Genomic DNA, 257,766 nt, shown 5'->3' on the forward strand with positions numbered 1-257,766 from the left:
GCAGCACACCAGGCCTCCCTGTGCATCACCAACTCCCAGAGTTCACTCAGACTCACATCCATCGAGTCAGTGATGCCATCCAGCCATCTCATCCTCTGTCGTCCCCTTCTCCTCCTGCCCCCAATCCCTCCCAGCATCAGTCTTCTCCAATGAATCAAATCTTCGCATGAGGTGGCCAAAGTACTGGAGTTTCAGCTTTAGCATCATTCCTTCCAATGAACACCCAGGACTGGTCTCCTTTAGAATGGACTGGTTGGATCTCCTTGCAGTCCAAGGGACTCTAGAGTCTTCTACAACACCACAGTTCAAAGGCATCAATTCTTCAACACTCAGCTTTCTCACAGTCCAACTCTCACATCCATACATGACTACTGGAAAAACCATAGCCTTGACAAGTATTAAATCTAAATAAAGTAAATGCTGTGATATTAACTCTTTCATACAATTCTTGGTCTTTGGGTTACTTGGAAACAAAGACTAAAACAAACAAGCAAAAAAAAGAAAGAAAGACTTTCTTTGAGTAAGAGTCTTTCTAATGTAAAAATGCCTACAACTCATTATTTACGTTGACCTCTAGTAGTTGTTACTTTCTTGTGAACACTTGGTCCTGATGACCTTTACTCTCACATAAAAGAGACTGAATCCCATGCAAGTTGTTAATGACCCTCAGATTTACGATTCAGGAAACTGGAGGTTGATTGGGTTTTGATGGGTTTATCAGGCAGTTCTCAGCTGTTTTTTCTCCTCCCCTCCCTCATCCACTCTTCAATCTAGGAATGAATACTAAGGAATTTAGAAACATTGTTTGCAATTGGATCCAAAGGCAACTACTGTGCTGAATACACTTTTCGAATTCACTCCCACAAATAATGAGGAGGTACTGACTGGCCAAGACTCTCAAAATCCACACTGTCTCCTTACCCAGCTGTTGTGAAATAGATCATTAAGTGCCATTTTAAACCCAAAGAGCTCATGTTGGCTCCAACTTCAGCTTTTACCAAATGCTAAACACTCACTACTTTCAAGAGAATGGAGTTTTGGGGAGGGTGGAAGGAAAAGTATGAAAAGCAATGAAAACACCACAAGTCGAAACTCATGTATCCTCATGACAACATGGAAGCTAATCCGTTGATTTGTTTTGACGGTACACGCCTTTAGGGCGGCGCTCCTACTCCTATATCCTTAGCTCTCTGTACCGGGCCTGGCTCTCAGGAGGAAGCAAGCGATCAGCAAACTTGCACTTGGTGCATGAACCACCCAGGCCCAGCCGAGGACCTCGGAGCTCAGACATCAGGCACCCTTCCAGCGGTCTGGAGCCAGTCTGAGTCACGTGACGTGCTCCAGCCAATGGGCCCGCCGCCGGTGGAGCGTCGCGGATAAAGGCGCCTGTCACTGCCCGCTAGCGGCCGCCATTGGGGTGAGAGCTGGCGGCGACGGACTGTGGAGAACTGCTTCCCTGGACCGCTTCATCTTGTGCAAGCTGAAAGGAGCGATCCGAGAAGTCCTTTCCACAAGGGGTAAGGGAACCCCAGCGGGAAGCACTACTCTGGAATCCAGGCCCTCGCTGTCACCCTGGGTAGGGAGTAACCGTTGTGTTTTTTTTTTTCCCCCCCTCTCCTCCCCTCCCCCATCAACATTGTGCGACAGTAAAGGCAGTTAGAGAGGCCATCCCTGTGTGTGGCTGCAGCCCAGGTGAGCTGCCAGTTCCTTTCTTTTGGTCTTCCCAGCGGCAAGCTCCTTGCCCCATTGGACCTCTAAAAAAAAAATTTTTTTTTTTTTTTGGCTTTTCTCTTAAACGCTTGGTTCTTTTTTTTTTTTTTTTTTTTCCTTTCCCTAAGGAAGGAGTGGGAAAAGGGAGGTTGAGCGAGGGGTTAGGGGTCTAGTTGTGCAACCTCCTCCCATTTTGAAAAACAGTCATGTTCTTTGTAGTTCTCGTACGTCTTGGATTGGTGGAGCGCTGCTGGTACTGTAGTTTCGTGAATGCAGGAGAGAGCAAAGAGCTTTAGATGTAGCTGACGTTTTAGTTGTGTTTATTCTGGGTGTCATCATTTGGGACAGGAGATTTCCCGTCCTTGATTAATTAATTCATTCACGTTAAGTTATCAAGTAAACCCTTGGAACATATTAAAGCCTCTGTTGGGTGTTGTGGAATCTGGAGATGGGCCTGGCTTCAAGGCGCTGCGTTGTGTTAAGAATTAAAATGAGGTATGTACAGGGTGCTTTGGGACCTGTGGGAAGCGCCCGTATGGTTGGAAGGCAGCAGGGGAGGCTTCTGGGTAGGGGATTACTGATCTGGGTCTTGAGACCAATAGAAGTTAGTCTAAAGAGTAAGGGGAGCTCTGATGAGGAGAAATTTTCCAGAGGCTTGGACATTGTGTGAGTACAAAGTAGGGTGGGACAGTGGAGAAGGGCAGATTTTTGAATGTGGCTGGCACCATGTTGGGAGAGTAGCAAGAGATGAGTCTAGTGAGGTAGGCAAGGGGCTGTAAGAGGATTTGTCTTGTATCATGAAAGGCTGTGGGTTGAACAGTATGATCTTAAGTGGCTGAACAAAAAAATCAAAACATCCCCATTGCATTAATTCAGGTGGGAGATTATAAGTGATTGAAGGAAGGAAGTGGTTTAGAGATAGAAAATAGGAACACTTAAATATATTCTGAATATGTAAATTTATATTCAAATAAATTGTTTAGAGGTATTTGATACCATGAAGAGTCTGAGAACTGCAAAAAGGGAGTAAACAAGACCTCGGGGATATTAATGGGTTAAAGAAGATGAGATTATAATTCCTTTGAAATTCTAATCTGACCCACCTATTTGTTCTCTTAGCACCCTCTTCTTATCTCCATCGCAGCGATAATTATATGTATCCTGTTGTAATTGCCTGTTTGTAGATCTTTGTGAAGAGATTATTGTATCCCCATTTCCTAGCTCAATCCACCATTGTAGGCACTTTGTAGATATTTAATAAGTGAACAAACAGAATCTGGGGAAAGTGGTATCCTGGAAACCAGCAAAGAGTTTAAAGAGAATCACAATAGACTGGTGACAGATATAGCTGAGAGGTCAAGTAAGGTATAAGATTCAAAACAGTATCCATTGGATTAAACAAGTAAATATGGTAAGTATTAACTTTAGTGTAAGGGCAGTTTTGGGCATCGCTTGTCAGCTAGTAAAGAATCCGCCTGCAATGCGGGAGACCTGGGTTCGATCCCTGGGTTGGGAAGATCCCCTGGAGAAGGAAAAGGCAACCCACTCCAGTATTCTGGCCTGGAGAATTCCAGGGACTGTAGAGTCCATGGGGTTGCAAAGAGTAGGACACGACTGAGTGACTTTCACTTCACAAGGGCAGTTTTAGAGGAATGGCAGGAAAAAGTCATGTTTGAGGTAGGGAGTAAAAATATCATTTTTCAAGGTGCTCTGATGTGAGATACAGAAGAGAAGATAGAGACCCCAAGGACAGAATAGGATCAAGAGTGGAATTTTTAAAAATTGAGAAAGTTTGTCTGGATGGTAAGCTAGTATAGAAATACTTAAGATGCAGGCAAAAGAGAGCAAGTGTTATTCTAGAGTATCTGGGGAAAGAGTTCAGACAAGAAAATTGAGGGACAAGCAGATGAGAGGATTGAATTGTTGTGAAGAATATACATCATCTACAAATCACCGTTTGACCTTATTAAATAAAGCCTGAAGAAACCATTTTCTCCCTTGAACTGGAGATGTCTAGTTTGAAAGTCAGTATTTGAGCTCATCACAAGGGCAGATTACTTTTGACCTGAGTCCTAAAGGCATCAAGGTTCAAAATCCAAACTCTGCACCGCACCCGCCCCCCCCCCCCCCCCCCCCGACCCATTACCATCATTTTTATTCAGGATATACAGGAGATAAGAGTGTTTGAAAAAAAACTAAGGATTAAGCAGCCTTTCACAAACCTAATAAAGACAGAAAGCCCAAATACAAAAAAATAATGCTTTGAGGGATATAACACCAGAGGTGTATAAGCAAAAATAAAATAGGGAAGGAAAGATAGCTTAAATTTAAGGTATACAGTGTAATGATTTGCTTTACATACATCATGAACTGATTATCACAATACATTTAGTAAACATCCATAACCTCATATAGGTACAAAATTCAATGGAAAAATTTTATTTTCATGATGAGAACTCTTAACAGAATCCAAGTTCTTTATGCTGTACTGCTTCCTTGCATATGTGAGATCTATGAACTCAACCAGAAGTGTCACCATACAACAAAATAACTTATTCTCTGACATTTATCAAAATAGAAAATATTTTTAAACAATCTTTATTCAAAGCATCAAAAAATTTCAACTCTATTTTAAATTGAGAAGTAAGTGTGAAAAAAGTTTCTAAAAGGATACACAAGTTGCTAAGAGTTTAAGGAGGGGCATCTGGTTACCTGGAGGACAAAAATGGGAAACTGTTGTGTACTGTTCAAACCATGTGGATGTTAAAATTCAAATAAACTTCATTTTTATGAAATCCATGAATGGTATATTGTCTTAAGAATTTCTCCAGAATTCCCAAGGTTATTTTATAATGGGCAAAATGGATCTGATTTTCAGGCAACTTGACCATGGAACCATAGAAAGATTGACAAGGTGGTACTACATTATTTTGTGATTATCAGAATAAATCAGAATTCATAATCATTTATGATACATTGTCTTTTGAGCAGTTGTGATTGGTGGTTGTTAACACTCAATTCTTAAGTGATATGAGATTTCATCTGCCCATGCTATCTATATATCTTTGTAGAAATATATCCATGAGTAAAAAATGTTTTAAAAAGAGAAATAAAATGACAACTCATCATAAACATTAGAAACAACAGTGAATTTTCACATAGGCAGAATAGGTTACAGTTTATGCATAGTTGCCAGCAGACTTGTAACTCCATAGTTCACTGTGTTGAAGTATAAGTGATTTTAGAGAAGAGTGGTTACCTTAAACTAACCAATCTATTTAAGTGACAAATTACTTCTGACACCTTACTGATTGTGACCTACCATTATGTCAATTACGGTAAATCTTTTGGAGGCTCTGTTGCTAGACCATTACGCTGGAATTTTCTGTTTACTTATAGTTATTAAGAGTAAAAGCTGGAAAGAATAAACATCTTCAGAGAATGTAAAATAAAATTGACAGCTATCTGACAGAAATTTGCCAGTTATTTTTTAAAGCCACATCAGATCAGATCAGATCAGATCAGTCGCTCAGTCGTGTCCGACTCTTTGCGACCCCATGAATCACAGCACGCCAGGCCTCCCTGTCCATCACCAACTCCCGGAGTTCACTCAGACTCACGTCCATCAAGTCATTGATGCCATCCAGCCATCTCATCCTCTGTCGTCCCCTTCTCCTCCTGCCCCCAATCCGTCCCAGCATCAGAGTCTTTTCCAGTGAGTCAGCTCTTCACATGAGGTGGCCAAAGTACTGGAGTTTCAACTTCAGCATCAGTCCTTCCATTGAACACCCAGGACTGAACTCCTTTAGGATGGACTGGTTGAATCTCCTTGCAGTCCAGGGGACTCTCAAGAGTCTTCTCCAACACCACAGTTCAAAAGCATCAATTCTTCGGCACTCAGCTTTCTTCACAGTCCAACTCACATCCATATATGACCACTGGAAAAACCATAGCCTTGACTAGATGGACCTTTGTTGGCAAAGTAATATCTCTGCTTTTCAATATACTATCTAGGTTGGTCATAACTTTCCTTCCAAGGAGTAAGCGTCTTTTAATTTCATGGCTGCAGTCACCATCTGTAGTGATTTTGGAGCCCAGAAAAATAAAGTCTGACACTGTTTCCACTGTTTCCCCATCTATTTCCCATGAAGTGATGGGACCAGATGCCATAATCTTTGTTTTCTGAATGTTGAGCTTTAAGCCAACTTTTTCACTCCCCACTTTCACTTTCATCAAGAGGCTTTTGAGTTCCTCTTCACTTTCTGCCATAAGGGTGGTGTCATCTGCATATCTGAGGTTATTGATATTTCTCCCGGCAATCTTGATTCCAGCTTGTGTTTCTTCCAGTCCAGCGTTTCTCATGATGTACTCTGCATAGAAGTTAAATAAGCAGGGTGACAATATACAGCCTTGACGTACTCCTTTTCCTATTTGGAACCAGTCTGTTGTTCCATGTCCAGTTCTAACTGTTGCTTCCTGACCTGCATACAGATTTCTCAAGAGGCAGATCAGGTGGTCTGGTATTCCCATCTCTTTCAGAATTTTCCACAGTTTATTGTGATCCACACAGTCAAAGGCTTTGGCATAGTCAGTAAAGCAGAAATAGATGTTTTTCTGGAACTCTCTTGCTTTTTCCATGATCCAGCGGATGTTGGCAATTTGATCTCTGGTTCCTCTGCCTTTTCTAAAACCAGCTTGAACATCAGGAAGTTCACGGTTCACATATTGCTGAAGCCTGGCTTGGAGAATTTTGAGCATTACTTTACTAGCGTGTGAGATGAGTGCAATTGTGCAGTAGTTTGAGCATTCTTTGGCATTGCCTTTCTTTGGGATTGGAATGAAAACTGACCTTTTCCAGTCCTGTGGGCACTGCTGAGTTTTCCAAATTTGCTGGCATATTGAGTGCAGCACTTTCATAGCATCATGTTTCAGGATTTGGAATAGCTCCACTGGAATTCTATCACCTCCACTAGCTTTGTTCGTAGTGATGCTTTCTAAGGCTCACTTGACTTCACATTCCAGGATGTCTGGCTCTAGGTCAGTGATCACATCATCGTGATTATCTGGGTCGTGAAGATCTTTTGAGCTCCTTTTAAAAAGTTTTTAAATAAGGAACAAGATAGGGATTGGCTTCCCCAGTGGCTCAGCTGGTAAAGAACTTGCCTGCCAGTGCAAGAGATGCAAGTTCTATCCCTGGGTCAGGAAGATCCCCTGGAGAAGAAAATGGCATCCCACTGCAGTATTCTTGCCTGGGAAATCCCATGGACAGAAGAGCCTGGTGGGCTACAGTCCATGGGGTCGCAAAGAGTATAAGCACACACACAGGGGACCCTGGTGGTCCACTGGTTAGGACTGTCACTGCTGAGGGCTGAGGTTCATCCCTGGTAGAGGCTGAACTAAGACCTCACAAGCCTTGTGAGGAAAAAAACAGAGAACTAACATAACTTTGAACACTAAGACTGGGATAATTATAAAGCAGTTTTATTAAGGGGATAATTCCTAGTCCTCTATTGCTGGATAGTTTCACCTCACACTAGAAACCAGGACCTCCAGCCAAGTAATGCAGAGCACTTCTGAGATAATTATCAGATTACCAAATATTAGCTATTGTTTTGCCCAGTGATGATTATCAGAGCTTTTGTCCATGGTCAGTCCATCTGCAGCATTAAGTAACAATGTACTTTATTATTAAAGATTGCTGATATAGAAAAATGGATAAAATAGTACAAAGGAACCCTGTATAACACCAACAATGTCAACGTTTTTTCTGTTTGCTTGTCTATATAGGTTTTTCTCCCAAATCTTTAAACATTTCACAAATGTTACTATTCACACAGAAGTTTTTATTTATTTTTTAACTGAAGGATAATTGCTTTACAGAATTTTGTTCATTTCTGCCAAACATCAGCATGAATCAGCCATAGGTATACATATGTCCCCTCCCTCTTGAACCTCTCTCCCATCTCCCTCTCCATCCCAGCCCTCTAGTGTTGTTACAGAGCTGCTGTTTGAGTCCCTGAGCCATACAGCAAATTCCCATTCACTATCTATTTTACATAAGGTACTCTCTCCGTACATCTCACCCTCTCCTCTCCCCTGCTCCCAACCCACGTCCATAAGTCTGTTCTCTCTCTGTCTCCACTGCTGCCCTGCAAATTTCAGCAGTATCATCTTTCTAGATTCCATATATATGCATTAGTATATGGTATTTTTCTTTCTCTTTCTGACTTACTTCACTCTGTATAATAGACTGTAGGTTTATCTACCTCATTAGAACTGACTCAAATGCATTTCTTTTTATGGCTGAGTAATATTCCATTGTATATATGTACCACAGCTTCTTTATCCATTCATCTGTCAATGGACATCTAGGTTGCTTCCATGTTCTAGCTGTTGTAAATAGTGCTGCAGTGAACATTGGAGTACATGTGTCTTTTTCAATTTTGGTTTCCTCAGGGTGTGTGCCTAGTAGTGGGATTGCTGGGTCATATGGTGGTTTTATTTCTAGCTTTTTAAGGAACCTCCATACTGTCTTCCATAGCAGTTATATCAGTTTACATTCCCACCAACAGTGCAAGAGGTTTCCCTTTTCTCTACACCCTCTCCAGCATTTATTATTTATTGTTGTAGACTTTTTGGTGATGGCCATTCTGACTGGTATGAGGTGACATCTCATTGTAGTTTTGATTTGCAGTTCTCTAATAACGAGCAGTGTTGAGCATCTTTTCATGTGTTTGTTAGCCATCTATATGTCGTCTTTGGAGAAATGTCTGTTTAGGTCTTTTTCCCACTTTTTGACTGGGTTATTTGTTTTTCTTGTATTGTATGAGTTGCTTGTATATTTTGGAAATTAATCCTTTGTGAGTTGTTGCACTTGTTATTATTTTCTCCCATTATGAAGATTGTCTTTTTACCTCCTTTATAGTTTCCTTTGCTGTGTAAAAGCTTTTAATTTTAGGTCCCACTTGTTTATTTTTGTTTTTATTTCCATTACTATAGGAAGTGGGTCGCAGAGGATCTTGCTTTGATTTATGCCATCAAGTGTTCTGCTTATGTTTTCCTCTAAGAGTTTTATAGTTTCTGGTCTTACATTTAGGTCTTTAAATCATTTTGAGTTTATCTTTGTGTATGGTGTTAGGAAGTACTCTAATTTGAGTCTTTTACATGTAGCTGTCCAGTTTTTCCAGCACCACTTATTGAAGAGGCTGTCTTTGCCCCATTGTATATTCTTGCCTCCTTTGTCAAAGATAAGGTTCCCATAGGTGTGTGGCTTTATTTCTGGGCTTTCTATCTTGTTCTTGTGGTCTATATTTCTGTTTTTGTGCCAGTACCATACTGTCTTGATGGCTGTAGCTTTGTAGTATAGTCTGAAGTCAGGAAGGTTGATTCCTTCAGCTCCATTCTTTGTTTCCAGCTCCATTCTTCTTTCTCAGAATTGCTTTGGTTATTCAGGGTCTTTTGTGTTTTCATATGAATTGTGAAATTTTTTGTTCTAGTTCTGTGAAAAATGCCATTGGTAATTTGATAGGGATCAAGTTGAATCTGTAGATTGCATTTGGTAGTACAGTCATTTTTACATTATTTATTCTTCCAACCCAGGAACATGGAATATCCCCATCTGTTATTGTTGTCTCTAATTTCCTTCATCAGTGTCTTATAATTTTCTGTCTACAGTTCTTTTGTATCCTTAAGTAGGTTTATTCCTAGGTATTTTATACTTTTTGTTGCAGTGGTCACACTAAAATTTTTGAGCATGTATTTAAGGTAAACTTTTTTCCCTTACATAATTGTCCTACTGTTCTCACACCTATTGAACCAATTCCCTCATTGTCCCCAGAAATGTCTTTTTTTTTTTTTTAACTACACCCTACAGCACACAGGATCTTAATTTCCCAACCAGGGTTGAACCTGTGCACCCTGCAGTGGAAGTGTGGAGTCTTAACTGCTGGACCTCCAGGGAAGTCCTCAAAAATGTCTTTAATAGTTGCTTCAAACCAAAATTTGACATAGGGTAGTAAGTTGAGTTCAGTAATTATGTCTTAATTCAGAGCAGTTCCTAATTTTCTTTAAGTCTTGAGTTTTTACAAAAAGCTAGGCCATTTGTCTTATAAAATCTTCCATATTATAAATTTGTCTCATGATTTTTGTTTTATTCTAGCAGGTGTCAAAAAACTTCTCTGCTGTGATGGCAGTGTTCTATAGCTGCACTGTCGCATACAGTAGGCACTAGGAATATGTGGCTATTAAGCACTTATAATGCAATTGAATTTTTAAAAAACTAATTAATTTTTTGGCTGCACTGGGTCCTTATTGCTGTACATAGTCTCAGTAATTGTGGTACATGGGCTTAGTTGCCCCAAGGCATGTGGGATCTTCCCAACCAGGGATTGAACCCATGTCTCCTGCATTGTCAGGCAGATTGTCAACCACTGGACCACCAGGGAAGTCCCGAGGCTAAATTTTTAATCTTGGTAATTTTGGTTAATTTAAATTTAAAGTTACGTATGGCTAGAGGCTATCATACTGGACAGCACAGCTGTAGCCATTGAATTTTCTGTTAAAAAAATGTTAAATCTACAAGCTTGTTACACATTTTTGGCAAAAATTCTTTATAGATGCTATGTAGACTGTATTTTGTCTTGTCTGGACGTATATATCTGTGTATGTGTATGTGTGTGTGTCTTTATCCCAATACATAGTATTTAAGTCTTTACTAGTTCGTACTGTTTTCCTAAATAATACAAAAGCCTCAGTTTTAGATTTGACTAATTTGGTACAGATGTCTGATTAAAATACAATTAAGAAGATGTGGACGAGTGTTGAAATAAAATGGTCATATGAGGAAGTGGTATGAGTAGTTATGGGTGTATTGGATGCAAAAGGGAACAATTTTAAGTGTTGCTAGCCATTATAGATACTACAGAGGAGTCTGGGGAGATAACTGAGGAAGGCCAGTGAGGGATTTGGACTATTTCAAAATATTTTAGTGATCTTGGGAGAGCAGTTTCAAAAGAGAGCTGGAGAAATCAGATGGATATATTTGACCTTCACAAAATTTTTTGCACCCAAGGGTTTTTTTGTTTGTTTGTTTGTTTGTTTTAGAGCAGCTTTAGGTTCACAGCAAAATTGAAATATACAGAGATTTCCCATGTATTTCCTGCCCCAACACATGCATAGTCTCTTGTTAGGAGCATCCTGAAACAAAATGGTATATTTGTTACAGTAGATGAACCATTTTGTTCATCTCTGTACTTTTCAATTTTGTTGACACAACATTATAATTTAAAATCTGATGTTTGCATTAGGGTTCACTCTTTGTGTTATTCTTCCTAAGGATTTGGGCAAATGTATAATGGCATGTATCCATCATTATGGTATCATACAGAGTATTTTCATTACCGTAAAAATTCTCTGCTCCATTTTTTTCATCCTTTTCTCTCCCTGCCTCCTGGCAACCACTGAGGTTTTTACTGTCTCCATAGTTTTACCTTTTCCAGAATGTCATATGTTGTTGTTGTATTTAATATTCCTTTATGTCTTTTTGTGGTTATATAAATCGTTTCTTTTTAGCACTAAGTAATATTCCATTGTCTGACTGTTGCTTCACAGTTTATCCATTCTCCTGCTGAGGAACGTCTTTATTGCTCCCAAGTTTTGGTAATTATGTATAAAGCTACTGCATGCAGATTTTTGTATGGAAAGGTGTTTTTAAGGAAAATAATTTTAAGATGCTGATTAGAACGTGTTTGTGGGCAGAGATATCAGCAGAAGTTAATAACAGATAAACACATAGAAAATGAAACCTTAAGACAAAGCAGGAAGCAGAACCATGTGTTGCATAATCTTTATTTAAGTAGAGGAAAGCCTTCATAAACATAATAAAAAAGAAACATACAATAATGGAGATAAAGGAATAATGAAACAATAGGTTTCTGGGAAAAGGGAAAGAAGATCCTTATGGAAGAGAGGTGAGGTACTTATGAAATAAGAGGAAATGGACTAGGGAATAAAAGAAACCAAGAGATTAATGTTTAAATAAAGTTTCTTATAAACTGAGATCATTTGCAAATGGAGATAGTGAGTCTGAGGTTTTTTTTTTTGACTGTCATGTCCCAGTTGTAGCATGTGGGGTCTTAGTTCCCTGACCAGGGCTCAAACCCATGCCCCCTGCATTGGGAGCCCAGAATCTTAGCCACTGGACCACCAGGGAAGCCCTGAGGCTGAGATTTTGAGGAGTGGAACAAATTTGAGAATGGTGTTTTATAATTGATATACATTCATTCATTATTATTATTATTATTTTGAAGACAGATTCCTGAGCAGCAGGAACTTAGATGTAAAACATTCTTGATTTCTCTCCCCACTTTTCCCTATATAAACAAGTCACATCTGCTCTATCTCTAATATAAAGTTGAACCTAAACACTTTAATTCAGCATATGTGGGCTCTGTCTTATGCATTGAATCAATGCAAACAAGGTCCATAAGCTGAAACAGCATTTACATTTTGGGGATTAGGGGGAGGGTTGGATTGGAAGACTGACAGTGACAAGTGGGTAAACATAATAGTAGTGAAGAGGGTATTAGCTGATAAATTAGAGCTGGGGAGGAGCTAGTTAAGTATGCCTATTTAAAATGAGAATGTGAAGGAAAAGTCACTCTAAGGAGCTGACAATTTTGAATAGATCTAGAAGAAGAGCATTTCAAGCAGAGTGTAAAGGCCCAAAGACTGGAACTGGCTTGATGCAAAGAAGTGAAAAAAGAAATTGAGCTGGGAGAGTAGGAAAGGAGGTGGAGGGAACAATGAACCAGACCTTGGAAGGTTTCAGCTCAGTCTGGCGGTGATGGTGTTAGTCTGTTAAAGGATGATCACGGCTTACGGTCATAGTAGTGGAAGAAGTGAGAATTTGAGATTTATTTTGGAGGAGGAATCATCAGAGAAATAAAATCACAGTGAGATCCCATCTTACACCCACCAGAATAGCTAAAATGCAAGCTGTCCATAATAGCAAATACAAAGATATGGAATAACTGGAAATTTTAGACTATTGTTGTGTATATAAATTGGTACGTTTTGGAAAACTGGTGGTATCTACTAAGGTTGAACATATACATAACCTTTGTCCCAACAATTTTACTTCTGGGTTTATACCCAACATAAGGCATGTACATATACACTAAAGCATTTCATGGCATTATTTGTCATAGTTAAATATTGGAAAACCTAAAAGTCCCAATAGGAATGGATAAATTTTGATATGATTTTACAACAGAATACAACAGGCAAAAACATAGATAAATCTCAAAAACAATATTGGTAAAAAAGCCAGACACAATGTAATACATAGTAAACAATACTATATTTATGTAAAATTCAAAAAACAGTCACAATTTAATGTATGGGGATAGAAGTCATCTTAGTGGTTATCTGTGGAGAAGGAGGATGTAGTGATTTGGGTATTCAAAAGGTAGGCTACCTTTAAATAATTGCAAAGCCAGGATAAGAGCCAGTTTCAGTTGCAACACTGAAATAGCACCTTCTTTCTTTTCAATGACTTTATTGAGTTCTAGTGCATATTTGTATAAGATGAGAAAAGTGAAATGATGAGATAAAATTGTAAGACTGATAATAATCTCCAAGTTAATTCATTTTAGTGTAGTGGTTCTTTTGCTTAGTGGCTCAGTCATGTCCGACTCTTTGGGACCCCATGGACTATAGCGTGCCATGCTCTTCTGTCCATGGGGATTCTCCAGGAAAGAATACTGAAGTGGGTTGCTGTGCCCTCCTCCAGGGAAGCTTCCCAACCCAGGGATCAAACCCAGGTCTCCCTCATTGCAGGCAGATTCTTTACTGTCTGAGCCACCAGGGAACCCCAAGAATACTGGAGTGAGTAGCCTATCCCTTCTCCAGGGGATCTTCCTGACTCAGGAATCGAACTGGGGTCTCCTGCATTGCAGATGGATTCTTTACCAGTGGAGCTACCAGGGAAGCCCCAGTAATGTTCTTAATCTTAACTATATATCAGAATGTCCAGGGAACTTAAAAAAGAAGTAAAACTGATTCTCAAGCCATATCTCCAGGCGTTGGGACCTAGAACTGGGTTTATTTAGATACACATTCTGTAGACAGTGATTCTCTGAAAAGGCAAGACGGCCTTGGGAGAAATACACTCCACAGACAGTGGGTGGGCCATCTCAGAAGGCCATTGGTATTTTTTTAAATGATCCACAGTGCCTCACACCCATTACAATAGCTACTGCTGCTGCTGAGTCACCTCAGTCGTGTCCGACTCTGTGCGACCCCATAGACGGCAGCCCACCAGGCTCCCCTGTCCCTGGGATTCTCCAGGCAAGAACACTGGAGTGGGTTTTACAATGGCTACTATTAATCAAAAGAACAGAAAATAGCACATGTGAGGATGTGGAGAAATTGGAACCCTTAAATGGTAGGAATGTAAAACAGTGCTGCTGCTGTAGAAAACAGTATGGGATTCCTCGAAAAATTAAAAATTTCCATACGATCTAGCAATTCCACATCTGCACTTGTGGGGATATATCCATACAAATTGAAAGCAGTGTCTTGAAGAGGTATTTATTTGTTGTTTAGTCACTAAGTCGTGTCCGACTCTTTTTGCAACCCCATGGACTGTAACTCACCGGGCTTCTCTGTCCATGGGATTTCCCAGGCAAGAATACTGGAGTGGGTTGCCATTTCCTTCTCCAGGGGATCTTCCTGACCCAAGGACTGAACCTGCATCTCCTGCATTGGCAGGTGGATTCTTTACCAGTGAGCCACTTGGGAAACCCATATGTTTTTCTTATAGCAGCACTATTCACAATAACCAGAAGGTGGAAATTACTCAAGTGTCTGTCAATGAATGAATGGAGAAACAGAATGTGTATACATACAATGGAATATTATTATTAAGATGAAGGAAATTCTTACACATGCTACAATATGGATGAACCTCAGACCTTATGCTAAGATAGATAGTGAAGTGAAAGTCACTCACTCGTGTCCGACTTTTTGCAACCCCGTGGACTATACAGTCCATGAAATTCTCCAGGCCAGAATGCTGGAGTGGGTACCCTTTCCCTTCTCCAGGGAATCTTCCCAACCCAGGGATCGAACCCAGGTCTCTTGCATTACAGCGGGTTCTTTACCAGCTGAGCCACCATAAGCAAGTCACAAAAAGACAAATACTATGTGATTGTACTTATATGAGATTACTGGATTAGTCACATTAATAGAAACAGAAAATTAAAACAGTGGTTGCCAGTGGCTGGACAGAGGGGAGATTTAGGAATTGTTTAATGCGTATAGTATGGAGTTTCAGTTTTGTGAGATAAACAAGTTCTGAGATAAGTTGCTCAAAAATATGAAAATACTTAATGCTTTTGAACAGTACACTTAAAAAGAGTTAAGATAGTAAATTTTACGCTGTATGTATTTTGCCACAATTCTACAGCAAGAGTTGAAAACTAACACTGCTTTAATGCAATATTTGTGTATGTGTGTGTGCATATACTGGCTAAATGTTAACACTGATCTCTAAAAATGGACAATTTATTTAATAATCATACTTTTCATTTTGCTGATACACTTGGTAGTACCTTTGCTCTTTTATCCTTAAAGTAGTAATGTCGTCTAGGGATGTTAGATACCATCTCTCTGAAATATTCATGAAGCTCTAAATTATTCTATGTTAGTTGTAATATGCGCTGAACAGTAGCATTTTAACATTAGTCATTTTTCTTCCTAATAATTCACTTTTAAAATAAATCACTTTATTTAAATTAGCCAGAAAAATTCCTTTGCCTTTCTCCCTTCACTAATTAATAGTTGTAGAATAAACTGTATACTCACATTACCTTTAACATTCCCTATTACTTCTTTTTTTTTAAACCAGGAATTTATAGACTTTTCCTGCTAAGACCTCAATTTGTGTTTAAGAAAGGCAGAAAGAAATTACTGTAAAACATTGGAGTAACTTAAATCACCCAAAACGAAGGCATACATAATGAAACCACTTTTAGTACTTACATAGAAAAAGGTTCGTGTTTGTTTTTCAAATTGAATAATTTGCTTTTTTTTTTTCTTTTGCTGTCCTAATCATGATATGCTTTAAAATACGAAATCTACTTTTGAAGGAAACTTTTCTGTTCCTATAGAAACCATTTTAAAGGTGCTTTGAAAATAACTCAGTTTTTGTTGTTGTTGTTGTTTTGGTTTCTTTTTTTTTTTTAATAGGATATGTACCTGTAGACAACACTAGAATATAAGGATTTGAAGCAGTTGAGAATGTCTCTGCCAAGTCGACAAACAGCTATTGTTAACCCTCCACCACCAGAGTATATAAATACTAAGAAAAATGGGCGATTGACGAATCAGCTGCAGTATCTACAGAAGGTTGTCCTGAAGGCTTTGTGGAAGCATAGTTTCTCCTGGCCTTTTCAGCAGCCTGTGGATGCTGTCAAACTAAAATTGCCTGTGAGTGTGTCTTATAATTATATTTGTTTAAAACAACTAAAGCCCCGTAAATGTCCACTGACAGACTAATATTAATGAAGTATGTTTAATAAGTTATTCAGCACCACTAAAGAATATCCCAATGAATATTTTTTCCTTAGCCAAAAAACTCATTTTTCTGAGGACTGAAATTCTCATTTTAGTAATTTCTGGTAAATTATAAGTATATGCTTTCTTGTTTATAGCATATGTTCCTGATTTTTGATGTAAGGTTGTCTTAAATGTCCCCTTCTCCAAGAAGTCCCTCTTGACAAATCCTGGCAGACTCAGGTGCTTCACGCACAGAATTCAACTTTAGGTCTTAGAAATTTTTGTGCATGCTAAGTCACTTTACTTGTGTCCAACTCTTTAAGACCCCATGGACCGTAGCCTGCCAGGTTCCCCTGTCTATGGGATTTTCCAGGCAAGAACACTGGATGAGTTACCATGCCCTCCTCCAGGGGATCTTTTCCAACCCAGGGTTCAAACCCACATCTCCTTCATTGGCAGGCAGATTCTTTACCACTAGCACCACCATTTAGCCACCTGATAATGGAATGCTTAAGAATTTGTAATATAACTAGTAAACTGCGGAGCTGAGATTGTACTCATAAATCCTAGTTTCTTTTTCTTCATGCCCTCTACTTGTTATTTTCCAGGATGGTTCTACTCTTTTATTATTTTGTTATGCTTTCTATTTTGTTATTGGCTTTTGTTTTTCTTCTCTCTGAAGAAAAATGTCATGGTAATCAACTTTGTTTCTCATCACAAAAGGTTTTATTTCCATATTATGGCTTTTAAAGGTAATTAATTTCTGTCTCTAGTTACAGGTGTATAGTTTCTTAAAATTCTTTATGTACCAATTGTTGTGAATTCATTCTTACAACTAACGTTTAGAATTTCTTCTTACACCATAGGATTATTATACCATTATAAAAAACCCAATGGATTTAAATACAATCAAGAAGCGCTTGGAACATAAATATTATGTGAAAGCTTCGGAATGTATAGAAGATTTCAATACAATGTTCTCAAATTGTTATTTATACAACAAGGTCTGTAAGCCTTATGCCATACATGCTAATTCTTTGCTCTTACATAGAGGCGATGTATATAAATAAGTGTGTTGACTTCAAATTTCAAGTCTTGATTTGGGGTACATTATATATTTGTAAAAATACTGTTTTTTACTTGATTTCCTAATTTTCACATAGCAGTATTTGTTCATTTTGCTATGTTTTTGTTTGAGTAGCTATAATGGCTTATTATGTTTTTAAAAAATAAAATACCAGTGATCCTGGTTTCTGTGAGTAAACTGTTATTTCAAAATGTTCTCATCTACATTTCTGCCATTTTAGTTATAAGATGAATGATAAATCTTATTATACATTAAACTTAGTTAAATTTTTATGGTATGGATTGCTAGCTATAACCTAAGAAGCCAAATGAATGATGTACTTCATACAACTTAACTTAAACTTCAGACATGTTCTGTTTTATCCCAGCAGTAGTATTTGTATTTATGTTAATGTGTTAGGCTGTATGATAATATACGTGGACGTTGTGAGCTTAGTCTTCACTTTTATTTTCATCCATAAAATTGGATTTGTGTATTCAGTTTTCCTCCATATGGGATTCCTGTTTCCCTAAGTACAGCGTCTTTTTTAAGTGGTCCTATCATATCTAGAAATTTTTTAATTTATATCTCATTTATTCAGAATCACTAGTGACACTGAAATGTAATAGAAATGTTGGTTTGGTTTCCAAGGTAATCATCAGTGCCACCTTATATGTAAGAGATTTAAGACTATAGTCAATAATGAATTTTTTAAAAAATCATAACTAATAGTGTTCTGACAATACCATTGGTAAATTCATTTTAATTTAATAATTCTAAAGAGTCCTTAATTTTTTAAAAGAAAGTTCAGTCATTTTCCTGAACTGTTAATAGCTAACTTAGAAATGTGTCTCCACTTTAGGCTTTTGCTTTGTAATTTACTTTTTTCTCAGTAGTGAAGTAAAGCAAGTTGAAGACTTCTAAGCAGATAGTTAAGATTTAAAAACTTAGCTCTACAGTGTCACTTTATTACTTACTTAATTGAAAATTGAATTACATCAAGTCAAACCATGAGGTACTTTCCACACCCATGAATATGTTTTGTTTGTAACCTATTTGTAAGGTGGAAATTCTGATTTCTAATACTTTAGTGTATAAGTAAGATTGGTTGGATTATAACCCTTTAGTGCTCAGAAAGGTATCCCCAGTCCTTTTTAGAAGTTAAAGGGGTAGGATGATAGAATTTTAAGTGTGAGCTGCTATACTGTTTTCTAAACTTAATTTAGAAGCAATAAATACTGTTTAGTAAATACTGTCTAAGAGTACTATGGCACTGCCTTCACTAAGGTAGCCTAAATTATAGAAATTTGATACAGTGGCCATACTGTGTAAACTCGTTGCATTTTGTGTATTTTCTAGCCTGGAGATGATATTGTTCTTATGGCTCAAGCTCTAGAAAAGCTGTTCAGGCAGAAATTATCTCAGATGCCACAAGAAGAACAAGTTGTGGGTGGTAAGGAAAGAATAAAGAAAGGTAAGCAAGAAAAAATTTATGTTCTGATTCTTTCTCTGTCATACATATTTGAATGCTTGTGTATGGGTGTATAAGTATGATGACTGGAACTAAATAATAAATCCCTGGGAATTCCCTGGTGGTCCAGTGGTTAGAATTTGGTGCTCTCACTGCCAGAGAAATGTGTTTGATCCCTGGTCGGGGAACTAAGATCTTGCAAGCCATGCAGTGTTGCCAAAAGTAAATAAATCCCTGAAAGGAGATAGACATCTAGAAGTCCTTCTACATCCTGTTATATTGGTATAAAATGTCCCTTTAAACAATCTGAACCTTGAGCACAAAGATGGCTGTCAGAATGATTGTCATACAAGATTAGGATTACATAGATTATGGCCTTGCAGCAGGTTTCCTATAGAATAGTGCCATTCACGTTGTTGTTGTTTAGTTGCTAGGCTTCTTTGTCCATGGGATTTCCCAAGCAAGAACAGTAGAGTGGGTTGCCTTTTCCTTCTCCAGGGGATCTTCCTGACCCAAAGATTGAACCCACATCTGCTGCATTGGCAGGTAGATTCTTTACTGCTGAGCCACCTGGGAAGCCCTATGCCATTCACATAGTGGGCACCAAATAAAGCATAGTTGCAATTGCTATTTGAGTGGATCATGTATCTGTGTTGTATTAATTAAGAGGGCCAAAATTGCCGATAATTTCTGTACCAAAAGATCCCCTAGCTAAGAATGAAAAGTTGCTGTTGGGTTTGAAGATTCTCATTTTCTAATTCTTAACTCAAAACTCTAGGAGGGAGGGGAACTTCCCTGGTGGTCCAGTGGTTAAGACTTTGCTTTCCAGTGCAGCAGGGGCAGGTTTGATCCCTAATTGGGGAGCTAGGATCCCACATGTCTTGTGGCCAAAATAACATAAAAGAGAAGCAATATTGTAACAAATTCAATAAAGATTTAAAAGTGATTCACATAAAAAATTTTTTTTAACTTTAATGGGAAATGTTTTACAGCTAATATCATATTTAAATAAGAAATTAGAAAATTAATTTTAAGTGTTCAGAAGGGTTATTGAAGAGGTAAACGAAGACTGTCACAGTTCAAATGTTGGTTTATCTTTGGGTCACTGAAGCTATAAACCTTGGTTAAGTTCTATAATCATTCCATGTTTCTTCATCTATGATATCTGGAAATTATTTAGCTTTCATTTGTATAAATATTTGTAAGGTATATGTTAAGTGACTGGGACATAGGAAACTTGTTCCACTTTAGGGGACGGTTGAGGTTGTTTTATTGATAGTATGATATACTTTTTTCCTAGTTGTTAATAGATTTTTAGGGTGGATCATGACTTATAGCTTACTTTCATCCATCCTGTGAGGTAGATACTTACTGATTAATAACTTTTTATTTTGTTCTTATTTTTGAAGATTGATCTTAAGTCTTACAGAATAAGCCTAAGCATTATAAAACTTCTTAAAATAATAAGGCAGTGCATTAGAAAAACTGTCAGGTGAAATTACACATAGCGTGTGCTGTGGTTCGAGTGAGAAATTGACTTGCACTGGAAAAGCTGAAGAAGGCGTTAGAGGTGATAGAACTCAAGTTTGGGAAGGTGTAGATTTTCAAGTGACTTTTAGTAGAAGCTTTCTATTGCTTGCTGCTAAGTCACTTCAGTCATGTCCGACTCTGTGTGACCCCACAGACGGCAGCCCACCAGGCTCCCCTCCCTGGGATTCTCCAGGCAAGAACACTGGAGTGGGTTGCCATTTCCTTCTCCAATTCTATTGCTTAAGTCATGTTATTTTTTTTATGCACATTGGTAGGTACATAATCTAAATAATGTGATTACATGTTGATACTTTATGGCAAAGAAAAAACTTTGCCATAATTGAATTGGTGTTGATTTATTGATTGAACAGATATTTAGGTACTTCTTATGTACCAAAACACTATTCTGTATTAGAGTTTAGATTTTAGTAGTGAAAGAGATACATACATGATAGGTTCAAAGAACATTCCAGACAGAGGGGTCAACTAGGGCAAACGCCTATAACAGGATCTTTTTCTCTTTTGTTACTTTGGGCCATTGCCTTCATTTATGATCTGAATCTTGCTTCCCTCCTTACTTTCTTAAGGATTTTATTGCTTTGGTTATCCCGTTTCATGCATCATTAATCTTTCATTCTCTATCAGGTTAGTTTTATTATGCTATAAATATGCTCTAGTATTTCATCTTTAAAACTCACCTTTTCCCTGTATCCTTCCTGTTTTTTTGCTTTCTTCTTACATACTCATGAACTCACTTCAGTATAGGTTCTAGCCATACTATATCACTAAAAAGGTTCTTATCAGTAGTCTTTATGTTGCTAAATTTAAGTAATATTTTTCTATTCTCATTTGTCAGTATTTGCTTTAGAAGGCCACTGTCTCCTGAAATGCCTTTGTTTCTTGGTACATATTAGTTCTGTGGGTTTACTTTCCATTCTGTAGTCCTTTTGGCCTTATCAGTCTCTAAATATTGAGGTATTTTTCAGGGCTTGGTATTAGGTATACTTTTCCTAAATTCCATCTGTGTTCTATTAACTCCTAGATGTATAGGATTTGGAGAGTTAGGGATTCTTATATGTTGTATGTCAAATATGATAATAGCATGGAAAAAAGTGAACTAGCGACTGGTGGAATAGAGAAAGGGGGTTGTTTTATACAGGTTGGCTGGAGAAGGGGAGGTGATATTTGAGAATTTGAGTAAAGCCTGAAGGGAATCGTTGAAGTGAACCATAAGGCTGTCTCCTGACCGGTGGGACAAATAGTCTGCTTATGCTTACCAAACTTGAGGACAGCAGCCAGTAGTCTGGAGTGAAATAAGTGAAGGGGGTAGGATGATAGGAAAAAGAGGTTGGAAGGAGAGCAGACGTATGGGGAAAAGGGTAGCGAGGTCTTATGGGGTCCTGAGAAGCCCTTGTGAGGACTTTAGCTTTTACTTGGAGGAAAAGTTAGAAACCACTGGGCATTGAGCAGAAGTGTCTCAATCTTATTTGAATTTGATTGTTATTTTTGAGAATAGAATACAGGATGTAAAAAGCAGAAGGAAAGAAGGCCTCTTAGGATGCTAGTGCAGTAATGCAGGGTTATTACCACCTGTGATAGTTGAATTCTGGATAAGAAGATAGAGCAAAATAGTTTGCTGATGGATTGGAAATGGGGTTTGAGAGAGAGTGGAATCACAGATGACTCCGTTTCTGACCTGAGCAATTAGAATAGAGTTAACCCTGATGGAAGGATGGGCGTTTGAAATATAGTCATGCCTCGAAATCATGAGGGACAGGTTCCAGACCCGTCCATGGATACCAAAATCTTTGGATGCTTGATGCTTGCGTAGTACATGGTCCTTCATATCCATGGGTTGCATCTGGGCATTGTATCCAAGGAGGTTGAATCCACATGTGCAGAACCTATGGATCCTGGGTACTGATTGTAATAGACTTCAGGGTGGTGTGATCCAAATGTCTCCAGTCTTAGCACTCTCTGGGAACATACAGGACAAAAAAACATGTACAGATATTCCTCTGATGAGAGAATCATGTTCACATCTGTTCTGTGTCAGCCAGTGATGGACTAACATGCAGAGCATTCTGAAGACCTCACACAGTACCATGTAGTTGTCTCCAGTGTATCTGAAATTTTTGCTCAGGTTTACAGCTACGTGAAGCTAAAATCACAAAAGTTGAACTAAATGTATTAAAGTAGGATGCTAAGAGAAAAATTGCTTTATGTCTTACTCAGATACTGACTCTTGTTCACATTTTACTAGGTACTCAACAGAATATGACAGTTTCTATTAAAGGAAAACAGTCCCCCAAAGCACTGGGAAAACTGCTTACACAGCAAGTAATTCCTTCTGTATTTCCTGAAACATCTGTTTCTCCTTCAAACCTGGCACAAGGTGCTCCACTCAACACTGTCTCACAAACAGTCACCCAGGTAAGTTTACTTTCACTTTAAAATGTTTCAGTGAAGTTTTTTTTGTGATATCTATACCTTTTTTTGAAGTTTATAGGAAAATTGGTCTTAAGCATAGCTCATTGGTCTCTCATAGCTCATTTGGTAAAGAATCTGCCTGCAGTGCAGGGAGACCTGGGTTCAATCCCTGGGTTGGGAAGATCCCCTGGAGAAGGAAATGGCAACCCACTCTAGTATTCTTGCCTGGAGAATCTCATGGACAGAGGAGCTTGGCAGGCTACAGTCCATGGGGTCACAAGAGTCAGACATGACTTAGCGACTAAAGAGAGAGAGAGATACAGAAGTCAAAAGTCTTTTTATCTGTACACATTTTGTGAACAGAGACCTGGGGTGCAAACCAGATTATTAGGTAGAATCTGAATCGATTTATTATCTCTGTAGTATTAGTATCAGTTGTCTAGCTACTTTTTGGTGTGTGGGGGTGTAACTTTTATTGGTTCACAACTTGGTGGGTTAACAATTTTCTTTTTTAAATTGTGTACCCTAGCTGATTTCAGGTATTCAGAAACTTTTTTTTTTTTTAATATAACCATGACTTTTCCCCACCTTTCGTTGGTCTCAAAGTTGACCAGACAATTCTTTGGGATGTGGGAAGGAAATATTTGAACTATTTATTTTACCTATGAAAGAAAATTAACTTTTCCTAAAAACATGGATGACCTGGTGCTAAATATCATTTCATTTTTTTAACTGATAAGGGTAATGATCATAGTTTGAAAACTGTTGCTCTGAACGTCACCTTAAATATAATCTTGTTTTCAAATTGTTTCACTTTAGGTTACAAAGGGTGTGAAGAGGAAAGCAGATACAACAACTCCTACAACTTCAGGAGTTAAAGCAAGTGGTGAATCTTCCCCAACACTTACAGAAAAAAAATCAGGGAAAATGCCACTTATAAAAGAAAATATGCTAAAGAATGTTTTGCCGGATTCTCAGCAACAATATAAAGTTGCAAAGAATGCTAAAGTAACCGAACAATTAAGGCACTGTAGTGAGATTCTTAAAGAAATGCTTGGAAAGAAACATTTGTCATACGCATGGCCCTTTTATAATCCTGTTGATGTTAATGCTTTGGGACTCCATAACTACTATGATATTGTGAAAACCCCAATGGATCTTGGAACCATCAAGGTAAATGTTGTCTTAATAAGAGGAACTTCTTTTCTTGACTATAAAAGTAATCTTGTCATCATAAAGAAATTTAAAATTCAAAAAAAGATAAAAAATCACCAGTCATACCACCTGAAGTAAATGATGGGAACATTTTTTAAATAATGGGAACATTTTAAAGTGTATCCTCTTATTTTCTTCAAGCACATTCTTGGTTATTTTATCACAGTGTGTGTTATAGAATGTAATATAACTCTGTACCCTAAACTTTCACTTTGTAGATATTTTATTGTTATATATTTAAAATATTTTTAATTTGCATAATTTTAATACAAAAAAATTTTTTGGCAAGGCATTTATGTGGTTTCCAATCCTCTGCCAGGTAAGTTTTCTTTATTGCTGATTTGGAAACTTTAAATTACTGGAAAAATTTAGTTATGTATATTTATTTTAGGGAAACTACTAAAAGAATAGAACTATACCATTTTCAAAATGATGCATTATCTCAGTGCTCTTCCTAAATAACTACTCATTGTACTCCCTGTTCTTTATTATTATCTGGAAGTTTGGTTCTTCTTTTATTAAATAAACACAGTTTTGTTTTATTTCATCATCAACATTTTTTGTGAACATGTTACTAACTTTTGTGCTCACCCTTATTTCTTGCTTATTACTCTTTCCTGTCTTGGTTTTTCTTTTTGCTGAAGTGCAAGCTTTAGTGGTTCATCCATGAGCATTTATAGGTAGTAAACTTAATAGTTTTTTCTCTGAAAGTATCTGTGCTTTGTCTATTCTTGAATGGTTCCTTAACTAACTATGGCATTCTAGACCTAGTTATTTTCCCCCAGCACTAGGACAGTATCTTTTGGCATGTATTGTTGTTGCTAGGAAGTCTGCTATCAGTCTGCTTGTCATCCCTTTGTAGATAATTTCTTTACTCTCTCCAATTGTGTGTTTAATTTTACTCTTCTTGATTGGAAATTAGTACTTTCAAGGTGAAGCTCATTTTTTAAGTTCTGAAAAAACAACTAACCATAATCAGTTCAAAATACGCTTTTCTACTTTCCCCTAATACTTAAACTAATTCAGACTGACAGGTCATGAAACAGTACCTGAAATAGGTAAACCTGAGCTGAGTCTTAAAGGGAGGACTTAGTAAGTTACAGGACATTTCAGGCAGGGGAAGCAACTTGGAACACCCTGAGGTAATAAAAAAAAAAATTCCAGAATACAATATTTAAGCCAACATGAATGTAATATGAAAAAGTGATTAGGAGAAAATGAGTCTGGAAGGAAACTAGGACTTGAACATGAAAAGCCCTCATCGTAGAGGCCTAGAGCTGGCATTAAACGTGAGGATTATGTCCTCATATTTGTTTCCTATAATGACTTCTCTAGTAACAATGTGAAGACTGGGCGATGAGGCTATTAAAGAATTCCAGAGATAAGAAGATAGTGACTTTAATTTAGTTCTTTGAAATCATTCCAAATTGCCAGTGATCTGAGTGGTAGAAAATTATGCTTCTTATTTTAGTTTTGTGTTTTTTTAATTACAAATAAAGTCTGGCATACTATATTTGTTTATTGGCCTTTTGTATTTGTTCATAGATTTTATGTTAATATACACTTGTTTTGCCCAGCAGTTTATAGGATTTTCTTGTCTGATCATTTTCATGTTATAGTAATGCCTAACTGGCTACTCTACATCCTTCCTCACTGTTCTATCCACTTTATATGCAGCTACCTAAAAATGTAACCCATCCTGATATTTCTCTTCTGTTCAGTTTTTAATGTCTTTCCATTCCCAGGAGAATTTTAATATTATAAACCCTTCATTTAGATGTTCAAGGCTGATTTAAGGAGTTTATTTACTCATTGTTTTGCTACAATCAAACTAGTCTATCCTAGATTATCTGGAAACACTCCATTTTCCCCCTGCTTTTGTGACTTTTTTTTCTGTTCTTTTCTTTACTTGGAATGTCCTCCTTCACGTCTACTTGTCAAAATTCATTGGATCTTTTTCAAAGTCTAAAAATACAAAACATGTAGCAGAGTTTTAATTTTGTCAAATCTGGATGGTGGGTATCTGGTTTTGGTATTACCTATTATTCTATTGTATGTTGGAATTATTTTATAATATAAACACTTAATATAGGTGCTCAAAATTCTGTAATTTTTTAATTTAGGCAAAAATGGATAACCAGGAATATAAAGATGCATATGAATTTGCTGCAGATGTTAGATTAATGTTCATGAACTGCTATAAGTACAACCCTCCAGACCATGAAGTGGTTACAATGGCAAGGATGCTTCAGGTGAGTTTTTACTTGTGTTCTGAAAGTGAGTTTCCTCTGAACATAGCTTAAAATGTTTCATAACTCGAGAGATAAAAAATAACACCCCCTACCCCCACTAAGTAGTAAAGCATAATTTGTACTTTTAAGATTGTGGGGGTGGGTTGTTTACTTTATGAGGTATAGTATCCATTAGTAGTAAATGTTTTAATGAAGCTGCCCTACATATAGAAGACATTGGGGAAATACTAGTGAAGAAAGGACAGTAGATATCTGAGACAGAGTTGACTGGAGTCAATGTCCCATTCAATGAGCCTGAACGGAAGGCTCAAGGACTTTTGAGGCTGAGTCATTGGGGATTAGTAGAATGATGCAGTCACAGGGCAGGAGATCTGAAAAGAAGTCCCCCAGTTAATCTGAAAGATCTATCTTACCTGGAAAAACACAAAAGTTGGTAGTCAGGGAAGCATGAGGTCTTAACTATATTTCTGGTAAATCTTTTTTTTCCTCCAGTTTTATAGGGATATAATTGACATTGCATTAGTTTAAGGTATATAAGATTATGATTCAATATATGCATATACAGTGAAATGATTACCACAAAGACAATAGAGTTCTCATCAACATATGACACTGAGGGAATTCCCTGGCAGTTCAGTGTTTAGGACTCCACCACGCTTTCATTGCCAGGAGCTAGAGTTCAGTCCTGATTGGGGAACTGGGATACAGCAAGTTACACAGTGCAGCCGAAAAAAAGTGACACTGAAATGTGCATTTTCTTAAAAGATGTTATTGCTGCATTAAATCAGAAATGCAGAGGCCCTTAACAATGTCATTTTCCATTATAGGATGTTTTCGAAATGCATTTTGCAAAGATCCCAGATGAACCTGTTGAGAGTATGCCTGTATGTTACGTCAAAACAGATACCACAAAAACCCTTGGTAGAGAAAGCAGTAGTGAAGCTTCTTCTGAAGATAACTCTTCTGGTGATTCTGAAGATGAACGAGTTCAGCGTCTTGCAAAGCTTCAGGAGCAGGTAGTTCATTTTACTGATAGAAGTTTTTATATTCTTTCTATGAGCTGCTGCTGCTTGCTGATGATCTAAAATCCTATTTGTAGATTAAAAGTAGATTAAAAGCTGTTATATTTAGATCACTTAGCAACTGTGACTTTACTTATTGGCATATACTTAATGTTTAATAGTTTTTTCTACTCAAAATCTATACATCTTAAAATTCTGTTATTTATATTACTAACCACAATGAGTTGATTCTTACTGAAACATTTATATAACATAACCTGGATAGTTTATGCATGGGATCTTTATTTAACATTTGTTACCTTTTATGATAAAATGTTAACCTGCTATGAATTCAATCCTGAAAAATCAATGATTTAAGACTTAAGACTACGTGGAAAAATAATGATTCTTGGTCTGTTTTTAGATGAATATTTAAGTGTATGGGTTAAATATATAATATTCTTTGAAACACACCCTTCAAAATGATGAATTTATGAAATGAAATATCAGTCTGAAGTAAATGAATTTCATAAAGGATACTGTTGACTTTTGAGTGCCTTCATTTTTTTCTGCTCTCTTTATTTAGAATCATTAATGTTTAAAGCATTTTTCCTTTATTAGCTTCAAGCTGTTCATCAACAGCTACAGGTTTTGTCCCAAGTACCTTTTCGTAAGCTAAAGAGAAAGAATGAGAAGTCTAAAAGGGAAAAGAAAAGAGAAAAGATTGATAACAGAGATGAAAATCCAAGGAAAAAGTTTAAGCAAATGAAACTAAAGGAAAAATCCAAGCGCAAGTAAGTATCTTTAATGATGCCTTATTAAGATAACATTATCTGAAATACATTTGATTAAATTTAACTTTTGTTACAGTCTGCCAAAGAAGAAGAAACCACAGGTCTTCACTATGAAATCTGAAGATGAAGATAATGCAAAACCTATGAACTATGATGAGAAAAGACAGTTGAGTTTGGATATAAACAAACTCCCTGGAGATAAACTTGGGCGAGTCGTTCATATAATACAATCCAGAGAGCCTTCATTGAGAAATTCCAACCCTGATGAAATAGAGATAGACTTTGAAACACTGAAATCATCAACACTGAGAGAACTGCAAAAATATGTTGCTGGATGTCTAAGAAAAAGATCACTAAAACCTAATGGTATGTATTAGAAAGCAGTCTAATATTTGTGTTGTACTCACTCTTTTGGTTGTACTCACTTTTTTTTTTTTCCTTCTAAATCACATAGGTAAGAGAACAATGAAGTCAAGAGAAGAACTTCATTCAGAGAAAAAACTAGAGTTGGAAAAGCGGTTACTGGATGTCAATAATAAGTTAAATTCTAGAAAACGTCAAACAAAACGTAGGTATCTTTTTTTAAAAATTTACTTATTTATTTTTGGCTGTGCTGGGTCTTAGTTGCGGTGCATGGGCTTTCTCTAGTTGCAGCAAGCTGGAGCTACTCTTCTAGTTGCAGTGCATGGGGTTCTCGTTGCGGTGGCTTATACTGTTGTGAAGGACAGGCTCTAGGCACGCAGGCTTCAGTAGTTGTAGCTCATTGGCTCTAGAGCTCAGGCTCAATACACAGTTGTGGTACACAGACTTAGTTGCCCCACAGCATGTGGAATTTTCTGGAACCAGGGATCAAACCTGTGTCTCCTGCATTGGCAGGTGAATTCTTAACCATTGGACCACCAGGAAAGTCCCGTAGCAGTTTTTAAAATGTTCCTGTGACAGTTTAATATCTGCCATTTTTAATGTCTTTTCTTATTTTGTAGCTGAGAAAACTCAATCAACCAAGGCCATTGGAAGTGGTTCCCGACTGAGTGAAAGTAGCAGCAGTAGCAGCAGCAGTAGTTCATCAGAGTCTGAAAGTAGTAGCAGTGATTCAAGTTCTTCAGACAGCAGTGATTCCGAATCAGGTTAGCTTACTTCTGCTTGTGGGAAAATATTTCTCATGAATTATTGAGATGTACAGTGTGAAAAAATGTTTGTTACTTACCCAGAATCTACAGTGGGATGCCACACTTATTTAATTGCATGTTGACAGTCTTACAACTTTTTCTTAAAAGAGATACTGTGTAAAGTGAAACTTCTTATTATACATATGTGACCTACAGGCTTGTAATATTGAAAATAAGCTTGTACTGTTGAAAATAATTTACTAAAGGTGGGATAATATCAATATATAATTCATATCATAATACCAAAAATATCAAAGAATAAAATGCTGATCTTTTAATAAAATATTATTTGAGGACATCTTTTACTTTGATATATCAAATCACTCTAATGTTGGAGTGTGCAGTGTTGTGACAATATATTCTGAATTGGATAATCATTTTGAATTAAGAAACCAGTCATCCTACAAATGGTGTAAAGCAGATTTTTTTTCACTTCAGTGTTTTCTTCACTGTAGGTTATCTTCCATTTGTAGAAAAATATACCTTAAATTCAGATTCTCAGTTATGCTAAAGTATGATATTACCTCATAGAGTTTATCATCAACTATATCAAGCTTAACTTATTCATTCATGTTTTGTTTGTACTCTTTCATTGACATTTATGTAGTTGACAGGTAATTGCTGCCCTCAGGATATGGTCTTGGCAGAGGCATTCCATCATTGTTCACCAAAAGGCACATTCAAATATAGGACACTTTTAGGCCTCAAATTTTGCTTTATTTTAAATAAGACATTTCTTGTTTGTCATGAGATTCAATTCTTTTTAAAACATCCCACACAAAATGTTGTCACATCAGGAATTCTTACCATTTGTAAGAATATCCTTCTTATTTTGGTCTGGTATTAAGAGTCTGCTGCCTTGCAGTATATTGTTTCACTTCTGGTTCTTTTTAGTTTGTGGTGCTGATGGCCTCATGTTGTTTTAGATTTATAAAGTATATAGTGGTAAACATTTCTGTTAGAATAAACAGAATTTTTACTTTTATTGAAATTTGTCATCCTAGAAAATTTTTTAATAATTTAGGACTCCGTATACATTATTTCCTTGTAGTTGACTTTTAAGCAAAACATGCTGAAAAACTCTTTAAAGTATTTTAAATTGTGACTAGCATTTGTAATTTCATCTAATAAAGCATTTATTGCCTAAGAAGTTAGAGCACTTTGTCTTTTATTTATAGGATAAAACTCTTATTAAATTATCTAATTTTATATTGACTACTGATCAATAAAGACCGTGAGTATTAGCAGAAAAGTACTTCAGAGTGCTTCAGTGAAGTACTTTAGTTTGAATTATCAGTTTCTAATAGAATCTTACAATATGTTGCTTGAAGGAAAGAATGTCATCTACTGTGTTCTTAAATAGTGTAGTATGTGTTTTCCTAACTTTCAAACAGAATAACTCAGCCTCAGAATTCTAATTTTAAAGCACTATTGAGTTTTTATTTTATGACTGACATTCTTGTTTGATGTCATCTTTTTCAAATAACGAAGTGTTTTTAAAAACACCTGTTAAAATCAAAGAAGCAAATTTTTACATTTCCATCTACTGTATGAAGAGTGTATAGATTTATAACACTAAGGTCAGTTTGTCTTCTAAAATGATAGGATAATAAGAGTTTTTGTTTATGTTTGAAATTTTCATTGTTTTATAAACCAACTATGTACTTCATTGGAAAAACAATATATATAAGTTGCAAATGCAATGCTTAACTTATGCAGTAATTAACTTTGCTTAATGAAATAGTAAATGAAGCAATAGGACCTTTTCTCCTATTAACTTCAGTTGTACCCTTAAAAATACTGTAAGGCTCTTGATTTCTAGTGTATAAGTTACCAACATTTTCTTTAACTTTCCTGAGAACAACAAAAACTAAGTAAAAGCACTGCAAATTGTGAAAAATAATTAATTCAGGCTATATCTTTAGCTATACCTATTGTAAAAATAAGCAAAGTATCTATCATTCTTAAATTCTGCACATGATGTTATCAAGAAACAGATGGACAAATCCCAAGTCTTAAGTTTCAGGGTGAGGGGAAATGGAGATCCGGAGAAAATAATAATTTGTGAAAATTAGATATGTTAGTAAAAGTTAACTGAAAATATAAGTAAGACTTTGTAACTTTAAAATTTATTATGATTTGTCAAGAGCTGAAACTTTAAAAAGGAATATCTCAATTATCAGAACTAGGGTTAAATAAGAGTTTGGATTATTCAAAATAGGACATAGAAGATAATTTCATTTCTTCAAAATTTTAGTAGTGGCATCTTTTCTGAAAGCTTCTCTGAGAAATTCTTCTCTGGTCTACAGCCATACCACCCTGAATGCGCCTGATCTCATCTGATCTCAGAAGCTAACCAGGTTCAGGCCTGGTTAGTACTTGGATGGGATAAATTCTTCTCTGATAGAAGAATATTGATCTCCAGTAATTTTTCTTAATCTATTTTTTAATACTTGTCTTCCTGGATTTTTATAGCAACTTGAGACCATATGCAGTTTTCTTAACCAAGTCACAATCAATTTCTGTTATCAAGGACAGATTTCTAAATTAATAGATCTCTAAATTAGATCTCTAATTTCTAAATTCCTTAACAGTATTGACTTAAAGTTCTCCTTATAGCTTTCTTGTATTATGAGTTGCTTTCTTTACTGCTGTATTATTCTCTTCTAGGTATATTAAAATGTTTTAAGGGTGACATCTGAAAAACATTTGTAGGTTATAGATAGTGGTAGAGCTGGTTATTCCACATTAAATTGTTATGTTCTGCTGCTGCTGCTAAGTCACTTCAGTCGTGTCCGACTCTGTGCGACCCCATAGATGGCAGCCCACCAGGCTCCCCCATCCCTGGGATTCTCCAGGCAAGAACACTGGAGTGGGGTGCCATTGCCTTCTCCGTTATGTTCTATGTAATCTTAAGTCTTATTTTATGCATGTTTGAAAAAATGGACTAATTCTGCTTGGGCTAAAGAAATTGGATTAATTAAATGGAAGAGGAGTAAGTTACAAGGAAAGATTTAATAATTCTTTAATTATTATTTCAAACCAGATATTAAATCAGTTCTAAGATAGAGCTGTCATGAAATTCCATATCTTTGAAAAACATAAGAAATCTATTGGCTGGAAGCAGTACTTAATTGAAAATTTCAGTGTAACTTGATATTGCCATTTAAATTATCTTCTTCAGTTACATTGGCATATGCAAATTATCATGTGCTGATAAGTCAAGAACAATGATGGGGAATTCCCTGGCAGTTCAGTGGTTAGGCCTCTGCACTTTTCACTGCCAAGGGCCTGGGTTCTATCCCTGATCAGGGAACAAGATGCCACAGCCATGAGGCATGGACAAAAAAAATAATAAATCCTATCCCATTTATATTTATGCCAGTGATTAAACATTGGCATAAATATAAAACCTATTTTTCATAACTCAAAATATCATCAAATGGCAGATCAAAAGATACAAATAGGCTTGACAGTATAAATGAATTCCAGATGCATATATCCTATGTTAACTAGGCTGTACTAGAATGTACACACAAGCAATTGAGTTTTTTTAATATTCAACAAAGGTTGGCTATCTTGAGTTATGTAATAAGGAGGAGTATTAACAGATTTAATAATACTGAGAAACCATCAAATGGAGCAGCTCATAGATAATACTGCTTTTTTGATTCTAACTTTGTAGGAAATACCTTTAGGAACTATCCAGATTTTAGCTCAAATACCTGACTAGTGTGGAATATAATATTTTTCAGGAGTGATTATCATTTCAATTGTTAAAACAGTTATATACAAAGAAATTGAATGGTTATGGCAACAGTTCTTTACCTGATTAAGACAAAATGAATTTATCACTTCATATTTTGGATTTTTTGCTTTTATTGGCTTCAGCGTAATGTTCTGAAAGTGAAATTTATGAAATTCCTTAAGTAACAATTGTTCCTTTTTTTTTTTAACTTTCTTAGTTACACTGACTTAAAAGTAGGAATAAAAGAATCATTTCTCATTTTAGCTATATAAGCCAGGTCTTCTGTAGAAGTGACAATGATGCAGTTTGTTTTTATTTTTTTCATGCAAGGAAGAAAGGAAAACCTTGGTTAAAGTTTAGATTTTAGTTTACCTTTTAAGGGGGAGGATGGTTTAGTAAATACAGGAAGTATGAAATAATGGATTCTTTACCAGCTGAGCCACAAGGGAATATTGAAGTGGGTAGCCTATCCCTTCTCCAGTGGATCTTCCTGACCCAGAAATCGAACCAGGATCACCTGCATTGCAGGCAGATTCATTACCAACTGAGCTATCAGGGAAGCCATGAAATGACAGTTTGGAGTAATTTTTCACCATTCAAGCTAGAAAGTTTAAGAGAAATGATTAGTATTCATCATTTAAGTATTTTAAACTTTCATTAATTTCCTATCAATTAAGGTGTTTTTAAAGCCCCAGAAGGATAAATTCAGGGACCCAGGCTTGCTTAAAAACTTGTACATATTGAGGCCTGTACTTGAGCCAGGAGTCTCAGAAATAGGATAAATTGTCATGTGCCTTTTAAAAACTGGGTCTTACTGAATAAACAGGCTGTCTAGAATAATGTTTTTCAACCTTGGCAGCAGTGCATTAGAAATCACCTGTAAAACTTTAAAAATAGTGTCCAGATATGAATTGGAGAGTGGGACCAGATAAATACAGTGTCAAAAGATCCATGTGACTAATGTGCTGCCATGTTTGAGAACCATCAATCTAGGCGTTTTTGTTTGTTTCCACTTTGTAACTCTAGTTAAAATGACTTTGGTAAAAGGAAGAGACAGCTTATAATCAGTTTGTTCTATATTAAAATAAGTACCACACACTTAGATGAAAATGCTCAAAACATTCTTTAAAGGGGGCAAAATTTTTTTGTTCACAGTGCTTGATTTTTATTCATAGAATATTATATGATAAACTTGGGCAGATTATTTAACATCTCTGGATATGCTTTCTTTCCAATAAAATAAGGAAATGACCTCCAATCACTTTTATGTACCCAGTCCTTTATAACAGAAGTGTGATTTGTTTTTCTAATTTAAAAATCTTCAGTAATTTTTTTCTGCTATAATGATATTACATTCTGGTTTTACATTATGTATGGTATTATATTCATATTCAGTTTATCAAGTTTTTAAGTCAGTATTGGCTTGCTGATAATATTTGGTATCTCTGGAGCATTGATCTCAGTGCTTTGATAGATGATGGATATTATTAACAAATCCTTCAATCAAATAGTTAACCCTAGATCTCTCTTCTTTTTGATTCTGTGATTAAAATTTGTTTAGTTGGAAGTGAAAACTTTCAATCAGAGTTTTATGTTGAAGTTTTTAGGGAAATATGAAAATAGCACACATTATATACTGTGCAAAATATTCATTTGTTCAGTAGTTAACATATTTTATCCAATTGGATCCTCATAAGGTAGGTATGTTATCACAGTTCCCTGGAAAAGTTGGTTGACAAGTGTATATGTTGTCACTGTAGTGCTCAGTTTTATTAAGACCTGGGAGGGCTTCTTCATTTATTGAAATGTGGTCTTAAGCTTGACAGTGAAAATATATATATTTGCCTTTTAATTCCAAAGGCCAGGAACTTATAAACAAACAGAAATATGCACTTTTATTTTGTTTCTGGAAAGTCAACTATGTAAGAATAGAAGGAGAAGCAAAACACTGAGTTTTAGGCTATCATTATTCATATATCTATAGTCTGTAAGACTTGTTTGAGGCATCCTGTACTTGGTGTTGGGTTTGTTTTTAATTAAAATTCTTTGATGCCTTTTGCTCATGTTTTTAGATTTTGAGGTGATAGTTTTTGTAATAGTTGTGAGCTTTAGTTTTATATCAGAAAACTAAGATAATGCCCTTAAATTTTTCATCACAACACTAATGTGGTATGTTGTATTTTTATTATAGTTAAGAGTTTATATCATTGAATAATTTGTTTAGGTGCATATTTGGATAATTAAGATAGATATATGGATGTACATATATGATCATATTAATGAAGTCTGTTTTTTGTTTTTGTTTTTTTGTTCAAAGCTGAAATCATAATTTCTCTCCTAAATGTGAAAGCTACCTGAATCTATACCCTCAGTCTTTGCAGTCTGTCTTCTTGCCTTCCCTTTCCACCTAACCCCTAACACTTAAAATAATATTTAGTGGAGTGACATTAAGATGGTTCATGTCATTTTAAATACTTAAATTTTTTAAATTAAAGCATGTCCTTGAGTGGCATTTAGCAATTTTAACAATGTCCAGCATCAAACATTTTAGGAAAGAACAGTAACACATCCAGTGGAAACTGATGGCATTTCAGGAAGCAGAAGGTAACTATTAAAATTAGAATGTTAAGTTTGAATAAGATTTGGTGTTGACCAGCCTTGGTGCTCTGAAGCCTGAAGCAAATGATGCTCAGGTGGCTCATGAAAGCTGGCTTGGAGAGATGGATCAAGGCATTAACTACCAGTTTGGTGCTTTACCACACTGACTTAGGCTTGTGATTGGGGAGGATAGCACCAAAATGAATTGTAGGATCAAGAAAGAAGAACTTATGAACACCATGTCAGAGAGATGTCTTTTAATATCTACTCTACTGCCAGTGTCCCCTGTAAAGGTATTTCTAAAGGTAAAGGAAGTACTATAAAAGCCATTTGTTGCTATGTAGTTGAGGCTGTCAGATAGCGCAGAAGTAAATAGAGTATTAATTAGATGGGATCTTTATTATAATGCTTAGCAAGCAGAGCAGACTTTATCATGCCTAATCAAATAGCTTCACTTTTAATAAGACTGTATTCTCTCAGATACATTCCTTTCTCTTACAGTAAATTCTTAATTATTTTAATTAAGCCTCTTAATGGCTATTTGGTAAAAGATGGTTTTAGTATAAATGGTACTGCTTGTTTAAACCCTTATCTCTGCTGTAACTTGTTTCTTTTTAAACTATCACTTATTCAAGGGGTTTACTCTAAAGTAACACATCATTCTTTTTGCCTAATAATCCAAGTTGAAATTTGTGAGGAGATATTTATTCCATTAGGTAGAAAAGAAAATATCCCTTTTCAAAGCAAGTATCTCTTTAGAAATTTTGACTGATTCCAAGAGGGCGGAAACCTGGTAAGTGTAAGAATTTCTTGATTTAAGAAGTTGACCGTTTTCTTAAAATCACTTTAATATGCAAGACCTACAATTTAGATGATTTTTAAGTTAGCAAATATTAAAGTATTTTTATATACATTTGCAGAAATGTTTCCTAAATTTACTGGAGTAAAACAGAATGATTCTCCTAAAGAGAGATTACAGGTAAGTTAATTCTTCATTTTACCTTAGAATTTTAAGATTATATGGGTTATAACTAAATGGTTATAATTGTTTGATTTTATTTAAATGAAGAGTTGTCACTCATTTTTAAAAAATATTTTTTCTTATTTTTTTGTGTTGTCACTCATTTTTTCACTTAGATGTTCATAGATTTCTTCATAAAAAAGATTGAATAGTGAAATGATTTGGCTGCATTTTTCTAATAGATGTATTTTTTTTTAATATTACATCAAACTGTAAGTAGAACAAATTATAGTTTTGGCTAAGTCTTAAGGCTCTAAATACAGAAGGAGAGTCTTGGTGTCCCCGTATGCATGCAGTAAGGTGTGCACAGTAAGGTGGAATTTCTCCCCAAAAATTCCCAAGTAGGGCAGTGGTGGTCAGAGTTTCTAAAACTTATAATTACCATTTGTTGATTTTAGCACATTTATGTTTGATTAGTAGTTGATATGCTTTGAAAAGGGTAAAAGTAATTTTATCTTTTACTACTAATTCTAGTTGTCATCCTCATAAAACTTTTAATCCTTTGTACCCATTTCAAATACAGAATTATAGGTATATACCTTTTATTATTCCCCTGGAGAAGAGAATGGCAATCCACTCCAGTATTCCTGCTTGGAGAATCCCACAGACAGAGGCACATGGTAGGCTACAGTCCATAGGGGTCTCAAAGAGTCAGATACGACTGAGCAACTAACACCTTTTATTAGGGGCTCCTGGTAACTCAGACAGTAAAGAATCCACCTGCAATGCAGGAGACTGGGGTTCAATCCCTGGATTAGAAAGATCCTCTGGAGAGAGGAATGGCTACCCACTCCAGTATTATTGCCTGGAGCATTCCATAGAAAGAGGAGCCTGGTAGGCTACCATCGATGGGGTTGAAAAGAGTTGGACCCAACTGAGCAACTAGCACAAACACCCCTTTTATTAGATCATAAGCTTATGTAATAATATCTAACTCCAAGGGGAACACAATATAATACTATCTTGATGGAGCTCTTAATAAGACAGATAATCACACAGTTAAAGAGATTGTATGGCTAGTGCTGTAATCATCTATATTCATAATTTATTGAGAAAATGAAGGAGGAATATATATCTATATACACACACATATACTACATGAAGAGGAAATGCTTAAAATAGGTTTTAAATTACAGAGAAAGGGAAGAAATGGTTAGTATATTGACATACTGATTAGAGACTTTTTTTTAAACAGAGGTAGTAGCATGAAGTGAGTCAAAAAGCATAGGAGGTGTGTTCAGAGAAATATGGTAGCAGCTGGTGTTTGTATGGGATTAGTTGTCTTTGGAGATGTAATGGGGGGTGGGTTTGTACACCTAGATAAAGTGTTAATATTTAATTTGCTAGGTAAGCATTAACTCTCAAAGGTTTTTGAGTGGGAAGAAGATCCAGATGATCTATCTTGCCATAGGTATTAGTGGAAACAAAATTATGTCAAGTTATAAACAAACTTTGGAATAATTCTCAATATAGCACATAGAATGCTATCTTTATGATCTGTTTGTGACCAAGTTTTTCTCAGTGTCACTCACTGAAGAATTTAATGCTTATTCAAGACATAAAAAGAAAGTATATTTATAGAATAATGAATAAATGTACATACTTATGTGTTTCATAAAGTAATGTTTTGCTGATTTAAATCTCAGCATTTGACTTTAAAACTTTGGGCTTGGGTCTCTATTATTGTTGAGATAAACATTCCTATGGCCTTAATTTTATTCAAGCTAGCATAAGTATTCATACACTTCATTTATGCCTTATCAACTAATGATAATCCTAACCCTTTTATTCAATGGAGGGGTCTGTAGTTTAGCAGATAAGGTACCTGGGCTTGGGCACTGTAACTTATCTTGCCACTGAATAAATATGAACATTTAAGTTACATCTAAGTCCTGTTGTCAACTGTGAAAATGAAAGTCATTCAGTCGTGTCTGACTCTTTGTGACTCCATGGACTGTAGTCCTCTAGGCTCCTCTGTCCATGGAATTCTCCAGGCAATAATACTGGAGTGAGTAGCCCTTCCCTTTTCCAGGAGATCTTCCCAACCCAGGAATCAAACTCAGATCTCCTGCATTGCAGGCAGATTCTTTACCATCTGAGCCACCAGGCAAGCCCTCTGTGAACTATAAGTGGGGATAATAACTATACCAAACTCATATGATTATTGGAGAAGGAAGTGGCAACCCACTTCATTTTTCTTGCCTGGAGAATTCTGTGGACAGAGGAACCAGGTGGGCTGCGGTCCATGGGGTTGCAGAGTCGGACATGACAGCAACTAACATAGGATTATAGGCTTTCCTGGTAGCTCAGCTGGTAAAGAATCCGTTTGCAATGCAGGAGACCCTGGTTTTACTTTCACTTTCTCTCTTTTCATAGGATTATTGTGAGAATTAACTATATAAAAGGCTCACCCAAGTATTAAATAAATATTTATTATAATACAGTTTTTCTTAATAAGTAGTTAGTGAAGTGAAAGTAGCTCAGTCCTGTGCAACTGTTTGCGACTATATAGTCCATGGAATTCTGCAGGCCAGAATACTGGAGTGGTAGCCTTTCCCTTCTCCAGGGGATTTTCCCAACCCAGGGATTGGACCCAGGTCTCCTGCATTGCAGGCAGATTCTTTACCAGCTGAGCCACAAGGGAATCCCAATAAGTAGTTAACAGAATACTCAATCAGAATTTGTTGATAATCTGTGCATCAACCACCATGTGATTTTTTTTTTTTTTTAATAAACACACCCTCCATTTATATCACTAATTCACTAAGGAAAAGGAGGTAAAGAAAGTGGATTAGTCTCTGCTGCTGCTAAGTCACTTCAGTCGTGTCCGACTCTCTGTGACCCCCATAGACGGCAGCCCACCAGACTCCCTTGTCCCTGGGATTCTCCAGGCAAGAACACTGGAGTGGGTTGCCATTTCCTTCTCCAATGCATGAAAGTGAAAAGTGAAAGTGAAGTCGCTCAGTCGTGTCAGACTCTCAGCGACCCCATGGACTACAGCCTACCAGGCTCCTCCATCCAAGATTTGGTATAAAAGCTCAGTTTTTATTTTCAATAAGTCACAGGAAAGCTTTTGAAAATAGGCAGCACTGTTTAATAACATATGTGTTAAGTCTGTGTATGCTAGTAACTTAAGACCATGGACTTTAATGACTGACTCTACTTAAAAGCTATATAATGGCCAAGTTGTTTAATCTTTCTAAACCTTTTCTCATTTGTAAGATAGCAATAATTATGCCTTATAAATTTATGTGACTTTAATAACATATTCAAAGACAGTGTTAAGTTATATTCTATTCTCTTGTATTTTTTTGTTGTTGTTCTTATACTTCTTCTGTGATTAAAGCTCTGAAAGATTTGTTTAACTCTGTCTTAACAGGTAAAGTCTTCTGTGCAAGATACAACCTCTGGGGTAACTAGCCTGGTTCATCAGACTGCATGTTCAAATGGAACACCACCAAACCACCACCAATTAGTGTTTAATCATCAAGAACCAAAACATTCACAGAGTGTGGAAAACATTTCACCTTTACAAATTCTGCCTCTTTTAGGTAAGAAATTAATGAGTAAATAGCTGTGATTGAACAGTTGACTTCTAAATGAAAATGCCAAGGTCATCCTAAATATTATGTATCTGAAATACTGAAAATCATAACTAGTAAATTCTAGGGTAGAAATAATCCCTGAAGCATATTCCTTTATACCCAAATGTATTCATTACATTTGAATGAAAGAAAATTGTATGTACAGTTCACACACAACTTACTTTCATATAGAGTATATACACTGGCATATGGGCCATACATAAAAACCTGTCACTGCTGTAGTTCATGGGCTTTCCTGGTGGCTCAGAGGTTAAAGTGTCTGCCTCCAGTGCGGGAGACCGGGTACAATCCCTGGTTTGGGAAGATCCCATGGAGAAGGAAATGACAACCCACCCCAGTATTCTTGCCTGGAGAATCCCATGGATGGAGGAGCCTGGTTGGCTACAGTCCACGGGGTCGTAGAGTCAGACATAGCAAGCTCTGAGCAGACTTGTGAAATGTTGCTCTAATTTCCATGATGTCTCTGTGGGTTAGAAAGGTAGATTAGAATGGGGAAAAGATTGTTAGAGACTCTAGAGGTAGATAAATAGTTATAAACGTTAAAAACAGTTTACAGTTAAAGAAACTTGAGCTAGAAATACTTGCCTAGTGGTAGTTCCCATTTACCAAAAACATCTTCCAAAACTAGAAATTTTTATAGTTAGATTCATTTGACTTTATCATTGTCTCATCTGTTAGTCTTGTCAGAAGTGAAGGTATCGCCTTTCTCATCATGGTTCTCCTGGGGATGTATGACCCAGGGGGATGCTTCTCTGACAGTGGTGAGCCCAACTAATGGGGTGCCTGAACCTTGATAAATGTATTCAGGCCTAGACTAGAAGCAGATGTGAACATACCATATCCAGGTCTCCTTCTGTCTAGACTGCTCCCTGGTTTCCATTTGACCTTCCAAGGGCAGAAGTTTCTCCAAAGCAGAAGAAATTTCTAAGATGTTTTACTGAAGCACAGATTAGGAGGAACATGATGGTCCTCCTTTATTGCTTCTAGTAAAAGCTCCCTACTGTTCTGTGTTAGATATTCCATTTTGTATTTAACTTGAGTTATAGCTCTTGACTGGAGGAGTGGAGATAAGGGAGAAAATATCAGAGGCAACACTGGGGGGTATCCCAGGAAGAAGAATAAATAAGATCCAAAATATGAAATATTTATATCCATTCTTTTTAGAAAAAAATATTTTTAAGGTCTTCAGGAGAGTAACTGAAGAGGTAGTTGTTCTAAGTCATATATTATCTTAAATACCATCGCTACATTTGGATCTTTTATTTTGCACACAATGAGCAGATTCAAACAAGAGCATGACAAAATCAGATTTTATATTAGGAAGAGATTGCTGCTTGCTATATAGGGGATGAACTAAGATGAGGATGCTCTGATATAGTTGGGACCAAGTAAAGAAGCTGAGTGCTGTAGTCTAGGAAAGAAACTATGATGACCAAAACTAAGGCAGTAAGTACAAAAAGGCTGTGGCTAAATTAGATATTTCTGTGGCAGAATTACTAAGCTTTATTAGAATCAGTGTCTTCCAATAGCTGGCTTGAAAATAAAAGGGATTTTTCATTTCAGACATGTTTGTGTGCTAAGTCTCCTCAGTTGTGTCTGACTGTTTGTGACCCTATAGACTGTAGCCCACCAGGCTCCTCTGTCCATGGAATTCTCCAGGCAAGAATACAGGAGCGGGTTGCCGTATCCTCAACACTCCAGGGGATCTTCAAACCCATTTAAATTTAAGTCTCCTGCATTGGCAGGCAAGTTCTTTAACACTAGCACCACCACATTTAAGATATTGCAGAATATCTAATTGGAAATATATAACTAGAAATAGTTTTCTGGAACTAACAGGGTGTAACAAGAACTATATTTAGGAATATATAGAAGCTGTTTGAAGCCATAAGAATGAAGGAAAAGATACAGAGCAGGAAGAGAAAGGTTAAGAACAAATTCTAGGTAACCAGACTCCCTCAGTAAAAGTAGAAAAAAATGAATAAGTTAAAACAAGAGGTAATCAAAACCTAGAGGAAAAGGAAAAATGAATAGATAATAGAAATAGATATTGAAACCCGGAAGATACATTTTAGGAGGAAATCATCACAGTTATCAGTCCAGTACAAAGCATTAAAATACCATGAGGAATAAGGAGAGAAGGTTACAACTGGCAATGTGATATGCTGGGTTTTTTGTTTTTGCGGGTTTTTTGTTTTTTTTTCTTTTGCTTTTACAAAAGCTTCTTTTGTTGCCATTGTGATCAGGCAGAGGCAGATTCTTATAAATTGAGAAGTAGTGGAATCTGAATGTAAACCAGTCTACTAGGAAGTTTGTTGGTAAAGAGAATGGGAAGATGGCTATGGCTTTAAACAGAAAGATAGGTATTTTGTTTTTGTAAGACTAGAAGAGAGATTATTTTGTTTTGAATTTTGAATGTGAGAGATTTGAATGTGTCTGAAGATCATGGCATCTGGTCCCTTCACTTCATGGGAAATAGATGGGGAAACAGTGGAAACAGTGTCAGACTTTCTTTTTTTGGGCTCCAAAATTACTGCAGCCATGAAATTAAAAGACACTTACTCCTTGGAAGAAAAGTTATGACCAACCTAGATAGCATACTCAAAAGCAGAGACATTACTTTGCCAACAAAGGTCTGTCTAGTCAAGGCTATGGTTTTTCCAGTCGTCGTGTATGGATGTGAGAGTTGGACTGTGAAGAAAGCTGAGCGCCGAAGAACTGATGCTTTTGAACTGTGGTGTTGGAGAAGACTCTTGAGAGTCCCTTGGACTGCAAGGAGGTCCAACCAGTCCATTCTGAAGGAGATCAGCCCTGGGATTTCTTTGGAAGGGATGATGCTAAAGCTGAAACTCCAGTATTTTGGCCACCTCATGCGAAGAGTTGACTCATTGGAAAAGACTCTGATGCTGGGAGGGATTGGTGGCAGGAGGAGAAGGGGACGACAGAGGATGAGATGGCTGGATGGCATCACCGACTCGATGGACGTGAGTTTGAGTGAACTCTGGGAGATGGTGATGGACAGGGAGGCCTGGCGTGCTGCGATTCATGGGGTTGCAAAGAGTCGGACACGACTGAGCGACTGAACTGAACTGAACTGAATGTCACTTGGATAGGGTAAGGTTGTTTTCATTATAGCAAATTCATAGAAAATGGTGGGGATAGCTTTGAAGAATAGACACTGAAAAATAATGGAAAGATTGCGGTCTGAATGGTCTATGGAGACTTTCCTGGTGGTCCTGTGGCTGAAACTCCATGCTCCCAATGCAGGGACCTGGGTTCAATCATTGGTCGGGGAACTAGATCCCACATGTTATAACTAAAGATCCCATGTGCTACAACTAAGACCTGGTGCAGCCAAATATATATATATATATATATATATATATATATATATATATATATATGGCTGTGGGTGTGTGGGTACACATTTATATTTAATGGTCTTTTGTCCCTATTTTAACATCCTATCTATAAAATGTCAGGCTTTGACTAAGTCTTCAATTGGATCAGTTTCTTGTATTTTCTTCAATTTCTGCTTTTTTGTGGTTGTTCAGTTCAGTCAGTCAGTCATGTCCAACTCTTTGCAACCCTATAGACTGCAGCACGACAGGCTTCCCTGTCCATCACCAACTCCAGGAACCTACTCAAACTCATGTCCATCAAGTCTGTGATGCCATCCAACCATCTCATCCTCTGTTGTCCCCTTCTCCTCCTGCCTTCAATCTTCATCAGCATCAGGGTCTTTTCAAATGAGTCGGTTCTTCACATCAAGTGGCCAAAGTATTGGAGTTTCAGCTTCAGCATCAGTCCTTCCAGTGAACACCCAGAACTGATTTCCTTTAGGATGGACTGGTTTGATCTCTTTGCTGTCCAAGGGACTCTCAAGAGTCTTCTCCAACACCCCAGTTCAAAAGCATCAATTCTTCAGTGCTCAGCTTTCTTTATAGTCCAACTCTCACATCCGTACATGAGTGCTGGAAAAACCATAGCTTTAACTAGATAGACCTTTGTTGGCAAAGTAATGTCTCTGCTTTTGAATATGCTGTCTAGGTTGGTCATAGCTTTTCTTCGAAGGAGCAAGCATCTTTTAATTTCATGGCTGCAGTCATCATCTGCAGTGATTTTGAGCCCAAGAAAAGAAAAGTCTGTCACTGTTTCCATTGTTTCCCCATCTATTTGCCATGAAGTGATGGGACCGGATGCCATAATCTTAGTTTCTCTTAACGTTGAGTTTTAAGCCAACTTTTTCACTCTCCTCTTTCACTTTCATCAAGAAGCTCTTTAATTCTTCTTCACTTTCTGCCATATGGGTGGTGTCATCTGCATATCTGAGGTTATTGATATTTCTCACAGCAATCTTGATTCCAGCTGTACTTCATCCAGCCTGGCATTTCGCATGATGTACTCTGCATATAAATTAAATAAGCAGGGTGACAACATACAGTTTTGATGTACTCCTTTCCCAATTTGGAACCAGTCTGTTGTTTCATGTCCAGTTCTAACTGTTGCTTCTTGACCTGCATACAGATTTCTCAGGAGGCAGGTCATGTGGTCTGGAATTTTCCAGTTTGTTGTGATCCACACAGTCAAAGGCTTTGGCATAGTCAATAAAGCAAAAGTAGATGTTTTTCTGGAACTCTCTTGCTTTTTTGATGTTTCAGCAGATGTTGGCAGTTTGATCTCTAGTTCCGTCTATCTAGCTTGAACATCTGGAAGTTCTCAGTTCGTGTACTGTTGAAGCCTGGCTTGAAGAATTTTGAGCATTACTTTGCTGGCGTGTGAAATAAGGGCAATTGTGTGGTAATTTGAACATTCTTTGGCATTGGAATGTTTGGGATTGGAATGAAAACTGACCTTTTCTGGTCCAGGAATGAAAACTGACCTTTTCTGGTCCAATGGCCACTGCTGAATTTTCTGGCATATTGAGTGCAGCAGTTTCATAGCATCATCTTTTAGGATCTTAAATAGCTCCGCTGGAATTCCATCTTTTAGGATTTGAAATGGCTCAACTGGAATTCCATTCCACCTCCACTAGCTGTGTTTGTAGTGATGCTTCCTAAGGCCCATTTGACTTCGCATTCCAGGATGTCTGGCTCTAGGTGAGTGATCACACCATCATGGTTATCTGGGTCATGAAGATCTTTTTTGTATAGTTCTGTGTATTCTTGCCACCTCTCCTTAATATCTTCTGCTTCTGTTAGGTCCATACCATTTCTGTCCTTTATTGTGCTCATCTTTGGTATAAAGTAAAAACATTTGCCCTAAAAGAAATGAAAGTAAAATTTAAGGAGGTGAAGAAGGTGGAAATTACCTGATCTCCTTGAAAGATTAATATTTCTGTATTTGTTGTTGTTTAGTCACTAAATTGTGTCTGACTCTTTTGCATGTCCATGGACTGTAGCCCACCAGGTTCCCCTTTCCATGAGATTTTCCGGGCTGGGCTACTGGAATGGGTTGCCATTTCCTTCTCGAGAGGATCTTCCTAACCTAGGGATGGAACCAGCACAGGGATTAACCTGGTCTCCTGCATTGCAGGTGGTCTCCCCACCATACCAAAGACCAGTCTTCATCCAAAGAAGGTGATGTTGTATATGTGGTGGGATTGGAAGGGTGTCCTCTATTATGAGCTCCTTCCAGAAAACCAAATGATTCCAATTAGACCAACTGAAAACAGCACTTGACATAAAGTGTCTGGAATTAACATATAGCACACACCTGCATGTGTGTGCGCTCAGTTATGTCTGACTCTTTGCAACACGATGGACTGTAGACTACCAGGCTTCTCTGACCATGGAGTTTTCCAGGCAAGCATAGTGGAGTGGGTTGCCATTTCCTACTCCGGGGGATATTCCCGACCGAGGGATCAAACCCTCATCTCTTGCGTCTCCTGCATTGACAGGAATTCTTTACCACTGTGCCACCTGGGAACCTCAGAAAAAGCATAATCTTCTATTTATTTTGGTCTTTACAAAATTCTCTTAATGGAAAAAATTTCAATTCCCTGGAAGACTGTAAAAGTAACCTGGAAATGAAGTCACCTGAAAAATGGTAGAAGGTAGTAGAACAAAATGGTGAATATGTTGTTCAACAAAGTGCTCGGTGAAAATGAAAAATGTGTCTTCTATTGGCCAAAAAGTTCCTTTGGTTTTTAAGTAAAAATAGATCAGGTTCAGGTCATAAAGAACCTTGATTTCTAGAGACCTTGGACTTAATTGTAATGGTATAGTTAGTGGGGAGCCAATGAAGATTTCTGGAACAAAGCGTGTGCTTAAGTGCAGTTAATCTGCCAGTATTGTGTAGGCCAGTTGGAGGGATGGGGAAGAGAGACCAGAGAAGACGGCTAAAAATTAAGCTATTAAAGTAATACAAAAAAATTAAGCGATAGAAAAAGGGAAAAGTTGAAAGAAAGCACAAAGGTTGAGTGAGCAGGTCTTCAAAAGATGAATATATGCCAAGTTTTAGTAACTAAAGGTGTATACGCCTTGGGGCTCAGTCCGTAACCCAAGACTGGATATGGGTCCAGGTTGACAGACCTGGAACACAGATGAATAACAGATGTCTGATGAAGGATGAGTTTTGTAGTGTTTTAAGGTGCCAGAGGGCATTCCTATGAAGTTGTTTTTCAGTCAGATCCTTGATATACTTGGCTTCTGTGACACTGCTCTCTTGATCATTAACATCTCTGAATGTTCTTTACAGATACCTACTTTTATCTGCCTGCTGTATATATTGATAGTACTCTGAGTTACATCCTTAAGCCTTTATCATTTTACTTTACTCCAGGCTTTTCTAGCCAGATTCTGAAGCACAGGCTTACTAAGTAGGATCCCCTCTACCCTCAGCTTTCAGTAATAGGCTTGGAGCAGACTTCCTATTTATTCAGGTATGCCATACATTGATCATCTTCCACTTATTATGGCATGTAAACCCCTTCATGGATCACAGCCTTGTCGTGGCGAAGGGGCTTGTGTAACTCAATGAAGCTATGAACCATGCCGTGCAGGGCCACCCAAGACGGACAGGTCATAGTGAAGAGTTCTGACAAATTGTGGTCCGCTGGAGGAGGAAATGGCAACCCACTCCAGTATTCTTGCCGTGAAAACCCCAAGAACAGTACGAAAAGGAAAAACGATATGACACCAGAAGATGAACCCCCCGGGTCAAAATCTGTCCAGTATGCTACTAGGGAAGAGCAAAAGCCAATTACCAATAACTCCAGAAAGAATGAAGCAGCTGGGCCAAAGCAGAAATGACACTCAGTTGTGGATGTGTCTGGTGGTGAAAGAAAAGTCCAGTGCTCTAAAGAACAATATTTCATATGAACCTGAAATGTTAGGTCCATGAATCAAGGTAAATTGGATGTGGTCAAGCAGGAGATGGCAAGAGTGAACATCGACATCTTAGGAATCAGTGGACAAAAATGGACAGGAATGGGTGAATTTAATTCAGATGACCATTATATCTACTGCTGTGGGCAAGAATCCCTTAGAAGAAATGGAGTAGCCCTCATAATCAACAAGAGTCCGAAATGCAGTACTTGAGTCAATATCAAAAATAACAGATGTTTTCGGTTCATTTTCAAGGCAAACCATCCAAAATGTCAGCTATACTTTATGTTGACTCCTCCCCACCCCCCAGCCAAAAAAAGAAAAAGAAGAAAAAGAAATATAGGGAGGTAAAATTTCCAGTGAAAAATGTTTATTTTACAGTGTTACAATTCTCCAACTAACGATACCCCAAAATTAAGAAGCATAAAAATACTGGTTATTTTGTTTTCGTAGTTTCTAACATAGAAAGGGGGAAAATGTCTAATTGTGGAGAATCAAGATGAAATATATTAACTTGACTGTACTGTTCTAAAAATGTGTGCATCTAGATGATTCTGAACAACTTCTGAATGGCCTAACTGTGATGCCTCAGTCCAGTGATAATGACACAGTGATGTTAGAATCAGAATATCAAGGTCAAGTTCCAGTGCAAAAGGTAAGAATAATGTTATTTTTTTCTCACAGATCTTGAAGAAATTTACAATTGAATATAGAAATGGCACAGAGGTATTTTAAGTGCTAATTTGAATGAATTTTGGATCTCTTAAGACTAACTTTTGCCTATTTGTTAAAAAACAGAAGTTAAACTGTGAGCAACACCTTTCCCCACCCTCTACCATCAGTCCTCATATTTGTGTTTAATTTCAAATTCTAGAATGCTGGTATTTGCCAGCTATCCTTATTTTAAAACATGTTATAAAACTAGCTTTTACAATCTGTTGTAGGTGATTTCCTCATGGAGTCTTCTGGGCACTTAATCTCAGACCACACATTGATCAGTCTTTCAACAAGTATTCTAGATGTTTGGGATACATTAGATACATCAGGTACTATTCCAGACATTTGAATATAGTTGTTGTTTTTCAGTCACTAAGTTGTGTCCGACTCTTTGTGATCCCATGGCCTGTGGCACGCAAGGCTCCCCTGTCCACTGTGCCCCGGATTTTACTCAAATTCATGTCCATTGAGTTAGTGATGCTATCTAACGATCTCATCCTCTGCCGCCCTTTCTCCTTTTGCCTTCAATTTTTCCCAGCATCAGGGTCTTTTCCAATGAGTCGGCTCTTTGTATCAGATGACCAAAGTATTGGAATTTCAGCTTTAGCGTCAGTCCTTCCAATGAATAGTCAGGGTTGATTTCCTTTAGGAGAACTGGTTTGATCTCCTTCCAGTCAAAGTGACTCTCAAAACTAATTGTCAGAAACTGACCATGAATGAGATATTCACATATCCCCTCTTTTTTCTCTCCCTTCCTTCCTTCCATCATTTCCTATCGACATTTTGGACTGGATAAGTTTTTGTTGAGAGTATGGTCTATACATTGTAGGATGCTTCACAGGGACCCTCACCTCTACCCACTAGATGTTAGTAACACCCTTTTCTTCACCCATATTTGACAACCAAAAACTTTACTGACATCACCATATGTCTTCCCTGGGCAAAGGAGAATCACCCTCAACTGAAAAGCACTGCCTTAATTTTACCTCGAATCTAGCTATTGCCCCATCCCTGTAATTTGCCCTATCAGAAGAATCAATGATGTCTAAAATTGCTGTGTCCCTCCCAAAGTCTTGAAGGTGTGAGGAAGTCAGGGTCTTCTACTAGTTCTCTCTCTAAACATCCACTGTGGTGCTTTCAGTTACAGTCTCTCTGCAGATGACTCATATATACTTCTAGACCTGGCATCCTGTGAGTTTTAATCCTTTTTGATTTCTCAGTCTCCTGAAGTCAAGGAATTGCTAAACTCTTTGGCTTTTATTTTCAAGATGTTTCCTTTTCCACTTCTACCTCATAGACCAGGCCTTATTGCCTTCAATGTAAGCTCTTTGTAATATTTATAATGCAGACTGACTTGAAACCCTCCTTGTTCTAATCTATTTTTATTTATTTATTTATTTTTGGTTGCACTGGGTCTTCATTGCGGTACTCAGGCTTCTCATTGCATTGTCTTCTCTTGTGGAGTATAGACTCTAGGCACATGGGCTTCAGTAGTTCTAGCATGCAGGCTCTGTAGTTACGGCATGCAGGCCCTAGAGCATGGGCACGGTAGTTGTGGTACACGGCTTTAGTTGCTCCGTGGCATGTGGAATCTTCGCAGACTAGGGATTGAACCCATGTCCCCTGCATTGGCAGGCAAATTCTTATCCACTATACCACAGTGAAGTCCCCATTCTGCTTTGAACATTCTTTTAACTGTACTTCTTGATGTATTGCTCTGATCATATAATTATTATATACGAAACCTTCAATAGTTTCTAGCTTTGACTTCAAAATGAAGATTAAGCACCTTTACATTGTGACTCCAATTTAGCTTTTCCGTCTTAGGCATATGCCTATGTTTTTCCTTCTGTGAGGAATGCTTTCCATTCTCACCTCAAAATCTTATTCTTCTCTGTAATATCTGAAAAATTGTCCCATACTCCAAACCCAAATATGAACTTTCCTGTTTTAGGGTCTGCCAGAATTTTATTGCAGCTAAATAGACATTTTAAGGACAAAACCAGAGACCAGGGTTTCATCCTGGTTTCATCCTCCCTTTATTTCCTATTAAGTATACTACCATGTTATGTTTCATGTCTCTATCTGCAGGCAATATTCTTTAACTGACTCAGTAGAAAAGTGAAGTGTGAAACTAGTATTTAGCCCATTCCATGGGTAGGAACAAAAATAGGTTTTATAGGTAACATATAAGAAAGACTTCATAAATACAACTGGGTGACCAATGGTGAAGGTTTGTATGTGTGTGTTAGGGGTGAGGAAGGATGTTTGACTCCTTTAATAAAATATATTATTAAAAGTTTACTTTTTTAAAAAAAATGTGGTACTGGAAGATTTTCAACTACATACATTTCTGTTGGTCAGCCACAGATCTTTCCCTTGGCCTGTTTCAGTTAAGAACAGCGATCACAAGCAGTTAATTCTTTTCTTCATACCAAAGAAAGGAAAACAAAGCTATGTCAGAGGGTTTTCAACAAATACTGTACCATTCTTACTTCTTACAGTCTTTTTGCCATCATCTTACTTTGCCTCTAGAGATTAATCACTTGTATACTTGCTTTATTTTTTGCATAGAATAATTTTTTTTAAGATTGTAACTTAATTTTTATATTGAAATACAGTTGATTTATAGTGTTGTGTTAATTACTGCTGTATAGCAAAGTGATTCATATATACACATATATATATAATACATACACACACACATTTTCCATTATGGTCATAGGGTATTGATTATAGTTGTCTGTGCTATACAGTAGGACCTTGTTCATAAATGTCTTGATTACAGTGACCAGTTAATTTTTATATTCTTTATAGATTATCATACCCTTAACATATGTTTCACATTAAATTGAAATAACTGTCAAGCATGCTGTTTTAATTTGGTCTTAGATGAATAATTGAATTTAGCTAATTTATTATCCTATTTTTTTTCTACTTTAGTAACCTTTAACTTTAGTAAAATTACCTAAAGCCTTTGGAATCTTTATTTTTGATTTTTATCAAAAATAATATTTTTCTTCCAAATAGTTGACATCTTTAGATGTATACTGAATCAAATACTTGTTTTAGGATATAAAGATCAAGAATGCAGATTCTTGGAAAAGTTTAGGCAAACCGGTCAAAACATCAGGTGTACTGAAATCATCAGATGAGCTCTTCAACCAGTTTAGAAAAGCAGCAATAGAAAAGGAAGTAAGAGCTCGAACACAGGAACTAATACGGAAACATCTGGAACAGAATACAAAGGAACCAAAAGTATTTCAAGAAAATCAGAGGTCTGTAATTATTTGGATTAGTGGAGATTTGGGGAGATACAGACATGTATTTTAAATATATTAAATTTCTTTTTTGTAAGTGATTATATTCAGCTATTTAGTAGACCACTGAGCAAATTATATTTAGAAAAGTGAATTTTTACTGATTTTTTAAAAATTAAGTAGTAATACCTATTTTAAAGGGGATATAAATAATCAAGTGATTAAAGAAGCTATTAAAAATACTAATATTACTAAATTATAATGGTATCATTATTTTCCAGAAATGTCTTAATATTGTTTCCATTCTATATATAAGAAGATAATGGTAAACTTTGGTCATAATTTTCCAAAACCTTCTCTTTGTTAACATATATTGCCCTATGTAAAATTTGACATCAGAAATATTAAAAAATAATGTCATAACATGAAGAAGGACATCTAGAACACTGCTTTATATTTGTCATTTGACAAATGTATCTTCATAATAAAAAGTTTTAAGGAGCTTGAAACCTACTTTTCACTTTACTGTTTCTTAAGGGACCATTGCTTCACTCTAGAATCTTTTCCAAATAAAATGCAAAACAAGTGTCTTGAAGAAGAACAAAAAGAAGATCAGCAGTCACAGGAAGCTCAAGATAAAGACAAACTGTGGCTTCTGAAAGACCGAAATTTAGCACGGGAGAAAGAGCAAGAGCGGAGGAGAAGAGAAGCAGTAAGTGAATTTTAGTTTACTGAATCTAACAAAGGGAAGATTTAACAGGGCAGTGTCTTTACATGTTCAAAGATGTATTCTAGGTGGTTCTTCAGTAACAATTACCTCTTTAGTGTGAGGAGTTACTTCTTTAGTGAGGATCAAGTTCATTCTAAAATTAGAGAGTAAAATTAAAATCTCATAGTTAAATGACACAAGCATAGCATAATAATAGAGTATCAATCCTCGAGCCTTTGGGTTTGGGTTTGAACTTTGGGTTCAAATCCTGGTTCTTCCATTAAATAGACCTTAGAGCCTGGGCTATTCATTTAACCTCCTTGTGCCTCAGTTTCCTTATCTGTAAAGGTAAAAGGTGAAATGAATTTACTTGTATTAAGCACATTTGAAAATGCCTGGCACAAAGGTAGAATCACTTACTGTTGTTATTCTTGAAAAACCTATAAACTACCTGTGAATTGTGGCCAAAAGATATGCCATCTTAGTCAGTGTTTAGTTCAACTCTGCATCAAGTTATATGTCAGTTATACCTTGATGAAACCGGAAACCAAAACAAAAAAAACCAAAAACACCATAAAATTTCTATTTAAGGTGTTCTTAATATATAAAAAGTATAGAATTCTTCCTTTTATCTGTGGATTATTTAGAAGTGTGTTATTTAGTTTTCCAAATATTTGGAAATTTTCTAGCTAGTGAAAATAATAGAAAATTAGTGATTTCTAATTGAATTCCATTGTGGTTAGAGAACACACAATATCTTGAATTATTTTAAATTCACTAATAAGACTTGTTTTATAGCCCAGATTATGATCTACCTTGGTAAATATTCTGTATGCACTTAGAGTTCCCACATGTTCCTACCCTTTCCCCTACCAATCACAGTCTCTTCCACCATTAACATCCCACTTTAGTGTGGTACATTTGTTATCCAATCTATGAATTAACATTGCCACACCATTGTCAATCTTGGTTTATCAAGCAAAGTCTATAGTTAGCATCCGGGTTCACTCTCTGTGTTGTAATTTATGGGTTTTGACAAATGTATAATGACGTACATCAACCACTGTGGTACTCTCCTTTTGCTGAAAATTCCCTGTTCTCCTTATGTTCACCCCTCCCTCCTAAACCTTTACAGCCACTGATCTTTTTATTGCCATAGTTTTGCCATTTCCAGAATGTTATATAGTTGGAATCTTTAGTGATTGCAGTTACTTTTGTATTAGACCACTTGAAGTTGTCCCATCTCAGACATTAGTCATAATATCTAGAAGTTTGATTTGGGTATTTTTAATGTTTTTAGTAACTCTGTTAAACTTTTGAACAAATAGAATACAATTATCATAATTGTTTAATGGGTTCTCTGCTAATTCTAATATTTGTCACTTGCATGTTGGTTTCAATTGATTGATTAATCTCCTTTACAGATAATGTTTTTCTCCTTCTTTACTTAACCTGGTAACCATTGATGCCAGATATAAATTTTATCTTGTTGAGTGCTGGATATTTTTGTAATCCTGGAAAGGTCATGTGAACTCACAGGTCATACAGAAGTACTAGTTCCAGAAGAAAAAAGTCATTGCCCTTTGCTGTAGTGTTGACTGGGCTTACCAGATGGCTCAGTGGTAAAGAATCCGCCGGCAAATGCAGGAGACACAGGGTTTGATGCCTGGGTCTAGAAGATCCCCAGGAGAAGGAAATGGCAACCCACTCCAGTATTCTTGCCTGAAAAATTCCATGGAGGAGTCTGGTGGGCTGCAGTCCATGGGGTCACAGAGTCAGACATGACTAAGCAACCGAGCACACAAGTAGTATTGATTATGATACAAATGAATTTCCTAGGAAATAAAACACAAGTTTTATCAGCTTATTTATAATGTGAAGACAGAAACAAACTGTATTGACCAGTGTTGTAACATATGATGGAGTTTACTTTAGAGCAATATGCTCTTATACAACAGCAGTCCCCAATCTTTTTGGCACCAGGGACTAGTTTTGCGGAAAACAATTTTCCCACAGACTGGGTGGGGGTGGGGTGCTTACCAGATGATTCAAGTGCATTACACTTACTATGTACTTTATTTCTGTTATTACACTGTGATATATAATGAAATAATTGTACAGCTCACCAAGATGCAGAATCAGTGAGAGCCCTGAGCTTGTTTTCCTGCAACTAGATGATCCCATCTCAGGGGATGGGAGACAATGACGTCTGAAGTGTGTTGCTTATGTCCAGTCTACTCCATAATCTCCAGTCTGTGACCTGGGGGTTGGGAATCTCTGTTACAGAACTTTCTACAGTTATAGGAATGTGCTTTACTCAATAAACTATAATACCAGCTGCTGCTGCTAAGTCACTTCAGTCATGTCCGACCCTGTGCGACCCCATAGACGGCAGCCCACCAGGCTCCCCCGTCCCTGGGATTCTCCAGGCAAGAACACTGGAGTGGGTTGCCATTTCCTTCTCCAATGCATGAAAGTGAAAAGTGAAAGTGAAGTCGCTCAGTCGTGTCCGACTCTTCGTGACCCCACGGACTGCAGCCCACCAGGCTCCTCTGTCCATGGGATTTTCCAGGCAAAAGTATTGGAGTGGGTTGCCATTGCCTTCTCCATAATACCAGCTAGCTACATGTTATTAGGACTTAAAACGTGGCTAATGGAACTAAGGAAGTCAATTTTTCATTTTATTGAATTTTAATAAATTTAAATAGCAAATTTTTATATATATTTTTGAAGTTCTTTATTAAAATTTAATTAGTACTTTACTAGAAGTATTTCTCTAGTGACCTAGGAATTTTTCCTTTTGGTACTCACAAGGGCCTGACTTTAGCTACCCACAAGTAATATCTCAGCAACTTCCTGCTACCCAACAACCCAACTAGGCAATCTGGTATTTCTAAAATCCAAGCATTTTTCTGGAACTCACTGGAACGTGACTAGAAGTGCCACCTCTAGCAGCTTGACAATTAAAAACTTGACTTTGGAGCTACCTACTATCATTCTTGACACTCCAGACTCTTATGCTGCAGCTTCTGGACCAGATTGGTACTGTAAATGGCAGCAATAACTTGACATCTAGCATAAGCTCCCTAGGAGAGCCTCTGCCAGTTCCCTTGACCCAAATTTTGATCTTAAGTTTGAATGGTTGAAGTGTATATTAGGACCACCGTAAAAGGAATTTCCAGGTTATAGTGTCAGCTGCAGAGAGCTTTAGTATTTAAATTGTGGTATCTAAGGTTAATTGGTACAGGCAGTATCCAGTTTGATATCAATCAATATCCACAAATTCAGATTTAGTCAAGATGGAAGAGAATCTAAAAGTACTTTTAAATAAAACAAGTTTCATTACATATTTTTGGAACTTTGTGGTAAGCCTGGATACTTAGAGATAAGAGTATCAGTGATATTTAAACCAGGACAGTGTATCCAACATTCACTGGAACATTAAAAAAGAACTTCTGAGGAACTATTTGCTTGGGCTAGACATTTGCTATCCTAATAGCTGGCGCTAGGAAAATAGCTGGGGTTAAGATCTAAGAATTTACCCTTGTCTCTAAATCATATTTAAAGACATTTTCGTAGTTTTTAAGAATCACACAACTTCTTATTAAATAATATCCTTTTGGTAACCAAGTCATAATTCTAAATCTCCCACATAATCAGAGAACACTGATTCTTATCCAGGAAGTCAACCAACTGGTTACAAACTGGTGCTACTACTGTGAGCTGCTACTGTTCACTGGTCTTAAAAAAAAAATTGAACTTTCATAGTTGGTGTCATTTTAGTCTTTGTGGCAAAGACTAACTTGTGTCTCACGGACATTTAGAGAAGTCTTCAGAGTATAGTAAGAAAACATTTGTTTCTTTTGTCTTAATTTAGCTTTTCCTATACTTTAGCTTATTTTATTTAGTTTTTTAGCATATAATAAGCAAAACTGTGCTGAATGTTATACATTCAGTCTGGTTGCTCTTCATAAATACCTGTATATAAAATAAACTTGGTTAGACAATTTGCCTTAGGTTACACAGTATTGGGCAGAATCATGACTTTACCATTATATATTATAGTTCTCTCACATGGGTAAGATAGTAGTTTATTAAGAAAATAATTTTGTGTGTCTAGTCCTGTATTGGTTAGAGAGACACATCAAACCATGTAATCTTAGTTCATGTGTAGATTAACACTGAGAACTTTCTTACTTGGAGAGATAAGTTAAACTTGTTCTTTGTGTTCTTGTAAGTTTTAATTTTTATTTATCATGTGAAAGATATTTTAACAAAAATCAGTAGTTGAACAGAAATTAGAAGTTATGTACAAACTCATTATGTTAAATGAAGTGCATTCATTTTCTGTGTTCCAAATATTGCATTATCATTTTCTTATATAGATGTAATACAGTGAAGGCATAAACTTTTAAAGTAACATTTATATTTTCTCTTCTTTTCTACAGATGGCTGGTACCATTGATATGACTCTTCAAAGTGACATTATGACAATGTTTGAAAACAACTTTGATTACAACTCAGTTTTTTGATTAACCATCAACTTAAATGAATTATAAAAGATTAAAAAGCAAATGGTAAAATGATTGCTTTCCAACACCAAGATACCAACTTAAATTGTATTTTGACTGCTCTAAGATGATTAAACAATTTTCACTTACATTTTTTGATAACTATATGTTCATTTTTTAACGACATAATTTATAGGAAATTTTATAGTTTTGAATACCTAAAAATTGAATAAACTCCCAAATGTTATTCATTTTACCAATATTCTACTATATATTATAGATCCTATCTAAGCAATGAAAATCCCAAAAGATGGTCCCTTCTTGTTTTGATATAGGGATCAAAAAAAAGAGTTCTTGTTGAGTTTCTAACTTCGTTTTTTTTTTTTTTTACAGGGAGTTGTCCTTAAATGGAGTTCAGGCCTCTTTTTGGAGTATAGGGCCCTTTTGTAATGTAAATAATGTTTCAATGAGCCATGATTCTGCCTGGGTTTCTTTAAATGACTGTGTGGCAAAATGTGGGGCCTACAAGCAGGGTTGTTTTGTTTTGTTAATTTATTATTTTATTTACTTTTTAAAATTGAAGTATAATTAATCTGTAATACTGTGTTAGTTCCAGGTGTACAACATAGTGATTCAATATGTCTGTATATTACAAAATGATCACCATGAGCTTGTAACTTTTAAAACAGATATTTGTCTGCCTTCAGAAATATTTAGAACCTCTAACAAATAACACCTGGTTTCTTGGAGTGTCAGATTTCAGAAGGTTCTCCATTGGTTCTATATTCAAAATTTATATTTATTATCTATGGTTTGAAAGATGTTAAATTTGAGACAAAATAACAGTGAATATTAATTATGTATGTGTCTAAGAATCTATACATTTCTTAATATGCATGTGATAGCAATGGATGTCTAAATTTTTACTTAACTATACTAAGTATTTAAATCTGTGAAGTATTTTGTTTCATCACCCTCAAGTTGGAATTATGTATAAATTATGTATATCAGCTTCATCTATTTTAAAATTTGGACTCTTGTAACATTCAGGCACTATTCCAGTATCATCTAAAGTGAAAATTCGAAGTGTATATGTATTATAGAGAGAAAGAGAAAGTTTTCTTGGCTTTATTTATTTTTATAATCAATATGATAATTTTTTGAAATATCTTTAAGCTGTCAACCATTTTAAAAATATGATTAACTCGAGGCTGAAATGGTGGTGATACCTTCATGAAACAGCCAGAATAAAAGTCATAGTCATACATATTATACTATATTTTTAACCAAGAAATTAATATGTATATATTAAACAGTATACATTGTTATTTTCCTAAAAGAGCATATGGACTTATCTATATATTCTAATTTATATTTCTATATAGTCTAATTTATATATATATATAGTCTTAGATACATCAGAAATGCATAGTGGTTACCTCTAGGTGATGGGGTTATAGGGTTTTGTTTTGTTTTGTTCTTTTTCTTTAGACCTTTCAATATTTTCTGGTTCATTTAAATATTTATTATGTAATGCTTTTAAGATCTATGGGAAATTTTCCATTTTGAAGAGAATAAAAATACTAAATAAGAATTTACTCTGTCAAATACACATTAACTCTTTTCAACAACTGCCTTTAAATAATAAAAAATTGCTCAGTGAATGATTTTTGTCTACAGCTAAAAAGAAAGTTCAGCTTCATTAATATCCTTTTACATTAAATGGTTTAGAGGTTTTTCTATAAACCTTTGGAACATCCCTTATAGAGAGCTATGTTATGGTTATCTTTTTAGTTTAACTAATTTAACATTTTAACCTTTGCTCAATCAGTAAGAGATCTGGCACATTGTAGATAGTCAACAGAATTTTGGTAGGCTTAAGTCAGTTTTGCAGAGAAAATACTGATGTATAACTAACTAATCCTTCCTCAGTTTGTACATTATTTCTTAGTAAAAAAAAGCTTGACTTCTTTTAACTTCTTACATTGGTTTTACTTGTTAACAACATTATCTATATAATCAACCTTTTTGCTTTATTTTTCCTCTTTTTTTCTTGAGTTGTTCTCGAAGAGTGGTCCACGGACCAGCTTCATCAGCATCATTTGGGAACATGCAGATTCTCAGACTTAAGACTCACTAAATCAGAACCTCTGGTATGGGGGCCAGCAACCTATAGTTGAACAAGCCCTCCAGTGATACTAATACACGCTGAAGTTTGCGAACCACTGCTCTAACTGAATCCTGGCTGTCTCCTGCAGGCTGTCACTATTAGCACCTATTTTTTCACTAACAGTTTTCTTCCCTTTGTAGTGTTCAGTTCAGTTCAGTTCGGTTCAGTCGCTCAGTCGTGTCTGCCTCTTTGCGACCCCATGAATCGCAGCACACCAGGCCTCCCTGTCCATCACCAACTCCCGGAGTTCACTCAAACTCACATCCATCAAGTCGGTGATGCCATCCAGCCATCTCATCCTCTGTCATCCCATTTTCCTGCTGCCTCCAATCCCTCCCAGCATCAGAGTCTTTACCAATGAGTCAGCTCTTCACACGAGGTGGCCAAAGTACTGGAGTTTCAGCGTTAGCATCATTCCTTCCAAAGAACACCCAGGGCTGATCTCCTTTAGAATGGACTGGTTGGATCTCCTTGCAGCCCAAGGGACTCTCAAGGGTCTTCTCCAACACCACAGTTCAAAAGCATCAATTCTTCGGTGCTCAGCTTTCTTCACAGTCCAACTCTTACATCCATACATGACTACTGGAAAAACCATAGCCTTGACTAGATGGACCTTTGTTAGCAAAGTAATGTCTCTGCTTTTGAATATGCTATCTAGGTTGGTCATAACTTTCCTCCCAAGGAGTAAGCATCTTTTAATTTCATGGCTGCAATCACCATCTGCAATGATTTTGGAGCCCCCAAAAATAAAGTCTGCCACTGTTTCCACTGTTTCCCCATCTATTTCCCATGAAGTGATGGGACCAGATGCCATGATTTTAGCTTTCTGAATGTTGAGCTTTAAGCAAACTTTTTCACTCTCTTCTTTCACTTTCATCAAGAGGCTTTTTAGTTCCTCTTCACTTTCTGCCATAAGGGTGGTGTCATCTGCATATCTGAGGTTATTGATATTTCTCCCTGCAATCTTGATACCAGCTCGTGCTTCTTCCAGCCCAGCGTTTCTCATGATGTATTCTGCATATAAGTTAAATAAGCAGGATGACAATATACAACCTTGATGTACTCCTTTTCCTATTTGGAACCAGTCTGTTGTTCCATGTCCAGTTCTAACTGTTGCTTCCTGACCTGCATATAGGTTTCTCAGGAGGCAGGTCAGGTGGTCTGGTATTCCCATCTCTTTCAAAATTTTCCACAGTTGTTGTGATCCACACAGTCAAAGGCTTTGGCATAGTCAATAAAGCAGAAATAGATGTTTTTGGGCCTTGGCATAGTCAATAAAGCAGAAATAGATGTTTTTCTGGAACTCTCATGCTTTTTCCATGATCCAGTGGATGTTGGCAATTTGATGTCTGGTTCCTCTGCCTTTTCTAAAACGAGCTTGAACATCTGGCTACTTGCAGACTATTCTTTCCTTCCCTAAATACCCCAGGTTTTAAGTTTTTCATGATCATCCGACAATACTACCCACAGTCATTTACCATCCCTGGTTCACTCCTCCTTATTCCCCGGAGGTCTTAGTCTCTGTTTCACTGTCACTCTCTTAGTTGACAACTTCTCAGTCCTTTGACTTCTCTGCTAATGATCTTGATTCTCATCAACTTTAGCCACTCTCTTGTCATTGCCAACAACTGTAACTCTTCTTAGTCTCAATTTCAAGTGTCCTTTCTCACTGCTTGCTCTTATTTTTTCTTACTTTGGATAGGCCGTGACTCCAGCAATCATTAGACCTCACTAGGACCCGCAGTCCTTTAATCCTAGTGCCTTTTCATAGTATTTCTCCTCTCTCTCTCTCAGTTACCCAGAGTCTATAGTATATTATTATTAATAATCGCTCCCTTGCATATACTGTCAACTCCATTGCTCCATTCTTTGTTGAATTACTTGGCAAAACTCCAGTCTTTATTAATCTTACTGCCTGCTCTGCAGCCATGAAATTGGTTAGAGAAAGGCATAAACCTCCAAGAAAAAGGCACAAATCACTACAGATCCTATAGTCACTAAAAAGATAAAAGGGGATACTACAAATAACTTTATATTCATAAATTTGAAGAAATGGACCAATTCCTCAAAAAATATAACCATCAAAGCTCAATATTAAATCATCTAAATAGTCCTACACCATTAAATTTTTTTTAATTCATAATTAATAGCTTCTGAAAAAAATCACCAAGCCCATATGATTTCACTGAAAAATTACACCAAACATTTAAAGGATTAGTAACAATGTAAAAGAGACTCTTACAGGAAGAAAATCTATTTCAGAAAATGTCTCTTCCATAAATTGGCCTATTCTGTAATTTTTGTCAATAGGACAAATTCTATCAACAAGAATACTTCCCAACTAATGAGGCCACTATTACCCTGACAGTAAAATCAAACACAGTAGCAAAAATAAGTAAAAGCTGCAAACTGTTATCTCTAATCTCCAGCAAAACACTAGCAAACCAAATCCCATAATGTATGAAAAGAATTATCAACCCCAAAACCCAAGTCATACAAATTGGAAATGAATAAAACTCTTGTTTTTGGTGTGGTTTTTTCCCCTAAATTTCTTTAGCTTTAATTTTCCAAAATATTAAATAATGGAAGCAGGAATCATTCATAATTCCAATTTTAAAGAAAATGGCTGCAGTATTTCACCATACACTATTTTGGGGGGTAACTATAATGTTAAACAGTTTCTAAATAAATTTAGCTTTCAGTAATAGCTGATGAATTTTTGCATGTGACTTTCTACACCAAAAAAATCCCAAGAAATGTTAAACCATAGTTAATAAGTGATTTAAGCAGGGTCACAGGATACAAAGTCAACATACAAAAATGTGATCTCTATATGCTAATGAGAATGTGAAAACTTAAAAAACAGAATATCTAGGTATACACTTAAGAAAACATACAGGAACTGTATGCTGTAAAGTACAAAATGCTTATGGAACAAATCAAAGGAGAAAGACCTAAATAAATGAAGTGACAACAGAGTAAAATGTCAGTTCTCAAAAGCACACCCTATCAAAAACCCAGCAGTTTTTCATAGACAAGTTTATGCTAAAATGTATATGGAATGGGAAGAGGACTAAAATAATAAATATTGACCCCAAAAAAGAATGACATGAAGAGTCATTCTGTGTGATGTTAAGAGTTCCTGTAAAGCTATAGTAATCAAGAAACCAGAGATCAGTGGACTAGAATAAAGAACCTAGATGTTGACCATAAAAATATGCACAATTGAATTTTGACAGAGGTGCAATTCAGTGGAGGGTAAAGGAGGGATAGCCTTTACAACAAACGGTGCTCAGACAACTAGATATCCATAGGCAAAAAAAAAAAAGAAAACCCAGAACAATCTCAACCTAAATCTCACATATTATGCAAAAATTAACTCAAAATGCATCTTGGACTTAAATGTAAAATAAACCATAAAACTTAAAGGAAAAAAAATCTTAAGCCTCTATGGTTAGAAAGATTTTCTTTTAGACTTCATACCAAAAGCAGGATCCATAAATGAGAGATTGATAAATTGGATCTCTTCAAATTAAAACTTTTGTCCTATGAAAAGATAAGCTACAGATTAGGAATAAGAATTTGCAAACCACTTATCTGACAAAAATACATACAGTAAAGAACTCTCAAAACAACTAAAAATTTTAACTAGAAAGTGGACCAAAAGACATAAAATTTACTTAAAGAGAATATGCATATGGCATACACACATGAAAGCATGTTCACAATCGCTGGCCATCGGTGACATATAAACCACAATGGGATACCACCATACACCTATCAGAAAGGTTAAAAAAGAAAAATAGTGGCAAGAATGCTGGCAAGAATGGAGAAAAACTGGGTCACTCATACATTGCTCATGGAAATATAATGGTACAGCCGATGTAGAAACCAGTTTGCAGTTTCTTACAAACAAAACATGCAAAGCCATATGACCCAGCAATTGTACTGGGCATTTATTTAAGATAAATGGTAACTTACATTCACACAAAAACCTGTACATAAATGTTCACAGTAACTTTTTTTGTAATAGTGAAAAACTGGAAACCACCCAGATGTCATTTAATAGGTAAATGTTTAAACAAGTAGTATATACATACGGTAGAATACTACTCAGCAGCATAAAAAAAAAAGAATTATTGATATATACAATAACTTGAATTTATAAGGAATTATTATCCTGAGCAGGAAAAACAATCCCTAAGGTCATATACTGTGTGATTTCATTTATATAACACTTTTGAAATGATAAAATTTTGGCGATGGGAGGACAGATTAGTGGTCAACAAAGATTAGGGACAGGTATAGGTATGGTTAATTACAGAGCAATGTGAGTTGTCCTTGGGGTAATGGAGTTTAACTTTGGTGGTATGTACACAAAGCTACATACTACATGTATGATACAATTAAAAGTGAAAAATACACTGGATAAAGTATATGCAAGTTCTATTATTTCTTTTATGACTGGATATAACTTTATGTCATTTAAAATGTCAGTGTAAAAAAGGTAATACTCAAAACTTAAAAAAATAATACTAAACACTGTGGTAATCATTTCAAAATATATACAAATACCAAGTCATTATGTTGTACACTTAAAACTAATATGATGTTATATGTCAGTCAGTCAGTCAGTCAGTTCAGTCGCTCAATTGTGTGGGACTCTTTGCAACCCCATGAACTGCAGCACGCCAGGCCTCCCTGTCCATCACCAAACCCCGGAGTTCACCCAAACTCATGTGCATCAAGTCAGTGATGCCATCCAGCCGTCTCATCCTCTGTCGTCCCCTTCTCCTGCCCCCAATCCCTCCCAGTATCAGAGTCTTTTCCAATGAGTCAACTCTTCGCATGAGGTGGCCAAAGTATTGGAGTTTCAGCTTCAGCATCAGTCCTTCCAATGAACACCCAGGACTAATCTCCTTTAGGATGGACTGGTTGGATCTCCTTGCAGTCCAAGGGACTCTCAAGAGTCTTCTCCAACACCACGGTTCAAAATCATCAATTCTTTGGCACTCAGCTTTCTTCAGTCCAACTCTCACATCCATATGTGACCACTGCCTTGACTAGACGGACCTTTGTTGGCAAAGTAATGTCTCTGCTTTTGAATATGCTATCTAGGTTGGTCATAACTTTCCTTCCAAGGAGTAAGCGTCTTTTAATACCACCAAATGCTATATAACCTAGCAACAACAACAATAACAGATCATCTGAAAGTTGTAACAAATTGCTAAAAGCTGAGTGTGTGCTAGCTTGAGAATATAAAACCCTTGGGAGCACAAGAAAAATCTGTAATCACTTTCAGGCTCTTCTCCACAGACCTGCTCAGTACTTACAGAAAAGATTTAGGTGGGGACAGTACAGGATGAGGGTTCTGAGTAAGCCATCCTCTTGATGCAGGCCGAGAAGAGCAGAGCAGCAGATGCAGGAAAAGCACAAAGACTGCCCAGAACCTTTTCTCCCATTTTCCCCAAAGACTAGCAAACTCTTAACAATTTTAGGGCATAAATGAAGATCCCCTGCAACTGTGGGAAGGAAATAGAATTAAAACTTGAAATCTTGGGAGATGTGCCGGAAATCCATTGCGGGTTCGGACCATTAGAGAGATCCTGTCACTGAGGGCAGGGAAGGATCATTGAGAAGGCATCACTGATATCCAAAGACATAGTACCTGCTGACGTGGCTTAATTATAGGACAGCAGAGAATGCTCCTCACTGCCCTGCACTTCTTACCATTAGGATAAGATGCATTCAATAACAAGTAAAAGCAGTCTACTGCAATCAGAGGTGCAAGAGCATAGAGTATAACACTAAGCATAAAGACTTAAAGGCAAGCATGTAGCAGCTGTTGAGAAAAAAATCACCGGCAAACCAAGATCCATCCTCATGGTACCACCAGAGACTACTGAAAATCTGGTGTGCTTAGGATAACTGTAGCAACAATAAAATTCAATTCCAGCTCAACTTCTGACTAGATTGATTTCACCTCCACAGTTAAGGCTAGCAAAAGAAAACACTGTCAGTTTCCAAGCTTAAATATATATATACTTTTTGTCTCTTGTTTTATACACAATGTCTTTCAACAAAAAATTATGAGGCATAAAAAGAAGCAAGGAAAAAAAAAATCCTACTGTTAAGAGACAAAGCAATAAACAGAAACAGACTTAAAGATGACACACAGTTGACTATCAGAAAATTTTAAATGACTATGATTATTACAAGCTGTAGAGAAAAAATAAACAATGTGTGATCAGATAGGTAATTTCAATAGACAGAATTATAGGAAAAAGAAAACGAAAGTGCTAGAAAAAAAACATGGTAATAGTTTCGAGGAATGACTTTGAAGGTCTCATCAACAGAATCAACACAGCCAAGGAAAGAATCAGTGAAGCTGAGTTTAGATTAAAAGAAATTACTCAAACAAAAACGCAAAGAACATAAAAAAGTGGGGCATGGTAGGACCAACACAACAGAATATCCAAAAGCTGTCAGGCAATATTAAAGTCTAACATACGTCTAACTGGAATCTCAGAAAGAGACGAGAGAGAGAATGGGAATGGAGAAATATTTGAAGGGACATCAGCTGAGAATTCTCTAAAATTAATTTGTATTGGGAAAAAAGAAAAACTAGTTTTTCCTTCTCTTTAGTAGGGAAAAACCCTCAGCTCTTCCTGCTGTGTGTCTAATCACCAAATGTGTGTGGGATTACCTACAAATGAACAATTCTCTGTGACATCATCTAGGTGTCCTACAATTTAACTCAATTCTAAATGTATTGGTATCTACCTGGAGATAGTATCAGATCCCATAGGTTAAGGGCTCAGTCCCACAAGACTTATGCACATTTCAGATGCCAATCATAAGGAGTAGATCCCTACATTACCCACAACTTGTCTGAGGTAGGCAAATCAGAGATTGCCATGACCTTTTGCCCCCTGGATTCAGTTATTTGCTAGAGCAGCTTATAGAACTCAAGGACACATTTATGTTTACCAGTTTATTAAAGGCTATAGCAAAGGATACAAATGAAGAACCAGATGATGAGATACATAGGGCAAGGTCTGGCAGGGCCCCAAGCACAGCGGTGTCTGTCCCTATGGAATTGGAGGTGCATCACCTTCCTGAATGTAGGTATGTTCACCAACCTGGAAGTTCCCCAAACGCCTTCATCACAGAGGCATGATCAACTATTAGCTCCATTTCCAGTCTCTTTCCCCTTTGGAGGAGGGAAGTAGAGCTGAAAATTCCAAGCTTTTAATCACATTTTGATCTTTCTGGTGACCAGCCCCCACCTGGAGCCATTCTGGAGTGCACCCAGAATATCCTCATTTGAACAAAAGATCCTCCTGGGGCTCTTATGATTAGAAATTTACAAGGGTTTTAAGAGTCCTGTGTCAGATATGAGTCAGAAACCAAATATTAGACTAACACATGCTCTTAGTGCTCTTATCACTTAGAAAATTACAAGGGTTTCAGGATCTATCTGTCAGGAACCAGAGGCAAAGACAAATATATTAATATATTTTCTATTGTCTAACATATGACAGGCTCAAAAGCACAAATTCAAGAAGCTCAGAGAATTTATCTTGTTTAGCTCAGAAGCTAAACAAGATAAATACAAAAAAAAAAAAAAAAAAACCCCACACTGCTGCTGCTGCTAAGTCGCTTCAGTCGTGTCCAACTCTGTGCGACCCCATAGACGGTAGCCCACCAGTATCCCCCGTCCCTGGGATTCTCCAGGCAAGAACACTGGAGTGGGTTGCCATTTCCTTCTCCAATGCATGAAAGTGAAAAGTGAAAGTGAAGTCACTCAGTCATGTCTGACTCTTAGCGACCCCATGGACTGCAGCCCACCAGGCTCCTCCGTCCATGGGATTTTCCAGGCAAGAGTACTGGAGTGGGATGCCATTGCCTTCTCCGTACCCCACACTAGATATATCATATTTAAACTGATGAAACCAAAGACCAACAGAAAATCTTGAGGCACCCAAAGGAAAAATAACACAATACAGAGGAAAGAAGAAAAGAATACAGCAAACTTCTCATCAGAAATCATAAAAATCATGAGTGGAGTAATGTCTTTAAAGTTCTAAAACAAAACCCTGTCAACTAGAATTCTGTATCTATTGGAAATATGAAAATTGAAAGAGAAATACTTTTTCAAGCAAACAAAAAGTGAAAGAATTTATTGCCAGCAGACCTGCACTACAAGAAATGTTAAAGAAGGTTCTTCTGGTAAAAGGGATGTGATTCTAGAGGTCTCACCTATATCTATACAATGAATGAAGAACACTGATACGGCATTTGTTGTTGTTCAGTCACTAACTCATGTCTGACTCTTTGTGACCCCATGGACTGTAGCATGCCAGGCTCCTCTGTACTCCACTACCTCCCAGAGTTTGCTCAATTTTAGTCCATTGAGTCAGTGATGCCATCTAACCATCTCTCATCCTCTGCTGCCCCCTTCTTTTCCCTTCAATGAAAGTAATTATTAAATTCATTTTTATTGTTTATAAATGCTCCAAAAGATAACTGGCTAAAGCAAAACCAGTAGCACTGACAGAAGAGAAATGGGCAAATCCACCATTACAGACAGATTTCACCATTCTTCTCTCAGCAATTGATAGAGCGTAGGCAGAAAGTCACCAAAGATCTAATGGTCCTGAACAACATTGCTAACCATCTTTAACTAATTGACATTAATGTTACACTCTCACTAAAAACAGTAGAATATATTTTTCAAATGCAGTTGGAACATTCACCAAATAAACTATATTTAGAGGAATAAAGCAAACCTTGACAAGTTTACAAGAATAGGTAGTTCATAAGCTACCACACCAGGTTTAAAGTAGAAATTAATACTAAAAAGATACCTGCAAAATATCTGGAAATTAAGCTTTTCTAAATAACACATCTTAAAAGAGAAAAATCACAAGAATAATTAGAAAGTATTTTGAATTGTATGAAAGTTAAAATGCAACACCTTAAAATGTATGGGATGCAGTGAAAGTGGCATTTAGAGGAACTTTTTACCACTCAAGTGTTTACGTTAAAACAGAAGAAAAATCTCAAATCAGTTACTGAATTTTCTACCTTAAGAAACTAGAAAAATCAAATCTAAAGCAGAAGAAAGAACAGGAAGAGGAGAAATCATTTACATTTAAATTTAAATGAAATCTTAAGCAAAAAAAAGAGAGAGAAATCAAGGAAACCAAAGGCTGTTTCTGTTTTTAAAAAAGACAATAAAATTGATAAGCCCTCTATCCAGACCTACCATATAAAAAAGAGAAGATGCAAATTGCAAATGTCAAGTGTGAAAGAGAATATTACAGATACACACACACAGAGATCTGCAGACATTCAAGATATAACAAGGACATATTATGAAGAACTCTATGGCCAGAGATTCAACAACTTACAAGAAATGGATAAAACTCTTAAAAAATACAAACTGTCAAAGAGGAAATAGATCGTATGAATAGTTCTATAAGTATTAAGTAAATTGAATTGTATTTTAAAACCTTTAAAAAAGAATTTAAACAATAATAACAACTCCAGGCCTACATGCTTTATTGCAAAATTCTACCAAACATTTAAGGAACAAATAATACCAATTTTATATACATTATTCCATAATATAAGAACAAATATAGATGCAAAAACTGTCAACCAAATATTAGCAAGATGATTTCAGCAATATATTAAAAATACACTATTTTATGATCAACTGGGATTTATCCTGGGAATGAAAGACTGGTCCAACATTCAAAAAATTTATAGGTAACCACATCAGTAGATTGAAAAGGAAAAACTATGATTATCTCCAGAGAAATAGAAAATCCTTTTACAAAATTCAACACGCATTGTGGGGAGAAGGGAAAAAAAAAAAAAAACCTCTCAGAAACTAGAAATAAAAAGGAACTTCCTCAATATGAAAAACAGCATCTTAAAAAAAAAATCTTCAGGGAATTCACTGGTGGTCCAGTGGTTAGGATTCCCTGCTTTCACTGCCAAGGATACAGGTTCAATCCCTCCCTGGCCCCAGTACTAAGATCCCGAAAACTGTGCAGCATAGGAAAAAAAAAAAAAACAAAACTTGAGCTAATAGTATGCTTAATAGTAAATGCCTAGTTTCCCCTTATGACTGAGAACAAAGTAAAAATTAACTATTTCTACTCAGTATTGTATTGGAGGTCCTAGTTAGTGCAATAAGTCAAGAAAAATAAAAGGCAAACATATTAGAAAGGAAGAAATAAAACTGTCTCTATTCACAAATGACATGATTTTCTATATAGAACATCCCAAAGAATTTTTCAAAAAGCTACCAGCACTAAAAAGTAAATTTAGCAAGGTCCAGGATCTGAGACAAAAAAAAAAAAAAAAATCATATAAGCACCTAGAATTAGTAAGTAATTGGAAATCGAAAAAATAACATTTACAATAATATATTTTTAAAAAAGAAATAGGTATAAATCTTACAAAATACATGCAGTATCTGTATGTTTAAAACTATGAGAAACTGATAAAATAAATCAAAGAAGAATCTAAATAACTGGAGAGATGTATGTTCATGGGAATCCCGGCGAGCTGCAGTCCCTGAGGTTGCAAAGAGTTGGACATGACTTAGCAACTGAACAACAATGTTCTGAATAACTCAATATTGTTAAAATATTAGTCCTCTCAAAATTGATTAACAGATTCAGTGGATTCCAATCAACAATTTTTGTTAAAATTGACAAGCTAATACTAAAATTTGTATGGAAAAGTAACTAGAATAGCCAAAACAATATTGATAAAGAAGAACAAAGTTGAAGGACTCATACCACATGAGTCGTAGACTTACTATATTACTTTACTACTTTTGACAAGTGTGTATTGGGATTTCCCTGCCAATCCAGTGGTTAAGACACCTGTCCCCCAGTGCAGGAAGCACTGACCAGGGAACTAAAACCCTGCATGGCTCATCACACAGCCATCAAAAAGGCAAGTGTATACTGCAGAAAATATAGACATATAGATCAATGAAACAGACTAGAGGGTTCAAATATAGTCCCACATGTAAAGTGATTTTCAACAGAGGTGCAAAGGCAATTTAATAGAGGAAGAATATTCTTTTCAACAAATGATACCAAAATAATTGGATACAGACATGGGAAACATCAATGTCAACCCATACTTTGCATCTTATGCAAAAATTAACTCAAAATGGATTATAGACCTAAATACAAAACAGAAAATAAATCTTTTAGAAGGAAACACAGGTTGGGGGGCACGTGCCGACCTTAACTTAGGTAGAGATTTCTCACATGCAAGATCAAAACTACTACATATAAAAGAAAAGTGATAAATTGGATAAAATAAAAATTAAGAAATTGTGCTCTTCAGAAGTCCTTAAAAATGAAAAGACAGACTGGGAAAATATTTGCAAATCACATGATGTATGATAAAGCATTTGTATCCAAAATACATAAGGAACTTTCAAACTCAGTAAGAAAATAAGCAACCCACTTTTCTAAAAAATCGGTAAAAGATTTGGACAGCTGCTTTGTCAAAAAATAATATATTGAAGTGGCACGCAAGTATATATACATGCCCAACATTATTATCATTGGGGAAATATGAATAAAAATCTCAATGAGATACCACATTACACAACTCTTAGAATGGCTAAAATCAGGAATTTTTTTTTTTTTAACAATATTAAGTGCTCTCAAGAATGCTGCTGCTGCTGCTAAGTCGCTTCCGTAGTGTCCGACTCTGTGCGACCCCACAGACAGCAGCCCACCAGGCTCCCCTGTCCCTGGGATTCTCCAGGCAAGAACACTGGAGTGGGTTGCCATTTCCTTCTCCAATGCATGAAAGTGAAAAGTGAAAGCGAAGTCGTTCAGTTGTGTCCGACTCTTCGCGACCCCATGGACTGCAGTCCATCAGGCTCTTCGGTCTATGGGATTTTCCAGGCAAGAGTACTGGAGTGGGGTGCCATTGCCTTCTCCGGCTCTCAAGAATAGGACCTAACAATAACTCTCACACATTGCTAGTGTGAATTAAACTTGCAGCCACTTTGAAACCAGTTTGATAGTTTCCTATAAAGTTAAATGCATACCTACCTGACCCAGCAATCCCGCTTCAAAGTGTTAACCCAAGTGAAATGAAAACTTACATCTTCCCACCAAAAACTTTACATCAATGACTTTATTCATAACCACCAAAAACTGGGAAAAAACTCAAATATACCTCAACTGTGAACCGCTCCATAAGCAAGTATGGTACATCCATCTAACAAAAGACTAATAATAATAATAATAATAAAACAATATACCTAACAGTATAGTTGAGTCTCAGATACATCATGCTAAAAGAAAGAAGCCAGAAGCTAGAAGTTGAATACTACATGATGATTCTATTTACACAATCTTTTTGTAAAGGAAAAAACCAGAGGGACAGAAAAAAGACCAGGGATTGCCAGAGGCTTGACTTTATAACCAGACACCTAGCTGGTCAGATAACGACTCAGAACCTAGTTGGAAAATAGCAACACCTTCAGATGAGCTTTGGGAATGAATAAAGAAATGTCTTTCGGGTGGTATGAAAATCGTTTACTGCTCCTCCTCCCCCATGAGCCCCATAATTCAACGATCCAGAAAGAAGGCCTTAAATTGGGTGGGGCGGGGAGGGGGGGCGCACGAAGAGGATATGAACACTGGTCAAAATGCATGGCTCTTCCTCCCACAGTATCTAGGATGGTTTGGGAAAGTCTCACCTTCATTTCCCCACAGTTTATCAGTTTGAAACGGGGCTTTACTCCTTGCGGAGGAAGGTCGGCTCTCCACCCTTGCCTATCCAATGCGGACCTCGCAGCGCTTGGGGTCCGCGGTGCGCCGCTCCGGGGCTGGGCGCGGCCGTCCCGAGCGCTCACCGTGAGTGTGGTAGCCCGGGGCTGTGACAACGGACCCGAGCCGGGCGCTGCAGCACGGGGACCCGCGGGGAGGCGTGCGCGGGGCAGGCGACCGCGGACCGGCTGGCGGGTCTGACGCACCGCCGCGCTCGCAGTCTCGCTCCGGCTCCAGAGTGCGCGCCGCTGCTTCCCGCGCCTCGGAAGCGTCGCGTTGCGGGCCGCGCCGCCGCCACCGCCCGATGGCGAAGCTGCGGGATTGCCTGCCCCGCCTGATGGTCACGATCCGGTCCCTGCTCTTCTGGTGCCTGATCTACTTCTACTGCGGGCTCTGCTCCTCCATCTACCTGCTCAAACTTTTGTGGAGCATCTGCAAGGGACCCTCGCAGACCTTCCGGCGGGTAGCTCGGGAACACCCGCCCGCGTGCTTGAACGACCCCTCTCTGGGTACCCACTGCTACGTGAGGATCAAGGTGAAGGCGGGCGCGGGCCCGGCGCTATCGCGAGGGAACGTGACGGCCATGAGAGCGGAGGCTGATCTTTGTATGACGCCCAGCCCAGCGTCCCCTAGTGTTCTCGGGGCTAGTAGGGCGCGCTGCAGGGACGGAGAAGATGCCCGGGGGATGCTAGAGGGGCGAGGTGCCACGGGAGAGGGTCAGGGGGTTGTGTGTGTCGTTATGGTCCTTGCGTGTGTGTGTGAGAGAGTCTAATAATCTGGGTCCTGCTATTACTGTCCCCTACTCCTCCACCGCAACAACCTTCTCCAACTGTAAGGGGAAGCGGTCGTCTGTCACCTTTTTGCCCTTTAGAGCTCAGATAAGCTGTAGGGAATTGTTTCTGGTGGCGCCCTACTGTCTCAGGAGACGGTCCTTGCCCAAATTTTAGAGATTGGAACAGTAAATAGAATAAGTCATTGCAAATCACGAGTTTATTCAGATCAGCAGAATGGAGCATTCACAGATGACCTAAGCAACATCAAACAATAAATAAATGGTGCATGTTTGTGGAGAAGGAAGCAGCACTATGATGCCAGAGACCAAAGGAATGGCACAAAAAGTAAATGTCAACTATTCATGCAGACTCTTTAATTGCCCATGCTTGTCCCAAGCTTTCTTACAGCCCACGATTATTCTATTTCCTGAGGCTCCAGGTGGTGAAGGGAGATGGCTTTTTGTGATGCACCCTACAAGTCTGACTCACAGGCCTTTCAAAAATAGCCTCCATGAAGGGATAGTTTTGTCACCAGGTCTGGGGTTCCTGTTAGGAGCTGGACTGCCCTGCAGCTGGAGTTCAGACCACAGAGGGGTATGTCCTTTATACCCTGCAGTTGACATGAGAATTAAATGAGTTAATATTTGTAAAAAACAAATAAGCTAAAACCAAAAATCTTATAACAGTGCCTGGTACATAGTAAAATGAAATGAAATATTTATTCAGTAAATCCAGTCAAGTTCCTACAGCCTTTCATCTTCCGAGACTCGCCACCAATAAAAGAAGTTATTGAACTTCCAGGAAGGCATTCTGCAGTAGAGGGTAGAAGTCAGAGTTGTTATGTACATCCTACCTGAGGGGGAAAATCAGTTTAAGAATCATTCGGAATTCATCACAATGATTCTCTTCTGACTTTGGCCACTTAAAGAATTTCCCTAGAGACCTAGAACCAAGGAACAGAAAGAGCGTTGTCCTGGGCAGTAGGACAAGATGGAGGTTCTAGCCACAGTCCTGCTCCCAACCATCTTAATGACCCGTAGTAACATCTTTGGACCTCAGTTTCTAACTCTGCAAAAATGATAGGGTTGAACTAGATGAGCTTTAAGATTTTTTTCACATCTGGAAACCCAATTACTTGGGTTATCTGATGTAAAACCCGGTTAGTCTCTGGGTTTTGGTTCTTGTTTTTTTTTAACCTTACTTCCTTCTGAGTTTTTGTGTTTCTTTCTTGCTCCACTTTCCTTTCTTCTTTTTACTTTGTATTTGCTATTTTTCTGTCTCATTTCTATGATTTTTGTTTCCCTTGGGCAATCTTGTCTCCCATACGCAGAGCAAAGGTTTGAGCACTCAGAGCATTCGGCTGTTAGAGATACACTGACATGACATGAGGAGCAGGCAGCCAGGGGAATGGTGCATGCAACTCTCAACTGAAAATAATGTGGGAGGGAGAGAACTAAAAATAAGGAAAGGAGGTGTGAATTATATAACTGATGGCACAGCTCTTGATGGGTAAGCTGAGAAAAGTGTATGACTAGGAGGTAAATAATGGCAGGAATATAAATGCAGATCAGAATTGTTTACTTGTTGCAGAATTTGAGTGAGACGGAGTGTGACACATCAGTAAGAAAATTCTAACTGTTTCAGAAGCTCATAATATAGATAAATTGACAGCATAAGTAGAAGGTAATGTCAACAAAAGCGAATCTGTTTATTTAACCTGCTGATAAACAGTGGTTATTTTTTCTTTCTGAAAATTAACAATACTTATTTTATCTCTTGATATTAAAAATAATGCAAGTGAAATTTTTTAATGGCATGGAAATGCTAATTGTACTTTTACAGTCAACACAAAGCGTCACTGAAACCTCATGCACTGTATTTCCTACTGCAGGATTCGGGCTTAAGATTCCATTATGTTGCTGCTGGAGAAAGAGGAAAGCCACTTATGCTGCTGCTTCATGGATTTCCAGAATTCTGGTAAACTTAACAATAACTTTTTCTTTTGCACTAAAGATTTGGCTTACCATAGTGTCATTTTCTTGTAGTGGTTTTTAATAGACCCCATGCTATGATCAAGTGCTGGCCTAGAGTTATTACTCCTAAGTGTTCCTCAATCACAAGAATGATATTCCTTCTGTTTTAAAGAAACATGCATATTGTTATCCTAAATTTATTTATTTTTGAGAATTAAAACAAGTATCATTTAGTGTTTCAAATTTTTGAAACAGTCAATTGCAAAACAGTTTTTAACTTTTTGTTTTATATTGTAATATAGCCAGTTAACAATGTTGTGATAGCTTCAGGTGGACAGCAAAGGGACTCAACTATACATACACATACATCCATTCTCCCCCAAACTCCTCTCCCATCCAGGCTACCACATAACATTGAGCACAGTTCCCTGCGCTGTACAGTAGGATTTTGTTAGGTATCTATTTTAAATATAGCAGTGTGGCTCAATGTTGTGTGGCAGCCTGGATAGGAGGGGAACTTAGGGAAGAATGAATACACGTATATGTATGACTGAGTCCCTTCATTTTTCACCTGCACCTATCACAATATTGTTAAAGACTAAATTAGTATAGCAGTGTGTACAAATCGATCCCAAACTCCCTGACTATCCCTTCTCCCTATTTTTCCCCCTTGGCAATCATAAACCAGTTTTTATAGTACCTACTGATGGACATGAGTTTGAGCAAGCTCCGGGAAATAGCGATGGACAGGGAAGCCTGGCATGCTGCAGTCCATGGGGTTGCAGAGTCGGACACGACTGAGCAACTGAACTGAACTGTGGACAAAATGCAACACTGGGTGGTAAAGGAGATTCGAAAGAAACCAAAGAATTAGAGTGCCTGTTACCTGGCAGCCTTTGGTAAGACTTGGGTGAGGGGAAGGCAGGAGGAGAAGAGGGCTCATGGAAACTGAAAAAGGACTCTTTCCTATGCACATAGTAACAGGCTCAGATGAATTCAGGACAAATTAAGGATCAGAATATTTCATGTGGAGGAAAAAACCTATAGCCAAAAATACACAGTTACCTACGGGAAAATACTCTGTTCCCCTTTGAACCCCACAGAACCAAATAAGTACAGATGAAACAACACATGATGAAACTTTAAAAAAATGAATATCTTTTAAAAGATGGTACATATTAAGGTGGTAAAAAGAAAATCAGATTTTTGCTAACTTAGGGTTATGATCTTGAAATGGAAAAATGGACCAAAAAATTATATTCTCTAAACTGACTTAAATGTAGATGTGTGGTATGTTTTTAAAGTTCTAGGAATTTCTCCTTTACTTTTGCTCTTAACACCTAGAATTCCACATTACATATTCCTCACTTCCTTTAGAATTCTAAAGATTTTGTGTCATCCGAATTCCTAATTTAAAATGCATCTAGCTCTGAAAGAATATTTAGTTAATACTTTTAGAGTAAAAGGGCCTTTATTAATAGATTGCTAGTGCACTAGGAAGTGTTAGGCATTGAAGAAGAGAATGGAGGAGGGCAAAAACCCATCTAGTTCATCATTTTTCTAGAGCAAAAAGTCTATGACATGCCAGCATGCTAAGTCGCTTCAATCGTGTCTGACTCTTTGCAACCTCATGGATGGTTGGCCACCAGGCTCCTCTGTGCATAGGATTCTCTAGGCAGGAATACTGGAGTGGGTTGCCCTGCTCTCCTCCAGGGGATCTTCCCGACCCAGAGATAGAACCTTTGTCTCTTACATCTCCTGCACTGGCAGGCAGGTTCTTTACCACTGGCACCACCTGGGAAGACCCTATGACATGACTGGCTTACAAATAAAATGTTAGTCTAAAGTATTAATCAAATCTGCATAAAGTAATATGGGCAGTGAATTCTGGCTCAGCCGCTTAGTTGCTGAGACTTCTGTTTGTGTAAGTCATACCCTAAACCGAGATCTCTATGTTGACATTTTGTCTTCCTTCCGAATTACCACTGTTACTCATTATGCAATCTAGTCAATTCCATTAATGAACTCCATTCAGGAAAAAGTCAGTTCAAATCAGAATTTAGGATAACGGTGTTTTGATTAAACCATTTCAAATCTCTCTTAGACTTTCCTTCTTCTGTTTCCAAAAGCCCTTTCTCTTGTACTTTTCCCCTATTATGCTTGCATGCTCAGTCTCTCAGTCATGTTCGACTCTTTGCAACCCTGTGGACTGTAGCCCACCAGGCTCCTCTGTCCATGGAGTTCTCCAGTCAAGAGTACTGGAGTTTGTTGTCATTTCCTCCTCCAGGGATCCTCCTAACCCAGAGATCAAATCCAAGTCTCCAGGGATTCCTACATGGGCAGGCAGACTCTTTACCCCTGAGCCACCTGGGAGGCCCTCCTTTTTTTTTTAAGAGCCAAAAAGCTTTGGCATTTTGAACCAATTTCAATTTATATTGCCCATGTAAATATCCCTTTATTAATCAAGTTTTGCCTAAATGCACATAAATTTATAATATTGTAGATCAAGTAGGTCAGATTATTTGATACAGTGAAAACAAAATAATCATAAACTGGCAATGTGTGTAAAAATGCTTTTTAAACAGAAAATCATTATACAAATATAAGGTATTATTTGCATTTATCATCATTAACTAAGAACAGCTGTTGAGAATTGGTGATGTTTAATATATACTATTAGATGTTACACAGAAACAATAAAATTCTGGGTCTTCTTAAAATATAGAGGAAACATCAAACAATATACAGATCTATGAGTCCTTTAGCTAAATTAGTGCCAAATAAGGCGGTCACAGATGATTTTCTCCCCCCTCCATCTCCACCTCAATTTGCATTGCTTTTAAAAATATTTTGAGCTGATGCAGGCAGTTTCTGGCAATAACACCAGCTGTATGGGACACACTCGTCATTACTCAAGTGCTCAGGCAAGTAAGGGCTCTTCATGCATGCAGCTGAGCACAGAGCCTGATGACTGTGGCTTTTTCTCCATTGTAAAAGGGAAGAGTATATTCTGCATCTCAAAGAGGCTAGCCTGGTAAACTAGGAGCCCTCCTTGTGTTAAGAATAACTAAGAAAGAAGTTGCTTTTTGTGAAGTGTCCTCTGCTTGAGCTTCCCAGGTGACTCAGTGGTAAAGAATCTGCCTGCAATGCAGGAGACTCAAGTTCAGTCTCTGGGTGGGGAAGATCCCCTGCAGACAGAAATGGCAACCCACTCCAGTATTCTTGCTTGCGAAATTCCACGGACAGAGGAGCCTGGTGGGCTACAGTCCATGGGTTAGCAAAGAGTCAGACACGACTGAGCGACTAAACAACAACAGAGCAACTGGGTGGGGAAGGAGGGGAACAGTGTGCATGAAAATAGCTAGTTTTGTTTATTTATAATATTTTCAGGAGTTACTGATTTTATGTTTCATTTTTGTATCAAGGGGGTTATTTTGTTTTATTCATGTGAATGACATGCTCATCAGTCTATCACTGGGGTGATTTCTTTTTCAGTTTAGAGTTAATGTGTAAATCAAATATGCTTTATTTATGAACTCTAGGAAGATTACATTTAAAAATTATTTTGTAATTTATTAAGATAGCAGTTGCAGCCTTTAAATATCCCTAGAAATGTTTAAGATATTGTTTGGCCCCACTCATTGATACTAGAAATATTTGGATTTATTTGGAAGGCAATTTAAATTATTAATAGCATAATAATATATGCAGGTATTATGTTTACATTAAATGTAAAATGCTATAGGACTGTACACATTATTTTGAGTCAAATTTCTACCTTGACTCTCTACTTAAATGAATTCTAAACAAAGACACAGGTACTTAGGATATTAAAACAATGCACATTTTAGTAGAAATTGAATATAAATTCCCCCAAGAGGAATCTGGGAACTTTAGTTCAGAGTTGTCCCAAGGTTTGAACTTGAGTTTGAACTTGGGACAGAGTTTTACTGAACAACTGGTATCTCTAGCACTATCATAATTCAGTGCTTTCGTTTTTCCATTGTTTTACTCAGTCGACAAATCTTTATTGAGCATCTTCACATCTGCCAGGCAATTCAAGGAGCTCACAGTCAAGTGGCACAGTCCAGGCACCCACAGATTAGAGTAAAGCACATGCCCGTGCACTGAAGAGTGTGCGGACAAATGGAGGAACATGGAAGGGGCCACCCGACGCGCCTGTGAAGGAGGGAACCTGGGACGTCTAGAAGAGACGATGCCCAGCAAGAGGAGTTCAGTGAGGCGTGAAGGACGGGGTGTGGGGAGGAGGGAAATGCTGAGCAGCGACCAAGTTTCAGAAAAAGGAAATTGTGTAAACGAAGTCATGAAAACAAGACCCGTGTTTATTCACTGCAAGCAGATAAGTGCTGCAGGGGCAGCATAGCATGGGTTCTCAGGCCAGACCACCTGGGTTTGGATCCTGGCTCTGCTATTTGCTAACTCTGTGACTTTTAGCTCATCCACAAACCAATCTGTACCTTGGTTTCTTCATCTGTAAAATGGGGATAATAATAGTACTTACTTTAATACTACTATTTTGAAGATCAGCATCGCTATATGTGAAGCACTTAGAATTGTGCCTGGCATGTAATAAGACAGATATAGATGTTAGCCCTTTTTTATGATATAGCAAATGATAGAGGGTATAAGGTAGTCAAGCTGGAAGATTAGGAAGGTCAAATCTTAGAGGTTTTATCTGCCAAAATAACCTGCTTGGGCTTCATGTCGTGAGTAACTGAGAGTCAAGAAAGAGTTTGTGTTTTTATTACGTCACTCTGGTTTTATAGAAAATAGAGCCAAGGGGAATGAAACACACAATTAGACCAATCAATGGCTGCTGCATAAATGGATGCCCGAATGAAGGTAATGATATCAGGGATGGATAGGAAAAGTGATTAAGGAAATATTAATATTTAAGAGGTTAAATTTACTGAACTTTATTGATTGGGGATGAAGGATTATAAAGAAGAAAGAATTAGGCTTCAGTTACAAAGACATAAAAAAAAATCAATTCAAAATATTAAGTAAGGCTATGAGAAAACAGGTGCATGAGTGCTTCAGTGGCAGAATTCTCGCCAGCCACATGGGAGGCCCAGGTTCGATTCCTGGCCCATGCAGCCATGGCATCCCCTTTTAGGGCTTCTCTGGTGGCTCAGAGAGTAAAGAATCGGCTTGCAATGCAGGAGACTGGGAGTACAAACCCCTGGAGATGGTGAGGGACAGGGAAGCCTGGCGTGCCACAGTCCATGGGGTCACAAAGCATCAGGCAAGACTGGGCAACTGAACAACAACGACAACATGAAAAAATAAAATCACATGTGTTGACAGATGAGCATCTTCTAAGGAATCAAACTGCTTCTGTTGTTTATTACAACCCAGAGATTATCTAGATTATTAAGAAAGACACTTTTGTTAAAGTTTTCAAATCCATGTTCATTGGCAGTGCTTTTGCAGATTTTCACAAATCATAGATATCCTAGTAATAGACCAAAGACTCTATCCATTCATAAATCCTAATATGTGTCTGACACCTTTCCTGATAATCTAGCTATTGATGTAAAGTGGTCGATTTGTTTCTTCCTTCTCATTGTTTTGTGTATTTTTCATTGCAGTCTCCCTTCATTATTGGTTTATAATCTCAGATCACTCTGTTCTCTTTCCTATTGTGCTCCAAAAATCTTTCCAGACAATGATCTACCATTTGTCTTTGTCAGATAATTTTATACTGTGTTTCCATGAACAGATGTGCATGCAGATGCTTTTAATGCATATTTTGAGTTCTATAACACAGTGAGTCACTTTGAAAAATCCAAGTCTCTTTTTCTGTTTGTTATCCATAATGATTTTGCTTCTTAGAAGAAGGAACTCTCATGGAGCTCTGTATTTCAATTAATTCTGCAGTTTTATTATCAAGCATAAGGGGAACACCTGGTCTAGCAAGCTTCCAGGACCTGGCTGTCCCTGGGGCCATTCTAATTGATCAGTGCCTGGGCCATTTTTGTTGTTAAATGTTTTTAACCACACACTTGCTTGTCTTTATAGTTCAGGATCTTCTCAGAAGAATTTTGTTTTAGCAAGCAGAGGTTTATCTTTTTTCTTTTCTTTAAATTTCATGTATTTATTTATTTATGGCTGTGCTGTGTCTTCACTGCTACGCGTAGGCTTCCTTTAGTTGTTGTGAATGGGGGCTGCTCTCTGGTTGTGGTGTTGGGGCCTCTCATTGTGGTGGCTTCTCTAATTGTGGAACACGGGCTTAGTTGCCCCTCAGCATGTGGAATCTCCCCAGACCAAGGATTGAACCTGTATCTCTGACACTGACAGGCAGATTCTTTTTTTTTTTTTAATATAAATTTACTTATTTTAATTGGAGGCTAATTACAATATTGTAGTGGTTTTGCCATACATTGACATGAATCCACCACGGGTGTACATGTGTTCCCCATCCTGAACTCCCCTCCCACCTCTCTCCCCCTCCCATCCCTCTGGGTCATCCCAGTGCACCAGCCCCAAGGACCCTGTCTCATTTACCACTGGGTCTCCAGGGATGTCTCAGAGATTTATCTTAAGTAGTTTTTTTATCGGAGAAGGCAATGGCACCCCACTCTAGTACTCTTGCCTGGAAAATCCCATGGATGGAGGAGCCTGGTAGGCTGCAGTCCATGAGGTCGCTAAGCGTCTGACACGACTGAGCAGCTTCACTTTCACTTTTCACTTTCATGCATTGGAGAAGGAAATGGCAACCCACTCCAGTGTTCTTGCCTGGAGAATCCCAGGGACGGGGGAGCCTGGTAGGCTGCCGTCTATGGGGTCGCACAGAGTCGGACACGACTGAAGCGACTTACCAGCACCAGCACCAGCAAGCTGAGTAAAATCCCCCTTCTAGGAAAATACATTTTCATCTTGCAAGTTTTTTTTTTTTTTTCATACTGAGAGTGTTTAAGATCTACTCTTGTAGCAATGTTCAAGTCTCTGATACAGTATTTTTATCTATAATCACCATGAGATCCCAGATACTTGAGATCCCAGAACTCATTCCAGCTGGAAGTTTATACCCTTTGACCAGCATCTCCCCACTTCAAGGCGTGACAACCTCTCAAAGACCGATCCCTAGGCAGGTCAAGTCGTGATGACCTCCTGGGACCCCCCGGACTGGAGTTTGGGTGTCCCCAAGATCTCCAGTGTTACCAATGCTGGGTAGAATTAAGAGATTTGTAACTCATTGCTAGTTTGCCCACCGTGGACAGGAATAGATAATTAAGAGGTTTGTTTTGCCCACCGTGGACGGGAATAGATATGATGTAAGTTCATCCTACCCAGAACTGTTGCAACCTGAGAGCCAGGCATCCCCGGGTCAGGGTGCAGATCCCCAGGCAGACTGAGGCGTGACAGCCTCCTAGAGATCAAATCCCCGGGCAGGTCGAGGCGTGACAGCCTCCCGAGGATTGGGTCCCTGGGCAGGTCCCAAGTTTTTTGAAAGAATCGAATGGTACAATATACAGAAGCACTTATAGGCACAGACTAAGTGATAGTGGTAAGCATTATATAAGCAAAGCTTAGAAAATTGACTTCTTAGGTACATTTCTTAAGGGTATCTGGTATTTTGTAGTTTCAGTAAATTCTCGCCCTTTGTTACATTCCCACTGGAGCTGGTTTAAAAAAAAAAAAAAAAAGTCAATTTTAATAATGTGAGTGCTTTCTTTTCAAACAGGTTTTTTCTTTCCTGCCCACACATGGCTACATAACCTTTCTCCAAAATGAGAAGTTACTTACAGTTTTCCACTTAGACAATCTGTAATGGTATTCTTTATATTCGTCAGTGTGGTATTTTTAACATATCTTATTTTCTGCAGGTATTCATGGCGTCACCAACTAAGGGAATTTAAAAGTGAATATAGAGTTGTAGCACTGGATTTGAGAGGCTATGGAGAATCAGATGCTCCTGTTCATCGAGAGAATTATAAATTGGACTGTCTAATTACAGATATAAAGGATATTTTAGACTCTTTAGGTAGGTTTTAAAAAATAGTATTCATTCTTTTTAATGAACTAACATTCAACAAATTGTGAATTGATAACCTCATTTCTTGGGATGGTACTTTCCATTTACCTGAGCTGTTATCTGGATCCTGTCATTTGGCATACAACTCAAAATATCTATAGAAGGAATTTAAAATTATACATCCAGAATAACTATTCAGTTACCAGCCAAAAGTGACTCTCAAAATTTGTTTTTAAAAACTGACTTAATGTATACTATTTATTATTTTCAGAACTAATTATTAGAAATTTGATTCTTGTTCTCAGAAAGTTTATTTCTTTAGAACCCACACTTAAATATTCATTTAAACATATTGTTAGATGCAGAAACACTTGCATTATCTTTTATTGATCAGTTAGTGCCACAATAATATTGTGTAACAAACCACCCCAATCTCAGTGACATACAGTCAAAGGCATTCATTCCTATGCTGGATCTGCAGGTCAACCTTAGGCTGAACCCTTCTGGGTCTTAGCCTCAGGCCACAGGTCCAGCTAGGATTGACTTCTCAGAGTGAATTGGGTTGCAGCCCCAGCTAAAGGAGAGAAGCTACCTGGGGGAAGCTCTTCTTCTCACTGTGGTTGAAGTGGCAAGAGGATGAGCCCCATAGCAAAACATATTTCAAGTTTCTGGTCACTGCTCATTGGTGAAAAGCAAGTCACATGACTGAGCCCCAAATCAAGTCATACAGCCACCAAGAAACCAAAGCAAATCACACTGCCAAGTCTAATATGAAATGGATAGTAAAGAAACTTCCCTGGTGGTCCAGTGGTTAAGACTCCATGCTTCCACTGTAGGAAGCACGGGTTCTATCCCTGCTGGGGGAACTAAGATCCTGCATGCCTCAGGCCAGAAAAGGTGGGGGGGGGCTTGGTGGTAAAGTATACTACCTTTATGCACTGGGAAGACGAAAAGGAGGAGTAAATATTTTATAGCAATAATCTAATCCACTGCATCCCTTTTGACTAAAACCCAGTGTGTTTATAGAGCCAGTATAGTGAGAAACCCATGAAACCAAAGACCCATTTCTACAAGAGTCTAATGAGAGCATGCTGCTGCTGCTGCCAAGTCGCTTCAGTCGTGTCCGACTCTGTGCGACCCCATGGACTGCAGCCTACCAGGCTTCTCCATCCATGGGATTCTCCAGGCAACAACACTGGAGTGGGGTGCCATTTCCTTCTCCAGTGCATGAAAGTGGAAAGTGAGAGTGAAGTCACTCAGTCGTGTCTGACTCTTAGCGACCCCATGGACTGCAGCCCACCAGGCTCCTCCATCCATGGGATTTTCCAGGCAACAGTACTGGAGTGGGGTGCCATTGCCTTCTCCCAATGAGAGCATAGATCAGGTCAATATTTTTAGAGGAGAAAAAATGGATGCAGTCTGGGGGTGTCAATACAGCATTGTAATTTAGTGTGATTACAATAAAATCAGAGATAGTGATTTCCAACAGCCATATATCATTCATATTTTGTGGTAATTCAGTCAGACTTGGCCTAATTTTGTCATCATGCAATTTTCTAGTCAAATGAATAATGTAATCTTGCTTATGACCTAGGTATGTGTAGTCTTTACCATGGTTTTCCAAACTCAGGTTTATGTAACCAGAGCTGAACTATTTCAGACTTTTTCTTTAAGTATAAATTCCCAAGAGAAGTTCTGAATCTTTAGGTCTATAATGGACCTGGGCATCTAAATTTTCAAAAAAAACTACACTAGTAATTTTCTGGTCGAATCTTTAGGGTTTTCTATGTAGAGGATCATGTCATCTGCAAATAGTGAGAGTTTTACTTCTTCTTTTCCAATTTGGATTCCTTTTATTTCTTTTTCTGCTCTGATTGCTGTGGCCAAAACTTCCAAAACTATGTTGAATAGTAATGGTGAAAGTGGGCACCCTTGTCTTGTTCCTGACTTTAGAGGAAATGCTTTCAATTTTTCACCATTGAGGATAATGTTTGCTGTGGGTTTGTCATATATAGCTTTTATTATGTTGAGGTATGTTCCTTCTATTCCTGCTTTCTGGAGAGTTTTTATCATAAATGGATGTTGAATTTTGTCAAAGGCTTTCTCTGCATCTATTGAGATAATCATATGGTTTTTATTTTTCAATTTGTTAATGTGGTGTATTACATTGATTGATTTGCGGATATTGAAGAATCCTTGCATCCCTGGGATAAAGCCCACTTGATCATGGTGTATGATCTTTTTAATGTGTTGTTGGATTCTGATTGCTAGAATTTTGTTAAGGATTTTTGCATCTATGTTCATCAGTGATATTGGCCTGTAGTTTTCTTTTTTTGTGGCATCTTTGTCAGGTTTTGGTATTAGGGTGATGGTGGCCTCATAGAATGAGTTTGGAAGTTTACCTTCCTCTGCAATTTTTTGGAAGAGTTTGAGCAGGACAGGTGTCAGCTCTTCTCTAAATTTTTGGTAGAATTCAGCTGTGAAGCCGTCTGGACCGGGGCTTTTGTTTGCTGGAAGATTTTTGATTACAGTTTCAATTTCCATGCTTGTGATGGGTCTGTTAAGATTTTCTATTTCTTCCTGGTCAAGTTTTGGGAAGTTGTACTTTTCTAAGAATTTGTCCATTTCTTCCACGTTGTCCATTTTATTGGCATATAATTGTTGATAGTAGTCTCTTATGATCCTTTGTATTTCTGGGTTGTCTGTTGTGATCTCTCCATTTTCGTTTCTAATTTTGTTGATTTGATTTTTCTCCCTTTGTTTCTTGATGAGTCTGGCTAATGGTTTGTCAATTTTATTTATCCTTTCAAAGAACCAGAAAATTACTAGAAATAATCAATGACTATAGTAAAGTTGCAGGGTATAAAATCAACACACAGAAATCCCTTGCATTCCTATACACTAATAATGAGAAAACAGAAAGAGAAATTAAGGAAACAATTCCATTCACCATTGCAATGGAAAGAATAAAATACTTAGGAATATATCTACCTAAAGAAACTAAAGACCTATATATAGAAAACTATAAAACACTGGTGAAAGAAATCAAAGAGGACACTAATAGATGGAGAAATATACCATGTTCATGGATTGGAAGAATCAATATAGTGAAAATGAGTATACTACCCAAAGCAATTTATAGATTCAACGCAATCCCTATCAAGCTACCAACAGTATTCTTCACAGAGCTAGAACAAATAATTTCACAATTTGTATGGAAATACAAAAAACCTCGAATAGCCAAAGTGATCTTGAGAAAGAAGAATGGAACTGGAGGAATCAACCTACCTGACTTCAGGCTCTACTACAAAGCCACAGTCATCAAGACAGTATGGTACTGGCACAAAGACAGAAATATAGATCAATGGAACAAAATAGAAAGCCCAGAGATAAATCCAGGCACCTATGGACACCTTATCTTTGACAAAGGAGGCAAGAATATACAATGGATTAAAGATAATCTCTTTAACAAGTGGTGCTGGGAAATCTGGTCAACCACTTGTAAAAGAATGAAACTAGACCACTTTCTAACACCATACACAAAAATAAACTCAAAATGGATTAAAGATCTAAACGTAAGACCAGAAACTATAAAACTCCTAGAGGAGAACATAGGCAAAACACTCTCTGACATACATCACAGCAGGATCCTCTATGACCCACATCCCAGAATATTGGAAATAAAATAAAAAATAAACAAATGGGACCTAATTAACCTTAAAAGCTTCTGCACATCAAAGGAAACTATTAGCAAGGTGAAAAGACAGCCTTCAGAATGGGAGAAAATAATAGCAAATGAAGCAACTGACAAACAACTAATCTCAAAAATATACAAGCAACTCCTACAGCTCAACTCCAGAAAAATAAATGACCCAATCAAAAAATGGGCCAAAGAACTAAATAGACATTTCTCCAAAGAAAACATACAGATGGCTAACAAACACATGAAAAGATGCTCAATATCACTCATTATCAGAGAAATGCAAATCAAAACCACTATGAGGTACCATTTCACACCAGTCAGAATGGCTGCGATCCAAAAGTCTACAAATAATAAATGCTGGAGAGGGTGTGGAGAAAAGGGAACCCTCTTACACTGTTGGTGGGAATGCAAACTAGTACAGCCACTATGGAGAACAGTGTGGAGATTCCTTAAAAAACTGGAAATAGAACTGCCTTATGATCCAGCAATCCCACTGCTGGGCATACACACTGAGGAAACCAGAAGGGAAAGAGACACGTGTACCCCAGTGTTCATCGCAGCACTGTTTATAATAGCCAGGACATGGAAGCAACCTAGATGTCCATCAGCAGATGAATGGATAAGAAAGCTGTGGTACATATACACAATGGAGTATTACTCAGCCATTAAAAATAATTCATTTGAATCAGTTCTAATGAGGTGGATGAAACTGGAGCCTATTATACAGAGTGAAGTAAGCCAGAAGGAAAAACATAAATACAGTATACTAACGCATATATATGGAATTTAGAAAGATGGTAACAATAACCCTGTGTACGAGACAGCAAAAGAGACACTGACGTATAGAACAGTCTTATGGACTCTGTGGGAGAGGGAGAGGGTGGGAAGATTTGGGAGAATGACATTGAAACATGTAAAATATCATGTAAGAAACGAGTTGCCAGTCCAGGTTCGATACACGATACTGGATGCTTGGGGCTAGTGCACTGGGACGACCCAGAAGGATGGTATGGGGAGGGAGGAGGGAGGAGGGTTCAGGATGGGGAACACATGTATACCTGTGGTGGATTCATTTTGATATTTGGCAAAACTAATACAATTATGTAAAGTTTAAAAATAAAATAAAATTTAAAAAAAAAACTACACTAGCAGATTCATACATACAGGTTTTGTAAACACCAAACTCAATATCTGCAGAAAGTACATAATTATGGTAGGAGAGTAGAAAGGTTAGTTTTAGAAACATATCTAGTATATATGCGGTAACGATGCACCCACCATTTCAATGATGTCAACATTCATTTCTCAATTACAGGGTATAGCAAATGTGTTCTTATTGGCCATGACTGGGGAGGCATGATTGCTTGGCTAATTGCCATCTGTTATCCAGAAATGGTGATGAAGCTTATTGTTATTAACTTCCCTCATCCAAATGTATTTACAGGTGAGTTTAAATTTCCATTAAGACATCTTTGATAGCATGACAACTCACTGTTGTCACTGACACTTGGATTAAAAACAGTAAAAGTCAATTAATGTAATATTTTTTAAATTAAGTGACTAAACTATGGTATTAGCACACATAAATATCAGTTATCTTGGCTTTAAATGTTCCTGAAGAGTCAAAGGAAGTGTAGCTTTATATTTGCTTGCATAATCTTATTTTTTTTAGAAGACATTTTACTGCTAACTTGGGGAGAGTTAAAGGAAAAATGCAGTAACATTACTTTGACAGTAAAGAATCTTGACAGCCTAGAAATAAATTTTCCTCTTGCTTGACTGCTTTGAATATCAAGAATGGCAGCGTTCTTTAAAGCAGCAGTTCTCAAATTTTTGGTCTCCTTTATACTTTTAAATGGAGAAGGCAATGGCACCCCACTCCAGTACTCTTGCCTGGAAAATCCCATGGACAGAGGAGCCTGGTGGGCTTGCGGTCCATGGGGTCGCTAGGAGTCCGACATGACTGAGCGACTTCACTTTCACTTTTCACTTTCATGCATTGGAGAAGGAAATGGCAACCCATTCCAGTGTTCTTGCCTGGAGAATCCTAGGGACAGGGGAGCCTGGTGGGCTGTCATCTATGGGGTCGCACGGAGTTGGACACGACTGAAGTGACTTAGCAGTAGCAGTATACTTTTAAAAATTATTGAAGACCCCACTGAACATTTGTTTATATGAGTTATACCCATATGCATTGACTGTATTGGAAATTAAAAATGAGAAATTTCTAAATGTTTATGTATTCATTCATTAAAAAATAATTAATCCAGTACATATTAACATGTATAACATTTTACTGAAAATGAACTACATCTTCCAAAACAAAATTTTAGTGAGAAGAGTGTCATTATTTTACATTTTTGCAAACCTCCTTAATTTTTGGCTTAATAGAAGACAGCTGGATTCTCAGACCTGCTTCTACATTCAATATGTTGCAAATGTTTGAATTGAAGTATATGAAGAAATCTGGCCTCACACAGATTTGTAATTGGAAAAGGGAGGAGTATTTTAATAACCTTTTCAAATAAGTGTGGATATTCTCCTTTAATACTACACCAAACTAAAAAAATTGGTGGTTTCTTAAAGGTTAGTAACAATGTGCAATCTGATGTCATATTAATGAACTTTTCATATTCTGTCACATTAAAATCCATTGGTCTCTCTAGCCCTTTGAATGGATTTTTTTTTACCTATGCATGATTTTGCAGTCATCATGCATTGAAAGATGTTGGTTCATTGAGTTATGCAGGTCTTCCATAAATTGACATATATCAGTATATGATATCAAAGAATCACTTTCATTAATATCACCCCAGTTTCATCAAAAAAGTCTTTATAGAAAAGCTGTCAAGCTCACAGTAGCAGATACAAGTTTCCAAAATTCTGATTTTCATTTGAAAGCTTGAACTTGATAATTGACAACAAACACCGATTGTTTTCCCTCAAATGACAGGCTTGCTTTGTTCATTTTCAGGAGACTATCTGCTAAATACCCAAGTCTGACTGATGATAGTTTGTTAGTCATTCTCTCAAGTAAAAATGATATTTTATTAAAAAGGCAGCTAATTCAACTTAACAGCTGAAGAATTGCTTTTCCTCTAGATAATCGTTGATTTTGGTATTCAACAGAACTGCCTTATATATATATTATATATTTAAATATGTATATATATTTTCTAACTGCATCACAAGACACATACAAAAGGTAGAAATTTAATAAAATTAATAATTTTTGCTATTTCATCAAACACATTCATAAGTGAAACTGCCACTTCACTTTATGTATTTATTTACAGCAAGTGTGTGGTGTGAAGAATACGATGTATTATAAACAGTGTGGTATTGTTTCGTGCTACGGCTTTGATTTGTGCTCAGGCAACAATGGCTTTATCTACTATTGCCTTTGTACCATATGTGCAAATGTCAGAAAAATGAGAAAAACTAATAGTATTGTATTGAAATAGTTTGACCACCTGGATCTTTTGAAAGGGTCTTGAGGATCCCCACGGGTCCACATGGGATATGTTTCAGAACCTCTGCTATAAAGAGAACTCTTAAAAGAATGATTTAAAACAAACAAGCAAACAAAAACAAAACAACCACCACCTGTGAAAATGGCTAGGCATACTTTTATTTGGTTTTGACATAAGTTATAATTTTGTCCTCTTTCTTCTTGTCAAATTTTCTGAGGTTCAGTACTGTCACAATCCACAGTATTGTCCCCCAAGAAAAAAAATTCAGAACAACATATTTTTATTTCTTCTTCAAAATTAGAGAAGGTGAAGGAGAAATGGAACATGACTACATAAATATTGTATAAATTTGTATAAAAGTTAAATTTTAGGTACATATCCAATTATCCTGTCTTGGTTAAGGTAAATAGTGTGACTGCTTAGGAATCAAATATCAAACTGAGGTTCATCATATTTCTCTCAGTTGCCTTAGGCAATAGAAGTTGTGCTACATGCTTGTTCAGTTGATCAGGACCCTAGCGTAAATGTAATTTTGGTGGTACTGCTATACGGGAGCTTCCCAGGTGGCACTAATGGTAAAGAACCACCTGCCAATGCAGCAAACATGAGAGATGTGGGTTCAAACCCTGGGTCAGGAAGATCCTCTGAAGGAGGGATGGCAACCAACTCCAGTATTCTTGGAGAATCCCATGGACAGAGGAGCCTGGCAGGCTACAGTCTATTGGGTCACAGAGAGTCAGACAAGACTGAAGCAACACATGCACTGCTATTGTGCATACTGTAATTGATCATTGTAATTGTAATTATAATTGATCATTCATGTAAGAAAATACTTGAATATTTCTGGAACTATTAATAATAGGTTCAACCCCGGTCAGGTCAATATGAGGTCTTTAAGTCGTATGAATATATTTTCCCCTTAATGGTATTGATATCTCTTAATGCAGGGCTAAGTAAATCTTACTCAATGATGACTTTACAAAAAGTATAAGCATAACAGTGCTCTACTTATCTGAGAAATATAATTTTTAAAAATCCAACCATGATGAGTACAGTTACAATATTAGAAATGAGGGGAAAAAATCACCTCTATAGTGAGGAAAATTTAGTACACAATACACAAGTATGCACATTTAATGTGTGTGTGTGTGTGTTAGTCGCTCAGTCGTGTTCAACTCTTTGCGACCCCGTGGACTGTATCCTACCGGGTTCTTCTGTCCGTGGAATTCTCCAGGCAAGAACACTGGAGTAGGTTGCCATTTCCTTCTCCAACATTTAATATGTATGATCACATTATTCCCTAGTTTTAAAACTTCAGTGTCTTCCCAAAGCACTTAAAATTGTTATCATTCTGGCCTTACCTAACTGGGCTTCTGCTTTTCTTTCTGACTCATCTCATAACCATCTCCTCTCCACATTCACTACATACCAGCCACCCTGGCCTTCTTTCTGCTTCTTTAATGTGCCAAGCACAGGACCTACTTTCTGTTCCTTGACATTCTTCCTACATCCCCAGAGAAGCCTATTTCACCACCTTTACTAAATAATAGTTCCTCTCCCACACCACCCAACCATTGCTTTCAATCAGATTACCATGTTTAATTTTCTTTATGGTATTTTTGCTAACCAAAATGATCTTTCAAGTATTCATTACTTATTTATTATGTAAGTTCTTGGTGAATGGGAACCTCTTTTCTCTTGTTCACACTAAATCCCCTCACATATAGTAGATATTCAAAAATTCATTAAATGAAGGCATTTTCTAGATACATGAATGAATTTAAAGGAAATGCTTTAGTTTCTGTTGAGGCCAAATGAATAAGATATTTAAATCAGCCTGCCAGGAAAATCTTTTAAACAATAGACATTTCCCCCATGTATCCTTAGGAAAAGTGTTAAGTCACTGATAATAACCTTGGAGAAAAGGCAATGTTGTTTGAGTTTTCGTATTCCTTTTGAGTCCATACTTCACGAAGTGGAACTTTCTTTTTATTCAAAGTGCTATAAATATTTAAAATACAAAAAATATCCAAAATAAAATATACGAACATAGAAATTGTTCCAAAGAGAAATATACGGAAGCCTTATTTGTGAATACTTTTATGGGATCATCTCAAAGGTGAAATTGTCTTAAAAAGAAGTTACTTCAATAGTAATTCATATCACTTGGATAAGGTCTAACATGGCATTTTAATTTCAGAATATATTTTACGACACCCGGCCCAGCTGTTCAAATCCAGCTATTATTACTTCTTCCAGATACCATGGTTCCCAGAATTTATGTTCTCCATAAATGATTTCAAAGTAAGTCAAATATGGTGATGGATATTAGCCAGACTTACTGTCTGTGATCTTATTGTTTATGATTATTTTGAAGTATATACAAATATTGAATCATTATGTTGTACACTTGAAACTAACATAATATGATATGTTAATTATACCTCAGTTAAAGTAAGAAAAGATCGGTGCCCAAGAGGATAACAAATTAGGAAGTTAAGAATAAAACAAAGATAGACTAAAGCACTGAAAACAAACAAAAAAAACAACAAAACTGGTCCTCCTTATGTTGTTCTGATTTTAAATAATCATTTATTGTATATCTGTTATGTGTTATGCACTGTCTTAGGCATCTCCTCCAATGCAAAAAAAAAGAAATATAGTTCCCACAGAATGGCAGGATAAATGCTTCATAATTTCCCTTTATAAACAATGCCCAGAGTAATGAGTTGGTGCCCTCGAAGCCCCCAGTGATGACCAATGCAGGTTTTTTCCATATCATTATGAGTTCATGATTTTTGAAAATCTGTTTGCTATGGATGGCATCACTGACTTGATGGACATGAGTTTGAGCAAGCTCCCAGAGCTGGTGATGGACAGGGAAGCCTGGCGTGCTGCAGTCCCTGGGGTCGCAAAAAGTCAGACATGACTGAGCGACTGAACTGAACTGAACTGATGTATCAACTGATCACAGTCTTTATTCTCTTTGATGCCCCAATTTTTACAAGTCTGTGTGCTCATGACACAAGAGCCCTTTGTCAGTAGTAGCTTGCCTCCTTAATGTCCTAAGTTCATTATTTATGTCCTGTTCCAGATCTGGAATCAGTCATTTACTGAAGGAGCTCTGGCTCCTATTAGCAGGATATAGTGTTTAGAGACCATGATTTAGGTGATCATTGTTACTGAATTTTCATTGCTCCTGGATCTTTCCATTGGACAGGATTTGGACATACATATTTTTTGATGCTGATTCCCTGGTAGCTCAGACGGTTAAGCGTCTGCCTACAATGCGGGAGATTTTTTAGACAGAAAAAAAATTATGAGTTCTTATCCACATTTCCAAAGCAAATTTAAGACTACAGAATTTTTACATAACTTCCATGATGTTATATGAAACATATATACGGTTTTAAGTTAAAAGTCTAATAAAACAATGTACATTCAGAGGAGTCTTACTTATCTCTGTTTCTCTATCTCCATCTTATTTCTTCTTTCTCCCGTAGGAAACCATTTTGGCTAGTTTTGTTTCATCTTTTTATTTTTTCTATTAAAAACATAAGCAATTGTGCATATATTTGTTTTCTCCTTTTTTCACAAAAGATAACATTCTATTAATATAAACACTATTTTCCACCCTTGCTTCGTTTTGCCACTTAACAGTATATCCTGCAGATGACTCCATCATCAGCATAGAGATTGTCTCCATCTTTTCTTAGAGTCCTAAAAACACTAATATGCCATTGTGTGGCTATGCCATAGTTTATTCAACCACTACTACCCCACCCACTGATAAACATTTGTTCCCATTCTTTTTCTGTCACAAATAAGGTTGCAACGAATCACCTCCTGCACATGTCATTTAATATTTTTGCAAGCATGTTTTGGGGTTGAGGGTCTAATTTTAAACAAGAATTCCAAATAGCCAGTGGAAATCTGCTGTATGACTCAGGGAGCTCAAACCAGTGCTCTGTGACAACCTAGAGGGGTGGGATAAGGTGGGAAGTGGGAGGGAGGTTCAAGAGGGCGTGGACATATGTATACCTATGGCTGATTCATATTTTTATATGGCAGAAACCAACGCAATATTGTAAAGCAATTACCCTCCAATTAAAAATAAATTTTTTACAAAAGAATCCCAATAATTCTGATTCAGCTAGTTACATATTTTGAGAAATGCCGGTATAGAGATTTCAGATTGTAGGGGGGACCCATTTGTGAGTCATGATATAAGTTTTGCAATTCAGTAAAGTGACTTGCAGTTTGAATTCTTAAATATAAAGTGGAACAGAATTGAAGATATCACTACATGCTGTAATAAGTATGAGAATTATTTCTTTAAACTTTTGTTTTAGAAATATATATGTAGATCTGTGAACTGGATCATGATGTAAAATGTGTTTGTTACTCTAGGTTGTGGTCAAAAAGAAGTTCAAACGGGGTGGTGGTGGATTGGTTGTCAGTAAACAGATAAACAGTTGTTAGCTGGAATATTAGGGTAGGCTTTAGGATAGAGATAGTACTTAGCTCAGCAGAATGTGAATACACACCAAGAAAACAGGATGCTTTTCATAAAGGTGAAGTGTGGAAAAAAAGGTGAAGTGTGCATGGGGGACTAAAGGGAAGAATATCAAAAATAAAGCCAGGTCAGCAGAAATGTGTAAAATGTGCTTGTAAACAATGAGGTCTCCAACCTGGCTAGAGCAGAAGTTGGGAGCAGTCACTGCACACTGACCATCATTCTCTTTCAAAAGCCAAATATTTAGTTACTGTGAAGTAGCTGAAAAGTCTTAGTTATTCTTTTCTCACTTACCAGGCTTTGAAACATCTGTTTACTAGTCACAGCACTGGCATTGGAAGAAAAGGATGTCGACTAACAACAGAAGATCTTGAAGCTTATATTTATGTTTTTTCTCAGCCTGGAGCATTAAGTGGTCCAATTAACCATTACCGAAATATCTTCAGGTCAGTATAATTTGTTCTTTTTAGTTAAACAAAATATTTATTCCCTACAGAGCCAATATTCGATTTCTAAAATTAAGTTCACCATTTATCCAGATACTCAAATTATTTTGGTTTTTATAAGTTGCATAATCTTTTTTTTTATAGAAAATTAAACATATGGAAAAATAAAGAGAATACACTAGATATCCCATGTAGGTGTAACTTGTTTTATCCATAACTCTATCCACTTCTGTCCCTTTGGACTTTGAATAGATGTATATTTTTAGTTATATTTTAAAATAATCATTTAAAAAATATCTGTTAAGCACTTTCTATATTCTGGACTATGCCAGCACTCAGAATACTATAATGAGCAAAATGAGACAAGGTCCTTGATCTCACAAAACTTGTAGCTGAGTAGAGAAAACAGCATCAAGCAAACAACTGCAGTAATGAATGTATAGTTACAAACTAACATGAAGACTTTGAAAGAAAGGGATGAGAATGGAAGAAATAATGTTTGAAAGAGGAAATAAAGGATGAGTTTGGTATTGACTGGATAAAGTTTAGGGTAGGGAGACTGGCATTCCAGAAAAAGAAAATAGCCTCTTCCAAGGCTGTGCAGGAAGATGGAAGGCTATGGTTTTAAGTAACAAAGTGGCAGAGCACAGAAAGTGAGGATGCATAGAAGAGAAGGGAATGAGAATAAGTCCGAGAGGTAGGCAGTGGCTGGTTAAGCAGAGCCAAGGAGACCATATTAAGAGCCATGAATGTGAAGCCAGTGAATGAGAGTTTCAAGCAGAAAAATGATCCAATTTGTATTTGGATATATTCACTCAATATGGAGAATGTGCTGAAAGAGTGAATGTGGTGAAACTTCAGAAATCCAGGTTAAAGAAGATGGCAGCTTGAACTATTCTGAAAGCAGTAGAGATGGGGAGAGTGGGTAGATTTAAGAGATATTTAAGAGATAAGTTGACACAGTTGATAACGGGTTGGATGGGGAACTGAGAAGAAGACAGATGTCAAAGATAACTCCTGAATCCCTGCCATGAACAACTGTACAGATAGGCCAATCACTGAGACAGAAAGTACTAGAAGAGAACTCATTTTGAGGTCATAAATTTTATTGATCTTAGACTAGTTGACTTTGAAATGGTGTCTTAGATTATTCAAATAGTCAGTAGGCTACAAGGGTCTGGAACTCAGAGGAGAGAATCTGGGGTGAGGATATGTGGTATCTTGGAGTCACTAACAGATAAATGAGGCTTTTGTTTCAGAAGATATTGTCTAGACAGAAAATCAGAGAAGGCAATGGCACCCCACTCCAGTACTCTTGCCTGGAAAATCCCATGGACGGAGGAGCCTGGTGGGCTGCAGTCCATGCGGTCACTAAGAGTCAGACACGACTTACCTTTCACTTTTCACTTTTATGCATTGGAGAAGGAAATGGCAACCTGCTCCAGTGTTCTTGCTTGGAGAATCCCAGGGATGGGGGAGCCTGGTGGGCTGCCATCTATGGGGTCGCACAGAGTCGGACACAACTGAAGTGACTTAGCAGCAGACAGAAAATATAGTGTGAAAGATAAGACATGGAAATTTGAGTTTGGACGTACATAGGAGAAAAAATATTCTCTTTGAGTATTAGCAGCCACAGCCTGCCTTAAAAATGTTTAGGGGTTTGAATTTATGCTACTCCCATAATACTAGAATTCTTAGGGGAAAAATTCTATTTTAACATCCTCATAGGCTGGTAACACTCCCTAGGAAACCTAGCAGAAACAAAGACAGAATCTCTCTGGAAGGTACACCTCAATTCAGACTCACAATATCCCCACAGATAAGGTCCACTGAAGATGAGTTGATAATCCAAATTACAAAAAATACCAACCCACCAATAGTGAGGCAGAACACAATTGCAGCAGAACTCCTAAAATTTTCAAATAATAGAAGTAATAAAGACTGTAAAGTAAGTTTAAATTATTAAATATGAAAGAATAAAAATACGAGTAAAGAATAAGGAAAATATCATGACAGGATGGAAAGGACTGGAAAAGAACCAAAAGAACTTCTAGAAATGAAAAGTATGTTATTGAAGTCTTAAAATCCATAAGTAAGTTAAATAGCAGGTCAGACAAGCTATAGAGGGTTATGAATTGGAAGGTAGATCTAAAAAGAATTACCTAGAATTTCACTTAGATAGATAAAGAAATGAAAACACAAAAGACAGGTTATATTTGACATGTACAATGGAATTAGAAATCATATAGATAGATAAATGATAGGTAGATAGATAAAGTTGGAAATCACTCACATATAATATATATGTAATAATTTGTTTTCTAGTAAAATAAAATAATAGAAATAGAATATTATTTCCAAAGCAGTAGAAAGGGACTGCTGCTGCTGCTGCTGCTAAGTCGCTTCAGTTGTGTCCAACTCTGTGCGACCCCATAGACGGCAACCTACCAGGCTTCCCTGTCCCTGGGATTCTCCAGGCAAGAACACTGGAGTGGCTGTTCTTGAAAATTGCCATTTCCTTCTCCAATGCAGGAAAGTGAAAAGTGGAAGTGAAGTCACTTAGTCGTGTCTGACTCTTAGTGACGCCATGGACTGCAGCCCACCAGGCTCCTCCGTCCATGGGATTTTCCAGGCAAGAGTACTGGAGTGGGGTGCCATTGCCTTCTCCAAGAAAGGGACTAGAAACTATCAATTCAAAAGAAGGCAGGAAAGGAGAAAAAGGAAGCAAAGCAGGGTAAATAGAAAGCACAAAATAAGAAGTCAAAAACAATTTCAATATGTCAATAAACACAATAAATATTAATGTGTTACACCTACCAGTTAAAAACCAAAATATCGGATTTGATTGAGATACAAGTAAATCACAAAGACACAAAAAGGTTGAAAGTAAGAGGATAGAAAAAAGTTGTAGCAGGTGTTACTTTAAATGAAACAAAATCTCTCAAATTCTTTGAATATGAAATCCATGAGACTATACGAATGAAAAGAGAGGTAAATCCACATCTTCTTTTTTGACTAACAACAACAACAAAATGTACAAGTATAAAAATATATGTGTATTTTTTGAAAAATAGAGATATTGATTTAAAAGGTACTTGTGTTAGTCACTCAGTCGTATCCTGGACTCTTTTTGACCCCGTGGACTGTGGCCTGCCAGGCTCCTATTTCCATGGAATTCTCCATGCAACAATAGTGGAGTGGACTGCCATTCCCTTCTCCAGGGAAACTTCTTGACCCATGGATCCAACCCAGGTCTCCTGCGTTGCAGACAGATTCTTTACCATCTGAGCCACCTGTCCCAAAAGTCCCAAAAGGTACTTGTAGGTAATAATTTATCAAGCAAGGCAGACAGACATTGCAAAGGCTACGGGTTACATTTTATAGGATATAGCAACATTGTCTGAACCTCATGTTTTGTCATTTGCTTTTCACAAATAACATTTAAGAGAGTTATTATGAGAGAAAAATACATTTTCACACCAGTCTAAATTTTGGACAGGAGATAAGAATGCTGGTTTTAAAATGTTCTCAATTTATCCCTTTATCAGAGGGTTAGCTTTGTGATGCAAAACAGTATGTTTTAAGTAGCTATAAGGAAAGAGGGAAAATATTCTCATATTTTGAGATTCTTTTACTAACGATTAATCATTCATTAGGAGGACTTGCATTCCCAAGAGTAAGCTCTAGAATCCTGTTAATTATCTTGGAGAGAAAAAACAAAACAAAAAAAAATGGAGGCCTGTGAAGTTCAAAACTCACAGTTTTACATACAGGCAAAAGATAATTTTAAACTAGATTGTTGTAGGTTAATGTGAGGTGCTCGGTCGTGTCCGACTCTAATGCGACTCCATGGACTGTAGCCTGCCAGGCTCCTTTGTCCATGGAATTATCCAGGCAAGAATACTAGAGTGGTTTGCTGTTCCCTTCTCCAAGGTATCTTCCTGACCCAGGGATGAAACTTAGGTCTCCTGCACTGCAGGCAGATTCTTTACTGTCTAAGCCACCAGGGAAGCCCCTGATGTAGGTTAAATCTAGCTCAAACCTTCTGAAAGCTCAACTGACCCCTTGACTCTTTTTACGTACAGTAATCAAGGTAATACAAAAAAGTAATACAAAAAAGATCTTCATGACCCAGATAATCACAATGGTGTGATCACTCACCTAGAGCCAGACATCCTGGAATGTGAAGTCAAGTGGGCCTTAGGAAGCATCACTATGAACAAAGCTAGTGGAGGTGATGGAATTCCAGTGGAGCTATTCCAAATCCTGAAAGATGATGCTGTGAAAGTGCTGCACTTAATATGCCAGCAAATTTGGAAAACTCAGCAGTGGCCACAGGACTGGAAAAGGTCAGTTTTCATTCCAATCCCAAAGAAAGGCAATGCCAAAGAATGCTCAAACTACCACACAATTGCACTCATCTCACGCTAGTAGTGATGCTTAAAATTCTCCAATCCAGGCTTCAGCAATACTTGAACCATGAATTTCTAGATGTTCAAGCTGGTTTTAGAAAAGGCAGAGGAACCAGAGATCAAATTGCCAACATCTGTTGGATCACTGAAAAAGCAAGAGAGTTCCAGAAAAATATCTATTTCTGCTTTATTGACTATGCCAAGACCTTTGACTGTGTGGATCACAATAAACTGTGGAAAATTCTGAAAGAGATGGGAATACCAGACCACCTGACCTGCCTCTTGAGAAATCTGTATGCAGGTCAGGAAGCAACAGTTAGAACTGGACATTGAACAACAGACTGGTTCCAAATAGGAAAAGGACTATGTCAAGGCTGTATATTGTCACCCAGCTTATTTAACTTATATGCAGAGTACATCATGAGAAATGCTGGGCTGGAGGAAGCACAAGCTGGAATCAAGATTGCCGGGAGAAATATCAATAACCTCAGATATGTAGATGACACCACCCTTATGGCAGAAGGTGAAGAGGAATTAAAAAGCCTCTTGATGACAGTGAAAGAGGAGAGTGGAAAAAGTTGGCTTAAAGCTCAACATTCAGAAAACTAAGATCATGTCATTGGGTCCCATCACTTCATGGGAAATAGATGGGGAAACAGTGAAAACAGTGGCTGACTTTATTTTTCTGGGCTCTAAAATCAATGCAGATGGTTATTGCAGCCATGAAATTAAAAGACACTTACTCCTTGGAAGGAAAGATATGACCAACCTAGACAGCATATTGAAAAGCAGAGACATTACTTTGCCAACAAAGGTCCGTCTAGTCAAGGCTATGGTTTTTCCAGTGGTCATGTATGGATGGGAAAGTTGGACTATAAAGAAGGCTGAGTGCAGAAGAATTGATGCTTTTGAACTGTGGTGTTGGAGAAGACTCTTGAGAGTCCCTTGGACTGCAAGGAGATCCAACCAGTCCATTCTAAAGGAGACCAGTCCTGGGTGTTCATTGGAAGGACTGATGTTGAAGCTGAAATTCCAATACTTTGGCCACCTGATGCAAAGAGCTGACTCATTTGAAAAGATCCTGATGCTGGGAAAGATTGAGGGCAGGAAGAGAAGGGGACGACAGAGGATGAGATGCTTGGATGGCATCACCGACTCAATGGACATGGGTTTGGGTGGACTCTGGGAGTTGGTGATAGACAGGGAAACCTGGCGTGCTGCGGTTCATGGGGTCACAAAGAGTCGGACATGACTGAGTGACTGAACTGAACTGAACTGAACTGAGTCAAGGTCAAGTACATCATTAAAAACAAGGTTATACAAATATAATGACTACAAATAAAGTATAGTACATTATATTCAGGTATGAAAATCACCCTAAGGTCTCCCCAGGACTATACTTCCATCCAAGGACTCTCCAAAATTTGAACCCAAGGAATCATAATGAACTTGGAATTGGACTAGTTATAGGAATAGCCTGAAAAAACATTTTTGAAAGCCTAAACTGATAACAAAGCATCACATAACAAAGCAAAATTTGACAGACTTACTAGAAAAAAACGGCAAATCCACAGTTACTATTGGAGATTTTCATCCACTTCTCTCAGAAGCTGATCAATCAAGCAGAAAATTAATAAAGATATAGATTTAAACAATCCAATTAACATCTTTAATGTGATGATCAACTCTAGAATCCTGCACCCAACAATTAGAAGATACACAATATTTTTAAGCACATATCATATTTATAAGGATTGATTTTTACATACTGGACCATAAAGCAAGCCTTAACCAAAGGATCAATATCATATAGATTGTGTTCTCTGAACACAATGTGGTGGGAAATTGACAGCAACAATCTTTTAGAAAACTCAATACAGTCAGAAAAACCTCAAACTTCTATATTACTTGTGGATCAAAAAAATCATATCAGAAGCTAGTAAACACAGAAAAAAGTATTACAGCCTGTAGAATACAGTTAAAACAATACTTAGAAATATATGTATGGTTTTTCATGCTTATATTAAGAAAAGAAGATTCAAGTCAAGATATTTGGAAAAGAACAACATGTAAACAAAAATAAATTAGAAGGAAAATAAAATTAGGTAAAAAGCAGAAATTAATACAATAAATAACAAAGACACAATAGAGAGAATCAACAAACGCAGATTTTTTGAACACTTAATATAGGTAAACTTTTGGCAAGACTGGTGTAAAAAAGGCATGAACAAACTATATCAGGAAGGAGAAAATAGATATAAGTACAAACATAACAGATATTAAAATATAAAGTTTATGTTAATAAATTTGAGAATCTTGACAACATGGGTAGTTTTTAGGAAAAGCTTAACACACAAAACTGACTCATGAAGATAGAAAACCTGAATAGATATACACATTAAAGAAATTGGGTTATTAATTTAAGCATATCTATAAACTACATATACATACACACCCACACAAAGAAGCCTAAGTGGTTTTACACATAAATTCTACCTCAGAAAATCCCACTCTTTTAAAAAAAAAGTTATTTATTTATTTTTGATTACCCTGGGTCTTCGTTGCTGTGATGTCTTTCTGTGGTTGCAGTGAGCGGGGACTTCTCTTTGTTGCAGTGCGTGGGCTTCTCACTGTGGTCCCTTCTCTTGTCACGGAGCATGCACGGGCTCTAGAGTACAAGGGCTTCAGTAGTTGCAACTCATGGGCCTCATAGCAGGTGTGCTTCAGTAGTTGTGGCTTATGGGCTCTAGAGTATGAGCTCAGAAATTGTGGTGCATGGGCCTAGTTACTCCATGGCATGTGGGATCTTCCTGGATCAGAGATCAAACCCATGTCTCCTGCATTGGCAGACAGATTCTTTACCAATGAGCCACCAGGGAAGCCCCAGAAAATCCCACTCTTAGACTCGGCTCTTTCAGACATTATAAAAAGAAGGTATATACTTCAGCTCATTTTCTCAGGTTGGTATAACTTCCATAACAAAACAAGACAAGGATTGTATAACACAGAAAATTAGATCAAGTTATGTTGTAAATATAGATCCATAAATTCAAAATAAAATACTATCAAACAGAATCTAGCATGCATTAACAATTAAACCTAACAGCATTAAAACCCATTAACTTACCACATTAACAGGTTAAAGGGAAAAATAAGATCATCTAGGTAAATTAAGAAAAAGCGTTTATTAAAATCCAACACATCTAACTACTATGTAGACTAGAAGCAGAGGATAGAAGGTGGACCTCAGATAAACCTGAATTGCCTGCAGGGATATTTCTGGGGGAAAGACATTTGCTTTACTCAGTTGTCTAAGAAAAAAATCAGGGGTTTGTACTGGTTATTTGCACCTGGAGCACTGGCAGGCATATAAAAATATATTCTGGGAATCAGAGCCAAGAGGATCAAAAACCTCCACTAAAAGGGCAAAATTCTTTGTGGTGCTGTTCACAGCTGTATTTTCATGGGAAACTGGGGGACCTGACAAGTCCTAGTTCTATCTAAGAGAATAATACATTATTTCTTGCTTTATAAAATCATCTTTGTAAGTTTTCTTCTCATTTGCCATTAAACCTGATATCTCTATGTCTATTAGTGTCTTTCTGTTAATCATATTAGGCTTCCCTGGTGGCTCAGATGGTAGAAGAATCTGCCTTCAATGCAGGAGACCAGGGTTTGATCCCGGGGTCAGGAAGATATCCTGGAGAAGGGAATGGCAATCCACTCCAGTATTCTTGCCTGCAGAATTCCATGGACAGAGGAATTCTGTTAATCATATTATGGTTTCATTATGACAGCAATGCAGAAGGTACTTCTGTCTACCAGAAACCTGTAGTAAACATCATACCTTGTGATGAAACACTGAAAACATTCCCTTGAAAAATAAAGACTAAGGGTAACTTGTCTGCTATAACTGCTTCTCTTCTCTTCACCACTGTATTGAAAGTCTTAGCTAGCACATTAAAAAAAAACAACTGAAGTTTATGTATAGATAATGTAGTTATATGGGCTTCCCCGGGGCACTGGTGGTCAAGAACCCACCTGCCAATGCAGGAGACATAAGAGATGCTGGTTCAATCCATGGTCAGAAAGATCCCCTAGAGAAGGGAATGGCAACCCACTCCAGTTTTCTTGCCTGGAGAATCCCATGGACAGAGGAGCCTGGCAGGCTACAGTCTATGGGATTGCAAGCAGTTAGACATGACTGAAGCAACTTAGCACACACCCACACACAATGTAGTTATACGGGCTTCCCAGGATGGCGCTAGTGGTAAAGAATCCGCTGGCCAGTGCAGGAGACATTAGAGACGCAGGTTGGATCCCTGGGTAGGGAAGATCCCCTCGAGTAGGAAATGGCAACCCACTTCAGTATTCTTGCCTGGGAAATCCCATACACAGAGGAGCCTGGCGAGCTACAGTCCATGGGGTTGCAAAGCCTTGGACATGACCGAGCAACTGAGCAGGCAAGCACGCAAATGTAGTTATATATTTAGAGAAAGGGAAAATCTACAGGAAAAAATTATTAGAATAAAAACAGTTCAGCAAAGTTGGCATACATAAGGTTACTATACAAAAATTACAATCTTATAAACCAACAACAGTTATAAAACACTTTAAAATAGATATACCTATGATAGCAACAAAAATATTAGGTATAAAGGACTGACTCTAACAAAAGATGACCTTTATGGATTATCAAAATGTATTGGAAGCAATAAAGAATATGAGCTAGGGGCCTTGTCTATTTACTAACCTATAGAGAAGTATTTCGGAGAAGGCAATGGCACCCCACTCCAGTACTGTTGCCTGGAAAATCCCATGGATGGAGGAGCCTGGTAGGCTGCAGTCCATGGGGTCGCTGAGAGTCGGACATGACTGAGTGACTTCACTTTCACTTTTCACTTTCATGCACTGGAGAAGGAAATGGCAACCCACTCCAGTGTTCTTGCCTGGAGAATCCCAGGGACGGGGGAGCCTGGTGGGCTGCCAGACGTCTATGGGGTCGCACAGTCGGACACGACTGAAGCGACTTAGCAGCAGCAGAGAAGTATTTTAATGTTTTAACATTGATACAGACTTGCTGATGTAAACTACTGAAAATAACCCTCGTTTATCATCTTTACAAGTGGAAAACTTCAATATCATAACATTGTTGATTTTTCCCAAATTAATCTATAAACTTAATAAAATTTCAATCAAAACTGTCAGAAAGTTTTTCATGAAACATAACAAGCTGATTTTAAAATTTGTATGGGGGAGCACAAGGCTGAGACAATTTTAAAGAATTCAATTTTAAAGAAAAAAATAGGTAGGTAACTAACCCTGTCAGGAGGCTTCCCTGGTAACTCAGCTGGTAAAGAATCCACCTGCAATACAGAAGACCCCTGTTTGATTCCTGGATCTGGAAGATCCCCTAGAGAAGGGATAGGCTTCTTCCAGTCTTCATGAATTAATATGGCACCCCACTCCAGTACTCTTGCCTGGAAAATCCCATGGGCGGCAGAATCTGGTGGGCTGCAGTCCATGGGGTCGTTAAGAGTCGGACGCGACTGAGCAACTTCACTTTCACTTTTCATTTCATGCATTGGAGAAGGAAATGGCAACCCACTCCAGTACTCTTGCCTGGAGAATCCCAGGGATGGGGGAGCCTGGTTGGCTTCCATCTATGGGATCGCACAGAGTCGGACATGACTGAAGTGACTTAGCAGCAGCAGCAGCAGCAGAGTTTATAAAGAATGTCTCCAAATCAATAAGGAAAAGACAACCCAATCAAAAATGAGTAAAGGATATGAAATGGCAATTTGCAGAAAAGGGATCTAGGGGCTTCCCTGGTGGCTCAGTGGTAAAGAATCTGCCTGCCAATGCAGGAGACACAGGTTCAATCCCTGGTCCCAGAAGATCCCACATGCCTTGAAGCAACTAAGTCCATGTACCACAGCTGTTGAGCCTGTGCTCTAGAGCCCGGGAACCACAACAACTGAGCCCACCGCTGCAGCTACTGAAGCCCATGTGCCCGAGAGCCCGTGCTCTTCCACAACAAGAGATGTCACCACAATGAGATGTCTTAACACTGCAAAGAAGAGTAGCCTCTGCTCACTGCAACTAGAGAGAAGCCTGCATAGCAACAAAGACCCAGCACAGCCAAAAAAAAAAATATATATATATATATATATTTTTTTTTTTTTAAAGGGATCTTCAGTAACATGAAAGATGCACCACCTTAGTAGTGGGACATAGGTTTTACTGCTTGCGATAGAGACCTAAAGTAACAGTGGCATTAAAAACGTTAATAGTCTAAGGCTGATATGGTGGCTATATTGTGTGCAGTCATCAAAGCTGTTAGGTCACTCTTTGGTCAGAGATCTCGGTCTTTCTATTTTGTTATTCTGCCATCCTTCATATGTTGTCCTTATCTGTGTGGTTCAAGATGGTTTAACAACACATCTGCATTTCAGTGAGTGGAAAGTGAGAAAGGGAAGGGGCAGGCATATTGGACACAACTTAGATGATGCCCAAATCATTTCTCATAAACCACATACCCTCACTTTACTGCAAGAAACCTGGGAAACATAGTCAGTCTTCATTCTGGATGGTCCTTTGTCCAGCTAATAATTGGATTTTCTATCACTGTGGTAGAAGGGAAGAAGTTTGGGAAGCAGTCTCTACCATAACAGGTAAACAAAGTATTTTACACTCATTTGATTGGGAAAAAAAAAATTAAACTTTTGAGAACAAGTGTTGGCAATGATATGGTACAAAGCAAATTCTTATATGCTGAGAGTAGAGCATATGGTCAGTTTGTAAAAACAACTTGTAATATTGATGATGTGCATATTCTCTGAGGTAGCAAGTCTGTTTGGGGGATATACTGAAAGAAACCTCTCCCACATGGGCACAAGTGGATGGTTACAAGAATGAGATCAATATTATTTAAATTATCAAAATAATTGGAAGTTTTAAAATGCCCAACAAGAGAATGAATCAATTGTGATCCATTGTATATGTAGTCATACAATAGAATTGTATACAACAGTGAAAGTAAATGAAGTAGAACTACCTGTATCAAAAAAGAAAAAGAACTACATGTATCATCAATAGATGAATCTTAAAAATATAATCTTAAGGCACAGAAGCAATTTGTGAAAGGATATCTGCAATCTGACACTATTTAATAAAGTTTTTAAACTATGTACTGTTTGAAATACATATGCTGTATTTGGGGGGACCTGACAAATAGCATCCCTTTTTCCTGCCCAGTTTCTGAATCAGTTGAGAAATCACATAGGAGTTAGCAGATGAAAACCAAAACATGAGCTTCATGACCCATAAAGGATAGATTGAAGACTGTGGCCTTCATATTAAATGAGAACTGAAATGGTCTTGATAACTGTTGCCAGTCTAAACTTTGTTCACCTGTGGGAAAATTTGAAGGGTAAACTCACATCTCCTCAGCCCCCCAGTCCGTTGGCTCCCTCGAATCTGATAAGCGAGGGAAGGAAAAAGAGAGTAAATCTCACCTCAGGACATATTATTTTATATACTCTCTTTAGTCCAGAACCCTGAATCAACAACTATCACTCAGCAGCCAGGGACGGGGCAAGGATCAAGGAGGGTTTAAGGAAAATCTCTCCTAAAGGAAACTAAAGAAATGAATGAGAAGTATCCTAACACTTATAACCGTCTCATGGGGATGGTAAGAACCAGATTTGACCTAGTTACTATTCCTAAGCCCTGTCTAACTCCCCAGGGACTGTAGCCCTCCAGGTTCTTCTGTCCATTTACCTATTCACAAAGAATTTAATTTTTAGGAGCATTACAACCAAATGATGGCCACTTGCATGGAGTCAAAAGTTAAGTCTTTGGTGGACATATATGATATCCTGCACATTCCAATAGCATCCTATCAACCCCAAATAGACACACATTAGGGCTTTTCTATAACTAGTGAAAATATAATCCAGTGCTAGAGAGTGTCTAGTTAGATGTTCATTCTCATTCTTAGTTAACAGCGGTGAAATTAAGACCATCCCACCTTTCTGAAAAACAGCTTAGCAGAAGGTGTCAAAAGCTTTAGAAATATAGAATTCAAAAAAAAAAAAAAAGAAAGAAATATAGAATTCCACTTCTAGGGCTCTGGCCTAAAGAAGTTATCTGAAATGCCAATAAAGATTTGGGCACAAAATGCTCATTGTAGCATGTAGCTTCACGTAAAACATCCTCCTCTTCTTTTAACTGATGCTATAATCTAAATATTCAATTATACAGGAAGAATCAAATCATTTATGGGTTATTATGCCATAAAGTAATGTTTTACAATTATTTTTGAAAAACCTTGTGAAATAAGAAAGTTATAATTTAATATAGAATTTGTATATGTATATTGTGTATAAACTGTATATTTGCTGTACTTATGGTTTCAACTATATGCATAGAAAATGACCATCTTTTAAATGATGCAATTATGCATGTTTTTATTCTTTATATTTTTTAGTATTTAAGAAAATATATAATGAAAACTTTATATTTTAAAAAGAATCTCCTTGAAAAATAACTATAGTATCATGTAATATTTAAAGCTCATTCCATATATATTTTTTGTCTTTTCAGTTCTGATTTTCACATAACATGCATTAGATTATCCAACAATTAAAATATATTTAAACAGTAACACTGCTTAAAAGCTCCCTTTTATCACACCATTCAGAAATTCTGGTTTCCTTTTAAAGGAAATTATTCTTCAAGTGATGAATTTCATATTTAATTTATAGCCTTCATTATCAATTTTGCCATCCTCATCCAATTAAAACTTTTATCTGGCCCTTTGCTAAATAGACCTTTAAATTTTTTATGACACAGATTGATTGCCTAATGCAGTGTTTCTCAGTCATGTATTTATTTATTATCTTTCTTTGAGGCACACAGGCTTCACTGTAGTTGTGGCACAGGCTCAGTAGTAGCAGCATATAGGTTTCTTTGCCCTGTGGCATATGGGATCCTAGTTCCCCGAACAGGGATCAAACCCACGTTCCTTGCTTTGGAAGGTAGACTGCTAATCATTGGACCACCAGGGAAGTCCCCTCAATCATTTTTTGTCATCACCTCCCTTCAGAGCCTTTTTAGACATTTTTTCATAGTTGCCCCCATCCCATAAAATTTTAATATATGTTTATGTGTATATTCATGGTTTATATCTAAAAAAATGTAAATTTTTTCACTCTCCCAAGAACTAATTTTCACCCCTTTGGTGGTGATACTGCCTTCCTTAAAAATGTATGGCCTAGAGAAACATTTTGGGAAAATGTTATTTTAACTCTTACAATGAGTCTCAAGCCCATGTGTTTTGTTTTTATAGCTGCCTGCCTCTCAAACATCACATGGTGATCACTCCAACATTACTGCTGTGGGGAGAGAAAGACGCATTTATGGAGGTTGAGATGGCTGAAGTCACAAAGATTTATGTTAAAAACTATTTCAGGCTGACTATTTTGTCAGAAACCAGTCATTGGCTCCAACAAGAACAACCTGACATCGTGAACAAATTGATATGGACATTTCTAAAAGAAGAAACACGAAGAAAAGATTGACTTTTTCTATGAGGAATCTATAATGGAATCTCCAAATAATTTTTAAAAATTGTTCATCAACTTCTTTAAGCTTCATTAGGAAAAAATTGTTTTAATGTGCTTGTATCCTGACAAATGATATTGAAAAAAATCTGAGAATGTGTGAACTTGTTACATAATGTTGATTTTCTTTTGTTGTATTTTGCACAGAAAAGCATTTGCCTTAAAATGTATACACTTGGACAAAAAGGAAGTTGGAGAAAGTGGCTCAATTTTGGTTTTTTTTGCATTCTTTACCTTGTTAATATATGGTGCCTTTTACAAATGTATATTAAAGATTAGCTGTGCCATATTAAAAGGCAAACGTGCAATGGTATAAATTTTCATTTTATTGTTCAAAAGTTCTTTTTACTATTTTTTAACCATTAAAAAATTCTGTTATCAAATATCTTGGATTTATAGTATATTTATTAGTTTGAAAGCAAATATGACAAGGTGAATGTGCATCTTAAAATAGGCCATAAATACTACTTACACTGGGAAGAGTAACAAGAGAGGATATGAAGATTCTTATATTTACATACATAGTTATTAAACATTATAGGGAAGCAAGTCCATTAAATTATTCACCTTAATTCTCTAGCTAAATGGGTGAGAGATTTAGGAAAAGGATGAAAATGTCCTTCTGCCCCATTTAAAGCAAGAAGAAATGAATACTGTACTTCCTGTGTGCACTAGAATCTCAGCTCCACAGGGCAGAGACTTGTTTCATTAACTGACACAATATCAGCATCTAGAATAAGAGCCTGATTCTTTGTGTGAACTCAAATATTTGCTAAATGAATAAATAAATTATCTGATACACTGTTAGGCACTGTGGGGAAAATATGAAAAAAAAGTAACATCATAATATTGATCTTTCCCTTAAGAAGTATACACAGAATGCATGTGTGCATGCTAAGTTGCTTTAGTCATGTCTAACTCTTTGTGACCCTATGGACTGTGGCCCACCAGGCTCCTCTGTCCATGGGATTCTCCAGGCAAGAATACTGGAGTGGATCCCCCCTCCTTCAGGGGATCTCCTTGACCCAGGGATCAAACCAGTGTCTCTTATGTTTCCTGCATTGGCAGGTGGGTTCTTTACCACTAACACCACCTGGGAATGCAGTTAAATTAAACAAGTGTTCAAAAGAGTAATGAACAGTACAAATAAGAGTGGGAAAGGATTTCCCTGGTCCAGTGGTTAGGACTTGACCCTTTCACTGCTGGGCCTAGGTTCAATCCCTGGTCAGGGAACTAAGATCCCACAAGGGTGTGGCCAAAAAAAAAACAAAAAAAGGGAAGAATTACAAAATAGAGGATGATGCCAACTTAAGAGATTACTACTCATTCTCTTGGGCTGCTCTCATTTGGAATGGGAGACAGCCAGTAACAATGCCAATTCATGGCTTTTTAGAGTCTACAACTGTGTTCCTAATGTTTCCCTCACTAAGCATAGTTCTGAGAAGTGAAAGAACTAAGTGGAATGTCTTTAAATATTCTTATTATCGTATCCTAGCAACATGTGTTTACCAGTGAAAGCCCAGTTTTCTATATACACTGTGGTATATGAGGTATTTCTACCTCCTAACATTGCAAGGTAGGGAGTATCACCACTTTAGAGATGTAAAAATGAGACTGATCACTGCCTACAGCATAAGAGTCAGAACCAGGATCTGACCTAGATTCGTTTGGTTGTAAAGTCCATAATCTTTCCACTTAGATCACTTTCTGTTTAAGTCTTTGGTATCCATACTGCTTTTCCTATTTTATGGGTAACCTGGTATATTCCAATAATTAGAAACATCTTTCAGAAACCTACAATTTGACTTTGAATTCTGAAGGAATTTAAATTAGCAAATAGCAAACAGGAATATTTGATATAGCAGATGCTACAGAGAGCCTATTTCAACCAACTTTGATTATGCTTCCCTCTTGATCATTTTCAAAGGGCAGCAACTAAGGAACAAGACTTTATTGACTATGTGTTGTGACACAATAAAGTAATCCTGACTTATTTTAACGAAAACCTGTTTCTGACAAATGTGATTTTAAGGTTTCTTGTTGTTGTTACTTATGTCACTTTGGAACGCTGACCAGTTCATCTGGACTAATATTAAGAATATGGGTCAAAACGTGCCATGACTGATCCTGGCCTATGATAATGGTGTTTTCTAATTTTCATTGTATGTTTCCATAGAAGAGTGCTTGCAACAGATATAAAGCCTCAAGGGTGCCATCAGTTAAACATAGTATAAAGAGACAGTCCAAAAAAAAAAAAAGAGAGAGAGAAACAGTCCTGTCTCTGCAGAAATCAATTTGTAGGAAGAGTAAATAAATTTGACTTACCAATTGCCAAAGCATCTCACAGTAAGCAAACTTGACTGGTAAAGGCATTTAAATTAAAAAAGTTGTGATTAACAAATATTCATCTATTTGATAGATCCTTAGTAGGTATATAATAGACAACAGAAGTTGTTATGTGAAAATAATTTACTAAGCATATATGTCAAAAGGAGGCCATTTACAAAAAAGCAGAAAAGATTGTACTGTTGACATGGTTCTAATTCTCCTGTTACATCATTTACCATTTTTGATTCTTCTGATTTTAAAGGTAATACATCATTTCCTATTAACTCACAATTGCCTCAAAGCGTTCCACTTATGTGCAAACAAAGAGCACTTAAATATAGGGAAGGGGTGCACTCCGGGGGCTGCCCCCAGATCCAAGCTACAGGCACCCTGAGACCGGAAAAGTCGGCCTCATGGCACAGCCCACTTTGGACTTCGAGCCTGGGAAGTTGGACTCGGAGCCTGCGATGTTGAGCTCCAGGTCTCCGCCCTCGGACCCCGAGTCTGCGGTGTTGAGCTCCACGTCTCCGCCGTTGGACTCTGAGCCTGCGATGTTGAGCTCCACTTCTCCGCCGTTGGACTCTGAGCCTGCGGTGGTGGACCCCAAGGCTGCGTTGGAATCCGCTTTCAGCCGAGAGACGAACAAGTCCCTGTTCCCGCCGGCAGTGGAAAACCCCTTCGTGCAGCACACGCATATCAGCGCGTGGCGCTGGGCCTACATCGTCCTCATGGGGACCGTGTTGGTGCCTGTGCGGGTGTCCTGCATTGCCTTCCTCTTCATCTTCCTCTGGCCCGTGGCTGCGCTTTCCACCATAGGCCGTCGTGCTCAACCAACCAAGCCGGCCAAGAACTGGAGAAGACTGGCGCAACCAACTTTAAAGTTCTTGTTTCAGGTGACTTTTTTTTTAGCAGGGTTCCTGGTTAAAGTGAAAGGGAAAAAAGCCACCCGAGATGAAGCCCGCATCTTCGTGGCAGCCCCGCACTCCAGTTTCTTTGATGCGATCGCCTGTGTCGTGGCAGGGTTACCCTCAGTGGTCTCTGCGAGTCAGAACGTGAATATCCCGGTGGCTGGGAAATTCTTATTGTCAACGCAGCCGGTGCTTGTGACCCGAGATGACCCCAATTCCAGGAAGACCACACGGGAGGAAATCCTGAAGCGAGTGACATCTAACAGACAGTGGCCACAGATCCTGATTTTCCCAGAAGGAGTGTGTACCAACCGCAGCTGTCTGGTCACTTTTAAACTAGGGGCCTTCTCTCCAGGGGTGCCTGTGCAGCCCGTGCTGCTCAGGTACCCAAACCCCCTGGACACGGTGACCTGGACCTGGCAGGGGTTTACGGGCTTCCAGGCCTGTATGTTGACCCTGAGTCAACCATTCACCAGGGTAGAAGTTGAGTTTATGCCTGTTTATATTCCAAACGTCCAAGAGAAAAAAGACCCTGTCCTTTTTGCCAACACAGTGAGGATCATCATGGCCAATGCTCTTGGGGTGCCCGTGACAGACCACACTTACGAAGACTGCAGACTGATGATTTCTGCAGGTAACCTTCAACTACCTATGGAAGCTGGTTTGGTGGAATTTACAAAAATTAGCCAGAATTTAAAGTTAGATTGGGATAATATTCATCAGTGCTTGGATAAATATGCTGAAATTGCAGTTGCCTCCAAAGGAGGGAAGATAGGAATTGAGGAATTTGCAAATTATTTGAAACTCCCAATTTCAAAGCCCTTGCAACAACTTTTTGCCCTCTTTGACAGGAACAACGATGGCACCATAGACTTCAGAGAGTATGTGATAGGTCTGACCGTCCTATGCAATCCTGTCAACACTGAAAAGATTCTGCAAATGTCATTTAAGCTTTTTGATCTTGATAAAGATGGTTTCATAACTGAACAGGAATTAGCTGCTATACTTCGGGCAGCTTTTGGAGTACCAGATCTTGATGTTTCCACACTCTTTCGGGAGATAGCTGGACCAAACTCAGACCGCATTTCATACAGGACCTTTAAGAAATTTGCCCTGAAGCACCCAGCATATGCCAAGTTATTTAGTTCATACTTAGACCTCCAGGCAGCCTATGTCTATTCATTACCACAACCAGTACAGGCTTGATGATTGCATTCAGATGTTAAAATCAGCCCTGAAAATGGTGAAAGTAACATCCAAGTTAAAACTATAATTGAAATAAAAATTATCCTTTGAGGAAAAATACAATGGTTTTTATTCTAAGTGGCCTGTACACTTAATTATGATATTTAAAGTTTACTTAAGGAATATATATTTCAATTTGATTTTATAGTACCTAATTTTCTTCTTAAGATAGTAAGTTTGTTTCAGTGTGGTCTAAAGGTAGAAAAATAAGAAATCTCCTTATAACTTTGTTCACTCAGCATGGTGCCTTTATTATTCTGCTTCAAGTAAGTAAAATAAGTAAATAAGTAAAAATGAAGTGTCTTCTTTTGCTAAAGTAAAGCCAGAGGAACATTATAGCCCACCACCTCTCCCTCATTGTTGCAGAGAAAATATCTCATTAAGAGCTCTATTAGCAATAAATACATTCTTGCCATCATTATTCTCTCCAAAAAGGATTGGATCTGCTGCATAAAGCCTTCTTTGCTCTTTCTCAGAGTGGCCCAATGTCCATATTTATAAGACAAAATAAAAATAAACATTAGGAAGATACAGTACTGGTAGTACCATTGAAACAGTTATAAATGGCATAGCTGCCTGAACTTTTTATTTATTTATTTTTAAGCTATGAAAGTGATTATTGAGAATGTGAAAAGAAATCACAAAACACTGCAATATCTGGAAAGCTAACTAATAGACATCAGATCAGATCATATCAGTCATTCAGTCGTGTCCGATTCTTTGCGACCCTATGAATCGCAGCACGCCAGGCCTCCCTGTCCATCACCAACTCCCGGAGTTCACTCAGACTCACGTCCATTGAGTCGGTGATGCCATCCAGCCATCTCATCCTCTGTTGTCCCCTTCTCCTCCTGCCCCCAATACCTCCCAGCATCAGAGTCTTTTCCAATGAGTCAACTCTTCTCATGAGGTGGCCAAAGTACTGGAGTTTCAGCTTTAGCATCGTTCCTTCCAAAGAAATCCCAGGGCTGATCTCCTTCAGAATGGACTGGTTGGATCTCCTTGCGGTCCAAGGGACTCTCAAGAGTCTTCTCCAACACCACAGTTCAAAAGCATCAATTCTTCGGCGCTCAGCCTTCTTCACAGTCCAACTCTCACATCCATACATGACCACAGGAAAAACCATAGCCTTGACTAGACGAACCTTTGTTGGCAAAGTAATGTCTCTGCTTTTTAATATGCTATCTAGGTTGGTCATAACTTTCCTTCCAAGGAGTAAGCATCTTTTAATTTCATGGCTTCAGTCACTATCTGTAGTGATTTTGGAGCCCCAAAAAATAAAGTCTGACACTGTTTCCACTGTTTCCCCATATATTTCCCATGAAGTGGTGGGACCGGATGCCATGATCTTTGTTTTCTGAATGTTGAGCTTTTAGCCAACTTTTTCACTCTCCACTTTCACTTTCATCAAGAGGCTTTTTAGTTCCTCTTCACTTTCTGCCATAAGGATGATGTCATCTGCATATCTGAGGTTATTGATATTTCTCCCAGCAGTCTTGATTCCAGTTTGTGTTTCTTCCAGTCCAGCGTTTCTCATGATGTACTCTGCGTATAAGTTAAATAAACAGGCTGACAATATACAGCCTTGACGAACTCCTTTTCCTATTTGGAACCAGTCTGTTGTTCCATGTCCAGTTCTAACTGTTGCTTTCTGACCTGCATACAAATTTCTCAAGAGGCAGATCAGGTGGTCTGGTATTCCCATCTCTTGAAGAATTTTCCACAGTTTATTGTGATCCACACAGTCAAAGGCTTTGGCATAGTCAATAAAGCAGAAATAGATGTTTTTCTGGAACTCTCTTGCTTTTTCTATGATCCAGCAGACGTTGGCAATTTGATCTCTGGTTCCTCTGCCTTTTCTAAAACCAGCTTGAACATCAGGAAGTTCACGGTTCACATATTGCTGAAGCCTGTCTTGGAGAATTTTGAGCATTACTTTACTAGCGTGTGAGATGAGTGCAATTGTGCGGTAGTTTGAGCATTCTTTGGCATTGCCTTTCTTTGGGATTGGAATGAAAACTGACCTTTTCCAGTCCTGTGGCCACTGCTGAGTTTTCCAAATTTGCTGGCATATTGAGTGCAGCACTTTCACAGCATCATCTTTCAGGATTTGAAATAGTTCAACTGGAATTCCATCATCTCCACTAGCTTTGTTCGTAGTGATGCTTTCTAAGGCCCACTTGACTTCACATTCCAGGATGTCTGGCTCTAGGTCAGTGATCACACCATTGTGATTATCTGGGTCGTGAAGATCTTTTTTGTACAGTTCTTCTGTGTATTCCTGCCATCTCTTCTTAATATCTTCTGCTTCTGTTAGGTCCATACCATTTCTGTCCTTTATTGAGCTCATCTTTGCATGAAATGTTCCTTTGGTATCTCTGATTTTCTTGAAGAGATCCCCAGTCTTTCCCATTCTGTTGTTTTCCTCTATTTCTTTTGTTATAAATACAGAAATTCTGATAAATTCTGTTATGTATGATTCTCAGCAAAAGCAGAAAAGTTTATAGTTGCATGTTCTGCATTACTGAGAATATTCCTTCCATTCTGACTAGGCACTCATGAAAACTGAGGCTTCTACTTACTTTTTTGTACTTTCTTCATTATCCACATACTCCCAGCATCCTTTGCTATAAATCTTCACAGAGTGATGTGATCTTGAGCCCTAACCCTTCATGTCACTTTGTAGGACAAATCAGTGAAGTATTCTTAGAAGCCATTCCTACACCAGGACAGGGAACTACAACTTATCCAGATGTAGAAGTGATTTTGAACCAATAAATATGCCTTGCTAACTCAAACTACTGTATCCACAACTCAGATTGTGGCTGAATCCCCAAAATGCCTACAGCCACTCAATGCCACCAGATATGAAAGGACATTTGACTAAAGAGAAAGAGTCTTGATCACTTGTAGTCAAAATCTCTTACTTTTGCAAACCTTACAAAAACATACCCAAGTAGACACATTCCTAGGGCTTTGCACCTACTAGAGCTTTGCAAGGGCTTGTGCAAGTGGGGTCCCTAAAGCTTAAATGTTATTAGTTAGCTTCCCGGTATTTCAAAAGAGTAGAAAGAAGAGATAAGAATGGGAGAAAGGTAAGCAGATGGAGAAAGCTTAAGGAAAGGGAAAGAAAAAAAATCAGATTTTGAAATAATTTCCATGCAGTTCAGATTTGAGAAAAGAAGATGGATAAGTGGCATTTCATAATCCACACTATTTTAGTCCAATCGGGCTGCTATAACAAAAATACCATAGGCTGGGTGCCTTAAACAACCAAAATGTATTTCTCACAACTCTGGAGGCTGCAAGGTTTAAGATCAGTGCACTGGCAGATTCAGTGTCTGGTGACAGCCTGCTTCTTGGTTCATAGATGTCTTCTCACTGTGTACTTACCTGGCCAAAGGGGCAGAGGGAGCTCTCTGAGGTCTCTCTTATTTATTTTTTCTAATTTTTATTTTTGGTTGTGCAGTATAGCTTGTAGAATCTTATTTCCTCTAGAAGTGCTTGAACCAGTGCCCTAGACAGCGAAAGCACATAGTCCTAATCACTGCACCTCTGTGGCATCCCCTGGGCACTAATCACTCTTAGGCAGCCTCTTCCCTTGAGACATAATCATCTCCCCCTGGGGATGATCTCCCCTATCCCCAAATACCATCACATTGGGGATTAAGTTTCCACATATGAATTTTGGGAGGACACAAATATTCATTCTCTAGCAATCACCTAGCTTGATAGTCCCATGAAAATAGTGCATACATATGTAATTAAAATACAGTAATTTTGTTTTAATTTTTATTTATTTGGCTGTACCGAGTGTTAGTTGTGGCATGCAGGATCTTTAACCGTAGCATGTGAACTCTTAAGATGTGGCCTGTGGCATCTAGTTTCCCGACCAGGGATGAAATCTAAGTCCCTTGCAACAGGAGCCAGGAGTCTGCTTAACTACCAGGGAAGTCTCTACAATGATCTTTTTAAATGTACTGGAAATTACTCATTTAAATAAGAGATTTCACTTAAAAAAAGTTACCAAGGTGTATTTTTATTCAAACAATGGTACTATAACTCAAATATTCAGTAAACTTTGAAATTATTTCTAATTAGATAGTGAGCTTTACAAAATATGGGCTTTCCTGATGGCTCAGAGGTAAAGAATCCACCTGCCAATACAGAAGACATAAGAAATGAGGGTTCAATCCCTGGGTCAGGAAGATTCCCTGGAGAAGGAAATGGCAACCCACTCCAGTATTCTTGCCTGGGAAATCCCATGGACAGAGGAGCCTGTTGGGCTGCAGTCCATGGGATGGCAAAAGAGTCGAATACGACTTAGTGACTAACAACATACAAAATATCAGAGTCATTATTTCATTATACTCTACAAAATGTCAAACACAGCTTTATCTAAACTCTCTAACATTTTTTTATTAAAGTATATTTTATATACAATATAATATAAATAACAGGTATATATATAGTGATTCACAATTTTTAAAGGTTATACTCCATGTATAGTTTTTATAAAATATTGGCTATATTCCCTGTGTTGTACAATATATTTGTAGCTTATTTTATACATAATAGTATACTCTTAATCCCCTACTCCTATTTGCAACCCCTGTCTCTCTCCCCTATGATAACCACTAGTTTGTTTTCTATCTCTGTAAAAGGTAACACTTAAAATAATCTTTTTATTGTAAAATGCATACAGATTAAAAACTATATCAAACAAATCTGTAGCTAATAATAATTACATGAGTATATTATATATTATAAATATAATCTATTTTAAGATAAACACTGTTGCAGCTAACTCAGATCCGATATTAAAATTTTTCCAGCCTACAAGTTCCTCTATGCCCCCAGTCATAATTACAATCTCTTCCTTCTTCCCCAAATTAGATTATTTTCTTGATTTTTATAGTTTCGCTTCCTGTATCTCTTTACATTTTTATTACCTAAATATGCATACTTTGATACTGTGATGGTAAATTATATATGTTGTGAAATAATAGAAAATATGTATTGGCCTTTGCCCCAGTCCCTAACACAAAGTTTCTAAAAACTCTTATATTTTCCTAAGTGATAAGAGGATTAGGTTTCCCAGGTGGCAGCTAGTGGTAAAGAACCCATCTGCCAATGCAGGAGACATAATAGATGAGGGTTCAGTCCCTGGGTTGGGAAGACTGCCTGGAGGAGGGCATGGAAATCCACTCCAGCATTCTTGCCTGGAGAATCCCATGGACAGAGAAGCCTGATAGGCTAGAGCCCATAGGGTCGCAAAGAGTAGGACACAACTGAAGCAATTTAGCACACGTGCAAGAGAATTAGGAGCATCCTTAGTTTTAATATTTGGTCTTCGATTCCCATTCTTGACATAGGGTTTTTAAATCCCTTGGGATTTTGTGAGTGATAGGAGACTCTTTTGTTCTTTTGAGGTGACTCTTGGGCTTCTGGATGGGGGCTAATCACCAGAAAGACCAACCCATGATTAGAAGCTTGAAATCTTCACCCCTTCATTCTCTAGAGGGGCTGGAAAGAGAGTTAATGATCAGTCAACTTATGTGATGAAGCCTCCATAAAAAACTTCAAAGCATAGATTTTGGAGAGCTTCTGGGTTGGTGAATACATGGAGGTGCTACCAGAGATGCACAGTCAGAGAGGACATGGAAGCTCTGTGCCCTTCCTATATACCTTGCCTCTTTCCACTGGATGCTTACTTGTATTTTTTATCACATCCTTTTATAATAAACAGGCAAACAGTAAGAAAACTATTCCCCTGGGTTCTGTGAGCTGCTCTAGCAGATTAATTGACCCCAAGGAGAGGATTATGGGAACCTTCTATTTCTAGGTGATTGGTCCGAATCACAGCAACAACCTGGACTTGCAATTGGCATCTGAAGGAGGGAGCAGTCTTGTGGGACTGAACCTTTAACCTGTTGGATCTGATGCTACCTCCACATAGTGTCAGAGTTGAGTTAAATTGTCTGGCATCCAGCTGGTATCACAGAATTGGTTGGTGTGTGTAAAACGCTCCACACATTTGGTGTCAGCAATGTTGCGAATGTGGTGGTAGTGTGAGAGTAAAGGAGAGACACACAAGAAGAGAAGAGTGAATATCTTCTAAACATATGTCTGCTTGGTTAGGCCATGGTACCCATATATCAGTATTTGGTCAGTCATTATTCTAGATGTAAAGGTATTTTTTTAGATGAGATAAACATTTAAGTGAGTAGATTTTGAGTAAAGCATATGACTTTCTATAATATGAGTAGGTCTTTCAGAAAGGATAATTTACATAAGATAATTAAACATTTATTCTGCCTTGGCAGTATGAAATGTATATCTGAATATCCAGTATTTCTAATAGATGAGGGAGAATTCTTCTTTACAAGAAGATTTCCAGCAAATTTCTATCAAATAAATGTAGAAAGAGTGATAGAATTATAAAATGATTTTACTCCACAGTTAACCGATTAGAGTGAGTCTTCAACAGATAAAACTATCAGATGAAAATTAATGATATATTTTAGCAACATTAAACTGGGGATAACTAAAAATTATGTGCCTTCTGATTTGATTCAAAATGAATTACTTCTTGTAGAAGGCAGAATAATGCCTGCTCCCTCTGCCCCGAAAGATGTCCATGTTCCTAATTCTAGCATCTGTGAATGTGTTAGGTTACATGGCAAAGGGGAATTAAGGTTGCAGATGGAATTAAGGTTGCTAGTTAGGTGGCCTTAAAACAAGGAGATTCTCCTGGATTATCCACTTGGTCCCCAGTAATCACAGCGGTCCTCAAAAGAGGGAGCAGGAAGGAGAAGAAGACTTCAGGATGATGCAATGTAAGGACTCAGCGGGTTAGCTTTGATGATGGAGAAGCAAAGCCAAGCACTGAGGAACATAGGCAGCCTTGAGAAGCTGGAAAAGGCAAGTAAACTCTGCCCTAGGGCCCTCAGTAAAGGATGCAGCCTGGCCCAAGCTGGATTTTAGCCCAGTGAGATCCAAGTGGGACTTCCAACTTATAGTAAAAAATATGTATTGTTTTTAAGCCACAAAGTCCGTGGTGATTTGTTAAAGCAGCAATAGAAAACTAATATATCACTTATAAAATTGTTTTTGCTAAAAAGTTGAACTTGAATATAATGAACCAGAGATCAAATTATCAACATTCACTGGATCATGGACAAAGTGAAAGAGTTCCAGAAAAGTATCTACCTCTGCTTCATTGACTACCTAAAGCCTTTGGCTGTGTGGATCACAACAAACTGTGGAAAATTCTTAAACACATGGGAATACCAAGGCCACCTTACCTGCCTCCTGAGAAACCTATATGCAGGTCATAAGCAACAGTTAGAAGTAGACATGGAACAACTGATTGGTTAAAAATTGGGAAAGGAGTACGTCAAGGCAGTATACTATCACCCTGCTTATTTAACTTATATGCAGAGTGCACTCTCCTGCGTACTCAGTCGGTCAGTCATATCTGACTCTTTGTGATGCTGTGGACTGTAGCCTGCCAGGCTCCTCTGTCCATGGGATTCTCCAGGCAAGAATACTGGAGTGGGTTGTGATGACCTCTTCAGGGGGATCTTCCCAACTCAGAGATCAAACCTGATTCTCTTATGTCTCCTGCATTGGCAGGGGGGTTCTTTACTGCTAGCGCCACCAGGAAGCCTGTATATGCAGAGTACATCATGTGAAATGCCAGGTTGGATGAGTCAACCATAAGCTGAAATCAAGATTGCTGGGAGAAATATCAACAACCTCATATGCAGATGATATACCACTCTAAATGCAGAAAGTGAAGAGGAACTAAAGAAACTCTTGATGAGAGTGAAAGAGGAGAGTGAAAAGGCTGGCTTGAAACTCAGCATTAAAAAACTAAGATCATGGCATCTGGTCCCATCACATTATGTCAAATAGAAGAGGGAAAAGTGGAAGCAGTGACAGATTTTATTTTCTTGGCTCTAAAATCATTGCGGATGAGGATGGCAACCATGAAATTCAAAGATGCTTGCTCCTTGAAAAGAAAGATATAAAAACCTAGACAGCATATTAAAAAGCAAAGGCATTACTTGGCTGACAAAGGTTCGAATAGTCAAAGCTATGGTTTTTCCTGTAGTCAGGTATGAATGCTAGAGTTGAACCATAAAGACGGCTGAGCGCCAAAGAATTGATGCTTTCAAATCATAGTGCTGGAGAAGACTCTTGAGAGTAGAGTCCCTTGGACTGCAAGGAGATCAAACCAGTCCATCCTAAAGGAAATCAGTCCTGAATATTCATTGGAAGAACTGATGCTAAAGCTGAAGCTCCAATACTTTGACCACCTAATGGGAAAAACTGACTTATTGGTAAAGTCCCTGATTCTGGGAAACACTGAAGGCAAAAGGAAAAGGGGCAGCAGAAGATGAGATGGTTAAATAATATCATGGACTCAATGGACACGAATCTGAGAAAACTGGGAGACAGTGGAGAACAGAGGAGCCTGGCATGCTACAGTCCATGGGGTTGGAAAGAAGAGACACAACTTAGCAACTGAACAACAACAACAAAAAATAAGCCTCTTATTTATTTTTTACAATTTCCATTTACAGGAAATATATGGGATAAATGAGCATACCAAATGATGCTTGCAGAAAGCAGTCAAATGTAAAATGTGGCATACTCTACAGCTCAAATTGCTTAGGCTTCTGCCACAATGTCAATGTCATGAGGGAAAATACAGGAGAGGGAACTCTTTTAAATTAGAAGAAACTCAGGAGACAAAAGAACCAAATAAAACCCTGTATCTTGTTTGAAAACTGATCCAAACAAATCAACTGTAAAATATAGTTTGTACAATAGTTGGGAAAATTTTACAATGGGCTATATTGTAAATGGAATTATTGTCAATTAATAAGGAATACCATTAGTGGTTTGGTAATGTAAGGCAATGGCAACCCACTCCAGTACTCTTGCTTGGAAAATCCCATGGACAGAGGAGCCTGATAGGCTGCAGTCCATGGGGTCTCTAAGAGTCAGACACAACTGAGCGACTTCACTTTCAATTTTCACTTTCATGCATTGGAGAAGGAAATGGCAACCCACTCCAGTGTTCTTGCCTGGAGAATCCCAGGGATGGGGGATCCTGGTGGGGTGCCGTCTATGGGGTTGCATAGGATCAGACACGACTGAAGCAACTTAGCAGCAGCAGTTATACAAGAAAATGTACAGATTTTTTAAGAGATGCAAACTGAAGTATATAGGAGTAAAATGAAATGATGTTGGGTTTTTACTTGGAAAATTTTTAGAAGAAAGGGAAGAAAGACGGAGAAAGAATGGAAAGAAGAAAGGGACTGAAGGAGAAGGGAGAAGGAAGGAGGAAGGAAAAAAGGAAGGAAGCAATAAAAGATGAAAAAGGAAAGAAAAATTGGTACAGCATATATACCCAAATCTTCATAATTGCTGATTTCTATTTATTTGTTAATAATAGCCACAGCCTTGTCTAACTCAATGAAACTATGAGCCATGCCGTGCAATCCAAGTCTCTGCCCCAACCAGTAATGCTGAAAAAGCTGAAGTTGAACAGTTCTATGAAGACCTACAAGATCTTCTAGAACTAACACCTAAAAAAGATGTCTTTTTCATTATATGGGACTGGAATGCAAAAGTAGGATGTCAAGAGATACCTGGTGTAACAGGTAAATTTGGCCTTGAGTTACCAAATGAAGCAGGTCAAAGGCTAACAGAGTTTTGCCAAGAGAACGCACTGGTCATTCCAACAACACAAGAAAAGGCTCTACATATGGACATCACCAGATTGTCAATACCAAAATCAGATTGATTATATTCTTTGCAGCCAAAGATGGAGAAGCTCTACACAGTCAGCAAAAACAAGACTGGGAGCTGACTGTGGCTCAGATCATGAAGTCCTTATTGCAAAATTCAGACTTAAATTGAAGACAGTAGGGAAAACCACTAGACCATTCAGGTATGAAGTGAAGTGAAGTTGCTCAGTCGTGTCCGACTCTTTGCAACCCCATGGACTGTAGCCTACCAGTCTCCTCCTCCCATGGGATTTTCCAGGCAATAGTACTGGAGTGGGGTGCCATTTCCTTCTCCAGGAGATCTTCCCGACCCAGGGATCGAACTTGGGTCTCCCACATTGTAGACAGATGCTTTACCATCTGAGCCACCAGGGATGCCCTAAATCAAATCCCTTAGGATTATACAGTGGAAGTGACAGATTCCAGGGATTAGATCTGATAGAGTGCCTGAAGAGCTATGGATGGAGATTCGTGACACTGTACAGGAGGCAGTGATCAAGACCATCCCCAAGAAAAAGAAATGGCAAAAGGCAAGATGGGTGTCTGAGGAGGCCTTATAAATAGCTGTGAAAAGAAGAGATGCCAAAGACAAAGGAGAAAAGAAAAGATAAACCCATTTGAATGCAGAGTCCAAAGAATAGCAAGGAGAGACAAGAAAGCCTTCCTCAGCGATCAGTGCAAAGAAATAGAGGAAAACAATAGAGTGGGAAAGACTAGAGATCTCTTCAAGAAAATCAGAGATAACAAGGGAACATTTCATGCAAAGATGGGCACAATAAAGGACAGAAATGGTATGGACCTAAGAGAAGCAGAAGATATTAAGGAGAGGTAGCAAGAATACATAGAAGAACTATACAAAAACCTTTATGACTCAGATAACCACAATGATGTGATCACTTACCTAGAGCCAGACATCCTGCAATGTGAAGTCAAGTGGGCCTTAGGAAGCATCACTACAAACAAAGCTAGTGGAAGTGATGGAATTCCAGTTGAGCTATTTCAAATCCTAAAAGATGATGTTGTGAAAGCGCTGCACTCATTATGCCAGCAAATTTGGAAAACTCAGCAGTGGCCACAGGACTGGAAAAGGTCAGTTTTCATTCCAATCCCAAAGAAGGGCAATGCCAAAGAATGTTCAAACTACCACACAGTTGCACTCATCTCACATGCTAGCAAAGTAATGCTCAAAATTCTCCAAGCCAGGCTTCAACAGTCCATGAACTGTGAACTTCCAGATATTCAAGCTAGATTTAGAAAAGGCAGAGGAACGAGAGATCAAACTGCCAACATCCATTGGATCATCAAAAAAGCAAGAGAGTTCCAGAAAAACATCTACTTCTGCTTTATTGACTATGCCAAAGACTTTGACTGTGTGGATCACAACAAACTGTGGAAAATTCTTCAAGAGATGGGAATACCAGATCACCTGACCTGCCTCCTGAGAAATCTGTATGCAGGACAGGAAGCAACAGTTAGAACTGAACATGGAACAACAGACTGGTTCCAAATAGGAAAAGGAGTACATCAAGGCTGTATACTGTCACCCTGCTTATTTAACTTATATGCAGAGTACATCATGCGAAATGCTGGGCTGGATGAAGCACAAGCTGGAATCAAGATTGCCGGGAGAAATATCAATAACCTCAGATATGCAGATGATACCACCCTTAGGGCCGAAAGTGAAGAACTAAAGAGCCTCTCTAAAGAGTCTCTTGATGAAAGTGAAACAGGAAAGTGAAAAGTTGGCTTAAAACTCAACATTCAGAAAACTAAGATCATGGCATCCATGATGGGCGGTCGATCCCAAGTGATCTGATGGACGATCTGAAGTGATTGTCCCATCACTTCTTGGTAAATAGATGGGGAAATAATGGAAACAGTGAGAGACTTTTTTTGAGGGGATCCCCAAAATCACTGCAGATGGTGACTGCAGCCATGAAATTAAAAGACGCTTGCTCCTTGGAAGAAAAGCTATGAGCAAGCTAGACAGTGTATTAAAAAGCAGAGACATTACTTTGCCAACAAAGGTCGGTGTAGTAAAGGTTATGGTTTTTCCAGTAGTCATGTATGGATGTGAGAGTTGGACTAAAAAAAGCTGAGCACCAAAGAATTGATGCTTTTGAACTGTGGTGTTGGAGAAGACTCTTGAGAGTCCCGTGGACAGCAAGGAAATCCAACCAGTCCATCCTAAAGGAAATCAGTCCTGAATATTCATTGGAAGGACTGACGTTGAAGGTGAATACTTTGGCCACCTAATGGGAAGAACTGACTCACTGGAAAAGACCGTGATGCTGGGAAAGATTTAAGGCAGGAGGAAACGGGACAACAGAGGATGAGATGGTTGGATGGCATCACCAACTCAATGGACATGAATTTAAGTAAGCTCTGGGAGTTGGTGATGGACCAGGAACCCTGTCGTGCTGCAGTCAATGGGGCCGCAAGTAGTTGGACGTGACTGAGCAACTGAACTGAACTGAACTGAACTGATTTGTTTGTTTGAAATACTTCATATGAAAACATTTTTAAAGAAAGAAAAAACACTTTCAAGAGAATCGCTTTTCATGAAATCATAGTGCTTGGAGTGCTTTTTTGCCTTCCAAGGCAATTTTACCACATGAGGATCACAATTAAGGCCAACCCTAAATAAAATTATGAGTTTAGTACTGTTTACACTCAGAGCTCCTGTTACAGTAGGACTTTCTAGTGTTCCTGATCATAAAGCCTCTGAGGGAAAAATTTTGATAATTTCACTCCTATTAAGATATGAATGACTACATTTGTAAATATATTAAAATAAGAATAACATTTTAAATAAAAAATTTCAGATTGTGGAATACATAGCACCATTAACACTATTTTTGTTTTGTTTTGAAAGAGGGTACTTTTTCTTGAATTACTTCACAAACTTGACTAAGCTGCCTAAGGCAGTTTAAGAGAATTAAATTTACATGGACCAGAAACCATGTGTTTATCCATTCCCAACCAGAGAGTAGACTAATTTTAGCTTCATCAGCATATAAAGGGGCATGGTAGAGATGTTAGGGGACTTTGAACAGAAAGGATCTGATGCTGAACTGCCTGGTTTTAATACCTGTACCACCCATACTGGCTGTGTGACCTGGGCTAAGTTACTTAGCATCTCATGCCTCAACTTCCTCATTCCATCTGTAATGGGGCTCATAGCAGTACCAACATAAACAATGGTTGTAAAAATTAGTTGAGTTAATACATAGAAAGCAGGTAGAGCAGTCTTCTCACCTAAAAAGCACTCAATAAACATCAACCTATTATCTCTGACACTCCTTTCTACAGGAATAATTAAGAATCAATTAGCCACTATGTTTTTCAGAAATAAGGTGTCTGAATAATTTAGGTCATTATTCTGAGAAATGGCTACTTCTTGGCTAATATTATGGTACAAGATCCATGTATTTTCCAAGCAATTAGTACCAACTTATTACTTGTTACCTTGTGCAGTTTCTGAATGAAGCACAAAGATTGAAACTTCTTCCTTAGGAAGAAGTAATCAAATAAAAAAATACCAAAAGACTTTTAAAGTGATTTCGATTTAGCTCTTTTCTTCACTCCAAAATATTCAAAACTCTGTAGCTCATCAATCCACCCACTTCCCCGCGAAATTCAAGGCTCTGCTCCTACAATCTTACTTCCTTTTCCCACCTCATACAATTTTACAGGTTTATACGCAAACCTCTGCAATATTACTGACCATTGCTCAGCTAAAGTTCAAGGGCAGTTATATGAGCCACTCCCTGGATTAGAAGGGAAAGGAGTCTTCTAGAAGCTGTATACACCCTTTGCAGGGAGCTCAGGAGTGTTGAAACTCCTGTTGATTTTACGAAGTTCCTTCCTCAACACACTTGTGACCCCGTGGACGGTAGCCCGCCAGGCTCCTGTTCATGGAATTCTCCAGGCAAGAATATTGGAGTGGGTTGCCATTTCCTTTTCCAAGGGATCTTCCCAACCCAGGGATCGAACCCTAGGTCTCCTACATTGCAGGCAGACTCTTTACCGACTAAGCCACCAGGGAAGGCTTCCTCAACACTCACACCCCCAATTTTTCTTGCCCAAAGCGGGTAAATGACGGAGTGTGACTCGCCGCAGGAAACGGCCAGTGAACTTGTCTTTCCTGGGGGAAAAAAGCGCTGACACATCCAGGAAGATAAAGTGCTGAGAGACTGCACTGGCTGATTTTAACGCTGCTCTCAATAAAGCATTCATTTACCCGACTGGTTAGCACCAACCAGAAAGCATAGGGACAGGGGTAAACAGCAGAACCGGCGAGTCCCGAAGAACAGTTCCCTCCCTGGGCAATAGGGGTCGGACTGCCTGCTGGCGGAGGTAAACAGAGCTACCGCGCCTGCGCACACCCTCCCAGGTCACGTGCCGGCTCCGGCCCGGCGTCAAACATTCTCCGGTATTGAGGTCTGGCGGCCCTAACGGACCGTCAACAAACACACGAGAGGCCGTCAACCTTTTCTTTTAGGGGGCGGATTCCGGGTAGGAGCCGAGCGTTCGGTTGGAAACGCCCCCTTCTTCTTGAGGCTGGGAAGTGAGACCTTGTCCTGGGCCTGCGGGGTGCCGCCGTGCTTCTCTGGGACATGGCCCGCTGTGGGGAGGATAGCGCGTCCCCCGGGGTACCTCTGGGATCCCCCGGAGTTTGCAGTAAGGGGTTGCAAAGGAAGGGACCCTGTGAGCGGCGCCGGCTGAAGGCGATGGTGTCGGAGCAGCTCAGCCAGGATCTGCTCAGGTAGGAGGAGGCGGGAACTTAGGCTCCTTCAGTTGTAAACGCTCCCCTCTCTGGACCAGAAACCGTGGCTCCTTCTCTGTTTCTCCATCCCTTCCTTCTTTGTTCTCCTCGCCTCGGGCCACCGAGGGAGGCTCTCTAGTCTCTTTACTAACTGGCGGGTTCGCTCCCCCTGTATAACCAATCTGGAGACCATGTACCAGGTTCAAGAGGGAAACCAAAGTTACTATCATAGTTCTGTGCGGCATCAGTTGATGCCAAAATACTCCGAACACGGGCAGACTTAGGTCTTGAAAGGCTTTCGTTAATGTCGGGGTGGACCCAGGTTTCGGGGTCCTGAAACACAACTTTATATAAGCTTAAACGGTTCTAAGAAAAAATGATAAAATTAGGTAGAAGGGTGAGTATTTACAATGAGTAAAAACGGGACAACTCACCTGAGCGTTGGAGGTATCTTTCTTCTTAGCTTTCTTTAAACGGTTTAGCAGAAATGCATACATAGAAATACTTCCTGATTCGAACCTGACTTCCCCTCTCCTCCTAGAGGCTCCCGGCAACTCCCAGCTCCAGTGAGGACTTAAGCAAATGCAGAGTTGTTGTGAAGCTTAACTCAGGCTGTGATGAATCTCGGGAGAGTCATCCCTGTTTTTAAAGAAAATGAAGCTCAGAAATATTCCCTAGTTTCCATTTCTACCAAAACATTGATTCTTGAACGTTAGTGTGCATCAGAATCACCTGGAGGGCTTAGCTATTCTGGGGCCCAGACCCTTGTTCTGGTACAGTTGGTCTGGGATGGGGCCTGAGATTTTTAAATGTCTAACAAGGTCCTAGGTGACTTTTGCATTTTTAACAAGGTCCCATAGGGTCGCAAAAGTCGGACATGACTGAAGCAACTTAGCAGGCACGCACCCCAGCTAATGCTGATGCTGCTGGCCTGGGTCTCTGGTTGAGAACTACTCAACCAATGTACACCTAATTACTGTCAATACTAATAACTAACAGTTGTGCAACATTTAAAGTACTTACTGTGGCTCACAGTTAAAGCTCCAGAAGCTATTAATATAAACTGAACTTTATAAAGTTAGAAAAAAAAAAAGTCCTTTTAATGTGGGCATTTCCATGAGAGATTCTGCCTTGTCTCCATCACTGGGGGAATTGATGTAAAAGACAGAAAAAAAAAAAAAAAAAAGAGTGATTCATCTGCTTCTAGGATGAATCTCTTAAGGATGAGGCATGCCTTTTCTTAAGTGGCTTTATTCTTCTGGCTTTATTGTTAGCCTTGACGTTGTCATGAATTTAAGGAAAGTAATACTCCTAATTTATATAAAAATGAAGTTAAAAGTATAGCAGGTGATGGATATTGCCCTAGAGTTACTATAGCATTTATGGAGACTTAGTTGTACTTCCCAATAGATAGGAACTGACTCCAACAATAAATTTGATAATAAAGAAAGTATAGCAGATGAACAATTTATCCTCATACAGCAAATAAGGATAGGATCCTGAACTCCCAAGTTCTTGTTACAAGCAAAGGTTTTGTTTTAAAAACAATAAAAAATTTTCATATGCTCACCCAGCCACCTTGAATGCTATGTTAAATTCGTCTTCAAGCACAGCAATATCATTGATTTATTCTACAAATATTAATGAAGTAGCAAGCACCCATGTACTTAACACTGTATTACATTTTAAAGAATCAAAGGTTAGTAAGATATGACTTTGATATTATGCTTGCACTCTAGTGAGAGAGATAATAGCCAAAGAAAAGGAATGGGGAAGGGGGTGACTTGGGTGAGGCTTTATAGGTGATGGTTGAGTGATCTCTTGGGGTTGATTAAAATTTTATTAGGTAGAAATTAGGAAAGGAGAAGTTGGAGAGTATCTAAGGGAGGAGAATGGCTTTTATAAGGGCATAGAGATTTGGAAGAGCTTGATTTATTTTGGGAAAGCAAGTTATATTGGATTGTACCAAACAGCAAGGAACAGAGACACCTCTGGGTTACTCAAGGCAATAGGATATATGGAGAAATGAGGAAAAATGGGAAACAGTTTCAGTTGTCAAAAAGCTAGATTTGATGTAGAATTGGAAAGTTGCTTGGGGTATGACAACAATTCTCTTATAAGACTTCATTGAGATATGGATGATTGTTCAAGACAATTGTAATAAAAATACCTAATACTTATTACCATCCTACTGGACACTGGGCTGACATGCAATGTTTTATTTATTCCAGTGTGAGGTAAATCTTGTTGCTGGTCCCATTTAACAGATAAGGAAACTAAGCATCAGGTTCAGTTCAGTTCAGTCGCTCAGTCATGTCCAACTCTTTGAGACCCTATGGATTGCAGCACACCAGGCTTCCCTGTCCATCACTAACTCTCGGAACTTACTCAAATTCATGTCCATCGAGTCAGTGATGCCAACCAACCATCTCATCCTCTGTCATCCCCATCTCCTCCCACCTTCAATCTTTCCCAGCATCAAGGTCTTTTCCAATGAGTCTGTTCTTCACATCAGGTGGCCAAAGTATTGGAGCTTCCGCTTCAGCATCAGTCCTTCCAATGAATATTCAGGACTGATTTCCTTTAGGATTTACTGGTCTGATCTCCTTGCAGTCCAAGGGACTCTCAAGAGTCTTCTCCAACACCACAGTGCAAAAGCATCAATTCTTCGGCACTCAGCTTTCTTTATAGTCCAACTCTCACATCCGTACATGACTACTGGGAAAACCATAGCTTTGACTAGATGGACCTTTGTTGGCAAAGTAATGCCTCTGCTTTTCAATATGCTGTCTAGGTTGGTCATAACTTTTCTTCCAAGGAGTAAGCGTCTTTTTATTTCATGGCTGCAGTCACCATCTGCAGTGATTTTGGAGCCCCAAAAATAAAGTCTGCCACTGTTTCCACTGTTTCTCCATCTATTTGCAATGAAGTGATGGGACTGGAGGCCATGATCTTAATTTTTTGAGTGTTGAGTTTTAAGCCAACTTTTTCACTCTCCTCTTTCACTTTCATCAAGAGGCTCTTTAGTTCCTTTTCACATTCTGCCATTAGGGTGGTGTCATCTGCATATCTGAGGTTATTGATATTTCTCCCGGCAATCTTGATTCCAGCTTGTGCTTCATCCAGCCCAGCATTTCGCATGATGTACTCTGCATATAAGTTAAATAAGCAGGGTGACAATATACAGCCTTGACAGACTCCTTTTCCTATTTGGAACCAGTCTGTTGTTCAATGTCCAGTTCTAACTGTTGTTTCCTGACCTGCATACAGATTTCTCAAGAGGCAGGTCAGGTGATCTGGTATTCCCGTCTCTTGAAGAATTTTCCACAGTTTGATGTGATCCACACAGTAAAGACTTTGGCATAGTCAATAAAGCAAAATTAGATGTTTTTCTGGAACTCTCTTTGCTTTTTCCATGATCCAGCGGATGTTGGCAAATTTGATCTCTGGTTCCTCTGCCTTTTCTAAAACCAGCTTGAACATCTGGAAGTTCATCTGGAATATGCCAGCAAATTTGGAAAACTCAGCAGTTGCCACAGGACTGGAAAAGGTCAGTTTTCATTCCAATCCCAAAGAAAGGCAATGCCAAAGAATGCTCAAACTACTACACAATTGCACTCATCTCACACACTAGCAAAGTAATGGTCAAAATTCTCCAAGCCAGGCTTCAATAATATGTGAACCGTGAATTTCCAGATGTTCAAGCTGGTTTTAGAAAAGGCAGAGGAAGCAAAGCATCAAGAGAAGTGGTTAAGTTTGAATAAGAACCTTGGCAGTCTGGTTCCAGGACATTAAAGTGATTTGCCCAAGGTCTCACGGCCAGAATACAGATCCAGTCAATGTTCTTTCTCTGAAGTATGGTAGTTATGTGAAATGATCTTCCAGTACCTTTATTCCTTCATTTCTGCTTCTCTCCTTACCCATTCCCTTTTCTTACTATACCTTGGATTTTCTTTAAAACTCCCTTAAGAGTTCCATCAGTTGGCTCTTGATTATTATAGAATATCTCTGCTAGAGTTCACTTGTTTAACTACCCCACTGGCTAGTGGTTAACCTTGGCTCAGTTGCTTATCCATTCAGAGGTGACTAAGAGCTTCAGGGGCATGTGGCACAATTTGGTAGCTTTATTTGGGAGGGGATTGTGGGTATGGCAAGCAAAGTGACAGTACATGAGGGTGAATGGGTAAAACTAAGACTAGATCATAGAGACCTTTGTTCAGTGAAGAATTTGGAATGTATTCTGGAAGCAGTGGCGAATCATTGATATTTTAAAAATACAGGATTCGCATAATTAGATCTTGAATTGAGGAAAGAAATTGGAAAAAAATAAAAGGAAACCAACTAGATTTTTGTGATAGTCAGGGGATACATAACTGCAGTGAAAAAGGAAAAGATAAAATGGATTTCTGTGTGCAGTTCATGGACGTGGTGACCAATTACATGTGGAAACACAGAGAAAGAGAAACAGAAGATGGTGCTGAATCCTAGGACCTTCAAAAGGAAGGAGGATGGTGAATGTTCAGGAAACCTTATCCAGGGGACAATTGAAAATATGTCTGGAGTTTAGGAGGGAAGTTGGCATAGAAGATAAAATGGCTGGTGACATCACCAGCCCCCAGCTGTCTAAGCTAACTATGAGAGAGATCCTAGGTTATTTCCTTGCCTTCACCTTCTGCATCCAGTTACCAACTCCTGTGGCACCCCACTCTAGTACTCTTGCCTGGAAAATCCCGTGGGCAGAGGAGCCTGGTAGGCTACAGTCCATGGAGTCGCTAAGAGTCGGACACAACTGAGGGACTTCACTTTCACTTTTCACTTTCATGCATTGGAGAAGGAAATGGCAACCCACTCCAGTGTCCCAGGGACAGGGGAGCCTGGTGGGCTGCCATCTATGGGGTCACACAGAGTCGGACATGACTGAAGTGACTTAGCAGCAGCAGCAGCGGCCATTGTATTACCTAAATATATTTTAAGTTAATCCCTCATTTTCTATCACTGTTGTTTCTCTCCTGGCTCAAGCCATGTACATCATTCATTTGTGTTGGGCAGTAGTTTTTCTCCCTCCAGTCTCATTTTCCCTTAATTCCTTTTCTACACAATAATAGATAATATTTTGAAAAATAAAATTGCCCGTGTTTTGAACTATTTGGTCATTCCCCATCAGCTGTGAGACAGAGTTAAGCTCTTTGCCTCTTACCCATCTTTATCCCTGCAGCTTCATCTGTCACTTCTTATCTCTCAGTACTCTATTGACCAATTTGTAGCTCCACACTCACACAAACCTTTGTGAGGAACATGGAGGCAGGAATCCCTCCTACTTTGCATTGCTTTCTTGACCAACTCTTACTCAGTCTTTAAAATTCCATATGGTTTTCCTATCCTCTATAAGGTCTTCTCTTATAACTGTCCCTGAAAAAATTTTACTAGTTTGTCCTATTGAATATTTCATACTTTTTATTTTTCAGACCTGGCCTCCATCTCTTCTATAAACTCCTTGAGGGCAGATACTATATTTTAGTCATCTTTCTGTCCCCAGTGCTTAGTTCATATTACATGCTCAATAAATTTTTAGTGAGAAATTTGGTTTAATCAGTGGACTAAAATGCTTTTGATAGGTGAGTACAGTACTTGACAGAGAAATAAGATGCAAGAAAGCTGGGTCTGGACACCACTGAGCCTTTCCTCCAACCTGTCCTTCCACTAGGGTTTATTATTAGATGAACCATAAACCTCCCCTTAGTCAGATACTGTTACTTTTAACGGATAACAGGGGCTTCCCTGGTGGCTCAGTGGTAAAGAATCCTACTGGTAATGCAGGATTTGACCAAACTCAGTTTGATCCCTGGGTCAGGAAGATCCCCTGGAGAAGGAAATGACAATGCACTCCAGTATTCTTGCCTGGGAGATCCTATGGACAGAGGAACCTGATGGGCTACAGTCCATGGGGTCGCAAAAGAGTCAGACCCAACTTAGCAACTAAACAACAGCAACAGATAACAGGATTTACTTGTATTTGATCCAAGTGGTTTTATAAAATAAAAAGCACTGCATTTTCACATTAACATTTTTAAAAACACATTGACTTTTTTATTTGACAAATACTCCTGAGCATCTATTATAAACAAGACAGATTCCCCAATGAACTGTATGGCTGTCAGCTCCCCTAAGTAAATGCTTGTTTATTTATTTGGAGAGGAGCAGGGGAAGGATAGAAGATGGGTGGGAAGGAGAATAAATGGAGTATTTGTACAATTTGAGTTTTTGTTAATGTTTGGAAAATCAATAAATTTTTGTGTAAATTTAACAATCACTTATGAAAATAATTTAGTAAAATATTAACTAAAATGCATCTTGTTTGGTCACTGTTTCCAAGGTTCTAAAAGCTTTGTGCTCTGAAACATTTGTTTTGTTTAGCATAAAATATAACAAAATCCAAAAAGCAGAGATTGAGCTATCTAATGAAGATACACAGTTTTTGCCTTTAGGGAGTTCATTATCTGGCAGGGAGAAAGATATATAAAAATAATAATGATGCGATGACAGAAGTGCTATGAACAGAGGTATGTACTGAGGGACCAGAGGAAAGAGCCGTTAACTGAGTCTTGGGGGAGTGTGTCAGTGGCAGCATTCTAACCTTTCACTGTAATGAGGTCTTTATCCATACTTGTACCTCTTGTAATGTTTTAGTGTGATCACCAGTTATATCCTGCAATTCAGAAGTCCTCTGAGAATGCATACCTTGCTGATGATAATGTTATGTAATCTGAAGTATTATTTAATGTTGCAGAGTAAAAATACAGAGTTAGCACACAGAAAAAGAGATTGTATGACAGTTTTCTCTTATGATGCTGATTTCTGTTCTTCTGTCACTTTACGTGACAGCTTTACCATAACTATGTCTGCACATTAGTTCTGTCCACATTGAATGGGCTTTCCACATGAGTCCATCATTTTGATAATAGAGATTAGAGCATGATTAGTTCTTGTTTTTTGGGGGGGGGTGGTTGATGGAAAAGGGCTTAAATGTCACAGTCTTGACAGCTAAGCCTGCAATTCAGACTTGTATTTAACAATAGAACACAATAGTGTACCAGTTTCTGGTCTGAATTGTCTATTATAACCACATCTGGTTTGCTGTTTACTTTTTTGGCTTCGGTTTTAGTAAGATTTTTAAAAGTTGATTCAGTAGTCAATGAACACATTACTTTGTGTTCTCTTTCCAAAATAAATCTAAAGTATGTACATTTTAAAGGAAAATCAACCTATGTAGAAGATAACTTTATTGTTAGAAGGAATTAAAAAGAAAAGATATTTTTTGAAAAAGTAGTCTTTCTCTTTCAGTGTAATTACCCTTGTTTTCATTATAAATTTTAGAAAATTGCATTCTAAACCAACATTAAACAATGTTCTTTGAATGAGTTGAGAATAAGCTCATTTTCATATTATTTTGTTATCTGTATTTTTAGTGTATGTGTTATGTTAAAAATTTATTTTATAAAAATGAGTGTATTGTATGTTTCTAAGCATCACTAATTAAACTGTGGTTCCTTTTTATTCCTTATAGGCTTCTAAGAGAAGAAGTACACACAGATGTTACTTTCTCTATAGGTTGTACTTTGTTCAAAGCACACAAAGCAGTCCTTTTAGCAAGGGTTCCTGATTTCTATTTTCATACTGTTGGACATACAGATAACTTAAAAAATCATGAACATGTCACTGTGGAGAACTTTGAAGCTTCAGAATTTAGAACATTTTTACAGTAAGTGCTTTCTTTATCTTTTTTCTCTTATTTAAATCTAGTATGTATTTGTTTATTTTTTAAACATATGTATGTGTTTATTTCATGTATTTTCATAGCTGTTTTATAGCCTTCTAAGAAATCCATTCATTTAAATTCCATATTATCTTAATAATTAGTGTTAGTAGAGTCTAAGTATTAGTATTAAGAGTTTTTAGAGGATTAGTATTCAGAAAGGCTAATTTCTCATTTGAGATTGATCCTGAGAGAGGAGAAATGGTACTGCTGTCCAGTAATTTGAATGAATTACTCTATGCTGAGGTTTCTTAACCCTGGCACTATTAAGTTGGATAATTCTTTGTTGGGTGGGAGCTGTACTGTGCATTTTAGGATGTTTAGCAGCATCTCTGGCCTTCAGCCACTAGCTGTCATTGGCACTTCTTCTCCCTAGCCTTCCTGAGCCCTGACCCCAAGTTGTAAATATCAAAATGTCTTCAGATCAGATCAGATCAGATGAGTTGCTCAGTCATGTCCGACTCTTTGCAACCCCATGAATCGCAGCATGCCAGGCCTCCCTGTCCATCACCAACTCCCGGAGTTCACTCAGACTCACGTCCATCGAGTCAGTGATGCCATCCAGCCATCTCATCCTCTGTTGTCCCCTTCTCCTCTTGCCCCCAATCCCTCCCAGCATCAGGGTCTTTTCCAATGAGTCAACTCTTCACATGAGGTGGCCAAAGTACTGGAGTTTCAGCTTTAGCATTGTTGCTTCCAAAGAAATCCCAGGGCTGATCTCCTTCAGAATGGACTGGTTGGATCTCCTTGCAGTCCAAGGGACTCTCAAGAGTCTTCTCCCAACACCACAGTTCAAAAGCATCAGTTCTTTGGCACTCAGCCTTCTTCACAGTCCAACTCTCACATCCATACATGACCACAGGAAAAACCATAGCCTTGACTAGACGAACCTTTGTTGGCAAAGTAATGTCTCTGCTTTTGAATATGCTATCTAGGTTGGTCATAACTTTCCTTCCAAGGAGTAAGTGTCTTTTAATTTCATGGCTGCAGTCACCATCTGCAGCGATTTTGGAGCCCAGAAAAATAAAGTCTGACACTGTTTCCCCATCTATTTCCCATGAAGTGATGGGACTGGATGCCATGATCTTCATTTTTGAATGTTGAGCTTTAAGCCAACTTTTTCACTCTCCACTTTCACCTTCATCAAGAGGCTTTTTAGTTCCTCTTCACTTTCTGCCATAAGGGTGGTGTCATCTGCATATCTGAGGTTATTGATATTTCTCCCGGCAATCTTGATTCCAGCTTGTGTTTCTTCCAGGCCAGCGTTTCTCATGATGTACTCTGCATAGAAGTTAAATAAACAGGGTGACAATATACAGCCTTGACGGACTCCTTTTCCTATTTGGAACCAGTCTGTTGTTCCATGTCCAGTTCTAACTCTTGCTTCCTGACCTGCATACAGATTTCTCAAGAGGCAGATCAGGTGGTCTGGTATTCCCATCTCTTGAAGAATTTTCCACAGTCTATTGTGATCCACACAGTCAAAGGCTTTGGCATAGTCAGTAAAGCAGAAATAGATGTTTTTCTGGAACTCTTGCTTTTTCTATGATCCAGCGGATGTTGGCAATTTGATCTCTGGTTCCTCTGCCTTTTCTAAAACCAGCTTGAACATCAGGAAGTTCACGGTTCACATATTGCTGAAGCCTGTCTTGGAGAATTTTAAGCATTACTTTACTAGCGTGTGAGATGAGTGCAATTGTGCAGTAGTTTGAGCATTCTTTGGCATTGCCTTTCTTTGGGATTGGAATGAAAACTGACCTTTTCCAGTCCTGTGGCCACTGCTGAGGTTTCCAAATTTGCTGGCATATTGAGTTCAGCACTTTCACAGCATCATCTTTCAGGATTTGGAATAGCTCAACCGGAATTCTATCACCTCCACTAGCTTTGTTCATAGTGATGCTTTCTAAGGCCCACTTGACTTCACATTCCAGGATGTCTGGCTCTAGGACAGTGATCACACCATCGTGATTATCTGGGTCGTGAAGATCTTATTTGTACAGTTCTTCTGTGTATTCTTGCCATCTCTTCTTAATATCTTCTGCTTCTGTTAGGTCCATACCATTTCTGTCCTTTATTGAGCCCATCTTTGCATGAAATGTTCCCTTGTTATCTCTGATTTTCTTGAAGAGATCTGTAGTCTTTCCCATTCTGTTGTTTTCCTCTATTTCTTTGCATTGATTGCTGAGGAAGGCTTTCTTATCTCTTCTTGCTATTCTTTGGAACTCCGCATTCAGATGTTTATATCTTTCCTTTTCTAGATTGCCAGATGCCCTCTGAGAGGTAGAATTGCCCCCTGTGGAGAACCATTGCAACATACTGACTTCTGTATTATTGTTATGTAAAGCATTAAATTCGGAGAAGGCAATGGCACATAATCTAGTACTCTTGCCTGGAGAATCCCATGGACGGAGGAGCCTGGTAGGCTGAAGTCAATGGGGTCGCTAAGAGTCGGACACAACTGAGCGACTTCACTTTCACTTTTCCCTTTCATGCATTGGAGAAGGAAATGGCAACCCACTCCAGTGTTCTTGCCTGGAGAATCCCAGGGATGGGGGAGCCTGGCGGGCTGCTGTCTATGGGGTCACACACAGTCGGACATGACTGAAGCGACTTAGCAGCAGCAGCAGCAGCAAAGCATTAAATTAAATATGTTTACAAAAATATGAGGTCATAACTTTTTAATCTTCTGGCTTGTGTGTGGTCAAAATTTTTGAAGAGGACATCCATCGAACTTCTTAGTAATTTGGGGTACTCATGTTTGGTGAGTTGTCATTAGCTAAATCATGGGAGACACTAAATTAATCCCTGTTCTAATTAAATAGAATTCCATTTTAATGCTTTACTGTTTTCTTCATAGATGTGTAATGATTTGACCCTCATTCTTTGCCAAATGTATCCATAAGGGAAATACTTTCTAAGGTAGTTCTTCAGAATTACATCTCTTTTTAAAAAAAATCTATTTCAGTTACTTTAGAGGGGACTTTTAACACTTTAGAGTTTAAGAACATGTACTGTAGAGCTAGATTGCCTGGATTCAGATTCCCTGCTCTGCTCTTTGGTAGCTGTGTGCCTCAGACTTCATCCCTCTTGCCTAGAGTTTCCTCATCTGTAAAATGCCTGGCACACAATAAGCACCATAAAAATTGTTAACTAAGTTTTTGCACTTGTGAAGTTTAAGGTGCTTATCTGTACCTCATTTCAGTTATTTAATTCCTGCCGTCTCACAATTTCTTACCTTTCTCCAATATATGAAAGGTAGTATTGTTCTAATGATATTCTAAATTTTTCTGTCACATCCCCATCACATACACTTATTCAGCAGATATTTATTTGGCCCTGTTTGTGAGGTCTAAGTATGTATTGATTAGTGATTCTTGATTTTAGTGTTTAATAATGATGTTGTGTAAATGTGGAACTAAGTTTTGAAGCCAGTACTGGCAGTTGTATCATTGTATAGTACTATAGGTTTGTCAATTACTGGTTTTTAAAAGCATCTTTATTGAGGTATAATTCATATAGCTCAGATGTTTCACTTGTATAATTCAGTGATTTTAGTATTTACACAGAGTTATAATCACAATTTAATTTTGGAACATTTTCAGTATCCCCAAAAGAAACCCCTTACCCGTTAGCTATCACTCTACACTCTCTCACCTCTTGCCCTAGGTAACACTAATCTATTTTCCGTGAGTGTTCTGGACTTTTCACATAAAGGAAATCATGCAATTTATGGAGTTTGAGCCTGGCTTATTTCATTAAGCATAATGTTTTCTGGGTTTATCCATATTGCTACATATATCTACTTCATTTCTTCTTATTGCCAAATAATATTTCATTGTATGGCAGTGCCACATTTTATATGTCCATTCTTCTGTTGATGGACATTTATGTTGTTTCCACTTTTGGTTAATGTTTCTATGCATATGCCTATGCAATTTGTGTGTGTGTGTGTGTTGTGTGTGTGTGTGAACCCGTTTTCATTTCTCTTGAGTATATACCTAGGAGTGGAATTGCTGGATCATATGGTGCTATGATGGCTTCCCTGGTAGCTCAGCTGGTAAAGAATCCACCTGTAATGCAGAAGACCCCAGTTTGATTCCCAGGTTGGGAAGATCTCCTGGAGAAGGGATAGGCCACCCACTCCAATATTCTTGGGCTTCCCTGGTGGATCAGACAGTAAAGAATCTGCCTGCAAAGCGGGAGACCTGGGTTCTATCCCTGAGTTAGGAAGATCCCCTGGAGGAGGGCATGGCAACCCACTCCAGTATTCTTGCCTGGAGAATCCCCATGGACAGAGAAGCCTGGTGGGCTACAGTACATGAGGTCACAAAGAGTAGGACACAACTGAGCACTAAGCATAGCACAGCACATTGTGCTATGAACATTCCTATGCAGTGTGTGTGTGTGTGTGTGTGTGTGTGAACCTATGTTTTCATTTCTCTTGGGTCAGTATACCTAGGAGTGGAATTGCTGGATCATATGGTAATTCTATGTTTAACTCTTTGAAGAAATGCCAAACTCTTTTTCCAAAGAGGCTATACCATTTTACATGCCTTCAAACAATGTATGAAGGTTTCATTTTCTCTACATCCTTGTAACACATGCTGTTATTTTCTGTCATTTTTATTATAGCCATCCTAGTGTATGTGAAGTGATATCTCATTGAGGTTCATTTGTGCTTCCCCAGTAGCTAATGATCTGGGCATATTTTCTTGTGCTTGTTATTTGTGTCTGCTTTGGAGAACTGTTTATTCACATCCTTTGTCCATTTTTCAATTGGATTATTTGTCTTTATATCATTGAGTTGTAAGACAGTTCATGTATTCTAGATACTAGGCTCATATCAGACATGATTTGCAAATATTTTCCTCCATTCAGTGGGTTGTCTTGATGGTGTCATGTACAACACAAAAGTTTTAGATTTTTAATGTAGCCTAGTTTATCTAATTTTCTTTTGTCACTTTTGCTGCTGGTATTATAGATAAGAAACCATTGCCTATTCTAGGGTCACAGAAGATTTATTCTTACACTTTTTTCTACAAATTTTTTGGGTTTATGCTTTTAGCTCTTACATTCAGGTCTATGATCCATTTTGAGTTAACTTTTGTATATAGTATAAGGAAGGGGACCGACTTTATTCTTTTGTATGTTGGATATCTAGTTGTCCCAGTACTATTTTTGAAGAGACTGTTCTTTCCCCGTTGGATTGTCAATATATCCTGTTGAAAATCAGTTGCCTATTGCTGTGGACTGAGTTGTTTCCCCTGAAAATTCATGTGTTGAGGCTCTACTGCCTAATGTGATGGTATTTGGAGACTGTGCCTCTGGGAGGTATATTAAGATTAGATGGGACCTCATGATAAGAACCAGAGAAGGCAATGGCACCCCACTCCAGTACTCTTGCCTGGAAAACCCCATGGACGGAGGAGCCTGACAGGCAGCAGTCCATGGGGTCGCAAAGAGTCGGACACAACTGAGTGACTTCACTTTCACTTTTCACTTTCATGCATTGGAGAAGGAAATGGCAACCTACTCCAGTGTTCTTGCCTGGAGAATCCCAGGGACAGGGGAGCCTGGTGGGCTGCTGTCTCTGGGGTCGCACAGAGTTGGACACGACTGAAGTGACTTAGCAGCAGCAGCATGATAAGAACAGTACCATTATAACAAGAGACACCAGAGAGAGAGTTGTTCTCTCTTTGTTTATGCCATGTAAAGATACAGTGAAAAGGTGACTAACTGCAAGCCATAGAGAGTTCTCACCAGAACCCCGCATGGTGGCACCTGATCTTGATGTCTAGCCTCCAGAACTGTGAGGAATAAAGTTCTGTTTAAGTCACCAGTCTGTGATTTTTGTTATGGCAGCCCAAGGTGACTAATACATAGACATTAGGGTTTATTTCTGATCTCTCAATTCATTTCCTTTGGTCTGTATGTCTATCCTTAATACTAATACCAATTATAAGTTTAACTTTTATGAGAAATCAGAGTTGGATTTTTGTGTTGTTATGTCCTGAGTCCTAGGTATTTTTTAGATGCTAGTCTTTTAGTTATTTGCTAACACACTTTTTGCCTATAATAAAAATCATGTTGACTTTAGTGTAGAAAATTCTTTTGGATAATTAAACTTTAAATATATGTGTGTGATTTGGCTTATTTTTCTTCATTTTATGCTCTGACAGTTGCTTAAATAATCTGTTTTTATTATTTCAGTTTTTTCATATGAAGCTACAATAAGCATAAACAGAAAATTGTCTAACTTTGGCTTTCTGTTTGTAAGAACAGTATGATATGCTGTAATTTAAACAGATACTTTAAGTGTAATTTAGAAAATCATTATCATTTTCTAGTATAGATCATTGGTTCATTGTTGAGTTCCAACCATCAATTTAAAAATACTGTATACACTTTTGTGTTTCTAGTAGGTGGTGTTGTAGTGGCTTTGTTGTAGAGTAGTCGCTGTGGTAAGCAGGTCTACCATTTCTAACTGTGTGAATGTGGATCACACTAATTGCTTCTCATTAGTTTTATCACCTTAATAAAATGGATATAATGACAATACCTACCTCATAATGTTGTTGCGAAGGTTAAATTAGATGCTTTTAAAGCACTTAGCACAGTGACCTGGCATATAGTAAGCACTGAATACATTTTAGTAAGTATTATTCCTAGTAGTAGCCATATGAAATTATACATTTCTCCAGCTACTGAGTGTACGTTTAGAAGATGCTTGGGAAAGGTCAAATTTTGTATACTAGAGAAAGAGAAGTTATATTAATGCTACCCTTTATTTATTATCATTGAAGTGTTAGGGAAAAAAGATCAAATGAGAGACAATATGGTAGAGTGGAGGAAGCACTGATTCTGGCAGCAAGACAGAGCTGCCTTTTGCCTGTGCATTACCTTGTTTTAGTAATGTTTCCTAGCACTTCACAACCCTCTATTTTAAGTGTTAGATTTCTGTTTCATGTTAGATTAGTGATGTATGTCTGAAGTATGTTAGGTAAGGTCCTTGAGATTAAATCTGCTCATCAGTGTGAACATTGCTAATGATATCTCATCAGATCAGATCAGATCAGATCAGTTGCTCAGTCGTGTGACTCTTTGCCACCCCATGAATCACAGCACGCCAGGCCTCCCTGTCCATCACCAGCTCCCAGAGTTCACTCAGACTCACGTCCATTGAGTCAGTGATGCCATCCAGCCATCTCATCCTCTGTCGTCCCCTTCTCCTCTTGCCCCCAATCCCTCCCAGCATCAGAGTCTTTTCCAATGAGTCAACTCTTCGCATGAGGTGGCCAAAGTACTGGAGTTTCAAAGTACTGAATGATGCTTTAGCATCATTCCTTCCAAAGAAATCCCAGGGCTGATCTCCTTCAGAACGGACTGGTTGGATCTCCTTGCAGTCCAAGGGACTCTCAAGAGTCTTCTCCAACACCACAGTTCAAAAGCATCAATTCTTCGGCGCTCAGCCTTGTCTTGCGTATACAAAGTTCTTGTAACATGCCTCCTCCCCCTTTTTTAAAAATTTATTTTTTTATTGAAGGATAATTGCTTTGAAGAATTTTGTTGTTTTCTGTCAAACCTCAATGTGAATCAGCCATAGGTATACATATGTCCCCTCCCTTTTGAACCTCCCTCCCATCTTCCTCCCTATCTCACCCCTCTAGGTTGATACAGAGCCCCTCTTTGAGTTTCCTGAACCACACAGCAAATTCCCGTTGGCTATCTCTTTTACATATGGTAATGTAAGGTTCCATGTTACTCTTTCCATACATCTCACCCTCTACTCCTCTCTCCCTATGTCCATAAGTCTATTCTCTATGTTTATTTCTCCACTGCTGCCCTGTAAATAAGTACCATTTTTCAGTACCATTTTTCTAGATTCCGTGTATATGCATTAGAATATGATATTTCTCTTTCTCTTTCTGACTTACTTCACTCCGTATAATAGGTTCTGGGTTCATCCTACCTCATTAGGACTGACTCAAATGCGTACCTTTTTACAGCTGAGTAGTATTCCATTGTGTATATGTACCAAAACTTCTTTATCCTTTTATCTGTCAATGGACATCTAGGTTGCTTCCATGTTCTAGCGATGGTAATTAGTGCTGCAATGAACAATGGGATACATGTGTCTCTTTCAGTTTTGGTTTCCTCAGGGTAAATGCCTAGGAGTGGGATTGCTGGATCATATGGTGGTTTTATTTGTAGTTTTTTAAGGAATCTCCATACCATCTTCCATAGTGGCTGTATCAATTTACATTCCCACCAACAGTTCAGGAGCGTTCCCTTTTCTCCACACCCTCTCCAGCATTTATTGTTTGTAGACCTTTTGATGATGGCCATTCTGACCAGTGTGAAGTGATATCTCATTGTAGTTTTGATTTGTATTTCTCTAATAATGAGCTGTGTTGCGCATCTTTTCATGTGTTTGTTAGCCATCTGTATGTCTTCTTTGGACAAATGTCTGTTTAGGTCTTTTTCCCACTTTTGATTGGGTTGTTTGTTTTTCTGGTATTGAGTTGTATGAACTGCTTGTATATTTTGGAAATTAATCCTTTGTCAGTTGTTTCATTTGCTATTATTTTCTCCCATTATGAAGGTTGTCTTTTCACCTTGCTTATAGTTTCCTTTGCTGTGCAAAAGCTTTTAAGTTTAATCAGGTCCCACTTGTTTACTTTTGTTTTTATTTGTGTTACTCTAGGAGGTGGGTCATAGGGGATCTGCTTTGAATTATGTCATTGAGTGTTCCGTCTATGTTTTCCTCTAAGAGTTTTATAGCTTCTGGTCTTACATTTAGATCTTTAGTCCATTTTGAGTTTATCTTTGTGTGTGGTGTTAGGAAGTGTTCTAATTTCATTCTTTTACATGTAGCTGTCCAGTTTTCCCAGCACCATTTAATGAAGAGGCTGTCTTTGCCCCATTGTATATTCTTGCCTTCTTTGTCAAAAATAAGGTACCCATAGCTGCATGGGTTTATATCTGGGCTTTCTATCTTGTTCCATTGGTTTATATTTCTGTTTTTGTGCCAGTATCATACTGTCTTGATGACTGTAACTTTGTAGTATAATCTGAAGTCAGGAAGGTTGATTCCTCCAGCTCCATTCTTCTTTCTCAAGACTGCTTTGGCTGTTCAGGGTCTTTTGTGTTTCCATATGAATTGTGAAATTTTTTGTTCTAGTTTTGTGAAAAATGCCATTAGTAATTTGATACGAATCACATTGAATCTATAGATTGCACTTGTTAGTATAGTCATTTTCATAATATTAATTCTTCCTACCCAGGAACATGGAATATTTCTCCATCTGTTTATGTCATCTTTGATTTCTTTCATTAGTGTCTTATAATTTTCTGTGTATAGTTCTTTTGTCCCCTGAGGTAAGTTTATTCCTAAATATTTAATTCTTTTTGTTGCAATGATAAATGGGATTTATTCCTTAATTTCTCTTTCTGATTTTTCATTGTTAGGAGGATATAGAAATGCCAGTGACTTCTGTGTATTGATTTTGTATCCTGCAACTTTGCTAAATTCACTGATTAGCTCTAGTAATACCTCCTCCCCTTTTAAAAAGAAGATTGTATTGAAATTTGTCTGTGGAATATAAAGAGGAATATAAGGAGAGGAATATAAAGTATTGAGATTATGATTTTTTAGTAAAAATTCTGATCAAAGAGTCTTTGAAAAAAAATTTTATATATAGCAACTTCAGATACGGCTCAAATGATTGGCAGTGGAAAGTACTGATAGTTTTTTCTTTATGACCTCGTGATAAAAATCTTTGATTTCTTAAGACTTACTGCACTATAGTTGTCTGAAAATGTGTGTTCATGTTTTTGTGTGGGTAAAAAGGGAAGACCTTTAAATTTTCAGTTTAACATCAGTGCTAGGATAAAATGTCAACCAAGTAAACACATAGAACAGCAGCACAGCATGAACGATTCCATTTCCCCTACAGCTTTCTCAAATCCCTTATACTGGTAGGGCTGAAGTGGGTGGAACAGGTACCTTGTAATATTAACTGTGTGTATAGACAGCATGGCAGTCCACTCCAGTATTCTTGCCTGGAGAATCCCATGGACAGAGGAATTTAGTGGGCTGCAGTCCACGGAGTAGCAAAGAATTGCACACGACTGAAGCGGCTGAGCACAACAGAGCACATATATATAACTTGGACCCTCACTGACTGGGGAAAGACTGCCCCTCCCAGAGTTAGCTAATTCCCATAGTGTGCCTTTGATATGCAAACCAAGTAATCCTGAATCCATTCCTACACCCACTTTTCCCTCTGGTTCTTACACTCTAGAAGGCAACACTCCTCTGCCCTAATCATCCCAGAGCCAGATACCAGACAACCAGAGACCACCTTTATAGCTCAGAGCCCCCTCATACCCAAATTATTCAAACTCTTTAGTCCTAAACTTGGTCACCTGCTTACTTTGCCTCACTCATTCCTTCCTCCCAAAACCACTTTTGCTCCCTCCTTTTGCCTCCAAATCGATCCTGTTGCTCAGTCTACCTGTTGAGTACTTTGCTTCTGACACTTCCGGTCACCAGATTTGTAGTTTTTTCCTCCTCGCCAAGCAATTCTCAGGTTCTCCAGATATCAGTTGGATGTCCTACAGATTTAATTCAATTCTGACACTGTCTACCTGGAGATTGTTACCTGTGCTTCTGACCATCTGAATGCAGATTCTTATGGCCCCTCCCTCAGGCTCAGCTCATTTGCTGGAGCAGCTCCTAGGACTCAGGAAAATATTTTACTTGACATATTATTGTTAAAAACTCAGAAACAGCCAGATGAAGGTGATGCATAGGGCACGGGTTATGGGAAGGAGCTTCCATGCCCTCTCAGGGTTCACTACTCTCCCAGTACCTCCATGTGTCCACCAACCCAGAGGCTCACTGAAACCCATCTAAAGATGCAGGCTTCATTACATAGGCATGATTGATTTGTGTGTGTTAATAGCTCTGCTGCTGCTGCTGCTACTGCTAAGTCGCTTCAGTCGTGTCCGACTCTGTGCGACCCCATAGACTGCAGCTCACGAGGCTCCCCCATCCCTGGGATTCTCCAGGCAAGAACACTGGAATGGGTTGCCATTTCCTTCTCCAATGCATGAAAGTGAAAAGTGAAAGGGAAGTCGCTCAGTCGTGTCCGACTCTTAGCGACCCCATGGACTACAGCCTTCCAGGCTCCTCTGCCCATGGGATTTTCCAGGCAAGAGTACTGGAGTGGGGTGCCATTGCCTTCTCCGGGTTAATAGCTCAGTCGTGTCCAAATCTTTGTGACCCCATGGACTGTAGCCTGCCCAGTTCCCATGGAATTCTCCAGAGAAGAATACTGAAGTGGGTTGTCATTTCCTTCTCCAGGGGATCTTCCTGACCCAGGGATCGAATTGGGGTCCCCCACATTGCAGGTAGATTCTGTACTGTCTGAACCACCAGGGAAGCCCAATCATTGGTTGTTGGTGGTTAATTTAGCCTCTCCCCTCTCCAGAGGTGGAGGGAAGAGCTTAGTTCCAACCTTCAAAGCACTTGGTTGGTTTTCCTGGATTCCAGTTCCCATCTTTATGGGCTTTCTAAAAGTCACCTACCTCCCTAATGTAAACTCTGATGTGGTTTAAAGGGGCTTGCTATGAATAACTAAAGACATACATTTCATTTTTATCCTTCTGGAGATATTTCAGGAACTGGGAATAAAATTAAGTGCTGTAATAAAGTCCATGCCCCAACCAGTAATGCTGAAGAAGCTAAAGTTGAATGGTTCTATGAAGGCCTACAAGACCTTCTGGAACTAACACCCAAAAAAATGTCCTTTTCATTACAGGGGACTGAAATGCAAAAGTAGGAAGTCAAGAAATACCTGGAGTAACACGCAACTTTGGCCTTAAAGTACAAAATGAAGCAGGGCAAAGGCTAACAAGAGTTTTGCCAAGAGAACACACTGGTCATAGCAAACACCCTCTTGCAACAATGCAAGAGAAGGCTCTACACATGGACATCACCAGATGGTCAATACTGAAATCAGATTGATTATATTCTTTGCAGCCAAAGATGGAGAAGCTCTATACTGTCAGCAAAAACAAGACTAGGAGCTGACTGTGGCTCAGATCATGAAGTCCTTATTGCAAAATTCAGACTAAAATTGAAGACTGTTGGGAAAACCACTAGACTATTCCGGTATGACCTAAGTAAAATCCCTTACGATTATACAGTGGAAGTGATAAATAGATTCCAGGGATTAGATCTGATAGACAGAGTCCCTGAAGAACTATGGATGGAGATTCTGACATTGTACAGGAGGCAGTGATCAAGACCATCCCCAAGAAAAAGAAATGCAAAAAAGCAAAATGGTTGTCAGAGGAGGCCTTACAAATAGCTGATAAAAGAAGAGAAGCAAAAGGCAAAGGCAAAGGAGAAAAGAAAAGATATACCCATTTGAATGCAGAGTTCCAAGAATAGCAAGGAGAGACAAGAAAGCCTTCCTCAGTGATCAATGCAAAGAAATAGAGGAAAACAACAGAATGGGAAAGAAAATTAGAGATACCAAGGGAACATTTCATACAAAGATGGGCATAATAAAGGACAGAAATAGTATGGACCTAACAGAAGCAGAAGATATTAAGAAGAGGTGGCAAGAATACACAGAAGAATGATACAAAAAAAGATCTTCACGACCCAGATAATCACGATGGTGTGATCACTGTCCTAGAGCCAGACATCCTGGAATGTGAAGTCAGGTGGGCCTTAGAAAGCATCACTATGAACAAAGCTAGTGGCGGTGATGGAATTCCAGTTGAGCTATTTCAAATCCTGAAAGATGATCCTGTGAAAGTGCTGCACTCAATATGCCAGCAAATTTGGAAAACTCAGCAGTGGCCACAGGACTGGAAAAGGGCAGTTTTCATTCCAATCCCAAAGAAAGGTAATGCCAAAGAATGTTCAAACTACCACACAATTGCACTCATCTCACACACTAGCAAAGTAATGCTCAACATTTTCCAAGCCAAGCTTCAATAGTACATGAACCGTGAACTTCCAGATGTTCAAGATGGATTTAGAAAGGCCAGAGGACCCAGAGATCAAATTGCCAACATCCATTGGATCATTGAAAAAGCAAGAGAGTTCCAGAAAAGCATCTACTTCTGCTTTATTGACTATGCCAAAGCCTTTGACTGTGTGGATTACAACAAACTGGAAAATTCCAGACCACCTGACCTGCCTCCTGAGAAATCGGTATGCGGGAGCTGACTGTGGAAGCAGCAGTTAGAACTGGACATGGAACAGACTGATTCCAAATCAGGAAAGGAGTACGTCAAGTCTGTATATTGTCACCCAGCTTATTTAACTTATATGCAGAGTACATCATGCAAAATGCCGGGCTGGATGAAGCACAAGCTGGAATCAAGATTGCTGGGAGAAATATCAGTAACCTCAGATATGCAGATGACACCACCCTTATGGCAGAATGTGAAAAGGAACTAAAAAGCCTCTTGATGAAAGTGAAAGAGGAGAGTGAAAAAGTTGGCTTAAAACTCAACACTCAAAAAACTAAGATCATGGCATCCAGTCCCATCACTTCATTGCAAATAGATGGGGAAACAATGGAAACAGTGACAGACTTTATTTGGGGGGGCTCCAGTATCACTGCAAATGGTGACTGCAGCCATGAAATTAAAAGACGCTTGCTCCTTGGAAGAAAATTTGTGACCAACCTAGACAGCATATTGAAAAGCAGAGACATTACTTTGCCAACAAAGGTCCGTCTAGTCAAAGCTATGGTTTTCCCAGTAGTCATGTACAGATGTGAGAGTTGGACTATAAAGAAAGCTGAGTGCCGAAGAATTGATGCTTTTGCACTGTGGTGTTGGAGAAGACTCTTGAGAGTCCCTTGGACTGCAAGGAGATCAGACCAGTTAATCCTAAAGGAAATCAGTCCTGAATATTCATTGGAAAGACTGATGCTGAAGCGGAAGCTCCAATACTTTGGCCACCTGATGTGAAGAACGGACTCATAGGAAAAGACTTTGATGCTGGGAAAGATTGAAGGTGGGAGGAGATGGGGATTACAGAGGATGAGATGGTTGGTTGGCATCACTGACTTGATGGACATGAGCTTGAGCAAGCTCCGGGAGTTGGTGATGGACAGGGAAGCCTGTCCTGCTATGGTCCATGGGGTTGCAGAGAGTCAGAAATGACTGAGCAACTGAACTGAACTGAACTAAACTGTAATAAAGATAGCCTATGGCTTTTACATAGGAAGTTAGAAGGGTTTTGGAATCTATGTGCTGGGAATGGTGTACAAAGTTCATATTATAAATCACAATGTCACAACACCCCTGTCAAAAATCAGTTGCCTATAAATGTATGTTCTAGACACTCAGTCCGGTTCCATTGATCCATACATCTGTCCTTATGCCAGTACCACACAGTATTGATGGCTGTAGCTTTGTAGGAAGCTAAGAATTCAGAAAATGTGAATCTTCTAAATTTCTTCTGTTTAAAGATTGTTTTGGCTATCCTAGCATTTCTATTTGAGGATTGGTTTGTCAATTTCTGCAGAAAACTAGCTGAATTTTGATAGGTGTTGCACTGAATCCATAGATTAATTTAAAGAGTATTGCCATTTAAAAAATATTAGATTATCAGTGGAATGTATTTCCATTTAATTGCTTTCAGCATTGTTTTGTAGCTTTCAGCATATAAGACTTGTGCTTTTTGTGAAATATCAAGATATTCCTAAGTATTTTATTTTCTTGTTGCTGTTGTAAATGGAGTTGTTTTCTAATTTAATTTTGGATTGTTTGTTGTTTGTGATTTTTGCATATTGATCTTCTATTTTGCAACTTTGCTGAATTTGTTTAGCAAACAGTTTAGGGATGAATTTCCAAGGATTTTCTATGTATATGTTTGCTATTTGTAGTTGAAGATAGCTTTACTTATTCTTTTCTAATCCAGCTATTTATTTTTCTTGCTTAATTGCTCTGGCTGGAATCTATTTAAATGTTGAACAGAAGTGGTAAGAGCAGACAGACATCCTTGCTGATCTTAGGAAGAAAGTATTCAATTGTTTACCGTTAAGTCTGATGTTAGCTGTGGGTTTTTCATAGGTATGCTTTATCAGGTTGAGAATGTTTCCCTCCATTCCTAGTTTGTTGAATGTTTTATGACAGGGTGTTGGATTTTGTCAATATATGATTTTAGGGGACATAAACGTTCACACTAGAGCATATGGTATATAACATTGATTTTCATATGTTTAATTACCCTTGAATTCCTAAAATAAAGCCCAGTTGATCATGATGCATAATTCTTTTTATATGTTGTTGGATTCACTTTGCTATTATTTTGTTGAAGATTTTTTTCTCTACATTAATAAGAGATATTGGTCTGTAGTTTTCTTGTGATGTCTTTGTCTCCTTTTGATCCAACATAATACTGGCTTCACATAATGAGTTAAGTGTTATGTCTTATATTTTTGGAAAAGTTTGTAAAGGATTGCCATTAATTAATTTTCTTTCATTTGGTAATGTTCACCAGGGAGGCCACCTGGTCCTGTGTCCTTCTTTGTGAGAAGTTTTTGAATACTAATTCAATCTCTTTACTTGTTATTTGTCTATTCAGATACTCTTTCTTCTTAAATCAAGTTTCGTAGTGTGTGTCCTTCCTAGGAATTGTCCATTTCATGTAGGTTATATAATTTGTTGGCAATTACACATTCCTTTTTAACATTGTTTCTTTATACACTACTTTCCAAACTTCCTGCTATTTTAGATGGACCTTTCTTTAGTGTAGATTAAGAAGATTTTCCAACTATGTGGCTGTTATCTATGAAAGCCACACATTGGGAAATGAGGTTTTAAGAATAACCAACGTTATTTTTATTAATATTTTGCATTTTGTCTTTTAGGATTGTATACTCATCAAACAGAAATATAAAAAGCTACGAAGAAGAAATTCTTAGGAAAAAGATAGTGGAAAGTGGAGTACCACAAAAGAAATGTGACTTCAGTGTTGGAAATTGTACTGACCATGATAGAAGGTTATCTGTAGAGTTCTTAAGTAAAAGATCATCTGATCATTCTCTTCTGAAACATGAAATTCCAAAAGATATCAACAGCAAAGAGGAAAATGTAATTTCCACTGGTGAGGTATTTTTTGTGGATTTTTATAAACTTTTATAGCCATGAAAGTAATTATATTCTAAACACTTAGAGAAAAACATACTTCAAAAATCAGCTCTGTTGAACATTTTTTTATAAGTAGATGAAAGTCAGTATAAATGAAAGTATATAATTTATGAGTGAATGGAAATAATAATATGGCCTACTGCCAGTTTTCCCAAGTAATTAGAGATGGAGTTATTGTTAATAAATACAGACATAATTCACAATTTTCCTTTTAAGCTTCTATATATTTTCACTCTTATTCTAATCTACACAAGCAAAAGCTTTAGCACACTGTAGAATCAGTTCTAACACAATGTATGCGTTCCTTAAAAAACTCCATGCAACACAAAAATCACCAATACATTTTGTCGTGACACATTTTTAAAAGATCGGAACCTAAAAAAACTAGGAACATAGTTTTATCCATGTTAAATGATTCAGCAATACATAAATACTACAATAAATATGGCATTTGACCTTGAAAAAGAGGTCTAGTTTGTTTGTAGAAGTGGGTGTCAAAAGGGTTGCAGCTTGTGAACTGCTGTGAATTGGTGGAAGGAGTATTTTAAGGATGTAGATATAGATACAGTAGATATTCCAACAGGAGACTCAAGAGCCTTGGATTGGATAAGAGAACAAACTGTTTATTACTTATAGAGCATCTCAGAACCACTTCTCAACCCTCAGTTCCCATGAGGGCTTAATGTTACCTGCTGTTCACATGCAATGGAGTTGCACCATAGGAGGGGAACCCCAACTTGATGAGACTTTTATAGGCTGCTGGCAGACCTGCTCATCCTCCTCCACAGAGGGAGAGACCTTTACTTTGGAAGGTAGATAAATCTTGTCTGGTGAGGGGAAGGTAGGAATGTAAGGAAATGATTTTGAGGAGAGGATAGTCTCTGAATCTTTCTGGAGCATCTCATTATCTCTAACTTCCAAGATGTATTTGTTGTTTAATCACCCTTGATCCAAATTTGCCAGTGCTCTGCTCGGAAAGGACAGACCATACAAAAACAAAAATATTCATAGAAAATGGTCTCCCAGCAGCTGTTATCTGAAATCAGATGGAAATTTGTAACACCAGAAATGAGTAGGCATGGGTGAACTGAGGTTTCTGGTAGGTGTCTTAGGTATTTATGTTTTATGTATATTCTTTCATGGCTCAGTCCAACTGGATACAGTTCCTTGCATTGACTTAGTATTTCTTATGGATTACCTTGCACCTAAGGAAAGGAAAAATTCCCATTATGCAAAAATTGTTCCCTAATATGTCAGTTGTGTTGGATCAAACTCATGTTTTCAAAACATGTGTTACAGTTGAATTGACTGTACATGATAGTATCTGTTAACTAAAAGATTTTTATTACTGATGTTTAGTGCAGCAACAATAAAAACAAACTGATTTAAGCTCAGTTAGGTTTCTTTTGTATATGGTCACCATATTGTATTATGGTAAATGAATGCATGCATGCATGCATGCCTCTTTTAGGCTTGAGATAGATCTGTTCATTTTTTAAACTATCTCATTTAGTCTCAGCCCTACAAAGAAAGTGGTTACAGACTGATTTTATAGATGAGGACAGTAAGGCTCAGAGAGTATAAGGGACTTTCTAAGGCCACACAGATGGGGCAGTTGACCAAGCTGATATTCGATACCCATTTTTCTTGCCTCTAGCCTAGAACTCTGCCATGAGCCCACAATAGCCGATTAAAGTGGCCAAACAGATTTTTAGTGTAGATGGAAAGAGTTCATTTACCCCTCAACCCCTTGCCTTTATCTATTTTCTCCTCCATCACTCCATGGAAATCCCACCCCACCCCACCCCATGTTGATCAGTTTAATAGACACTTGTTTGCCGCATCTTATAAAGTCCTTTGCCATCCTCCATACTGTCCGTGCCACCCTCCTTGAAACTTCCTCTGTCTTCTTGACTCTGTGCTGTCTGGATTTTCCCTCTCAGTCACTGCTCAGTCTCCTTCACCAGCACTTCCTCTTTAATTTTTTTTTTTGAGGTTCATACCCAACCACTGACCAGACATATCTGTCTAAATATACCTCTAAATATAAATATCTCAAAATTTAACCTGTGTCAGACTGATCTAATCACCTGCCTTTCCCAGCCTGCTCTTCTTTTAAATACTGCATAATGTGAATTATATTAATTATATTACTATCTTTCTTTCTTCCTTTTTTTTATACACTCTTTTATTTCTTTATTTTAGACCTCACCATGTGACATTCGGGATCTTTGTTCCCAGCCCAGGGATCAAATTCATGTGTTATATTGTTTCCCACACTTCTACCAACCCAAATTTTGTGTTAGAAAAATGTATATAAAATATATGTTAATGTTGCAGGCTTTATGGTCATATCTTTTTGCCTTGTCATGCTGTTCATGGTGTTCTCAAGGCAAGAATGCTGAAGTGGTTTGCCATTCCCTTCTCCAGGACATCATATACCTTCCAGTTATATTCATTTATTGATGCTTTGGCTTATAGGACTAAAAGTTAGTAAACAAGACTGATAATGGCATTGGAACTTTAATAATTCCTTCCTATTATTGCACTGTAAGTATTAAAAGGGGGTAGATTCTGCCCCCACGATTATGTGTCTTTGGCATAAGGTTTATCGTGCCCCCTGCAGTGGAATCATGGAGTCCTAGCCACTGGACTGCCAGGGAATTCCCTATATTAACTATCTTTCTTCTCAGTTACTCTTTTATCCTTCATTCAATTCATGAGCATGTCTGTTGATTTGCCTCCTAAATATTCTTAAATACTTCTCTCCTTTATCCTCCTGCCATTTCTTTATTTCAGTAAGTTGCTATTTTCTTTGAGAATTTGAACCTCAACTGGTCACCTGACTTCTTGTGCCACCTTCCATTTCTATTGTATAGAACAAAATTTGTTCATTGCAAGCCTGACCATGGCATTTGCCTTATTAAAATTCTTTAGTAGTCTCCCACAGCCTTAATATAAATCCCAGCTTCTTTCCCATGGTATAAGGGGATTTGGGGAACTGACTGCCGCCTAGTACTCTGCTGCCTCCTATCTTCACAACCCCTCACACCCCCTGAGCTCTGCTCTTACTGACTTGGCATTTCATCTGAAAGAACTGTATTTTGTTACTTCTGTGCTTTTATACTTGCTATTTGTTCCTGGAATGCCATTCTAATCAGCACATTATTCAAATACCAACTTTTGAAGATTTGATACAAAGATTGAACAAAAGATTTGATACAAGATTGAAGAAAACAGATAGTGTTACTGTTTTGCAGTTTAGAGAAGGTATAATCAGGTTGGTTATGTACCAAGTGTGTTAAGGACTCAAATAGGGCACATTAACCTAGACGTAGGCCTTCAGAAAAAACTACATGGAAGGAATAACAGGCCTTCAGAGAAAGCTGTGTGGAAGGAATAATATCTGAACTGAATCCTGAAGAAAAAGCAGATGTTGACCAGACATAGAGAGTTTAGGGAAGAAGTAGTCCAGGCAAAGGAAACGACACTCCTGGAGGCAAAGAACCAGGCACATAGCAAATTTGGAACACCACGCATGGTTTGTTGTGGGTCTAGAGTAAAGGAGGGGATAAGAATAGTCACAGTAAGGGATGAACCTGGATATATAAGCAGAAGACAGACAATGAAGAGCCTTATTATATAAAGGATGACTTTATATTTTGTGGTCCAAACAAGGATTCTTTTGAAAGAGTAAAAAATGAAAAATTATCATTGCTGTTGAATGTTATTCTAGGGGAACAGGCATTAACTGGAATGCCCCCAGGCAAACCAAGAGATGTGGTGGCCTTATTCATAAGGCATTTAAGTGGTACTATTTTGCAGGCTTAAAGAGTATGAACAGAGCAAGTTTAAGGTAGAATGGAATGATGACTTCAGGTTGAGGAACAGTTTTGGGTTTCTGTAATTGTGTGTTGTTGTTGTTTTCTTTTCTGGGTACCACTTCTGACTCCAAATGTGTGTGGGTTGTTTTTTTTTCCCCCCACACATAACCAATTCTCCTAACACCAGCTGGGCATCCAACAGTTCAATTCTAATGGTAACTATCCAGAGTTAGCAACAGATAAATGCCACAGGTTAAGGGCTTAATGCTGCAATATTCTCCCCACTTCAGATGTTAAACGCAAGTCAGGTGCCTAGGCTACTGTTGGGGAGGAAAGAGTTCTTTCTACCCTCTTAGGTTCTGTGACTGGCCTAAGAATTAAATTTAAATAAGACAGATTAACAGGAGGGGGGAGAATGGTTTTCATCACTTATTTTTGCACCAAGAGTTTCACCAAAAAAAGGAGATTCAAGAAGATGGCTAGATAATCGAGGGTTATTTATCATCTTGACTTTCCCTGGTGGCTCAGCAGTAAAGAATCCTACTGCATGAATCCACCTGCAATGCAGGAGATGTGGGTTCAATCCCTGAGTCAGGAAGATCCCCTGGAGAAGGAAATTGCAACCCACTCCAATATTCTTATCCTGGAAATCCCATGGACAAAGGAACTTGGTGGGCTACAGTCCACAGGGTTACAGAAAGAATTGGATGCAATTTATCGACTAAACAACAAAATATTATCTTAGGCTAAGTGAAAGAAAGGCATTCTGGGCTACTAGATGGTGGAGGCAAGTTATGGGAAGGTGAGAGGAGAAAATGTATAGTAAATAAGGGTTGTCTTGTTATACAGATAATAGTCAAGTGAAGAGAATAGTTTCTTCCTAAGAAGGAGATAGCTTTGCACATGGAAATTTCCTTTACAAAAGGAAAATTTTTTACTTTTATTTTTAGGCAGTTGGGGGATGTAAATAGCTTTCCCTGCATCTGCTCCCTCTCAAGTACCTTTAGCTCAAAATAATCCTCATGCCAGAGTGGCATGATTTGGGGTGACATATCCCCATTACTACCCACTCTTGTGCCCAGCGACTACAAATTTCAGAGTTCCCATGACCACCCTCCTACAAAGTTCAATAATTTTCTAGAATGACTCACAGAACTCAGGAACACATTTCACTTATATTTACCTATTTGTTATAAAAGATATAATTTAGGAACAGCCAAATGAAAAAGATACAGGGCTAGGTATGCGGGTTGGGTAGAGAAGGGAAGGTATACAGAACAAATATCCATGCCCTCTCAAGGTGTGCTATCTTTTCAAAAGTCGGTATGTTCACCAACCCAGTAGTTCCCTGAATCTTATTGTTCAAGAATTTTTATAATTCAGTCTATAGCTCCCTTTCCCTCCCTAGAGGTATGTGGAAGGGCCTGAAACTTCCCCCTCCCTGATGACATATTTGTCCTTTCTGGTGACCAGCCCCCATCCTGAAGCTCTTTAGGGGCCTTAACCCAGAGTCACCTCATTAGCATTCTGGTTTCTAAATATATACATTTGTAAATTGGTTACTGGGAATCTGTTCCCAGGGACCCATCCTCAACAGTTATACTAACAAAAATTTCCGGACTGATAGAGCTATAATATACAATGTAGTATTTTTCTTTTTAAATATATATACATGTTTTATATTTCACTTCCCAAAGCCTAAATTATGAATCTTTTGAAGTAGAGGTAGTTCTTAAAATATTTTCTATGACTCTCTATACTGTATATGGTACTAGACTCATAATAAGTGCTCTATAAGTCCCATTGATTTTAGTTGAATTTCTGTTGGTTCACAGATCATCCTAGCCATAAATCCATGAACAGAAACAGGAAGAAACTAAGTGATGAAAAAGAATATCAAACTTGGGAAATTTTTTAACTTTTTAAGTCAGATGTTTGTGAAGTGGCTTCAATTTTGGTGTATAATTTATAATAGTATTACTATATTTAAATGTGTATCTATATTTAAAGGTATATCTACATTTAAGTATAAGTAGAAATATATATTTCAGAGCAGAAAGAATTGATGATTTTAAAGTTTCATTTAACTTTGAATTTACCACTTAAAGATTTCACTCACTGTTACTTTCTTTCAGTAACTAATCAAGATAACCATGTGGAAAAACATTTTGCTAGTTTTAGAATACAATGGACATGAGTTTGAGCTAACTCTGGGAGATAGTGAAGGACAGCCTGGTGTGCTGCAGTCCATGGGGTTGCAAAGAGTTGGACACAACTGAGTGACTGAGCAACAACAAGAATACAAAATTTTGAAATATATATACTATTAAAGAAACTATTTTTTGTCTTGTTTTTCTCTTTTAAAGATATTTATGACTTGGAACCTGCATCTGAATTAGGAGAAGATTTACTGAAGCTTTATGTGAAACACTGTTGCCCAGATATTGATATTTATGTTGACGGAAAATGTTTTAAAGCTCACAGGTAAATAGGCATGTGATTAATTTGGTATTCTGGTTGTGACAGTAAAGTGTCAGGGTGGCTGTCTTTTTCTAGCACAGTGGTTTTCAAGATCTGATTCACATAGGCTGCAGAGGTTCCATGGAGATGCCTCAGGAGGTCTCTGACGGGAAGAGTTTGGACCATAGACAGGATTTTCTATCTGCAGTTTCACACATGCACAGATGACCCACTGAGACATGTGCACATGCTCAGCTAGAGCAGATCTGTGCTGTGCATTGGGTATGAACCTAAGATTTCATTAGAAGAAAATATACTGTTGCCTAAAATGGATTTGAAAGCCACTGAAAATGTCATTAAATGCAGTTTTTAATTTCATAGTCATTATGGTATTGAAAATGATTATTGCTACATGAATGACATTTTCTCTGAATGCATTTTGGCTCAAAGTCTTTAATTCTAAATAGATGATTCTCATGAATAGCATTGATTAGGAGGTTTAATTTTTCAGTGTACTTTTTAAAAACCATTATTCTGTAGAATTGGGTTGCTTAGGCATTCCAGGCTTTTAGAGTTTAAATTAAAGCCTGCTGCCTGTTTAGGTCAGGCTCTTTTTTTGTAAGTAACTAAAATCTGCTTAAAGAAAGAAAAGATGTTAATAAGAAATAGAGATTTTTTTTTCTTGGAACTCAAGGGAAAGAGGTACAGCTGGGCCTCACAACAGACTAGAATTGGAAAGCTGAGGAACCCAGAGTTACCCTCCCTGCCTCTTTGTGTTTCAAATAGAATGTTAAGTTATTCTGGTACTGCGGAAGAGGAAGAAACAGACTATTTTTGCAGAGGCTAGAAGCAGTCTTGTAGGTTCAAGGGTGCACAGCCCTTAATGAAGTTAGCAGTGGGTTTAGATTACAGAAATCCAAGCCAAACAGTAGCAATGTTTGTACTCTCATACTGGTTTTGCCACTTAATTGACTGAAGTACATTGCTAAACTCTTAAGACTGCCAGTTTCCATCAGACTGCCATCCAAAGTTTGAATTCTTCTTTCTGAGAACACATATTTTTAAAATATATATACACATTTTCCTATTTTTTATGAAATCCCCATTATGTATAGTAAAATACAGAGTATGATAGAGATTTATTTATATATTTTCCGTATTATGGATCTGTATTCTCCATATGTGGGAATATAAATATACATATTCCCAAATGGTATGTGTGCATGCCTTTCTTTCTTCTTGGTTAGTGTAGAGCGACAACACAATTTTACTTTTAAAATTAATTTGCTTTGAGTTTGTTTTATGCCAGATTTTTCTTGAAACTTATGGAACCCTAGGACTATTGTTGTCATACTGGGAAAGCAGGACTCTGTGACCATTTGCATTATGTTTTCCAACACTGTCTATATTTGGCTTCTCCCTGTGTACTGCCTGACAGTGGACTGTTTTAATAGCTGCATCTAGAATATTAGGACAGCTCTTGCTACATTTCTGGCTTATTTTGTTCACCTAGTGATAAAAAAGAAATTTATATTAACTAGAAGGGCAATTTCCTGAGGATATGTTTCAAGAAGATCTGGCTTAAGTTCTCTTACTTGGTTGGCACCCTTATATGAGTTAAAGTGACAGATTCTAAGTCCTAAGATTACCTTCCTATTCCAAACTTGAACGTTTTTCTGTTTGTACCTAAAATTTTATTATTCAGTTCAAAGATTATTATATCAGTAGTTCAGAAAACACAGGCATACTTCGTTTTCCTTTATTGCACTTTGCAGATAATTGTGTTTTTTATGACTTGAAGATATGTGGCAGCTCTGCATTGAGCAAGGCTGTCAGCACTATTTTTCCAACAGCATTGGCTCACTTCATGACTCTGTGTCACCATTTTAGTAATTCTCACAACATTTCAGACTTTTGCTTGATCCACAGCCCAATACCTGGAGTCCTTTATTTGCTGCAAGATGATCTGATGCCAGTCACTTGCTTGTGGTGGCACAACTAAGCTAAAGAAGTCATTTATAACTGGGTAATTACGAGTGTGTGTTCTGTGTTGGAACCTGTCTGCCTGGGTTTGAATTCCAGCCTCACCATCTTTAGCTGTATGAATTTGGGGAAGTTATTTAATCATTCTGTGTTTTAGCATCCTCAGCAAAGATGGAGATTATAATAGTACCCATCTTAGAGAGTTATTACTGGGTTTCCCTGATGGCTCAGTGGTAAAGAATCTGCCTGCCAGTGCAGGAGACTCAGGTTCAATCCCTGGATCAGAAAGATCCCCAAGAGAAGGAAATGGCAACCCACTCCAGTATTCTTGCTTGGGACATCCCATGAACAGAGGACCCTGGTGGGCTATAGTCCATGGGGTCACAAAAGAGTTGGACATGACTTAGCAACTAAACAACAATATATAGGGTCATTATGGTGATTAAATTACTAAAAGCATTTAAAGTACTTTGAACAATGCCTGGCACGTAGTAAGTACCATGTAAGTGTTTGCTGTCATCATCCAGGTAATAGGCCTTTGATATGAGCTTTTGTATAGATAGTAGCAACAGCTTGAGTGTCCTTTATTTATGTGGGACATGCAGAGAAAGGTGATTTGAATCACTTGCATTTCTCCCCAACCCAAGGAGCAAAGGGATAGCAGTAGACTTCCTACACTGTTCTGTCTCTACACAGGCCTTACCCTCATCACAGTGTTACTTCTCCACTCTTCCCACATCTTAGTTCTTGCTTATCTCCAAAGGAGATAAGAGAGCTTTTTTCTCCTGCTCAAAGGAGAAAAAGAGAGCTCTGTTTATTTGCAGGCAGAGAGATTATAGTAAAAGGACTCATTAGAGTTCATGGATCCCATTTGTTAGTTACTGCTTTTCTGAGTGTTGCTTCCTGGAGTACTACAACACATTACTCCTGTTGTGGATTTCTGTGACATCACTTTTCTGCCTGAATTGCTGTCAATCACCAGATGAATACCATCTGTATACTTGGCATTTCTCTCTACTTGTATTTCCTCCTGTCATCTTTCAGTTCACTTCAGTTCAGTAGCTCAGTGGTGTCCGACTCTTTGCGACCCCATGAATCGCAGCACGCCAGGCCTCCCTGTCCACCACCAACTCCTGGAGTTTATCCAAACTCATGTCCATCGAGTTGGTGATGCCATCCAGCCATCTCATCCTCTGTCGTCCCCTTCTCCTCCTGCCCCCAATCCCTCCCAACATCAGGGTCTTTTCCAATGAGTCAACTCTTCGCATGAGGTGGCCAAAGTATTGGAGTTTCAGCTTCAGCATCAGTCCTTCCAATGAACACCCAGGACTGATTTCTTTTAGGGTTTAGCCTACCTCAAATTATCCACCTGATCTCTCATTTTATCGTGTCAATTATTATCCTATTATTTTCTTAATGAAATTTAATCTATATTTTTAAACTCATTTATTTGTTGTACTTCATTATTCCATAATTAAGATTCTCTCATATTACTTTATTGAAAAAGCAGGGCAGTGATTTCCTAATTTTAACTTTCTAACACTTAAGATCCTATATCCCTTCCAAATACCTTTTTTATTTTTTTCTTCAGTGCCTGATACTATACCATCAGACTTTCATTCATGGGGTTAAGATGCTATCAAATCTCCCTTTAAAATGTAGATTCTCTAAGGCTTCTCTGGTGGGTCAGTGTTGAAGGGTCCACCTGCCAATGCAGGGGACATGGGTTTGATCCTTGGTCCAGAAAGATCCCACATGCCATGGAGCAGCTGAGCCCATACACCACAATTGTTGAGCTTGTGCTCTGGAGCCTGGAGCTGCAACTACTGAGCCCATGTGCCACAACTACTGAAGTCCCTGTGTCTGAGAGCCCGTGCTCCACAAGAGAAGCCACCACAATGAGAAGCCAGCACACTGCAGCTGGAGAGTAGCCTGCTCACCACAGCTAGAGAAAAGCCTGTGCAGCAACTAAGACCTAAGGACAGCCAAAAATAAATAAAATTATTATTTTTATTTTTTTAATGAAGATTTTCTGAAACTACAATTTAGTAAGTCAGCACTGAGTTAGGAGATGAGTGTCCTTCAGTCAGTTCAAGACACTAGAGTCACTCAGTCGTGTCCAACTTTTTGCAACCCCATGGACTGTAGCATGCCAGGCTTCTCTGTCCATCATAACTCCCAGAGTTTGCTCAAGCTTATGTCCATTGAGTCGGTGATGCCATCCAACCATCTCAATCGCTGTCATCTCCTCCTCCTGCCTTCAATCTTTCCTAGCATCAGGGTCTTTTCCAGTGAGTCAGTTCTTCACATCAGGTGGCTAAAATATTGGAGTTTCAGCTTCAACATCAGTCCTTCCAAAGAATATTCAAGACTGATTTCCTTTAGGATTGATTGGTCTGATCTCCTTGCAGTCCAAGGGACTCTCAAGAGTCTTCTCCAACACCACAGTTCAAAAGCATCAATTCTTTGGCACTTAATTTTCTTCACAGTCCAACTCTCACATCCATACATGACCACTGGAAAAACCATAGCTTTGACTAGACGGACCTTTGTTGGCAAAGTAATGTCTCTGCTTTTTAATAAGGTTGGTCATAGCTTTTCTTCCAAGGAGCAAGTGTCTTTTAATTTATGGCTGCTGTCACTATCTGCAGTGATTTTGGAGCCCAAGAAAATAAAGTCTGTCACTGTTTCCATTGTTTCTCCATCTATTCACCATGAAGTGATGGGACCGGATGCCGTGATCTTAGGTTTTTGAATGCTGAGTTTTAAGCCAGCTTTTTCACTCTCCTCTTTCACTTTCATCAAGAGGCTTTTTAGTTCCTCTTCACTTTCTGCCATAAGGGTGGTGTCATCTGCATATCTGAGGTTATTGATATTTCTCCCGGCAATCTTGATTCTAGCTTGTGTTTCATCCAGCCTGGCATTTCACGTGATGTACTGTGCATTTAAGTTAAATAAGCTGCGTGACAATATACAGCCTTGACATACTCTTTTCCGAATTTGGAACCAGTCTGTTGTTCCATGTCCGGTTCTAACTGTTGCTTCTTGACCTGCATACCGATTTCTCAGAAGGCAGGTCAGGTGGTCTGGTCTGGTATTTCCATCTCTTTCAGAATTTTCCACAGTTTGTTGTGATCCACACAGCCAAAGGCTTTGGCGTAATCAATAAAGCAGAAGTAGATGTTTTTCTGGAACTCTTTTGTTTTTTCAATGATCCAGTGGATGTTGGCAATTTGATCTCTGGGTCCTCTGCCTTTTCTAAATCCATCTTGAACATCTGGAAATTCACAATTCACATACTGTTGAAACCTGGCTTGGAGAATTTTGAGCATTACTTTGCTGGTGTATGAGATGGGTGCAATCATGTGGTAGTTTGAACATTCTTTGTCATTGCCCTTCTTTGGGATTGGAATGAAAACTGCCCTTTTCCAGTCCTGTGGCCACTGCTGAGTTTTCCTGATTTGCTGACATATTGAGTGCAACAATTTAACAGCATCATCTTTTAGGATCCTTAGTCTATGCAGTATTAACTATTATAGACCTGTGTGTGCATGCTAAGTTGCTTCAATCCTGTCCGACTCTTTGCGACCCTGTGGGCTGTAACCCATTGGGATCCTCTGTCCAACGGATTCTCCAGGCAAGAATATTGGAGTGGGTTGCCATTGCCTCTTCCAGGGGATCTTCTCAACGCAGGGATTGAACCCTCATCTCTTTATGTTTTCTGCATTGGCAGGTGGTTCTTTACTACTAGCACCACTTGGAAGCCTAGTCTGACTAATTAGCTATATAATCCTGAGTTGCTGTTTAGTCACGAAGTTGTGTCTGACTCCTTTGCAACCCCATGGACTGTAGCCCGCCAGGGTCCTCTGTCCTTGGAATTTCCCAGGCAAGAATACTGGAGTGGGTTGCCATTTCCTTCCCCAAGGAATCTTCCCGACCCAGGGATCAAACATGAGTCTCCTGCATTGGCAGGTGGATTCTTTACCACTGAGCCACAAGGAAGGCCATATTCTTGAGTACATCAGCTGAAAACTTTTTTCAGAAGTATACACTTTAGTAGTTCAGAAGTTAATCTGAGTTTTGATTCTGGTTGCACCATTTATTAATTGTTGAGAAGTTACTTAATCTCTCCAAGTCTCAAATTCTTTATCTGTAGAAGAAATAATGATAGTAATTATAGCATAGGATGGCTGTGAGGATTGAATCAGGTAATGTACATAAAGTACTTAGCATGGTACTGTGGCACATTGAAGCATTCAGTGAACATTAGTTGCTAAAAGTATGTATTAGCTATCTGAGAGGCAGGCATTTTGTTGTCTGTTCTACCTTATCTTACAGTGGAGGTTGGCAAACTGTGGCCCAACCTAAAGAATAATATGCAACAGGGACCTGAAAAACCTAATGTACTTATATTTTTATTTACTATCTGGCCCTTTGCAGAAAATTTTTGCTGTTCCCTCCCTTACTAGGATTGCCAGGGAGCATTAATGAAATAATTATAATAAAATTCCAACTTATCATGCTATAAAGTGGGTTATGAATCTCTCAGTATTAATTACTTTATTAATGATAAATGGTGAACCCTATCTCTTAAAAGGTTTAAAATAATAAGTTAGATGTGGGAGCAATAGAGAGAAAAGAGGTGAGATTCTAGAGTACCATGGGCCTTTGAGAGAGGCTGCAGTGGGGAACCAAAGCCAGAGAGAGTGGATGCCTAAAAGGAAAGAAGTCACCTAGAGTAGAAGCTCCTTAACGGAACATGACTAAACCTGCTTTTCACATGGTCTCTGCAGAACATGCTGACATGGTAGGCAGAACTCTCGAGACTAGGATGCCATTCTCTAGTATATCTGTAACATTTCCATTCCTATCATTGAGTTTGTGTCTCTTGAGTCACTTGAGTTTATTCCCAAACCTGTTTGATGCCATTTGAATTTCTTATTTTGATAGCATGACTTCATGATATATCATATAAACCAATGATACATGAAATATAAAAGAATTGTTGTTCCAGTGAAAACTAAAGTGAATGTTTTAGAAAGCTTGATAAGGGAGAGGCATTTTAAAAATTGTTATTGAATTCAGTTTAGATGAAACAATACAAAAACTTGAGGGGAAATTATGAAAATCTTAAATGATTCTATACTTCAGATTGCTTCAAAAAGTTTTAAACTTCTTTTTTCATTTTAGAGAAGTTTGAATTTGAAATCATAGACAAGGTGTATAAGTGTAGTTTTTGCAAGACATAAGAGGCATAAATCAGCGAATTCACATTAAAAAAAATAGATTGGCTTTATGGTCAAAGATTTGTGAATAAATGCATACTTATTTTCTAAGTTAGAATAAAATGAATATGATATAGACAAATCATTTAAAAAATTCGCTTCTAATTTTTTGATTAACCAGACAACTATCAGTCTTCATTGTACTAGATAACAAGGCATCCACTCTATTTTTACAACTCACTTTTAAAACTTAGGTAATCCTATGAAAGCTGTAGTCAGTGTATGTTAAGATGAATGTCTCAAGAGAACGCTGACTTACCATTTTTAAAGTTTACATTCTTTAAAATATTTCCAGAGTGTCATGGGTGACAGCTCCAAAAAGTTTGGATTCGCTGATGTGGGTTTAACCCTTATTCAGTTATGTGGAACTGATAGAAAAAAAATATATATATATATATATATATTTTTTTTTTTTTTTTCTTGGAGCAAGAGTACTTAAAAAATAGTCCTAGTGAAAAATTCTATATTTAGAGTTTCTCTGAGTAATCCAGGCCATTATTATGCCTGGAGTAATGAATCTGGTTGAGCTAACATCAAGAAGTATTGAATAGCAATGTACTATAAAGCGAGAGTAAGGGGGAAATTAGGGCACCTCTATAGAGCCAGAAGCAGCCTTGTCAGTTGAGATTACATTTAGTCAAAAGGAGAAAATAGTTTTTGGTGTGTTGGAAAATAAAAAATCTGCTAAAATTTTAACACATGTATCTACAACATATTTTTTTTTTAAACTGAGGCTTGAATCCAATTAAATAGGAATGTTTTCATAAGTTTCTATCTTAAGAACAGTGTAATTGTTTAAGCCTCAGTCGCTCTTAGTCTTACTTAAATGGAAATGGCTAGCATGCAGCAATTAGTTCAAGTCTTCCATTTAACTGATTTTTTTGTGTACTTGTCCTGTTAATTACTGAAAAGAATGTTGATGTCTCCATCTCATCCTCTGTTGCCCCCTTCTGCTGCTGCTGCTAAGTCGCTTCAGTCGTGTCCGACTCTGTGCAACCCCATAGACGGCAGCCCACTAGGCTCCTCTGTCCCTGGGATTCTCCAGGCAAGAATACTGGAGTGGGTTGCCATTTCCTTCTCCAATGCATGAAAGTAAAAAGTGAAAGTGAAATTGCTCCGTCGTGCCCAATTCTTAGCGACCCCATGGACTGCAGCCTACCAGGCTCCTCTGTCCATGGGATTTTCCAGGCAAGAGTAGTGGAGTGGGGTGCCGTTGCCTTCTCCTCCTCCTGCCTTAAATCTTTATACTCTGTGACAACCTAGAGGACTGGGAAGGGGAGGGAGGTGGGAGGGAGGCTGAAGAGGGAGGGGACATATGTATCGATTCATGTTGATATATGGCAAAAACCATCACAATATTGAATTCTGTATGGAACAACTAATTGGTTTAAGATTGAGAAAGTAGTACAACAGGGCTGTCTACTCTCACCCTGTTTAATCTGTATGATGAGCACATCATGAGAAATGCTGGGCTGGATGAATTACAAGCTGGAATCAAGATGGGTGGGAGAAACATCAACAACCTCAGATATGTGGATGATACCACTCTAATGGCAGAAAGAGAAGAAGAACTAAAGAGCCTCTTGATGAGGGTGAAGGAGGAGAGTGAAAGAGCTGGCTTAAAACTAAATATTAAAAAAAAACTAAGATCGTGGCATCCGGTCTCATTACTTCATGGCAAATAGAGAGGGAGAAGGTAAAAATAGTAACAGATTTCCTCTTCTTGGGCTCTAAAATTACTGTGGATGGTGACTGCAGCCATGAACTCAAAAGACAGCAGAGACATTACTCTGCCAACAAAAGTCCGTATAGTCAAGTCTGTGGTCTTCCCAGTGGTCATGGATGGTTGTGAGAGCTGGACTGTAAAGAAGCTGGAGCACTGAAGATCTGATGCCTTCAAAAACCGTGGTGCTGGAGAAGACTCCTGAAAGTCCCTTAGACAGCAAGGAGATCAAACCAGTCAATCTTAAGAGAGATCAACCCTGAATACTCCTTGGGAGGACTGATGCTGAAGCTGAAATTCCAGTTTTTTGGTCGTCTGATGCGAATAGCTGACTCGTTGGAAAAGTCCTATTGCTGGGAAGGATTGAGGGCAGAAGGAGGAGAGAACGTCAAAGGATGAGATGGCTGGATGGCATCACCGATACAATGGACACAAACTTGGGCAAACTTTGGGAGATGGTGAGGGACAGAGAGGACTGGCATGCTGCAGTCCATGGGATTGCAAAGAATCAGACACAACTGAGCAACTAAACAACATCACAATATTGTAAATTATCCTCTATTAAAAAAAATGAACTCAAAAAAGAATTCATATACAATCAAATGCACACAACTGAGAGTCTAATTTGATGAGTTTTGACAAATACTTAAACCTGTGTAACTCCCACCACAATCAAGATACAGAGAATTTTTATTACCTAAAAAACTCTGCTGTGTCCATTTGCCATTAGTACTGTCCTTCTCTCTGTTGTTGTTATGTAGTTGCTAAGTTGTGTCTGACTCTTTTGGGACCTCATTGCCCACTAGGCTCCTCTGTCCGTGAGATTCTCCAGGCAAGAATACTGGAGTGGGCTGCCATTTCCTTCTCCAGGGGATCTTCCTGACCCAGGGATTGAACCCATGTCTCCTGCATTGGCAGGCGGATTCTTTTCCACTCAGCCAGCAGGGAAGCCCTCCCTCTCTCTATCCTCAGGCAAAAACTGAGTTTCATATGCTTATTTTCCATCTGTATTTCTTTGGTGAGTTTTCTCCTCATATCATTTGCCCATTTTTAATTGGACTTCTTTTGTTTTCTGATTGTTGTGTTTTCTAAATTATAGTTTATTTTACCTGTCCTAGAATTTCATATAAATGATCTCAGACATATTATTGAACTTCTTTTGCTCAGGAAAATGTTTTTGAACCTCATCCTTGGATATTATGTATATCATATTTCATTCAGTTTTTATTGCTGAGTAATACTTACATCGTGAGCTTCCCTGGTGGCTAGCAGTACAGAATCCACCTGCAAATGCAGGAGACATAAGAGACACGGATTCAATCCTTGGATCAGAAGATCCCCTGGAGTAGGAAATGGCAACCTGCTCTAATATTCTTGCCTGGAAAATTCCATGGACAGAGGAACCTGGTGGGCTACAGTCCCTGGGGTCACAGAGAGTCAGACACGACTGAGCAGCTGACATACACACTGTATTTAGGCTAGGTGTAGATTACTTTAATCCAGTCAAGGATTGAGCTCATTCAAAGCTGGACTTCAGTTCTAAAAGTGGCTTATCTATTTCCTGTTCATTCTTCTTTCAAAGATGTAGTCCTTCAGAGTCCAACTGAAATTCTGGGACATCCACCAAAGTCTCTCCTCTTTTTTGTTGCTATTGTTCAGTCACTAGGTCCTGTCTGACACTCTGTGTCCCCATGGACTGCAGCATGCCAGTCTCCTCTGTCCTCTACTATCTCCCAGAGTTTGCTCAGACTCATATCCATTGTGTTGGTAATGCCATGAAATCATCTCATCCTCTGTTGCCCCCTTCTTCTCCTGCTCTCAGTCTTTCCTAGCATCAGAGTCTGCCTGTGAGTCAGCTCTTCACATCAGGCGGCCAGGGTATTAGAGCTTCAGCTTCAGCATCAGTCCTTCCAATGAATAGTCAGGATTGATTTCCTTTAGGAGTGACTGGTTTGATCTTCTTGCAGTCCAAGGGACTCTCAAGTGTCTTCTCCAATACCACAGTTTGAAAGCATCAATTCTTCAGCACTCAGCCTTCTTTATGGTCCAGCTCTCACATCTGTACATGACTACTGGGAAAATCATAGCTTTGACTGTATGAACCTTTGTCATCAAAGTGATGTGTCTCCTCTTTGCTGGATCCCAAATTCCAATTTGTGTGCCTCCAAGTCTGTAAAGATTGCCAGAAGCAATCTAGATTCAGCTTCTTAGCTTCTCAACCTTACTTTTGCTTTCAGATTGTGTGTGTGTGTGTGTGTGTGTGTGCGCGCGTGCACGTGTGCGCATATATTTTTTTCCCCCTTATCTTTCCAAGCTATTCAGCAGGAGGGTTAGTCAGAGACAACCTAGTAAGCCATTGCCAGAAGTGTCTTTTTATTCTTCTTCTCCCCTTCCGCTCTTCAATCCCAGCCCCTGCTAGAATATTCACATTTTAGCTGTACCTAATTTACTGTTATAGTCCTTAGACTAGTGCCTAGCACAGAATAGAAGTCAGTAGGTATTTGTTGAGTTAAATAATGGATGAATTAACATTCTATCTGAGGAGATAGAATGGACATTCAAAACAAAATATTTTTCCTATAATTTTTCGAATTTAATAGAAAGGTATCCATGAGCATAATTATGCTGAGTTTTGAACTGGTACTCAGGACTTTTAGAGTTCTAGTCTCTTATTGATATTTCCCCAAGGTCTTAACATCATTTGGTCTTTATTTATCCATTTGTAAATAATCTGTTATTCTCTCACTCATGAAAATTGTTATTTAAATTTAAGAGCTTTCAATAGAAAAAATTAAATGGGATTTCCCTGGTGGCCTAGTGGTTAGGATTCTGGGCTTTCACTGCTATGGCCCAGTTTCAGTCCCTGATCAGGGAACTGAGCTTCTGCAAGCCACATGGTGTAGCCAAAAAGAAAAAGAGAGAGAGAAAAATTTAAAAGATGAAAAAAAAACCTGGAATTAATATTCTAATGAAGCAATCAAAATACTTTGGTATAAGTTTAGGCTTGTAATTTCTATTATTAAAACCTACCAGTGAATACAAATGACAGGTAAATTGTTATCATGTTTTAAGAGATAAAGATGAAAATTTTCATAAAAAATTATATTTTGCAATTATGCATAAATGTTTGTCTGTGTTTTCTCCCCCTCTTCCTTTAGAGCCATTTTAAGTGCCAGATCTAGTTATTTTGCTGCAATGCTGAGTGGCTGTTGGGCTGAAAGCTCCCAGGAGTGCATTACTCTTCAAAGGTAAGCATAATTTTACAAGGAAGCTTGACTGCAAATGATTGCAAATAATACTTCATACAGAGCGCTTTTCATGAATCTGATTTCCCTGTCTGTTCAATGAAATGTTTCTCATGTGATGGAATTCAGCAAGTACACTTTCTGAAAATGAGAGGAAGTTGGGAGCATTTAGTGATAGAGATAATGTATTACTCTTCTCAGACATCCATAACAAAATACCACAAACTGGTTGCTTTAAGCAACAGAAATTTGTTTTCTCACAGTTCTATAAGGCACCACCCAGCAAGGTTGGTGCCTGATGGGAGCTCTTACCTTAGGTCCGTTGAATGTGGACAGGCACCTTCTGCTGTATGCTCCAGTGACCCTGTTTTTAGTGCATGGGGCTGTGGGGCCAGAGAGGGGAAAGGAAGGTGGAGGGAGAGAGCTCACTCTCTGGTGTTTCTTATAAGGACACTAATCCTATCAGATTGGCTAGGGCCCTACCCTTATTCCTCATTTAACCTTAATTATTTCCTTAGAGAGCTTCCCTGGTTGTTCAGATGGTAAAGAGTCTGCCTGCAATGCAGGAGACTGGGTTTGATCCCTGGGTCTGGAAGATCCCCTGGAGAAGGGAATGGCTACACACTCCAGTATTCTTGCCTGTAAAATCCCATGGACAGTGGAGCCTCGTGGGCTATGGTCCTTGGTATTGTAAAGAATTGGACACAACTGAGCGACTAACACACACACACACACATTTCCTTAGAAGCCCTATTTCCATATTGGGGTTAGGGCTCCAATATGTGAATTTAGGTGTATGGGGGAACACGGATTTTCAGTCTGTGATAGGTAATTTCTTTATTAAAGAATAATTTGGATAGGTGTGGATTTCAGTGACCTATGATAGTGCATTGGTGAATCTACACAGTTGGTGCAGTTTATATCAACTGCTGAGACAGTTATTAAGAGATGAACTACCTCCTTACATGTGAAATGGAATATTTTTTGGTCACAGATGATCACTGTGAGAATCCAGAATGTACAGTAGTGGGGAGGGCTTTTTCAGTAGGAAAACTGCCTGGGAGTTCTGAGGGAGAATTCCCGGCTTTCATCATTCTCACTGTGGATGGTTCCTCAACTGGGTCAGTCTTGGCTAGAAGCTTGGATGTGGAATGGTGGTAGTGATGATTCCGTAACAGTGGATGTGTGAAAAATATTGATAAACTCTCACTGTTTTTCACACTAGTCTATAATCTTGAGCCTTGTAGGTTACAGCTGTCTGGTTTCCTTACTAACTAAAATCAATCCCCAAATGCCTCTCATTTGTAATTTCTCACTCTATTGAAAAATGGAAAAATGGAAAATTAAAACATTATTTTTAAGAATATGTTATATGTTTTTATCTCTTTTCATGTTTCATTTATTTAATAGAAATGAGACATATGCAGAAGAACCTAAACCTCTTTTCTTTCATACCACGGTTTCTAGAGAGTTATGCTTTAGTTATATCACCTACTGTTTTGATCTGGCAACCACCAGGTAGTTCTTGATTATGGAAGATTTTATATGCCAAGCAAATAGTTTATTAGCCTGTGGGTAAAAAGAATGTGTAGTTGAGTCAGTCAGTGAAATTTTATCATCACTGTTGAAAAACCCTGTTGAAAAACAGCCTGAAAAAATATGTTTCCTGCCAAAAAGATCTCTTCCTTTATGGTGAATTTAAAATATCTGCTGAATATTGGAAGAGAAATAATGCTTGCAGAGGCCAGAATTTCTGTAAGTGTGTCAATTCTAGAGGTAATCATCATTCTAGTGTATTTTGGAAATGTGTCCAGGGATTATGTTTCAGATGTTTTAGATATCTTTTATAAAAACTATCTACTCTCATTAGAGGTGAAGTCACTAAAAATTTAAATGGAGAGGTAACCATGTGATTCTGTGTGGTGAGATAAATGTCAAAAGAAGTGTATGATTATTGGACCTTATTTGACAGCAGGGGAAACATAGCTTTGATTCTATGGACCTTTGTTAGCAAAGTAGTGTCTCTGCTTTTTAATATGCTGTCTAGGTTGGTCATAACTTTCTTCCAAGAAGCAAGCATCTTTTAATTTAATGGCTGCAGTCACCATCTGCAGTGATTCTGGAGCCCAAGAAAATAAAGTCTGTCACTATTTCCATTTTTTTCCCATCTATTTGCCATGGAGTGATGGGACTAGATGCCATGATCTTAGTTTTTTGAATGTTGAGTTTTACACCAGCTTTTTCACTCTCCTCTTTCACCTTCATCAAAAGGCTCTTTAGTTCCTCTTACTCTCTGCCACAAGGGTGGATTCATCTGCATATCTGAGGTGATTCATATTTCTCCCAGAAATCTTGATTCTAGCTTGTGCTTCACCCAGCCCAACATTTCACATAATGTACTCTGCATATAAGTTAAATAAGCAGGGTGACAATATACAGCCTTGACGTACTCCTTTCCCAATTTGGAACCAGTCTGTTGTTCCATATCTGGTTCTGTTGTTACTTCTTGACCTGCATACAGGTTTCGCAGTGGGCAGGTCAAGTGGTCTGGTATTCCTATCTCTTGAAGTATTTTCCACAGTTTGTTGTGATCTATACAGTCACAGGCTTTAGTGCAGTCAATGAAGCAGAAGTAGATGTTTTTCTGGAATTCTTTAGTTTTTTTCTATGATCCATTGGATTTTGGCAATTTGACCTCTGATTCCTCTGCCTTTTCTAAATCCAGCTTGTACATCTAAAAGTTCACAGTTCACATACTGTTGAAGCCTGGCTCGAAGGATTTTGAGCATTACTTTGCTAGCATGTGAGATGAATGCCAATTGTGTGGTAGTTTGAACATTCTTTGGCATTGCCCTTCTTTGGGATTGGAATGAAAACTGACCTTTTCCAGTCCTGTGGCCACTGCTGAGTTTTCCAAATTTGCTGGCATATTGAGTGCAGCCCTTTCACAGCATCATCTTTTAGGATTTGAAATAGCTCAGCTGGAATTCCATCACCTCCACTAGCTTTGTTCATAGTGATGCTTCCTAAGGCTCACTTGACTTCCCTTTCCAGGATGTGTGGCTCTAGGAGAGTGATCACACAATTGTGCGTATCTGGGTTTTGAAGATCTTTTTTGTACAGTTCTTCTGTGTATTCTTGCCACCTCTCCTTAATATCTTCTGCTTCTGTTAGGTCCATACCATTTCTATCTTTATTGTGCCCATATTTTCATGAAATGTTTCCTTGGTATCACTGATTTTCTTCAAGAAATCTCTACTCCTTCCTGTTCTACTGTTTTCCTCTATTTCTTTGCATTGTTCATTTAAAAAGACTTTCTTATCGCCTTTCTATTCTCTGGAACTCTGCATTCAGATGGGTATATCTTTCCTTTTTTCCCTTGCCTTTCACTTCTCTTCTTTTCTCACCTATTTGTAAGGCCTCCTCTGCTGCTGCTGCTGCTAAGTCGCTTCAGTCGTGTCCGACTCTGTACGACCCCATAGACAACAGCCCACCAGGCTCCTCTGTCCACAGGATTCTCTAGGCAAGAATTCTGGAGTGGGTTGCTGTTTGCTTCTCCACAGACAACCATTTTGTCTATTAGCATTTCCTTTTCTTGGGGATGGTTTTGATCACTGCCTCCTATACAGTGTTACGAACTTCCATCCCCTTCAGGCACTCTGTCTATCAGATCTAGTCCCCTCTTGTATTACATATCAAATTGACTGTGTCAAATTACCACCTAAAATGTTATTAGTGTCATGGTGTATAAAGCTGTCAGAAGGTTAAAGCATATTTAGGAATTTTACTGTTTTAAAAAATCACATCTTTTAAGAATTTTTATAATGTAACAAAGTAATCTATAAAACAAATTGCCTTTTCACATTAACTTGTAAACCTGAGTAGATGTTTCAAGGGGTAGTGTCGTATAGTAAAAAGATCATGGACTCTGGTGTCCTTATAGGAAGTCCTACATCCAGGCCCAAACTGTTACATGACTTTGGGACGTTGCTTACCTTCCCTGAGGTTGTTGAAAGGAAAAACTTGGCATAGTGTTTGGTGTATAGTCTGTAGTGCTGATTATTATTTACCTTTTTTTCTTTCCCTAAATGGTGCTGTGCTCATTTTTCTAGAGAGTAAAGTGTTCAAGTGAGCACCATTTCCAGGACTAGGACAGCAACACCTGCTTTGCTTGGTCAGTAACCTCTTTTGGAACTGTGCCACTGTTGCATATCTGTAGGATGTTTTCTGCAATAGATTAAAATTGAAATCTTATCTGTCCTTACGGAAAAGAACCAATTGGTTTTTGGTTCTTTTTTGAGTTGGTAGCTCAAAGATGTAATGCATGTGACATTTTAAAATGAGACAGCCTTCAATAAATTAAGGTAGGAATAGTGGAATCCTATTATCCTAGTTTTAGGGCTTCCCAGGTGGCGTAATGGTAAAGAATCTGCCTGTCAATGCAGGAGATGCAAGAGACATGACTTCGATCCCTGTATCAGGAAGATCCTCTGGAGAAGTAAATGGCAACTGGCTCCAGTATTGTTGCCTGGAATCCCCTGGAACCTGGTGGGCTATAGGCCACAAAGAGTGGGACATGACTGACCAACTGAGCACACACGTTTAATCCTAGTTCTACCCATGTCCCAGAGTTGGAAGGTGGGAGGATAAAGCTGAAAGGAAGTTCCCCTGGTTGGCAAGGGGACGTTTTCCACATCCAGTACTGGAAGTTGAACAGCCAATATTTCCATAAAGAAACCCCACGTGTTTCCATTTTATGTAAACAGAAGTCTTACGGTGGTGGCTTGAGACTTTAGAGTATAAATTTGGATTTTTTCATCTCCCTTCAGAGACTCCTGGCTTGCTCTGAACCTTCAGGATGACCTTTTCAAATGTAAATCAGGTCATATTTCTCTTCCGGTCAAAATTCTTCAATGCCTTCTCATCACAAATTAGAATTAAACCCAAATCTTTATCATAAGCTATAAGAACCTGTATGATCTGACCCATAAGATTCTCCCAGACTTCCCCACCTAAAGGAGCTACAGCCCAACTCTCCAGTTACTTTATTCTATGTTATTCTGTTAGATTGTCTTCACTTTTCACTGTTAAAATTATCTTCGTATATTTGTTGACATGGGCTTCCCTGGTGGCTCAGACAGTAAAGAATCTGCCTGCAATACATGAGACCTGGGTTCGGCCCCTGGGTTGGGAAGATCCCCTGGAGGACAGCATGGCAACCCACTCCAGTATTCTTGCCTGGAGAATTCCATGGACAGAGGAGCTTGGTGGGCTACAGTCCATATGGTCACAAAGAGTCCAACTTGACTCTTGAGTGACTAAGCACACACATTTGTTGACATTTATTGTCCATGTCCTCTCTCTAGAATGTAAGGTCCAGAATAGCGCCTATCATTCAATAAATATTGAATGTAAATGAATGATGAATGAGTGAATGAGGCCCTATGTTACCTTAGCCCACATATGTAGAAACCTGAAACTTTAGGAAGCACATATATAGCATAGAGGTTTTAGACTGGGTACATGTTATCTCTGAGCCTAGTGCTCTGTCCTCTCATGGTCTTTTATTTTTTCTAACTGTTGAGTGTATGTAATATTTTCATCTCCTATAGGATTTTATTCTGATTTGCCTAGAGGGTCCCATGGACGGAGGAGCCTGGAAGGCTGCAGTCCATGGGCTTGCTGGGGGTAGGGCACAACTGAGCGATTTCGCTTTCACTTTTCACTTTCATGCACTGGAGAAGGAAATGGCAACCCACTCCAGTGTTCTTGCCTGGAGAATCCCAGGGACAGAGGAGCCTAGTGGGCTGCCGCCTATGGGGTTGCATAGAGTCGGACACGACTGAAGCGACACAGCAGCAGCAGCAGCAGCAGCAGTGCTTTAAATCTTTCCATTTATTTAAACTGTGGGTTATTGCAGTAATTTGTTTTTTGGCAAGTCAGTTGATCATGTCTTTATAAATACTTTTCATAAAAATACAGATGACTTATAATAATGAGGCTGCAGTTTAATAAAACAGCTGTCAAGACAGCAGGAAAACAGTTTCTTGCTGTTTTTATAGCTATCATATATATTGATATATAAGCTCAAATGTCCAGATTTTGCTGTTTATTTTAATAAAAGTTTTATTTCTACCTAGTCATTATTTTCCTTTGCTTAAATATGTCAAGTCTTAGAAGAAACTATTCTTATAACATAAATATTCAATCCTCATTAACACTAATAAGAATGGCTCTTGAAATTTCAAGGAAAAGTGCATGGAATGTAACTATTATGCTACTGTTTTATATGAACAGACTACAGATAATACAGCATAATTATACTGAGATCAACTCTTGTCATATCCATGTATATAAATGAGCATATTTAGAGATTTGACTTTTTTCTAAATATTAAAGAAGAGATATGGAGTTTTGAATCAGCAGAAACCATTGTATAAGCCATACAATGTTAGCCATTGTATAAGCCAGTAAATATATATTAAGTAAACTAAAAAATATTTATATGTTTTCAACTCAATATTCTTTCTGAAGGTTCAGGAGATGCTTGTAACTACCCTAATAAGCCATTCATTAAATATTCATTAAACATTTATTGAGCATATATTATTTAAGGCCAAAGAATCAAAGCAAACACCTTTCTGAGTCCTACCCTGTGGAACTCCCTTTCTTTTCTTCTTGCCTTTCTCCTTGTCTCCCTTTAACAGACATTAGATACTGTGCTTAACAAACTGTGAATGTCTTATCAGCACTGTCCCCAGCCTGCTTCCATGCAGAGCTCCAGTATTATGCAGGGAAAGGAAATTTTGATCCTGGGGATATTGAATCAATGCTGACATTTGCTTCTACTAGAGATGCAAGGGTAAATAAGACACAAATCCTGCCCACACAGAATTCAGTTTAGAAGGAGAAACAAATATGTAAACAAAGATATTATAAATCAGTTTGATAAGTGTGATAATGGAAGTGTGTGTGTGTGGGGGGGTGTATTATACTGCTTAAGAGCCCAGGCATTGGAGTATGGATTTAAATTCCAAATTCCAATGCAGTTTGCCTGGATTTAAATTCCAGTGCATCACTAGCCATTTGATGTTGGGCAATTAATTTTTTTCCCAGCACCCACCTCCATGAGCAAGTTACTTAATTTCAGGTTTTTCATTTGTAAGATGAGACCAATAATAATAACCTCCCATTGAGTTGTTACGATTAAATGAGCTAATTGCATTGAAAATGCTTATTAGCTCAGTGACTAAATCATAATAAATGCTCAATAAATGTTAGTTATTATTTATGTTTAACGTTCAGTGATTTCCTTTTTTCCCCCCCTTGGGAGTGTTAAGGAAACAATCAGAGGTAAAGAGCCACGTGTCTTGTATCTAAAAGATGAAATAAATAGAGAGGGAGAGAATTTTAAGCAGAGTGAACAGTATGTGATAAGGAACGGATGTATAAGGAACTGTAAGTCGTTCAGGTATAGGAAATGGTAGTTTGCTTATCCTGGAACAGCTGCTAGAGAAACCAGAGATCATATAATAAAGAACATTCTGTGCCAAGCTAAGGAATTTGGGCTTTTTTTCCTAGGTCCTATGGAGAATTGCTAAAGGGTTTTAGAAGTCAGGGACTGTATCAGATTTACATTTTAGCAAAGTCATTCTGATTGCAATGTGTGAAATGGGATGTGAGGAGGTAATTTCAGGCAAGAAGCCCTCAGAGTACTATGATGAAGTATAGTACAGATGAAAGAAACTGAGAGGCTAAACTAGGGCAATAAAAGGGGGAAATATATAGCAAAAGGGCTTCCCTGGTGGCTCAATGGTAAAGAATCTGCCTGCCAATGCAGGAGACAAGGGTTTGATTCCTGGGTTGGAAGATCCCCTAGAGAAGGAAATAGCAACCTACTCCAGTATTCTTAGGTGGCTCATCGATTAAGAATCTGCCTGCAATGCAGGAGCCACAGGAGTCCTGGGTGCCAACCCTGAGTCAAGAAGATCCCCTGGAGGAGGGCATGACAATCCACTCCAGTATTCTTGCCAGAAGATCCCTTAGACAGAGGAGCCTGGCAGGCTACAGTCCATAGGGTCTCAAAGAGTCAGACATGACTGAAATGACTTAGCACACACCAGTGTTCTTGCCTGGGAAATCCAATGGACAAAGTACAGACCGTGGATCACAAGAGTCAGACACGACTTAGTGACTAAACAACGACAGCAACAGATGGCAGAGGCTGAATTTAAAAACATTTGAAGGTATAAAATGATAGGATATAATGAGAGAGAGGATTAAGATGAACCTCCAGCTCTGACTTAGGCAGACTTATTCTTCAGTCTTCTTTTTGTTATTTCTGTTTTGTTCATAGCACTGTTACAGGACTCCTTGCATTTGTCCCACCTTCTATTCCTCCGTACCAAGAAGAGTGAATTACCTAGTAACCACTGGGCATTGGTCAGGACGAACTCTGACCTGAGGGTTAATTTGATGATGAGAGGTAATTTGATTTCTTTTCTCCTTTCTTCTCTGCTGAATCTGTGGAAAGAGGTGATGTAAAGAAGGGTATCTGTTATCCATCTTAGCTATCTATTGGAGTTCTGAGGGGGGCCCAATAAATAGTATACTTTCTTCCTGCTCACAATAAGACAAAAGAATCAGCAGGTGAAATTAGAAAACATTTCCTTAATTTTTGATAAGGCAGTAAAATGTGATTTTACGCAAAAGCCAAAGTTGATTTGCTTGCTATGTCTACTCTAAGACAGCCCACTTGAGAGAAAGTCTGAATCTGGATAGCAGTACGCTTCTCTCTCACCACCTCTTACTGCTGGTTCAGCAGCGAAAAAAGGAGAAAAGAAATCAGTTTACCTCTCATCTAGAAAGCTGAGCGCCAAAAATTGATGCTTTTGAACCATGGTGTTGGAGAAGACTCTTGAGAGTCCCTTGGACTGCAAGGAGATAAAACCAGTCAATCCTAAAAGAAATCAATCCTGAATATTCATTAGAAGGGCTGATGCTGAAGCTCCAATACTTTGGCCACCTGATGAGAAGAGTCAACTCATTAGAAAAGATCCTGATGCTGGGAAAGACTGAAGGCAGGAGGAGAAGGGCATGATGAAGGAGGAGATGGTTGGATGGCATCACCGACTCAATAGACATGAGTTTGAGCAAGCCCTAGGAAATAGTGAAAAACAGGGAAGCCTGGGATGCTGCAAGCCAAGGGTTGCAAAGAGTTGAACACTACTAAGCAAATGAACAACAACACGTTCCTCATGATCAACAACCAGTGGTTGTTGTCCACCAATCAGATAATTAATCTTCCTTGATACAGAGGAATAGGGGAGGGCCAAGATGCAAGAAGTCCTGTAACAGTGCTATGAACAAAATATAAGAGTAATAGAAGACTGAATCTGGGGTGCTGGGAGAAGTCATGAGAGTCTGAGATCTAGTAGTCCATGAAACATAAAGATTATCACTTCAGACTACTTCTTTAAGTTATGTCTTTTAAATCTGTAATATGAGGATGTTGGCAGAGCTAGAGCTGCTGGATAGGTATTACAAATTAAGAAATATGTATGCACAGCAAGAATCTTTCTAGTGAATGGAGTAGTTGTCCATCCCAGGCTTTAAGCAAAATGAGAGGCCATTTTTCAAAGATGCTGAAGAGGAGGATTTCTTAAGGAGCCAGAGATTGAACTATGACCTCTAAAGTCCTTTCTAACTTTGTCTATCATGGAAGATGCCCAACAAAGAATTAATTATTTTATCATATACTAATCACCCTTATGGTAGAAAGTGAAGAGGAACTAAAAAGCCTCTTGATGAAAGTGAAAGAGGAGAGTGAAAAAGTTGGCTTAAAGTTCAACATTCAGAAAATTAAGATCATGGCATCTGGTCCCATCACTTCATGGCAAATAGATGGGGAAACAGTGGAAACAGTGTCAGACTTTATTTTGGGGGGCTCCAGAATCACTGCAGATGGTGATTGCAGCCATGAAATTAAAAGACACTTACTCCTTGGAAGGAAACTTATGACCAACCTAGAGAGCATATTAAAAAGCAGAGACATTATTTTGCCAACAAAGGTCCGTCTAGTCAAGGCTGTGGTTTTTCCAGTGGTCATGTATGGATGTGAGAGTTGGACTGTGAAGAAAGCTGAGGGCCGAAGAATTAATGCTTTTGAACTGTGGTGCTGGAGAAGACTCTTGGGAGTCCCTTGGACTGCAAGGAGATCCAACCAGTCCATTCTAAAGGAAACCAGTCCTGGGTGTTCATTGGAAGGACTGATGCTGAGGCTGAAACTCCAGTACTTTGGCCACCTCATGTGAAGAGTTGACTCATTGGAAAAGACCCTGTTGCTGGGAGGGATTGGGGGCAGGAGGAGAAGGGGATGACAGAGGATGAGATGGCTGGATGGCATCACCGACTCGATGCACATGAGTTTGGGTGAACTCCAGGAGTTGGTGATGGACAGGGAGGCCTGGCATGCTGCAGTTCATGGGGTCGCAAAGAGTCGGACATGACTGAGTGACTGAGCTGAACTGAACTGAATAACATTTTACAATATATAAAAACCCATGGCTGCAGTTATAACTTCATTTTTTTTTTTATAACTTCATTTTTAAATTAATGGCATACCTCATGGATGTTATTTGAAAATTGTATTCTTCAGATAAAAATGAGATTAGAACTTTATCTTGACTGAAAATTTATGGGAAAATAGAATGTATCATTGATATCAGTTAAACCTTAATTATTTCTGGATTTGAGTTTAGTTTTCTTTTATTTTTCAGTATAAGCCATGTAGAAATGAATGTTATGATGCACTTTATATACGGAGGAACTTTGGACTTTCCAGTCAAAGCTAATGTTGGGTAGGTATTTTTTAATGATTTTAAATATAAAAATATTGATATTTTGTGGCTTCTGCTTTATTGAGCTTTGTTTAAAAGTGTCAGTGAAGTAGAAGTTTCATTTTTATTATTTTGCTGAATGTTGTACATATTTTGGCAATATCTAAAAACAGTAAGTCACCTTATTTAGAAGAAAAGATGATCTAGCATCTTTTAGATAAGATTAAGATTAGATTAAGATAAGATAGATAGATTAAGATAAGAATAAGATTAAGAAAAGTCTTTATTAGACTTAAATAGAAGGAAATGGCCACCCACTCCAGAATTCTTGCCTGGAGAATCCCGTGGACAGAGGAGCCTGGCAGGCTACAGTCCATGGGGTCCCAAAGAGTCGAACACGACTAAGTGACTAATTGCTGCTGTGTTTGAAAAACTTAATATTTGTTTTGGAAAATAAATGACAGATTTTATAAAGTTAATTCAACTTTAGTCAAATTTGGAATTTTATAAATTTTTTTGCTACTTTATTTTTAAATTTTAGGATGTCAAAAGAAAAAAACCCAAAAGTAATTTGAGAATATAGGCATCCTAAAGATCAACAATGGTATGGTTCTTTAGTACTCTATGGCGACATGCCATCATCTAAGCTGCTGAAATCCTAAATACATCTTGCTCGTCTAATTTTCGGGATGTTCTCTCCTTTTATTGCTATTCTAACATCACACAAATGAAGGCTGCTCTTTTAATTTTAAATATTTATTAGTTCTTTTAGTTATAAACTGAATGAATATGATTTGAGGGTGAAAGTATCCTGAGTCACAGGGATTAAATACTGGAAACCTGTATGAAACTTTATCATGGAATTGAGACTTGTAGGTTTCCTGAGTACCTAGCGTATGTGTGGGTGCTTAGAAATACTTGCCAATTGAAAGAAGCAACAGAAGCCCTCTGAGTCATTGGATGCCACCTCTAATCTCATGGTACTCTGTAGGTATTTTCAATATGATAAACATCAATTAGTTGCCCTCCCCCTAAATTTTTATTTATTGTGAAGAGTTGTAACTTTTATAGCCTTTGAAGCAGTTTCCTGGGCCTTGTTGTATATATCACTGAGAATATGAGGGGAAGTTGTAAAACATCTCCAAATTTACTTTGTGTTATTCTCCACAATTCAAATCAAGTTACAGTGCTTTCAACTTTTGACCTATGTTCTTCTTATAACCTGTAAAGAGTACTATGTAGGGCAGAAAGTTAGAATTAAAATAGTTAAGATTATTATTTTCTCTAAACAAACTATTTATCATTAAGAAATTATTGTGTATTATGCCTTGGTATTTAAATTGAAGAATTAACAGTGCATCTATTTTTATTTTAGTCAGATACTCAATATGGCTGATATGTATGGACTAGAAGGATTAAAAGAAGTAGCAATCTATATTTTAAGAAGAGATTACTGTAATTTCTTTCAGAAGGTAATTATTGAGTCTCAGAAATCTTTTACCTAATACCTAAAGTAATCTATGATTACCTCCTAGATTCTTAACTCTGTTAGTATTGTCGTTTTAGCTAATGGTAACTCTACTGAGAAATAACTCTTAGGATGTGCTTGTAGAAAACAGAAATCAATTCAGATCATTTTAAATAAGATAAAACTGAGGTAGGGGTTTACTGAAAGGATATGGCAATATCCTATATAATTCAAAAGTGGAGTACACAGTTGGAACTCTGTTAGTTAGGGTTTGGAACTGAGAGAAAGGAAGCTGGCAACTAGGGTTACTTTCTCCATTTATCAAAGGGCACCACAGTGCTTCATCAGTTTTTTCCCCTGAAGGAAAACTCCTCCTTCCTACCACTTCTCTTTATAGCATGTACTTGGAGTGGGATATAGTTCTCTTCTACTTCTCCAGGTGCTATATGAATACTGACTTTCTAATTTTAGTTTATGCAAACTTAAATTTGTTGTCTAAAGAAAGGTATTGTACTATTTATTTCAAAGCCATTTGTGCATTGTTTTAATTTTCTCTTATTTTTAATTTTCTTATTTATGCTTTTCTTTGTAAACAATGGTCATGTATTATGTTTATAATCATCAAAAAACAAGTATTAAAAGGATTGTTTACATAAATAGTCCCCTCTTATTGGATACTTGAACCAACAATATGCATTGTAATGAGGTAATTTTAATAATTTTAAGCATATTTAAATTTAGATTTTTATGTTGGGTAGGACTTTTCCTATCTCTCTATAAGTTGTATCTGAGGTATCACCCCATGGGTTAAAACAGAGGCATAAACTGGGTCTACCACCACTACCAACCCTTCCTGTTTTACTGAGAAACGGTTAAACTCCTCAGGTAACCTTTATCAAGCCTTTAATCAGTTACCGTTCATTCCAGCTTTTATAAGAAAGGGAACTAGAAGAAGGGGCATAGTCTGTGGTATCCTCAGCACTGTAGAAAGTAAAGAATCCTAGTAAAAAGACTTTTCCTTCTCTTTCATCTTTTTTCCTCATCTTCCCTGCCAAGTGAAAGTTAGCAGGGAGATCCAAGACTATCCCAGATAAACATTAAAGATAGGGATATTTGCAATGAGGATATAGTGTCCTCTCAGCCCTGAGATGGACATCTACCATGGACATCTATATAACCGGACCACTCTGGGATTTCTATCAAAGAAGAAAATACTAAGGGATTTCTTGGAAGAGCCTAGAGTATATCTCAGGAACCAGTGAGAATATACTTGAATATGGAGATTTCTAAAAGGAGGAGGAGGCTTGCTGGAGAAGCCAGTACTACCCTGGTGACTAGAGACAGTAGTTATTGTCATAGACAGAAAAAAAATAAAAGTCCATTCCATACCCCAAGTATACACGGTATGCAAGAAAAGAAAAGGACCTTAGTGGTTCAGTGAAGATTAGAAGAGGCTGATACAGGGTCAAATAATACTGTGTCCCATGTAGGGAGGCATTGAGCATCATGAATCCTAGAAGGTTCCTTCGTCCACCGAGAGGCTGGGGAGAACTTCAGTCTGTCACTTAATGAGCCACCACATTAGCAAAGGCCACCAACATCTGGATTAGAGCGTTCAAGGACATCTTCCTATTACCCTGCTGGTCACTGGTTAGTTACTTAAAGTGACCATACCCAACCACAGCCCTATTCCAAAGGAGTTAGACCCACTAAATGGCAGAGCAAGGGATCATGCTCTATTTGCATTCCAGATCTCCCCAACTGGAAGTGTAGTCAGTGATGGGGAACAAAAGATTTAAATTAAGTGTGAAATAGGTGTTTGATTTTAAATACCAAAAGAAACCAGAAGGTACTAGAATGCACCTGTAATCATTAAAGGATGGAAAAAAAGTGAAATTGACACAGCTTGGTTGATAGCACTAACTGGGGATAAAAAGTTTGATGTTAGTATCTGCTTTAAACTGAGATTCCTCAATAAACCAATTACATGAAACATTTTAAGACCAATCTCTATTATGGATTGTCCTTGGACCATTACTTCTACTTTTTAGTATGTTCAAGAGTAGACATAGGTTACGTGCAGCTTCCTATATTTTACTTTAAAAATTCCCCTTAATTTTAAAAAATACAACATATTTTTTGTCATTAAAATAACAGAAGGTGAAATTCTTTTGAATTATCAACATGGTGTTTTGTTGAAAACTTTTTTATTCTATTTTAATATAGTCTATATTACTGTAGTAACAGATATTTAAGAGCAAACTTTTTATTGATCTGATCTTGAAATTGTTTGCTTTACTACCTTGACACTATATATTTTAATAAATATATATTTTTGAATATATAATTTTTAACTTCTAGATCTCAATGATACAGTTTCTTGGCAGTGACTTAAATATAGTAAATCTATAATAGCTCATCCCACAGTAATATATGTTGGGGTATAATGTGGTGGTGAATTGGCCCCAGAACTCTTGGCAAGCTAGCTTCAGTCATTTCATTAACGTCATAATCTTGCCATTATTCAACTAAATTTTAGAACTTCATTTATATGATTATAGTGGGTTTTACATTACATGCTATTTGCCACTGATTTACATATATATTTTAGGTTATGATTTAAATAGATGTCCTCCCAAATTTTATACACAGGTTTTGAAAATGACTATAAGACCTGTTATCCTATTATAAAAATACTTAGGAAATCAGCATTTCCATATAAGTAAAATTCTTAGAAAGCTACAGTTATCACTTTAAGTCAGGGATCAGTAAACTTTTGCTGTAAAAGGCTAGATAATTAGTATTCTAGGGTTTATGGGCCATACAGCCTCTATCACAGCTACTCGGCTTTCTGTTGTAGACCAAGAGCAGATATGGACCGTCTGTAAATGGAACAGCATAGCAGTGTTCCAATAAAACTTTATTCACAAAAAGAGTGATGGACTAATTTTGGAGCACAAGCTGGTTTGCCAGCCATTGCATTTAAACAGCAAATTATTTTGCAGTTTAATATTTTTTATGGAATATTATGGAAATTATGGAATTTTATGGAAATCCAACATCTGTTGGATCATAGAAAAAGCAAGAGAGTTCCAGAAAAGCATCTACTTCTGCTTTATTGACTATGCCAAAGCTTTTGACTATGTGGATCATAACAAACTGTGGAAAATTCTTCAAGAGATGGGAATATCAGACCACCAGACCTGCCTCCTGAGAAATCTGTACACAGATAAAGAACCAACAGTTAGAACTGGACATGGAACAACAGTCTGGTTCCAAATCAGAAAGGAGTACGTCAAGGCTGTATATTGTCACACTGCTTATTTAACTTATATGCAGAGTACATCATGTAAAATGCTGGGCTGGATGAAGTACAAGCTGTAATCAAGATTGCCAGGAGAAATATCAATAACCTCAGATATGCAGATGACACCACCCTTACGGCAAAAAGCAAAGAGGAACTGAGGAGCCTCTTGATGAAAGTGAAAGAGGAGAGTGAAAAAGCTGGCCTAAAATTCAACATTCAAAAAACTAAGATCATGGCATCTGGTCCCATCAGTTCATGGCAAATAGATGGGGAAACGATGGAAACAGTGACAGGCTTTATTTTTGGGGGCTCCAAAATCACTGCAGATGGTGACTACAGCCATGAAACTAAGAGACACTTGTGCCTTGGAAGAAAAGCCATGACCAACCTAGACAGCATATTAAAAAGCAGAGATATTACTTTGCCAACAAAGGTCCGTCTAGTCAAAGCTATGGTTTTTCCAGTAGTCATGTATGGGTGTGAGAGCTGGACCATAAACAAAGCTGAGCACCAAAGAATTGATGCTTTTGAACTGTGGTGTTGGAGAAGACTCTTGAGAGTCTCTTGGACTGCAAGGAGATAAAACCAGTCCATCCTAAAGGAAATCAGTCTTGAATACTCATTGGAAGGACTGATGCTGAATCTGAAGCTCCAGTACTTTGGCCACCGCACGTGAAGAACTGACTCATTCGAAAAGACCCTGATGCTGGGAAAGATTGAGGGCAGGAGGAGAAGGGGACGACAGAGGATGAGATGGTTGGACGGCATCACCAACTCAGTGGACATGAGTTTGAGCAAGCTCCGGGAGCTGGTGATGGACAGGAAAGCCTGTTGTGCTGCAGTCCTTGGGGTTGCAAAGAGTTGGAACTGAACTGATGGTGGAGGCATTTCTGAAGAAGCTTTTGCCCTTCTCTGAGGGCACAGTATCTTCAGAAGTACATATTTAGATACTATATATACAAATGGGCTGATTGCTGGTCTTTATTAAGTGTATAAATTCAGGTCACAACTAGTGAATGCGTACAAAAAGAAACTGAATTGTATTCACCCCAAAAGGGCAATAGATGTGCCTAGGAACATAGTCCAAAACCTGAAAATACATGGCACAGGCAGTATGTAGCACATATTAAGGCTTACCATTCAACTATGACTTAAATTAAATCCCTTACAATTATACAATGGAAGTGCCAAATAGATGCAAGGGGTTAGATCTGATAGAGTATCTGAAGAACTATGGACGGAGGTTTGTGACATTGTACAGGAGGCAGTGATTAAGACCATCCCCAAGCAAAAGAAATGCAAAAAGGCAAAATGGTTGTCTGAGGAGGCCTTACAAATAGCTATGAAAAGAAGAGAAGCCAAAGGCAAAGAGAAAGGGAAAAATATACCCATTTGAATGCAGAGTTCCAAAGAATAGCAAGGAGAGATAAGAAAGCCTTCATCAGTGATCATTGTAAACAAATAGAGGAAAACAATAGGATGAGAAAGACTAGAGATCTCTTCAAGAAAATTAGAGATACCAAGCGAACATTTCATACAAAGCTGGGCATAATAAAGGACAGAAATGATACACAACCCAACAGAAGCAGAAGATATTAAGGAGAGGTAGCAAGAATACACAGAAGAACTACACAAAAAAGACCTCCATGACCCAGATAACCACAATGGTGTCATCACTCACCTAGAGCCAGACATCCTGGAGTGCGAAGTCAAGTGGGCCTTAGGAAGCATCACTACGAACAAAGCTAGTAGAAATGATGGAATTCCAGTTGAGCTATTTCAAATCCTAAAAGATGATGCTGTGAAAGGGCTGCACTCAATATGCCAGCAAATTTGGAAACCCAGAAGTGGCCACAGGACTGGAAAAGGTCAATTTTCATTCTAATCACAAAGAAAGGCTATGCCAAAGAATGTTCAAACTCCACACAGTCACACGCATCTCACATGCTAGCAAAGGAATGCTCAAAATTCTCCAAGCCAGGCTTCAGCAGTCCATGAACTGTGAACTTCCAGATGTTCAAGCTGTGTTTAGAAAAGGCAGAGGAACCAGAGGTCAAATTGTGAACATCTGTTGGATCACTGAAAAAGCAAGAGAGTTTCAGAAAAACATCTATTTCTGCTTTATTGACTATGCCAAAGCCTTTGACTTTGTGGATCACAACAAACTGTGGAAAATTCTTCAAGTGATGGGAATACCAGACCACCTGACCTGCCTCCTGAGAAATCTGTATGCAGGTCAAGAAACAACAGTTAGAACTGGACATGGAACAACAGACTGGTTCCAAATCAGGAAAGGAGTACATCAAAGGCTGTATATTGTCACCCTGCTTATTTAACTTCTATGCAGAGTTAAAATGCAAAATGCTGTGCTGGAAATAAAGCACAAGCTGGAATCAAGATTGCCAGGAGAAATATCAATAACCTCAGATATTCAGATGACACCACCCTTATGGCAGAAAGTGAAGAACTAAAAATCCTCTTGATGACAGTGAAAGAGGAGAGTGAAAAAGCTGGCCTAAAATTCAACATTCAAAAAACTAAGATCATAGCATCCGGTCCCATCAGTTCATGGCAAATAGATGGGGAAACAATGGAAACAGTGACAGACTTTATTTTGGGGGGCTCCAAAATCACTGCAGATATGACTGCAGCCATGAAATTAAAAGACACTTGCTCCTTGGAAGAAAAGTTATGACCAACCTAGACAGCATATTAAAAAGCAGAGACCTTACTTTGCCAACAAAGGTCCGTCTAGTCAAAACTATGGTTTTTCCAGTAGTCATGTATGGATGTGAGAGTTGGAGTATAAAGAAAGCTGAGCACCAAAGAATTGATGCTTTTGAACTGTGGTGTTGGAGAAGACTCTTGAGAGTCCCCTGGACTGCAAGGAGATTCAACCAGTCCATCCTGAAGGAAATAAGTCCTGAATATTCATTGGAAGGACTGATGCTGAAGCTGAAGCTCTAATACTTTGGCCACCTGATGCAAAGAACTGACTCATTGGAAAAGACCCTTATGCTGGGAAGGATTGAAGGCTGAGGAGAAGGGTATGACAAAGAATGAGATGGTTGGATGCCATCGCCAACTCAATGGACTTGTGTTTGAGCAAGCTCCAGGAATTGGTGATGGACAGGGAAGCCCTACATGCTGCAGTCCATGGGGTCACAAAGAGTTGGACAAGACTGAGCAACTGAACTGAATTAAACTGACTGACTGAGGTTTAATACGAAGAACAGTGAGTTTTTCAATACTTGTGTCTACATTTTATTTATTTATTGTTTTAGTTCATTACTTCTGTATATGTACTTTTTAAAATATGTTCATATAATCATGATCTAATTAAATTCTGTCATTTTGCCTGAGGTCAGTGTAGGATCTCCCATTGCACATGTACTTACATTTCTACTTTAGGAAGCAGATTAGACCCTATGGTTGTGTTGCATTGTGATGTGCTAGGAATTATTATACTACATTTAGTCTAGAAAATATTTATGCTAAAAGAAATTAGAATAAAAACTGTTCATTCTGGCAGCTAAAAGAACTCAAATGCTATTAAAAAAAAGGTTATCAGTGATACTTAATTTTAAAAGAATAAATACTTTTGTATTACATATATTTATTCTGTAGTTTAGGTATATAAATCAGATCATTTTTATGAACCACTTTTAGCCTTATAAGTTGATAAAGAGTAAATGTAGTGTTTTCTGTCAATTTTAGCCTGTTTCCAGAAGGTTGGCATCTATATTAGAATGCCTGATTATTGCTCATTCAGTTGGAGTGGAAAGTCTTTTTGCTGACTGCATGAAGTAAGTGATCTGAAATAGTACTGATACTATTGATTTAGGGGTTTTGTTTTTCCATTCTCCTAAGTTTCTGGGAAATTTTAGACTTGGCCTATTTTCTTAAGCACAATGTAAATAGCTTAATGCTCTACTAGTAACAACAATTGAGAAGAAGTATTGACTTAGATATTACTCAAGATGCTTGGGATCGACTTTTTTAGCTGAACCATGGTTACTTACATTAAAATCCATGCACATAACCCAAAGTGCGTTTAAAATATGTGTTTACAGAAAAGGAAACATACTTAAGTCCATTACAGCACTCACAAAATTAACTGTTAGGGTTAGTTAAAACATACATATTTAAAATTTATATCATTGAAAACCAAAATATTATTGAATATATTATAATGAAAAATATTTTCATTTCTTTAACTTGAGATTCTTTTATTTTCAATAGGTGGATTGTAAAGCACTTTGCAAGGTTTTGGTCTGAAAGAAGCTTTGCAAATGTACCTCCTGAGATTCAGAAAAGTTGTTTTAATATGTTGATTCATTCTTTAGTAAGTATAACCTGAATACTTTGTGTTTGTCATCAAAAAGTTTACTCAATTTTATATAAGTACTTTCTCAGTGTTTTAAATACACAAGTAAAATTGTGTTACAAAAACAAGATGAAAGAGCCAATTCCAGATAACCCAGAACCAATTCTCAGAACCTGTCTTTAAGACTGTTCCTCCATACCAAATGGAGAATTCAATCAGAGAAGCATAATCACTAGAAAGTATATATTTGTTGATGAACAAAAGGGGCAAGGGGCATTGTCTCCGTAATATGTACCTCCACTTACTAAGGTAGTTTAGGGGACGACACTGAAACAGCGGCACCATTCTCCAAGAGGTGGCAGATTAATTACATGCCTTTCATCATGGCAAAGGCAGTGTTTCTGGTAAAACTGCCGTCCATGGACTTACTGCCTTTTTCACCACTGTACTATTCTACACAGCATCATTTCTGACTAAAAAACTCACTTCACTGCAAATGAAGTGCAGCAGTGGGCCCGTGTTTACCAGTTTCACCTGTCCTAGCATCGCCCTGTCACCCTGAAGCAGCGGGCTTGAGAACATGGAGGAATGGCCTTTTGAAGACTTGGTTGCAGTGCAGCCAGGTGGCAGAGCCTTGTAGGACTGGTGCAGTGTCCTCCAGGAGGTTGTATATGCTCTAAATCAGTTTTTGATTTATTGTGCTGTTTCTTGACATAACTAGGATCCACAAGTCCAGAAGTCAAGGTGTGGAAGTGAAAGTGGCTTCACGTGTAATTATTCTTCGTGATCCACTACCAAAATTTTTGCTTCCCGTCTCTGAAACTTTAGGATCTGCTGGTCTAGAGGTCTTAGTTCCAAAGAGATAAATGCTTCTACCTGAGGACACACATGATACCATTGAAGTGGAAGTTGGGACTGCCTCCTTATGGCCACCGTGTAAATCAACAGATAGAGAAGAGGAATTCTTGTTAGATTGAGCCTATTAGGGAAGAATTGGGTTGATACTATATAATGTGGGTAAGGAAGAGTACATCCGGAATGCAGTACTCCCCTGTCTTGTGATTAAATCAGTTAAAAACCCCAATTTAAATAGCACTTCAGGAATAAAAGTTTGGGCCACCTTACCAGATAAAAGAGTTATAAATAGCATAGGTACTTGTTGAGGGCAAAGGAAACATGGAATGATTGTGGGAAAAGGTAATTATAAATACTCGGTATGACCACGTGACCAGGTTCAGAAATGAGCATTGTAGTAGTTGTGATATAAACATATTGATTCCCACCTGTTTTTTTTTTTTGGCTGTGCTGGGTCTTCATTGCTACATGTGGGCTTCCTCTAGTTGTGGTGAGTGGGGCTGCTGTTTAGTTGTGGTGCATGGGCTCCTTATTGCAATGGCTTCTCTTGTTGCACAGCACGGGCTCTAAGTTCTTGGGCTCAGTGGTTGCTGCTCATGGGCTCTAGAGCACAGGTGCAGTGGTTGTGACACACAGGCTTAATTGCTGGGAAGCATGTGCAATCTTCCCAGACCAGGGATTGAATTCGTGTCCCCTGCATTGGCAGGAGGATTTTTAACCACCAGGGAAATCCTCATTTCCCCTTTTTATATGAATGTTTTTGTATATATTAACCAAGTATTTTTGTTTTCTACCACTGTCTCATTCCCCTACCATTTAATATAAGACATGTTAATAATAGTTAATTTTATATATCTTAGTATCTCAGGATACCAAGGGGAAGTTTGGATCAGTTTGAAGAACGTGAACATCACCCAAAGGCAAAACAAGAGACTTTGTTTCCTATTTTAGGGAAAGCGTTAGCATATTTGTTGTATAGTTGTATTTGTCAGGCTTTAGCATGACTTTCTGTCTCCATTTAGGAGTTAACTATGATTTAAAGAAATTGTATGGGTACCTAATTAACAAGGGATGGACTGTGGTGTCTCTGCAGTATGTCAGCTTGGTTAGAATAAACTGTGCTTCCCAGAATTTCCTTCTTTGCACTGCTTCACTTTGCTCCCTATCCTCTTTGCTTTCTCTTACCCCTGGGCCAGGGACATGTTTAGCTCTGTGATGAAGGGTCCTAGCATCTCCTGAAGGACACTCATTGCATCCAGGTTGGAGGCAGTGAGACCTGAAATGAGCCCATCCATGTGGGTTATAGCGTGTGCTCTTGGGTGTCAGCTTGTCCTTATCCCTCCATCATCCCTTCTCAACTGCTTTCCCTGTGGACTTCAAACTACATCATCATATACAAAGATTGCTCAGCCAGCTCCCATAATAGCATACGGTCAAATCCCTTTAATAATACTTTATATATATATGTATGTGTGTATATATATATACCAGAGAAGGCAATGGCACCCCACTCCAGTACTCTTGCTTGGAAAATCCCATGGACGGAGGAGCCTGGTGGGCTATACAGTCCATGGGGTCGCTAAGAGTCAGACACGACTGAGCGACTTCACTTTCACTTTTCACTTTCATGCATTGGAGAAGGAAAAGGCAACCCACTCCAGTGTTCTTGCCTGGAGAATCCCAGGGACGGGGGAGCCTGGTGGGCTGCCGTCCATGGGGTCTCACAGAGTCAGATACGACTGAAGCGACTTAGCAGCAGCAGCATATATATATACACACCTCTTAGTGGTTCTGTTTCTATGTTGAACCATGAACAGTATGTCATACTGGGTTATATAGAAGATGATATCTAAATCTAACTAAAGAAATAAGTTCAGGCCATCAGCTGATGAGATACCACTGTAAAAAGTAAATCTAAATCTGTTTTATGAAGGACTTTATAGTTTTGTTACTTAATGTTTTGCATCATTTGGTATAATTGTTCTGCAGTTTGTGGGTCTTCTGCTCAGCAGCTCTATGGTGGGGTTAATGGCAACCTCCTCCAAGAGTGCTTTTGCCATATGCTCTATGATCCAGGTCTGCTGCACCCAGAGCCCCTGCCCCTGAGGCAAGCCACTACTGACCCATATTGCCACAGAAGACATTCAGACACTCAAAGGCAGGTCTGGCTCAGTCTCTGTGGGGTCTCTGGGTCCTGGTACACAAAAGGTTTTATTTGAGCCCTCCTAGTATCTCTGGTGCGTATGGGGTTTGATTCTAAACGTGATTTCACCCCTCCTACCATCTTGCTGGAGCTTCTACTTTGCCCTTGGACGTGCTGTATCTTCTTTTGGTGGGATCCAACATTCTCCTGTCAATGATTGTTCAGCAGCTCGGTGTAATTTTGGAGCTCTCACAGAAGATGAGCGCATGTCCTCCTACTCTGCCATGTTGTTTTTAAAAAAACAAGAACTATTTTTGAGCTATTTCAAATCCTAAAAGATGATGCTGTGAAAGTGCTGCACTCAGTATGCCAGCAAATTTGGAAAACTCAGCAGTGGCCACAGAACTGGAAAAGGTCAGTTTTCATTCCAATCCCAAAGAAAGGCAATGCCAAAGAATGTTCAAACTACTGCACAGTTGCATTCATCTCACACGCTAGTAAAGTAATGCTCAAAATTCTGCAAGCCAGGCTTCACCAGTCCATGAACTATGAATTTCCAGATGTTCAAGCTGGATTTAGAAAAGACAGAGGAACCAGAGATCAAATTGCCAACATCCTTTGGATCATTGAAAAAGCAAGAGAGTTCCAGAAAAACATCTACTTCTGCTTTATTGGCTATGCCAAAGCTTTTGACTGTGTGGGTCACAACAAACTGGAAAATTCTTCAAGAGGTGAGAATACCAGACCACCTGACCTGCTTCCTGAGAAATCTGTGTGCAGGTCAAAAAGCAACTGGACACAAAAGCACAGACTGGTTCCAAATGGGGAAAGGAGTATGTCAAGGCTATATATTGTCACCCTGCTTATTTAACTTCTATGCAGAGTTAAAAGCAAAATGCTGTGCTGGAAATAAAACACAAGCTGGAATCAAGATTGCCGGGAGAAATATCAATAACCTCAGATATGCAGATGACACCACCCTTATGGCAGAAAATGAAGAAGAACTAAAGAGCCTCTTGATGAAAGTGAAAGAGGAGACTGAAAAATCTGGCTTACAGCTCAGCATTCATAAACCTAAGATCATGGCATCTGGTCCCATCACTTCATGGCAAATAGACGGTGAAACAATGGAAACAGTGACAGACTTTATTTTGGGGCTCCAAAATCACTGCAGATGGTGACTGCAGCCATGAAATTAAAAGACGCTTGCTCCTTGGAAGAAAAGCTATGACCTAGCTAGACAGAATATTAAAAAGCAGAGACATTACTTTGCCAACAAAGGTCCGTCTAGTCAAAGCTATGGTTTTTCCAGTAGTCATGTATGGATGTGAGAGTTGGACTATAAAGAAAGCTGAGCACCAGAGAATTGATGCTTTTGAACTGTGGTGTTGGAGAAGACTCTTGAGAGTCCCTTGGACAGCAAGGACATCCAACCAGTCCACCCTAAAGGAAATCAGTCCTGCATATTCATTGGAAGGACTGATGCTGAAGCTGAAGCTCCAATACTTGGCCACCTGATGCAAAGAACTGTCTCACTTGAAAAGGCTCTGATGATGGGAAAGATTGAAGACAGGAGAACGGGACGATAGAGGATGAGATGGTTGGATGGCATCACCAACTCGATGAACATGAGTTTGACTTGAGCAAGCTCTAGGAGTTGGCGATGGACAGGGAAGCCTGTCATGCTGCAGTCCATGGGGCTGCAAAGAGTGTGACACAACTGAGCGACTGAATTGAACTGACTGATTTTGTATTAGTTTCTTTAGTCATTGAATAGTTAATCTCTATTCATGAAGGCAAATAAATGGCCCAGTTGTAATTCAGTTCAATAGAAGTAAAAATGTCATTTATTACTATTGCAACTATTATTATTATTTAGTGGATTTTTAAAGGACCTCTGTGGTTCAAAGTATACTTTTTATTTTTTGAAATCATGTATAACATAGGTACTATTACCTCCATTTTGTATATGAAAAAACGAATCAGAAAGGTTAATGCTTTATTCACATTCACAGTGTTGGTAAATGACAAAGCCAGGTATTAAAACCAATTGCTGCCATTCTAAAGGTAATATAATAGATGTTCAACATGGGCAAAGAAGCTTTTTTTGGAAGTGTGGGCCCTGACTTCAAGGAACTCACAAATCTCTGGAAGAATAGGCACTTAAATAATGATGCAAAGTACAAGTTAGACTATGATGAATATGAACATTAAGTTCCATGTGAGTCTTATTTACCTTTGTAGCGCCAGCCTTAGGGTAATGCCTAGAACATTGTAGGTACTTGGTATATATTGATAGGTAAATAAATGAATAAGTATAGTTTATAATTCAGGTATATACATGGAATTACAGAAGTAAAAAACAACTGATTCTGATTAGAAGGATAGAAGTAACATGAGATGAACCGGAAGATAGAAGACAGTTTCAAAATTAAAAAGTATGTTAGGGCATTCCTGACAGAATTTTAAAATGTGACCATGGCCCTGGAGACCAAGCAGTGCCAATATTGTGTTGTAACTAAAATAATGAGAGAAGATGAGTCTGGGGAGAGGCTAAGGCCAGATTGGGAGGGATCTTAACTGACTGTCTCAATAAGTTTTTTTTTTTTAAACAAGTGTTAAGTATATTTGAAGAATAAGCTCTTCATACTGTGCCTCTCCCTCTCCTACAATATTTTATTTTGGTTTTATAGCTCTAATCAGTTTCTTGTAAGCTTTGTAAATCCTTGATTTTTCCTTTTAAGACATATAAAAATGACCATCAGAACAACCAAACATTCCATATGATTAAAAGCCTTTTGACATCACAGTGATTACAATGAAAATGTAAACTTTTGTCTTTCTTTGTGGATATTCAAACCTTAATGTAATCTTCATATTTTATTATATAAATAAAATATATTTGCTTTTTTTTAATAAAATAGAATATTTTTAATTTTTTCAAATTAAAATTTAAAATATGTTATCCAGAAAAATGAAAGGTTAAGCAGTTTTCTTTTCTTTGGCTCTAATACAGTTCAATGGCAGGGACATTACTCCATCAGTAATGTGCCAAACACTGTCCTATACCAGTGGAGGTAAGAATGTGCTGCATTGGACTATTTACGGAGAATTTTTTTTTAATTTTAATATGAGGGACTTCTTCTTGGTCACTATGTTGCAGTTCGGTAAGAAACGGCTGCTCCCTCCTACCAAGTACAAACTGTTGCTTTGGGGAAGAAGAGACAGCAGGGTAGAGAAGTGAGTAGAAGGAGAAAGGTGTGTGTTAGGGCTTCTGACTACTTGAGCTATTTCAAAGCATGATTAAATTTTCTGTTTCAAATGTTTTGTTTAAGCCTTTTTTTAAAAAAGCAAATTATGAATCATTCTTAAATATAGAAAAATTGAAACAAAAATAGTTACTGGGGTAAAACTGAAGGGGTGTATGTGTGTGTGTGTGTGTGTGTATATACATATATAAAATGCTGTTAGTCCTAAGACCAAAAGATAACTGAAGGCTATTTAATTGACACAGTATCAAAAGAATTAAATAGTATGAGTCAGTGTTTATTCAGTATATGATGTTAGGACAACAACCAGGAATTTTGCTGCAAAAAAGCTGGATCTATATATCACATCCTGGTATGCCGGTATACATTCCAAATGGATCAAAGATTTGAAAGTAAAGAAAATGAGGCCATTAAAATACTACAGTAAGCCCTGGAAGAATTAGTTTATAACCTCATCAGGGCAGTGAGGATACAAAATTTAGAAGCTGTAAAATAATTTAGTTCCATAAAAATGCAAAATTTCTATATATTAAAAATTATCATCAGTTCAGTTCAGTTCATTTCAGTCGCTCAGTCATGTCCGACTCTTTGCAACCCCATGGACTGCAGCTCACCAGGCCTCCCTGTCCATCACTAACCCCCTGAGTTTACTCAAACTCATGTCCATTGAGTTGGTGATGCCATCCAACCATCTCATCCTCTACAAAATCAAAAGGCAAAAGACCGTTTATATCATACTCTTACTCTAATTTTTCTTTTACAGAGAGTTCCTACCAGTTGATTTTTTAAAAATAGCTAAATGTAGCATAAGATTAGGTAGTTCACAAAGCAAATACATTGCCTCTTATTTGATGAACAGTCCTCAACTTCATTTAAGAGAAATGGACATTAAAATTACAGTGTCTCGACTTCCCTGGTGGTCCAATGGCTATGACTCCATGCTCCCAATGCAGGGCACCCAGGTTCAATCACTGGTCAGGGAACTAGATCCCACATGCTGCAGCTAAGACCCAGTGCAACCAAATAAATACATTTTTAAAAAAATTACAGTGTCAGACCATATTCTATAAATGCATATCTATCTATCAATTTAGTAGGGAGCAAAATAAAGGAAATTTGTACTATTTTAACAAGGATGTAGGAAAGAAGTACTCCATTCCTGGAAAGGGAATATATTGGTACAATTTTTGCTGTGTTTTTCAAACTTTTTTGACTGACCCAGAGCAAGTTCTTTTTATATTATAACCCAGTACACTCACACATGTAGAACTGAAACAAGTTTCCAAAATGAATACATACCATATTAAATACGATGTTCTGATATTTTATATTTTTCTCCTTTCTCTTTCTTGTTTTCTAATGCTGATTGTAAGCCACTAAATATATTTCTCTAGGTTGCTAGGGGAGAAAACTACAGTTTGGAAAACAGCACTGCGTTGAATATGTGCTAGCAATGTTTATATCCTTCTGGTGCCCCACCTCCTGTCCTCTTGACCCATGTGTGTTCAGCCATTTGCTGCAGCGTGCAGCTGCACGCAGGTGTGACCTGAAAACACTTTCCTCAGCCACATCACACATACTTCTCACTTCCTGTTCTGAGGCTTCACCGCTGCTCCACCCCGGGTACCCACAGTTATGCAAACCGTGAAAGGGAATATACCAGGGCACAAACCTTGACCAACAGGAGACGGGAACCAGTAACTAAGTATATCCCTGATCTAGCCCTTTAGGTGAATAATTCAAATTGTATTCTCTGTAGCTCTTCAGGGGATACCAAGCAAGACTGATCCCCTGTTGCCCGCAACAACAATTGCTATATATTATTGCTTCTCAAACTGTATATACAAACACTTCAGGATCAGGAATTCCTTGGCGGTCCAGTGGTTAGGACTCCATGCTTCCACTGCAAGGGACACAGGATTCAATCCCTGGTTGGGGAGCTGAGATCCTACATGCAGCATGGCACAGCCAAAAAAAAAAAAAAACCACTTCAGAGTCTTGGTCAAATGTAGATTCTAAATCAGTAAGTCAGGGGTGGAGCCTGAGATTCTGCATTTCTAACAAGCTTCAGGTGATGGGTATTGCGGATCACACTTTTGTTAGCAATCAGCTAGGAAACATATCCTTCCATTGACTTTCTCTCCTTCCCTATTTCACTCTCTTGGGATCACTGGCATCCAAGCCTATTCCTTAGGCTCAGTTATTAGGCAGTTCCTAGATAAGACTAGTATTGATCCAGCAATATTGACCCAGCATATTAATTTTATCCCATAGATATATTTACATTCATGTGAAATAATGTTATCTACATGGTTCTTCATTACAACATTGTAATAGCAAAAACTGGAAACAACATAAATATCTACAAGTAGAGGTCTGGTTGTATCTTATGTCCATATTAGGGACTGTTCTGTAGATGTTGAAATAATAATAAGGCTCTTTATATTCTGATAACAAAAATATTTAAGGTGTACGCTCAGTATAAAAGCAAAGTACAGAGTACTGTGCATATTAATGCCTCCATTTGAGGAAAATGAGGGAAAAATTACCTTTTTTATTTGTTATACATAAGATAACTCGGGAAAAATACAGAAAATAAGTAATATTGATTGGGACAAGGGAAAATAGGTGGCTCGGGACAGGAGTGGGAGACTTCTTAGTAATGCCTTTTATATATTGTTGAAATTTGAACCATGTAACTATTGAATTTAAAATTTTATGTTTGATCTAGCAGTATATTACATTTCCTTCCTTCTTTGAACCTCAAGCTACTCTTAACATTTAATATTATTATATATTCAGATCAGTGTGGAATAAGATGACATACCATCTGTTAGCATTTATGTCCATATTTTAGTTTTCCAATAAATTTCAAGCTAAATTATGACAACTATACATCTATATTTTTTAAAAAGATTACTGTCAGAGCACATAACATTATGAATATAGTAAGCATTTAATAGATACCTGCCAAGTTTATTTGATTATACTTGTCTCTAATACTAGAACAGTCCCTATAATAGAACAAATTTGGTTTATTGCCTAAAACTCTTAGTAATTGCACAATTACTCAGGAAGTCATCAGTGGAGGAAAGGATAACAGTAAATTATAATAAATATGTAAATTTTTTAAAGACTTGAATTATAGCATATTACAATTTTTTTTACTCTAAATAAAGCAGGGGAAGTATATAATATGTTTTGAAAGAATTCTTAGTAAATGGGTGAAATTTTTAAAGTTTTGATGTTCAAAGTTTAAACTTAATTTAGCTTAAGAATTCACTTACAGACTCTAAGTCTCTGATGTGCTTAGAGATCAATAAACATTTGAGTGTCTGCTATGACCCTGTTCTATACTAGGCCCTGTGGATACAATGATGTGTAAAAGGAATCTGGTGTAGGTGTAGAGATCAGGGAAAATTTCCAGGTTTTCTAGTTATTTATTGCTGTGTAGCAAATCACCCCAAAACTAAGTGGCTTTAAACTATTGATAAAATTTATTCTCCTCTTGAGAAACCTGTTATTTATGTCAGGAAGCAACAGTTAGAACTGGACATAGAACAATAGACTGGTTCCAAATAGGAAAAGGAGTACGTCAAGGCTGAGTATTGTCACCCTGCTTATTTAACTTATATGCAGAGTACATCATGAGAAATGCTGGGCTGGAGGAAGCACAAGCTGGAATCAAGATTGCCAGGAGAAATATCAATAACCTCAGATATAAAGAAGACATACCCTTATGACAGAAAGCGAAGAGGAATTAAAAAGCCTCTTGATGAAAGTGAAAAAGGAGAGTGAAAAAGTTGGCTTAAAGCTCAACATTCAGAAAATGAAGATCATGGCATCTGGTCCCATCACTTCATGGCAAATAGATGGGGAAACAGTGGAAACAGTGGCAGACTTTATTTTTGGGGGCTCCAAAATCACTGCAGATGGTGATTGCAGCCATGAAATTAAAAGACGCTTACTCCTTGGAAGGAAAGTTATGACCAACCTAGACAGCATATTAAAAAGCAGAGACATTACTTTCTCAACAGAGGTCCATCTAGTCAAGGCTATGGTTTTTCCAGTGGTCATGTATGGATGTGAGAGTTGGACTGTGAAGAAAGCTGAGCGCCAAAGAATTGATGCTTTTGAACTGTGGTGTTGGAGAAGACTCTTGAGAGTCCCTTGGACTGCAAGGAGATCCAACCAGTCCATCCTAAAGGAGACCAGTCCTGGGTGTTCATTGGAAGGACTGATGTTGAAGCTGAGACTTCAGTACTTTGGCCACCTGATGCGAAGAGCTGACTCATTTGAGAAGACCCTGATGCTGGGAGGGATTGGGGGCAGGAGGAGAAGGGGACGACAGAGGATGAGATGGCTGAATGGCATCACCAACTCGATGGACATGAGTTTGGGTAACTCCGGGGGTTGGTGATGGACAGGGAGGCCTGACGTGCTGTGGTTCATGGGGCCGCAAAGAGTCGGACACAACTGAGCAACTGAACTGAACTGAACTGAATTCTCTGTGAGTCGACTGGGTGATTTTTTTGCATATCTTGCCTGAGCTCAGTCCTGAGTCTGCTTTCAGCTGATGGCCAAGTTGGAGGCTGGGCCTCCTGCACCCTTGGGCTTTCTTACCAGGCTTCTTTTTGGCTTTGTGGTCCCAGAACCAAGAAGGTAAAGATACAGGCTACAAGGGTATTTGAGATCTAGGCTCTGAAACTTGCACAATATCTTTGTTTGTGCCAGCAAGTGAACTAGCTAGTTTAGAATCAAGGGATGAGGAGTCAAGTCCACCTCTTGAAGAGCTGAGCTACAAAGAATTTGTGGCTATGTTTTTCAGTCTACTACAATTGATCAGATAACTATTTATTCAGTAAATAGGTATGTTCTATTTAAGGATTGTTTAAGAATTAAAAATGAAATGAATAAAATACAGTAATTTATAAGTTGCCATTTTTTCGTTTTCCTTGGAGCACATGGTATTTGTGAATTGTCATTCCATTTTTTTCATAGAGATAAATATTCATAATATTCTTTCCTATGGTGTAAAAATGAATCATTATTAAATAAATAAAATATAAAAAGAGTCTTAGGAAGAAGCAAGTCACTTGGATTTGGAAGTGATTTTTACCCTTTCTAAATTTGTAATAAAGAACATGTATTTTATAGTCAGAAAAGAAATAATACTGTGTCAGTGTATCTCCATGCAGCTATGAATATCTGTAAGCACAGAAATTAATTCAGTAGTGAAAAATCTCAGGGAAGTCAGGCTTTTCTTTGTAGTTATTTTGTAACTTTGCTCTCATGTTTCTTTTAACTTTGCTTTAAAGGTGATTTGTTTCCAGCTCAAAGTTTGCCCTTTTAGGATAATTTTGAATGAATGAATAAATATGTAAAGCTAATGACAAAGATATTAGCTATCTGGAATTTTGGTTTTTTTGCAGGAAGCATCACAAGAAAATGAAAGTATTTAATTTGCTTGAAAAGTTTTTTTTATGAGCAGTAATCTAACTTTTTCCCCCAATATTTTCAAAATTATAAGAATGATAAGAATGCTGCTTTTCTTCTGATGGAAAGTGACAGGCTAATCGTCAGTTTACCCAGAGTGAAGTGGACAGAGTCAGCATTGATCATGGCATCTCAGCTCCAAGAAGAATGCATTGCATTTATTATAGAAAATTTCTCCAAGATCATTCAAAGTGAAAATTTTGCTCTTCTCTTACAGGTACTATGTCTAAAATTATATCCTATATTTAGTCCCATCTTTGTGTTTTGATTATAATTATGTAAGAGTTTTCAAATGCAGGCTCCCTTTGATTAAATTAGTATGACTTAAGTAAATTCCATACCAGATGGCATGTTTGCCTAGGATTTAGGGCAGTGATGGACAGGATTTTTGGCTCATATGTAAGATAATGAAGGGAGGAAGGGACAGGTTGGAGTGCCCTGGCAAGGCACAGTGTAACTATAGCCAACTCCAGTCCTCAGTCAGCTAAGCCGTACTTTAGAAATTGAAGTCATAAAGATGTTTTGAGCAGTAATACAATTATGGTCCATGAAAAATTCTCTGTCTTACTGGGACCCACATTCTCTAAATTTAGTTACTAAAGGACTTTTATTACTTATTTCTAGGCTCTGTCTTAGTACTGTTTTGGCTCTTAAGAAGTGTGTGTGTGTGTGCACACGCAGATATTTTTAACAGAGGAAAGGGTTTAGTATAATATTTATTATTATAATTATAATAATTATATTATTATTAACAGAAGAAATAAGTTTTCTGATTGAATTCATACAACCAGTTATGAATGGCCAGATGCATGCCAGACTTCCACATTTCTTACACATATTCCTATTATATGTCAATTTCTGTGTTTTATAGTCACAAGCAATGAGTAGCACATCTGATCTGTTGGACAAAATTTTTAAAGCTGTTGAAGAAAACATTACCACTGAGAATAGTTGCTCGCTTCTTATGGCTCTGGACACATTACTGAACTCTGACAGTACAAAAGAAATGGTATTAAATATCATAAAAATTAATTAAAATTATGAAATATTTAAAGTATTATAAGATTTTTAAATATATACATATTTTAAATGTTGCATGATTCATTAAAACTAAGTGTTTGATACCTGGGGGTTGGTTATAGTCTGAAGTTTTATGTATATTTGGGATTTCTTGTCATGCATAATTTTAAAAATTTCATTTACCTCTAAATGGACTTACTATAATTATAGAAGTTTAGAAATTTAGAAGTTTGGCTGGCTAATTCTAAGCATAGTTTGGTAGCAATATTAATTGGTACAGCGTAACTTTAGTATTTCTCCCCAGTCTCTCCATTAAATTTCCTAAATATAAAACTTAAAGAATTTTAAAGGATGTTTTAGAGTTTTAATCATCAGTATCTTTTAATTTTATAATATATTTTTTAATTCCTTTTTGTTTTAAGGAAAAAATCAGTTAAAGTTGGATTGACTGGGAAAAGGCAAAATTAAAATATATTTTATTTTTAAACAATTCATGAATGGTAATAAATAAGCTAATTGCAAATATTGACAATTTTTCAACAAGAATGACAAAAAATTGTCATCATATTTATTATTACTGCATAGGATATTTGACCTTGTAATGTCATAGTTGATTTGAAAAGGATGTGGAAGGTATTTATATAAAGGTTATTGGTAGTTTAAAACAGTGGTTAAAAGGACAAGAGTGAAAGAGTAAGGTTCGTGTTCACTATAAAATTCTGTTATTGAAGAGTAAGCCTTCATAAATAACTTGTACCCTACGATCTTAAAAATCTAAGTGATGACATCATTGATCTAGCTTAGGAGTAAGTAGATTCGGAAAGGAATAATGACTGGTTGCTATGACAATGTGGCTCTCACCAGCTGCTGATTTGTTGCCTGAACACAGGGTTTTACGTGCAAGATCCAGGCTCTGCGTGATAAGCTGTGGATCTTCCTGGTTCAGTCTTTCTATGCTGTTCGTCACACAGAAAGCTGGAAGCTGATGAGCACAGATGATCAACAGAAAATCCAAGCAGGTATGTTAGCCTTGAGATTTTTTATTCCTATAATTGTGACAAGGGATGTTTTAAAGGAATTCCAGTAAGTGGTAGGGTTAACGTTTATTTGCTTCCGTTCGATAACAGCCTGCTAATTGAAACTAGTGATAGTATGTTTAGGCAGTTTTAATAAATCATGCTTTTTTTTGTTTGTTTTTTGAAAATGAAACTCATTTCCTTTATACATACATATATAATTCTACTTTGTATTAGCAAGTGTTCTAGCAAATTTGCTTAAAAGCATTCTTGTAGAGAGATTAGAAGTATAGAAAATGTAACCCATACAGAACAGATTACCAAACATACTTTCTCTCCCTTTCAAAATATATTTTTCCATAAAGCTTTTCCATCTTCTTTTGCATAAGATACCCTTCCTTGTGGTTTTGCTTAGATTAGATGGCTTTATTTCACGATCGATTGGTTCAGTGATATGATGTGTGCTATTGCGGAGTGTCCCGCAGGAGCCGCACAGTCGTCTTTGACATTTAATAGGTACCATTTGAAATGTTAGCATTAAACAAAGGAGGTATACTGCTCAGAATGTGTTCAAAATGTTACAATAGAAAATTGAGGGTGTGGAACTAAAAATGGCTTCATGACTATTTTTGGATTAAAGCAGGTACCTTAGGAAAAATATTGACAGATTCAGTAAGTTTATTTTTCAAAACATTTTAAGAGACTGTATTTTATGAAGCAAACATTTCTGTACTATAAAACATGGAAGACATATATGATATAATATATTCTTGATAACACATGGATATATTAAATTCTTTAATGGTTTAGTCAGAATATGATCTGCTCTGTCTTGTGTTAGGAGTATAATATGCTAGTGTAGCTAGATGTGATCTCAGGAATACTTTGCAAAGAAATCCAACAAAATAATAAAACAACAAAATCTATGAAACAACAAAAGTCATGAGAAGGTCTTTATAAATTGAAATTTTTTTCCTGTGACTATTTCTGTTCTGATTTTTAGATGACAGTTCATCTGTATGATTCAGTGTGAAAAAATAAGATCAGCATTCCATGCGTAGGTGTCAGTCAACTCTCTTCTGTTTGAAAGTAAACTTTGTTTTTCTCCGTTTTTTAAAGGATTTCATAGTTGGATCCCAAACAATCTTCTTTATCTTAGTTCTGCAGAGTGCTAATATAAAATACATGTAAATACAAACACATACACATACTTACAACAAAATGTTATTGGCATTCCAACTAATTGTCAAAAAGAACTTTTCAATCTACTACATCAGTGTAAAAATAATTTTTAAAATCTTAAATATGTTGAATTATAATGAGTCCTGACCTATGCATAATTACTGCATTGGGAAATCCCAGATAAAGGAGTATTTCTGGGTTCTCTTTTTTATAACACTTCTTATGTTCTAGTTTGAGTTACTGATCTTTGGGAGAAATCTTGAATTAATTTCTACCTGTATATTTTTGTGCAGTCATTTGCTGACCACAAACCAGTCCTTGTAATTTTATTTCTAGGAACCTGCTTTGTCTTATAATTCCTATAGAACAGAGATAGTAGAAGGTGTATGGTAGAATTACAGATAATTTAATGTATTTTTCATCAGCTATTTTAATAAAAATAAAATTGGAAATTATATATATCTCTTCAAAATATATTTTAAAGCTATATAACCTTCAAAAGGAAAAAATCCATTAGCTAAACTATATTTACAGCTCTTGTATCATTATTCCTATATTTTTCCCTGACGTCATTTAAATTCTTATTTAAAGAATATCAACTGAGTTCCCCAATAATTTCCATATAAACCTAAATCTATAAAATGAATTTTTATGTGATTCTAAAAAGAATGATATAAAGTTTAAGGACTGTCTTATGTTTTATTTTCAACAAAACCATATTTTTTCTCTTTACTCTTTCCTCCTGACATACCTGCAAAATTAGAAAATTTTAACAGTGTTTTTATATTTTTAGGGTAGAAATTTTCTCATATTTAATAGTTTATAAAATATTACATTTGCCACAATCTGTACTTTTTTTAATTTGGAAAACCAGCTAAAAGGAAGTTATCTCTAAAATTTCACACCTTGAGAAAATTCTAGGTTTTTGTAAATGTACAAATCTTCTCCACAAGGCTATATGTTTCTCATGTATTAATTTTAATAACATAAAATGCATAGGAACAAGAAAATAAGATTCAAAATAAATTTCTTTAAGATAACTTCTAAAGCAGATAGTTATTTAGTGTATTAGATTGTTTCAGCTTTTTAAAAGTTATTTCCATCAAAATATAGCCATTTTCTGCTGATATATTATTATCCCTTTACTTCTGTGGTAATAAGAGTGCTTCCTATAAAAATAAATTGCTATTTTTCCCCTACAGCTGCATTTGACAAAGGTGATGACCGAAGACTTGGCAAAAAGCCTATATTCAGTAGCTCTCAGGTAAACTTTTACAGTTTTATAAGCCCAGATGAAAAATAATTTAAATTTTATTATTTTATATTTCAGAATAATTTTTTAAAATTTATTCATTAACTAAAGCTGTTCCTGGATGGAAATAATTTTGACTCTTTTTTAAATCAAGTAAACAGTTTTAAATTTTTAAGTGATAATCATTTTTTATATCCAGTTGACATGGGAAGTGAAATATTGTCTACCTTTTTTATTTCCTTGAAAACCTTTTTGGCAACTAGCACAGTGGAACTATTCCAGATCAGAAATTGTCCAGAATTCTAAATTCATTTCCATGTCTATTTTTCTTTCTTTCTTTTTTTTATGTCTATTTTTCTAATTAACCTACTTCTTAAAAAGAAGATTTTAGTTGTCCCAGTTTTCTCTAAACTAAGATTTTAATCCACATAAGGTATTTTTGGTGTGCAAAAGGCAATTAACATCAAGAGTACAGTTGTGTTCACTTTAAAAGTTACTTGGTGTACTTACATGCTGCTGCTGCTGCTAAGTTGCTAACCAAAATAGTCAAACTCTCTTTTTTTTATTTATTTTATTCATTTATTTATTTATTTTTGGCTGTGTTCGGGTCTTTGTTGCTGTGCAAGCGAGTAGGGGTAACAAAGTAGAATGGTGGCTGCCAGGGTCTGGGGAGACAAGGCAAAGGGGAATAATTGTTCAATGAGGATTAAGTTTCAGTTTTGCAAGGTGAAAAAGTTCTAGAGGTTTGTTGCACAGCAAGGCATATATAGTCAACCTGACTGTACTACACACTTAAAAATAATTAAGATGGTAAGTTTTATGTTATTTGTTTTTTAGCACATTTACACATACACACCGGAGAAGGGAATGGCACCCACTCCAGTACTCTTGCCTGGAAAATCCCATGGACGGAGGAGCCTGGTGGGCTACAGTCCATGGGGTCGCTGAGGGTCGGACACGACTGAGCGACTTCACTTTCACTTTTCACTTTCATGCATTGGAGAAGGAAATGGCAACCCACTCCAGTGTTCTTGCCTGGAGAATCCCAGGGACAGGGGAGCCTGGTGGGCTGCCGTCTATGGGGTCACACAGAGTCGGACACGACTGAAGTCACTTAGCAGCAGCAGCAGCACACATACACACACATACACACACACATTATTAATGATGGTTAGAGTTTCAGTCTAGCTAACTTAATATATGTGAAAATTATACTAACCTAGACATGCATTCCAATGATATGGAGACATACACTGAGAGTTCCAGTTTGAAATGCAAAGAGTATATTGCCCTTGCAAGAATGGAATAGGGAATCTTTCCTGCCTTATCGGCTAGTAGATAGGAACTCATACAGCTTCAAGCCACAACCAGTAGCTCTCATGGCTGTGGCAGAGGTCAAGCTCCAAATGTCTTGGGTGAAAAACTGTGGGACACTGGAGCTTTTTGCTAGTACACCTCCTAGCACTATTTCCCTAAGCCTATTTCATAACATACTAGCTCCATCATTTAAAAAGTTAAAATATAGTAAAAACGATGTAAAGGAATAGTACTAGACCTGAAAGTGTGTCTAAGAGGAAGGCTTTAGAGGGTTACTCTTCTTCTTTATCATATGGTGAACATTCCTAAATGGTCAATTGTATATAAGAAACATATGTAAACTTTGTAGATATAAATCACAGATTGTCTAAAAATGCATATACATTGAATTCTCACCATGTAATGTTAATGCTGAAATTTCTAAAGGACTATCAGTTCAGTTCAGTTCAGTCGCTCAGTAGTGTCCGACTCTTTGCGACCCCATGAATCACACACGCCAGGCCTCCCTATCCATCACCAGCTCCCGGAGTTCACTCAGACTCACGTCCATCAAATCAGTGATGCCATCCAGCCATCTCATCCTCTGTCGTCCCCTTCTCTTCTTGCCCCCAACCCCTCCCAGCATCAAAGTGTTTTCCAGTGAGTCAACTCTTTGCATGAGGTGGCCAAAGTACTGGAGTTTCAGCTTTAGCATCATTCCTTCCAAAGAAATCCCAGGGCTGATCTCCTTTAGAAAGGACTGGTTGGATCTCCTTGCAGTCCAAGGGACTCTCAAGAGTCTTCTCCAACACCATAGTTCAAAAGCATCAATTCTTCAGCCCTCAGCTTTCTTCACAGTCCAACTCTCATATCCATACACGACCGCTGGAAAAACCATAGCTTTGACTAGATGGACCTTTGTTGGCAAAGTAATGTCTCTGCTTTTGAATATGCTGTCTAGGTTGGTCATAACTTTCCTTCCAAGGAGTAAGCGTCTTTTAATTTCATGGCTGCAATCACCATCTGCAGTGATTTTGGAGCCCCCCAAAATAAAGTCTGCCACTGTTTCCACTGTTTCCCCATCTATTTGCCATGAAGTGATGGGACCAGATGCCATGATCTTCGTTTTCTGAATGTTGAGCTTTAAGCCCACTTTTTCACTCTCCTCTTTCACTTTCATCAGGAGGTTTTTTAGTTCTTCTTCACTTTCTGCCATAAGGGTGGTGTCATCTACATATCTGAGGTTATTGATATTTCTCCTGGCAATCTTGATTCCAGCTTGTGCTTCCTCCAGCCCAGCGTTTCTCATGATGTACTCTGCATATAAGTTAAATAAGCAGGGTGACAATATACAGCCTTGACATACTCCTTTTCCTATTTGGAACCAGTCTGTTGTTCCATGTCCAGTTCTAACTGTTGCTTCCTGACCTGCATATAGGTTTCTCAAGAGGCAGGTCAGGTGGTCTGGTATTCCCATCTCTTTCAGAATTTTCCACATTTCATTGTGATCCACACAGTCAAAGACTTTGGCATAGTCAGTGAAGCAGAAATAGATGTTTTTCTGGAACTCTTGCTTTTTCGATGATCCAGCGGATGTTGGCAATTTGATCTCTGGTTCCTCTGCCTTTTCTAAAACCAGATTGAACATCTGGAAGTTCACAGTTCACATATTGCTCTGAAGCCTGCTTGGAGAATTTTGAGCATTACTTTACTAGCGTGTGAGATGAGTGCAATTGTGTGGTAGTTTGAGCATTCTTTGGCATTGCCTTTCTTTGGGATTGGAATGAAAGCTGACCTTTTCCAGTCCTGTGGCCACTGCTGAGTTTTCCACATTTGCTGGCATATTGAGTATAGCACTTTGACAGCATCATCTTTCAGGATTTGAAATAGCTCAACTGGAATTCCATCACCTCCACTAGCTTTGTTCGTAGTGATGCTTTCTAAGGTCCACTTGACTTCACATTCCAGGATGTCTGGCTCTAGGTGAGTGATCACACCATCGTGATTATCTTGGTCATGAAGATTTTTTTGGACAGTTCTTCTGTGTATTCTTGCCACCTCTTCTTAATCTCTTCTGCTTCTCTTAGGTCCATACCATTTCTGTCCTTTATTGAGCCCATCTTTGCATGAAATGTTCCCTTGGTATCTCTAATTTTCTTGAAGAGATCTCTAGTCTCTCCCATTCTGTTGTTTTCCTCTATTTCTTTGCAATGATTGCTGAGGAAGGCTTTCTTATCTCTTCTTGCTATTCTTTGGAACTCTGCATTCAGATGCTTATGTCTTTCCTTTTCTCCTTTGCTTTTCGCTTCTCTTCTTTTTACAGCTATTTGTAAGGCCTCCCCAGACAGCCATTTTGCTTTTTTGCATTTCTTTTCCGTGGGGATGGTCTTACCCCTGTCTCCTGTACAATGTCATGAACCTCAGTCCATAGTTCATCAGGCACTCTGTCTATCAGAGCTAGTCCCTTAAATCTATTTCTCACTTCCACTGTATAATCATAAGGGATTGATTTAGGTCATGAAAAGACTCTGATGCTGGGAGGGATTGGGGGCAGGAGGAGAAGGGGACGACAGAGGATGAGATGGCTGGATGGCATCACTGACTCAATGGACGTGAGTCTGAGTGAACTCCGGGAGTTGGTGATGGACAGGGAAGCCTGGCGTGCTGCAGTTCATGGGCTCGCAAAGAGTCGGACACAACTGAGTGACTGAACTGAACTGAATGGTCTAGTGGTTTTCCCTACTTTCTTCAATTTAAGTCTCAATTTGACAAAAGGAGTTCATGATCTGAGCCACAGTCAGCTCCCGGTCTTGTTTTTGCTGACTGTATAGAGCTTCTCCATCTTTGGCTGCAAAGAATATAATCAGTCTGATTTCGGTGTTGACCATCTGGTGATGTCCATGTGTAGTCTTCTCTTGTGTTGTTGGAAGATGGTGTTTGCTATGACCAGTGCGATCTCTTGGCAAAACTCTATTAGCCTTTGCCCTGCTTCATTCCGTATTTCAAGGCCAAATTTGCCTCTCTTTCCAGGTATCTCTTGACTTCCTACTTTTGCATTCCAGTCCCCTATAATGAAAAGGACATCTTTTTTGGTTGTTAGTTCTAAAAGGTCTTGTAGGTCTTCACTGAACTATTCAACTTCAGCTTATTCAGCATTACTGGTTGAGGCATAAACTTGGATTACTGTGATATTGAATGGTTTGTCTTGGAAATGAACAGAGATCATTCTGTCGTTTTTGAGATTGCATCCAAGTACTGCATTTCGGACTCTTTTGTTGACCATGATGGCCACTCCATTTCTTCTGAGGGATTCCTGCCCGCAATAGTAGATATAATGGTCATCTGAGTTAAATTCACCCATTCCAGTCCATCTTAGTTCTCTGATTCTTAGAATGTCGACATTCACTCTTGCCATCTCCTGTTTGACCACTTCCAATTTGCCGTAATTTATGGACCTAACATTCCAGGTTCCTATGCAATATTGCTCTGTACAGCATCGGACCTTGCTTCTATCACCAGTCACACCAACAACTGGGTATTGTATTTGCTTTTGGCTCCATCCCTTCATTCTTTCTGGAGTTATTTCTCCACTGATCTCCAGTAGCATATTGGGCACTTACTGACCTGGTGAGTTCCTCTTTCAGTATCCTATCATTTTGCCTTTTCATAGTGCTCATGGGGTTCTCAAGGCAAGAACACTGAAGTGGTTTGCCATTCCATTCTGTAGTGGACCACATTCTGTCAGACCTCTCCACCATGACCCACCCGTCTTGGGTGGCCCCACAGGGCATGGCTTAGTTTCACTGGGTTAGCCAAGGCTGTGGTCCATGTGATTAGATTGACTAGTTTTCTGTGATTATGGTTTCAGTGTGTCTGCCCTCTGATGCCCTCTCGCAACACTTACCATCTTACTTGGGTTTCCCTTACCTTGGACATGGGGTGTCTCTTCATGGCTGCTCCAGCAAAGCGCAGCCACTGCTCCTTACCTTGGACAAGGGATATCTCCTCACCGCCGCCCCTCCTGACCTTGAACGTGGAGTAGCTCCTCTCAGCCCTCCTGTGCCCGTGCAGCCACCTACTCCATATATTATATAAATACTTTAAAATAAATAGACTCCAGGATAGAGTAAATTATGTAAGATTAGTTTTAAAGGTGGGAAGAGGTCTAACATCAGAGTCTTCCTGGTCTTAAGTATTAAAAATAGAGAAATTTATTTTTTGAGCTAAGATTTGATCAAGAAAACAAAATCGAGGACCAAGCCTATTTGAAGTTTACAAGTATTACACAGAATCCTAGTACACTGCACTGAATGGGACCAGTCTGTACCCCTAAATATGCATAATTTGAGGCCCAGAGACGTTAATAATGAGTTCTTAAATATCTGAGATTTTTTTCTTCATTTAGAAGCAAAGTTAGAATAAGAATCTAATTATTCTTTATACCTTGCTTTTTGCTAAACTTAACTAGCTTATTTATTATTTATGTATATATGTATGTGTATGTGAACATAAACACACACTTACCTATTTCTATCTTAAACAAATTTTCATTGTAAATAGAAGCTTTTTATATTTCGAAATAACTAGACCTTGAACTGTATATCAATATATGCTCAAGGTGGATAACCATCATCACACGTTCTTTGAGTACCCAGTGTGTGAAGGGCCTGGTGCTAAGGGATCAAAGAAGACAACACAGGTTCTGCCTCACACCTCTACAATTTCATAACAGCCTTCCAATGGAGGGGGGGCAGTATTTACATAAAAAGTGGCAATATATTCTTAAAATTTTATTCTATAATTCATACCAGTTATTCACTTCCATACAAGGTTGGTTCTAACCAAAATGATAAAGTAGGTGAATTGTCTTTAGTGCCCTTCTATTTTCCTCTTTTTACCTATTTCATTTGTCTTTAGGACCCCTGTTCTTTTCTCCAGACAACCAATACTGTATTAAGATGCTGTGGGTGATGTTTATGGGTTTGGGTTTTTTTTGTTTTTTTTTTTGCTCTTCCCCTGCCCTCAAAACCAAACTTTTCAAATGTCAGTGTGTTATTTCCCAGAAGTTTCCCTCTGGCCCTTGCCTCCAGAGGACTAAATATTCAGTGATAAAGTTTCTGGCATTTGGTAAATAGGATTGAAGAGAGAATTTTTGGTGAAAAATCATTATGATGTCCCTCACAGCTTACCATGTAATGACTACCTGCTTAAAGCAGTAAATCTTGAGCTCAAGTCCTAGTTCAGTCCCTTTTCATCATGTGCATGCATGTGAGTGCTAAGTCGCTTCAGTCATGTCTGATTATTTGCGACCCTATGGATTATAGCCTGCTAGGCTTCTCTGTCCGTGGGATTTTCCAGCCCACAGAGTGGGCTGCCGTGCCCTCCTCCAGGAGATCTTCCTGACCCGGATACTGAACCCTTGTCTCTTACATCTCCTGCATTGGCAGGTGGGTTTCTTTACCACTAGCATCACCTGGGAAGCCCATGGCCTTGGGTAAATTCCATACCTGCTTTAACCCCTGGTTTCTTGTCTAAGAAATGGAGATAGCAGCAGGAGATATCTTACAGAATTGTTGTGAGGAATACGTGAGATGATATATGAAAAGCATTTTAGCACAAAACCTGGGAGTGGGCTTTCAAAAAATGTGGGATACTATCGTTTACCCAAGGCATCCTAATACTGTTAAGTGTTCATCTCTACCGTAATTTCGTAAAGTTAAATAGTATGCCTTTTTAAAAGTAGAATTTTCTATTAATTGTTGTTTGTTGTATTTCAGATTTGATTAAGGTAAGGTGATCAAAGACACATTTAAGTGATCCAAGATAATTCAAGTTTTAAGTGGCCCTAAATCATAATGTGAATTTTGCGGCTTTTTCCTCTTTGAAAAACTGGCTATTGAAACATAAAGCATTACGTGTCAAAGACTTGTCAAAATACAAAGTATTTTTTTTCTTTTTTGTAGCAAAGAAAACAGGTTTCTGACTGTGGTGCTATAAAAAACAAATCCGCTGGAGGAAGTAACAAGCAAGAGTGTCTGAGTTATCTCTCTGCTCATCAGAAGATGAAATCTGATGGATTAGGAGCCTCTGGACATTCATCAAGTACTAATAGAAATTCTATAAATAAAACTTTGAAGCATGATGATTTAAAGGAAAAGGATCCAAAACCAGCATCCAAGAGTACAAAAGAATTAAAAACTGTGGAAAAAAATGTTTCTGGAAAGCCCAAAGCTATCATAAAGCCCAAAACGGAAAATAGTGATAATGCAAAGTCAACAAACCTGTCACCTAGACAAGCTGTGGAAAGATCAGCAACAGCAGCACCAAATGAACAGAAAAATTCAGGAAATGGAAAAGGAGTGAGAAATCAGGAAGAGCAAATTACAGGTGCCAGACCCAAGGTACTCACTGGAAATTTAAATGTGCAAACCAAAGCAAAGCCTTTGAAGAAAGTGACAGGCAAAGATTCTCCACACCTCCGAATGGCAGGGCCCTCCAGCAGATCTACAAATTCAAGTATGGAATTACTGACTTCCACTGACTCTCTAGATGAACCAAAAGAAAATGGGTCAATGAAAGAGAAGCTTCCTGGTCATAAACCTTCCTCTTGTGACTCTCGAGGACAGACTGTGAAAAACAGCGTAGAAGGTATCAAAACTTCCACTGTAGGTGAGTTTTAGCACTCTGATACTTTTATTTAGTTTCAAATGCCAAAAAGAATTTAGTTACATATATTTATGCAAACTGAGGAAAAAGTTTTTCTCATTCTAACATTTAATTTTGTATATATTGTATTTAATTTTGTATATATTGTATGACCAGTGAATTTATACATAATTATTACATAGTTACTGTTCAATCTCATGACTCACTCATCTTCATTTACAGCAATGAAATCTCGACCTGTTTCAAAAGATACCAATGGAATTTCCAATAAAAAAAGCACTCATGAACAGGAATCTAATACACATAACAGGTAAGTCTTCATTATTTTACCTAGACATTAGCTTTCTCTGGAAGTCAATCATATACCAACTTCTAGCTAAATATTGTTAAAATATTTTTCCTTAGAAAACTTAATATATTTATATAATGATACTTTAAAACTTATTATACAAAATGATAGAAGAATAATGTATCCTTGTGGCACCTAATTATGCATTGCTTTCCCATAATTGAGCTACAGTTTTATAAACTTAAACACTTACAAACATATGACTTTTTCTATTTTCAGAAAAGAGATATTTTTTACTTCTTTGAGAAAAAGTGTTTTTCTTCTTGCTTTTTTTTTAATTGACATTTAATTGATGTACAGTGTTGTGAAAAACTGTATTTCATGCATGGGTCTTTTAAAAAATTATGTTTCAGAGTCTCAGTGTAATACTGAACACAAATAATTTTTCTTAGTGTGCTAAAGAAGATCACCAGCAAAGGATACAGTGATCCAGTACCACAGGCAATTTTAAAAAAAAGGGGAAATGGCAATGGATGTGCTACAGCTCCGCAGAGGACAAAGAATGCCACAGCTAATCTTGCTAAAACTCAAGGTAAAGTTGAAATACTCCTAGGTTTTACTTCTTTGTTTAAATGGAATAAGCAGAACTCTGATTCTGGAACTTCAGCAAGAGATAAGCAAAATACAACATGACTTCACTCATTTTACATTCATTTCATACTTCAGAGACAAGATTTTATTCTTCCACTTTTCAGACAAGTATTTTGGTATTTTGGGGTATAAGTTTACTCTTTATTTTCTTTTGTGAAAATCATATTAAGGGAGTCACTAGGCTATCTGCATTTCTGGTCCTTCTGTATATTATGCTTGTGTTTCTTCAAAGCTTCACTGATAACTCTAAGAATTCCATCTGCAAAGCCATCACTAAAGAGCTCTTTAAAAACTAATGGTACAGTCTAGAGAGCTGTCATACGTAGGAAGGAAGAATTTTCTCTCTAGACTCTGTGCTGTGCCTGTTGTTTTCCATGTTGTAAGAAAGAGAAGAATACTGATCAGATTGCATAGTTTGCTAATATAATAACAGATTTTAAAAATTAATTTGCTTCATGCATTAAGCATTCACATATGTAAGAGCAGTTTGTAAAATGCTAAACACAGTTCTGATGTAGGTAATGAATTAATACTGAAAGTAAATTTTAAAATAAGCCAGAGAAAAATTGTTCATATTCTAATAACAGATAAAAATTAAACATTTAACAAGATTTGGTAATTCTATTTGACAGTTTTAAATGCTCAAAATATCATCTCTAGAACTTCAACCATTATAAACAAGTGAATTCTCAAAATCAATCCTCTTTCCTTCCAGTAACCAGCTTTAGTTTCAACTGCAGATCTAAGTTGTTAACCCTAATGAGCTATAATAATAATGATCTGGTTATGAGAAATAAATTATTTTTTTACTGTTGGAAGAAAAAATTGCAACAATTTCAACATTTCTATTTTGTATTTAGTTTGCTTCTCCTTTTCAACTGTGTGGAACAGTCTATTTTCCGCCCCTAGAACTTCAAAGGGAAGACCCTTATAACTCTCTTGGCATAAGAAAACCAGATTTTTCTACCTGCATATATTTATGCAAATCCAATTCTGGCATAAGATTCAATGCTCTTTGCTTGAAGAAGAGAGAGCCTATTTTAATAATTTTACTTAAGATGCTGCAATAACTCCTAATTTGTAATTGTCCATTTGATCTTATGTTACCATTTCATCATGTTATCTTTTTGTTTCTTTTAAAGGATTTTAAAAACCATATTGAATTTCACTCACAAACTGGAAGATATATTTTTTTAATTTTCTTTTCTTAGGATCCCAAGGATCACCAAATTCAGTAAAATCTTCAGTCTCTTCAAGGCAATCTGATGAAAATGTGACAAAATTGGACCACAGTGTAACTACAGATAAACAGACGCCTAAGAGAAAAATTGTCAAGCAAGGACAAACAGCTTTGCCTAAGATTGGTGCAAAAAAGGTCACAGTGCCTAAAAACCCAAATCAACCCAAAAGAGGTGAAAATTTGAATAATAAAGATGCAAAACCGAAAACACTTCCTGAACAGGTTATACTGAAGACTCTGCCTTCTTCTCAGAGACCTTTAAAAAGTGAACCATCTGTTGTCCAAAAAAGTGTGTCTCTTGATGTGTGTGACAATAATAACAAAGGCAGTGTTTCTGAACAGAAGCCTCATGAACCTCTAACTAATCTCACAGCCAAAACCAGTGATGCAGAAGCATTTCAGTCACCATGCATACTCGACTCACAGAAGACACTGAACAATCAAGAAAAAGAGAAGTTGGTGTTAGAATGCCAAAATATTTCAAATCTGGATAAATTAATAAAACGTGAACTGGAATCAAAACAGATCTGTTCAGTTAAAAGTGAAACAAATGTTTCTGGCCACAAAAAAATAGATCACTGCACCACAGCTAAAATACCTTGTCATTCTGATGAGACTGATAATGTCGATCCAAAATGTTATAGTACCACTGCTCTAAAATCCATGATTTCAAATCCTAAAGAAAACTCTTTGAACTCTAATCCAGTTTGTGACTTAGACTCAGCACACGTAGAACAACTCCATTCAGAATTAGATAGGAAGAAGCAAGTAGGGAGAAAAGATACAAACCAAAAATTAAGCATTAAATGTGTGAAAGATGTTTTACCTTGGGTTCCTGAAAAGACAAATGGTACCTTAAATTCTGGTCAAGATGACAGAAAATCTAAAATTCATGTAGAAGAACAGACAGTTCCTAGTCAGTTGTCTGATGACTCTGCCATGAATGAAGACAATCATGCTACAGTAGAGTCACATATTTCCTCCAAGTGTTTTTTGGAACAAATATCAGGGAAAAATTCTAAAGATACGGAAACAACAGAAACTTCAGAGAGCCACGAAACTCCAGAAGCACCATTCATGAGTCACTGGAATTTGAGTACCAATGTTCTGCATCAGAGAGAGAGTCCTGAATCAGACAGTGGCAGTGTCACAACATCCTCTGATGACATAAAGCCCAGATCTGAAGACTATGATGCTGGAGGGTCTCAGGATGATGATGGGTCAAATGACAGAGGGGTTTCTAAATGTGGCACTATGCTGTGCCATGATTTTCTTGGAAGGAGCAGCAGTGATACCAGTACTCCTGAAGAATTAAAAATATATGATAGCAACTTAAGAATTGAAGTGAAAATGAAAAAGCAAGGTAGTAGTGATCTTTTCCAAGTTAATTCAACAAGTGATGATGAGATTCCCAGGAAAAGGCCAGAAATTTGGTCTCGATCTACAATAGTTCATCCTAGGGAAAAAGAAAATATTCCACGAGGCAGTGTCCAGTTTGTACAGGAGGTAGATCAGGTTTCTTCCTCAGCAGATGAAACAGAAGATGAAAGGTCTGAAGCTGAAAATGTTGCAGAAAATTTCTCTACATCTAACCCAGCTCTTCAGCAGTTTCAGGGGATAATTAATCTAGCTTTTGAAGATGCAACTGAAAATGAAAGTCATGAGTTTCGTGTAACTAAGAGTTTTAAAAGGTCTGTTTTACTTTCCGTAGATGAATGTGAAGAGATAGGATCTGATGAAGGGGAGGTCCATGCTCTCTTTCAACCTTCTGTAGATTCTCTCTCACCTTCTGATGTTTTTGATGGCATTTCTCATGAACATCATGGAAGGACCTGCTACTCCAGATACTCACATGGAAGTGAAGGTAGTGTTTTAGAATGCAGACAAAAGAAAAGCAATACTATATATAAAAACAAAAGCTTTCCCTTGGGTCTTAGTAGCGTTGACTCATCAAGAAAAGATAAACAGAGTGCTTCAGCCACAGAAAAAAAGGGTACAACAGATGTCCTGTCCAAAGGAGGCATACAGCTTCCTCCCGGAGATAAAGTATGTAGTGGAAGCAATGTGGATAATGACTTTGAGACACACAGCAAATTTTCAGATAGTGATATAAAATCTCAAGAAAGACCATGTCATTTGGAACTTCGTCAAAGAGAATCCAATTCCGACATACCAAAGAACAGCTTCACAAAGTCTCTGGACTCCTGTCGGAGTCAAGTTCTGCCTCAGGAAGGTCAAGTGAAAGAAAGCCATTCTACAGCTACCGAAAAAGCTAATATTGCTTTATCTGCAGGTAATGTACAGAAATAGACATGCTAAATTCATAAGAAAATGAGTTTATAGAATCTTAAAGTTGTCGGTAGCCCCTGAATGTTATATTTTAGTTAGGATAACTGCTTAAGCAACAGATTCAAATTTTAAATGAAAACTGGAATTTCTTAATAGAATGAAAATTAGCTAGTTGCTCTTAATTGTTCACTTAAAATCTTAGTGAAAAATTAACATCTAATAAAAATTTTGGTTGTTTATAGAGCTAACCTACTAAGAGATTTTGAGTAAAGAGAAAAACATAGTTTGCTATTATTTATTTATGTCTAATTTAACATAGGAATTCTTGACTATTAGAAATTTTATTATACATTGGATATGATTTATGAACTATGCTAATATATATCTAAGAGGGCTGTGCAATAAGTATAGTAATATGTAACTAAAAACACTGAAGTATTTTAACTAGATTAATTATTAAAATTTATATGCATTTTACAGAGATTAAGACTTTCAGGATCACTATAATTCAGTTCTAAAATTTTCAAGTAAAAAGATAAATTTCTTTAAAGAGATTATATTTAGAGAAATGATAACATATGAAAAAAGCCCAGGCTTATTTCATATGTATAGATGGTTTCCTGTCTAATTGTTTTGTGTGTTTGTCTTCCTTATTATTGTAATTTGAACTATGACCCACATTTAAAATATGCAATAGTGGCTGATTGAGTAGCTATTGTATACCAGAATGAAGAAAAATACTTACCGATAGTCCCTGTTCAGCAAAATCACAAGAGCAGGGAGCTCTTAAAGTTGTACCTTTTTGTTTGTCCTTGCTTGCATCCTTCTTTGCATGTGCAATGTACAAGGAAGTCTTTAGATAAAATGTATTGATTCTCCCTTTGAAACTGACTTACCTTAAACATCACCATCAAATAACCATGTCCTTTTTTCTCTTTAAGTTTCTATTGTAGTGAATTAGATATATGTGTGCATTCTGTTTATGTTTAAATAATTTTTGTTTTCTGTATCACAAGCTTTTACATTAAATTATGGAGAATTATGATTAGTTTCTTGTGTTGATTTTCCTGTTAAACATTACCTTCAAGTTTTTTTTTTAAACAGAGAAAAAGAAATGCCTCAAAAATCTTCTCAATTTTGTATAAATGTTATTTTTCCCATTCTGTGGGGGTTTTTTTGGACTATAACTGTTATATTGTGTTAATAGTTCTACAGAACTCTGAGGGGGTACCAACATGTGCAATTTTTACATTGTGTAGTATTATGAATTATTTCAGGAGACATAGATGGTTGTGACACAGTGGCACAAATCTACATGTATGACCATCGGCCTTCAAAAACCCTGTCTCCAATATATGAGATGGATGTAACAGAAGCATTTGAGCAGAAAATGGAATCAGAAACACAAGGTACAGACATGGATTTTGAAGATGAGCAACACTTTGCAAAACAAGACTGGACACTATTAAAGCAACTGCTCTCTGAACAGGACTCTAACTTAAATATCACAAATTCTGTTCCTGAAGACTTAAATTTAGCACAGTATCTAATTAATCAGACACTACTTTTAGCACGAGACAGCTCAAAACCTCAGGGTAAAGCACATGTAGACACTTTGAACAGATGGAGTGAACTAACATCTCCATTTGATGATTCCTCAGCAAGCATTACCATGGCTAGTTTTTCCTCTGAAGAATGTTCACCCCAAGGGGAATGGACAATTCTGGAACTGGAAACTCAGCATTAAGAGTGTTAACACTTCAGAAAATGTTAAAATATGCCACCTCTTTATTTTTTTGACATTTCTATTGTATCCAAATGATAACCGCATTAGCCAGATTTAGTCTGTCCTTACTATTGAGGAGGTCTTTCCAATTTAGTTGGTTTATTAATATGATATCATATGTAGAAAAAAGTGTTTTTTTTCCTAAAAATCTTGAGCATGTTTTCTATAATTATTGGAGAATTTAGAAGACCTATAAGGAAACCCTTGCTTTAGTTTTCCTTTCCTAACTGGTCAGTTACTTGTTTATCATTCAATAATTTAAAATGTGAATGCACAAGTAGAACAGTCCCTTTTTTCTCTGCATATGGTAACAATAATTTAACAATAAAAAAAACTTATCATGCTTGTGTCAATTTATGTAGAGTTAATCTGTGACATTCAAACTCAAGTTGATGTGGTTAGGCTGATAGCTAGTATTACGAAAAATCTTCACTTTTCCAGCCATTTAGATCCAGGAAATTGTTAAGTAAATGCATCTCAAATTTCATTGACATTTTTACTAAAACAAGAGAAGCAGAATTTCCTGTACCTCTTTTGGGGGATATATCCAGAGAAAGGCATCTGCTGTTATTCAAAAGAAGTAGGAAAACTGTCCATCAGTTTTATCTGTACAGTAATTCCTTTGGATGGTGGGATATAATAGAATTGGCATCTCTCAAAGCTTTGAAACTGACTCATAATTTCTCTAAAATATATCAGAAGTAAAAAAATCTTTTGGTTTAGAATTCCTTTAGTAATTTAACAAAGTTTTGGGGGAATTCCCTGGTGGTCCAGTGGTTAGGACTCCGTGCTTTCAATGCTGTGGCCCAGATTCAATCCCTGGTCAGGGAACTAAGATCCCATAAGCCAAGCAGTGCAGCCAAAAATGAAAATAAATTAATTCACAAAGTTTTCAACAAATGATAACAATAGAGATAATCTGTAACTATTTTGAATATCAACACCTATTAAATATACAATCATTTGGCATTCTTACACATTAGTTAATGTTAGCTACTAACCTGTTATACCATAAATTCGGTATGCTTTTTTTTAACTAGAAGCTCTGCAGGGGGCACTCATTCATTCAGTCAAGACACACATTTGTTCTAGGCTCTGAAGTGTGAAGATAAAGTTTGATTCCTGCTCCTCAAAACTGAGTTCAGTTTCTAATGAGAGGAAACCATATAAAGTCAAAAACAGTATTATAAGAACTTTGTATCTTAAAAGCTGGATGGGAATTTAGAGGTTAGTTTAATCCCTTCAAATTCCCAAGGAGGATTCTGAAGCCCAGAGGAATTTTTAAAGTGCCCAAGGTCCCACACTGATTTGTGAGCCAGAATCCAATATTCCTTAATTTCAGTTTGATGTTATTTCTACTCCACAACATACTTCATTTGGTATATGATAGAGTCAGAAACAGCACAGATTCTCAAGACAGTGTGTTATTTTCTTTTTCTCCAAATGTGAAATTGTTATTTTAATAAACTACCTCAGAAGTTTACAAATTTATTACTGAAACTTCATTTCTTTCATGTCATACATGCAAATAGATAGTAGGGAATGAGATTTGTATAGTATGACACCTTAGGTAATTTCAGGAGTATGCTTTCTTATCATGCGCTTTTATGAACAACATATCTACCAGTCTGTTTCCTGTGGGACTCTGGACTAGTTCTTTATCATTCAGGAAACATATATTGAAAAATAATTGCTGAAATTTACTTAGCACTTATTAGATGTTAGACACTATGCTTGTTGTCGTTCAGTCACTCAGTCCTGTCCAACTCTTTGTGATCCCATGGACTGCAGCATGCCAGGCTTCCCTGCCCTTCACTGTCTCCCAGAGTTTATGTCCATTGAATTGGTGATGCCATCCAACCATCTCGTCCTCTGTTGTCCCCTTCTACTCCTGCCTTCAATCTTTCCCAGCATCAGGGTCTTCTTCCAGTGAGTCAGCTGTTCGTATCAGGTGGCCAAAGTATTGGAGTTTCCCCTTCAGCATCAGTCCTTCCAATGAATATTCAGGACTGATTTCCTTTAGGATTGACTGGTTGGATCTCCTTTTAGTCCAAGGGACTCTCAAGAGTCTTCTCTAGCACCACAGTTCAAAAGCATCAGTTGTTCAGCACTCAACCTTTATAGTCCAACTCTCACATCCATACATGACTACTGGAAAAACCATAGCTTTGACTATACAGACCTTTATCAGCAAAGTGATGTCTCTGCTTTTTAATACACTGTCTAGGTTTGTCACAGCTTTTCTTCCAAGAAGCGTCTTTTAATTCCATGGCTGCAATCACCGTCTGCAGTGATTTTGGAGCCCAAGAAAATAAAGTCTGTCACTATTTCCATTTTTTTCCCATCTATTTGCCATGAAGTGATGGGACCAGATGCGGTGATCTTAGTTTTTTGAATGTTGACCTTTAAACCAGCTTTTTCACTCTCCTCTTTCACCTTCATCAAGAGGCTCTTTAGTTCCTCTTCACTTTCTGCCATTAGGGTGGTGTCATCTGCATATCTGAGGTTATTGATATTTCTCCCAGCAATTTTGATTCCAACTTGAGCTTCAACCAGCCTGACACTGTACTAAATGCTTTAAATATGCATTAACATTTAATTCTCACAACAGTTCTATGAGATATGTGTTCTTACCTTTTTTTTTTTTTTTTTCCCCAAAACAAGAGACACCTCGGGAAGGGGCACCTGGCCAGAGAGCAGCAGGGTAAGGGAACCCAGGAGAGCTGTTCTCTTCATCATTATTACACCTGAGGAAACTGATGTAGCATCCTTACCTGAGATGAGCTATCCCAGTGGAAGGAACTAAAAGAGAATTAACACATTATACTGTCATTTGGCGGATAACAATTGTGTATGGTCAGAGTTGTAAGAGCTCAGAGAGAAAAGCTATGAACAGATTGTCAGGAAGGAAAGATTAGAGAAAGCTTCTTAGGGCAAATAATATTCAGTGAATGACTTTATAGAATTTATTTAAAGAAAGGGCTTGATGGCTACAATCTTATTGGAAGTGTAGGTCAGGCAACCTGACTTGAAGATGCACTTTTATTGAAAGTACTTTGCTTTTTCTTAGATTGTGTGTTACAGTCAATAAAAATATTGAAATGTTTTAAAAAGATGCTTTTATCCATAGTTTACCTAAGACTCAAAAACTCCATACCCCCCCAAAAAAATCTAACTTTTAAAAAAATTTGAGTTCTTGGTACAGGACTGATAAAGATTGCCAAGAGAGAAGCAACCAAAACTCATATACTTTATGAGCATATGAGTTTGAAATGTCAAGGTGCACACTGAGACTAGTCCATTGGATTTGGACATGAGGACTTTATTCATAGTTTTTGTCAATTTTCTTTAAAGTAGTAGCAAGTACAGTATATACTCATATTGTGGGAATGCAATCTGGTACATTCTCATTCAAAAACTGACAGATATAACTAAACATATTCAAGAAAAACTAGTGCATATGCTCTAAATAAAAAGTACCTGTACTATGGTTTGCAGCAGTAATGAGGTATTGCCTCACACCAGTCAGAATAGCTGTTATCAAAAAGTGTACAAATAATAAATGCTGAAGAGGGTGTGGAGAAAAGGGATCCCTCATACACTGTTGGTGGGAATGTAAATTGGTGCAGCCACTATAGGAAACAGTATGGTGCTTTCTTAAAAAACTAAAAATAGACTATGGGAAACAGAATGCTGTTTCCTTTAAAAACTAAAAATAGGCTAACATACAAGGGAGGAAGAGTCCAGAGAGTAGAGTAGCAGGAGGATCGGGTTTGCATTTTAGAATGATCACTGTGGAAGCAGTATTCAAGGCAAGGAGACTAGTGATGACTGTTAAAATAATCAAGGCTTCAACTAGGGCAATAGCTGTGGAGACAGAAAGGAGTGGACATATCTGAGAGATTTAAGATGTGGGTTGGAAAAACTTACTGATCTGGGGACAAGAGGAGGGAACCATCTTAGAAGACTCAGGTTTCTGACTGAAGTGCCTGGGTAGTGGATGATATCATTAGCCAAAAAAAAATTAAGCAAGCTCAGGAGTGAGGATGAGTTTAATCTAGGACATACTGAGTCTGAGATGCCTGTAAGACATTCAAGAGGCTTGACACTATACTGTGGAAGTGTCAGAAAAACATGAAGACCAAAAAGGAGTGTTCAGAAGTAAGAGAACTAGGGAGCCAAGGATAAGAGGAGACAAGTGGTGAATATATAATCACCACTCATTGGAGATGGGCAAATCAAGGCTGAGATTCTACTCTAGCCTATCAAAGTGGCAAGGACTTTAAAAGTAATTTGTAAAAACAAATTCAACGTTAGCAAGAGAATTAGTAAGTTTGGGGTCTTCCAAATGTTGCAATGGGAGTCTAAATTACCTTTCCAGGAAGTAGTTTGGCAGTCTATGTTAAGAATGTTCATAACTTCATATCCTTAACCTAGTCCTTTCCCCTCATGGGATCTACCATTAAGAAATAAGAATTTGAGAGAAAATTTGTCTACAAAATATTTATCAGAGAGATCTATAAGTGAAAACTGAAAACCAGCTAAATGCCAACAGTAGGAGAAAGGCTAAATTATGATACAACTATATAACACATTATGCAGTGATTAAAATTGCTTTCAAAAAATTCTGTTTAACGTCAAGAGAAAAATACAAGAAAAAAACCAAAGTATTTATTTATAAATAAAATATCCAATTTTGTATACTAACAAGTACATAGAAGGGACTAAGTGTTAACAGTGATTGTGATTAAGTGGTGATTACTGTTTTTTATCTTTTAACTCATATTTTCCATGTTTTCTACAAGGCACAGAAGAATAGGTAGGGTTTTTGTTTGTGTTTAGGTAAGTTGTAGTGGTTAATAGTGCCAAACGCTGTTTGAAACGTCAAGGTGCACACTAAGACTAGTCCATTGGATTTGGACATGAGGACTTTATTGATAGTTTTTGTCAATTTTCTTTAAAGTAGTAGCAAGTACAGAAACTAGACTACAGTGGGTTGAAGGGTGAACAGGAAGTAAAGAAGTAGAACTTATCTTTTCAAGGAGCCTAACTGAAAAAGAGACAGTGGTAGCTTGAAGTTACTGTTGTTTTTAAAAGTAATTTTAGCACTTTGAAAATAAGAGGTTGAGAATAATCAATGAATCGGGAGCAATCAAGGAAGAGGCAGGAGGAGGTGGGATCAAGCACAAAGAATACTAACTGATGCAGGGCATTTCAAGGAACTTCAGGTGTTTAAATAAAGCACTGGACGCATGCGGGACAGCAGTGGAAGGCAAAGCTGGGAAAGTACAGGCAGGCCAAGACACGAGGAACCGGAAAGCCATGCCAAGGTCTGTGGGAAAGCCATTAGGCAAAGACATTAAATATTTCAATTTATTCTCAACGGCAGACATATAACTATTTTCTAAAGATTACTCTAGCTGCACGTGTGTGCGCTAAATTGCTTCAGTCGTGTCTGACTCTTTGCGACCCTGTCAGGGGTCTGTCCATGGGAATTTCCAGGCAAGAATACTAGAGTAGGTTTCCATGCTCTCCTCCAGGGCAACTTCCCCACGCAGGGAATGAACCGTTTTCTCCAGATTCTCCTGTACTGGCCTACAGGTTCTTTACCACTAGTGCCACCTGCTTTGGAAAAATAGAGAAGAGACTGCAAGAAGGAAGAGTCATGCTGTGCTGTGCTTAGTCACTCAGTTGTGTCCGACTCTTTGCAACCCAGTGAACTGTAGCCCACCTGGCTCCTCTGTCTATGAGGATTGTCCAGGCAAGAGTACTGGAGTGGGTTACCATGCCCTCCAGTACTCCCCAGGGGAACCTCCAGGTTCTCCCCAGGGGAACCTCTCAACCCAGGAATTGAACCGGGGTTTCCTGTATTGCAGGTGGATTCTTTACCAGATGAAGCCCATTGGAATAATTAAGGAGAAAAAGAGGCCCAAACTAAGGAAAAAATGGCCAAGTTGGAAATAAGAGGATGGATTTAAGAGATAATTAGGAGGAATTTTGATAGAATGAACAAGTTCAGTTGAGTTCAGTTTGGTTCGGTCACTCAGTCATGTCCAACTTTTTGCCACCCCATGGACCACAGCATGCCAGGCCTCCCTGTCTATTACCAACTCCCAGAATTTACTCAAACTCATGTCTGTACAATGAACAAGAAGTGGTTACAGATTGAGTGTGAAGACCTGCAAGAGGGGATGAAGGGGACCCCTTCTCATATCCCAGATTTTGAATAGGTAAAAAACAGAAGGCTGATGGTTTGTAGTTGGAAAAAAGATAATTTTCAACTTGAATACGTCTTATTGGAGATGCAGTTGAGATAACCAAGGTATGCAATATGTCTTTAAAAATTCAGAAACCTAACAAACTAGTGGTTACCAGGGGGGGAGAGGGGAGTGGGGAGGGGCAAGATAGGAGTAGAACATTAAGAAGTACAAGCTATTATGTATAAAATAAGCTACAAGGGCTCTTTGAGGAAATCACGGTCGCTGCTGCCACAGCGTCCCAAGGCCACCCGCTCCTGCTCCTGACTCACCGCTGTTCGGGCAGCCATGGCTCTTACAAATACTTGCAAGACTCCTGTGGACCCAGAGGTGGCCGTTCACCAGATTAGGATCTGCCTTACCAGCTGCAACTGTGAAGCCTCTGGAGAAGGTATGTGCTGACCTGATCAGAGGCCTGAAGAAAAGAATCTCAAAAGTGAAGGGATGTGTTCAGATGCCTACCAAGACCCTGAGAATAGCTACAAGGAAAATCCCTTGTAGTTAAGGTTCTAAGACCTCGAGATCATTTCCAGATGAGGATCCACAAGTGACTCATTGACTTGCACAGTCCTTCCGAGGTTGTCAAACAGATAACTTCCATCAGTATTGGATCAGAAATGGAGGCTGAAGTCACCATTGCAAATGCTTAAATCAACATTTTTAATAAATGAATAATCAGTTATCCATAATCTACAAGGATACACTATACAGCATGGGAATATAGCCAATATTCTATAATGACTATAAATGGAGTATAATCTTTAAAAATTGTTAATCACTGTATTGTACACCTGTAACTTATATAATATTTACATCAACTATGAAAAGTGAAAGTGAAAGTTGTTCAGTCATGTCTGACTCTTTGCAACCCCATGGCCTATACACTCCATGGGATTCTCTAGGCCAGAATACTGGAGTGGGTAGCCTTTCCCTTTTCCAGAGGATCTTCCCACCCCAGGGATCAAACTCAAGTCTCCCTCGTTGCAGGCAGATTCTTTACCAGCTGAGTCACAAGGGAAGCCCATACATCAACTATACTTCAATAAAAAGAAGAAAAATAAAACATGTAACATATGACACTTTAATATAATCTTGCAATAAGAAAGCACATGAAACCCAGAAAAACACACAGAACTCCAAAACAGAAAACATAAAATATGGGGTCTTTCCTTGTGGTCCAGTGGCTAAGACTGAATTTCCAATGCAGAGGGTCTGGGTTCAAAGCCTGGTCAGGGAACTAGATCCTACAGGCCAAGACTAAAGATCCTGCATATAGATCTCTCATGCTCCCAGCACAGCCAAATAAATAAGATATAAGATTGTTCATTTGGTTATTTAAACTTTAGAACTAATATATGTCCGAGATATCACAAACAGAATGAAGGGGCAAAAGATAAAATGAGGGGTAATTTTTTCTTTTTAAGAAAAGTTAAAGGGCAAATAGTTGGTAAATGATCAAAAGATGTTTAACAAGACTCAAAGAAACATCAGAAAAAGAACCATAAAAGTTTTTGAAAATAACTGTAGATTAATAAGTAATAAATTTGATAATTGAGACTATTATTACTGACTACCCACTAAACATTTTAATTACTTAGGAACTATAAATGAAAACTAGACACTTAGGCAACATAAAAAATTATTGGAGTTAATTATATTTAACTGAGCAATTGAAATATATTAAAGTAGAAAGACAATTCCAAGTATTATTATAGTATACAAGTTTACATTATTGGTCAAATCAGATACCTTGCTTGCAATTCAATTTCACTTCTAATTTTGAAAATCAAGCTAAAATTCTGGGCAGATTACATTAAAATCAATCCAAGAACAGTGTGTGGGGTGTATTTTTCATTGTCAATGAGACAAGAAGATCTACTAAGGAGGAAATGAAAGCATTTTGGGCTGTTGTGTGTGGCACAAATACCTGAGTCAGTTTGTATTACCACACAGATCTACTTACAGCATATCAGTTTCGAACAGCTATTACTGCCATCACGGATTTAACACCCATATTTACTGCTTTTAAATATTTTTTAGAAACAAATAAATTATAAGATCCTTGTTCAACTGCTTTTGCCATAATTTTTTTTCTTAAAAATTACTGGTCAATTTAAACTTTATTTAGACATAATGTTGACTTAACAACTTAGAAACAATAATTTAGTCAGTAGACCCTAAAGTTAGTAATACTACTGCTAACTGAAGAAAGATATTACATAGGTAAGAATTCTTAGGGGAAAAACATGAGTTTTCTCAAATGCTTTTTTTGGAAAAATATGACTAGATACCTGACTCATCTGTGGGACTGATGTTTCATTTGTGTATGAAAATATGTCATCTCATTATCATGTTTCAGTCCCCTTTATTTTAGTCACCAATAATATGACTGTGTCTTTATCAATTTTTACTGACTATTTACCCTAAGTGAAAAGTTGAAGTATATATAGTTTCTTTCTTTAAGTAATTTGTATCCTAAAAACTTCATAAAGAAAAAAAGTAGGAAACCAAATTAGGAATATTTACAAAAGATGTGACAAAGATTTATCTTCTTAATATATATATATATACAACTCATTTATCAATCAGAAGAATGCTAACAGCCCAATAGAAAGCTAGGTTAAAAGTATAAAAAAATTAAGAAAAGAAGAAATAGATGGTCAATAAAAATACAGGGATGATATAATATATTCAGTTCGGTTACTCAGTCATGTCTGACTCTTTGTGACCCCATGAATCGCAGCACGCCAGGCCTCCCTGTCCATCACCAACTCCCGGAGTTCAACCAAACTCATGTGCATCGAGTCGGTGATGCCATCCAGCCACCTCATCCTCTGTCGTCCCCTTCTCCTCCTGCCCCCAATCCCTCCCAGCATCAGGGTCTTTTCCAATGAGTCGACTCTTTGCATGAGGTGGCCAAAGTATTGGAGTTTCAGCCTCAGCATCAGTCCTTCCAATGAACACCCAGGACTAATCTCCTTTAGGATGGACTGGTTGGATCTCCTTGCAGTCCAAGGGACTCTCAAGAGTCTTCTCCAACACCACAGTTCAAAAGCATCAATTCTTCGGAGCTCAGCTTTCTTCACAGTCCAACTCTCACATCCATACATGACCACTGGAAAAACTATAGCCTTGACTAGACAGACCTTTGTTGGCAAAGTAGTATCTCTGCTTTTTAATAAGCTATCTAGGCTGGTCATAACTTTCCTGCCAAGGAATTACATACTAGTTAGTTCAGTTAAGTTCAGCTCAGTCATGTCCGGCTCTTTGTGACCTGCAGCATGCCAGGCTTCCCTGTCCATCACCAACTCCTGGAGCTTGCTCAAACTCATGTCCATCGAGTCAGTGATGCCATCCAACCATCTCATTGTCTGTCCTCCCCTTCTCCTCCTGCCTTCAATCTTTCCCAGCATCAGGTCTTTTCCAATGAGTCAGTTCTTCGCATCAGGTGACCAAAGTGCTGGAGTTTCAGCTTCAACATCAGTCCTTCCAATGAATATTCAGGACTGATTTCCTTTAGGATTGACTGGTTGGATCTCCTTGCAGTCCAAGGGACTCTCAAGAATCTTCTCCAACACCACAGTTCAAAACCATCAATTCTTTGACACAGTTTTCTTTATAGTCCAACTCTCATGTCCATACATGAGTACTGGAAAAACCATAGCTTTGACTAAACAGACCTTTGTTGGCAAAGTAATGTCTCTGCTTTTTAATATGCTGTCTATGTTAGTCATAACTTTTCTTCCAAGGAGCAAACGTCTTTTAATTTCATGGCTGCACTCACCATCTGCAGTGATTTTGGAGCCCCCAAAAATAAAGTCTGTCACTATTTCCACTGTTATCCCATCTATTTGCATGAAGTGATGGGACCAGAAGCCATTATTTTAGTTTTCTGAATGTTGAGCTTTAAGCCAACTTTTTCATTCTCCTCTTTCATTTTCATCAAGAGCCTCTGTAGTTCTTCACTTTCTGCCATAAGGGTGGTGTCATCTGCATATCTGAGGTTATTGATATTTCTCCTGGCAATCTTGATTCCAGCTTGTGCTTCATCCAACCCAGCATTTCTCATGATGTACTCTGCATATAAGTTAAATAAGCATGGTGACAATATACAGCCTTTCCCAATTTGGAACCAGTCTGTTGTTCCATGTCCAGTTCTAACTGTTGCTTCCTGATCTGCATACAGATTTCTCAAGAGGCAGGTCAGGTGGTCTGGTATTCCCATCTCTTTCAGAATTTTCCAGTTTGTTGTGATCCACATAGTCAAAAGCTTTGGCATAGTCAATAAAGAAAAAGTAGATGTTTTTCTGGAATTCTCTTGCTTTTTAAATGATCCAGCAGGTGTTGGCAGTTTGATCTCTGAGTCCTCTGCCTTCTCTAAATCCATCTTGAACATCTGGAAGTTCACTGTTCACATACTGTTGAAGCCTGACTTGGAGAATTTTGAACATTACTTTGCAAGCGTGTGAGATGAGTGCAATTGTGCAGTAGTTTGAGCATTCTTAGGCATTGCCTTTCTTTGAGATTGAAATGAAAACTGATCTTTTCCAGTGTGTGACCACTGCTGAGTTTCCCAAATGTGCTGGCATATTGAGTGCAGCCCTTTCACAGCATCTTTTAGGATTTGAAATAGCTCAACTGGAATTCTATCACCTCCACTAGCTTTGTTAGTAGTGATGCTTCCTAAGGCCCACTTGACTTCCCATTCCCCGATGTCTGGCTCTAGGTGAGTGATCACACCATCGTGATTATCTGGGTCATGAAGATCTTTTTTGTATAGTTCTTCTGTGCATTCTTGCCACCGCTCCTTAATATCTTCTGCTTCTGTTAGGTCCATACCATTTCTGTCCTTTATTGTGCCCATCTTTGCATGAAATAATACTAGTTAGTATAGAGGTATAAAAAATACATTCATCTATTTAATTGTAAAGATGAAATTATGAAACCTAATGTCTAGAGTACAGTGAGATTGGCACTGAATTCATACATGTTTGTGTAAGTATAACTTGGTGCAAACTTTCTGGAAAGCATTTTGGCAACTGGAATAGTGTCTTAAAAAACTTCATAATTGTAGAATCAGTATCTCACTTTGAGAAATGTAATGAATAATCAGAAATGGTTAAAAATAAGTACATACATGTATGTATGTATGTATAATATTTTAAAGTCCTTAAACATAGTAATGGATAAGTTATTTTGACATGTTGGGATACTAAGCTACTTTATTAAGTGTCATGTTCAATAAGAATATTTGATTTGGGGAATGCTCACAATAAATGAAGAGGTTAGATATTAATATGTATGTATATGTAGTATAAAATACCACATACACATAGTATATACTAGTATATAGTATATATATAGTATAAAATGTGTATGTAGTATAAAATATTTATGAAAACACTGCTGTGATAGTCTTAAGTATCAATCTGGTTGGAATCTGGTACCCAGTTATTTAATCAAACACTAATTTAGGTGTTGCTGTGAAGGTATTTTATAGGTGTATATAATCTCTACAACCACTTGGCATTAAGTAGATAATATCTTCAATAATGTGAGTAGACCTCACCAATCAGTTTAAGGACTTAGGAACACAAACTGAGATTTCCTGAAGAAGAAGTTCTGTGTTAAGACTGAAACATCAAATCCTACCTAAATTTCCATCAGGCCCTACAAATTTTAGACTTGCCAGCCCCCGTAATCCTGTGTACCAATTCCTTAAAATAAATCTCTTTGATATATGTGTCCTATTGGTTCTGTTTCTCTGCACAGTCCTGACCAGTTTAACTGAAAATATCCTATCCTACATTCTAGTTTTCTTTTCCTTCCCAACAGAATCCTGAATTTTATAGCTGGGCACTTGGCTACTCAGAATGAAGATTAGATTTCCCTGAACCATGTGACAAGGTTCTGACCAATGAGGTATAAATAAAAGTGTTGAGTGATACTTCCTGAAGATCTCTCTAAAGGATGGGCAGTCCTTCTCTTCTTTCCCTGAAGATTTCCCTAAAGTAGATGGGCATTCCTTCTCTTCCTTTCCAGAGCACAAACAAATTCTTTTTCTTTTCTAAAAATATGGAATGCTTCATGAATTTGCATGTTATTCTTGTGCAGGGGCCATGCTACCTTCTCTGTTTCATTCCAACTTAGTTCATGTGCAGCCCAAGCAGGGCTTCCCAGATGATGCTAGTGGTAAAGAACCCTCCTGCCAAAGCAGTTGTTGTTAAGAGACACAAGTTCGATCCCTGGGTTGAGAGTATTCCCTAGAGGAGGGCATGGCAACCCATCCCAGTATTCTTGCCTAGAGAATCCAATGAGAGAAAAGCCTATGCTATGCTAAGTCACTTCAGTGGTGTCCGACTCTGTGCGACCCCATAGACGGCAGCCCACCAGGCTCCCCTGTCCCTGGGATTCTCCAGGCAAGAACACTGGAGTGGGGTGCCATTTCCTTCTCCAATGCATGAAAGTGAAAAGTGAAAGTGAAGTGCCTCAGTCGTGTCCGACTCTTAGCGACCCCATGGACTGCAGCCTTCCAGGCTCCTGCGTTCATGGGATTTTCCAGGCAAGAGTACTGGAGTGAGGTGCCATTGCCTTCTTGGCAGGCTACAATCTATAGGGTCACGAAGAGTCAGACACAACTGAAGCAACTTGGCATGCAAGCGCACAGCCCAGTCAAACATGCACAGATGTGTTCTATCAGCCCTCTTTTGTACTCGGAGGATGAGGGCCACACCCTAGAGATGGCAGAGTTTTAACCCAGGTATATGAATACCTCGTGAGACCACTATAGTAACCCTGGACTACCTATCTCAAGATTGCTATCACATAAGGGAAGAGAACTATGTATGTCAAACAGTATTTCTAACTACTGTTCATTTGAATTTTCTCTTCCATGCAGGCAAACACAAACCTAACTGATGTACTACATATGAATACATAACTAAAAGAAATATGTTAACACATTGGTTGTAGTTAAACACATTGGTTGTAGGATTTGGGGATTTGTTGCTGATTTTTATATTTACTCTTCTTTCTGTTTTTTACATTAAATATATATTAATTACTCAAATAATAAATTTTCACTAAAAATACTGAAAAAAATAGGAATTATCTTTCCTAACAATTTTTGTAATGATTGTAGATATTGTGAGTGAAACATAAAATATGGATCTCATTGTGTCTTTATTTTTTTTTTGTATTCCCAAATTGTCATTTTATTTTTTTAATTTAAATTTATTTATTTTAATTAGAGGCTAATTACTTTACAATATTGTATTGGTTTTGCCATACATCAACATGAATCCACCATGGGTGTACACGTGTTCCCAATCCTGAACCCCCCTCCCGCCTCCCTCCCCATACCATCCCTCTGGGTCATCCCAGTGCACCAGCCCCAAGCTTCCTGTATCCTGCATTGAACCTGGACTGGCGATTTGTTTCTTATATGATATTATACATGTTTCAATGCCCTTCTCCCAAATAATACCCCCCCTCCCTCTCCCACAGAGTCCAAAAGACTGTTCTATACATCTGTGTCTCTTTTGCTGTCTCGCATACAGGGTTATTGTTACCATCTTTCTAAATTCCATATATATGCGTTAGTATACTGTATTGGTGTTTTTCTTTCTGGCTTACTTCACTCTGTATAATCGGCTCCAGTTTCATCCACCTCATTAGAACTGATTCAAATGTATTCTTTTGAATGGCTGAGTAATACTCCATTGTGTATATGTACCACAGCTTTCTTATCCATTCATCTGCTGATGGACGTCTAGGTTGCTTCCATGTCCTGGCTATTATAAACAGTGCTTCGATGAACATTGGGGTACACGTGTCTCTTTCAATTCTGGTTTCCTCGGTGTGTATGCCCAGCAGTGGGATTGCTGGGTCGTATGGCAGTTCTATTTCTAGTTTTTTAAGGAATCTCCACACTGTTCTCCGTAGTGGCTGTACTAGTTTGCATTCCCACCAACAGTGTGAGAGGATTCCCTTTTCTCCACACCCTCTCCAGCATTTATTGCTTGTAGACTTTTGGATCGCAGCCATTCTGACTGGCGTGAAATGGTACCTCATTGTGGTTTTGATTTGCATTTCTCTCATAATGAGTGATGTTGAGCATCTTTTCATGTATTTCTTAGCCATCTGTATATCTTCTTTGGAGAAATGTCTATTTAGTTCTTTGGCCAATTTTTGATTGCGTCTTTTATTTTTCTGGAATTGAGCTGCAGGAGTTGCTTGTATATTTTTGAGATTAGTTGTTTGTCAGTTGCTTCATTTGCTATTATTCTCTCCCATTCTGAAGGTTGTCTTTTCACCTTGTTTATAGTTTCCTTTGTTGTGCAGAAGCTTTTCATTTTAATTAGATCCCATTTGTTTATTTTTGCTTTTATTTCCAATATTCTGGGAGGTGGGTCATAGAGGATCCTGCTGTGATTTATGTCAGAGAGTGTCTTGCCTATGTTCTCTTCTAAGAGTTTTATAGTTTCTGGTCTTATATTTAGATCTACCAAAAATTTAGAGAAGAGCTACCTATCCTACTCAAACTCTTCCAGAAAATTGCAGAGGAAGGTAAACTTCCAAACTCATTCTATGAGGCCACCATCACCCTAATACCAAAACCTGACAAAGATCCCACAAAAAAAGAAAACTACAGGCCAGTATCACTGATGAACATAGATGCAAAAATCCTTAACAAAATTTTAGCAATCAGAATCCAACAACACATTAAAAAGATCATACACCATGACCAAGTGGGCTTTATCCCAGGGATGCAAGGATTCTTCAATATCTGCAAATCAATCAATGTAATACACCACATTAACAAATCAAAAAATAAAAGCCATATGATTATCTCAATAGATGCAGAGAAAGCCTTTGACAAAACATACCTCAACATAATAAAAGCTATATATGACAAACCCACAGCAAACATTATCCTCAATGGTGAAAAATTGAAAGCATTTCCCCTAAAGTCAGGAACAAGACAAGGGTGCCCACTTTTACCACTACTATTCAACATAGTTTTGGAAGTTTTGGCCACAGAAATCAGAGCAGAAAAAGAAATAAAATGAATCCAAATTGGAAAAGAAGAAGTAAAACTCTCACTGTTTGCAGATGACATGATCCTCTACATAGAAAACCCTAAAGACTCCACCAGAAAATTACTAGAGCTAATCAATGGATATAGTAAAGTTGCAGGATATAAAATCAACACACAGAAATCCCTATACACTAATAATGAGAAAATAGAGAAATTAAGGAAACAATCCCATTCACCATTGCAACAAAATGAATAAAATACTTAGGAATATATCTACCTAAAGAAACTAAAGACCTATATATGCTGCTAAGTCACTTCAGTCATGTCCGACTCTGTGCGACCCCATAGACGGCAACCCACCAGGCTCCCCCATCCCTGGGATTCTCCAGGCAAGAACACTGGAGTGGGTTGCCATTTCCTTCTCCAATGCATGAAAGTGAAAAGTGAAAGTGAAGTTGCTCAGTCGTGTCCGACTCTTAGCGACCCCATGGACTGCGGCCCACCAGGCTCCCCTGTCCCTGGAATTCTCTAGGCAAGAACACTGGAGTGGGTTGCCATTTCCTTCTCTGATGCATGAAAGTGAAAAGTGAAAGGGAAGTCGCTCAGTCGTGTCCGACTCTTCGTGACCCCATGGACTGCAGCCTACTAGGCTCCTCTGTCCATGGGATTTTCCAGGCAAGAGTACTGGAGTGGGGTGCCATTGTCTTCTCCTAAATCAAAGAGGACACTAATAGATGGAGAAATATACCATGTTCATGGATTGGAAGAATCAATATAGTGAAAATGAGTATACTACCCAAAGCAATCTATAGAGTCAATTCAATTCATTGTCTTTAAAAGATAGATGATAGTCTTTAATACTATCATTAAAATTTTATGCACTCAAAACAAGTCAAATGAGTTTAAAAGCTTAGAATTAGGAAAAGAACCCATTCATTTCAGTTATTTTCATCAAAGTTATGTATGCATTTGAAGATTGGAATAGTTCTGCAAATTTTAGTAAAAAACAATCAGTCCCCTGCTCTCCTCCACCTTCCCAAATCCCACTTCCTATAGCAACCACTTTCAATTGTGTGTGTCTTAGTCATTCAGTCATGTCCCAATTCTTTGCGACCCCATGGACTGTAGCCTGCCAGGTCCCTCTGTCCATGGGATTCTCCAGCAAGAATACTGGAGTGGGTTGCCATTTCCTTCTCCAGGGGATTTTCCTGACCCAGGGATCAAACCTGGGTCTCCTGCATTGCAGCCAGATTCCTTACCATCTGAGCCACCAGGGAAGGTAAGCTATTACTTGTTTGCTTCTGTTTTCACAAATAACATGAACCACCCCCACCCTACCCCACCCCCACTATGACAGAATTGTTATGTTACAAATTGACTTTAAAATTTCAGGTATTATTTATTGTCTCACTCCAGAAAATGAGAATTTGGTTCTCATTTACCCACACCTATTACCCAACATAGTGGAATAGTAATTTTAATTGTATCAGAATTTATAACTTACATTATTATAATTATGAAAAAAACTACTTACTGCTAAGTAAGTTAGCAGTAAAGAAAGTAATATTATTACTTTCCCTTCCATTTGGCTTTTTTTTTTCCCCCTCTGGAGTTTTAACTGTTGCTCTTGTTGAGAAGTCTGATACTATTCTAGTTCTTGATTCTTTATAAGTAGTCTGGAGAAGTTTAGGATTCTCTCTTTGTTCTCAGTGTTGCAGAATAGTATGTTCCTGTGCTCGATGTGGGTATATATTCATCTGTTGTCCTAAGCATTTGGTGAGCCTTTTCACTTTGGAAACACATCCTTCAGTTCTAGAAATATTTTCTAAATTAGTTGACACTTTCTTCCTCCTCTGTTTTTTCTGTTCTGTGTTTTGGGAACTTTTAGACATGAGAACATTAAATACCTTTTTCTTCATATTAATCTCTCCATGTTTGTGCTTTACTTCTTGAGGTATTTCCTTGTTTATCTCCCAGTCCTTCCATTCAACTTTTAATTTTTCATTATTGCTATAATACTATATTTTTTATTTTGTTCTTTGAAATTTCTCTTCCTAATAGTATTTTGTTCTGAATCTTTGGATGTAACATTTTCCCTACCTATCTGAAGATATAAATTATCTTTTTACTAGAATATAATTTCTTTACAATGTTGTGCTAGTTTCTGCTATACAATGAAGTGAATCAACTTATATGTATACATATATCCCCTCCCTCTTGACACCCCTGCCCCCGATTCCACCCATCTAGGTCATCACAGAGCCCCAAGCTGAGTTTCCTGTGCTTATTAGCATGTCCCCACTAGCTATCTGTTTTACACAAGGTAGTGTATATATGTCAATGCTAGTCTCTAAATTCGTTCCACCCTCCTGTTCCCCCACTGTGTCCATATGTCCATTCTCTATGTCTGCATCTCTATTACTCTCTGCACAATGAGTTTCTCCAAATTTTCTTTTTTCTATATATCTGTTTCAGTCTCTATTTTTCACATTAGAGAAGTTCCTAGGCTGTTTGCTCGTACTTTAGGGACTCAGAAGCTTTTCTGAAAACTATGTGTGAGTGAGTGGGGTTGCTGCTGACAGCAGGCCTCTCTGTAGGGTCAGTGATGGGGCTCAATTGTTGTGAAACACCAATGTCTGCATCTTGAGGTCTTTTCACCCAACCTGGTTCAACTCCTCATAGAGCAATTTTCCTATCTCCTGCCTGGAGGAAATGACTTTTGATATGAATATTCTAGGATGTGACTATAGAAGGGCTGGGGTCTCACTTGCCAGGTGTAAATGTTCTCTTATCCTTCTATTTTCAGCAAACTCCACTTCCAACCTTACCTGTAGGGTCCTGGTCAGAGACCTTCACGTTACCCTGTCCAGAGAAAGAACCTCTGGCTCTGCTGAAGCGAGGGAGGTAGAGTCACCTGGGTGCGAGGAGGGCATCTTAGGTTCTAAGTGCTTCTTAAACAGACTTTAAAAAATTCTTCTGAATTTCTGTCACACCTCTAGTACACCAGAACCTCTGGGACAAATTCCTAAGCCTTGGGGATTTCTGAGTTGCTTTTTGACTCTCCCCATTGCTGGCCTAGTTTTTAGCTTTCTTGAATTTATTAGGTTAGTTATCATTCCCTTTGTGTCCAGATTCACAAACGTGGTTATCATCCCCTCTACAATTCTCTTTAGTCTTTGCTAGTGTATATTTCTATTCTTATTTAAATATCTTAAACATCATTTATAAGATTTAAGTGTATTACTTTTGTCATTTTATTTTAGATTAGTGTGGTTTATGGTTCCTTCTTGTTTTCTCGTCTTTTTCTGTATAAGATCAGATTTTATTTGTTTTTTTCTAGTTTTTGAAAAGTCACCATTCTATTTTTTTAAATACATTTAATTATTTATTTTGGTTGCACCAGGTCTTCATTGCAGCATGTAAGATCTTTAGTTGCAACATGCAAACTCTTAGCTGTGGCATGTGGGATCTAGTTCCCCAACCAGTGATCAAACTCAGCTCCCCCGCATTGGGAGTATGGAATCTTAGCCACTGGACCATCAGGGAAGCCCCTTAATATTCTATTTTTAATTCTCCAATCAGTTAACCTTATTTTCCCGAAAACACTCTTGGACTTCTATTTCTCCAATTTACAAGAATCAAATGTGTAAGTCCACTTCTTTAGTTTCCCCTATTTAAGATAAGGAATTAGTACACCTCTCTCTCCATCACTCTCCTCTGTTATGTCCTTTTCTTCTTTCTCTGATACAGAGATATTTTGAATGTTTAGATCCTGATTATCATTCAGAATTTTTACAATCTTCCCTTTTAAGAGTATTTTGACTTGTTTTAGCCCAGCTCCCCAGAAAACAGAAGACAAGGAAAAGCTTGGGGAATTAATGTTTTGTTGGAGGGTTCAATCCCAGGCAAGCAATAATGAGGGAAAAAGTAAAACAGAGAAGGAAGCAAACCGAGGGTGGCAAATTGTGCTCAGCTTTATCAGAAATGGCTGGTTTCTTGGTTACACAGGACAACTTTGGAGAGGCTAAGGGAAGTTCTGATGTTTGGAACAATCAGGGAAGAAGAGTGAACAATTTATGTGCTCACTCCTATCTTTTCTCCCATTGCTCAAAATATGCTCAGTGGGGGCTAACTACCCCTCAGTTCTGGATTGTGACAGGGCCCCTACTGGCAGCTACTGGAGAATCCAGTGCCTACATGGATACCACTGGGCCTTACAGCTCCCACTGCAGCATGTATGACAGAACCCATGACAAAGCTGGCCTGAGAAGGCTGAACCAGCTGGTGTTGTCAGGAGACAGAATGCAATTGGAGCAATCAGGATTTATTATTGAGGGAATGGTGAGAGCCCTTAACAGAGTTGCTTGGGCTGGGAAGCAGAGCAAGTGTTGAGCCTTGGGGGACAAGAAGTGGAAAGGATCTGAAGTTGTGCATAAGTGAGTTGCATTACATTTATGCAATGCATTTATATCCTCATTTAAGTTGTCTAGTACCTGTTGTCAGTCCTTCTTATCCTTCAGTTGACAAAAAAATAGCATGTAGTAATTAACTTGGTGTGGCAGCAGAGAAGGGCAAAGCTAACATGATTTTTTGTTCTTTCTAGGTATAATTTGTTTCCTTCTCAGATGTCTGAACTGCTTATTCTATAGCACTGTAATTTAAAAATCATTGTCAGGCCATGTCTAGATGTAGGTATCTGTCATTTATTTTTGCAAAAACATTGCTATTCCTCTCTGCATCGATGGGCTTTTTTTCTCATCAGGAAACCATTCTTCCCATCAGACATTTGATTTTTCTCCCATTTGTTTGGTTTCTTTTTCGTGAATACCGATTATCTTCTCTCTCTTTTCTTGCCTTTATGTGTATCACCTATCTCTGACCTTTCTTTCTTCATACTGGAGTATTTCAAATAATCCTCATTATTTATTAAATATTCCACCAAAATCAAGTCTTTTTACATTTTTAATTGGAGGATAATTGCTTTACATTGTTGTGTTGATTTATGCCATACAACAATGAAAATCAGTCATAAGTATACATATGTCCCCCACCTCTGAAGCCTCCCTCCCCTGCCATCCCACCACTCTTGGTCATCACAGAGCACCAGCCTGATGTCCCTGTGTTATACAGCAACTTCCCATTAGCTCTCTATTTTACACATGGTAAAGTATATGTTTCAATGCTGCCTTCTCAGTTCATCCCACCTTCTTCTCCCCAGAATCAAGTCTTTCTTTATTGCCAAGGCGGTTTTTAATTCTGTTGTTGCATACTTTTTGTAGCATTCCAATCCTCCCTTATTTTATTCATAACTTTCTATTGACTTTCCATTGCAGCCTGTTGCTTATTTCTTTCTTCTCATACTTTGGTTACATACTTATAGAACAAGTATGGCTTTTTGTACTCTAAGGATGCACGTCGTCTCTTTAAGTTTTCTTTTGGATCATGCTTTTCCTCTGAGTCTTTATGATGCCATTTCCTTTCCCTCGTTCTGAAATATTTTGCCATAGGCTCCACGTTGATTTTTTTGTCTACTCATAAGTAAAAGTCCTTAGACTTAGTGATTATCAGCAGACAAAATATGTATATTTCTCTTAGTCCTGTTCCCTACTCACTTGTATGTATGCCATTTCTTATTTCAATTCACCTACTGCTGTTTTGCTCTAGTGACTTTTCCTACCCCACTGTTTGATCATCTGTTACTCTGAAATGATGGAGCGAGCACATGAAAAATTACAATATTCTCAGTGTGACTGCTCTTAGGTTCATCCTCTCTCTGCCACTACAATGGTACACTAGGTTGGGACACTACATTTCTCAACATGCAGTCCACTCCCTCTTCCTATTCAGCTTTTTTCTTGGAGCTCATCTCTCTGTGATGTAGAACAGGAGAAGATAATGAAGGTAGAAGGAGGAAGAGAGAAAGAGGTGATTAATACAATTCCGGCTTCCTCAAATAATGGGGCCTACAAGGTAAAGTGATAACCACAAAATTTTCTAGTTGGTGCAGACCCTTGATGAAGGGCAAAGAGATAGATATTACACTTCTTTTATCCTTTTTCAGACACTGACTTACATGTTAAAACTTGACTAGGCTTTGAAGGGAAGCCTAGATAGGAATTTCTTCTTCTTGTTATTTAGTTGCTAAGTCATGTCTGACTGCTTTGTGGCCCTATAGACTGCAGCCTGCCAGGCTCCTTTGTCCATGGGATTTCCGAAGCAAGAATACTGGAGTGGGTTGCCATTTCCTGCTCCAAGGTATCTGCCCAACCCAGGGATCAAACCCGAGTCTCCTGCATCTCCTGCATTGGCAGGCAGATTCTTTACCCTCATGAGACACCTGGAAACACCAGAAATTTCTTTATCCAGTTCAATATTAAACTCAGGAATTTTTATGTTGTCAGACTCGCCTGTTTACTGGTGTGTTGAGTTTTCATCTTTTTTTTTTTTTTTTTATATTACAACTGAGGACTGCTGGCTAAAAATAAGAAGCTGTCAAAATATCTAAACCTTGAGGAAGTCACCAATGAATTACAGCTGTGCTCAATAATCACATTAAATCAACAACACCATATGATAGACAGCGGAGAACCAGGAGAGATCTAAGTCAAAGTGGACTGATAGGACCAGTGAGATTGGTAAATGCAAAATCTTTTTCTTAGTGCCTAAATAGAGAATTGAATGTTTTGCTTTTATCTAAGTCATACACATTCATATTCAAACCTATTTGGAAATAGAGAAGTTTTTGAAGCCAAATAACCAAATAATTTTAAGCCAAATTTAAAACATCCAATAGTTTCATTAAATTGAGCCTGTTGTTTCCAAAAAAATAAATTGTTTAAATCCAATCATTTAAAAATAACAATTATACCTCATCAGGGTCTGAGAATATAGTACTATGTCAGTTTTCATATCAAAGAAAAAACTGGTGAAAGTCACTTTTCTTTCATCTAACAACCTCTACAATTCCTTTTGTGTGTTGGGGTGGGGGATATGGATGTGTTGCCTTTTCATGGGCAACAACATCAAGATCAGAACATCGGGAAAGAAGTAGATAGCATAAAGAACATGCAGTGGAGCCTCAAAAGAAAATGACTGTTCAATATTTGCAATTGACGAAAAGGGAAAAATACTGAAGTATATTCATTATTTTAGATCTATCAGAGCATTCAAGCCACTAAATAGATTCAAAGGCTTTGTTGTTACTTCAGAAATGGAGGCATCTCACAGAGAACATTAAACTCTTCTTGCAGTCTCATAACAGGTTGTCACTGTGCAACTAATGTGGAAATATGGCATTGCAAGGTTTATGAAATATATATTTCTTATTGATTCTATGCTTTCAAGTTGAATTTTACATTTTCAATCCAGGAATCAATAATTTATGGAATTAATTTTTCATTGTAACTTTCTCACAGCTGCTCAAATAGGAATGTTCTGACACTAAACAGGAATATAAATTGAACATATTTCTGTGTAGCATTCTAGGGAGTAGTGAGTCAGGAAACTGAGCTGTTACAGAACTGCCAAATATATTTGTGTATTTAATTTCAATACATTTGGGCCTGAATCATGAAGACACCTCTAAAAGCACAACTTAAGCAGCTTTATTTGTTCTATAAATGAATGAATTGTGGTAATACATAAGCCTCCTGAATAAAAATTCATTAGCAGGATTAACTGTTAAATTTTTACTTCTAGCAGGTATCTCACAAATTAGTTAGCCCTAACCCAGAAGATTAAAGCTTGAAATAAGTAAATTCAAGCCTAAAAGTAATAAGGGTAAGAATTTTAATAAAAATAGAGACCTCCATTGGTACTATTCAACTTACAGCTACTAACATTCAATGAAGTCTGATACGTTAGTATTGAGACATAAGCCCAATGGGACTTTATAAGTAAGAGTAAATATTTCAGTATTTGACTATACTTATTCTATACTTTTTAGGGATTCCCTGGTGGCTCAGATGGTAAAGAATCTGCCTGCAGTGCAGGAGACCTGGGTTTGATCCTTGGGTAGGGAAGTTCCCCTGGAGAAGGGAATGGCAACCCACTCCAGTATTCTTTTTTTTTTTTTTTTTAATTTTATTTTATTTTTAAACTTTACAAAATTGTATTGGTTTTGCCAAATATCGAAATGAATCCGCCACAGGTATACATGTGTTCCGCATCCTGAACCCCCCTCCCTCCTCCCTCCCCATACCATCCCTCTGGGTCATCCCAGTGCACCAGCCCCAAGCATCCAGTATCGTGCATCGAACCTGGACTGGCAACTCGTTTCATATATGATATTATACGTATTTCAATGCCATTCTCCCAAATCATCCCACCCTCTCCCTCTCCCACAGAGTCCAAAAGACTGTTCTATATATCAGTGTCTCTTTTGCTGTCTGGTATACAGGGTTATTGTTACCATCTTTCTAAATTCCATATATATGCGTTAGTATACTGTATTGGTGTTTTTCTTTCTGGCTTACTTCACTCTGTATAATCGGCTCCAGTTTCATCCACCTCATTAGAACTGATTCAAATGTATTCTTTTGAATGGCTGAGTAATACTCCATTGTGTATATGTACCACAGCTTTCTTATCCATTCATCTGTTGATGGACATCTAGGTTGCTTCCATGTCCTGGCTATTATAAACAGTGCTGCGATGAACATTGGGGTACACGTGTCTCTTTCAATTCTGGTTTCCTCGGTGTGTATGCCCAGCAGTGGGATTGCTGGGTCGTATGGCAGTTCTATTTCCAGTTTTTTAAGGAATCTCCACACTGTTCTCCATAGTGGCTGTACTAGTTTGCATTCCCACCAACAGTGTGAGAGGATTCCCTTTTCTCCACACCCTCTCCAGCATTTATTGCTTGTAGACTTTTGGATCGCAGCCATTCTGACTGGCGTGAAATGGTACCTCATAGTGGTTTTGATTTGCATTTCTCTGTTAATGAGTGATGTTGAGCATCTTTTCATGTGTTTGTTAGCCATCTGTATGTCTTCTTTGGAGAAATGTCTATTTAGTTCTTTGGCCCATTTTTTGATTGGGTCATTTATTTTTCTGGAATTGAGCTGTAGGGGTTGCTTGTTTATTTTTGAGATTAGTTGTTTGTTAGTTGCTTCATTTGCTATTATTTTCTCCCATTCTGAAGGCTGTCTTTTCACCTTGCTTATAGTTTCCTTTGTTGTGCAGAAGCTTTTAAGTTTAATTAGGTCCCATTTGTTTATTTTTGCTTTTATTTCCAATATTCTGGGAGGTGGGTCATAGAGGATCGTGCTGTGATGTATGTCAGAGAGTGTTTTGCCTATGTTCTCCTCTAGGAGTTTTATAGTTTCTGGTCTTACGTTTAGATCTTTAATCCATTTTGAGTTTATTTTTGTGTATGGTGTTAGATAGTGCTCTAGTTTCATTCTTTTACAAGTGGTTGACCAGATTTCCCAGCACCACTTGTTAAAGAGATTGTCTTTAATCCATTGTATATTCTTGCCTCCTTTGTCAAAGATAAGGTGTCCATGGGTGCCTGGATTTATCTCTGGGCTTTCTATTTTGTTCCATTGATCTATATTTCTGTCTTTGTGCCAGTACCATACTATCTTGATGACTGTGGCTTTGTAGTAGAGCCTGAAGTCAGGTAGGTTGATTCCTCCAGTTCCGTTCTTCTTTCTCAAGATTGCTTTGGCTATTCGAGGTTTTTTGTATTTCCATACAAATTGTGAAATTATTTGTTCTAGCTCTGTGAAGAATACTGTTGGTAGCTTGATAGGGATTGCATTGAATCTATAAATTGCTTTGGGTAGTATACTCATTTTCACTATATTGATTCTTCCAATCCATGAACATGGTATATTTCTCCATCTATTAGTGTCCTCTTTGATTTCTTTCACCAGTGTTTTATAGTTTTCTATATATAGGTCTTTAGTTTCTTTAGGTAGATATATTCCTAAGTATTTTATTCTTTCCGTTGCAATGGTGAATGGAATTGTTTCCTTAATTTCTCTTTCTGTTTTCTCATTATTGGTGTATAGGAATGCAAGGGATTTCTGTGTGTTGATTTTATATCCTGCAACTTTACTATAATCATTGATTAGTTCTAGTAATTTCCTGGTGGAGTCTTTAGGTTTTCTATGTAGAGGATCATGTCATCTGCAAACAGTGAGAGTTTTACTTCTTCTTTTCCAATTTGGATTCCTTTTATTTCTTTTTCTGCTCTTATTGCTGTGGCCCAAACTTCCAAAACTATGTTAAATAGTAATGGTAAAAGTGGGCACCCTTGTCTTGTTCCTGACTTTAAAGGAAATGCTTTCAATTTTTCACCATTGAGGATAATGTTTGCTGTGGGCTTGTCATATATAGCTTTTTTTATGTTGAGGTATGTTCCTTCTATTCCTGCTTTCTGGAGAGTTTTTATCATAAATGGATGTTGAATTTTGTCAAAGGCTTTCTCTGCATCTATTGAGATAATCATATGGTTTTTATTTTTCAATTTGTTAATGTGGTGTATTACATTGATTGATTTGCAGCTATTGAAGAATCCTTGCATCCCTGGGATAAAGCCCATTTGGTCATGGTGTATGATCTTTTTAATGTGTTGTTGGATTCTGATTGCTAAAATTTTGTTAAGGATTTTTGCATCTATGTTCATTAGTGATACTGGCCTGTAGTTTTCTTTTTTGTGGGATCTTTGTCAGGTTTTGGTATTAGGGTGATGGTGGCCTCATAGAATGAGTTTGGAAGTTTACCTTCCTCTGCAATTTTATGGAAGAGTTTGAGTAGGATAGGTGTTAGCTCTTCTCTAAATTTTTGGTAGAATTCAGCTGTGAAGCCGTTTGGACCTGGGCTTTTGTTTGCTGGAAGATTTTTGATTACAGTTTCAATTTCCGTGCTTGTGATGGATCTGTTAAGATTTTCTATTTCTTCCTGGAACAGTTTTGGAAAGTTGTACTTTTCTAAGAATTTGTCCATTTCTTCCACGTTGTTCATTTTATTGGCATATAATTGTTGATAGTAGTCTTTTATGATCCTTTGTATTTCTGTGTTGTCTGTTGTGATCTCTCCATTTTCATTTCTAATTTTATTGATTTGATTTTTCTCCCTTTGTTTCTTGATGAATCTGGCTAATGGTTTGTCAATTTTATTTATCCTTCCAAAGAACCAGCTTTTCACTTTGTTGATTTTTGCTATGGTCTCTTTTGTTTCTTTTGCATTTATTTCTGCCCTAATTTTTAAGATTTCTTTCCTTCTACTAACCCTGGGGTTCTTCATTTCTTCCTTTTCTAGTTGCTTTAGGTGTAGAGTTAGGTTATTTATTTGACTTTTTTCTTGTTTCTTGAGGTATGCCTGTATTGCTATGAACATTCCCCTTAGACTGCTTTTACAGTGTCCCACAGGTTTTGGGTTGTTGTGTTTTCATTTTGATTCGTTTCTATGCAAGTTTTGATTTCTTTTTTGATTTCTTCTATGATTTGTTGGTTATTCAGCAGCGTGTTGTTCAGCCTCCATATGTTGGAATTTTTAATAGTTTTTCTCCTGTAATTGAGATATAATCTTACTGCATTGTGGTCAGAAAAGATGCTTGGAATGATTTCAATTTTTTTGAATTTACCAAGGCTAGATTTATGGCCCCAGGATGTGATCTATCCTGGAGAAGGTTCCATGTGCGCTTGAGAAAAAGGTGAAATTCATTGTTTTGGGATGAAATGTCCTATAGATATCAATTAGGTCTAACTGGTCTATTGTATCGTTTAAAGTTTGTGTTTTCTTGTTAATTTTCTGTTCAGTTGATCTATCCAAAGGTGTGAGTGGGGTATTAAAGTCTCCCACTATTATTGTGTTATTGTTAATTTCTCCTTTCATACTTGTTAGCATTTGTCTTACATATTGCGCTGCTCCCGTGCTGGGTGCATATATATTTATAATTGTTATATCTTCTTCTTGGATGATCCTTTGATCATTATGTAGTGACCGTCTTTGTCTCTTTTCACAGCCTTTGTTTTAAAGTCTATTTTATCTGATATGAGTATTGCTACCCCTGCTTTCTTTTGGTCCCTATTTGCATGGAAAATCTTTTTCCAGCCCTTCACTTTCAGTCTGTATGTGTCCCCTGCTTTGAGGTGGGTCTCTTGTAGACAGCATATGTAGGGGTCTTGTTTTTGTATCCATTCAGCCAGTCTTTGTCTTTTGGTTGGGGCATTCAACCCATTTACGTTTAAGGTAATTATTGATAAGTATGATCCCGTTGCCATTTACTTTATTGTTTTGGGTTCAAATTTATACACCGTTTTTGTGTTTCCTGTCTAGAGAATATCTTTTAGTATTTGTTGGAGAACTGGTTTGGTGGTGCTGAATTCTCTCAGCTTTTGCTTGTCTGTAAAGCTTTTGATTTCTCCTTCATATTTGAATGAGATCCTTGCTGGGTACAATAATCTGGGCTGTAGGTTATTTTCTTTCATCACTTTAAGTATGTCTTGCCATTCCCTCCTGGCTTGAAGAGTTTCTATTGAAAGATCAGCTGTTATCCTTATGGGAATTCCCTTGTGTGTTATTTGTTGTTTTTCCCTTGCTGCTTTTAATATTTGTTCTTTGTGTTTGATCTTTGTTAATTTGATTAATATGTGTCTTGGGGTGTTTCACCTTGGGTTTATCCTGTTTGGGACTCTCTGGGTTTCTTGGACTTGGGTGATTATTTCCTTCTCCATTTTAGGGAAGTTTTCAACTATTATCTCCTCAAGTATTTTCTCATGGTCTTTCTTTTTGTCTTCTTCTTCTGGGACTCCTATGATTTGAATGTTGTAGCGTTTAATATTGTCCTGGAGGTCTCTGAGATTGTCCTCATTTCTTATAATTCGTTTTTCTTTTTTCCTCTCTGATTCATTTATTTCTACCATTCTATCTTCTAATTCACTAATCCTATCTTCTGCCTCCGTTATTCTACTATTTGTTGCCTCCAGAGTGTTTTTGATCTCATTTATTTCATTATTCATTATATATTGACTCTTTTTTATTTCTTCTAGGTCCTTGTTAAACCTTTCTTGCATCTTCTCAATCCTTGTCTCCAGGCTATTTATCTGTGATTCCATTTTGATTTCAAGATTTTGGATCAATTTCACTATCATTATTTGGAATTCTTTATCAGGTAGATTCCGTATCTCTTCCTCTTTTGTTTGGTTTGGTGGGCATCTATCCTGTTCCTTTATCTCCTGGGTATTCCTCTGTGTCTTCATCTTGTTTAAATTGCTGATTTTGGGGTGTCCTTTCTGTATTCTGGCAGTTTGTGGAGTTCTCTTTATTGTGGTGTTTCCTCGCTGTGTGTGGGTTTGTACAGGTGGCTTGTCAAGGTTTCTTGGTTAGGGAAGCTTGTGTCGGCGTTCTGGTGGGTGGAGCTGGATTTCTTCTCTCTGGAGTGCAATGAAGTGTCCAGTAATGAGTTATGAGATGTCTATGGTTTTGGGGTGACTTTGGGCAGCCTGTATCTTGGAGCTCAGGGCTGTGTTCCTGTGTTGCTGGAGAATTTGTTTGGTATGTCTTGCCCTGGAACTTGTTGGCTCTTGTGTGGTGCTTGGTTTCAGTGTATGTATGGAGGCGTTTGATGAGCTCCTGTCAATTAATGATCCCTGGAGTGAGGAGTTCCCTGGAGTCAGGGTTTGGACTTAAGCCTCCTGCCTCCAGTTATCAGTCCTATTTTTACAGTAGTTTCAAAACTTCTCCTTCTATACAGCACCATTGATAAAACGTCTACGTTAAAGATGAAAAGTTTCTCCACCATGAGGGTCACCCAGAGAGATTCACAGCGTTACATGGAGAAGAGAAGAGGGAGGAGGGAGTTAGAGGTGACCCGAATGCGATGAGGTGGAATCAATAGAGGAGAGAGTGGGCTAGCCAGTAATCACTTCCTTACGTGCACTCCACAACTGGACCGCTCAGAGATGTTCATGGAGTTATACAGAGAAGAGAAGAAGGAGGAAGGAGACAGAGGTGGCCAGGAAGATAAAAGGGGGAAAAGAAAAGGAGAGAGACAGATCCAGCCAGTAATCAGTTCCCTAAGTGTTCTCCACCATCTGGAACACACAGAAATTCACAGAGTTGGGTAGAGTAGAGAGGGGTTAGGGAGGAGACACAGGCGACCCAGTGGAGAAAAAGGAGAGTCCAAAGGGAGAGAGAGCAGTCAAGCCAGTAATCTCGCTCCCTAGTGAAAAATGGGTACTGAAGATTGGGTTCTTAAAGGTACAAAATTGGTAACAAATACATAAAAGCAAAAATTAAAAATCTAGAGTAGAGTTTGGAATTTCAAAAATACAATGTTAAAGAAAAGAAGAAGGAAAAGAAAGAGAGAAAACAAACAAAAACAAAGTCGCAAAAATTATAAAGAAATTATAGGTACAAAATTGATAACAAATACCAAAAAGCAAAAGTTAAACATCTAGGGTAGAGTTTGGAATTTCAAAAATACAATGTTAAAACAAAGAAGAAGAAAAAGAAAGAGAGAGAAAAAAACAAACAAAAACAAACAAAGTCGCAAAAATTATAAAGAAAATATAGGTACAAAATTGATAACAAATACCAAAAAGCATAAATTAAAAATCTACAGTAGAGTTTGGAATTTCAGATATACAATGTTATATAAAAGAAGAAGAGAAAGAAAGAGAGAGAGAAAAAAAAAGTCACAAAAATTATTTAAAAAAAAAATAGGTACAAAATTGATAACAAATACCAAAAAGCTAAAATTAAAAACCTAGAGTAGAGATTGGAATTTCAAAACTACAATGTTAAAGAAAAGAAGAAAAAAAAACAAAAACAAAAAACAAGGTCACAAAAATTATAAAATATATATATATGAAGTTTGCTTTAAAAAAAATAGGGTCTTTTTTTGCAAAGTAATAGTGGGTTATAAAAGTGAAAATTAAAGGAATAATAGAGGACTTAAAAATTTTTTTTAATTAAAAAAGAAAGAAAGAATGATCGTAAAAATAGTAAAAATATATCTAGGACTTTCTCTGGTTTTGTTGTGAGTACTGTGGGGTCAGTTCATTTTCAGCTAGTTCCTTGGTCTGACTTATATTTCTCAAGATCTATAGGCCCCTTCCTATGTAGTCAGTACTAACCACAGGGTTTAATCTATTGCCTGTAGCTTCCAAGGCGGTTCCCTCTGTTATAGCTTCTGTTTGCTGGTCTCTTCAATGTCTGGTTTCCACCCTGACACAAAGGGGACAGTGGTGGACACTTTTTTTTTTTTTTTTAGGTTCACTTGTTCAGTCACGCTGTGGGGAGGGAGGGACGCTGCAAACAAATAACACTGGCATGTGCTCGCAGTCCTCAGCCACACTGGGTCTGCCCCCACTAACGGTGCATGTAGTCTCCCTGCCCACACTGCTCAGGCTCTAGGCTGCTCCGCTGGGAACCATCCGTGGCTGGCCCTGGGCTGCTTGCATCTCCCAGGTCCAAGCTACTCAGGTTCAGGCACTCGGGTAGTCCTCAGAGGTGCAGACTCGGTTGGGCCTGCGTTTTGTGCCCTTCCCAAGTCCGAGCAGCTCAGGTGATGAGGTGTTTGGCTAGCTCGATTGCTGCGACTTATCACCTCCCCACCGCTGGGTTATCTAGGTGTACAACCAGCGTACTTTCTCAGGTGGATGTTGACCGTGCAGACCCCCAAGAAGTTTTAGTTAGCAAAAAAGCCTGCTTACAGTTTTATAGATAATGTCTCTCTGGGGCTGCGATTGCCCCCTCCCGGCTCTGGCTGCCTGTCACCGGAGGGGGATGGTCTGCAGCCGGCTATCTCTGTTCAGCCCTTTGTTCCGTGCGCGGGCTTGGCGGTGTCTTAGGTTAGGGCTGGCTTTTCACGTGGTAGATATCCCACAGTCTGGTTTGCTAGCCCAAATTATTTCGCTCAGATAGCGCTCGGGGTATTCAGGCCAGATCCTTACTCTAAGCGATGCAGCCCGAACCGCGCCTCCCTGCCCAGCGCCCGCTTGCTAGTAGCCTGTGCAGGCATCTGCGGTGCTTCTCCACTGGGGGAGTTACTGTAGGGCTTGCAATCTGCAGGTTTTAATTGTTTATTTTTCCTCCCTGTTATGTTGCCCTCTGTGCTTCCAAGGCTCGGCACAGATTCGGCAGTGAGAAGGTTTCCTGGTGTTTGGAAACTTCTCTCTTTTTAAGACTCCCTTCCTGGGATGGAACTCCGTCCCTCCCTCTTTTGTCTCTTTTTTTGTCTTTTATATTTTTTCCTACCTCCTTTCGAAGACTTGGGTTGCTTTTCTGGGTGCGTGATGTCCTCTGCTAGCATTCAGAAGTTGTTTTGTGGAATTTCCTCGGCGTTTAAATGTTCTTTTGATGAATTTGTGGGGGAGAAAGTGTTCTCCCCGTCCTACTCCTCCGCCATCTTAGCTCCTCCTTCCTTTCCAATATTCTTGCCTGGAAAATCTCACAGACAGAGGAGCCTGGTGGGGTACAGTCCACAGGGTTGCAAAGAGTTGGACACAACTGAGTAGCTCACACTTTTCATTAGTGCTTAAGAGGTACCAGACATTGTAATAAATGAAAGAGATTCATCAGTGAACAAAAGAGAAAAAAAGTCCTGCTGTTGTGGAGTTTACATTCCAGTGAGAGAACAAAGGCTATAAACAATAAAGATAGTAAGTACATGCATTATACAGCAGGTTATAGGGTGACAAATGCTATTAAAAAAAAAAAAAAACAAGCTAAGACAGATCAAGAATGGTTCTAGTTTTAAATGAGCAAATCAGGGTGGGTGGGTTTAACTGGAAAGATGACAGAGCTCAGATTTGAAGGGCAGAGAAAGTGAGTTAAGAATATATGGTTGGCGGTGGGGGTTGGGCAGAGGGCTGGCTGAGTGGTAAAGAATCTGCTTGCCAATGCAAGAGACACGGGTTTGATGCCTGGTCTGGAAGATCCCACATGCTGAGGAGCAACTAAGCCCATGTGCCACAACTATTAAGCCTGTGATCTAGAGCCCAGGAGCCACAACTGTTGATCTCATGTGTCACAACTACTGAAGCCTGTGTGCCCTATGGCCTGTGCTCTGCAACAAGAGAAACCACCACCATAAGAAGCCCACACTAGAGAGGAGCCCTGCTCTCTGCAACTACAGAAAAGTTCACACAGCAATGAAGACCCAGCACAGCCAAAAATAAAATAAATAAAATTATATATATGTAAAAAGAATATGTCTGGGGGGAAAACACTTTAGACAGAAGAGCTGGTGCAAAAGCACGAGCATGCCTGGTAGCTATGAAGAGCAGGAAGGGAGTCATTGTGGAACAGAAGAAGCAAGTGAGAGAGAGAGTAGTAGGAACAATAGGGAAACTGGATCACATAGGACCTTGTAGGCCATCATGAGGACTTTAGCTTTAATTCTGAGAGCTGAGAGCCATTAGAGGGTTTTAAGCACAGGGAAAACAAAATCCATGGCCTGCTTTAACCAGATTACCCTGGTTGCTATATTGAAAAATGACTTTAGGGAGCAAGGCATACATAAACATGGAAACCTGTTAGGAGGCTAATGCAATAATCCAGATGAGAGTTGATACTGGCTCAGACAAGGGAGGTGGTTGGGCTGTGAATATATTAATATTCTGAAAGTACAGGCAAGATTTTCTGATGAGTGAGATGGGGCAAATAAGAGAGAGGCAAGGTATTTAAATTTAACAATAGGAAAAATGTGAGTTATTAACAGAAATGGGGAAGACTAGGGGTGATATAGGTTTGCAGGGGAAATTAGACGTTGTCTTGATCATGTGAAATTTGAGATGTCTGTTAGTGGAAATATTAAATAGGCAGTTGTTTATACCAACCTGAAGTTCAGGAGAAAAACTAAGGCTGGAGATAGAAATTTGGGATTTGTTAGCATACTGATTGGAGAAAGCAATGGCACCCCACTCCAGTACTCTTGCCTGGAAAATCCCATGGACAGAGGAGCCTGGTAGGCTGCAGTCCGTGGGGGTCACAAAGAGTCAGACACGACTGAGCGACTTCACTTTCCCTTTTCACTTTCATGCATTGAAGAAGGAAATAGCAACCCACTCCAGTATTCCTGCCTGGAGAATCCCAGGGATGGTGGAGCCTGGTGGGCTGCTGTCTATGGGGTCGCACAGACTGAAGCGACTTAGCAGCAGCAGCAGCATACTGATTACATCTAAAGCCATGAGTTGATGAGATCACTGAGGGAGTGAATAAGTGGACTCTTGAACAACATAAGGGTTAGGGGCACAATTAGAAATCTGTATACAACTTTTGACTCCCCCAAAACTTAACTGCTAAGAGGCCACTGTTGACTAGAAATCTTACCAATAACATGAACAGTTGATTAACATATGATATGTGTGATATGCACTACAATAAAGTAAGCTGGGTCTTCCCTGGTGACTCAGACAATAAAGAACCTGCCTGCATTGCAGGAGACAGCGCCTTGATCCCTGGGTTGAGATCCCCTGGAGAAGGGAATAGGTACCCAAAGCCAGTATTCTTGCCTGAAGAATTCCTTGGACAGAGGAGCCTGGCAGGCTACAGTCCATGGGGTGTTAAAGAGTCAGACATGACTGAGCAACTAACACTTTCAAAGTAAGCTAGAGTAAAGAAAATATTGTTAAGAAAATCATAGGAAAAAATACATTTACAGTACTGTACAGTATTTATTGATACCATAAGTTTACACCATTTATTTACAAGATGAATCATGTCAATACCTATATCAGTACTGTCTTTTTTTGTTGTTGTCTTTTCAGTGCTTGGGCTCTCTCTCTAGTTGCCCTGAGGCATGTGGGATCTTGCTTCCCCTGTGAAAGTGAGTCATGTCTGACTCTTTGCGACATCATGGACTCCTCAGTCCTTGCCAGGCTCCTCTGTCCACGGTGATTCTCCAGGCAAGAATCCTGGAGTGAGATCCATGCCCTCCTCCAGGGGATCTTCCCAACCCAGGGAACAAACTCAGGTCTCCGTCATTGCAGATGGATTCTTTACTATCTGAGCCACCAGGGAAGCCTATTAGTTCCCCTATCAGGGATCAAACCCACATTCCCTGCATTGCAAGGTGGATTTTTAAACCACTGGACCACCAGTAAAGTCCCAATACTGTCTTATGTGATACAAAACACTGTAGATGTTATATGTATTACTAACATTAGGCATTAAAATTGAAAAGATAATGTGAAAATAAATTAATTTTTATTTACAGGTATAACAATTCATGCACTGATAACAAAGCAGCAATATGATTGCTCTATGGTAGCCTAATGTTTTTGACACAATTACTTCATGGTCGGCCATGGTTCCATGGTGTAATGATGAGTGCTCTGGAATCTGAATCCAGCAATCCGAGTTCAAGTCTCCGTGGGACCTTTTCCTTTGGGCCACACGGATCGATTTTGGGGCTTCCTAGGTGGCTCAGTGGTAGAGAATCTGCCTGCCAATGTAGGAGCCACAGGAGATGTGGGTTTGATCCCTGGGTCAGGAAAATTCCCTACAGGAGGAAATGGCAACCCACTCTAGTATTCTTGCCTGGGAAATCCCATGGATAGAGGAGCCTAGCGGGCTACAGTCCATGGGGTCACAAAAGAGTCAGATATACTGAACGACTGAGCATGTACTTCATGGTAACCTAGCCTATACACTAATGAATGAATCATTATAAACATTTTATGGCACTCTTATTACAGGCATTATAATACAATACTGGAAACATTGTTACTTAAACACACACACACACACTTACCTGTGATAATAAGCTGATATTGCAGTTTCTCCAACCATGAGAAAGAGGCATACTATATGGTAATGTAATTCTTTGAAAGCAAAGTTATGGAACAGTAAGAAAACTAACACTATTAATTTTACATTAACTATCACTCTTCTTGGATTTCCTTGGTGGTACAGTGGATAAGAATCCGACTGCCAATGCAGGGGACACGGGTTTGATTTTTGGTCTGGGAAGATTCCACATGCCTCAGGCAACTAAAGCCCGTGTGGCGCAACTGATGAGACCATGTATTGCAACTACTGAAGCCCAGATGCCTAGAGTCTGTGTTCTGCCACAAGAGAAGCCCCCTCAACGAGAAGCCTGGACACTGCAACAAAGAGTAACCCCTGTTTTTTTTAACTAGAGAAAACCTGCGTGCAGCAACAAAAACCCAACACAACCAAAAATAAATAAATAAAATATCACTTATGTCTATGTAAAGACAGACTAGTATTTACATATATTTTATGCATTCATGACATGCCTAATTTTTTTTCTGTATCTCTAGCTTAATGACTTGTAAGTTTTTTCAAATTGTCACAATTCTCAAAAAATTTTTCCAATATTTTTATTGAAAAAAATTAGTGTATAAATGGACCCATGCAGTTCAAGAGTCAACTGTTTGGTGAGAGAAGAAACAGATGCAAGGATTGCACTTGGGGTGCTCCCAAGAGTTTGAATATTGAGGAAAAAACAATAAAGGATGTTGCAAAGTGGCCTGTGAGCTTAGAGGAAAAGCTTGAGAACTTGGTGTGGGAAAGCCAAGGAGGAACATGTTTCCAAGAGAAGGAAGTGATCAACTGCAACAAATTATGCTGATTGACTAAGTAAAATAGTATTGAAAACTGCTGAATTTAGCAAGGATCTTGACAAGAGCAATTTCTGTGGCATGGAGGAAATTTAAAAAGCCTAACCAGTATGTTTAAGAAAGAATGGGAGAAGAGAGGTTAAGAACAGAAATTATAATCCTTTTGAGTTTTACTGTAAGGAGAGCAGAGAAATGGGATGGTTAGTTGGAGCTGGAAATTGGATCAAGAGATTTTAAGATGGGCGAAATAACAGCACATTTATTTGCTATTGAGAATGGTCCAGTGTAGAGAAGAAAATTGTTATTGTGCAAGATACAGGATAGAATTGCTGGAACTGTGTTCTTGAGTAAACAAGAGATGGGGTCTAGTGTCCACCTGGAGAACTGATCTTATATAACAGCATGAATAGTTCATTTAATATAATTGGAGGGAAAGCAAAATTTGTGGGCACCGATGATGAAAGATGAATACATATGTTTATGTGCCTCCATGGAAGCTCATTTCTGGCGATCTTATTTATCTCATTTAAATAGTAAACAAGATCTACAGCTGAAAGTAAGGACGAAGAAGAGATCTGTAGAGAGGAAAAGCTATGAAACAGTTATCTACAAGAGTGGGAGAATGAATGGACTGGGCAAACAATACAATTGCCTGATATAAGGGAACATTTAAACAATAATGAAACAGCAGGTAAACCTATTGAGTACTCATGTTTTAAGCACTATTCTAAAAGACTGACATAATCAACCTATGAACTGCAGAATTATTATTCTTATGTTAATATATGAAAACTGAGAAGTCTCATGGCTGAGTAAACGCTGGAGGCATGATACGAGCCAAGTTGTTTGACTCCACAGACTAGGCTCATTCTTCTACGAAATCAAGTATTTGTTGATTGATTGAATGAAGGGAAAAGGGATAAATTAAAGACAGGAAGAACAATCAATGCTATATCCATGGTATGTGACTATCTAAGTAATTTTTGCTACACATGTGACCTATATGTTGTGTTCCAGATCTTCTAACTGGGTCCGTATGTGCAGAAGGAGAGGTAGAGGTAGGGATGTGGTCTATACATTTGAAAGACTTAGGCTTGAACCCCGGCTCTTTTATCACTAGCTATATTTTCAAAGCCAGTAACTATTTCTCTGAGCTCCAGTTTTTTTAAATAACGTATGTTTTACAGCCTTTATGGAGAAGATTAATATAATCATTTATGTAAAGCGCCTGGTATAGTACCTACAGAGTAGATGCTCAATATCATTAGTTTTGTTTTCCCTCCGTATTCTGGTGTGTTATCCAAAAACTTCAGTATCCTTCCCAGCACAGACCCTTCTTTGCATTTGTCAG

General features: G+C 38.1%; 4 protein-coding genes, 1 long non-coding RNA gene, 2 other non-coding genes and 1 pseudogene across 25 annotated transcripts; 6 read left to right on the forward strand and 2 right to left on the reverse strand.

The window, feature by feature from the left end:
- Positions 1 to 1,404: 1,404 nt before the first annotated feature.
- BRDT (bromodomain testis associated) lies at positions 1,405 to 58,288 on the forward strand. 9 transcript variants are annotated; one of them, XM_086391117.1, is made up of 20 exons: positions 1,405 to 1,576; positions 15,620 to 15,763; positions 15,961 to 16,200; positions 17,136 to 17,273; positions 18,695 to 18,809; positions 22,600 to 22,769; positions 23,586 to 23,939; positions 26,105 to 26,233; positions 27,061 to 27,249; positions 27,856 to 28,028; positions 28,105 to 28,394; positions 28,483 to 28,596; positions 29,012 to 29,155; positions 36,464 to 36,522; positions 39,944 to 40,115; positions 48,046 to 48,152; positions 51,287 to 51,492; positions 52,012 to 52,186; positions 56,632 to 56,760; positions 57,088 to 58,288. In XM_086391117.1, the coding sequence occupies exons 3-19, from the start codon at positions 16,012 to 16,014 to the stop codon at positions 56,713 to 56,715; spliced, it is 2,808 nt and encodes a 935-aa protein (XP_086247243.1). In that variant the 5' UTR covers positions 1,405 to 1,576; positions 15,620 to 15,763; positions 15,961 to 16,011; the 3' UTR covers positions 56,716 to 56,760; positions 57,088 to 58,288. The 9 variants fall into 9 exon arrangements, 8 of the variants coding, with proteins under 8 accessions (XP_086247243.1, XP_086247239.1, XP_086247246.1 ...); XM_086391113.1 differs by having other exon boundaries at positions 1,405 to 1,517; XR_015160471.1 differs by lacking the exon at positions 51,287 to 51,492 and having other exon boundaries at positions 1,405 to 1,517.
- Positions 58,289 to 71,857: 13,569 nt separating this feature from the next.
- Positions 71,858 to 108,995, forward strand: EPHX4 (epoxide hydrolase 4). The gene is made up of 7 exons (XM_086391134.1): positions 71,858 to 72,226; positions 74,356 to 74,441; positions 82,288 to 82,445; positions 87,455 to 87,583; positions 91,813 to 91,916; positions 94,426 to 94,574; positions 108,339 to 108,995. The coding sequence occupies exons 1-7, from the start codon at positions 71,996 to 71,998 to the stop codon at positions 108,568 to 108,570; spliced, it is 1,089 nt and encodes a 362-aa protein (XP_086247260.1). The 5' UTR covers positions 71,858 to 71,995; the 3' UTR covers positions 108,571 to 108,995.
- Positions 97,612 to 128,235, reverse strand: LOC147375795 (uncharacterized). The gene is made up of 4 exons (XR_015160472.1): positions 128,099 to 128,235; positions 101,536 to 101,823; positions 100,537 to 100,596; positions 97,612 to 97,867 (listed from the first exon to the last, which is right to left on the reverse strand). It is a non-coding gene; the product is annotated as an uncharacterized LOC147375795 (long non-coding RNA).
- Positions 111,257 to 113,151, forward strand: LOC147375796 (lysophosphatidylcholine acyltransferase 2B-like). The gene has a single exon (XM_086391133.1). It carries the CDS (start codon positions 111,354 to 111,356, stop codon positions 113,052 to 113,054), a length of 1,701 nt encoding a protein of 566 aa, XP_086247259.1. The 5' UTR covers positions 111,257 to 111,353; the 3' UTR covers positions 113,055 to 113,151.
- Positions 127,160 to 220,928, forward strand: BTBD8 (BTB domain containing 8). Of its 11 annotated transcripts, none has more exons than XM_086391127.1 (19): positions 127,283 to 127,664; positions 131,139 to 131,214; positions 135,229 to 135,423; positions 151,386 to 151,621; positions 157,856 to 157,973; positions 170,099 to 170,188; positions 180,964 to 181,044; positions 182,399 to 182,495; positions 189,516 to 189,604; positions 190,041 to 190,143; positions 201,923 to 202,105; positions 202,760 to 202,897; positions 203,798 to 203,927; positions 206,309 to 206,370; positions 213,618 to 214,323; positions 214,543 to 214,630; positions 215,062 to 215,201; positions 216,472 to 218,793; positions 220,067 to 220,928. In XM_086391127.1, the coding sequence occupies exons 6-19, from the start codon at positions 170,136 to 170,138 to the stop codon at positions 220,534 to 220,536; spliced, it is 4,662 nt and encodes a 1,553-aa protein (XP_086247253.1). In that variant the 5' UTR covers positions 127,283 to 127,664; positions 131,139 to 131,214; positions 135,229 to 135,423; positions 151,386 to 151,621; positions 157,856 to 157,973; positions 170,099 to 170,135; the 3' UTR covers positions 220,537 to 220,928. The 11 variants fall into 11 exon arrangements, with proteins under 11 accessions (XP_086247247.1, XP_086247248.1, XP_086247249.1 ...); XM_086391124.1 differs by having other exon boundaries at positions 127,286 to 127,664; positions 131,089 to 131,214; XM_086391128.1 differs by having other exon boundaries at positions 127,292 to 127,664; positions 131,089 to 131,214; positions 151,386 to 151,626.
- Positions 220,929 to 221,334: 406 nt separating this feature from the next.
- On the forward strand, positions 221,335 to 221,406 carry TRNAE-UUC (transfer RNA glutamic acid (anticodon UUC)). The gene has a single exon. It is a non-coding gene; the product is annotated as a tRNA-Glu (tRNA).
- A 5,621-nt stretch (positions 221,407 to 227,027) lies between these two features.
- LOC147375799 (small ribosomal subunit protein uS10 pseudogene) lies at positions 227,028 to 227,517 on the forward strand (annotated as a pseudogene).
- Positions 227,518 to 232,901: 5,384 nt separating this feature from the next.
- Positions 232,902 to 233,008, reverse strand: LOC147375800 (U6 spliceosomal RNA). The gene has a single exon (XR_015161791.1). It is a non-coding gene; the product is annotated as a U6 spliceosomal RNA (small nuclear RNA).
- Between the last annotated feature and the right edge of the window lie 24,758 nt (positions 233,009 to 257,766).

Source organism: Bos grunniens, chromosome 3 (genome assembly GCF_055505025.1).
Source record: "Bos grunniens cultivar Pamir isolate PY7600 chromosome 3, Bosgru_T2T1.0, whole genome shotgun sequence".
NCBI lineage: Eukaryota > Metazoa > Chordata > Mammalia > Artiodactyla > Bovidae > Bos > Bos grunniens.

Bases quoted from the DNA above. Each gene is read 5' to 3' on its own strand.
- LOC147375796 (XM_086391133.1), top strand. From the start codon at position 111,354: ATGGCACAGCCCACTTTGGACTTCGAGCCTGGGAAGTTGGACTCGGAG.
- BTBD8 (XM_086391121.1), top strand. From the start codon at position 127,516: ATGGCCCGCTGTGGGGAGGATAGCGCGTCCCCCGGGGTACCTCTGGGA. The intron at 181,045-182,398 runs GTAGGTATTTTT...TTTTTATTTTAG, and splicing joins CCAGTCAAAGCTAATGTTGG to TCAGATACTCAATATGGCTG. The intron at 189,605-190,040 runs GTAAGTGATCTG...TATTTTCAATAG, and splicing joins CTTTTTGCTGACTGCATGAA to GTGGATTGTAAAGCACTTTG.
- EPHX4 (XM_086391134.1), top strand. From the start codon at position 71,996: ATGGCGAAGCTGCGGGATTGCCTGCCCCGCCTGATGGTCACGATCCGG. The intron at 72,227-74,355 runs GTGAAGGCGGGC...TTCCTACTGCAG, and splicing joins ACTGCTACGTGAGGATCAAG to GATTCGGGCTTAAGATTCCA. The intron at 74,442-82,287 runs GTAAACTTAACA...TATTTTCTGCAG, and splicing joins CATGGATTTCCAGAATTCTG to GTATTCATGGCGTCACCAAC.
- BRDT (XM_086391117.1), top strand. From the start codon at position 16,012: ATGTCTCTGCCAAGTCGACAAACAGCTATTGTTAACCCTCCACCACCA. The intron at 23,940-26,104 runs GTAAATGTTGTC...TTTTTAATTTAG, and splicing joins TGGATCTTGGAACCATCAAG to GCAAAAATGGATAACCAGGA. The intron at 28,395-28,482 runs GTATGTATTAGA...TAAATCACATAG, and splicing joins AAGATCACTAAAACCTAATG to GTAAGAGAACAATGAAGTCA.